This window comes from Lagenorhynchus albirostris, chromosome 3, assembly GCF_949774975.1.
Source record: "Lagenorhynchus albirostris chromosome 3, mLagAlb1.1, whole genome shotgun sequence".
In the NCBI taxonomy this organism is placed as follows: Eukaryota; Metazoa; Chordata; class Mammalia; order Artiodactyla; family Delphinidae; genus Lagenorhynchus; species Lagenorhynchus albirostris.
Genome location: NC_083097.1, coordinates 139,078,355 through 139,366,712, shown reverse-complemented (window position 1 = coordinate 139,366,712; position 288,358 = coordinate 139,078,355). Strand labels below are relative to the sequence as shown.

At 39.4% G+C, this 288,358-nt stretch overlaps 4 protein-coding genes, 1 long non-coding RNA gene and 1 pseudogene across 8 annotated transcripts; 3 read left to right on the top strand and 3 right to left on the bottom strand.

Moving 5' to 3' along the window:
* The first annotated feature begins 39,929 nt into the window (after positions 1-39,929).
* LOC132518569 (afadin- and alpha-actinin-binding protein-like) lies at positions 39,930-41,858 on the top strand (annotated as a pseudogene).
* Positions 41,859-58,351: 16,493 nt separating this feature from the next.
* MAT2B (methionine adenosyltransferase 2 non-catalytic beta subunit) lies at positions 58,352-74,222 on the bottom strand. 3 transcript variants are annotated; one of them, XM_060144166.1, is made up of 8 exons: positions 74,077-74,222; positions 73,511-73,701; positions 65,918-66,112; positions 64,472-64,586; positions 64,129-64,281; positions 61,319-61,512; positions 59,983-60,096; positions 58,352-59,464 (listed from the first exon to the last, which is right to left on the bottom strand). In XM_060144166.1, exons 2-8 carry the CDS (start codon positions 73,595-73,597, stop codon positions 59,294-59,296), a joined length of 1,029 nt encoding a protein of 342 aa, XP_060000149.1. In that variant the 5' UTR covers positions 73,598-73,701; positions 74,077-74,222; the 3' UTR covers positions 58,352-59,293. The 3 variants fall into 3 exon arrangements, with proteins under 3 accessions (XP_060000149.1, XP_060000151.1, XP_060000150.1); XM_060144168.1 differs by lacking the exon at positions 73,511-73,701 and having other exon boundaries at positions 74,077-74,210; XM_060144167.1 differs by lacking the exons at positions 73,511-73,701; positions 74,077-74,222 and adding an exon at positions 71,668-71,814.
* A 21,310-nt stretch (positions 74,223-95,532) lies between these two features.
* Positions 95,533-124,492, bottom strand: HMMR (hyaluronan mediated motility receptor). Of its 2 annotated transcripts, XM_060146532.1 has the most exons (18): positions 124,407-124,492; positions 121,084-121,182; positions 120,549-120,628; positions 118,370-118,417; positions 115,194-115,382; positions 114,074-114,160; positions 113,883-113,983; positions 111,890-111,964; positions 111,577-111,755; positions 110,960-111,108; positions 109,245-109,459; positions 106,293-106,409; positions 101,426-101,572; positions 101,027-101,179; positions 100,841-100,940; positions 99,305-99,481; positions 96,437-96,599; positions 95,533-95,656 (listed from the first exon to the last, which is right to left on the bottom strand). In XM_060146532.1, exons 1-18 carry the CDS (start codon positions 124,450-124,452, stop codon positions 95,637-95,639), a joined length of 2,145 nt encoding a protein of 714 aa, XP_060002515.1. In that variant the 5' UTR covers positions 124,453-124,492; the 3' UTR covers positions 95,533-95,636. The 2 variants fall into 2 exon arrangements, with proteins under 2 accessions (XP_060002515.1, XP_060002516.1); XM_060146533.1 differs by lacking the exon at positions 118,370-118,417.
* A 549-nt stretch (positions 124,493-125,041) lies between these two features.
* NUDCD2 (NudC domain containing 2) lies at positions 125,042-131,519 on the top strand. Its single transcript, XM_060146531.1, has 4 exons — positions 125,042-125,308; positions 127,844-127,892; positions 128,109-128,260; positions 130,429-131,519. The coding sequence occupies exons 1-4, from the start codon at positions 125,120-125,122 to the stop codon at positions 130,510-130,512; spliced, it is 474 nt and encodes a 157-aa protein (XP_060002514.1). The 5' UTR covers positions 125,042-125,119; the 3' UTR covers positions 130,513-131,519.
* A 5,226-nt stretch (positions 131,520-136,745) lies between these two features.
* CCNG1 (cyclin G1) lies at positions 136,746-143,524 on the bottom strand. Its single transcript, XM_060144165.1, is given in 9 exon segments — positions 136,746-137,987; positions 137,989-138,007; positions 138,839-138,859; positions 138,909-139,033; positions 139,260-139,358; positions 139,439-139,517; positions 140,089-140,342; positions 141,961-142,224; positions 143,301-143,524. Coding segments are annotated over 8 exon segments (909 nt in total). The 5' UTR covers positions 143,301-143,524; the 3' UTR covers positions 136,746-137,939.
* A 269-nt stretch (positions 143,525-143,793) lies between these two features.
* Positions 143,794-273,299, top strand: LOC132518566 (uncharacterized). The gene is made up of 3 exons (XR_009539917.1): positions 143,794-143,829; positions 198,426-198,567; positions 273,125-273,299. It is a non-coding gene; the product is annotated as an uncharacterized LOC132518566 (long non-coding RNA).
* The last annotated feature ends 15,059 nt before the right edge of the window (positions 273,300-288,358 follow it).

Here is a 288,358-nt window from a genome sequence, read left to right as displayed (position 1 = left end):
CCAGTGACAAGTCTAGGAGGATCCATGTTATTCTTCTCTCTACTTACGGTATGTTTGAAATTATCGATATTTTTTCTTAATGAAGTCCAAATTTAGTTTGGGGAGCTATAACTAAGCCACCAGCAAAATCCAGTGCCGAGTCTGAGATACTAACCATAAAGTATATAGAGAGAGAGCTCAGTGTGGGCTAAATTGGGCTAAATTCTATCATCCAAGTCCCAAGGGCTTCCTGGGACTTGGATGATAGACTAGCTGAGAGTTACTGCTCCCTCACTCTGTAACGGGTGGCATGAGAAGCACTTCACATGCACTGCCTCATTTACCCCTCATGGGACTGTATGAGGGAGTTACCTCTGCTTTGCAGATGAGAAAATTGCAGCCCAAGGTTGAATAACTTACCCAAGGTTGTGCAATTCTTAGGTGGTGGAACTGAAATTTGAACTCAGTTTGTCTGACCCCAGAGCCTGAAGTCTTCAACAACTAAATCATACCAAACGCCTGGCAAAGAGTGAGGACGGATCAGCGAGGCACAGGACCAAAAAGGAAGACCAGGAAACCTGATAGGCCCATGGGGAAAGGCATATTGAAAGACAACAGGTAGAGATGTAAGCAGGTGTCGTGAGGAGAGTCTAACCGTATAGAGTCAAGTTTGATGCTAGACCTTGGAACGACAAATAAGTCCAAAAGAATTGGGATAACAGATGAGAGACCAAAGCAGGGATGCCCTTACTGGGATGCCTTACAAGACAGGGACTTGGTTACCAGGTAAGAGGGTAAGAGTACAATTCTAGATGCAAAATACGAGTTTCCAGAAAAGAAATAGCAGAGCTGATTGATACCCTTATTATATGCTTCCTGGGAATATAATTGGTCCCAGACTCTGGCCTTAGGCTCCCCCTATTTAGGAACATGATGACCTCAACCACAATGGGCAGAATTGTAGCTTCTAAAACATGGACTATGACATTCTGGTCCCGTGAAATATTAAAAGAAAAGAGAATAAAAGAAAAGGAAAAAAAAAAGAGAAAAGGAACGAAGCAAGGAAAGAAGGGAGGGAGGGAGGAAGGAAGAAAGGAAGGAAAGGGTGAAGGAAGGAGGGGAGGGAGGGAAGAAGGGTTTTAAATTCCTAGGTCCAAATAACTTGAGAAACTCTGCATGCCAGAGCATCCTTTGAGAGACTTATAATGCACATTAGCATAAAACTCCATTTAAAAAAGCAAACATTTTCCAAATTTGTTTGCCCACTGAGCCCCACAGAGCACAGCCTAGGAATGAATAGTGTAGAGAAATGCAGGAGCAGAGAACAAAACCAGCCTTCTCGAGAGAAGGAAGGGTATTACAGAAAGTGGAGATGGCCAGAGAAAAAGGCATGAAGAGAAGCCAAGATTCGCCAGGAATTACGGTTGGAAAGAGTCAAAGGTTCCATTTTAAAAAATTAAGACCAGATTACAAAGGAGCTGGAAAGCCTGAATGGACAGAAAGTGGGAGGGTCCTGAACTGAGGAATCATAACATTAACAGCAGAGATCGAATGTGCTGGGTCTAAGAGCTCAAAATCTACATCCGGAGAGAATGTTAGTGAGGGTGGTGGGGTGAGGAGGTGGGATGTGTTTTTAACTCAAAGGCAGCGTACGCTGTGGAAAGCGCCAGAGCTTTGAAATCAGACATTTCCATTTGAATGTCAATGCTGTCATTTACCCCCGTGTAACCTTGGAGTTTGGGGCTCCATCCCCTTTCCAGCAGCTGGGAAACAAAGGCTTAAGGAAGGAATGTGACTTGCCCAATATTCCACTGCAAAAAGCATCTCGGCCAGGATTCAAAACCACATTTGGCTGCCTCCAGAACCATTGGGCTGGACCATGGTATTATGCCATCTCTGAGATCTTTTCCCTTCAGCCCTTCAAGGGCAAGAAAGCTGGTCACTCACCCAGTCTCCATGGTTCTCCCTGGTACCTCTGCCTCTCCACTTCCCTGTTAGTCAGCTGAGAGCATCACCTGTGCCCCACAAGAAAGATGTTATTGGAATACAAAGTTACATAAGATCTGTGCTATTGTTTTTAAAAATTCACCCAATGCCACCTTTAGCCAACTGTTTTTATTCCAGACACTGACTATTATAATAGCTATTTTATTTCAAGCTAACAGATACACCCAGTCCAGTTATATCTTTGGCCACCGTTCAGGTGACAGAGCCAACACCACCCCTTAGGGATATCTCTGGTGGTTTCTATTCTTTGAGCAGCACGGTTCTGCATCTTTGGTCCGGCTGCAATTGCTTAAGAACAGCACCTGCCCATTTCCTTTTGCGTCACCTCACTCTATAGGCGATGCTCAACTCTAGAAGTCACCGGTTCTAAAGACTTTTATTTTTTTCGTTTCTCGAGTTAGACCCTGATAGGTCTGGGGTGAGCAGCCCGGGCTCCCCGTGGCGTAGAGAGCGGGTTCTCCGTTTGAGCCGCCCCCGCAGGGTCATCCCAGCCCCAGAGGCAGCGATAGGCCCGCTGGCGGCATCTCTTGGAGGTGAGAGTGCGGAGAAAGCCCGCCTGAGCCTCGGCTTTGACTTGTAAACAGAGGCTTTGAAAGAGCAAAGTTGTGAGTTTGTCTCCACCAAAGCAAACTTCCTCTGCTGTTTGCTTTGGGCGTTTTGCCGCTGTCTCTGCAGAGCGAGCATGGATTTCCTGTCTGTTCGTCTAGCTTCTTGGAGCCGCACGGAGCTCAGCTACCACCGCGAGGCTCCAGAACAGGCGTGCAGGCGCGTCCGGGTCGGAGCCCCAAGCCAAAGGCTTTCCTCTCTTGCTCCGCGGCTCGCTTAATCCTTTCTTCCCCAGGCACCGTCAGGCAGGGAATCTGCAGCTTGCTAGTTAGGAAGCTCCCTGAATCACCAGCCTGCAAACCCAGTGCTCCCAAGAGGAAACCAAGAAAGAGCCAGGAGGTGGCCTCCCGGGCACCGCGACAAGCAGCGTACCCTGTTAAGGTAGTGCCTGCCTCGCAGGGCTGTCGTGAGGGCTCAATGAGATTCTCCCCATTTCACCAAAATCACAGTGAGACTCTACCCAAGGTCAACCTCAGGGCTGCCCACCTTCAAAACCAGAGCTCTTCCAGGAATGAAATTCAAGGTGCTGGCAACTTCTCTAAGTGCTGCCCAAGCAGGGAGCTCCACATTCAGGCTGATTGTTCTTGAGACATGTGGCACCTTCACTACATCTTTCATTTTTCTACTTTGAGACAGGCATGGGTATTAAATGCTCATTTTCCTTTTGATTGTAACAAAAACAGCGCCAAGTGATTTCAATTGGCACCTCCTTCAGTGTCAGAGAAGCAAACGGGGACACCTGGGGGTGTAGTGACTACATACGGCTACAGCGAAGGTGGCTGCTGCCCTTTGTCACCAGGCTAGTGACACCAAGTGATACCAAGTTGTCCAGTGTTTCAAGAAAAATCCAGGTTTCAGCAAGAAACCTGGATTTTTAGTAAGAACTCTTTGCATTTAAGTGTTGGTAATTAATTAAAAAAAAATGTTAAACACCCTATGGGCCCATACAACCTGACAAACCAAATATGCTCATAGGATAGGTGTTAGAACTGTCTGCCATTGTAACCTCTGCATTGTCCTGCCTTAGGAAGAGTCAGCTGATTAGCTCTGAGTGAAGACCGCCTGCATGCAAAGGGGCCAGGGGACATTAGGAGCCCAGCAGGACTAGACCTATCTGTGAAAGAGGTGCTTCAGAGTTTCTATGATCGTGAGGTTAAGGAAGGTCACAGAGTTCCATCTTCAGAGAAAGCTGGCTAGATTCTGCCTACTGAATAGGTGTGGAGAAAGATTAAATGCAAAAATTTTCTGATAGATTAAATGCAAAAATTTTCCTGTGTTCAGCAGGATTTAAGTCCTATCTAAGGGTATTGAGGGTTTGGAGGAAGGATGGGCTTATGTATTATCTTTGTGACATTTCCAATTAAATGCAAAATCAACAGAACATCTTCTGCCAGGGTCACAGTGGTAATGAGCACTAACCCCAGCTTGTTAGCACAGCAATCCCTCCAAACAGCAAAAAGGAGGATAAATCAGCTGCCTTTGCTACCTTTATCAGCATAAACAAAGATAAAAATACGGTATAAAATTTTAACTATCTTCCCCCGTTCTACCTGCAAATGTGAAATTCCCCTGTGCTTCAATAAAGGAAAAGTACATCCAATGAAATCTAACAAATGTGCCATCTGTTCAGAAAGCAGAGGCAGGCATGTTTTACATGTGACACCGCTGCCCTCGTGTGGTCTAAAGATATAATGCAACTGTTTTCCGAGAACGCTTGAAAGGTTCTGACTGCAACATGTACTTATAAACCACCTCTGGCTACACCATTCAAGTCCATGGGCTTAAATATCCTAGAGGCTACCCCTAAGTAGGCATCATCCGAGGGGGTGGCAGGAATTCAGTGCCCAGACAGGGAATAGAAAGGAAAACTTCCCCAGCATGATGAACTAGACAGGATGGAGACAACATTATAACAAACTAAATAAATAATACTTCTATTTTCTTCTCTCTTCCACTGACTTTAGGGTGACTCGGTTATTCAACGAACAAAATTTTTTTAATGGAATATCTATGAACACAAAACAAGGTGGCAGGCACACAGAGTAGAAACCCCTCTCAGCCAGCTTTCTTCCCTGTAAAATGGGAAAAATGCCTTCTATTTAATCCTTACCATCACGAGTGATGGGCATCAAAGTCTCTCCAAGATTGAGCAAAGCCTGTAGACTTTCATCATAACGTTCTAGTTTGAATTGAGGTGCAAGTGAATAGGATGTTTGGTTGATAATCTGAAAGCTGAGTGGATTTCTTGAGCTTTGTGACTCAGGATGGCTTGTTGCTCCCTGCAATGGTTGAAACCAGGCCAATTGGCTGCAAAAGGGGAAAGCCCCCAGGGGAGCCCAACGTAGCTGCAAGGTCCAGGCTGCTGCAGTCAGTGTTGGGATTGCTGGCTGAGTGGCTGGCCATGACAGGTCCTAACCAGCTGGACCCCAAGCACCTCTGAGGGCTGCAGGCTGCTGTGCCCCATCCCAATTCCCCCCACTGCCCCAGATCCTGCTGCAAAAGTGAGTGGGACCCTTACTCCCCAGCTAGGAAGCGGGGGACAACATAGCTAGTCTTTGTTTTATTCATATCAGGCATGTCTGCCGCTCTGTGCAAGTGCCCATTCAGTGTCCGAGAAAATGAGTTTTGGCATCAGATACACCCAAACTCAATACACCCCACCTCTGCCCCTTACCAGCTGTGTGATCTCAGCGAGTTAATCTGTGTCTCGAGTTTACATCCTGATCTATAAAACAGGGATAATGGTCCCTGACTCACTGGGTTGGTGTGAGAATGCATGCCTGTTTGGCACACGACACATGTTGTTAAATGATGATAACAGAGCTGGCACTGTAAATAACTGAAGCAGGTTTTGAAGGCCGGGTGAATCTGAGCTTGGGGTGAGCAAAAGTATCGAAGCCAGAAAGCCTCTGGATGCGATTTAGACTTAGTGACTAGGAGGGATGCAAACTCCAGCATCAAGATCAAGGGCCGGGTTGGGAGTCCGACAGCCCGACCAACATGACTCACAGCCATTTGTTGAACATTTACTCCTTCCCTTGTAACCTGTCAGGGGCCACTATCGATCATCTTCCTTCCCTTCTGAGCCATCCGCGCAGCTGGGCTGACAAGGGTGAACGGCAAAGTGCTGGCTCCTAACTAGGAAGTTTTCATGATGCCATATTTCTCTGGCTGCTGCTGTAGTCTTTTCACACCAGGGAGACCAGCCCTGCTCTCGAGTGCTGGGCAGATGGATTAAGTTTCCAGTCCCCGGTCTCCCTTCAACCTAGAGTCCGTTCTCTACTTTGTATTCCGGACCCATTTTTAGGCCAATCCCCAATGGGAATCTTGGCCCTTGATCCGTCATTACCTTTTCAGGGAGCTTTGGTCCCAACTGCTTTGTGCGGATCCATTCTGCCTTTCAATCACTACACCTCCTCCACTTTTCCTTGTTGCCAGTGAAATAAAAGCCCATCTGACCTGCCTCATCTGCAGCATCTTCCCTGATAAAAATTGAAATTGACATCCCAGTCTCAAGCTGGAGGGGGTTTTTTTTTAGTTTTATTGTGATAGAAATTACATATCTTAAAATTTACCACTTTTAAGTATACAATTGAATGAATGATAGTAACATTACAGTTGTACAATCATCACCACAATCTAATTTTGGAATATTCCCATCCACCTAAAAAGAAACCTTGTGCCCATTTACAGGCACTCCACAGTCCCACCCCCAGACTTTTGACCATTTCATTTAAATGAAATAACACAAAGCATGCACTTTTGTATCTGGTCAAGCTGAGCTCTTTTTACATATCCTAGTGCCTTGGCCGTCACCTTGGACAGCCCCCAAAAGCCCGTATATCCTTCTTCTTTTGTTCTCTATCCTCTTAGTGAAGATGCCTGCCTTTCTGAACAACTCTGAGCCTCCTCTATATATTAGGCTCTGGGCTTAGCCTCGGGATACAGTGGTCAGCAAAACTAGACAGAGTCCCTGTCCTCACGAAGTTACACAAGTATTTATTTCACCCAGATTTAAAGTTATCAGTGTGATGTGTTCTGCAACAGAGAGACAAAAATCTTGATTTTATTCTGAGCTAACTTAATACAGTTTATAAGAATTGCCTACTATCAAGCATCTTGAAAACCACAGACTTTCCGGTCAAAGTGGAAATGTTTTTGTTTTTGCTAAAAGTAAGACATGGTATTCTATGCAATCCCTATCAAAATCCCAGTTGCCTTTTCTGCAGAAACTGACAAACTGATCCTGGAATTCATATGGAAATGCAAAGCATCGCAAATAGCCAAAACAATCTTGAAAAATAAGACCAGTGTTTTTCCTAATTTCAAAACTTACTACAAAGCTACAGCAATTAAAATAGTGTGGTACTAGCGTAAGGATAGGCATATCGATCAACAGAATAGAATTGAGAGTCCAGAAAAAAACATAGACATTTATGGTCTATTGATTTTTGGCAAGGGTGCTAAGATAATTCGTTAGGGAAAAGAATAGTCTTTTCAGCAAACGATGCTGGGACAACTGAGTATCCACATGTAAAAATTAGCTCAAAATAGATTAAAAACATAAATCTAAGAGTTAAAACTATAAAAATCTTAAAAGAAAACATATGTAAATCTTTGTGACCTTGAATTAGGCAATGAATTCTGAGATATGACAACAAAAATATGAGCAGCAATAAAAAACAGATTAGACTTCATCAAAATTGAAAACTTTTGCACAGCAAAGCACATTATCAAGAAAATAAAAAGACAACCTATACAATGGGAGAAAATATTTGCAAATCATATATCTGATAAGGGGTTAATATCCAAAATATATAAAGAACTCTTACAACTCAACAACAACAAAAACAATCCAATTAAAAATGGGTAGGACTTCCCTGGTGGTGCAGTGGTTAAGAATCCACCTGCCAATGCAGGGGACACACGTTCGAGCCCTGGTCCGGGAAGATCTCACATGCCGTGGAGCAACTAAGCCCGGGCACCACAACTACTGAGCCTGCGCTCCACAGCCCACATGCCACAACTGCTGAAGCCTGTGCACCTAGACCCCGTGCTCCGCAACAAGAGAAGCCACCACAATGAGAAGCCGGCGCACCGCAACAAAGAGTAGCCCCCGCTCACTGCAACTAGAGAAAGCCCGTGCACAGCAACAAAGACCCAACGCAGCCAAAACTTAATTAATTAATTTTTTAAAAAATCATTTACACTTCAAAAAAATGGGCAAAGGACTTGAATAGACATTCTCTGAAGAATTTATACAAATTGTTAACAAGCACATGAAAAGGTGCTAGGGTTATTAATAAAGTATAATTTCATTTTACAGAAAAAAATCACATGAGATATCATTTCACATCCATTAGGATGGCTTTGATCAGAAAGACAGACAATAACAAGTCTTGATGAGGATGTATAGAACTGGAACCTGCATACATTGCTGGTAGGAATGTAAAATGGTGCAGCTGCTATGGAAAACAGTTAAATAGTTCCTCAGAATGTTAAATATAGAGTTACCATACGACTCAGCAATTCTACTATTTAGTATACACCAAATAGAATTGAAAACATATGGCCACACAAAAACTTGTATACAAATGTTCATAGCAGCGATATTCATAATAGCCAAAAAGTAGCAACAATACAAATATCCATCCACTGACGAAGGATAAACAATATGGGGTATATCCATGTAATGGAGTATTAGTCAGCTGTAAGAAGCAGTGAAGTACTGATAACACACTACAACATGGATGAACCTTGAAAAGTTTGCTAAGTGAAAGAAATAAAATAAAGAAGGCCACAAATTACATGATTCTGTTTATATGAAATGTTCAGAATAGGCAAATCCACAGAGACAGAAAGTAGATTAATGGTTGCCTAGGGCTGAGGGGAGGGATGGGGGTGTAGGGGATGGGAGGTGATAGCTAAAGGGTACAAGATTTCTTTTGGGCTGATGAACATAGCCTGGAATTAGATAGTGGCGATAATTGTACAACTTTATGAATATACTAAAAAATACTGAATTGTATACTTTAAAGGGGCACATGAAATATATCTCAATAAAAAAATAAGTAAGGCTTGGTCACCCTAAGCCAATTCAAACAAAGCAGAAGAACATATAACGTGAGAGTAAGTGTCTGCATTCCCTTTTCCCCACATGACTGTCATTAAGCTCCTGTCTCTGGGCTCCAAGCCTACTTTTCCATAACCTGCTTTGTGATGCTTTGACTGGGACTCAGCATGTCACATTTCTCACAAGAGGGACATTGTCAGGCAGCAATGTCCCTTGACCCCAGGAGTGCAGTTTGTTCCGGTTCCAGTCTCCAGCTTCTTTCAGCCCTCCTAGCACCATCCCTGTGGCCCCCTTGGGAAGGGTACCAGAAAAAGCCAGGAAGTGCTCCCTTCTCGCAGGTCTGAGCCCTCCTCTGAGGTTCTAATAACATTCAGCCTCATCTTATTTCTCATTCTTAGATGCGGTAGCTGCTTCCCACAGTTACTGTCTTTGTGATATCTCAATATTCCCTTCTTACTTTTTCAGCACTCCAACCTTGTATATATTTCTTTATACCAAATCCCTTTTGTTGAAATATTTTGTATGGTTTCTGTTTGCTTAATTGCATCTTGACTGACAAAGCCCATTATATACCTATACATTCCTCTAAGTTGCTTTTAATTCATATTTAAATATTACCTACCATTGTTCTTTATATAATGGGATACTATATTATGCCATAAGTTGCTTTACATTGTTTCATCAATGTACTTCCACATCATTTTGTATACAGTTAATGTATCCTTTTTTATGGTACTTGGATGCATTTCATCTTCTCCCATGATGTTCATTGCTCTAAATGTGTCTAAAGTATATTGCTCTTTTGAGAAACTTTGATTGTACTGAATTCTAATTATATTCACTTATTTATGAAGCACCTACTCTGTGAAAACATTCTACTGAGTGTTTGAGAATATAAGGATAAATTAGACATGGTCTTGCACTGGAGGAGATACGAGATATAGCTGAGACTATAACATTGAATTTTTCAAGACATTTCCAGTTTTAAGTAATCTGTCCTTTTCCTTCAATATACTAATTCTCGTACCTAAATTTTTATTTTCAGTCAAACACAAATCTCCATTCAGTCGCTACTATGCAACTCTTTATCCTGAAGTTCATCTGCTCCATAAAAAGAGGGGTTCTATTCATACCTTGTAATGGTTTTGAGACAAAAATTCTGAGAGTGCACCTAAGTTTAATTTTTTCCAGATAAAAAGGTAGTAGTTCCAAGGAGATATAAAATTTATCAAACTGGAAAAAATAGTAATATAATTATACCTAATATTATACTGATATTCAGAGAATTATCTGAACCAAACTCAACTTTGACCCTATTGGAACTTAAATAGTCTCCCACTGGGTCACCAAAAGGTATTTTCTTAGACATCCTAACAAGGTCATTTGTCTTGGTGTACATAAGGGCAAGATACCAATCCTACATTTCATTGACAACTGGGAGTGGCCCAGAGGCTCAGAATAATTTATGACATTTTCTTTAAATAAGTTCTCTTCATAAGTCCATAGTATATTCAAAAGGAAAAAGAGGAATGAAATAAACTTATTTAACATCACTAAGAGTTGCTAGAAAACCAATTCATGACTCTGAAATTTGATAATTAAAAGGGGGAAAAAAGGTCAGAATATACTGCACCTGTCTAGTGTAAATCTATCTTAAGGTAACGGAAACACCTTTTAGTGAAGGAAAGAAAGTTTTCTATCTAAAAGAATTCCAGCTAATAAATACAAAAGAAATGATAGAATTCACAAATCGCCATTTCACAATCTTTAACGAAATACCAAATCTAGGCAATGATCATGTATTAGCTTCCTAGGGCTGCTGTAACATAGTACCACAGACTGGGTGGCTTAAAAGAACAGAAATTTATTTTCTCACAATTCTGGAGGCTGGTAGTCTGAAACAAAGATGTCAGCAGGGCTATGCTCCCCGAGACTCTGGATAGAATCTCCCCTTGCCTCTTTCTCACTTCTGATGGTGGCCCCGTCAATAGTTGGCATTCCTTAGCTTGCAGCTGTATAATTCCAGCCTCTGTCATCGTGTGGCATTCTCCCTGTGTGTCTCTGACTTCACATGACAGTTTCCTCTTCCTATAAGACACCAGTCATATTAGATTTAAGCCCACCCCAATGACCTCATGTTAATTTATGTCTTTCTGCAAAGACCCTACTCCCGAACAAGATTCCATTCACAGGTACCAGGGGTTAGGACGTCAACATATCTTTTGGGGGGGACACAATTCAATGCATAATAGTCAACAACAGATCATAAAAAGATTAAGCAAAATGTTGATGCAAAACGTTACACTGAAAAGATGAGGATGTCACCACCTGAACCCACTGATCAGTATTACTATCACTAAAGGCTAAACAACAAAACATTACATATGACACGACATGATAAAATGTAAACCACTTGGCACCCCTACAGCATATTCTTATGAAACAAATAAAAAGTGAACTGATTTTGAAACGAGTTTGACTTTAGTTCTGCCTTCCCTCCCACAGAATACTGGAGATAGAGGAACACGTTAACCTGTACCACAAGGAAACATCGGCCAAACCCAGACTGTGGGACAACTACCTTGTTTCTTCAACAAGCAAAGACATGGGGAATGAAAGAAAGGGAAGTGGTCTAGAGAGGGAAAAAGTTGAGCTAAGAGAAAATTCAGGTGTAAGAATGAAAAACAAACAGACCACATTTGGAAACCAAATCAATAAACAGAGCAATAGTTAGAATATAAGTTTATAATAAAGCAATGTTAATATGCACTGGATATTAGATAATATTAAGAATATTTTTCTAATTCTATTGGCTTTTTATGAAACAGACATTTTTTGAGAGGCATTTTGCAGCATTTAGTGATTCACTGACAGGATATATAATATTTACTTTAAAATGCTGCACACAGTGGGTACTCTTTGTTAAATGAGTGAATGGACGGATGGATGGATGGATGGATGGATGGATGGATGGATGAGGATGAGGGTGGCTATGGCTTTCCCCTGTGGATTAGGTCACTCTGCTTTGAATGTCAAGTGTTGCCCATTCAGGTGAGACTTAAAGATTATGTCTTACAAAAATCAGCATTTCAGAAATAGGCTCAATTCCTGAAAATTTCATACCTCTTTCGACCATTTTCCGCCCATATCATAAACTGATTTAAGGATGAACAAGAAGCTAAGGGCCACCGTTTCCTGAGCACCTACTATGTGGCACGCACCGTGATGACACATTAAAGCTATTGTCTCAGTTAATCCCTAAAACATTTATATGAGGCAAGTACCATTTTAATCTTCATTTTACAAATCTGGAAATTGAGGTGTGGAGAGACGAAGTGACTTCCCCAGGGTCCCAGAAGTAATAACCAAGAGAGCCATTGCTGGAACAGAAATCTGTCTCCCTCCAGCACTTGTGACTGTAAGAACAGTGCAGTAAGATCAACTAGGTGGGCTTCTTAATCAATAGTTTGCTTCACCTACATGGGAGACTTTCAATAAAATTTAGGAAATGGAATACACATTATCTCCTCTCCCTCCCAAGACCTCACTATATCAATACTAAAGGGATTTTAAAAGAAAAAGGCATAAACTCATAAGAACGAAGAATAGAAGAAAAAATGAAAATAAAACTTTAAGATCTGGAAAATAGACTAAGTGGTCATCCATTTAGCAGACCCGGGAAAACAGAATCCTAAGCTGGCAGAGGGAGATCCGAGAAGCAACCCATTTGACATCAGAACCCAAAATGCACAGGACTTTGTCACAATAGATACTTCTGGGATTGTGGAGTAAGGATGAAACTACAAACCTGAAAATTGATGGAGCCTGTTTCATAAGCAGTTAGATGCGCAGAGTCCTTTCCTCATTCTGCACAGAGAGGTAGTGAGGGTACTACATAATCTAAGGTAGGAATCATCCACCAAAATCAAGAGGAATAAGAGAAAAGTTACACACCAAAACTTGAGACTCCCAGCCTTCTTCCCCCACCTGAGCCCAGAGTGTTGATACCTTAAATTATACCCTCTGGGCAGGATGTAAAAGACCTCACTATGGAATCTGACCAGCCAGAGAGGAAATCTCTAACAATCCCGGTATTTGGGGTACCCTAATGAAATAGCCAGTGAAGTCACCTTACAGTGAAGCTCACAGTTGACAGCCCCTATTCTCACGCCAGCTTTTTGTGCCCTATTCTTAAAAATGATCAGGACTTCCCTGGTGGCGCAGTGGTTAAGAATCCACCTGCCGATGCAGGGGACACAGGTTCGATCCCTGGTCCTGGAAGATCCCACATGCTGTGGAGCAACTAAGCCCGTGCGCCACAACTACGGAGCCTGTGCTCTAGAACCTGAGAGCCACAACTACTGAGCCCATGCACCACAACTACTGAAGCCCATGTGCCCTAGAGCCCACGTGCCGCAACTACTGAGCCCACGTACTGCAACTACTGAAGTCCATGCGCCTAGAGCCCATGCCTCGCAACAAGAGAAGCCACTGCAATGAGAAGCCCCCGCACTGCAACAAAGAGTAGCCACCGCTTGCCGCAACTAGAGAAAGCCCACATGCAGCAACGAAGACCCAACGCAGCCAAAAAAATAAATAAATAAAAATTTTTAAAGAAAGATCAGACTTCTATGATTCCAACTATATGACTGGAAAATATATTACAACTATATATTCTGGAAAAGGCAAAAACCATGGAGACAGTGAAAAACATCAGTGGTTGCCCAGGGTTGGAGGGAGGAAGGAATGAAAGGCAAAGAACAGGATTTTTAGAGCAGTGAAACTACTCTGTGTGGTACTGTAATGATGAATATATGTCATTATACATTTGTCCAAACCCACAGGATATAAAACACCAAGAGTGAACCCTAAATAAACTATGGTCTTTGGGTGATTATGTATGTTCATCAATTGTAACGAATGCACCTCTCTGGAGGGAGACGTTGATAACAGAAGCTGTAAATGTGTGGGTTCAGGGGGTATATGGGACCTCTCTGAACCTTCCCTTCAATTTTGCTGTGAACCTAAAACTTCTCAAAAAAAATTTTAAAGGAGCTCTTTATATTATTCTTACAAGTATTTTGAAAACTCATAATTTCATCAAAATAAAAAGTTACCCACCTCATGCCCCCCCACCACAAAAAAGAGATGTATATGAAATTGATGGAAGGGGACAGGAGATAGAAGGTGTTGTGAAATAAAAGGACTGAGAATTCTGAGATGTGCTTTCAACTTTTTAGAGTTGAAAACTTTTCAACTTTTTAGAGTTGCCTCTTCCCTCTTTCTGGAAATAATCATATCCAAAGTCTGCTCGTTTATAACCCCACATAAGACACAATTTTCAGATAGAAAAAAAAAAAAAAGAAAAGAAAATTGCCCGATACCATTGTAAATACCCAAGTCTCAGAAAATAGGCATTTTGGTTCTAATTTGGTAGAACATACAAGTGTGCAGAAAGTAACATCAAAAAAGGGGGAGCAATAGCCTAAAAAACCAACAGCAGGGAAGTGATTAAATACATGGTGTTACATTTGCAACCTGAAATAGTATGACATAGATATATTGAAAGATTGTTTATTGTGATGGTTAAATGTCTATGATAGCACATTGAGCAAAATACGGTACAGAGAAACCCGTACAGAGGAATCCATGCAAAGAGGTGTGTAGGGCTTCCCTGGTGGCGCAGTGGTTGAGAGTCCACCTGCCGATGCAGGGGACACGGGTTTGTGCCCCGGTCCGGGAAGATCCCACATGCCATGGAGCGGCTGGGCCCGTGAGCCATGGCCGCTGAGCCTGCGCGGCCGGAGCCTGTGCTCCGCAACGGGAGAGGCCACAATGGTGAGAGGCCCGCGTACCACCAAAAAAAAAAAAAAAAAAGAGGTGTGTAGATGGGGGAGTAGCCCTCTTGTATTGTATGTGGCATAGTAGTTTCTAAGAACCTAACATAATAAGATCTATCTCTTAATGAATGCAAAGTATTTGCATATGGCAAATACTCCATAAATACTGTTAAAACAAAAACCAGATGAAACCAAGCCAAAATGTTATCAATGATGACTTCTGTGTGGTAAGATTATGAGCTATCTTCCTTATAGGTGTGGTTTGCTTTTTTTTTTTCCTGTTTTTGATAATGAACATCCACGATCTTTTTTTTTTTTTAATCAGGAAAAATATAAATTGTCTTCTCCTGGCCATACTACTTTCACCTGGCAGTTAAAGGACCCAAAACTGACCAGACATAACGTTCAATTGTAGGCATCCAGAGAGAGTCCTGCAACTGAAAAAACAGACCTGCGTTCACTGACAGCAAGAGCATTTATGTCCAAAGAAGGCACAATTGTTCCCTTATGAAGGCTGAGAGCTTGACATATATAAGCTCTACTGTATACTATACTGTATACTATACCATACAGTATAGTATAGTATACAATACTATACTATACTGTATGCTATGCTGTATACTATTATATACAGTAGAGTGAGACAGGTTAAAAAAAACATTGTGTGCACTTGCCCAAGTTTCTCAGAAAGCTTAAGACTGAATAAATCCTTGACAAAAGTGATGATTAGATATGCATTAAATCCAGAGTTCCGAAGTATGTGTTTAGCTTGGTTGTGGATTAACACTAAAGGTAAAGGAAAAGGAGGCTTGCTTATTAATAAACATATTTCTTACTTAACCTGCTGAAGGACGCTTTGGGAGGCTTAAGCATCACACGACCCTGTGGATATTCTCCAAGCTTGAGTGTGGGCACCCTCATGTATCTAGATTGAAAAGTATCAACAAGCTCCTAACAGGGACCCTGTGGATAGTCAGGTCTGAGGCTCTGTCACCAATGCTGAAAGGTCTCATTCCCCTCCCTACCCACTGCAACAATAGAACTTACAAGGGTTTTCACACTTGAGAAGACCTCTTCCAGAAAGATCCCACACAAAGTTCCTCAGAATTGATCCATCTGTTATGAACTGAATCGTGTCCCCCCAAATTCATATGTTGAAGCCCTGATCCATGATATGACTATTTAAGAAGATAATGAAGGTTAAATGAGGTCATAGGGGTAGGGCCCTAATCTAATAGAACTGGTGTCCTTCTAGGAAGAGGAAGAGATGACAGAGCACAATCTCTGTGCACACACAGAGAAAAGGTCATGTAAGCACACAGCAAGAAGGTACCCACTGTCTGTCAGCCAGGAAGAGATCTCACCAGAAACCCACCCTGACAGCACCTTGATGTGGAAAGCCCAGACTACAGAACTGTGAGAAAATCAATGCCTGTTTAAGCCACCCAGTTTGTGATAACTTATTATGGTGGCCTTAAGTCAACTAACTCACCACACTTTCTTTTTAACACAAAAATTTAACCATGCCACATTGAAGAATCTAAGGAAACATTTTACAATGGTCAGACTGACCGAGGTTTGAACTTCCACTTCCTAATTCCCTTTTCATAAAGATCAGGCTAAAGGGGTATTTTCCTCTAATACGGATCTATTCATAATGCTTGATGGTTCAATTTATTCTGACTTGACTGTCTGAAGAACTGGATATATAAGAATCAAAATAACTTCCTCTGATTACCAAATAAATGCGTAATGAAAATATGCAAAAGCCATCTGGGGCTACACAAGCCAATCCTAGGTATCATGATTGTTCCCTTTAAGCCTGCTTTGGTTTGAATTGTAAAACACTGATGGGAAAATTCTTTGAGTTTTTCAGCTATGATGCTGAGAAACACAGAAGGGATCATGGAGATTTTATCTTTGACACTAACAGAAAAGAACTTCTATAGGAAAGCAAATTGCTTTTATGCTTCAATGCTCTCAAAAATGACCAGAAAGTCACTCTAAAATTTACTCCTGAAAAGGTGTCAGATTTGTATTGACTCATGGGAGCCAGATTTTGGTTAATTAGAAGCTCATCTGTGAACAGACATCTGAAAGTTCAATGAAGAACCATTAACAACTTGTTGGACAGGTTTCTCTTCATCTGTTGTCTCACAGAGCAGTCAGTATTGGGATCTGTCCCTTTTTCTTAAGATATAAAAGTCCAGTTTTTGCCAAAACATACGTTCAGTGAGCTGGTGCCTTCTGGAGGGCAGGCTTTTGTTGGCCTCTTTTATTGATTTTCTTGACCCCAGAAATACACAGTAAATAGCATTCTGTTCAACTTGAAAAGAGAAACTAGACTCCCAACACTGTCCATACCAATCTAAACCCTTCATTGATTAAAAAGAAAAAAAAAAAAAGGAAAGGCAACAACAAATGAAAAACCACAAAAACAATAGGCAGCAAGCCAAAGGCAAGACCATTATAAATAAAATGATCTGCTTTAGAAAAGAGGCCCAGTGTTCTCCATCTAATTTAAAAATTATAATGCATTGAGCTAAAAATCAGAGAGTCTCTTTTTATGGTAGATAAAAGGGGGAACCGGGAAGCCCATCAGGGACTGAGCAAGAATCGTGGTTATGCTGGGGGAAGGGGTCCATGATTCCCCTCCTTGACCTACCATAACCTCATCCTGCTACCCTGACTTTGCTGATAATAGTGTTTGTAATATAACAGGTGACCTTCCAATTAAGAGTAATAAATCCAGACCTATTTAAGTGATTCTTCTCACTACCTAGTATTAAATTATACATTTATTTTCCCTTGTATATTGCCCTTGAGCACCACCAGAGTCAAATCCATAAAGTCACCTCCATTTCCTCAATGTTTGATGAATAAAGGAATTAATGAATGAAACATAGGGGTTGAGATTGTCGCATCTGCTTGCAGCAAGCCCCTGAAGATGAAATGAGAACTCAAGTGATCTGGAGGAAGGGAAATGGAACTACTATATTCAGAACATTATCCCTTGATTATTAGGCAAAAGCTAGGAAAAGTCATTTGAAATAAAATAGAGAAATCTTGTTGGGAATGATCAAAGGATACTACTATCATCAATGACTACATATATAAACCATAATATCAATACAATGGGAAGGTATACAGCCATTTAAAAAATCAGATCATAGAATATATTTCAAGGGGAAAAAACAGTGACTGCATGTATATTAAAATGGCAGGTAGCAAATGCATAACGTAGTTCCATTTATTTAATAATCTGAAATCCCATACCACTAAATACTCAGTAATCATCATTAGATTGATTCAGTGTGATTGGATTTCTTTGCACTTATTGCTGCTTTTAGGAGGTGTCTGTATTGGATATGTATTCATTCATAATTAGAAACTGCTCCATGGGATTCAAGAAGAAAGACTTTCCTTCAGCCTGAAGCTCACAATTGGATCACAGGACTACATTTACTGCCCTCATAGTCGTATCATCTACCCTTTGGAGACAGTATGGGTGAATGAAAGCAATTCTCTTGTTAGAAATAGGACTCTCTAAGAAAACAAACAAAAATAAATCTACCTCTTAACCTAGTCTGTCAAGCTCCCTGGACCCAACCAACAGCAACATGGCTCTTCTGACTATCCTCAGACCCTGATCCTTTTCTCTCCCTTTGGATACCTTTTGTTATGTATGGTTTAGAGTCTTGCCTCCCATTTGTCCATCACAGATCTCTGTGCTTCTTGCAGGTGCAAAGGGAAGGCTCCTATCACAGGGAGGATCAAGAGCCTGCTAGGACCTTATATCCACCCAGAAGCTGTCTCAAACTGAAATTCCTTACAGCTGCAGGTTTACTAATACCTGACACACAGAGTTGTCGCAAGGACAAGTGGTAATCCCAAAGTTAGACGCATGGGGTGGGGTGGGGGAGAAGTTCCTGGAGGGTGTCCTCTCAAAGTAAACAAACATCAGATTCACCTGAGGAGCTAGTTAAATGAGAAGTTTCCATGACCTCGCTCCCAAGATTCCTTTTCAGTAGGTCATTTTTCATGTGTACATTGAATAGCTTTCTAAGGCAATTCTGCTGCAGACAGCCCACAGATCACACTCAGAAACAGTGCTTCCAAACTTTATCTAATGACACAGGGTGGACAGTGAGGCCAACGGAAGTGCCTCAAAATTTTATCCCAACTCTGGGTGAACTGAAGTCAAAAGGTTTGCCTCTAGCTAACTGTAAAAAAAAAAAAAAAAAAAAAAAGCTGAAGTGATAAAGTAGACTTTCTGAGCATTTGGCATTTAAATCTCAATTTCTCCTTTTAGGAATGTGACAGCGTTCTCACCTGGGAACTTTAGGCAATGCTGTTTTGCATTTAGAGTTTATTTTGCTCGGTAATTATTCACAAAATGTTTTACAGGGTATATTTGGTCTCCCCAGCTTGACTATAAACTCCTGGCATAGTTGGAAGGCTTTAAAAAAACGTTTTTAATGACATGGAAAGAGAGAAAATGTGCTTAGTTCAGCGCTGTTGACAAAAGTGCATCCAATGTCACTAGGTGTATATATATATATATATATTTTTTTTCTTTCTTTATTTTTTTGCGGTACACGGGCCTCTCACTGTTGTGGCCTCTTCCGTTGCGGAGCACAGGCTCCGGATGCGCAGGCTCAGCGGCCATGGCTCACAGGCCCAGCCGCTCCCAGCATGTGGGATCCTCCCAGACCGGGGCACGAACCCGTGTCCCCTGCATCGGCAGGCGGACTGTCAACCACTGCGCCACCAGGGAAGCCCTAGATGTATATTTTATGCTGCCTCATTCAGCTCTAAATCTGGAGTATGATTCCTTTTAAATTGGAGGCCAGGAGTAGGAATATCAGGTGGAGAATATTATCGTTTTAAATTTTAAAAAGCTTTTACTTCATAATCAGGGCAAGTTTCACTTTAATGCAATGGTCCTCAAAATGTGGTCTACAACCAGCCAAATTAAAGTGACCTTATGGAAAATGCACATTCTCAGGCTCCTCCCAGACCCACTGAATCAGAAACTCTGGCAGTGCACCCAGACATATGAGTTTTAACAAGTTCTCCAGGGATTGCTTCTGTCTTAGTCAGCTAAGGCTGCTATAACAAAATACCACAGACTTGTGCGGGTGGGATGGGGGGAATTAAACAAGAAACATTTATTGCTCACAGTTCTGGGGGCTGGGAAGTCCAAGATCAAGGTGCCGGCAGATCCGGTCCTTGGTGAGGGCTTTCTTCCTGGTTTGTAAATGGCTGCCTTCTTGATGTATACTCACGTGGCCTTTCCTAGATGCTCTCTCTCTCCCTCTTATAGGGACATTAAATCCCATTGTGGGACTTCCTTGGCGGTCCAGTGGTTAAGACTCAGTGCTTCGACTGCAGGGGGCACGGGTTCGATCCCTGGTCAGGGAAGTTCCACATGCCGCGAGGTGCGGCAAAAAAAAAAAAAAAAAAAAAATCCTGTTATGGAAGGCCCCACCCTCAAGGCATAGTTTAAATCTAATTACCTCCCAAAGGCCTTACCTCCAAACACCATCACACTGGAGGTTAAGGTTTCAACATGTGAATTTGAGGACACATTCCCTCTGTAACACGTTCAAATGCACACTTAAATCTAAGACTGGGGTTGGAAGGGATGGAGGAAATCTGTCTTATTATGCATATTAAAAACAAATAAACAAAAAACACTTGAAGGCAATAAAATAGTAAAGCTAGCATGTAATCAAAGTGTACAATCTGCTTGCTAGAAAACACTATTCATAAAATATATGTGCATGAAAAGAGATCCCCCCACATACATGTATACAATAAATGCACAAAAACAAATGAAAATATTTTTGTTGCATTTTACAAAGTGCCTTGTCTCACATGATCTCAGTAGAGTCTCCTAACTTCCCTGAGTTGAAAATTAAGTCCTATTACTTTCCTGTTTTACAGGTAACAACACGAAGTTCAGAAATGACCTGGGGCAAGTCACATTGGTACCCAAGCTGCCTAAATTCTGTATTCACTTCCCTCCACCAAAAAGCATTTACTTCTTTTATTATAACAAATGAATTCCCCTGTTTTTTCACCCTGTTTCACAAGGATTGGGGTAAATGTTATCTTCCAGAGCTCCTAGCTAGTTTGTTTGTTGTCTGCAGACCTTTTCTTCATTCACAAATTAACAGCTTGTCCTCATATTAACCAGATGGATGGCTGCACCTGGTTAATTGGAGTTGTAAGATGGATAAGTGGATTAAAGAGCACAGCAGCTGGAATGCTCACTGCTAGCCGGACATAATTAAGAAAGGAGGAGTGAGCAAGTTCTACTGGAGCTTCAGTGAGGGAAAGGCTCAGTGGACTGATTTCCTGGAACTGCTTCAATTGCTAAATTATGAGAAGCGCTTGCTGCCGCATCGGGAGAACGTTGCAATTCTGCTGCTGAGAGAGCACAAATTCTGCCTTCTCCCTAAGATGTTCAGCATTTAAATCAATGTTTCTCAGAGTGTGTCTATTGACCACCTGTCTCAGAATCATCTGGATGCTTATTAAAAATGCAGATTTCTGGACCTCATCCAAGACCCACTAATTTAGGGGGCGGGGGTTGATGGTGGGGACCAGGAATCCGTATTGTTAACAATCTCCCTCTAAAATTGTGAACCACTGACGTATTGCTATCCTCAAATATGTAGAATTTCTAGAATCACCTAAAAAAGCCTGCACAATCCACACTTTGGGAACAGTAACTCTGGCAGAGCCCTTGGCTACCAAAACCTCCAGCAACTGAATCTCCAAAACCCCAAAAGTCCTTGAGAAAGCAAAGAATCTATTGCCAGAATCCAAGTAGGTTTTGTCTCAGAAGCCTCCTGAGACACTTGTTAGAAATTCTCAAAAAAAAAAAAAGAAACATACAGGGCTTCCCTGGTGGCGCAGTGGTTGAGAGTCCACCTGCCGATGCAGGGGACACGGGTTCGTGCCCTGGGCCGGGAGGATCCCACATGCCGCGGAGCGGCTGGGCCCGTGGGCCATGGCCGCTGAGCCTGCGCGTCCGGAGGCTGCGCTCCGCAGCGGGAGAGGCCGCGGCGGTGAGAGGCCCGCGTACCGCAAAAAAAAAAAAAAAGTCTGTAGTTCTATGACCCGTTCAGTCCAATTGTTATACTTGCTATATTGCCTCTGGAGCTGAAGATTGCCACTGCCTACCCTTTGCACTTGAGTTCAGCGAAAGCACAGTTTTGTTCCTCTGAGTCAGCCTCTATTGCTGGTCCAGGGATCACAAAACTTCTGCAACATGCGTATGATTTCAGACCCTATGTGCTTCTTGCGCTTGTACTTTTCACCTTTACCTTGGTATGTTTTCAATTATTCAGCCTTGATGTTCCATCACACTAAAACTCCTATTGAAATATTGTCACATAGAAGACTAGTTTGCCTGGCTGTCAAGGGTTTACTAAGTAGCCCATGTCTGTTGAGATGAGGTATGTACAAATTAGACAGTGAGGATTTGCTTCTAATAGGGACCTACCAGAATAATTTGTGCAATAAAGACTTTGAATAGCTAGTAGGTTTATAGAATTTCTCTAGTGTAATTAGGAGAGGCATTGTTGTGTAATGGAGAAAATTAATTAGAACTAAGTGTTTAGGGAATGTCTGGTTAGGTAACCAAAGGCATATTTGCAGCCTAATTGTTTTTTGGCAGCTGGAGGCATTTTATACCCTTTCAGAGTGTTTAGTTAATGGATATTTTAACATGCCCCACTGTTTGCTTTTCCTTAAATTTAAACTACTTTCCCATATATATATAAAAAAAAAAAACAGTTCATCAAAGGTTTGAACCAAGTATCTATCCCATTGGAAAAATGCCTCAGTTATCTGATTTATTTGATCATACTGTCTGCCAAATGTTCACTGTTTTCAGAGGAAGTCCATACTGAGAGTAATTTGCATGCCCCCCTGCACCATGTGTAATTATAGAGTTCTACTGTATGCTTATAAAGCACAAACACCAACACATTTTCTAATATTTTTCCAATATTTCTTCTAACCTGCACCCAAGTTGCAAGTATTCTGTCTCAAGGCTTCTCTGGAACAAGGTAGAGTTTTGAAAATACAGTATGTTTTAAAATAAGATGGGGGCTTCCCTGGTGATGCAGTGGTTAAGAATCTGCCTGCCAATGCAGGGGACATGGGATCGAGCCCTGGTCCAGGAAGATCCCACATGCCGTGAAGTAACTAAGCCTGTGAGCCACAACTACAGAGTCTGCATGCTGCTGCTACTGAAGCCTGAACACCTAGAGCCTGTGCTCCGCAACATGAGAAGCCACCGCAATGAGAAGCCTGAGCACCACAACGAAGAGTAGCCCCCGCTCGCCGCAACTAGAGAAAGCCCGTGCGCAGCAACGAAGACCCAACACAGCCAAAAATTAAAAACTAAAAAGAAAAAAAGATGGATTAGTTATCCAGTTGGTTGATTATTTTTCTAATATGCATAAAAATTTGAAGTCAAATAGACATAGGTTCAAATCCTGGCTCTGTCACTTGCTATGAGATGTTTAGAAAATTATTTAAACTACCTAAGGCTTAGTTTCATGATCTGTAAATGAAGATAATAACCCTGGCATTATAGGGTTGAAGTGAAAATTAGACAAAATAGTATATTTTATTAAATTAGGACATTTTTGGTTTCAGATGAGAGAAACCTGACATAAAATAACTTAAAATAATAAGAGGGAAATAACGTTTATTTAGAATAATTTTATATTTCCAAAAGCATTACAAAAATATTAGTTTCCCTTGAGCCAGCTTCCCCAAATATAAACAAGTTCACTGTCAAAAAATTATTAAAACCAGAAAATTAACATCGACAAAAATACCTTAATCCACAAACCTGATTCAAATTTTGGCAATCATCTGTTTTCTGGTTCAGGATCCCACATTGTATTCAGGCTTCGTATCTCCTTGGTCTCTACCGCCTACGAAAATTCCTCAACTTTCTTTATTCTCTTGACCTTGACAAGTTTGAAGAATATTAGCCAGTTATTTTATAGAAGTCTCTCAATTTGAGTTTGTCTAATATTGTCTCATGATTTGGACTGAGGTTATTCATCTTTAGTAAGAATACCACAGAAGTGATGTTGTACTCTTCTCAGTGCATCAAGAGTCAATATGTCCCATTGCTATGATGTTAACTTTGATCACCTGGTCCAGGAGGTGCCTGCAAGGTTTCTTCACTATAGGGTTACTAATTTTTCCTTTGTAAATAACTATTTTGTGAGATGATACCTTGTGACTGTACAAATATGCTTTTTCTCATCATAGTTTTGTCCACTCATAGCATCCATCAACGATTATTGCCTGCAACAATTATTACCACGGTGTTTGGCAAATGGTTTCTATTTCCACCATGCATTCTGCATTTATTAATTGGAATTTTACTGTAAGGAAGAGTTGTCCCATCTCCCTGACTTATTTATTCAATTATTTATTTACTGATGTATGGACTCACAAATATTTTATTCTATAGGATATAATCCATTACTACCTTTATTTTATTTTTATCTTATTTTATTGCTAAAATTGCCTTAGATTTGGTCATTGGGTGATACTTCAAGTTGGGTTCCCGTGTCTTTTTAACTCGCCTCTGTTATTCTTTGGGCCCTTCCTCACTTTCTGGCACCTATGTACATCTCATAATTCCAGCCCTGGAATGAGCCATTTCTCCAAGAAAAATTACATCATTGGGAAGTTCAAGGCAATGAAGCTGACTTTAAGCACAGCTGAATCAAAGGGTTCAACGGATGTCACTAGGAATTCAAAGCTTTCTCTCAAACTTTTGGTTCTGCTTTTCTCAGTTTCATTCTTAGGTAAATGCTTACACATGGTGGCTAAGATAGCTGCTGACGCTTACCCTCACAACTGTTTTTCCTAAGAAAAAAGAGAAAACTACTGATAGTCACAGCGAAAGTCCCATGGAGAGGTCATATTAGCACAACTTGGGTGATATGCCCATCTCTGATCCAATCTCTTTGGCCAGGGAAATGCGGTACTCTGCCCAGGTATGTATCATATGGCCACAGGCAGGGAGGAGGGGAATTCAGTCCCATGAGACCACATGGAATGGCTTTTCCTCGAGAAAAGGGGGCTTCAGTAAGATGTGGATGGGCTCCTGCCATGCACAACATCTACAAAGCTCTTTGCTTAGTGAAGTACATAGTGAACATTACACAGTGACTTTTCCATCAATTCACTCTTCTGCCTCACTTCATCACTTCCATCTGAAAGCAGGCAAATCGGAGATGAGATAAAGTTCACATGAATCAAGTTGGTTACTTGCTGGCACTGCTGGCCACAGGTTTTTTTAAGTAAAACGATGAGTATAAGGTTACAATGTGGAGGTCTCAACCTCCTATCTACAACAAAAGGCTACCTGGAATGGCTGAGGACTACTGTTCCGGTTAACGTTGTGGATGGTGTGCACATATATGTTTGCACGTGTGTGTATAACATTCAGATTCACAGTTTTCAAAGATTTAGAGATAGTGTGGCAGAACAGAAATAATAGGGCTTTAGATACAAGTAGATCTCAGTTCCAGGTCTGCCCCTTGCTGTGCCTTGGGTGAGTTACTTAGTCTCCCTGAGCTTGTTTCATCTGTAAAATAGAATAATTTGTACCTCACATGATGTGAGGAATCAATGACATAATGCATGTAGAGCACCTAGCACAAGAGTAAGTGCATGAGAAAAATTTCTAATAAAATACAGGTAAAAATAAAGGAGATATATAGAAAAAATAAACTAGAATGGATGTCATCTTTCTTCAACAATAATACAGTCTCCTCAGCATGTCCAAAACATCATTATAAGCATCAGCTATTGTTGAATTAAAAATATGAATGTTACCAGTTAACAAAATCTGCAGTGTGTGTTTCTCTTTTTATGTTGCCTGAAAACAAACAAGCAAACAATAACAACAGAAAAACCTAGAGTGAGGAAAAGTAAACAACAGAGTGAGAAGGCAACCTACAGAACAGTAGAAAATATTTGTAAACAACATATCAGATAAGGAGTTAATTTCCAAAATATATAAGGAGTTCATAGAACTTATTATCAAAAAACTAATAACCCAATGTTAATATTGGCTAAAGACTTGAATAGACATTTCTCCAAAGAAGACATACAAATGGCTAACAGGTACATGAAAAGATGCTCAGTGTCATTAATCATCGGGGAAATGTAAATCAAAACCACATGAGATCATCTCACACCTGTTAGGATGGCCATTATCAGAAAAACAAAAGATAAGTGTTGGCAAGGACGTGGAGAAATTAAAACACTGTTGGTGGGAATGTAGTAATGGTGCAGCCACTATGGAAAACTATGTGGAGATTCCTCAAAAAATTAAAAATAAAACTACCAAGCAATCCAGCAATTCCACTTCCAAGTATTTATCCAAAATAATTGAAATGAGGATCTCAAAGAGATATCTGTACTCTCATGTTCACTGCAGCATTATTCACAATAGCCAAGATGCAGAAACAACCTAAATATTCATCAACAGATAATGGATAAGGAAAATGTGGTATATCATACAATGGAATATTATTTGGTCTTTAAAAAGAAGGAAATCCTGCAATGTGACATAGAAGAATCTTAAGGATATTATGCTAAATCAAATAAGCCAGTCACAGAAGGACAAATACTGCATGGTTCTACTTAAATGAGGTACCTAAAACAGTTGAGCTCACAGAAGCAGAGAGTAGAATGGTGCTTGCCAGGGGCTGAGGGGAGGGGGAAATGGGGAATTGCTAATCAATGGGCATAAAGTCTCAGTTATGCAAAATAAGTTCTAGAGATCTGCTGTACAACATTGTCCCCATGATTAACAATATTCTATTGTACAATTAAATATTTATTAAGAGGGTAAATCCCATGATAAGTGTTCTTACCAAAAACAAAACAAACAAACAAACAAAACCTGAGAGTGAAGAAGCCAAAGCCACAGTTCCAAATGTAGGTAGAGGGACTTCCCTGGTGGTCCAGTGGCTAAGACTCCACACTCCCAATGCAGGAGGCCCAGGTTTGATCCCTGGTCAGGGAACTAGATCCCACATGCGACGAAAATCCCACATGCCGCAACTAAGACCTGATGCAGCCAAATAAATAATTTTTTTTTTTTTAAATGTGGGTAGAGCAATGGGGCAGGGGGTACATCTGTGTTGAGGGCTATGGCACATGAGGGTTCCACTTTGTTAAAAGTGGCTCCAACAGTCTCTCCATACTCAAAACCCCTTTACTACTTTCCTGGCATTTGTTTGTTAATGTTGATACGACAGTGATTTAACGAGGAGGCTCTTTTAACACACAAGACGGAATATAAATTCCAATAAACGTCATCCCCTTCAAAATAGTTTCAGAGAAAAGATATATACTTGTTTCAGTGATGTTCCAAACTCTGTGTCTAAAATTTTTCCCAAGACCAGATATTCAAAAATCAATTAAAATTTATTTAAATCCAAGACTAAACAGACTGATCAAGTTTAATGTATCTGTTTGGCATTAAAACAATAAGGTAGGACTTCAGGGGAAGATGGCGGAAGAGTAAGGCGCGTAGATCACCTTCCTCCCCACAGATCCATCAGAAATACATTCCACTCTGTAGGAGTGGAACAACTCCTACAGAACACCTACTGAACGCTGGCAGAAGACCTCAGACCTCCCAAAAGGCAAGAAACTCCCCACATACCTGGGTAGGGCAAAAGGAAAAAGAATAAACAGAGACAAAAGAATAGGGACAGGACCTGCACCAGTGGGAGGGAGGTGTGAAGGAGAAAAGGTTTCCACACACTAGGAAGCCCCTTCTTGGGCAGAAACTGCGGGGAATGGAGGGGGAAAGCTTTGGAGCCGCGGAGGAGAGCGCAGCAACAGGGATGCGGTGGGAATAGCGGGGAGATTCCCGCACAGAGGATCGGTGCCGACCGACACTCACCAGGCCGAGAGGCTTGTCTGCTCACCCGCCGGAGTGGGCGGGGCTAGGAGCTGAGGCTCAGGCTTCGGTTGGAGCCAGGGAGAGGACTGGGGTTGACGGCGTGAACACAGCCTGCAGGAGGTTAGTGTGCCATGGCTAGCCGGGAGGGAGTCCGGGGAAAAGTCTGGACCTGCCGAAGACGCAAGAGACTTTTTCTTGTTTCCTGGTGCGCGAGGAGAGGGGATTAAGAGCACTGCTTAAAGGCGCTCCAGAGACGGGCGCGAGCCGCGGCTAACAGTGCAGACCCCAGAGACATGCATGAGACGCTAAGGCTGCTGCTGCCGCCACCAAGAAGCCTGTGTGCGAGCACAGGTCACTCTCCACACCTCCCTTCCGGGTAGCCTGTGCAGCCCGCAACTGCCAGGGTCCAGGGTCCAGGGACCCAGGGACAGCTTCCCCGGGAGAACGCACGGGGCGCCTCAGGCTGGTGCAACGTCACGCCGGCCTCTGCCGCCGCAGGCTCGCCCCGCCTCCGTGGCCCTCCCTCCCCGCGGCCTGAGTGAGCCAGAGCCCCTGAAGCAGCTGCTCCTTTAACCCCGTCCTGTCTGAGCGAAGAACAGACGCCCTCCAGCGACCTACATGCAGAGGCGGGTCCAAATCTAAAGCTGAACCCCGGGAGCTCTGCAAACAAAGAAGAGAAAGGGAAATTTCTCCCAGCAGCCTCAGGAGCAGCGGATTAAATCTTCACAATCAACTTGATGTACCCTGCACCTGTGGAATACCTGAGTAGACAACGAATCATCTCAAATTGAGGAGGTGGACTTTGAGAGCAAGATTTATGATTTTTTTCCCCTTTTCCTCTTATTGTGAATGTATATGTATATACTTCTGTGTGAGATTTTGTCTGTATAGCTTTGCTTTCACCATTTCTCCTAGGGTTCTATCCGTCCATTTTTTTGTTTGTTTTTAATTAAAAAAACTTTTTTTCTTAATAATTAGTTTTTATTTTATTTTACCTTAGTTTATTTTATTTTATTTTATCCTCTCTCTTTCTTTCTACTTTTTCTCCCTTTTATTCTCAGCCATGTGGATGAAAGGCTCTTGGTGCTGCAGCCAGGAGTCAGTGCTGTGCCTCTGAGGTGGGAGAGCCAACTTCAGGACACTGGTCTACATGAGACCTCCCAGCTCCACGTAATATCAAACGGCGAAAATCTCCCATAGATCCCCATCTCAACACCAACACCCAGCTTCACTCAACGACCAGCAAGCTACAGTGCTGGACACCCAATGCCAAACAACTAGCAAGAAAGGAACACAACCCCACCCATTAGCAGAGAGGCTGCCTAAGATCATAATAAGTCCACAGACACCCCAAAACACACCACCAGACGTGGACCTGCCCACCAGAAAGACAAGATCCAGCCTCATCCACCATAACACAGGCACTAGTACCCTCCTCCAGGAAACCTACACAACCCACTGAAGCAACTTTAGCCACTGGGGACAGACACCAAAAGCAACGGGAACTACGAACCTGCAGCCTGCAAAAAGGAGACCCCAAAGTCCAGGAAGCACAGAGAGTCCCATACAGGATAAATCTAAGGAGAAATATGCCAAGACACATATTAATCAAATTGTCAAAAATTAAATACAAAGAAAACATATTAAAAGCAGCAAGGGAAAAACAACAAATAACACACAAGGACATCCCCATAAGGTTAACAGCTGATCTTTCAGCAGAAACTCTGCAAGCCAGAAGGGACTGGCAGGACATATTTAAAGTGATGAAGGAGAAAAACCTACAACCAAGATTACTCTACCCAGCAAGGATCTCATTCAGATTTGATGGAGAAATTAAAACCTTTACAGACAAGCAAAAGCTGAGAGAGTTCAGCACCACCAAACCAGCTTTAAACAACTGCTAAAGGATCTTCCCTAGGCAAGAAAAACAGAGAAGGAAAAGACCTACAATAACAAACCCAAAACAATTAAGAAAATGGGAATAGGAACATACATATCGATAATTACCTTAAATGTAAATGGATTAAATGCTCCCAACAAAAGACACAGACTGGCTGAATGGATATAAAAACAAGACCCATATATATGCTGACTACAAGAGACCCACTTCAGACCTAGAGACACATACAGACTGAAAGTGAGGGGATGGAAAAAGATATTCCATGCAAATGGAAACCAAAAGAAAGCTGGAGTAGCAATTCTCATACCAGACAAAATGGACTTTAAAATAAAGACTATTACAAGAGACAAAGAAGGACACTACATAATGATCAAGGGATTGATCCAAGAAGAAGATATAACAATTGTAAATATTTATGCACCCAACATAGGAGCACCTCAATACATAAGGCAAATACTAACAGCCATGAAAGGGGAAAGCGACAGTAACACATTCACAGTAGGGGACTATAACACCCCACTTTCACCAATGGACAGATCATCCAAAATGAAAATAAATAAGGAAACACAAGCTTTAAATGATACATTAAACAAGACGGACTTAATTGATATTTATAGGACATTCAACCCAAAAACCACAGAATACACACTTTTCTAAAGTGCTCATGGAAATTCTCCAGGATAGATCATATCTTGGGTCACAAATCAAGCCTTGGTAAATTTAAGAAATTTGAAATTGCATCAAGTATCTTTTCCGACCACAACGCTATGAGACTAGATATCAATTACAGGAAAAGATCTGCAAAAAATACAAACACATGGAGGCTAAACAACACACTACTTAATAACGAACTGATCACTGAAGAAATCAAAGAGGAAATTTTAAAATACCTAGAAACAAATGACAATGGAGATGCAATGGCCCAAAACCTATGGGATGCAGCAAAAGCAGTTCTAAGAGGGAAGTTTATAGCAATACAATCCTACCTTAAGAAACAGGAAATATCTCGAATAAACCACCTAACCTTGCACCTAAAGCAATTAGAGAAAGAAGAACAAAAACCCCCAAAGTTAGCAGAAGGAAAGAAATCATAGAGATCAGATCAGAAATAAATGAAAAAGAAATGAAGGAAACGATAGCAAAGATCAATAAAACTAAAAGCTGGTTCTTTGAGAAGATAAACAAAGTTGATAAACCATTAGCCAGACTCATCAAGAAAAAAAGGGAGAAGACTCAAATCAATAGAATTAGAAATGAAAAAGGAGATGTAACAATTGACACTGCAGAAATACAAAAGATCTTGAGAGATTACTACAAGCAACTCTATGCCAATAAAATGGACAACCTGGAAGAAATGGACAAATTCTTAGAAATCCACAACCTGCCAAGACTGAATCAGGAAGAAATAGAAAATATGAAGAGACCAATCACAAGCACTGAAATTGAAACTGTGGTTAAAAAGCTTCCAACAAACAAAAGCCCAGGACCACATGGCTTCACAGGTGAATTCTATCAAACATTTAGAGAAGAGCTAACACCTATCCTTCTCAAACTCTTCCAAAATGTAGCAGAGGGAGGAACACTCCCAAACTCATTCTACGAGGCCACCATCACCTTGATACCAAAACCAGACAAGGATGTCACAAAGAAAGAAAACTACAGGCCAATATCACTGATGAACATAGATGCAAAAATCCTCAACAAAATACTAGCAAATAGAATCCAACAGCACATTAAAAGGATCATGCACCATGATCAAGTGGGTTTATTCCAGGAATGCAAGGATTCTTCAATATATGCAAATCAATCAATGTGACACACCGTATTAACAAATTGAAGGAGAAAAACCATATGATCATCTCAATAGATACAGAGAAAGCTTTCAACAAAATTCAACACCCATTTATGATAAAAACCCTGCAGAAAGTAGGCATAGAGGGAATTTTCCTCAACATAATAAAGGCCATATATGACAAACCCACAGCCACCATCGTCCTCAATGGTGAAACACTGAAAGCATTTCCACTAAGATCAGGAACAAGACAAGGTTGCCCACTCTCACCACTCTTATTCAACATAGTTTTGGAAGTTTTAGCCACAGCAATCAGAGAAGAAAAAGAAATAAAAGGAATCCAAATCGGAAAAGAAGTAAAGCTGTCACTGTTTGCAGATGACATGATACTATACATAGAGAATCCTAAAGATGCTACCAGAAAACTACTAGAGCTAATCAATGAATTTGGTAAAGTAGCAGGATACAAAATTAATGCACAGAAATCTCTGGCATTCGTATTCACTAATGATGAAAAATCTGAAAGTGAAATCAAGAAAACACTCCCATTTACCACTGCAACAAAAAGAATAAAATATCTAGCAATAAACCTACCTAAGGAGACAAAGGACCTGTATGCAGAAAATTATAAGACACTGATGAAAGAAATTAAAGATGATACAAATAGATGGAGAGATATACCATGTTCTTGGATTGGAAGAATCAACATTGTGAAAATGACTCTACTACCCAAAGCAATCTACAGATTCAATGCAATCCCTATCAAACTACCACTGGCATTTTTCAAAGAAGTAGAACAAAAAATTTCACAATTTGTATGGAAACACAAAAGACCCCGAATAGCCAAAGCAATCTTGAGAATGAAAAATGGAGCTGGAGGAATCAGGCTCCCTGACTTCAGACTATACTACAAAGCTACAGTAATCAAGACAGTATGGTACTGGCACAAAAACAGAAAGATAGATCAATAGAACAGGATAGAAAGCCAAGAGATAAACCATGCACATATGGTCACCTTATCTCTGATAAAAGAGGCAGGAATGTACAGTGGAGGAAGTACAGCCTCTTCAATAAGTTGTGCTGGGAAAACTGGACAGGTACATGTAAAAGTATGAGATAAGATCACTCCCTAACACCATACATAAAAATAAGCTCAAAATGGATTAAAGACCCAAATGTAAGGCTGGAAACTATCAAACTCTTAGAGGAAAACATATGCAGTACACTCTATGACATAAATCACAGCAAGATCCTTTTTGACCCACCTCCTACAGAAATGGAAATAAAAACAAAAATAAACAGATGGGACCTAATGAAACTTCAAAGCTTTTGCACAGCAAAGGAAACCATAAATAAGACCAAAAGACAACCCTCAGAATGGGAGAAAATATTTGCAAATGAAGCAACTGACAAAGGATTAATCTCCAAAATTTAAAAGCAGCTCACGCAGCTCAATAACAAAAAAACAAACAACCCAATCCAAAAATGGGCAGAAGACCTAAATAGACATTTCTCCAAAGAAGATATACAGACTGCCAACAAACACATGAAAGAATGCTCAACATCATTAATCATTAGAGAAATAAAAATCAAAACTACAATGAGATATCATCTCACACCAGTCAGAATGGCCATCATCAAAAAATCTAGAAACAATAAATGCTGGAGAGGATGTGGAGAAAAGGGAACACTCTTGCACTGCTGGTGGGAATGTAAATTGATACAGCCACTGTGGAGAACAGTATGGAGGTTCCTTAAAAAACTACAAATAGAACTACCATATGACCCAGCAATCCCACTACTGGGCATATACCCTGAGAAAACCATAATTCAAAAAGAGTCATGTACCAAAATGTTCATTGCAGCTCTATTTACAATAGCCCGGAGATGTAAACAACCTAAGTGTCCATCATCGGATGAATGGATAAAGAAGATGTGGCACATATATACGATGGAATATTACTCAGCCATAAAAAGAAACGAAATTGAGCTATTTGTAATGAGGTGGATGGACGTAGAGTCTGTCTTACAGAGTGAAGTAAGTCAGAAAGAGAAAGACAAATACCGTATGCTAACACATATATATGGAATTTAAGAAAAAAATAATGTCATGAAGAACCTAGGGTTAGGTAAGACAGGAATAAAGACACAGACCTACTAGAGAATGGACTTGAGGATATGAGGAGGGGGAAGGGTGAGCTGTGACAAAGTGAGAGAGTGGCATGGACAGATATACACTACCAAACGTAGAATAGATAGCTAGTGGGAAGCAGCCGCATAGCACAGGGAGATCAGCTCAGTGCTTTGTGACCACCTAGACGGGTAGGATAGGGAGGGTGGGAGGGAGGGAGACTCAAGAGGGAAGAGATATGGGAACATATGTATATGTATAACTGATTCACTTTGTTATAAAGCAGAAACTAACACACCGTTGTAAAGCTATTATACTCCAATAAAGATGTAAAAAAAAACAACAACAATAAGATAATAATAGAAAATAGCTGGTTTCCATATAATGGGATCCTATGAAGCTATTAAAAATAATGGAGCAGATATATATGCACAGCTATGAAATGACTTATAAGACATATTACCAGTGAAAAAAAACAAGGACCATAACAGTACATATGGCACGCTTTTAACTGTTACTTTTTAAAAAGAGTATGTGTATATATATATGCTCAATCTATACACAGGCTATCTCTGAGAGGATATCTAAGTAATTGGTAGTCTGCAAGTAGCTGTTGTTCCAAAAATATTAATATGTTTATGTAGCATTTTTACATGTTTGATTCTTAGCTCTTATTAGATTTCAAGATCTCTCAGGACAGGGATCATGCTCTGTTCCTCTTTATATTCCCATGTGTACAGGAAATTACACTTAGTAGATACTCAATAAAAGGCTGTGGATTAATATGCTCAGAGTTACATATGGTAAAGCTAAGTAAAGATGGGGCATAGAGACAAAGATTCATCAAAATGAAGATGAAATTAATATGAGGGCTTATTTGAGGAGATATTCAAATACAATATAATGAACTTTTCATATTCTTCTTATCTCATATAAATAAGTGTGACTAAAACTTGGCAAAGGCCTGTGCATTCTACTGGCTATTGTGATAAGTGTAACAAAAAAGATAACTTTCCATTTCATCCCCAGAAAGTGGATAATTCATCATGTTTATCCTGCAACCCAGTCTTGCACACAGATACCTGCAGTTATATTTACTGTCATAAAATTAATAGCCCGTGTGGTTCCCAGAACTTGGAAAGGGAACTTCCCACCACGTAGTGTGTAGTGTAACTACATAGTGTGTAGTTAGAAACAGCTGGTCCCATGGCCAGGGAATATGCTGACTTCTGCCAAAGCATTTTCCATGGGTCATTGCCATTCTTGGAGCACCAGACCAGCCCACCAGCTCTTCATGATATGACACAATCCCACAAGCAGGTGGTTGCCGCTCCACTTCATTTCCTGCTTCAAAACATTTCCTGAAGGGCTTCCCTGGTGGCGCAGTGGTTGAGAGTCCGCCTGCCGATGCAGGGGACACGGGTTCGTGCCCCGGTCCGGGAGGATCCCACATGCCGCGGAGCGGCTGGGCCTGTGAGCCATGGCCACTGAGCCTGCACGTCCGGAGCCTGTGCTCCGCAACAGGAGAGGCCACAACGGTGAGAGGCCCGTGTATCGCAAAAACAAACAAACAAACAAACAAAAAAAACATTTCCTGAAGACATAGCAGTGAGCACGTGGTAAGTGTAATATAAAATTTCCAGATCGAGAACAAGTACATCTAAGACTATGTGACTTGGTACAACTTCAGCGAAGATGTAGTCCTTGCCTAAATGGATTGAAGTGTTGAAAAGTCTGCCAATCTGAAAAGTCACAATGCTTGATGTTACCACAAGAGAGAGGCAACATGGTAAACCACTTTCCCCATCAACATCAGAAATCAGCTGATTTCGTTTGCAAATTATATTATTAAGGAGAGAACATTAAGGAAAGGAAAGGGTTAGCTAACACTAAATTTTCTCAAGGACCTACTATAGCCATGAATGTTTATGGGGGTTATCTCTGTTTTTTTCACACAAATATCCCTATTTTACTGCTGAGGAAACTAAAGCTCAGAGAAGTTAGTTAACTTGCCCTAGATCCAACAGCCATTGAAATGTCAGAATCTACATTTAGGATCTAACCTAAAGCAACAATTAGTTCTCCCAGTTCTGACAGGCAGTGAAAAGCAGAGGTGAACAGCAGGGGCTCTGGGGCCAGATCACCTGGGCATGAATCCTGACTCCATCACTTGCCAGCTGTGAAACTTAAACAACATGCTTATCATTTTTCATCACTGTCTCCCTCACCTCCATTTGTAAAATGAGCACAAGAATAGTAACTACCCAAGAGGGTTATTTTGAGGATAAGAGGATTATTACAAATAAAGCACTTAGTAAGCAATACTATTATTATGTTGGCTGCTGACTCTGGAGAGAATCAGGACAAACATGCTTTGATGAGAAGTAGAAAGGAGTATGATAAAGCTGTAAATCAGAGGACGGTAGATCAAGGCAAGAGAAATAATGCAGAGGTCTCAGTTTTGACCTGCGATGGTATTTGAGGATAGGAGCGGGAAACAGCTCACCAAGAGAGAACATGGACGAATGCCAATGGATAGAACATTAACGAAGACAAACTTAGAAATCAGAGTTGTTCTGTGGATGGGAATACCCTGCAGTTTGTTTTTCACTGGCTTTGCTGTTGTTATTGTTCCCTATTCTTTAAACAGAAAAGACATCACTTTGTTGAACCATCTCAAAAGCAACTGTGTAAAAAGTAAAGTCTATACAATCTGAACTCCTATGAGAGGTTTAGTCTACTTTCCTCAGCTCAGGCAAAGGCTTCTGGAAACAAAGCACCAACTTTGATTCCTAAATGAGCATCAGTCCCTGTGGTTCAGTTACTCAAAGCTTCCAGCAGCACAGAACCTAATAGTTCATGCTCCACAGCTGGGTTCTGAGCCTGGGGCTTCCAGTGACTTTTCAGAGAGCTTCATGATTGGTTTGCTTCCATGGGATTTGGATCAAGATGAAACATGAGCCCAAGGTTATTTGGAAACAGTTCATATTTAAGAGACCTTCCAACACTTTCACAAATAAAAGCGGTCTATGAATATTGTATAATAACCCTCTAATAACTTCCCACTTGCTAATGTTTATCACGGGAGGAAAATTAGCAACGGGTACACCCATACCTCAAAAGTTAGGAAATGGGAGATAAAATCCAAGTAGTTTGGAAGAGTTGAAATCACTTTACTCAGAAGGGAATAGCAGTTCATCAGGGAAGGAAATTGCATTTGAATTTCCTAACATTGTGATAATAAAAGTATTCTAAGTAGATACCTATTTTTGACAGAGTATCCCCAGGCTCCAGCACCTAACCCACCCATCTCTGTCCCCACTAACTCATGGGCCATCCATGGAGCCTGTATTTTTCTGGAGTCACAGGGATGGGGTTATGGAGATTGAAGATCATCTGTCTATCTTTAATGCATAAAGTGGAAACCAAACGCAATAATCTCATGGGCACTTGACACATCAACGTCTTTTCAATCACCATCCATCACCATCCTTTTGTGGCATTGGTGCTAACCCTCACCCTTCATTCTGGAGCAGAGCCGCCCTTTAGGACCTGTTCCACATTAGTGAGTGAAATCGGCCATTTTTTCATTGCCATCCATTTCATTTTTTCAGACCCCCTGGCTTAAAAATCAGCGTTTACAAAGAAGCTTGTGATGCGGTAAAGAACCAGGACAGAAATGTAATAAACAATGTTTTGAATTACATTTTGGACATTTAAAAATGCGCTGGGCTCAATTTCATAAGGCATTTGCATTTGTAATGAGAAATTTAAAAAACCATCTCTGAGCGTCCAGTCTCAGGTTAACAGCCTCTAACTTTTTTGTAGGAGCAATTACAAATTGTACACAGATTCATTATTTCTCGAGTACTTTATCAGGACATTTCCCCATACATCTAATTTATCCTGTCTGAAACGTAACTTGACATAAGGGATTTTCTTAATTGCTTTTGAAGCCCTTCCAAGATAATCAACTGCTTTTGGGAGGATGATAAAAGACAGTAGACAATATTGCCAGTCTGTCTACAGATCACACGCTGAAGTTTATGGGTAAGAGATAGCAAAGAAAGGCAACATTTGCCTCTTAAACTATCTACTATCTCTGTTTTAATTTGGTTTCCATTTAAATGGCAGCGTTTTGCTATAAGAATAGCAAGAAGAAAATCTCCCATTTTTATCTGCCCCATTGCAATGGCTGTCACTTTGCCGGGGGTGGGGGGTGGGTAGATGCAGTCATTATTTACAAATGGACAAAAGTACAGTCTTTGTTATTCTGAAGAATCCTAACCAAAGATTAAATAAAGATTACAGCAAAAATAAAATAACCAAATTTGGGGAGGAGAAGAAATGCTGTCAAAAGCTGGTTGTGTTTCTGCAACCCACCATTTAACAATTTAAGCAAATGATAGAACACTTTTTTAGACCCTTTTTACCTTGAGTTTTCAAGCTGCCAATTCTAAATAATTCCATTTTTAGTTACAGAACTGTTATCTAATGTACATGGTACATGTGGTTGCCCACAGATGTCCATACCTTGACACCCAGAACCTTACATGGCAAAATAGACTTTGTAGATATGATTAAGACTATTGACCTTAAGATGGGGAGATTATCCTGGATCATTGAGAGATACCCAATCTACTCAGGTGCGTCCTTAAAATTGGAGACTCTTTCCTGACTGTGGTCAGAGAGCGATGAGATGGAAGCGTTGGGAGAGATTCAACGTGAGAACTCGACCCACTGCTGCTGGCTTTGAAAATGGAAGGAGGGGGCCACAAGCCAAGGAATGTGGTGGCCTCTAGAAGTTGGGAACAGCCTTCAGTTTATAACTAGCAACAAAATGGGGACTTCATTCCCTCAAATGCAAGAAACTGAATTCTATCAACAACCCTAATGAGCAGGAAATTATTCTTCTCTAAAGCCTCTGCAAAGGAATGCAGCCTGGAGACACTTTGATTTTAGCCCATTGAGACCTGTGTCAGACTTCTGACCTACAGGACTGTGAGGTAATACATTTGAGTTGTTTAAGCCACTATGTTGGTGGTTATTTGTAAAAGGTACCCAGAAAACCAATATGCTGTCTAAAGTATAATATCCTATTGTGGTACCCAGATCATCTTCCTAATGCCCAAATATAAGAGATTTAATATGACTTGTATTATCATTTAGTTAGTACCACCCTGTGCAATGGACATTCAAATGCTGCTTGCTAAAATCAAATTAAATTATATCTCACAAACGGAAAATATAAAGACACTAGTGTCCTTTTAGGAAGCTGACATTATTAACTTAAGAACACTGACTGGGACATTGGGTAAAGGAAGAAAATTATTAGCTTTGTTTTAGATCAACAGTGTTAATATGCCATGCTGACCCTTAATCATCTCCCAAGAATTGCTCTTGGCAGGAATTGGAAAATTGACTGTTCTCAATTTTAAAGCTTAGCCTTGGCAGTCTTGAAGTCCACGGGAGTTCAAGGAATATTTAGATCTTTTCAACTAAAAGATACTCCAAAATGATAGGAATCATAACTAATAACAGAATCACTTTTTCCAGGTAATGCAGGCAACATTAATAGCCAAAAATAAAATGGTTAGTTTGGTGCTTCACTTGTATTAAACGATGGATGACCTTATCCTAGATATCATGTTCCAGTTGTAGTTAATTAACTTTCCCAAAGACACAATAGCAAAGAATAGCAATTCAAGTGAGGCAGGAGATCACAAAAACTGCTATGGAAGGCATCAAACTAAAGAAAACTGGGAGCATTCAGCTCATAAAGCAGGTCAGGAGGAGATCCATGATCTAACTTTATAAATCAATAAAAGTATGGTGTCCCATTTTAAGATGGTGGATGGAATACATGTATCAAATTTTGTTTCCTCCCAAAACCCCAGTGAAAAATACTTAAAAAAAAAAGACATAAAATAACAAGGACAGGAAGAAGAGGAAAGGAGACAACAGTAACAAGATTTTAGAAGCTGGAAAGCAAAGGGAACTATGGTAAAGGATTTAACCAACCCCCAAAAGCTGAGTTGTAGCCAGTGGTTGTGAGAGCTGAGAACCAAAGTAATTTACTCTGAAAATCCTTAAAAGACTCAGGACCAGATACCTCCAAATCTTGGGTGAAAGGGAAGGAAGAGCATAAAGAGAAATGAGTGAAATTAGATTCCCAGATCCTCTCCCCAACACCTCCAGATTTCTGAACATCTATCCTCTGGAGAGTCTTTTAACACAGATGATTTCTGGAGTGGAGTACAGGAGGTGAGATGGGCAGGTTGAGGATGGAGGTACTACACTGAAGACAGGAGGAATAAGTGAATGTATGAAAGCTGAATGCTGACTTCAGGACTTTGAACTGTGTGGGGGCACTAACATAATCTAGCAAGGAGTTCAATATCTTGGGTCAAGGTCTCCACTGGATGAATTGCACACCTTAAGAAAGTCTATTATGTAGGCTGCCTGTGCGGACCCTCGGAGCTGCGCGAGCAGGTCTAGGACGGCCGAGCGGTGCGTCTCCGCCGCACCCAGGGGCCGTGATGCCTACAGAGTAGAGTGAAAGCAGCTGGGCTGAATGTTTCACCGCTGAACTGGTTCCTCAGGTATCCTGGCTCTGGCGATTGCTATGGGAGATTGGATGACTGTTACAGATCGAGGTCTGTGTTCAGAAAGCAAACATCTCTCTCAATATACCTCAGAAACAAAGATGTCTCCATCAAATTTATACTCACAGCAAGTGCTATGTTCTTCAATACCTTTATCAAAAAATGTGCACTTTTTTTTAGTGCCTTCTGCACATAACAGAATATTGAACAAAGTATTTCATATCTTGATCAGGAATTGACTACTTTCGGTTTTCCTTCATTATATGAAGAATCCAAAGGTAAAGAGACAAAGAGAGAATTAAATATACTTCCTGTTTTAAATTGTATGAATGAGCTACTTGTACTCAGCAGAAGAAACTTCTAGCCCAGAAAAATGTGGAAACACAGAATCTGAAACTGGGAAGCGATATGGACCATCTGCAGAACTGCTATGCAAAACTTAAGGAACAACTGGAAACCTCCAGGACAGAAATGATTGGTCTTCAGGAGAGAGACAGACAGTTACAATGCAAGAACAGGAATTTGCATCAGCTACTGAAAAATGAGAAAGATGAGGTGCAGAAATTACAAAATATCATTGTAAGTCAAGCTACTCAATATAATCATGATATGAAGAGAAAAGAGCGTGAATATAATAAACTAAAGGAACGTCTACATCAACTTGTTATGACCAAGAAGGATAAAAAAATAGCTATGGAAGTTTTAAATTAAGTGGGGAGAGCTGATGGAAAAAGGCTCCTGGAGGATGGGTAAAACTGAAGCCAGGAATGAAGATGAAATGTAAAAAATTCTCTTGAATATTGTCAGAAACAAATCTTAATGGAAAATGCTGAGCTTAAGAAGGTTTTTCAGCAAATGAAAAAGGAAATAATTTCTCTTCTTTCTCCCCAAAAGCAGAAACCTAGAGAAAGAGCAGATGATAGTACAGGAACTGTTATCCCTGATACTGAAGATGCTGGGGAACTGAATAGAGAGAGTACGTTTCACCTTTCCTGTGCAACTGTGAGAGAGCAGCTTACCAATAGCATCAGAAAACAGTAGAGAATTTTGAAAAGTCACGTAGAAAAACTTGATAACCAAGTTTCAAAGGTACACCTAGAAGGTTTTAATGATGAAGATGTAATCTCACGACAAGACCACGAACAAGAAACTGAAAAAACTTGAGTTAGAAATTCAACAGTGTAAAGAAATTATTAAAACTCGGCAGCAACTTTTACAGCAGCAGCTCGCTACTGCATGTGATGATGACACCACTTCACTGCTACAAGACTGTTACTTGTTGGAAGAAAAGGAACGCCTCAAAGAAGAACGGTCCCTATTTAAAGAGCAAAAGAAGAATTTCGAGAAAGAAAGACTAAGCTTTACAGAAGCAGCTATTCGCCTAGGATTGGAGAGAAAGGCATTTGAAGAAGAAAGAGCCAGTTGGGTAAATCAACAGTTTTTAAATATGACTACCTAGGACCACCAGAGCTCAGAAAATGTGAAACTTTTCAGTGCGTTCTCAGGAAGTTCGGATCGGGACAACCCTACAGTACACTCGAGGCCACGGCAAAAGAAACCTCACGGTGTGCCTACTGGGTCTCCAGTTTGCAAGTCTAAACTTATTAAATCTCTTCCTGCTTCTCCTTCTACTTCCGACTTTTGCCAGACACGTGCCTGTGTATCTGAACATAGTTCAATCAATGTACTAAATATAACCCCTGAAGAATCTAAGCCATGTCAAGTTGGAAGAGAATGTACAAATCAGAAGTGGAGCGTGGTATCAAGGTCTGGATCACCGGAAGTTTGCTGTAATGGATGCTCCTCGACCCACGCAAATGCTCACGTAGAGAAGGATGACTTACCTTAGACATGTGAACTGGGATTTTTCTTTTTTATCATTAACATGTTCATCAAATTTCCCATCTGAGTTGAAACAGGGTGTGTTATCAAGCCAATCATCTCTAATAATTTAAGATGGTCTGTGTTGTCTGGACTTCCCTGTTCCTCCCCCAAAGAGCTAAAATGTTAAATCTGTTTAGAAGGATATAAAAGCTTTGGATATGTATTTTTAGTAACAGAAGCACCTGGTTCTGTGAATAAAGGAATGTATAGACCTTTCGATGGAAACAAAGCACTAGAATGAGTTTCCTCTTATAGGTATTAAAAATACCACTTTTAGGAAACTGATTATTGTAAATATTTAATTTTGTCTCATATATAGTTGGCATTGGAAATTTAGCCTTTCCTTGAAGGTATACTGCAGATTTTTAACAAAGCAAGTTATATATTTATTATGTTTAGTGTGATCTGAAATACCCTCGTTCATATGTTTTAAATAAAGTGAAATTTATGTAAAAAAAAGAAAAAGCCTATTATGTAAAAGATAAACTTGGCTCTCTAACAGTGGCCCTCTACATTACTAATTATGGAATCTCTAAACCATATTAATCTCAGTAGGAAAAGGATGGTATGAGAGTCCCTGGAGGCTATGAGTACTGCCTGCGGGTCACCCTTCTGTCCCTTCTATCTCCAGCATCTCAAGGGAGCTTAAAGGCAGTGATGTGCTGATGTACTTAGTGCTCTGCTCCCTCTGGCAACACTTCTTTTGTGATAAAACTTTCTGATTCACTCTCCCTGAAACGGCTTAATAGTACAGATCTCAGGCTTCTTCTCCAACTAGCCACCAGACCACTGGCAGTCAAACCTCTGCCCTCCAAGCAGGGGACTGGAAGACCCTTTTCTGAGGAATCTGACCTGCCCAGAAGGAAAAACCTGAAAATAATGACATTGGGAGCTCCCCCAACTAACGGGAAGCACTCACATTGTCCTAGAATAGTTGTTCTCCTTTGGGATGACTTTGCTCCCAGGGAATATCTGGCGATGTCTGGAAACATTTTTGATTGTCAAGACTGGAGGGGTGTGGCTGGTGTCTAGTAAAGAGAGGCCAAGGGTGCTGTTAATCATCCTACGATACACAGGACAATCTTCCTACACAGATACTCAGCAGTTCCAATTAGCCTTTCAGTGTCTCGCTCTCAATCATGATCAGACAGCCAAAGATTACCAGACAGCTTAGCAAAGCCTCTAACAGAGAAGAAAACAGACTAAGCACAATCAATCAAATAAAAGCAGTTTGGAGGAAACATACCTTGCAGCCAAAAAAAAAAAAAAAAAAAAAAAACTAGAACAAAACTATCATTAATAAAAAAAGAGATAACACAGTCCATACATCCATGAAACATAACAATGATGTTCTTTTTTAAAAAGGAAACATTGAGAGAACGTAGGTTCTTAGAAACTAAGATGATAACAAAAAGAATAATTTAGCAGAAGTGGGGAACATTTTTTTAAAGTTAACGCAGTCTCCCAGAATGAGAATACTAAAAAGACAAAGAATTAAAAAACAGAGATGAAAATCAGAGGATCAGTTATTGGTTTCCTATTGCTGCTGTAACGTATTACCACAAACTTGGAGGCTTAAACAACACTAATTTATTATCTTTCAGTTCTGGAGGTCAGTAGTCTGAAATGAGTTTCACTAGGCCAAAACCAAGGTGTTGGCAGGGTCATGCTTCTTCCTGAGGTGCTAGAGGCAAATCTGTTTCCATACTGCTTTTTCTGGCTTCTGGAGGCTGCCTACATTCCTTGGCCTGTGACCTCCTCCTTGCATCACTCTTGCTTCCATTATCACATCTACTACTTAATTTCCTGCTTCCTTCTTAACAGGACCCTGTGATTACATTGAACCCACCAGGATAATTCAGGATAATCTCATCTCGTTATTCTTAATCACATTTGCAAAGTTCCTTTTGCCACATAAAGTACCATTCACAGATTCTGGGGATTAGGACATGGGCAAGTTGGGCAGGGGGCATTTTTTGGCCTACCACAATCAGATTACGAGGCGTGATATCCATAAAGTACAATGAAAAAGAAGATGGAGAGGAGGAGATAGTAATGAAATACTGAAGGCTTTAAGTTTAAAGACTGAATGGGGGCTTCCCTGTTGGCGCCGTGGTTGAGAGTCCGCCTGCCGATGCAGGGGACACGGGTTCATGCCCCGGTCCGGGAGGATCCCACATGCCGCGAAGCGGCTGGGCCAGTGAGCCATGGCCGCTGAGCCTGCGTGTCCGGAGCCTGTGCTCCGCAATGGGAGAGGCCACAACAGTGAGAGGCCTAAGTACCGCAAAAAAAAAAAAGACTGAATGGGCTAAGGGCTAAGCAAAATGAATGAAAATAGACCTACAACAAGGGGCACCACTGTAAAATTTCAGAACAGCAAAGATAAAAAGAAGATTCAATAAGCTTCTAGCGAGGGGGAAAAGAAACATACGAAGGACAAAAAAAATCACTGGCTCTGGACTTTCAAATACCAACATTGGAAGCACAAACAATGGAACAATGTCTCCAAAATCCTGGGGGGAAATGTTTCCCCTGTTAACATTTTATGCCCAAGCGGTCAAGTTTCAACATTTTTATCCCTTATAGACCCTTTCTCAGGAAGCCACTGAAGGATGTGCGACCACAACCAGAAAGCACAATAAAGTGACAGAAATGAAATGCAGGAAACAGGAGACTCAACACAGGAGAGACAAAGGAAATTCCAGGACAACAGAGAATGGAGATCAGAAAATACAGGGCAGCAAGTCCAGACTGGAGCAACATGACTAAAGAGAGTAGGCTGAGAGCTATCTCCAAGATGGTGTTTGCAATCCTATCATCTTTGTTTTAAACCTGAGAATGTCAGATGAGTCTGGCCCAGTTTGTTCTGTTTCTGCTCTGCCCTGCATGCTGTGAAGCCTGGAACTGGCTTAACCCCAAAGAATAAGTGCTACCTACTCTGACAGTTAGATGGTAGGCCACAGCAAGCTGAGAAGCAGAAAACACAGAGCAAGCCAGTCCCTGTTACCACATTCTTACTGGCCTTCCAGACCTACACAACAGTAGTTGGTCCAATTTTCCCAAGACTCATTCACGCCCTTGCCCACTGTAAACTTGCAGGAAAGCCGAAGTCAGAGACATTCAGTAAATCATCTCCTGGGAGCTGTCACTTTGCAGTAGCAATATTATCCTTTTCTTCCCTGGCTGTGTGCTTATTATCCGTTTTTCAGAACTAAATAATATATAGTTGGGGGCTTCTGGGAAGATGGTGGAAGAGTAAGACGCGGACATCATCTTCCTCCCCACAGATACACCAGAAATACATCTACAACTGGAACAACTCCTACAGAACACCTACTGAACGCTGGCAGAAGACCTCAGACCTCCCAAAAGACAAGAAACCCCCCACGTACCTGGGTAGGGAAAAAGAAAAAAGAATAAACAGAGACAAAAGGATAGGGACGGGACCTGCACCAGTGGGAGGGGGCCGTGAAGGAGAAAGGTTACCACACACTAGGAAGCCCCCTCGCCGGCGGAGACTGCAGGTGGCGGAGGGGGGACGCTTCAGAGCCACGGAGGAGAGCACAGCAACAGGGATGTGGAGGGCAAAGCGGGGAGATTCCCGCACAGAGGATCAGGGCCGACCGGCACTTACCAGGCCGAGAGGCTTTTCTGCTCAACCGCCGAGTCAGGCGGGGCTCGGAGTTGAGGCTCGGGCTTCGGTCGGAGCGCAGGGAGAGGACTGGGGTTGGCGGCGTGAACACAGCCTGCAGGGGGTTAGTGTGCCACGGCTAGCCGGGAGGCAGTCCGGGGAAAAGTCTGGACCTGCCGAAGACGCAAGAGACTTTTTCTTCCCTCTTTGTTTCCTGGTGCGCGAGGAGAGGGGATTAAGAGCGCTGCTTAAAGGAGCTCCAGAGACGGGCGCGAGCCGCCGTTAACAGCGCGGACCCCAGAGACAGGCATGAGACGCTAAGGCTGCTGCTGCCGCCGCCACCAAGAAGCCTGAGGGCGAGCACAGGTCACTATCCACACCCCGCTTCCGGGGAGCCTGTGCAGCCTGCCACTGCCAGGGTCCCAGGATCCAGGGAAAACTCCCCCGGGAGAACGCACGGCGCGCCTCACGCTGCTGCAACGTCACGCCGGCCTCTGCCGCCGCAGGCTCGCCCCGCACTCCGTGGCCCTCCCTCCCCCCGGCCTGAGTGAGCCAGAGCCTCCGAATCAGCGGCTCCTTTAACCCCGTCCTGTCTGAGCGAAGAACAGACGCCCTCCGGCGACCTACACACAGAGGCGGGGCCAAATCCAAAACTGAGCCCCTGGGAGCTGTGGGAACAAAGAAGAGAAAGGGAAATCTCTCCCAGCAGCCTCAGGAGCAGCGGATTAAAGCTCCACAATCAACGTGATGTACCCTGCAGCTGTGGAATACCTGAATAGACAACGAATCATCCCAAATTAAGGAAGTGGTCTTTGAGAGCAAGATTTATAATTTTTTCCCCTTTTCCTCTTTTTGTGAGTGTGTATGTGTAGGCTTCTGTGTGAGATTTTGTCTGTATAGCTTTGCTTCCACCATTTGTCGTAGGGTTCTATCCATCCGTTTTTTTTTGTTGTTGTTTTTTGTATTTTTTTTATTTTTAATAATTATTTTTAATAACTTATTTTACTTTATCTTCTTTCTTTCTTTCCTTCCTTCCCTCCTTTAGACGACGAATCATCCCAAATTGAGGAGGTGCACTTTGAGAGCAAGATTTATGATTTTTTCCCCTTTTCCTCTTCTTGTGAGTGTGTATGTGTATGCTTCTGTGTGAGATATTGTCTGTATAGCTTTACTTCCACCATTGGTCCTAGGGTTCTATCCGTCCGTTTTTTCTCTTTAATTTTTTTCTTAATAATTTTTTATTTTCATAACTTTATTATATTTTATCTCACTTTATTTTATTTTACTTTATCTTCTTTCTGTTTTTCCTTCCTTCCTTCCTCCCTCCCTTTCTTTCTTTCTTTCCTTCTTTCTTCCTACTTCTACTAATTCTTTCTTTCTACTTTTTCTCCCTTTTATTCTGAGCCGTGTGGATGAACGGCTCTTGGTGCTGCAGCCAGGAGTCAGTGCTGTGCCTCTGAGGTGGGAGAGCCAACTTCAGGACACTGGTCCACAAGAGACCTCCCAGCTCCACGTAATATCAAACGGCGAAAATCTCCCAGAGATCGCCATCTCAACACCAGCACCAGCTTCACTAAACGACCAGCAAGCTACAGTGCTGGATACCCAATGCCAAACAACTAGCAAGACAGGAACACAACCCCACCCATTAGCAGAGGCTGCCTAAAATCATAATAAGTCCACAGACACCCCAAAACACACCACCAGACGTGGGCCTGCCCACCAGAAGGACAAGATCCAGCCTCATCCACCGTAACACAGGCACTAGTCCCCTCCACCAGGAGGCCTACACAACCCACTGAAGCAACTTTAGCCACTGGGGACAGACACCAAAAACAACGGGAACTACGAACCTGCAGCCTGCAAAAAGGAGACCCCAAACACAGTAAGATAAGCAAAATGAGAAGACAGAAAAACACACAGCAGATGAAGGAGCAAGATAAAAACCCACATACCTAACAAATGAAGAGGAAATAGGCAGTCTACCTGAAAAAGAATTCAGAATAATGATAGTAAAGAAGGCCCAAAACCTTGGAAATAGAATAGACAAAATGCAAGAAACATTTAACAAGGACCTAGAAGAACTAAAGATGAAACAAACAATGATGAACAACACAATAAATGAAATTAAAAATACTCTAGAAGGGATCAATAGCAGAATAACTGAGGCAGAAGAACGGATAAGTCACCTGGAAGATAAAATAGTGGAAATAACTACTGCAGAGCACAATAAAGAAAAAAGACTGAAAAGAACTGAGTACAGCCTCAGAGACCTCTGGGACAACATTAAACACACCAACATTCGAATTATAGAGGTTCCAGAAGAAGAAGAGAAAAAGAAAGGGACTGAGAAAATATTTGAAGAGATTATAGTTAAAAACTTCCCTAATATGGGAAAGGAATAGTTAATCAAGTACAGGAAGCACAGAGAGTCCCATACAGGATAAATCCAAGGAGAAATATGCCAAGACACATATTAATCAAACTGTCAAAAATTAAATACAAAGAAAACATATTAAAAGCAGCAAGGGAAAAACAAATAACACACAAGGGAATCCCCATAAGGTTAACAGCTGATCTTTCAGCAGAAACTCTGCAAGCCAGAAGGAACTGGCAGGACATATTTAAAGTGATGAAGGAGAAAAACCTGCAACCAAGATTACTCTACCCAGCAAGGATCTCATTCAGATTTGATGGAGAAATTAAAACCCTTACAGACAAGCAAAAGCTTGAGAGAGTTCAGCAACACCAAACCAACTTTACAACAACTGCTAAAGGAACTTCTCTAGACAGGAAACACAAGAGAAGGAAAAGACCTACAATAACAAACCCAAAACAATTAAGAAAATGGGAATAGGAACATACATATCAATAATTACCTTAAATGTAAATGGACTAAATGCTCCCACCAAAAGACACAGATTGGCTGAATGGATACAAAAACAAGACCCATATATATGCTGTCTACAAGAGACCCACTTCAGACCTAGAGACACATACAGACTGAAAGTAAGGGGATGGAAAAAGATATCCCATGCAAATGGAAACCAAACGAAAGCTGGAGTAGCAATTCTCATATCAGACAAAATAGACTTTAAAATAAAGACTATTACAAGAGACAAAGAAGGACACTACATAATGATCAAGGGATTGATCCAAGAAGAAGATACAACAATTGTAAATATTTATGCACCCAACATAGGAGCACCTCAATACATAAGGCAAATACTAACAGCCATAAAAGGAGAAATCAACAGTAACACATTCATAGTAGGGGACTTTAACACCCCACTTTCACCAATGGACAGATCATCCAAAATGAAAATAAATAAGGAAACACAAGCTTTAAATGATACCTTAAACAAGATGGACTTAATTGATATTTATAGGACATTCCATCCAAAAACAACACAATACACATTTTTCTCAAGTGCTCATGGAACATTCTCCAGGATAGATCATATCTTGGGTCACAAATCAAGCCTTGGTAAATTTAAGAAAATTGAAATTGCATCAAGTATCTTTTCCAACCACAACGCTATGAAACTAAATATCAGTTACAGGAAAAGATCTGTATAAAATACAAACACATGGAGGCTAAACAATACACTACTTAATAACGAAGTGATCACTGAAGAAACCAAAGAGGAAATCAAAAAATACCTAGAAACAAATGTCAATGGAGACACGACGACCCTAAATCTATGGGATGCAGCAAAAGAAGTTCTAAGAGGGAAGTTTATAGCAATACAATCCTACCTTAAGAAACAGGAAACATCTTGAATAAACAACCTAACCTTGCACCTAAAGCAATTAGAGAAAGAAGAACAAAAACCCCCAAAGTTAGCAGAAGGAAAGAAATCCTAAAAATCAAATCAGAAATAAATGAAAAAGAAATGAAGGAAACGATAGAAAGATCAATAAAACTAACAGCTGGTTCTTTGAGAAGATAAACAAAATTGATAAATAATCAGCCAGACTCATCAAGAAATAAAGGGAGAACACTCAAATCAATAGAATTAGAAATGAAAAAGCAGAAGTAACAACTGACACTGCAGAAATACAAAAGATCATGAGAGATTACTACAAGCAACTCTATGCCAATAAAATGGACAACCTGGAAGAAATGGACAAATTCTTAGAAATGTACAACCTGCCAAGACTGAATCAGGAAGAAATAGAAAATATGAACAGACCAATCACAAGCACTGAAATTGAAACTGTGGTTAAAAAGCTTCCAACAAACAAAAGCCCAGGACCACATGGCTTCACAGGCGAATTCTATCAAACATTTAGAGAAGAGCTAATACCTATCCTTCTCAAACTCTTCCAAAATATAGCAGAGGGAGGAACTCACCCAAACTCATTCTAGGAGACCACCATCACCCTGATACCAAAACCAGACAAGGATGTCACAAAGAAAGAAAACTACAGGCCAATATCACTGATGAATATAGATGCAAACATCCTCAACAAACTACTAGCAAACAGAATCCAACAGCACGTTAAACGGATCATACACCATGATCAAGTAGGGTTTATTCCAGGAATGCAAGGATTCTTCAATATACGCAAATCAATCAACGTGATACACCATATTAACAAATTGAAGGAGAAAAACCATATGATCATCTCAATAGATACAGAGAAAGCTTTCAACAAAATCCAACACCCATTTATGATAAAAACCCTGCAGAAAGTAGGCATAGAGGGAACTTTCCTCAACATAATAAAGGCCATATATGACAAACCCACAGCCAACTTCGTCCTCAATGGTGAAACACTGAAAGCATTTCCACTAAGATCAGGAACAAGACAAGGTTGCCCACTCTCACCACTCTTATTCAACATAGTTTTGGAAGTTTTAGCCACAGCAATCAGAGAAGAAAAGGAATCCAAATCGGAAAAGAAGAAGTAAAGCTGTCACTGTTTGCAGATGACATGATACTATACAAAGAGAATCCTAAAGATGCTACCAGAAAACTACTAGAGCTAATCAATGAATTTGGTAAAGTAGCAGGATACAAAATTAATGCACAGAAATCTCTGGCATTCCTCTATACTAATGATGAAAAATCTGAAAGAGAAATTAAGAAAACACTCCCATTTACCATTGCAACAAAAAGAATAAAATATCTAGCAATAAACCTACCTAAGGAGACAAAAGACCTGTATGCAGAAAATTATAAGACACTGATGAAAGAAATTAAAGATGATACAAATAGATGGAGAGATATACCATGTTCTTGGATTGGAAGAATCAACATTGTGAAAATGACTCTACTACCCAAAGCAATCTACAGATTCAATGCAATCCCTATCAAACTACCACTGGCATTTTTCACAGAACTATAACAAAAAAATTCACAATTTGTATGGAAACACAAAAGATCCCGAATAGCCAAAGCAATCTTGAGAACGAAAAACGGAGCTGGAGGTATCAGGCTCCCTGACTTCAGACTATACTACAAAGCTACAGTAATCAAGACAGTATGGTACTGGCACAAAAACAGAAAGATAGATCAATGGAACAGGATAGAAAGCCCAGAGATAAACCCACACACATATGGTCATCTGATCTTTGATAAAGGAGGCAGGAATGTACAGTGGAGAATGTACAGCCTCTTCAATAAGTGGTGCTGGGAAAATTGGACAGGTACATGTAAAAGCATGAGATTAGATCACTCCCTAACACCATACACAAAAATAAGCTCAAATGGATTAAAGACCTAAATGTAAGGCCATAAACTATCAAACTCTTAGAGGAAAACATAGGCAAAACACTCTATTACAGAAATCACAGCAAGATCCTTTTTGACCCACCTCCTACAGAAATGGAAATAGAAACAAAAATAAACTAATGGGACCTAATGAAACTTCAAAGCTTTTGCACAGCAAAGGAAACCATAAATAAGACCAAAAGACAACCCTCTGAAAGGGAGAAAATATTTGCAAATGAAGCAACTGACAAACGATTAATCTCCAAAATTTATAAGCAGCTCATGCAGCTCAATAACTAAAAAAACAAACAACCCAATCCAAAAATGGGCAGAAGACCTAAATAGACATTTCTCCAAAGAAGATATACAGACTGCCAAGAAACACATGAAAGAATGCTCAACATCATTAATCATTAGAGAAATAAAAATCAAAACTACAATGAGATATCATCTCACACCAGTCAGAATGGCCATCATCAAAAAATCTAGAAACAATAAATGCTGGAGAGGGTGTGGAGAAAAGGGAACCCTCTTGCACTGTTGGTGGGAATGTAAATTGATACAGCCACTGTGGAGAACAGCATGGAGGTTCCTTAAAAAACTACAAATAGAACTACCATATGACCCAGCAATCCCACTACTGGGCATATACCCTGAGAAAACCATAATTCAAAAAGAGTCATGTACCAAAATGTTCACTGCAGCTCTATTTACAATAGCCCGGAGATGTAAACAACCTAAGTGTCCATCATTGGATGAATGGATAAAGATGATGTGGCACATATATACAATGGAATATTACTCAGCCATTAAAAGAAACGAAATTGAGCTATTTGTAATGAGGTGGATAGACTTAGAGTCTGTCATACAGAGTGAAGTAAGTCTGAAAGAGAAAAACAAATACCATATGCTAACACATATATATGGAATTTAAGGGGAAAAAATGTCATGAAGAATTTAGGGGTAAGACAGGAATAAAGACACAGACCTACTAGAGAATGGACTTGAGGATATGGGGAGGGGAAAGGGTAAGCTGTGACAAAGCGAGAGAGAGGCATGGACATATATACACTACCAAACGTAAGGCAGATAGCTAGTGGGAAGCAGCCGCATAGCACAGGGAGATCAGCTCGGTGCTTTGTGACCGCTTGGAGTGGTGGGATATGGAGGATGGGAGGGAGGGAGACGCAAGAGGGAAGAGATATGGGAACATATTTATATGTATAACTGATTCACATTGTTATAAAGCGGAAACTAACACACTATTGTAAAGCAATTTTACTCCAATAAAGGTGTAAAATATATATATATATATAGTTGGAGATGCATACATAAATTATAAAGACAATCAAGACAGTGATTAACACAAGAGTCACAATACTACCGCACACCCATTAGTATCACTACTATCAGAAAAACAGAAAATATCAAGTGTTGGCAAGGCTGTGGAGAAACAGGAACCCTTGCCCTGTTGGTGGGAATGTAAAATGGTGCAGCCACTATGGAAAACAATATGGTGACTCCTCAAAAAATTGAAAAATTGAACTACTGTATGATTCAGCAATTCCACTTCTGAGTATGCACCTCAAAGAACTGAAAGCAGGGAGTTCAAGCGCTATTTGACACCCATGTTCACTGCAGCATTGCTCACAATAGCCAGGAAATGGAAGCAACCCAAGTATCCATGAGTGGATGAACAGATAAACAAAATGTGTACATACAAACATGGAATATTATTTAGCCTGAAAAATGAAAGAAACTCTGTCACGTGTTTCAGCGTGGATGAATCTTGAGAATATCACACTAAGTAAAATAAGCCAGTCACAAAAAGACAAATACTGTACAGTTACATTTATATTACGTACCTAGAATAGTCCAATTCATAGAGAAAGTAGAATGGTGGCTGCCCGGGGCTGGGGGAGGAGGGGATGAGTTGTTGTTTAATATGTATAGTTTGTTTTGCAAGATGAAAAGTTCTGGAAATTTCTTGATGAATGTACTTAATACTACTGAACTGTACACTTTATTGAGTATTTTATCACAATATAAAAAAAAATTTTTAAGTGAAGATAATGGTTACCTCTGGAGGGAGAACCGGCACTGCGTATAATTTTGTAATTTGGTGTGTCAATTTGGCTAGGCCAGAGGGTACCCAGATATTTGGGCAAACATTGCTCTAGGTATTTTGTGAGGCCGTTTGGATGAGATTAACATTTAAATCAGTGGACACTGAGTAAAGCCCTCCATAATGTGGGCGGGCCTTATTTAACCAGTTGAAGGCCTGAACAGAACAAAACAACCAGCCTCCCCTGAGCAAGAGAGGGACTGCCTTCACACTTCATGTGCAACATCAGCTCTTCCCGATTCTACCACAGACCTCCTACGGACTCAAACTGCAACACCGGTTCTCCTGAGTCTCCGACCTGCAGGCCTACCATGCAGATTTTGAATTTGCCAGCCTTCACCAACACAGAAGCCAATTCCTTATAAAAATCTCTCTTTACATATATATACATCATATTGGTTCTGTGTCCCTGGAGAGACCTAATTAATACAGGTACAATAGGGGAAAGGCATACAGAGAGCTTTTAAGATACCTGCAATGTTCAATTTCTTAACCTGGGTGGTATTACATAAGTGTTTATCACTATTCTTGAAACTGTACATACATTTTATGCACCCTCTGCATGTAAGATTTTTTTCACCATTAAAAATACTTTTTTTAACAAAAATCTAAGATTGGGATGAAACCCAATCTATTCACCAAAGTTCACATCTAGATCTCTTAACCCTTCAAGATTTTAAATAAATAACCTGGGCCTGCTAAACCTCTCTGTAGCTGAAGATGATTAAATTGGCTTGGCAGAGTTAAGTGGATCATGAATGATGGATCTGAAATGAGTCATTAAAAACTTAAGAATGTTTAGAGGTTGACATTATGAAAGATGACTATCCCTCAGGCTGCTGAGAGACATGTTATCAAACCAGATAGAAAGTGGTGCCATCTCATACGGTCTTAGCTCATATAGCACATATTTTTTTTCCATCATCCATCCTCGTCCTTTAGTTTCAGTGTGAATTCTAACTACAGAAGAACATTGGTTCTGAATGCAAGAACCCTCATCACTCTTTCAACTATCCAGTGACTTATTATGTACCAAGCACATAAAGTCTGGGGTGAGACAGTATAAGGAGAAAAAGAGATTATTCCCCACCCTTCAACATACCCAAGTGTTTGTCCTCTCCTGAATAAGTTTAGCATCTCATATTAAGATGTTTTGAAGCCTCTAAGTCAAGTTCACATTTTAAAGGTAACTTTTTTTTTTTTTTTTTAGGTAAGAAGTGGATTTATTTAGAGAGAAACACATTCCACAGAGTGTAGGCCATCTCAGAAGGTGAGAACGGCCTCAAAGGTAACATTTTTTGAGTTCTATAACAAAGTACGGAAACATTGGAATTGCCCAGTAACATGTAGTATGTTTTTCAAAAATTAGATTGGAGATGGAGACCATGGAAAGCAAACAATCATGTGAGCTGAGCAATTTCACGGCCATCTTTTGATATAGATCATCTGCAAATAAATATATGAATTTTAATTTATCCAATTTCCAGATATACAAGTACATGCATATAAATTCACGTATCTTGTCATCTGTGTGGCAAAATACAGAAAAGAAATTTCAGAAGTTGTTAGGCTAAACAGGTTATAAAAATAATCTACATTATTTTCAATTTTTCAAAATTTTATTTCTAAATATAAAAGTATGTTCATTGTAGCAAAGTACTACTAATGATACGGTTTTCAAAGAGATAGGATTTAATTTAGACTCCAACAGTAATTTATTCCAAAGGTTTTGCGATATTGGCAAGTTAGATGTTTCCTTCCTTCCTTCTGAAAGTAGCTAAAATGATTATTTCGTATTAAAACCCATGCAAAATAAGCAAATACTTTGAGGTAGGACAGTGTTAGTTTAAGCCTGTAACATAAAAATTGTCTGATTAGGATGCATTCTTTTCCTCACACATTCAGGTCCATATCTCAAGGAGTATTCCTATTTTGGTAATGAATTTTTTTCTGAATTCATTCCTACTTCACAGACTGATACACATTCAGGACCTGTAGCATATATTTGTCATCTTATAGGTATAATCTGTGGACATACAACAGAGCAGAAAATCCCACAAACTTGAACGTTTTAGACAATGAGCTCACAAAAAGCATGCTCTAAAGATTCCACACAAATAACCGACTCACTTCGCTGTACAGCAAAGACTGGCACAACACTGCAAATCAACTATACTTCAATTAAAAAAAAAAAAGGCACAAGACTAAAGATTCCATACAATCAAAAGCACATCAGTAAGGGGGCTTCCTTGGTGGCGCAGTGGTTAAAAATCTGCCTGCCAATGCAGGAGACATGGGTTTGAGCCCTGGTCCGGGAAGATCCCACATGCCACGGAGCAACTAAGCCATGAGCCACAACTACTGAAGCCCACGTGCCCAGAGCCCGTGCTCCACAAGAGAAGCCACTGCAATGGGAAGCCCACGCACCACAACGAAGAGTAGCCCCCGCTCGCCACAACTAGAGAAAGCCCACATGCAGCAACGAAGACCCAACGCAGCCAAAAATAAATAAATAAAAATTTTAAAAAAGCACATCAGTAAGAAACTGATTAAAGAAACTGTGATTCATTCACTTGATACAAGGGAATAAATGCAGCCATTAAAGATACCTAGATGCTTCTCTTTGGTGCTCTCCTGGTTCATGGTGGACTGCAGGGCTGCTGATGCAGTGCCTTGTGGGCTGCGAGAAGGTCCTCAACCAGGTGCAGTGCCCCACATGGTAACTAGCATCAGGGCCATGGCCCAGGGGTCAGGAATGCTCAACTGGCTCACAGAAGCCTGTGGGGTAAGGGGGGGGGAGCAGAGGGAACTTGGTGTGATCAGAAGAATGGCTCTTATAGTTGATTTGAATGTGGAAAATAATGGGAGCTAGGTTTCTCATTGTCAGAGAAAGGAACTACAAATACGAGAAGAGGGAAGCTAAAATAAACCCTGTGGAGCAACATTAGAATTGGAGGCATTGATGTGAATCCATGATGTCAAAAATGTCAAGTCATGAAAGAGAAAAAAAGACTAAGGAACTATTCTAGACTGAAGCTGAAGCAAGATGGTAACAAATGCCATGAGTAATCCTGGATTGGACAGACTTACAAAGGACATCACTAGGACAACTGATGAAATGTGAACAGGGTCTATGAATTAGAGGATAATATTGTATCCATGTTAACTTCTTGACTTTGATGGTTACATTATGGGATATGTGGACATGTATTCTTACTTTTAAAAAACATACCTTAAGTTTATATACTAAGTAGGTGATTAGGCATCATGATTCCAACTTACTCTTAAATGGTTCAGGGAGGGACTTCCCTGGTGGCACAGTGGATAAGACTCTGTGCTCCCAAGGCAGGAGGCCCGGGTATGATCCCTGGTCAAGGAACTAGATCCCACGTGCACACCGCAACTAAGAGTTCACTTGCTGCAACTAAGGAGCCAGCGAGCTGCAACTAAGGAGCCCACCTGCTGCAACTAAGACTCAGCACAACCGAATAAATTTTTTTAACATAAAATATAATAAAATAAATGGTTCAGGGGAAAATACATGTACCCTGTGTGTATATGTAAAAGAGAGAAAGAGGGCTTCCCTGGTGGCGCAGTGGTTGAGAGTCCGCCTGCCAATGCAGGGGACACGGGTTCGTGCCCCGGTCTGGGAAGATCCCACATCCCAAATGCCGTGGAGCGGCTGGGCCCGTGAGCCATGGCCACTGAGCCTGTGCATCCGGAGCCTGTGCTCCGCAACGGAAGAGGCCACAACAGTGAGAGGCCCGTGTACTGCAAAAAAAAAAAAAAAAAAAAAAAGAGAGAGAGAAAGAGAAAATGATAGGAAAAATACAGCTAAATGCTGACAATTGGGGAATCTGGTAAAAGGGATTACAGGCATTCTGTATGGTATTATGGCAACTTTTCTGAGACTGAAATTTCAAAATGAATAGAACAAAAAAAGACATTCTTTATAATTATATAAATTCTAAGGCATAGTAAATTAAAAAAACACTAAGTGCAGAAAAATGTATGTTACGCTATGTAAATAAAGTATGGTGAGAGTATGAACACGAATACGTATGTCATGAGACTATATTCTGATACAGGTAGAATGCCTCTGAAAACATGCTAGAATCTTATCTACACTGGTTTCTTCCACAGATGAAAGGTAAGTGGGTAGAGAAGGATGAGAAAGAAGTTTTTTTACTCTGAAAATTTGAATTCTGTACTATGTGAAATGAAGTAACTTAAAAAGACAAGCCAGAATGAGTCAGTGGTTGCCAAATACAGGTGCCAGGCTGGCTACCTTAGAAGAACCTGGGGAACATTTAAAACTACATTAGCAGGCATCAATTCCAGAAATTCTATTTCAGTGGGTCCAGGATAGGGTTCAGGTAGCGGTAAAATTTCCCTAGTTAATAATAAAACATAGCATGGTTTGGGAACTGCTGCTTTAATCAAATCACCCAGACCTGATGCTCTCTAAATCCCAAATTCTAAGTAAATTAGGAAATCAGAAACAAATACTTTTTGTCTAATGAGAAAATAAGATCATAATATCTAGGGAAAGAATACTCCACAAGTGAAACTGGAAATTCTGAAACCAGGATTTACACTGAATTCCAAATAGAAGCCAAGTCTCACTAGTTACTCTACCTTTCTGCTCCCTTATTAAGGACCAAAAATATTGTGGAGGCTAAGGCAACCTGAATATCACTTGGTATAGAAAACACATTCAAATACTCTGCATTCTTCAAAAGGAACAGTCTATGTAAATCTATTACAAGAGTATATAGTTATTTACTTTCCATTAAAAAAAAGTCAGTGTGGGCTTCCCTGGTGGCACAGTGGTTGGGAGTCCGCCTGCCGATGCAGTGGACGAGGGTTCATGCCCCAGTCTGGGAAGACCCCACATGCCGTGGAGCGGCTGGGCCTGTGAGCCATGGCCGCTGAGCCTGCGCGTCCGGAGCCTGTGCTCCGCAACGGGAGAGGCCACAACAGTGAGAGGCCCGCGTATAGCAAAAAAAAGAAAAAAAAAAAAAAAAGTCAGTGGACACAACAAGTAAACACAATATCTGTAACATTCTAGATTTCAAGTGGTATGTTCACCAGGGTCCATTTTATTATTGTGTTTTATATCTTAATGTATATTAACTATATTCTCTTATATGCATCAGATGTTACATGATAAGAAGGTAATTGTAAAAAATTAGAGCAACAGAACAACAGTTCAGATATCTGGTCCTTACATTTAAAAAAGAGAAGTAAATACAAGAAAACTAAGCATGACCATGCCAGCAGTACATATTTATTATTATTCATGAATGGTCAAAAGACTTACAAGGCCCATTACTATTAGTATAACCACACATAAGAAATACCACTTAGTGACATGGAGTGAAAAGGACAGTTTCATATATATTAAAAAAATACATACACATACACACATTCTCTCTCTCAAAGGCTCACCATTCACTGCTACAAAAGCAGGAGGCATCAAGCGGCAGGAGTTCCGATATACATAACAAGTTGAAACATCTCAAGCATAAAAACTACACTTAAGTTGCAAAAATAAAGTTTCTTTCTTCAAACATTTTGATCTGAGCTCAAGCAAAGCAAATGATGAACACCAATGATTTTTATACTATTTAACATACTTTAAAACATAAAAGGATCAACAGATACAAAAGTCCTGAAAATGTAGGGGTTATTTATAGGAATGAACAATGCATTTCATCCAAAAAAAAGTCTACAGCAGATGTGTTTCATCCTGGCTCTCAAATATTTGAGAATCATAATTTACTATATTCAAACAGCAAGTTAAGCCAGAACAAAATGATAAACAGAAAACTCATTACTCCAAACAAGGCATTACTGCCCTTGGTTTCCTCAGACAGTTTCACTAGTGCAAGAGCATCATTTACCTGAAAGATCATGAGTCACAATTAAAGAGCACTCATACAAAACTATTTCCTTTTTTCTTTAAAAAGTGCCACATACTTGACTTCTCCTTTTAAAAAAAACAACAACAACACACATACACTAATGAAAGACCGTTTGTCTCCATCTCTTGTCAATGAGGAAAGGCCAGAGTGATTCTTTGATTCCAATTCGAAATGGTGTTCGCTGGCCAATGCCTAAGGTCTCCAATTTGGAGCAGTCAAGCTGAGCGTTTCTTGGACGTTGTGCTCCTAAGACAGGACTGTCAGTTATCTTTAAAACAAAAACAAAAAAATCAAAAATAAGAAGCCTCAGGCTGAAGTTTTATATTTGCTACTTCCCTTTGCCCTCTTGCCCTCAGTGCAAGAAATCAGATTTGATCCCTGGAAAAATAAATAAAATGTCCACCACAATCAAGACAATACTTTTTCTATAAACTTCACCAATACTCATGGGCTTCTTTATACATGGTAATTTAGAGAAAATTAACAATAGAAACTGCCAAAATACAAGCAAAGTTCACTTTGATTAGTGCCAGAAAAAAAGTTATCCAAAACTTCCAAACAACAAGAAAAATGTTATCCATCGTACACACTGTAGTGATAGACCTGGACTTCCAAACAGTAAGGTTAGCTTGGTTTTTTTTTTCTTGCCCACGCCTCAAGGCTTGCAGGATCTTAGTTCCCCTACCAGGGATTGAACCTGTGCGCCCTGCAGTGGAAGGGCCAAGTCCTAACCACTGGACTGCCAGGGAATTCCCAGCAAGAAGGTTTTAAATGCCATGTACTTACCGGTCTTAAGTGGCTGCTGGGGAGGTTGAAGGTGTCTGCAATTGCACACGCCATTTCATACTTAGTCATCTGTTCATTGCCAGACCAGTGAAAGGTTCCCTTAATTGACGGATCCTGACAAGGACACAAAAAATTCAAAACGGTTTCAAACTTTTTGAGTTGAGTGGAATGGCAAGTTTGACAAGAAAACTAACTTAAACAGGTTCAGGAAATAAAATGCATCTCTCCTTTCTGGAATGCTATACACAAGATATCTAAAATCAAATTCCTATAAATATCCCCAGCTAAACCAGAAAAGCAATTTCTAGAATTTAGCCTTAAGAATTTTTTTAAATAAAAGTGTAAGTAGTTCCAGTTTTATTTAGTGGGAATCCTAAAATGATTACAGATTTTTATGAAACACAGGCCAATTTAACAAGTATTTCCAACTATCCTAAGAAGCTAAAACCAAAACTTAACAGAACCATTTTTCAAGATGAGCTAATTGGTCATAACATCCTTAAAAATTGTCATGGTACATATTTTTTTAAAAAAATATATAAATTTTGATGTATTAAAAAAAGTCATGCTACTATTAATATTCTAAAATAAATCAGTCTCTAATCTTTCTTTCTGTGGATATTCTATTATTTCAAATGCTTAAAATGAACTACTATTCAAATATCCAAAAACAATTACAAATTATTCTTACACTGGCTGAAATGATAAATCCCTATGTAGCTTCTTCTCTGCCACTACCTAAATCTTAAATAGACATTATTTAAGACAGTCTTCTTAAAAGGCATTAGGAGATTATTTTGTTACCCGAAGAAAAATACCAGTTTTCAGTTATCTTGCAGTAAGAGAATGACAGATGGGGTCTACAGTATTTGAGAAATAAAATCAAACGTAACAGCAGAATACTTTTATTAGTCATAAATACAGCCTACTATCTGAACTACTTTTGTTTGGTGTCCTTGTTAAGTTTTTAAAAAGCATTTAGAGGGCTTCCCTGGTGGCGCAGTGGTTAGGAATCCGCCTGCCAATGCAGGGGACACGGGTTCGAGCCCTGGTCCGGGAAGATCCCACATGCTGCAGATCAACTAAGCCCATGAGCCACAACTACCAAGCCTGCGCTCTAGAGCCTGCGAGCCACAACTACTGAAGCCCACGTGCCTAGAGCCCATACTCTGCAACAAGAGAAGCCACTGCAATGAGAAGCCTGCGCACCGCAACAAAGAGTAGCCCCCGCTCACCGCAACTAGAGAAAGCCCGCTCGCAGCAACGAAGACAAAACACAGCCAAAAATAAAAATAAATTAATAATAATAGTTTTTAAAAAGCACTTCGATTCTCACCAGCATCCTCTTCTCTGCTAACTGACGACACACAGTGGCCACATCTTTGACGTGTGTGGGGAACCGCTGCTGCCAGTGGTCCATGTTCGCAGACTTGTTGCTGAACTGCACTTTATCAAACATAACAGTCACGGCGCTTTCCTCAAGCTTTTCAACTTCTCCATACAGAACAGGAATTCTCAAAACAGCAGCTCCTAGAGAGTAATAAAAGCAGGTAATACTTCAAAGCTGACTGGTTCTTAAGTCTTGCTGTAAGATCAAAGTGTGCAGATTTAAACGACATCATCGCAGAAAACTTGCAATATACCAAAATGACACAGCTCACCTATTTAACAAATGTGATCCTGAATATTTTTAAGTGTCTCTGTCATGTGGGTTATTTTTTATAATTATATTAATTAAATAATTTCTTCATTATTGTGGCCATTAAAAATAAAACTGATCATGACAACTAAATGCAACAAGTGATCCTTGATTGTGCCTAAAAAATAAATGCGATAAAGGACATTACTGGGACAAAATTCCTACACAGACTGTATTGTATTAATGTTAAATTTTCTAAGTGTGATAACTGCATCATAATTATGTGAAGAACATCCTTGTTGAAGATACACAGTGAAGTATTTCAGAGTGACATTCAACTAATTCTCTATGAGTTCAGGAAGAAAAGAGTGTACATATAAAACACATGGCAAAACATTAACAACTGGTGAATCTATATAAAGGGTATATGAGTGTTCACCACATAGTCCTTGAAAACACTGACTAAGGAATTATGAAGTATTTCAATTTTATGTTGGTCAATACTGAGGGGTTACAACAGATTAAATAATTAACGCTTTAACTGAAATTTAAAAAAACTATTTAAAATTAAATTAACTTATTGTGCAGCTGCAGACGACCTTTGAACAACACAGGTTTGAACTGTGGCATCCATTTATATGTGGATTTTTTTCATGTAGCACATCATGTACAAGACTTGAAGTGGACAGCCTATCCTTACATAGGCATAAGGTGAGTGACCTTTAATATAAAATTAATAACGTGTTAGTTTTCTTACTGTTTTATAACTTTGTTTTCCAAGAGTTACATTACTATACAGCATGCCTCTCTTCTCTCTCATAATTGGAGAAACTCTGTATCAGTCTACCACACAGGTAAGTGGTTTTAGAAAAAAATATACCAGTATTTCTAACACTGTATTATGAATATGACTGTAATACTGTATATGCCATTTAAATTTTACAAAGATTCATTCATTAGTGTATAGGCTAGGCTACCATTAAACAATCATATCGATTACACTAGGCTACCATAAAGCAATCATATTACTGCTTCTTCCTTATCAACGCCTGAATCATACCTGTAAATAATTACAAATTTCTTCTCACACTGTCTTTTCATTTTTGATGTGTAGTGTTAGTAACACGTGTAACACCTATAGTGTTTTGTATCATATAAGACAACAATGGGAGTACCCTGGTGGCGCAGTTGTTAAGAATCCGCCTGCCAGTGCAGGGGACACAGGTTGGATTCCTGGTCCAGGAAGATCCCACATGCCATGGAGCAACTAAACCCACGCACCATAACTACTGAGCCTGCACTCCAGAGCCCGCAAGCCACAACTACTGAACCCATGTGCCACAACTACTGAAGCCCACACGCCTAGAGCCTGTGCTCCGCAACGAGAGAAGCCACCGCAATAAGCCTGCGCACCGCAACGAAAAGTAGCCCCTGCTCACCGCAACTAGAGACAGCCCGCATGCAGCAACGAAGACCCAACACAGCCAAGAAAGAGAGAGAGAGAGAGAGAGAGAGAAGAAAGGAAAGGTTAAAGACGTGACTGTCCTGGGAATTATATTTAAAAAAAATACATATAACACACAAAATATGTGTAAATCGATTGTTTATGTTTTAGTAAGGCTTCAGTCAATAGTAGGCTGTGAGTAAGTCTTTGAGGAGTAAATGGATTTCCCACTATGCAGGGATTGGCAACCCTAATCCCTGCACTGTCCAAGGGTCAGCTATATATTGATAATATATTCAAGGATGATTTCCGAAGGATAATTTATAACACACAAAAAAAAACCCCAAATGTGTTAGTATGTATATATACTAGGGGATGCTTCTCAGGGATGTAGTACAGTCTGAGGCAGGAGTTTTAGTGCAGGGGATCATTAAGTCAAATATTATGTAGCTACTGATATGAAAAAGATATTCCAGAGATGGTTCCTTAAGAACTGAAATGCATGTACATGGGGGGAGAAAAACCAGGTTACAAAACAACGTGCACACAGGTTTAAAAATTCAAAAAAATACTTCCATACATAAGCACAGTTGGTGCTTCTCTCTCTGAGGGAGTATTGAGAGAACTCTTTACAATTTTAAATGTTTTTAAAAACTTTTTCAAGGAGGGTATACTTTTTATAATCAGTACATTTATGTTTGCGTATATATACACAAACACACAGGAAAAAAGAAAAACCATACAAATAACAGAATACCGCAATCCAAGAAAAATGATATTGACCCGTTTTTTGAAAGATTACAAAAATTTGTACTGTATGATTTGTTTTCTTTAATGATATTCCTGTACCCACTGATACTGGAAAAAGTCTGGAAGGATTCATAAATTCTTCAGGATTTTGAGAATTCTTATTTTTCTTTTTTATTAACTGCATTCCCTAGTTTTTCTCCAGTGATTTATGTTCCTCGACTAATTTTTTTTAATTAGAAACATATATATACATCATAAACAAAAAGGAATCCTCAAAAGCAGTCACGTACAGGGCTAAAGAGATGTGTCTTACCTAAATTGTTCTCCAGGACAGCCCTTTCTCCTTCTAATTTTGTTTTGCCATATAGATTTAGGGGACTTGGTATGTCTTCCTCTCTATAAGGTGGGTTTGTTCCATCAAAAACATAATCGGAGCTAATGTAGATTAGAAATGCTCCAACTGCAGCTACAAAAAAAAAAAGATAGAAAGAGAAGAATCTATTAAATTACTACATGACATTACTGTTTACTGGAATTTGTAACAGCTTATTCATCATATATATAACAAATCTTTTATAAACCGTCTAAAAAGTTTAATCTTTACAAACTCAGCGATCACTCAATATCTTATGAAGATTTTATAAAGACATCATTACCTGCTTCCTTTGCTAAGTTCCCAGAAGCATCCACATTAAGTTGAGAAGCAGCATCCGGCTGATTTTCGACAACATCTGGCCTTCTCTCTGCTGCACAATGTACTATGACATGGGGCTGGGAGTTCAGCATTGATGTGTTTTTAACCCAAAAAGGAATAAAACAAAAGAACTGTAGCCTTCCAACAGTAAATTAATTCATAGAAAATGTTTATTAAATCGACATTCCTTCAACTAAAGAATCATTGTAATTTTTAATGTAGTTTTGTCACACTTCCCTGTTTCAACGTTCAAACTTCCTGAAAGGCAAAGAGCAATTTAGCAATCCCCAGGCAAAATCAGACACAACTCTTGTTGACAACCATGCTTTTAAATCAAAAGAAGCTTCATCCCCCTAATCTGGGTGGGAGAAAAGAGCAATCATTTATGGAATTAACATGATCTAAATACTTAATAAGTCTATGGTAAAGGGAGAGGAATATCAATTGCAAATTAAATTCATAAATTCCAATCTCTTAAACCAGTCATTTAAAGATTAACCATCCATAAAATTTGTATTCCCAGTTGACCATTTAAGTATGCCACCTATACGCTAAGCACCCTGCGAGAAGCAAGGATTTCACAATCTAATGCAAAAGACAGATATGTAAAGAGACTGTTTCAATATCATATGACCTATATCAGGACAGAGGAATGCAGAGGGTCCTTTGCAGAGAAGGGGCACCCACTTCCCAGAGGAGCTGAGTAAGAGCTAAGATTTGGGAAGATCAGTGACATGCAGGGCTCGTGTACCCACTCACCCAACTTCCTCCTTCTCAGCAATTGCTTTAGGAAGCATGATCTGAGAGCTGTTTTCAAACTTAAGTGTGCATAAGCTGGGACGGTTCTTAAAATGTAGATCCCAGGCCCCACCACACACTTGTTGAATGAAAATCTCTGAGAGTGAAACCTAAGAACAAGTTTCCCAAGTGATTCTGATGCAGGTTTTCCTTGGATCATATTTTTAGAAAGAATCTGAACTTCTGATTTGATCAGAGGTGTAACAGAATCTAGATTTTTCTGTTAAGTCTTCTGTGACCATCGCCAACAAGTGGTTTAACCACTCTTGCCTTTGTGATCTCTAAAATGCAAATGAGAATATTTTGCAGTGTTGTAAGGTTTACAGATAATATTAAGAAAGGATTTGCATAGAAAGTAGTACTTAGAAGAATACTTCACAAACATAAGCATTTTACAAAATGCTTCATCTTCTGCCTTTTGTCAACCTATATCTCAACCTAATCTTTTATAAGGATGACATATTCTTATCCATGCCAAAAAAAGTGCAGTATATATTATTGTTGCTTAATATGTTAGAGCATTAAGTACAATAACTTCCTTGAGAACAAGAGCATTTTTCAAGTCATCCAGACAATTAATAGTTAACTTACGTGTTAAAATAAACCATACCTGAAAATCATAAATGATGTGATGAACTGCATTAGAATCCAAGAGATTAACCTGCTCAAATTTTGGTCTTGCTCTTCTAAAACCACAGCCAACGGCATGCCAATTATTCTGTTGAAATTCTTTGTAAACAGCTCTGCCAAGAAGCCCAGTGGCACCAGTAATCAGAACCCGCCTATTGGGGATGTTAACTTCCTCCTAAACGTGAAGGGGGTGGAAAAGGATTGTTTAATTTGAAAATAGTCTCTCAACGAAATCAGCCACCATTTTCATTCACTAAATACTTCAAGTCTTAATTGTATGCTTCCTTGCCCAATCTATAAGCCAATTCTTAAGTTAGAACAAAGATTAATCAAAATGCATGGGTAAGTGTGTCACTTAAGAAAAAGTTTTGCCAGGGAGCAACTAAGCTCGTGCGCCACAACTACTGAGCCGGCACTCTAGAACCCGAGAGCCACAACTACTGAAGCCTGTGCACCTAGAGCCCGTGCTCCGCAACAAGAGAAGCCACTGCAATGAGAAGCCCGCGCACTGCAATGGAGAGCAGCCCCCGCTCACCGCAGCTAGAGAAAGCCCGCGTGCAGCAACGATGACCCAATGCAGCCAAAAATAAAAAATAAAATAAATTTATTTTTAAAAAGTTTTAATAATCTTACGCAAGAAAAAGAACCTAAGATGACACTGCAAGGAATCACCTAGTCAAATAGATTTAGATTTCCTGTGGTAATAATGGAAAAGCTTATTTTTACAATCAGTGATGTCCAAATTAGTAAAAAACAGCAATGACGTTCTTCCGTTTATAAAAATGCAGTGAGTTCTAAGCTTACTTACTTTATGGCCCGATTAAATACTGGGGCTATGTTCTGCTGATATGTTTCCAAATTGACATGTCTGGTCTTCAGTTTTTAATCTCAAGGTTTTTTTTCAAATCTCATTGACTTTATCATACTGTGATAGGTCTAAATTAGAGAATTCACATTTCACAGGAATTTATGTAGAAGAAAAATAAATTTGGTCCTTATAGCACTAACATTCTTTCTAAGTTTAACCAAACTGGTAAATATATTCCTGCATTAACTCTTCTTTTTTTTTGTAAATACTTTCATTTGTATCATTTTTTTAGATTCCACATCATATAACATTCTTTTAAACTTTATTTATTTTTTACACAGCATGTTCTTATTAGTTACCCATTTTATACATGTTAGTGTATATATGTCAATCCCAAGCTCCCAATTCATACCACCACCACCATCCATATTCCTGCATTAACTCTTAATTTACCTATTTAGACCAGTTAAAACAAATAAACAAAGATAGAGGAACTGGTCTGTGCTGCTATTGTGAAAGGAAAAATTCCTCACACACTGAAATTAAAAAGGAACTACTATTTAAGAAACAATTTAAGTTCTATGTTTACATAGAACTTTCTCTTCTTCCCAAGATAGGTAACACCGAATTTCCTCAGACTCTTGAATTAAGTCAACATTTACTATTAAAAAACAACAAAAAGTTTTATTAAATTTTATCAACTTGAGTCCTTTTAAATTTCAAATGTTGTTATAGTCACCTAATTCTGAGCTGTCAAAAATCTTAAATATGAACGCAATAACCTTTTTTGTGCACACACAAAGACTTTTTTTTTCCTAGCCCTCAATTCAGCTAACTTAGAAGACTATACATTTTTTTAAAAAAGGCCACCCAAATCAAGTATTTCTATCATATGAAAAACCTGAAATGAAAGGGCTGACAGAGACAGTACAAAGGTAGTTCTTAAAGATATTTTTTCCTTAGTTCAACCAATTTCAAGACATTTTAGAAGTTAGAGAAAAATTCATCTATGCTCTCTGTTGCAAAACTTGCCTCTAAGCCAAGTGATCTATAAAAACAAGGATTTCAGCCAGCAAAATATTTTCTTTGAATTTCTGGCAAGAAAACAACTCTACAAAGATTCTAATTGTAAAGAGGTTAAAACATGTCAAGTCTAGTAGAGATACGATCAGAAAACAATTTACACAGGATAAAGATCCCTGGGAAAATACTATAACAGAGCTATGATATGGTTTCTTCTAAGTTTCTCACTTCACTCTAAAGAAGGAAAGGAATAGACAAGAGTTCTTAGATCAGTGGTTCACAGGCTTTATTCGCTGAGGACAGGAATCGACTGGAAGGCTTTCAGATCAAGTACATTTGGAATGAGGCCTCGTAATTTGCCTTTGTAACAAGTTTCCAGGTGCTGATACTGGTGATTTGGAAACTGAATTTTGAGAACTCCAGGAAAGTCCAAGACCTTCCTAAAGATAGCTCTTAATCAAAGAAGTCAAAAAACTGCCATCTGCCTTTCTAGCAGCGACAACATCTTCCCCATTTTCCCCCTTAAAAAGGAAAACTAGAAGAAGTAGTTAAAGAACAAGCATCATGCTTGCAGTAACCACAAAATTCTTAAACAGTAAAATAAGATCTCTAGGTACTTCACTGATTCTGTGAAGCACATTTTTTCCTCATTTATCATCTCTGTTAAATGAATGAAATAAAGATGGTTTGGCAGTGTTTTTTGCTTTTTAGTGCATCTTAAAATAAGAGTCCAGATAATCTTATAATTGAGAGCATCTTAGATTTGATGAAATACAGTATTAAGTTACAAGCACAGCAATGCTCTTTAGGGAATATAATACCACTTAACTTTAAAAAAGGATGGGGGTTGAATGGAAAAATACAACCTTACATCCTTATACCCTGGGATAATATGTAAGGTCCCTGGAAGAAAATATGAAACTGTCCGTGTTACCTAGTGGTCAGATGTCAATGCTCAAGAATTTTCTACGTTAAAAGAGCAGAGATCGGGCTTCCCTGGTGGCGCCTGCCAATGCAGAGGACACGGGTTCGTGCCCCGGTCCAGGAAGATCCCACATGCTGCGGAGCGGCTGGGCCCGTGAGCCATGGCCGCTGGGCTTGCGCGTCCCGAGCCTGTGCTCCGCAACGGGAGAGGCCACAACAGTGAGAGGCCCGCGTATCGCAAAAAAAAAAAAAAAAAAAAAAAAATCAGAGATCTAAAGTACAAGCATTTTCTGAAACAAATGATTCTGCACCATCTTATATTTGAAAACTATCATGTGTTATATAAACCTACATCATACCTTTTGACCACAGGAGGAGTCCTATTAGACAGGCAGGGCAGATATCACTTCCGAAGTGAGGAACCTTATCTACAGATGTTAAAGGTCTTGCCCAGAGTAAAAGGGAAAAGGTTGGAAACAGAACTTGGGCCCTTTTGCTTCTATCATCCAGCAAAATACATACTGAGTTTTGTCTCAATCCTTTGAACTTATACTCGGTTTCATGATGATTAACCACACTCTGTGGCATTGAGAAGTTACTCCATCTCTATTGATCTAACTCCCACACTCTGTGGCATTGAGAAGTTACTCCATGTCTATTGATCTAACTCCTCACTGGTGAAATGAGGCATTTGGAAAAGATGCCTAAGGCTCTTCCAGCTTTACAGTCCTACAATTCCATATTATCCTTACCACAGAGGGATCTGAATAGAGTGAAAGAAGGTTCATTTACTTAAAGTAACTTATCCTCTTTTCATATAGTTCTCTCTAGAGACTCAATGAGCACCTTTTGTCACCAGTATACGAGCCCAACAAGATGTTTTCATTTGGACTGCAAGTTTATTGATGGTTAGCAAATAAAATACGCATCACTCTGAAATTAAAAGAGGCCAAACAAAACTATCTCTTCTATATTTGACTCTACCTGAAGCTTCTTAAAGCACACTATTTTGATTTTTTTCTTTTTAAAAGAGGAGAAATAGTCCTCTAAAAATTATTTTGGACCATTACTCTGTAAATTACTTTAGTTCTGCAAAACACAGGAATGTCCAAACACTTCAAGGAACTCTGAATAGAGGAACAAAAAGCTGTCTTGTTAACCCAAAGAATAATTAAGAGTTGAAGATACTCTGTCTGCCTGAAAAGTCTGTTTCGCAATTTTTATTCTTATGGGTCAGGAATATTAAACACCACTTTAAGTTGCCCTGAACATATGTGCCTCTTATCCTATAAACTCTTAGATGTACAGAATTCAGTAACTTCAGGTGACCAGATTTACAGACACCTCCCCCCCCCAAAAAAAAACTTGAAAAAGTAAACGCATATAAATAAACGAAGAGCTGTAGCTCTTATTACGCCATCAAATCAAATAATACCAAATTGTACAGGTAATGGAAGATAAATGGCTCTTTCAAAATGGTCTAAACAGTACTCTGGAACAGAGGTTTCTACTTGAGCACACTTGGATTAACTTCTACTAAAAAATGTCTTAGAAAAAGTCAAGAGTGAAACAAAACAAGTGTCTAAAGAGGGATCTTCTTAAATGTTAGTGGTAAATGTAATTATACTTTGCTATTTTTAGAACCTCTTCAATTTGGCAAAGCTTCACACTGATTTATATGATTCTTACAACATTCCCCTTGAGCCAGATCTATGAGGAGATACTCCTGGACTTTAAAAAACTTTCGATACCTAGGTGACACTTGTCTAACTCCTACTGGCATCCTATTGTACCCCACAGCCAGTATTACTAACAGGAACCACTACAGTCTATTTCTCAGACATAAACTATAAGACACGAGCAAGTTTTAATTCCGGTTTTGAGAGCAGCAAATATGTGCCAAGCTTTTGGTTGTGCAATTTTACTGAAGGAAAATCCATTTTCATTAGTCTACTGAACTCCTACTGTGAAAACTGATTAAGCTGTATATACATACATGTGCGCATATACACTGACATAAACAAACAATATGTAACATTACAGTACTCAGCATTGTTTGGGGTACACAGGAACAAAAGAGAGGTTTAAATTGCCCATTATTCTAACCTTACCCCCCAAATACCAAAACGATTTGAAACACTAAATCTGCTATATTTTGAAGGCGTAAGAATTCTGCATAATCAAAATAGCCATCACCTACGTCCTCTCTTATATCCTTAAGATATGTTGGTCTGGGCATTAACATCTTCCTATCCCCAGTGCTAGATACACTCTGTGGACTGATGAATGCTGGGGGGCCTGGAATTAAACAGGAGAGAATGGAGGCTCTCCAAACACAGTAGTAGCTTTCGTTTATGCAACCTCCGTAGTGGTTCAAATAGATCTGTATTTGAATCCCGGCTGCAATCTTACTGAATGAACTTGGGCCAAGGACTCGCCCTCTAAGCCTCAATTTTCTTATCTGTAAAATGGAACAAAACGAGTATGTCATAAATATGAGAACTAAAGTAAATAATGCATGTAAAGTGTATAACACAGTGACGACTTCAGTAACTTTTCAACTCCAAACCTGTTATTATTTCTGAAAAGCCACCTGGCCCCTTCTTTCTTAGAGATATGAACAGTTAAGACCAAAGGATACGAACAAAGGATGAAAAAGAAATTTAGAAATAATCAAAACTGAAACAGCTCTGAAAACCCCTCTCCGTTCCCGAGAGGGTAGACAGGAGAGTCGAAACTGAAACCCGACCTACTCTTTTCCCGTCACAGCGGCTGAAAAAGAAAACACAGAAGGGTGTGCACCGAAGTAAACAAACTCGGCGGCGCCGCCCTCGCCGCCCGGGGCCTCCGACTCCGGCAGGAGGCGTCTGGAAAACCACTCCAGCGCCCGCTGCAAGACTCGTCCCCTCCGCGCACTCAGTTCCTACGATACGCACCTCCCCTCCCCGCCCCAAGACCCGGGCCGACTCCCTCACCTCCACCAAACGGCAGTTCCCGGGAACAAAGTGAATAGAAAGCTCCTTCTCCCGCCCCACCATGCCCGCCGTCTTGGCGCCGCCGCCGCAGCGACCGCCACTTCCCCCAGCCCAAGATCGCCGCGGTCCGCAGCTCTATAAGCCCTCGGCCCGCCTCCCCTAAGTCCGGGCCAGCCCCCGCTCACCGCTTCCGGCTTCCGCCGCCAAGACCGCGCCCCTTGATTGGCCACGCTCCGCCGACGCCCCAGAAAGGGGACTGGCGCGCTCGGGACGCTCCCAGCCCACGCGCCAACTCTTAAAGGGAAACAAAGGCCCTGGTCTTAAGCAAGGAATGCGAGTTTTGTTTTGGGGCCGGGGGCGGGGGCGGGGGTGGGGGTGGGGGGAAGGACGAGTTGTTTATTTTGTGTGTTTTTCCTTCTAGACTAGGTAAGGATTGAATTGGATCGCCTAGACTTGAGCAGTGCATAAGAATCTACTGCATAAGAATCTACTGGGCACGTAATACATAAAGTGGGATAAAATAGTTTAAAGTCATGGTGGGAGGGGGGAGGCGGGGGGGTGAGGGGGAGGGGAGGAAGCACAATGGACCTGTGTCTCTAGAGCATTAAGAGTGTTTGAGAGATTTAGAAAGACACTGGAATAAAAATAAAAGTGTTGGTATCTGAGTCATTAACACCCCAAGAACCCATTTGTCTTTCCGGGATGCTAAAAAGTAGTACGTGTGAAATTCCAAAGATCTCAAACTAATTTTGACTAGTTAAAAATAAAAAGATGTGGGAGGCTGGGGGATGAATTATTTGGGTACCTCTTCCAAACGCAGATTCTCGGACTTTACCAGTAATTGCAGAATGAGCTGTGGTAGTAGAGCCTGGGACTTCTGGTAGATTTAACGGGAGTCCAGATCAGCCCTTGAGAAGCACCGCCTTACAGGCTGCAGCGTCGGGCTACACGAGCCGAACCTCCGCTACCAAGGAAAATTAAAGGAACCAGGGGAATATAGTAATACTGAACCTTCTACCACCTGGATCGCGCTTTTTTAAAGTAACAAAGACAGCTCTAAGCGTTGAGGCTGACCTAGCACTTAATTGCAACTGATTTCTCTTCCAGTTCAAACCCGAAAAGCCCCCCGCCAGCCGAGATGCTTATGAAATTTACTCGGGGGGTGGGGGGGAACCAGAGCATGGACCACATAGGTTTCGCCAACTTTCCACCGAACGGTCTTCAGCGTTCTTGTCCAGGCATACAGGATACCAAGACCTTAGAAGTCGCCCGCAAGCGTGATTACTGTTTGGATCTTTCTAAAACGACATTATTTTCATAAACCTTTTTTTGGTTTAATCTTAGAGCTCAACGCTAAGCAGCCTTTAAAATTTTTTTTCCCCATCTGAGTCCCGTGACTTTCCTTCCTACCCAACCCCCAACAAGAACTCATTTCCTTATTTGCATAAGCATAAAGTTTCTTTAGAACAGTAACAGAAGACAGCCTGAGGCCCCCCACTTTTCAATTTTTGTTTTAATCCAGGCTGTTAATCAATTTAGCATTACTTAGAGTCCTTGAGAGGAATGCCCCAAACACTAAACCATGCATAATCTGCAAACAACAAAGAAAATGTGTGGGTGGGTTTTGGGGGAGCGGTTTCAAGATCCTCTTGATCCTCCTCTCTTTAAGAAGCGGGAATTTTTGTGAAGTTTCTAGTTGCAACGTGTGATGCAGTCTGATCTTTCCAGGAAAAAAAAAAAATGTGTTCAACGCGAAAACGGTTTAAGGTCATGCATATGCAATTAGCATTTTGGGTCTCAGAGCAGCTTTATCTAGAGTGAGGAACAAATAGACTTTACTTGCCTGCGTTTGAGGATCTGGTTTCATGTTTGCCAGATAAAACGTGGGTATGGTTCCAGGGGCACATGTTCGTGTATGGGTTTTAATCATTCTTTTTAAAAATGGAAGTTTCTTTGTGAATAAAAACGCCACTGTTATACAGACAATATCCAAGTTCCTGTGGTGGCTAAGTCTATAAATTTAACGACAGCAATCTGGAGATAAAAGTTAGGTTAGCAGATTCATTTCATGCCAAGACAAAGAAAGGCTGGAGCACACAACTATAGATAAAAATCGTTATTTATATAGAACCTTCACCTACATCACTGCATTTAATCTGATAAATGAAACTGCTGTTCTGTTTTGGATTTTATTTTTGTCAATTGAGACTTAGTTGAGCTCTCCATACAGCGTCAATAATTAAAGTTGCTTTATTATTCCAAGTCCCAAAGTTACACGTTTTAAAGAAATGAATGACACTTATTTGTTTTTTTACACACCCTTTCGGCTTTTACCAGACATTCATTGGGATTCTTTTAAAGAAACTCTTAACTCCAGAATGCTTCTTTTCTTGAATAGCTAACTCTTACCTGTTCCATGTTCTCCGGCATTTCAGGCATGATTCCAAAATTATCTCAGGAAAAAGATTTAAGATGGGTCTCTGCCTCTGCCTCCTCGGGCTGGGTCTTTGTTCTGCCTGCAGAGAGCGCAGGCACGCGAAAACGTGAGCCACAGCTTCACTCGACCTTTGAAATTAGCATTTTGAGTCCAATCCCAGAATCTCGTGCAGTTTTCCACACTGCAGTAAACTGGCAGCTGATTCCCCGTGGCAATCTTGAAAATACCCAATGAGAAGTTTCATGTTTTATTGCCAGCCAAATGAAGGTCCATTATCAAAACCATTAGGAAAACCAACTTTTTTTTTTTAAGAAATAAAGATGTAACAACAAAAACTTCCTGTGAAAACTTGTTGCAGTTTTCTCTTGCAAAAGAAAAGCAAGAGCCAGCAGTTGGAAAGCACACAGACTATGCAACTGATTTCTGTTCTGAAATATTTTATTGAGTTATGCCTTGTTACAATAGAATCCGTTTGGTAAAGTTCGCCAGTGCTTTCCCAACCAGTGCTTTCTAATTAACTATTTCAAAGGACGGTAAAAGGCACTGGTGGTAACAATATGTGGAAATTAAAACGCAACAGGTTATTTCCATGAACAGTGTCCTGCCCTCTGTTTGAGGAAATGGTAGGTGGAGTAGCCTTAAGTTTGGCCGAGCTTTAAGGACTACTAGATCAGTGATTCCCAGACCTGCCAACACCAGAGAACCCATGAAACACAATCAAGTGGAGCCCAGCAATCCGATTTTTAACAATTTCAAGGGTGATGAATATGCTCAGTTAAATTTTGAACCACTCTTCTGGATTAAGGCTCTGTAACAATTTAAGAACAACCAACAAAAACTTGCCATTCAGATAGAGCTTTAAAAAAAGTCACTTAACTCTTTATATTCTACTCAGAGTACACAGCATGTGGTAAACTGTATGAGGCATATAGAGGGTCTGTAAGTGATGAATATACAATTTTTTAATTGATAAATTAAAATTCATCAAAATTTAAAACTTCTGTTCATCAAAAGACAATATTAAGAAAAATAAAAGACTGGGAAAAATAATCTTGATACATATATCTGAAAAGGACATATTCAGAATACTTAAAAAACTCCTACAACTCAATAGTTTTTAAAAAATCATTTCTAAAATGGACATGTTTTGAACAGACACTTGACAAAGTAAAGACATCATGGCCAATAATCGCATAAAAAGATGCTCAAAATCAGGGAAATGAACATTAAAATCACACTGAGATACATACCTAACAGAATGGCTAAAATAAAGACTGATAACATTATATGCTAACAAGCATTTTAAGCAATTAGAATGCCATTCATTGTTAGTGGGATTCATTGTTAGTTTCAGTTTAGAAAACTGTTTGGCAGTTTATTATAAAGTCAAATATACACCTACCCCATGACCCAAAATTCCACTTCTAGGTGCTTACCCAAGAGAAATGAAAGCATATATTCACAAAGTCTCGCACAAGAATATTCACAGCAGATTAATTCAAAATAACTTAGGGAATTCCCTGGCCGTCCAGTGGTTAGGACTACACCCTTCCCCTGCAGGGGGCTTCAGTTTCAGTCCCTGGTTGGGGAACTAAGATACTGAATGTGGCCAAAATAAAACAAAACAAAATAACCTAAAACTGGAAACAACCCAAACATCCATGAATAGATGAATGGATAGACAAACTGTGGTAGAACCATACCATGGAATATTAGTCAACTATGCGAAGTAATGAACTATATGAATGTAATGAAATAAAATTTTATATTTTAAGGCAAGACAAGAAAAGTTAAACATAAAATTCTCTCTGTGTGTCCACTTCGGCCTCCTTCCTCCCTCCCGAATATGCACTGTGCATCTATCTGCGTTACACATTAACCAGAGCTCATCAAAGATGGGAGTGCTTGCTCGACTGTAAAGATCAATATTATTTTTCCTTTCTTCTGATGCTAGCAATGTGACTTTTTAGAAGAATAAAGTTCCCTCCCAGCTCTGTAAGGAGTCTAGTGACTTACTGCTCACTTTGTATGTGCTTACGTGGACTATGTACATTTGGTGAACTTTATGTAAACATTAGTATGTCATTTGATGTACGAGTCTTTGTCTCAAAAATGTATATGACTGTGCTTTCAACTTCTAACTGGAGGAACAGTTCTCAGAGCTTTATGAGAATCTGTCTCCCAGGTTATAATCCTCAGTTTGGCTCAAATAAAATTCCCTTTTATTCCTTAAGTTGACTGTTAAATGAATTTTTGTTGACAAAAGAATCTCAAAATCATTATACTATGTGGGAAACCAGACACAAAACAGTATAGTTTGATTTAGGTGAAATTCTAAAACAGGTGAAACTAACCTATGGTGAAAGAAATTATCTTGCCTTAGGGAAAGGTAGGGATTGACTGTTGCAGCCGTAAATGAACTTTCTGAGGTTATGGAGATGATTTATATCCTGATAGGGGTGTGGGTAACATGAGTATATATGTTTATCAGAACTCATCGAACTGTATCAATTAAGATCTGTTTATCTCACTGTCTGTATTGCTGTTTGTAGTTTATACCTCAATTTAAAAACAATAATACAGTCATATTTTGGACCATTTGGGTCACAACCTTAGACACAGGCAACAACTTCCAGGATACTAGTTTGAGGTAGTATTAACCATTGCATTGGTACCAAGTGATGAAATAAATGGACAGTTTTTAAATTTCTAAACTCATTAGGATTTTAAAAACCAAAATTTTTTCCTTGACATGGTACGCATACATATTTCAAGTTTGAGAAATCCATCTCTAAGTTATCGTGATACCAAAGGACAAGAACAAAGAGTTCTGTTTCTTCCTTTTTACAGCCTCCTGTGTCCCTGTGTAAATTACCTCTGCTTCCCCCATCCCAGTTGTTCCCATTTCTGTGACTCTGATGTCCACACAAATGGCTTTGACCAATACTCTCTCCCAAACCATAGTTTCCACATTCTAGATGCCCAAAAGGCATTTATACCTGATATTCCACTGACATATCAAACTCACAGATACAAGAAACTGAAAGTAAATTTAATATTAATTATTCGTCTTGCCCCCAAACCTGCTCTTCCTCTTAACCTCCCAGGTTTATGTGAAAGACACTATTACATTAATTAATTCAGCTAGACTCAAATATGCATATGGGAATTTATTAGGGGATAAAGATAATAAATTAAAAATGAATCATTAAAAACAATAAGGCTGGGGGACTTCCCAGGTGGCGCAGTGGATAGGACTCTGAGCTCCCAACGCAGGGGGCCCAGGTTTGATCCCTGGTCCAGGAGCTAGATACTACATGCATGCCGCAACTAAGAGTTTGCATGGCGCAACTAAGACCCAATGCAACCAAATAAATAAATATTAATTAAAAAAAAATAAGGCTGGATTCCTACTTCACTTATACTAAAATAAGTTCTTGACAGATTAAAAAAGTTTAACCAAAATATGGAACAAAAGTACTAGAGGAAAATGTGTAGAATAATCTTAGAGTGAGGAAGTCTTTTATAAGCATATCATGAAATTCAGAAACCAAAAGTGAAAATATCAAGAAAATAGACTACATAGATTTTTGTAAATATCTGCATAACAACAACAATAATGATAATTAACATAATCAAAAGAGACTGGGAGAAAATATATGTTATGCATGAGAGACAAAGAGCTAATTGCCATGCTACATAAGGAACTTTTGAAAATCAATAGGGAAAAAGCCAATAAACAGAAATTGAATATTGGACTTCCCTGGTGGCACAGTGGTTAAGAATCCGCCTGCCAATGCAGGGGACACAGGTTTGAGCCCTGGTCTGGGAAGATCCCACATGCCGCAGAGCAGCTAAGCCCGTGTGCCACAACTACTGAGCCTGAGCTCTAGAGCCCATGAGCCAGAACTACTTGGAGTCCGCGTGCCTAGAGCCCCTGCTCCGCAACAAGAGAAGCCACCTCAATGAGAAGCCCGCGCACCGCAACAAAGAGTAGCTCCCGCTCGCCACAACTAGAGAAAGCCCGCACGCAGCAACGAAAACCCAATGCAGCCATAAATAAATAAATAAGAAATTGAATACTGACATTAAAAGGCAATTCAGTTAGGAGTTTGGGGTTAGTAGATGCAAACTATTGTATATAGAATAGGTAAACAACAAGGTCCTGCTGTATAGCACAGGGAACTATATTCACTATCCTGTGATAAACCATAATGGAAAAGAATATGAGAAAGAATGTATATATGTTTAACTGAATCACTTTGCTGTAGAGCAGAAAATAACAGAACATTGTAAATCAATTATACTTGAATATATGTTTTTTAAAAAAGAAATTCAAGATGACAAAATTTGAATGGCCAAAACACGTGACAAAATACTCAACCTCACCATTAGTCAACAAAATGAAATTGACACTATTTTACGTTCTCTAACAGATTGAAAAATCTTTAAAGATATTTTTTAATTAATAATTTTTGTCTGTTATGTTAACTGTTGTATTTACTAGTCAAGATAGGCTAGTTTACACTAAGTTAACACATTAAATCCAAGATCTCAGTGGCTTCACTTTAAGAAGTTTTACTTCCCTCTCCTACAGGTCAACCAGCCAGGGCTCTGCTTTACAGTTACCACAGAAAGCCAGGTAAAGGAGGTTCCTCCATTCTGTAACTCCAAGAATATCTAATAAAAGAACATTCCAGGCAGAGGAAACACCAAGTGCACAGAACACGTGCCTAGGCAGCCTGATGGGCTCAAGCATCTGCAAGAAATCTAGTGTGGCTGAAAAGAATAAAATAGGGAAGTGGGAGGTAGGAGGTGAAGCTGGAGAGGGGAGGGGTGGGCATGTGGGGATGGAGGTCTGTTAGGGCCATTTAGGCCACGTGATAACTTTGGATTTTATTCTTGGCGTCTCTGCACATTGCACTACACCACCACCCACCGAATAACCTTTTTAAGACATAGATCAGATTGTTTTCCTACTTTCTTACAACCTGTCAATAACTTCTGGTCTACATGACCATACATGATCTTTGTCCCACCTTTGACTCCGCTCACATTGTCAGCCTCTAGCCTCAAAAAGACATACAGACAGACACATGTAGACACACAGACACACACACACAATCTTAATTAGGTCTCCATGTTTTCCTTTCTCACAGCATTTTACACCTTTATTTTTTTAGCGTTTTTTATGTGTGATTACCATCATTTACTTCATGTCTGTCTCCTTACACTCAAGTATAAACTTAAGTTTTTCACCTCTGTGTATCTGCTCCAGACTCAGCACCTGGCACAGAATGGATATTTTGTAAATATTTTTTGAATATATGAATCAATGAGTAAATGAATGGATTAAAATCAATATCAAAAGCAGAATTTGGGCTTCCCTGGTGGCGCAGTGGTTGAGAGTCCGCCTGCCGATGCAGGGGACACGGGTTTGTGCCCCGGTCTGGGAGGATCCCACATGCCGCGGAGCGGCTGGGCCCGTGAGCCATGGCCGCTGAGCCTGCGCATCCGGAGCCTGTGCTCCGCAACAGGAGAGGCCACAACAGTGAGAGGCCCGCGTACCGCAAAAAAAAAAAAAAAAAAAAGCAGAATTTATTGGTGAACTTATTTCATTCTTACTAAATTCTCAATTGTGTAAGTACACGAATATAATACTTTTTTGATTGTTTTTTCCCCCAAAGTAGACTTTATTCTAAACAATCCAAATTAATAACGTATGTGTTTGTCATTATTCTATTGCTAAAGATAACTGGTTTGCTCTTCTAAGCACCAGTGATTGAAGAGACAGCACATCTTAACTGTGAAAAGAAATCACTATAGGAAAAGGCAGAATAGTAGAAAAAGTGTAGAAAGAGTCTATTTCTGTTGATGATTGCTAATAGCGAAATTGAAGTATGTATATTTAAAGAACAAATATTCAAAATATTTAGTGTTGAAGATGAAAACACTGACCAAAACTAGCCTTTGTTTGTGTCAGACTATTTTTATGTTGTACTGGCAAGAAAATTTGCATTCTAGGAGGTAACATATTTCTAGGCAACTTAAGATGGCACTCTGCTTAAGGATTTTTTTTTTAAATAGCTTTATTTATATATAATTCACATACCATAAAACTCAATTTAATTGTACAGTTTGTACAATTTAATGGTTTTCAGTAGATTCACAGAGCTGTGCAGCCATCACCACCATTCAGTGACCATTGCCAAATTCTCTGAAGTGACCATTGGAATTGTCAGGTTGGTGGAGTGAGGGTACAGAGGTTCAACTGAAGGGTGAGGAGAGAAAATGGAAAATAAAGACATGGATGCCAATACTGTAGAAAATTCTTCCAAATACTTTTCCTGTGAAGGGGTTAAGTAAAGGCATGGAAGCTGGAGAGTGACAGAAGATCCCAGGAGAATTGTAAGATTGGGTTTTAGGTTTTGTTTTGTTTTAGCAGGTCCAATATTAGATCATGTTTATATGATAGCGGGCATGATCCATTAACCAGTGGGAGGTGTTATGGGTTGATATGTTGAAGTCCTAAGCTGCAACACCTCAGAATGTGATCTTTTTTGGAAACAGGGCCATTGACCAACTCACATTTACCAGGGCAGGGATGTATAATTCTCCTAAAGGGAGGTACACTGCGAGTTTCATGGCCCAGCCTAACATCAATGGAGGTGAGAAGTATAATCCTCCCCTTGGAATTACTGTATTTGAAGAATAATACAAGGTGCTGCACCTTGTAAGGAGTAAAGGCAGGGGATATGAGTACATAAGTATTTATGTTGGAAAATTTAATAGAGGAAGGATGAGGAAGTCCCTGTCTGACTGCTTCAATTTTCAGTGAAGTATGTGGTAATGCCATCAGCTGAGGGTGATAAGGAATGAGGGATACATGAGTCAGGACTTTGAGGAGAGGCCTGAGCTAAAATTATATGTTATCACTTTTTAGCTAATGTGGGGAAACTTTTTAAAAAAATATTTATTTATTTATTTTTGGCTGCATTGGGTCTTTGCTGTGGCGCACAGGCTCTTCTCTAGTTGTGGCACGCAGGCCTCTCTCTAGTTATGGCGCACAGGCTTAGTTGCCCCGTGGCATGTGCGATCTTAGTTCCCTGACCAAGGATCGAACCTGCATCTCCTGCATTGGAAGGTGGATTCTTAACCACTGGACCACCAGGGAAGTCCCCTTTAAAACTTTTTATTATAAAAATTTTCAAACTTACAGAAAAGTTTAAAGAATAGCTTAATGGATACCATTATACCTTCTACCCAATTTTGTTTGGTTATTATATCTTATTAGTTTTATTTTCATCTAAATCAACACTTCTACTTTTTTAAAAGAATTAAACCTTTATTTATTTTTTTTTAAGAGCAGTTTTAGGTTCATAGCAAAACTGAAGGGAAGTTACAGAGGTTTTTCAAATACCCACCGCCCTCACACATGCACAGCATCCCCATTATCAACATCCCCATCAGAGTGGTACATTTGTCACAACCGATGAATCTATGCTGACAAATCATAATCACCCAAATCCCATAATTTACATTACGGATCACTTGTGCTGTTGTACAGTCTATGGGTTTAGACAAATGTATAATGACATGTATCTATCACTGTGGTATCATACAGGGTATTTTCACTGCCCTAAAGATCTTGTGCTCTGCCTATTTATTCCACCCCACCCTTCACCCCCTGGCAACCACTGATCTTTTTACTGCCTCCATAGTTTTGCTCTTTCCAGAATGTTATATATTTGGCATCATACAGTGCGTAGTCTTTGCAGATTGGCTTCTTTCACTTAGAAATATGCATCTAAGATTCCTCCTCTGGGACTTCTCTGGTGGCGCAGTGGTTAAGAATCCACCTGTCAATGCAGGGGACACGGGTTTGAGCCCTGGTCCGTGAAGATTCCACATGCCGTGGAGCAACTGAGCCCGTGCGCCACAACTACTGAGCCCGCATGCCACAACTACTGAAGCCCACGTGCCTAGAGCCCATGCTCCGCAACAAAGAGAAGCCACTGCAATGAGAAGCCCATGCACCGCAACCAAGAGTAGCCCCCGCTTGCCGCAACTCGAGAAAGTGTGTGTGCAGCAACAAAGACCCAAGTCAGCCAAAAATTAATTAATTAATTAATTTAAAAAAAAAAAGATTCCTGCTCTATGTCTCCTCATGGTTTGAGAGCTAGTAATTTTTAGTGCTGAATGAGCTTCCATTGTCTGGAGGTCTGGATGTACCACAGTTTATTTATCCATTCACCTACAGAAGGATATCTTGGCTGCTTCCACGTTTGGGCAATTATGAATAAATCTGCTATAAACATATGTGTGCAGGTTTTTGTGCAGACATTCCTACTTTTTTTCCCCGTCACTTTGGCTTTTCGAAGATACCAATGATGATACCAATTATCTGATTATTTTCTTCAGGGAGTCATTTAATATTCCACTAAGCTTTGTGTTTTCTGTAAAGGGAATTTTTTTTGAGACTTGATTAGATTGACGATGCTGTGTATTCCATATTGTAACACATTAGATGACAAAAGATCACCTCAATATTAGTGATTTTATGTTTTCCCATTTGTTAGAGTGGTACTTTTTTTACCCTTTGCAATAGTAAGTCATCTTTGGGGTCCTACTTTGGAATCTGTAAATAACCTGAAACCTAACAACTTTCACCAAATTGCCTCCATTGACGTTCCTCATCTAAATCAATTATCACATCGGATGCGGCAAAGTGGTAAAGATGGTGTTTGAATTCATGAAATTCAGTGAGCTCATGTAGGAAGAGAGTGTGGATAAAGAAGAAACGGTTAATCCCTTATTCACCCCAACAGTTACAAGTATAGTGCAGGATGGTGCAGCAAAGGAGTGAGGAAAGAAACAGGTGAAAGGAAAACCAAGGAAATGGCCTCAGCAGTCTAAAAATGAGAGCTTTCAAGAAAGAGGAAGTTGTGAATTAGAGTAAGATGGAACTAGAGAAGTGTCCATTGGATTTGGCAAGATAGAATTCACTGGAGAAATTAGCAGGAGGCTTCACAGAGGACTGGGGACAGAAACCAAACTACAGTGGGTTAGAGTATATGAGAACTAACAAAGGAGAAAGAGCCATACTATGTACCTTTTTCAGAGGTGGCTTTAAGTATCTCTAGCTTAGGCATGTCAATAAACATTTATTGGCTTTCACAAATTTTACATTTATTTTCTTCCTTTGGTCATTTCTCTCAACGTGAGCTTTTTTTTTTTTAAATGTCCTAATGTCAGTGGATTTTTTTTTAATTTATTTAATTAATTTATTTTATTATTTTTGGCTACGTTGGGTCCCCGTTGCTGCACACGGGCTTTCTCCAGTTGCCTGGAGCTGGGGGCTACTCTTCGTTGCGGTGTGTGGGCTTTTCATTGCAGTGGCCTCCCCTGTTTCAGAGCACGGCCTCCAGGCACGCGGATCCCAGCAGTTGCGGCTTGTGGGCTCCAGAGCGCAGGCTCAGCAGCTGTAGCGCACAGGCCCAGTTGCTCCACAGCATGTGGGATCTTCCCGGACCAGGGCCCGAACCCATGTCCCCTGCATTGGCAGGCGGATTCTTAACAACTGCGCCACCAGGGAAACCCCTCAACGTGAGCTTTGAAGTGTAGCATGGTGGGATAAGATCTTGAAATACTAACCTTCATGGTTTTTACATTTCTTACTGCACTTCCTTAATTTTTCCTACCCAGGTGACAAGCATCCGTAGAGCCAGGAGGAGAATTAGGATGATTCAAGTGAAAGTACACAGAAACAGCAAATATTTTTTCTGCTGTTGTTATTCTCTTGAATCTAGAGCTAACAGGGACTGTGAAGTGAATGGGGGAGGGAGAGGATCAATCAATTCCGGCTCAGGGAGAATGGATAAACGTTACTGTGACTGAGCTGGAGACAGAAGGTATTGAAGCCACCCTCTCTGTTGTAACAGTCTCCAGAAAATCTAGTCGACAAAATTTGATTTGTGATTGAGGTTCAGATGACTTCTAACTTAAAGGACTATTGAATGAGCTAGACTTGGAGTCCTAACTAAAACCTTTGTAATGAGAGTAGATGTCTCAATGTCTTTAGACTCTGGGGCCTTATCTTTTACACTGCCTCCACCCTCCTGGGCCCCACCCTGTACAATGTGGTGTTCATGTAGAAGTCATGAATGGCAGCAAGAAGAGAGGATGTGGTAGAAGGGTTCCAGGGAGAGTGGGGAAGGTGGCAGGGCATCCCAAACTGCAGACAATCCCCTCTTGTCATTAGTGTGGAGCATGGACGGGTATTCACAGTTAAGGGCTATGATGGAGAGATAGGGCCTGAGTGGAACTAGACACACCCCAAGCTTCTCATCACTTGGATTTTTACCTGTCAGCCCAACACACACAGGCCAGGTCCTGCATGTTCCTTGGCAGGCAGCATGGCAAAAACCTTGAGGCAAAAGTTTAAAGACTTAATAAACAGACCGAAGTTTAGCTCATTCCTCCCAAAGAGACCTCATCCACACACTTCAGTACACTCTAGCCTGACACTCCCTCAGGAATGCAGTCCACTCATATCAGAGCTGAATTCTGAAAGATCTAAAATCTCTCCCTCTTCTTTTGCAGAAAGCCAGGACTATTACTACTACTACTACTACTAACTACTACTACTTAGCAACTTTATGGAAAGCTAGCCTCATTGGCCACTCACTCATGTAGCTGGTGTAAACCCTTGCTGGTCATTTATTATCATCTGTACCTTCATCCCCGTAACACTATTAAAGCTGCGCTCCTTTTTCTTCAGAGTAGTTAAATGACTTTGTAATGTTACATTTATAAGGATGACTGATTGTCTTTCTAGCTATACTGTAAACTCTGAAGGTAGGAATTGTCTTGGTTCTTTCTATAGCCTCTAGCACAGTGGTTATTTAAAAAATCTTGAGAGTTGCTAAATGACTCTAACATTCGGGCAGATCTCACTGATCCTAAAGATCAATTACCATGGGCACAGTCATCATTTCCAGATGTGTGTCTCTAGCTCAGAGCCTTTTCCTGAGGGCGTATGTATGCAAGATTCTACCTGACATCTCCACTTCCTCAAATTCAGTGTGTATCAAACCGAAAGTGTCAACTTGCCTATGCAAATGTGCTTTTTTAACCCAAGTTCTTTATCTCAAGGAATAGTATGGTCTTTCCTCCAACTTCCCAAGCCAGAAAGCCTTGAATTCTTCCTCAGGCCAGGGGCCACATTTTACCCTTACGTGGAGTATCGTCTTTTTTTTTAAGCAACTAGACAGTGTCTAACTATATACGAGGTATTCATAAATAGTATTGGATGAATAGTCTGACTTCAGGTTTATTCCCATTCAATTAATTTCCTACTCAGCAGTCAGAGTGATGTTCTGAAACACATACCTGTTGCTGCTCTAATACCCTTTAATGGCTCACCATTGTCCACAGGTTAAAGATCAAACTCTTATTGCATGTTTTGCTCTTTATGATTCACACAATCATATCTACTTACCCTTGCAGTTTAACTCCTCACCACTTTTCTGCTGGTGATACTGAATGTTCTGTTTCTCAAATATGCCAAACTCTCCTACCTTCTCATTTCATGTAATTTACATTTGCACTGAATCCTCATATCCCCAGCCCCCTTCATCTGACTCACTCCTACTAATTCTTGAGGTTCTACCTTAGCACTCACCTCCTGACCTGACCTGGACAAGGTTAGAGACTCCTGGCTAGATCACTAAGTACTTAGCTAATCAAGCACGTACTTAATCAGGCACTTAGTTAATCAAGGACTACATTGTCTTTTGCTACCAAACAGTTTTGTAGAGAATATTCTTATACTGAATTCTATCCATATTTGTATGGATATCTGAAAGATTAAGTCCTAGAAGAGGAATTTCTGGATCAAAGAGCACATGATTTTTGACTTTAACAGATACTGTCAAGATGATTTTTATGGGGACTTCCTTGGTGGTGCAGTGGTTAAGAATCCACCTGCCAATGCAGGAGTCATGGGTTCGAGCCCTGGTCCGGGAAGATCCCACATGCCATGAAGCAACTAAGCCTGTGCACCACAACTACTGAGCCTGCACTCTAGAGCCTGTGTGCCACAACTACTGAAGCCCTCGAGCCTAGAGCCCATGCTCCACAACAAGAGAAGCCACTGCAATGAGAAGCCCACGCACCACAACGAAGAGTAGCCCCCACTCATCACAACTAGAGAAAGCCCACACGAAGCAGCAAAGACCCAATGCAGCCAAAAATAAATGAATAAATCAGTTAATTTTAAAAAACGATGATTTTTATGATTAAGTTGTATGATATGCCATTTCCTCCTACCTTCACCTTAGTGTGTCATCAAAGTTTTGATCAATGTTAATCTGATATGGAAAGATTAACATTTCATCTTACTTTGTATAACTTGGATGATGAGTAAGATTATCTTCTCAAAAATGAAGAACATTTGCATTTCTTCTTTTAAGTTACATCTGTATGGATCTGGTTTACTTACTGATTTAAAAAAACCTCTAATCAGAGGAAATTTGCATTGCATGACTTTGTGTTTGTTATTTTATTATGGAATTTTTCTACATCCAGATTCTTTTACTTTTTAAGAAATCACAGCTATCTTTTCTGGCTTCATAATCTTCTTTAGAAAGCCTCTCCATTTTGAAATTATAAAGACATTCTCCCACATTATCTTGTAATAGTTTTCTAGTTTTTTTAATTAAAAAAAATTTTTATTAGAGTATAGTTGACTTACAATGTTTTGTTAGTTTCTGCTGTACAGCAAAACAGAAATAGAGTCACAGATGTAGAAAACAAACTTATGGTTGCCGGGGGGTGGGGGGCGTGGGGGTGGGGGTGGGGAAGCACAGCAGGGTGAAGAGGGATAAATTGGGAGACTGGGATTGACAAATCCAGTCATATCAAATATGATATATATCAAATAGATAACTAACTATATATCAAATAGATAACTAACAAGGACCTACTGTATAGCACAGGGAACTCTTCTCAATACACTGTGATGACCTATATGGGAAAAGAATCTAAAAGAGAGTGGATATATGTATATCGTTTTTTTTTTTTTTTAATTTAAATCTGGAGTTTATTTTTGGTTCGAGAGTGAGGTAAAAGATGCAACTTCTTTCCAACATGCGGAAAGCCAGTTATCTCAAAATCATTTGTTGAATAATCTACATTTTTAGGAAATGCCACCATTGTTATTTTAATTTTCTTTGTGAAGTAGAAGTTGCTATCATCTGCTGAGGGGAGGTGGTAAAGTCTGAGGTTTGAGAAAAATTCAAAATGGGAAAGAAAAAGAAACAATAATGTTAGATGACATTAACAGCCTAGTTAAGGTAGAAAGCAGGACCTTGCCATGGCCACCAACTCTGAAATTAGACGATTTTCTTTAGTAGTGCTTGACGGCCTGGGTACAAAAGCATAAGATACAGACATTTGAATCTGTGAAGTGTTGAATTTAATAGGGAGGTGAGAGGAAAAAGAATGGAAAGATAGAGGGTAGAGTGATGGAACATTGAGTCTAAGATAAGTAGTAAAGGGAATTAAATAGAAGGTAGTCTGGTAACAACTCACTCTAAAACCTTGTGGCTTAAATGGCAACATCTATTTTGTCCACAAATCTGTAATTTGGGTAGGGTTCAGCCCAGGCCATTCATTGCTGCTTCACACCTGGGGCAGGTAACTCCAAGGATGGGAATCAACTGAAGGTGAATGGCTTCCAAGAATGAGAATCCAAGAACACGAGGGAGACACTGTATCATCTTTGATGAATATGGTAGACAAGCTAATGACTCCACCACATATGCCCACATCCTAATCTCTGGAACCTGTTAATAGGTTACTTTACATGGCAAAAGGGACTTTGCAGATGTTACTAAATTAAAGACTTTGAGATTGGGGGATTATACTTGATGATCTATGGGGGTCCAGGGTAATCAAACGAGTCCCTATAAGAAGGAAGCAGGAGGGTCAGAATCAGAAAAGATGTGACAGTGGAAGCAGAGATTTGAGTGATATGCTTTGAAGAGGGAGGAAGGGGCTATGGACCAAGGAATGCAGGTGACCACCAGAATCTGAGAAAGACAAGGAAACTGATTTGTCCCGGGAGCGTCCAGAAAGAATGCAGCCCTGCCAACACCTTGATTTCAGCCCCATAAGATGCATTTTAGACTTCTCACCTCCAGAATTTTTAGATAATAAATTTGTGATGTTTTAAACCACTAATTTTGGGGTCAATTTGTTACAGCAGCAATATGAAACTAATATAGATGACTTAGCTACTGAAGTTACATAGTGCCACCTCCACTATAGTTAATGGGCCTTCCCAATTCATGGCGTGGGGAGGAAACAGACCACTGTCTCGCAATGGAAGAGAATGTCACTTCAAAGAAGAGCGTGTTGGTTAGGAGATATTATTGTGGCCATCTCTGGAAAATATTACCTGCAGTAGGAGGAAAATTGGGATCAACTTGATTAGTTAAGACCTATATGTTCAGAAGCCCAGTCTTCAGGAGCTGAGTACTTGTAAATCTTTATTAGGGCTTAACCGTGAACACTTTCCAATATGTGGCTTTTCAAGATTGGGTGCTTCTCAGAAATTATAGGCACTCTGGAGTAGTGTTAGCCAAAATATGGCAATATATTTTGAAGCTGTTCCAAATATCTATTAAAACTGCTAATAAATGGAATTTAGTACTTTATATAATGAGATAAAGGGGTTGTCTACCATTTCATACTCGAAGGATTGTATAATGCTGGGGATGAGAGGGGTTAGGTGGGGACAAGAAAATAAGGTTTGGGACTTGACATTCTCAATCTGAAACCATCATACATGTGGTACCAAAGATTCCTCCTAACAACTGTCCCATTTTCCTCATAATCTCAAAAGGGAAGAAATCATTAGCATCTACAAAAAAGGGCATTTTTTTTTCCCTTAAGGGATTTTCTTCTGTTAATAATTTAAAAACACACACATTCTGAAACCCTCCCCCCCAAAACAAAGCTCAAAATTTTCTAAGAATGAAAACTAATTTCCTTTGAACACATCTTAACTAAAAATAATGCATGTAAAAATGAACAGGTCTTACTAGTCTGTCAAACAGAGTGAAGTAAGTCAGAAAGAGAAAAACAAATACCTTATGCTAACACATATATATGGAATCTAAAAAAAAAAAGGTTCTGATGGCAGGACAGGAATAAAGATGCAGACATAGAGAATGGACTTGAGGACATGGGGAGGAGGAAGGGTAAGCTGGGACGAAGTGAGAGAGTAGCACTGACATATATACACTACCAAATGTAAATAGATAGCTAGTGGGAAGCAGCTGCATAGCACAGGGAGATCAGCTCAATGCTGTGTGACCACCTAGAGTGGTGGGATAGGGACGGTGGGAGGGAGACGCACGACGAAGGGGATATGGGTATACGGACAGCTGATTCACCTTGTTATTCAGCAGAAACTAACACAACATTGTAAAGCAATTATACTCCAATAAAGATGTTAAAAAAAAGAATTAAACACACACACACACACACACACACACACACACACACACACACACACAAATGAACAGGTCTTAGGTCAATAAAAAATAAATCTAAAAAAAAAAATCCCCAAAGACCCCAAAAAGTTCTTCAGAAATAAAGCCATTTAAAACCAGTAGCCCAAGAGACAAGAATAATCACAATACTAAAACTTTAGTTTCAGAATGAACTACTTTTTAAGAGCTTTACTGAAGTATAACTGACATAATAAACTGTATGTATTTAAAGTGTACAATTTGAACAATTTGGTATGTTTGATATACATACCCATAAAGTTGTCACCATAATCAAGATAGTGAATATATCCATCACACACAAAATAATGTCACCTTTCTTATTCCTGATATTGCTAGTTTATGTATTTTTATATTCTCTATCAGTCTAGCTAGATGTTTATCAATTTTATTGGCTTTTCTCAATGAATTATTTTCATTGATTTTTCTCTATTGTTTTTTCGTTTTCCTGTTTACTGATTTCTGCTCTGACCTTTATTATTCCTTTTCCTCTACTTACTTTGGATTTAAGTTGCTCTTTTCTTTCTTATTTCTAAGGTAAAAGCTGAGGTCATTGATTTGAAACCTTTCTTTTTTTTGAAATATAGGCCATCAGTGAAGTAATTTTGTGCTAAATCTGCTTTAGCAGCATTTCACGTTTTGATATGTTGTGTCTTCACTTTCATTCTGTTCAAAATAGTTTCTAATTTCTCTTTTGATTTATTCTTTGACCAGTGGCTCACTTAAAAGTGTGATAATTGATTTCCAACCATTTATGGGTTTTCCAGAGATTTTTGCTATTGATTTCTAATTCAATTCTATTGTGGACAGAGAACATACTTGGTTTGACTGGAATCCATTTAAATTTATTGAGACTGTTTTCATGGTCCAGTGTATAATCAATCTTGGTAAATTTTGTGTGCTCACTTAAAAAGTATTCTGCTGGTGTTAGGTGATGTCTATAAATGTCAATTTGATCAAGTTGGTTCACAGTATTTTTTAAATCTTCTATGTTCTTTCTCATTTTCTATGTATTTGTTCTACAATTTAATGAGGGAGGCTATTGATATCTCTGACTATAATTACAGATTTTTCTATTTCTCCTTGTAAATCTATCAATTTAAAAAAAAATATATATTTATTTTTGGCTGCGTTGGGTCTTTGTTGCTGCGTAAGGGCTTTCTCTAGTTGTGGCGAGCAGGGGCTGCTCTTCTCTGCGGTGCACGGGCTTCTCATTGCGGTGGCTTCTCTTGCTGCGGAGCACGGGCTCTAGGCGCGTGGGCTCAGTAGTTGTGGCACACAGGCTTAGTTGCTCCGTGGCATGTGGGATCTTCACAGACCAGGGCTCAAACCCATGTCCCCTGCATTGGCAGGCAGATTCTTAACCACTGTGCAACCAGGGAAGCCCAAATCTATCAATTTTTGATTCATGTATTTTGAGACCATGACTGGGTACATAAATGTTTAGATTTTGGCCTCCTGATGAACTGACTCATTTATCATTATGAAATGAACTTCTTTATATTCCCAGTAATATTCTTTGCTCTGAAATCTATTTTGTCTGATATTAATACAGCTACTCTAGTTTTTGTTTTAAATTGGTTAACATTATCATGGCATATCCTTTTTTTTTTTTTGTGGTAAGAATATTTAACAGATCTACCCTCTAAGAAAATTTTAAGTGTAAAATACAGTATTTTAATTATAGGCATGATGTTGTAGAGCAGATCTCTAGAACTTACCTTGCATAACTGAGATTTTATGCCTGTTGATTAGCAACTCCCCATTTCCCCCGCCACCCAGGCCCTGGCAACCACCATTGTATTCTCTGCTTCTATGATTCTATTTTAGATACCTCATATAAGTGGAATCATGCAGTTTTTGTCCTTTGGTGATTAATTTAGTTTACTTGGCATAATGTCCTCAAGATTCATCCATTTCTTGCACATGGCAGGATTTCCTTCTTTTTAAAGGATGAATAATATTCCATTGCAGGTATGTATCACATTCTCCTTATCCATTCCCACATCTTGGCTATTGTGAATAATAACACAATGAATGTGGAAGTGTAAATAACTCTTTGAAATCCTGATTTCAATTATTTAGGATAAATACCCATAAGTGGGATTGCTGGATGATATGGTAGTTCTATTTTTAATTTTTTGAGGAAGTTCCATCCTATTTTCCATAGCGTCACACCATTTTAAATTTCCACCAACAGTGTATAAGAGTTCTATTTTTTCTACTCCCTTGCCAACACTTACTTGGCTTCTTTTGTCATGCAGAAAGTTTTTAGTTGTATCTAGTCCCACTTGTCCATTTTTGCTTTGCTTGACTGACCTTTTGGTATCATAACCAAGAAATTGTTGCCAAGACCAATGTCATTAAGTCTTTTCCATGTTTTGTTACAGTAGTTTTAGTTTAAGGTCTTACGTTTAAGCCTTTAATCCTTTTTTAGTTGACTTTTGTGTAGTGTAAGATAAGGTTCCAATTTCCTTCTTTCGCATTTGGATATCCAGTTTCCCCAACACTGTTTGTTGGAGAGACTATTCTTTCCCCATTTCCAAATGGAATTTGTCTGCATTGCTGTTGAATTAGTGTGTTTGTGGGAGGAAGGAGGGCCCAGGTCTTCCTCTCCCTTCAGCATGGTGTATCTTTTAACACCCTTGTACTTTTCACCTGTTTTTGTCATTATATTTGAAGTGTATTTTTGTTGGCAGCATATAGTCAAGTCTTGCTTTTTAATCTAATTTGATCATTTCTGCATTTTAATTGAGGTATACAGACCATTTACATTTAATGTGACTATTGATATGGTTAAGTTTAAATTCATCCTAATGCTATTTGATTTCTTTTTGACCCCTCTGTTCTGTTTTCCTTTTCCTCTTTTTCTGCCTTTTTTTGAATTAATTGAATATTTTTTTATGATTCCATTTTATCTTCTTTGTTGGTTTATTGGCTACAAGTGTTTTATTTTAGTGATTGTGTTAGGGTTTACAGTACACATTGTTAAGTACCAGTCTGTCTTCAAGTAACATTATACCACTTTACATATAGTATAAGGAACTTACAATCATATACTTGCATTCTCCCCTCCAGGGCTTTGAGCTATTGCTGTCATACTCTAATTTTAAGTATGCATAAACTACAGACCACATTGCTATTCTTTTTGTTTAAACAGTCAATTATATTTTAAAGACACTAATAAGAAAAAAGTTTTTTATGTCTGAAAGTAAGTTTTCATCTTTGCTTCTGAGAACTATTTTTGTTGAGATAGTTTTAGGTTGAGTTTTTCTTTATCATTGCTTTTCAGCAATTTGTGATATTTCATATTTACTGTTCCTAGATTTCTAGTTTTCATCATATTTGGAAATGTTTCCACCAGTATTTCTTCAAATGATTTTTCTGTCCCCTCCTTCTATCTTCTGGGAACTCTGATTACATATATATTAGGCTGCTTGAAGTTCTCCCAGAGCACCTTGGTGTTCTGTTCATTTTTAGAATCTTGTTTTGATTAGATGTTACTTTAAAATTTACTTTTTTGAGTGCTTGATATTTTTATAAGCCTATAACTTTTTTTGAGCTTTGTTCTGGGATGTAATAATTAAGTTTCTTAGCGTTTGATCCTTTTGGGTCTTCCTTTTAAGATTTGTTAGGTGGGACTAGAGCAGTGCTCATTTTAGTACTAATTATTCCCCAGTACTGAACACTTCTGTATACCCTACTCAATGCCCTATTAATCATGAGGTTTTCCAGTTTGGCTTGTGGGAACAGGCAGTATTTTCTAGCCTGTGTGAACTTTGAGCACGGTTACTTTTAATTTTGGAGGGTGGCTCTTCCCTAGGCTTCAGGTAGTTTCCTTATATATACGACTAGTCAGTATTCAGGTGATTACTTGAGGGACCCTTTGTGTATCTCCAGAATTCTCTCTCCCTGCAATTTTCTCCTTTCTAGTACTCTGTCCTGCAATCTCTAGCCTCTTTCTCATCTCCCCAGGTCTCAGTTCTGTCTTTTCAACTCAGTTAGTTCGGTGGGCTCTGCCTGGGTTCCCCTTCCCTGCACCATAGTTTGGAAACTCTCTCAAGGCTGTAAACAGCGAGCAACTGTAGGGTTCACCTTGATTTTCCTAAACTCTAAGGGATTGTTGTGTTTCTTATCTTATATCTAGCATCTTGAAAATCATTCTTTTGTATATTTTGTCATTTTGGATAGTTTTAGGTGTGTGTGTGTGTGTGTGTGTGTGTGTGTGTGTGTGTGTGTGTGTGTGTGTGTGTGTGTGTGTGTGTGTGTGTGTGTGTAGGGTAGGAGAAGGAGCAATAAATCTGATCGCTGTTACTCCATCTTGGCTAAAAGCAGAAGTCTTGAACTATTTCTTTTTTTTTTTTTTGCGGTACGCGGGCCTCTCACTGTTGTGGCCTCTCCCGTTGCGGAGCACAGGATCCAGACGCACAGGCTCAGCGGCCATGGCTCACGGGCCCAGCTGCTCCGCGGCATGCGGGTTCCTCCCGGACCGGGGCACGAACCCGTGTCCCCTGCATCGGCAGGCGGACTCTCAACCACTGCGCCACCAGGGAAGCCCTGAACTATTTCATTTTATTAGACAATTTTTCTAATTTCTACATTTCCTCTGAACTTAATTATGTATTAATATCTAATAAAATAATTTATTATGAAAAGTTATTCTTACTGTAATAGTCTCTGTTGGTCCATCAATGGGGAAACATTACAAAAAGGATGGATTATAATATCATACCAACTGTGTTAATCAGATATTTTAGATGGAGAATGACCACTTTCTAAGTAGTATATTACCATTAGTGATTCTGGAGACAAGTTGGGGAGGGGAGGGCAGAGACAATAAACACAGCTTAAATAGAAGGATTAACGTAACTTCATATAATACAAGTTGTATAATTGGGTCAATGACTTAATGTGTGATTTTATTTCATATTACTTAAATATAAATCAAACACTCAGGAATCAGGCAGATGCCAAGTAGCATAAGACAAATTCTCTAAAGTGGTTATGAGCAGAGTTTCTAAGAATTAACCGCAGTTTGTTAAAAATGCAGATTTTCGGGCTTCCTTGGTGGCGCAGTGGTTGAGCGTCCGCCTGCCGATGTAGGGGACGCGGGTTCGTGCCCCGGTCCGGGAAGATCCCACATGCCCGGGAGCGGCTGGGCACGTGAGCCATGGCCGCTGAGCCTGCGCGTCCAGAGCCTGTGCTCCGCAACGGGAGAGGCCACAGCAGTGAGAGGCCCGCGTACCGCAAAAAAAAAAAAAAAAAAAAAAAAGGCAGATTTTCAGACCAAATCCCAGATTTTAATTTAGGAGGACTGGGATGGGGTCTAGGAATCCATAAATTATTAACCAACTCAGTGACTTTGGTAAGAGATAAAGAGGTTGCTACAGAATTAAGCACACCTTTATTTCTTACTTGAACTGTATAAATGGATGATGGCAGGACAGAACGAACATTATTAGGAGAATCAAAATAGAGGCAAGCCCAAGCCAAGGTATTTTAGCCCGTAAGGTTCAGATTAGACAAGGCCTCCAATATCAAACTAAAAAACCTGGGGATTAGAGTCTTGAAACCACCTAAGGTTTCAGAATACAGAAATAATAGTTTGAGAGTCAGCATTTTTAAAAGAATATTGACTTGATGGGATGAGCTGCAAAGCTGGAAAGCCTGTCAGAAGGTTTAGAATGAGGTAATAAGGGTGAGCATCAAGGAAGAAATACTGACAATAGAAACTAAAATGTCAGAGACACTTAGTAAATGTAAAAATTCTGAACTTCCTTTCACATATGTAAGGAGAGGAAGTTAATATTAAATACGAGATTTAAAAATATTCATTACAAACAATAATAACAACAAAAGTAGCAACAATAACAATAAAAATAATAAGAATCAAATAATCTTCAGCAGGCTTTTCAGATGTTTACTTGCATGATTCTTGAAACTCCATTAAGAGCTTAGGAGCAGTTTGTATTGCCTGAAAGGAGTATTAAACAGCAGTGTTAGTTTTCTAAATTAAAATGAATTCATCAGTCATTATGAACTAAAAACAGGCACCTTCTATCTTCTCTAAGACAGATGAAGCAATGTGTGCGCTCTTTAGCATAATTTTATTTATATTTCTTCATTCACTATTTCAGCCAATTTCAGTTTATTGTCAAAGATACAGAGATTTGTAGTCAAGAAAGAAGGAAAATCTACTTCTTCAAAATTACAAATTGGACATTTAGGTTAAAAATGCCAAGTGGGGGGCTTCCCCGGTGACACAGTGGTTGGGAGTCCACCTGCCGATGCAGGGGACACGGGTTCGTGCCCCGGTCCGAGAGGATCCCTCGTGCCGCGGAGCGGCTGGGCTCGTGAGCCGTGGCCGCTGAGCCTGCGCGTCCGGAGCCTGTGCTCCGCAGTGGGAGAGGCCACAACAGTGAGAGGTCCGCGGACCGCAAAAAAAAAAAAAATGCCAAGGGTATGATAGAGGGATTAACTCTGGTAGGGGGTGGGTAGGAGCAAAAAAGTCAGACAAGGTTTCAAGGAAGATATAACTTGAGCTGGGCTTGAAGGACAGATGGGATTTGAAGAAATGGAGAATAGAGAGTATGGAAGCAGGAAAGAAAAGGCATTTTATACAAAAAATCTCAGTAAGAATTTCTTTTATATCAGAAACTGTTAACAAATTTTCACAAAGATGGATAACTTGCTCAATGCTGTGAAAGGAAATCCAAAGGAAGATGAGACTTATGGACATTTATTCATTTCTTACCTTCTTTTAGCGGGGTTTTGAGAACAAAATTTTCTTTACTTTCATGAAGAAAAGACTTTGAAGGATCAAAGTGTTTGATACCCAGAACTTTATTCAATTCCTCCTGAAGTTTTGTTTCATGTTGTTTTCTTTTAGCAAGTTGAGCGCGGAGTTTTGACACCTCCTATATAAGAAAAAATACAGTCAATAAATAATTATTGAAGATCACGTTGGTGAAATACATTACCAATGTTACCGACAATTCCAAAGTTGTTCATTTTTCGAAACTTAATGGCAAAAGCCTACTAGATATAGGCTTTCAGACTATAAATTACAAAACGACTTTGAACAGCTGCGACAAAGAAGACAAGTCATTTAAATCTTCTTGTCCCTCTACAGATACAAAGCTATGTTTCTGATAAAAGTTCAACACCAAATTAAATGCTGAGATCCACTACAAGCATGATATCATGAGAAGCTCTGCTGACCTGTTCCCTAGTGATATAAAAAATTATAAAAAGGCAACCAATTAAAGCCTCTGAAAATGGTCTTAAGGTGAAACAGCAAGTGAAGAAATATTTATTCAAGCAGATCCACAAAAAGGTGGTTAAAAAAGGCAGCGGTCTATTGTGTTTGAACCAGTCCTGTTCCCTTTCTCTCCAATCCCTGCTTAGCGAAGCAAAGACTTTACATCAGACCCTTGCAGCCAAGTGCACAGGGCTCCCTCTTTCCCTAGCTCTCAGTCAGAGGCTTTTCCTGCCAGGAGGAGCAGGACATCAGCATCTCTCATCTTGCCCCCCAGCTACCTGTTGCTCTGAACCACAGCAAATGTTGTTGAGAGGTGGAGGGTCTTTTCTTCCAAGGAATGGAGGCCTTATCTCAGGTGCACAGTGCTGAAAATACTGAGACCCTGATCACCCTTTCCCTGGCTCATGAGACAATGGTTTCAAACCAAGAGAGGCAAGGTGAGAGAACCTCAGGGTGCTCCCCATCTCCCTCTCCCCCCAAGTCTACTGAGCATCTAGCTACTGGGACAGAGGTGTCATTCAGAGAAAAGCTTGCCATTGTCCGCAAATCCAGCTCTGAAGCCTGGGCTCAGAAATTTTGCCTGGTGGGAGAAGCAGGCTATAAAACACAGAGCTCCTAATTTATTCCCAAAGGAACTGACTTCACTTGCAACAGAGCTTAGAGAAGTTCAAGCTGAAGGGTGCTCTCAAGAACAGTAGGGGGACTTCCCTGGTGGCGCAGTGGTTAAGAATCCACCTGCCAATGCAGGGACACGGGTTCAAGCCCTGGTCCGGGAAGATCCCACGTGCCGCAGAGCAACTAAGCCTGTGTGCCACAACTACTGAGCCTGCGCTCTAGAGCCTGTGAGCCACAACTACTGAGCCCGTGTGCCACAACTACTGAAGCCCATGTGTCTAGAGCCTGTGCTCTGCAACAAGAGAAGCCACCACAATAAGAAACCCATGAACTGCAACGACGAGTAGGTCCTGTTCGCCGCAACTAGAGAAAGCCCATGCGCAGCAATGAAGACCCAATGCAGCCAAAAAAAAAAAAAAAAAAAAAAAAAAAAAAGAATAGTAGAGTTTGTAGTGCAAGGGAATTGGAAAGTGATTCAAAATGTAGGCTAGGACTTCCCTGGTGGCGCAGTGGTTGAGAGTCTGCCTGCCGATGCAGGGGACACAGGTTCGTGCCCCGGTCCGGGAAGATTCCACATGCCGCAGAGCGGCTGGGCCCATGAGCCATGGCCGCTGAGCCTGTGCGTCCGGAGCCTGTGCTCCGCAACAGGAGAGGCCACAACAGTGACAGGCCCGCGTACCGCAAAAAAAAAAAAAAAAAAAAAAATGTAGGCTAAATGGTAGGCTGTCTGTTTTGTAGAGGAGAACTGCTGAATGAGAGGAGAGGGAGGAGCCCTCCTGGAGTACTGACATAAGACACAATTCCAACAAAGGAGCCAGAATTAGATTGGATTAGTCTGTACAGCAACTTATTATGCCCCAGGGCATTGTTGAAAATAACAGAGGGATAAGCCAGCAGCTATGAGTGTTTGGGGAGAGAGGAAGACAGCCTTACCAAAACCAAAGTCATCTCAGGTGACTGTGGGCACACCCCAAACTGAACCTTCCTCAGTAGCAACATCAGAGGCACAAACTACTGGGGCTGGGGAGGAGGAATACACTTCACTAAATAAGAAATAATGACATACCTGGAAAGGGATAGCAGTACCCAGAGGTGCTACCACATCTTACCTAAAACATCTATTTTCCAACAAAAAATTACAAAGTATGCAAACAGGAAAGCATGACCTATATACTGGGAAAAAGCAGGCAACAAAAACTGTCCAAGAGAGTAATCGGATAATTGAATTTATCCAAAAAAGATTTTAAAGCCATTATAAACATGTTCGCAGAAGTAAAGGAACTAAAAAAAGGGAGTATACTCAAATTACTAGAATCAGAAATGAAAGAGGGGACATTACTACTGATATTACTAAAATAAAAAGGATTGTAAGGGAATATTATGAACAATTGTATACCAACAAATCAAATAACTAAAATGAAATGAACAAGTTCCAAGAAATCCACAAACTCCTGAAACTGTCTCAAAAAGAAATAGTCAATCTGATAGACCTCTAATAAGCAAATAGATTAAACTAGCAATCAAAAACCACCCACAAAGAAAAGCCCAGGTCCAGATGACTTTACCACTGAATTCTACTACACATTCAATAAAGAATTAATACGAGTTATTCACAAACTATTCCAAAAAAATGGAAAGGATGAAACACTTCCCAGCTCATTTTATGAGGTCAGCACTACCCTAATAAAATAAAACCCACCCCACCCCAATATCAATATCAACAGAACTAAATGTGATTTTACAAACCGATTTGAGTTGGCTATTTTCATCTTTCAATTTCACAACATGCTTGATTTTTTGCTTTAGATTCTGATGACCCAATAATTTAGCATACGAATCTCTTAGTTTATTTAGCTGTTCCTGAGCTGCACCATGTTCATTCAACAAAGCCTGTTTCTCTGCTTCAAATGCATCCAGTTGTAGCTGAAAAATACATTTTTTTATAAAGTTAAGATTTAAACCTGCTAAATCTTACTTGACTCATATAAACTATAAGTACAACTAAAGTGAAAGAAAATAAAAAGGCAAAAGATAAAAAAAAATTATGCTGACTTACTCTTAGGGTTCTCCATAAATTGACCTTTTTTTTTTTTTAAATTGACTCTTTTTAAAACAAGTTGTTTTTCATTTCAAAGATCATTATTAAAACAGAGGGAAAGAAATGAGGAAAGAAGCCCTGCTAGCCAGCCTAATCTGTATCAGCCACATCACCCCATTATAACTAATACTGTCTTCTGACTCTATTTAACTACCAAGATTAGCATTTATCCTTTTATGATCAGCGTATTAGAGAAACACTGAGAAAAATCATAACAAAGTAAGTGTCACAAATTTACATAGCTTAATGATCAAAAGTTCACATCAGCAGAGCCTTCTAAGCTATTAACTTTAAGAAGCTTATTAAAAGGTAATTTAAAAATTTTTAGTTTCAGTTTTGGCTGCCTTGGGTCTTCGTTGCTACACACGGGCTTTCCCTAGTTGCGGTGAGCAGGGGCTGCTCTTCTTTGCGGTGGTTTCTCTTGTTGAGAAGCATGGGCTGTAGGTGCGTGGGCTCAGTAGTTGTGGCACACGGGCTTAGTTGTTCCACGGCATGTGGGATCTTCCCGGACCAGGGCTCGAACCCACGTCCCCTGCATTGGCAGGCGGATTCTTAACCACTGCGCCACCAGGGAAGTCCCTAAAAGGTAAATTTTAAGCCTATAAAGATTACATTAAAAAAATGTATGCATAGGGACTTCCCTGGTGGCGCAGTGGTTAAGAATCCGCCTGCCAATGCAGGGGACGTGGGTTCGAGCCCTGGTCCGGGAAGATCCCACATGCCGTGGAACAACTAAGCCCGTGTGCCACAACTACTGAGCCCACATGCCACAACTACTGAGCCCACATGCCACAACTACTGAAGTCTGCGTGCTCTAGGGCCTGCATGCCACAACTACTGAGCTCGCATGCTGCAACTACTGAAGCCCACTCACCTAGAACCTGTGGTCCACAACAAGAGAAGCCACAATGAGAAGCATGCATACTGCAATGAAGAGTGGCCCCCGCTCACCATAACTAGAGAAAGCGCACACACAGCAACGAAGACCCAAGGCAGCCAAAAAAAAGAAAAAAAAGTATGCATAATAATGCAATAAAATTTATAGGCTTTTTAAAATAGGAAGTTAACTTGTTACTGTAAAGGCACAGCAAAATGATCTTTCAGAAGAACCATGTCACTTTCATGACTGACAGGGAACAACATGAATTCTTAAATACAAGTAAGCTAAGGCCTAATTGACAGACCTGAAAAGGTTTTGTTTTATTATATAATTCTTCATAGAGGAGACGCCACTTATTCATTTCCTCAGTTAATTCTGCCGTTGATTTTTCTTTTCCAGCTTTTCTGTAAGGGAAAATTAAATTTTAAACCATAGTATACTAGAAAAAATAACTGAGACACATGGCATTTCGGTTCTAAACCTAAATTACCTTGCTTCTCCCTTTTCCAGTTGTTTCTTAAAGTCTTCGCCTTGTTGCTTGAGTTGGTTCTGCAAATCAGTTATTTTTTTAAGAGAAGAAACTGTGATTTCTTTAACTTCTGCTTCTTTAAGTGTTGATTTGGTCTGCAGATCTAGAAGCATCCTTGGGTTTGAGAGAGAAGAGTCCACTAAACAATTTACAGCCATTTTAGTTTCTTTAACTCAAGCAACTATCAAGAACTGTACTTTTTTAACTGTGTAAATTCTTAATTTGCAATTGAAGATCACACAAAGCAAGCCATGGGACTACAGTTTCCTGCGTCACTTAGTAGCTGGCTTTCAACGACATTAAATCGTCTTAATGGTTCTCAGGTCACAGATGTCACCAGGTTTTATTTTTCCCCAATACCTTGCATATTCTTGATTTGCATTCTCAGTTGCCAATATCTCATGCTGAACATCCTCTGCACTTTTCTCAGCCTTGACCACTTTTTCGTGAAGTGACATGTTCTCCACCTTAAGATCTTCTATCTCACTTGCTGCTGATGCTTTATAGCTTATAAAAAAGAAAAAAGGTTAAAGGATTTTTCTAATTGCTGTATGCAGGACAAACCTATAGCTGATTAGCTTATATTTTATGCACTTTTAGGCAGGGGTCCCCAACCCCTGGCCCGTGGACCGGCAGCGGTCTGCAGCCTGTTAGGAATAGGGCCGCACAGCAGGAGGTGAGCTGCGGGGCGAGCTAGTGAAGCTTCATCTGCCACTCCCCATCACTGGCATTACTGCCTGAACCACAGCCCCGCCCCTCCCAGTCCCAACCCCATGGAAAAACTGTCTTCCATGAAACCAGTCCCTGGTGCCAAAAAGGTTGGCAACTGCTGCTTTTAGGTAAAACAAATAAAATCTTATCTATTTTTGCATTTGCATAGGTAAGAATTCAATGTTTTGAAGTCAGTACTTATATGAACTTATATGACACATGCTGTTCATTTAAAGAGTCAAGTGCCTACTATGTGCGGAAACTAGGCCTAGAGATGCAAAGAAATCAACTACCAAACATCGAAATTATCCCCAAACAAAAAGCCCACACATCCTTCCACCTATTGTCACAGACTTTATCATCCTGTGGGTAAGAGAGGGAAAAAAATGCCCCCACAGGTCTTTGCAAAAAAAAAAAAAAAAAAAGGAAAAATAAATATATATAATTAAATTTGTAGTAAGTGTTTTGAAGGAAAACTACAGAACACCTTAGCTGATTAGCTGATAGAAATGGAAGAGGCCTTTCTGAGGAATTTACAGTTAAGCTGAGACATGATGGATAGGAAGGATTTAGCTAGCCAGTTGGGGACAAGTATTTCAGAGGGAAAAGATGCATATGTGCTCAGAGACAGGTAGAACACAGTCCATAAAGAGCTGGGACTGGAGTCTAATGAACAAGAGAGGCAGGGGCAGAAGCAAGAGGCATGAGGCCAGTCATCACTGGTGGGGCACAGTGAGTGGGATTACCTGAGGGATAAAGGAGAGACTTCAAAGGTCTCTAAGTAAGTGTGTAGATTATTCTAGAGATACGTGGAGAACTGACTGGGGAAGGGGCAGGAATGCTATACTGGAGGATTAACTAGAAGGCAATTATTTTTCAGCCCAGGTGAGTGGTAAAAGAATCTTGAACCAAGGAGTTGGCAATGGTAAGATATGAGCTCTCTTTTGGAGGCAGAATTGAAAAATTCAAGAAATAGATTGGATGTTGGGAGAAGGGGAGAGAAAATGATCAAGATGACTCTAAGATTTATGGAACGAGAAACTCAGAAGATGGAGATATCACTGACTGGGCTCAACAAGAATGAGAAACTAGAGGGAGAAAGAGGTAGAAAGGAGATCAAGAGCTGTTTTGGTCAGGTTAATGTTAGACGATGGTGAGATATCTACTTGCAGAAGTCAAGTAGGAAGCTGGATGCATGGGTAGGAAGCTGAAAGGATAGGTCTGGTTTGAAGAAATAAATTTTAATGTTATTAGCATACTGATGGTGAGTGACATCCTAGAATGGTTGAAAACTTCTTAAGGCAGTACTTTTTAAAAGAGCAAGAAGGGAAATAGCTTTTCAGGGTTGAGAATAGCACTAAAAATTATATATATATTTAATCTATATAATTCATATTCATGTTGACATGCGTAAATTATAATTAAAATATATATACTCACATACATTATGTGTGTGTGTGTGTGTATATATATATATGTATGTCATAATATATCAGATGTAGGAACAGATCACAGGGGAAAGAAGGTACTAGTCAATGAATGGGTACTAGGCAATTGATTATCCATATGGGAAAACAAAAGTAAATTTTATCACTACACATACAGAAATCAGTTCTAGGTGGAAAAATGAAAAGCGAAACTTTGGAACTTTTAGAAAAAAAATAGGTGAATATCTTTATGTTCTTGGGATAGAAACAAGTTTTGGATGTGAAAGTGTTCAATAAAAATTTGTAAACTTAAGCACATTAAAATCAAGAATTTCTATTCATCAGAAGAAACCATAGGCACTTCCCTGATGGTCCAGTGGTAAAGAATCCACCTTCCAATGCAGGGGCCTCGGGTTCGATCCCTGGTCAGGGAACTAAGATCCCATATGCCGCAGGGCAACTAAGCCCGAGTGCCACAACTATTGAGGTCGTATGCCTCAACAAGAGAGCCCATGTGCCGCAAACTACAGAGCCCACGCACTCTGGAGCCTGCGCGCCACAACTATAGAGCCCATCCACCCTGTAGCCCGGGTGCCACAACTAGAGAGAGAAAACCTGCACACTAAACTAGAGAGAAGCCCGAGCGCTGCAACAAAGAGACCGCATGCCGCAATGAAAGATCCCGCATGCCGCAATGAAAGGTCCAACATGCCCCAATGAAGATCCTGCGTGCTGCACCTAAGACCCGATGCAGCCAAAAAAATAAAGAAAAAAAATAGATAATCAGCAAGGACCTATGTATACCAAGGAGGTCTATCAACACTCTGTAATAACGTACGTGGGAAGAGAATCCAAAGATGAATAGATATATGTATATGTATAACAGAAAAAGATACTGTACACCTACAACATATACAATATTGTATATAAATGTTACCCCCCAAAAATAAAAATTAATAAAAAAGAGGTAGTGAAACACAAGCTTTAAAAAAAAAAAGAAGAAACCATAAAGAAAATGAAAAGTCAAGCCACACTTTGCGAGAAGATATTTGCAATCCATATCACTGATAAAAACTACAAATCAACGAATAAAAGAAATGAAATGAGAGAGAAATGAAAAAAAGTCACATACAAGCCTGTTACAGAAAAAGAAAGATAAATCATCCATAAGAAAAAGCTCTTTTACACTTATTACACTGGCAAAATTTATGAAGTCTGACAAGTTTTGGAGGGGAGATAGATCATTGAGAACTCACACATCACTAGTGGGAGTGTAGATTTTCACACCCACTTTGTAAAGTGATTGGGCATTAAATTTTAAGGTTGAACATTCACTTAAATATTACTTTAGATAAATTCTTACACATGTATACTAGGAGACCACAAGAATATTGAGTACTATTAAAAAAATGAAAGAAATGGGAAACAACCCAAAAGCCCAAACTGAGAATGGATAAATAGTGGTAGATTGATAAAATCAAATATTCTGTAACAGTGACCATGAATGAACACTGGCAACACTGTGATTCAATCCTAGAAACATACCTAACGCAAGTCCCAGGATATGGCATACACTACATGACATTTTTGGTGAAGTTCAGGAAAAAACAAAATTAGATAAAATATTATTCATATGGATATACATGCTATAAAATTATACACAGGAAAAAAAGCAAGGAAATAATCAATGTAGACTCTGAGATGGTGTTATCTGTCGGAGGAAAGCATGAAGGCATGAAGATGGGATAGTGGAAGAACTCATATATATACCAAGCGGTTGAAAATCTTTTAGCCTGTAGGTTGTCTTCTATGAGCTCATGCATGTTAATTTTACCTTTATGCTTTATAATTTATGTATACATTGTATATCTTTTCTATTTGTTGAACATACTAAAATAGATAAAAGAAGAGCCCTTACCCCCAAATTATATAAAGTATATACAATAAGTAAAAATGTTAACATTAATATACTCTTGGTGTGAGACTGTGTGATGTATCGGTATTTGTTGTATTATCCTTTGCAACTTGTAGTCCCCTCCAAAATAAACTTTAAAAAAAGGGAAAAGAACAAGTGAGAAAAATAGGAAGTGAAGAAGTGGATACAGTATATAATCTTCTATCAAGAAGATGGGCTATGAAATGCAAACTATTATATATAGGATGGATCAACAACAAGGTCCTACTGTATAGCACAGGGAACTATATTCAATATCCTGTGATAAGCCATAATGGAAAAGAATATGAAAAGGAATGTATATATATGTATAACTAAATCACTTTGCAATACAGCAGAAATTAACACAACACTGTAAATCAACTATATTTCAATAAAATAAATTAAAAGAAAAAAAAGAAGAAGATGGGGGGAATTCGCTGGTGGTCCAGTGGTTGGTTGGGACTCCACGCTTCCATTGCAGGGGTCACGGGTTCGATCCCTGGTTGGGCGTACTAAGATCTCACAAACTGCGCGGCCAAAAAAAAAAAAAGACTATGAAGAGGAGTAGAATTTTGGGGTAAGAAGGGTGCTGGGAGTGACAGGTGTTATTGGATAACTGCAGAAGGAAGTAGGGGGTAAAGAGAGACTTTTTAAAAATGTATTTTAAAGATGAAGGCATATTGACATGATTTAGTATTGACTGGAAAAATTCTAGAAGAAAGGCTGAAAATTATGAGACAAGGGATAAATGATAGCATGAGGTCACTGAAGGTTAAAGGAATTAGATACTTCATCTGTAATAAGTGGGAGGAAGACAGGATGAGCATAGATGCAGGTGCGTTTACAGGTTTGATGAAGAGGAAATAAAAGCGTTTGGATTCTTCATGAGGAAAATGATGACATCAGGAGAGTCAGACAGAAGTGCCAAAGGTCTGAGAATGCATGAAATTTGAAGTGGGTAGTTGGAAACGGAAATTACTATATATTCTAAGATACGAGGTAACATTAAATGCCCATTTATGATTGGACACTATGGAATTTAAAGTAATAGCAATTGTTTTATTTTTGTGATTATTTTGTTGACAGATGTTCCTACGTAAACACCCCTCCTTGCTCATGTGTGTTCGAGAGTGCAGTCTCCCCATACAAATACCTTTCAAATTGAGCGGTAACATCTCTCAGGCTCTGCACTGTACTGTTATACCTTTCCTGCAAAAGCAGTGTGGCCTGAGCATGAGCAGCATTAGTTTTCTCCAGTTCAGCTTCTTTCCTAAGAAAAAGGAACAGTTAAAAGATAAAATGCTAACTGCAAATCACTAGTCTCAGAAAGAGACTAGGATTACCTTTGACACTGTGAATCATATATCCCATATCTTCATGTTTATATCAGATACTGGCAGCTTAGACCTAAATTTATGACCTACATCTAATAGCCTGTTCATTTACATACAGCTTCATTTTATCTTTCCTGCTTTTATTTTACTTCTGTTTTCATCCTAATTTACTTACTTATCGTTTCATATCATACGTACTTAGGTAGGTAGTTTAAACACTTTTTTGGAAGAAAGTAGATTAAAAAGACTCTGAAAGAAAATCTTGATAGCAGCCAAATCTAAAGAATGTGAAGGATTACCAGTTAAAAAGCACTAGGGTTGAATAAAATTTAATTCTCTGCATTTAGACATTTAAGGAACACTAGGTACAGTTAAGTTAACTTCATTTTAAGAGTTCTTTTGAAAAAAGAGTTACAGAACTATGTGGATTTATTTTGATTACACCAATTACCACATAATAAATTGTTATCCAAAGATTCAACAACTTATTTAGTAGACTATTTTGCATAGACAGAATGGCTTTTAAGACATCTTTATAAATATATACTATAAAACTATAGAGATTTTAAAAAATATTAATATTACATATTACCACAATGGTGATACAACATTTTTGGTAGGCATATGAGCTTATAAGAGATCTTTTAAAGAACTAATAAAAACTGTAAGTAAGAAGCATTATTCACTTACAGACTAAGTTGGACACTGAGACAAGATAGTTGATCAAATTCATTCTGTAATGAGTATAGGGTTTAAAAAATATATACCACAGCTAAAAGCAATCAACTAGTACTAAAGGGTTTATAATAAAAATGTTCTCTTTCCTGCCCCCTAGAGGAATCGTTGTCAACTTCTAAGTTTTTCTCTTAAGCTTGAAATTTCCAGGCTGGAAAGAACCTTAGAAATGATCTCATAAAACTCCTTTATTTTATACCTAATAAAACAGAAAATAAAAGAAATTAAGATTGTCTTGATCAGAATCACACAACTAGTTAACAGATCTAGGAATAAAATCCTTATCTCCTGACCTCTGGACTGAGTTCGTTGAGTTAGAATAAATGATTATCTCATCTTTCTTTCTTAAACTGACATCATCCACTCAAGTTTCTTAAAGTACCTGTTCCCTGAGGCTGGTTGCAATATAGAACAATCCCCCTAAGTACACTTTGGTAGTGTTCCCCAAAATGCAAGCATAGAGAAAACTTTGGTGTTTTTTTAATCAGTAACAAAAGAAAACAGAAAAGGGATTAATAACAAAAGTACCTAATAATAGATACACACTTATGAAATAAGTGGCAATTCTGTAGCTTTATGTCTAGTCCATGGTTCCTTGCTAGAAAATGTTTTACTGCTGAAATCCCAAGGATTCAAATATTTATTCACAAATTGAACTCAAGAATCAACCCAGATATTTTTGTTTTATTTTGTTTTTATACCTTTTGTATTTATTAGCGCTCTCTTTTTTTTTTAACAACTTAAACTTTTAATTTTTATTTTATTTTATTTATTTTGGTTGTGCCAGGTCTTAGTTGCGGCAGGTGGTCTCCTTTGTTGTAGGTTGTTAGTTGTGTCATGCAGATCCTTAGTTGTGGCACGTGAATTCTTAGTTGCAGCACGCATGTGGGATCTAATCCCCTGACCAGGGATCGAACCCCTGTCCCCTGCATTGGAAGGTGGGTTCTTAACCACTGCGCCAACGGGGAAGTCCCTCAACCCATTTAAATAAATGTAGTGGAGAAGGACCTATAATGTGATGGAAATAGTATGGAATAAGAGTTTAAAAAAAAAAAAAAAGCATGAGAACTTAGGCTTTCTACTTTTTTTTTTTTTTAAACCCACTAGCTTTGTCTACCTGAAATTGTCCTCCTCCTCTTTCTGGCTTTGGAGACTGAGGTTATTTATTTACTTATTTTTTTATAAATTTATTTTATTTTTGGCTGCATTGGGTCTTCGTTACTGCGCGTGGGCTCTCTCTGGTTGCAGCAAGCGGGGGCTGCTCTTTGCTGTGGTGTACAGGCTTCTCACTGTGGTGGCTTCTCTTGTTGCAGAGCACAGGCTCTATGTGCCCAGGCTTCAGTAGTTGTGGCACGTGGGCTCAGTAGTTGTAGTGCACGGGCTTAGTTGCTCCATGGCATGTGGGATCTTCCCAGAACAGGGCTCGAACCCGTGTCCCCTGCACTGGCAGGCGGATTCCTAACCACTGCGCCACCAGGGAAGCCCCAGGCTTTCTACTTTTAATGACAAATTTTTTATTTTTGAATGTTTCCCAGTTCTGGTTGTTTTTTTCCCATTGTGCTTTTTGATTGTTACTTCTGAAGTGTTTGTGCTCCCTCAAAAGAGGTAATTAAAAGTATAACTTACACTATGATGCATATATGGACAAAAAATGGAAATGTTTCTTATTAAAGGGTGGGAATCTTATTATTTTGGATATTTTTCTAAATCTGTTATCATTCTAATGCTAATGTCCAATAATTTTTAGAAAATATAAGAGCAGTATAGGAATACAAAATTTTGGTTATTAAAACTCTCTTTAGTTAAACCTTGCGCCTTAAATAAAGAAAGGGCATGGCTTCTGACTTTGGCTGTCATACTTGTTTATATGCACATCCTGTGCATGTACTTTACCTGTCTGTGTTTATCCCTTATTTGTAAAATAATTCCAACCTCACCACTCACACGATTGGTGTGAGAATCCTGAGAGAATGTACTAGAAAACACTTGTCAACATTTGAAGTCATATATAAAAATGAAGTCCTATTAATACAAACCCTTTCAGTCTTTCTTCCATGAGTTTTAGTTCTTCACCTCTAGATTCTGATTCTTCTTCCAATTGCTTGACCAGGCTTTCAACTTGTTCCTCCTTTTGCTGTAATTTATCTAGCTCATCCAGTGCTTGCTTTAATTCTCCCTCAAAGAGATTCCTCTCTTTAACCATTTCCTCTTGAAAAGAACATAGCTTCTGTTGAAGACTAGAAGATAATTCCTGCATCCAAATAGAAAACCATCAAAATAATTTGAAAGCTTTTGAAAATTTAATAAATAATTAAATTAAATTGAATGATTTGTGAGGTTTTACTGAGGGCAAAAAAGAAGTACAGATGATGAAGTATGGACACTAAATTCAAGAGCCTCCAGGAAACTTGAAAAATAGAGAGATATCATATTTATTTTATCATGGATTATATCCTACACTTTGTTAACATTATGGTAAATGCTATTTCAGTCTTTTTTCCTACGCAACACACACACAGACACGTGTGCGCGCGCACGCGCGCGCACACACACACACACTTAGAAAACCAAAATCATATTCTACAACTGACTTTTATCATTTTTCTCATGATTTATATAAAAAGAGTACTATGATTTCAATGTTATATAAAATATTTTAATGTTATATAACATGAGTAAATATGAATAAATAAATACAAATAAATCACTTGTGAAAAAATTTTAACATTACAAATAAAATGAAAATTGCCTACTTGTATTCTAACCTTAGTTTTCCCATTCCAGAGATAACCACTAGTTTGGTATTCTATGCCTTATGGTCTTTTTCTATATATTTATATACTTAAAGTGTAAATGATATATACTGTGTATGTAAAGGTCATTTAAAATATCATAAAAATAGTAGTTGAGATCTTTTCAAGTCAATATATACAGATCTACTTAATTCCTTTGTTGTTGCAGATTGACCAATGATACAAAATTTCATGTGCATGTGAATGCCTGCTTGCCCAACTCTCACCAATGTGTCATATTAGTAAATGTTTTAATATGTGCCAATCTTGTAAGTGACAAAAACAAATTATTTCTATTTCTTGGATTACTACTAAGGTAGTGCATCTTCTCGTGTTTACAGACTACCTGAATTTCTTTTTTTTTTTTTAATTTAAAAATTTTTTTGGCTGCACGATGCAGCTTGTGTGATCCTAGTTCCCAGACCAGGGATCGAACCTGGGCCCCCTGCAGTGGAAGCATGGAGTCCTAATCACTGGACCGCCAGGGAAGTCCCGAAGCTATCTGAATTTCTACTTCTAAGAATTATTTATTTCCATCCTATGCCTATTTTTTTTTTTTAGTGAATTGTCCTTTTTTCCTCATTGATATGTAAAGTGTTCTTTATGTAATCTGCATTTTAAATAACTGTCAGTTTCCTTTCTTGTCTAATTAGACACTCTTTTACCATAGAACTGTAAATGCCGATGTAGTAATCTAACACAAGAATGTGCTGAAAAATTTTTTTAAACAATTTCCTTATTTTGCTTCAACTGCTCCTTGAATTTTTTCACATTATGAATAACGCTGTGGTGAACAGCAGTTAAATACGTGGCATAGAAACGATTATTTCCTCAGGATAAGATTCTAGAAGTAGAATTGCTGGATCAAAGGACATATACAATTTAAAGGTTTTCTGATATACAGGGAAATGTATTACCTAAAAGAAGCACTAGCGTTTTAAAATATTGTAGTAAACTACCTTTTCTTGTTGCAGAAGTGAATCAATTTGCAACACTTTTTGTTGTAGCTCTTCATGTTCTTGTTGTTTAAGAACAGACCTCTCTTTTAAGTTTCGTATCTCAGAGTTTAGCTTTTCATCCTGTTCTCTGTCCCTATTGATGAGGTCTTCTAGAAAAGGGAAAACATTAACAATGCTGTAATTAGATACTAATATTAACTTTGAGAAACCCAGATTCCCATAATATTCCACTATACTGCTTTGTAGCATGTTACAGAGATCAAGTATTTCCAAAGGGGGGAAAAACAACTCTGGTTGGTATGATTACTATATATAAAATAGTATGTATATTATATAATAAAACCCCCAAACCTAGTTCTATGTATCTACCAATTTTAAATGGCCACACAATGGGGAAGTCAAGAACTGCACAACCATATATATTTCAATCAAGACAAGAAATATATTGAAATAAGCAGACAACAAATATCATAAAAGACAAAAATTCCCAAACATAGAACAAAATTTTTGTTGTTTATATAATTATTTTAGAAAGTTGTTATAACATAGCAGTACTTTTAAAAAATATCATCGGTAGTACTTATCTAAAGAAAGTAGTACTATAAACAGTGGAATACCTTTTTCTTTTTCAAGCAGCTGGCATTTAGCATTCATGTCTTCCACTTGTTTAGACAATATAGCAACATTTTCCTCCAGAGACTGCTTAAGGCTTAAAACTTCATGATTCTTCTCTTTCAGATTTTCTTCTAACTGGGCAATATCTAGCTTGTATTTTTCCACTTGATCTGATGCACAACTGCATTAAAACAAATTATGTTGAAGAGCACATCTATTTAAGCATAGGGAACATTAAATGAAAAGAGATGAAAATGATGTATTCATCACAGTTCAACAAAATAAAGTCCAATTTAAAACTACTCTTCATATTACCTTATTTCTTCGATGTATTCTAAAAGTTTTTCTGTTTCAGATTTTTCATCAATCTTTTCTTTCTCTATTGAAATACTAAAAAAAATTGCACATATTAATATACACAATAATCACACATAATGCTTACTCTGTACCAGATACTGTTATCTCAGGTAGGCTGACTCCGGAGTCCAAACTCCTAACCATTCACTTATGTGACCCCTCAAGTTGACAATTTAATATATGCAAATAGGAGGCTCAAGTTTTTTACTTTTAAGTAAGAAAGCTTTCCAAATATATTCTGACAAAAGGGTTATGATGATGAGAGTCATCCTCTGCAACACTCCAAGTGTAACAGAAATCATCTTTTCTGTAGCTTTCCTAGCTTCCCCACCCCCCACACATACAAAATAACATTTTGTGTGCCACAAAGCCTTTGTTCCAGGCTGCCTTATATTCAATTACTTATGTGTTTACCTCCTCCAAACACCACAATTTGAGAAACGGGCGAGCGACAGACACCTTACACAAGGATATATACGAATGGTCAATAAGCACATAAAAAGATGCTCGACATTAATAACAACAAATTAAAATCACAAATGAGGGACTTCCCTGGTGGTGCAGTGGTTAAGAATCCACCTGCCAATGCAGGGGACATGGGTTCGAGCCCTGGTCCGGGAAGATCCCACATGCCACGGAGCAACTAAGCCCATGCGCCACAACTACTGAGCTCACGCGCCACAACTACTGAAGCCCGTGCGCCTAGAGCCTGTGCTCTGCAACAGAGAAGCCACCGCAATGAGAAGCCCGTGCACTGCTATGAAGAGTAGCCCCCGCTCACCGCAACTAGAGGAAAGCCTACACACAGAAACGAAGACCCAATGCAGCTAAGAATAAATAAAATAAATAAATTAAAATAAATAAATAAAATCACAAATGAGATACTACTTCACATCCACTAGAAAGGCCGAAATCAAATAGATGACAACATCAAATGTTGATGAAGATATGGAACAGATGAAACTATCACACATTGTTAGGTGGGAGTGTAAAACAGCAAAACCACTTTGAGTGTTTTAAAAAACGTTATATGTATACAACCCTATGACACAGAAATTCCACTCCTAGATATTTACTCAGAGAAATAAAAGCCTGTGTCTACAAAAAGGCATATATAGTTGACTTATTGATAATAGTCAAAAACTGGAAACCCAAGTATTGATCAATAGGAGAATAATAAACAAATGGAGGTATATTCATATAATGGAATACTACTCAGAAGTGAAAGGAGCAAATTATAATACACCCAACAGTACGGCTGAATCTCAAAAAATTATCTTAAACAAAAGAAGCCACATATACACACATATGCATGCATGTGGTAATAAATGTCTCCAAAAAGGGCAAACTAATTTATGATGATAGAAGTCAGAAAGTGGTTGCAGGGGTACGGGGGCAGCCATGGGGGAGGAACAGGGGAGCAGGAAGGAGCACGAAGGAACTTTCCGAGGGGATGGCCACACTGTCTACCTTATTTGGGTGGTGGTTATACAGGTGTATACAATTGTCAAAAGTCACTAAACTGAATACTTATGATCTGTGCATTTTACTGTATACGAATTACAGCTGAGTAATAAAAAGAAGGCTAGGATTGTGCATTCATCACAGCTCCCTATACCAATACTTCTCAGTTTTGGTCTCACTACAACCTCCGTAAGATTATGTTGTTAGAAAGACAATGAGTCTTTCCTCATTACTGATACAGAAGACGTACAAAAGTAATACATTCATACATCTTTCAGCATAAAACGTTTGGGAATGATTAGGGCTCAACTGTCACTTAGGAAGAGAAAGAGGGCAAGTAGAGGCAGGCAATGAGGTAAGTATGAAGGGAAGGTTAAAGTCTCAGTAAACAATAACTAGCCGAGAAAGGTAAATCAAAAATTGGTTACACACACACACACACACAAATTGGTTATACAAAGGAATCTCTTTCCTTTTAGTCACTCACATCTTCCCCTCAAGTTGTGCTATTTTCTCCTGAGACTCTTCGAGATTCTTCTGGGTAACCTGCAGCTTCACCTCCATGCCTTCTTGTTTAGCCATCATGCTCTACACAACAGAAATATCTGTTTTAGGAAATGAGAACTTGTTCAGATCCCCCGCTCCAGACACAGCAAACTTACCAAAGGTATCACTCACCCTCATCTTTATTTCTCTTTTGTTTCGAAGTTTCATCAACTCAAGGCTTAGAATTCTCAAATTCTTCTGGTTACTATCATCAGAAAACTAAGTACAACGAACATAAAAAATCGAGAAATATTTTCTATTAAGTCCTGTAAAAAAAATCACTTAAATATTGATTATCTATTATTGGGACTGTTATTTGCCTACAACATACTCTGGTAGAGAAAAGAGCCAGGATTACTGGTTTTACACTACTACTGTTCTTGTCTCTCCTTTTCCTTCATGTGACTTTCTGGTCTACTTCTGAAATCAGCTTCAGTGGTCGTTTATCTGTATATGCTAGAAATTCCACTGTGTGGCTCTAAGACAAGCTTCTTGGAGAGAATTTCGTAAAGTGTGTTTGCTTAACAAAATGCATCTGCATTGTTTGGTCTACTTTGAAATATGCAGACTATAGGGTTCATCGCAGGCCTAATAAATCAGAATCTCCCTGAGTGGGGCCTAGGAATCTGCTCCCTTCCCCGTGCTTAATTCTTATGCATTCTTACTCCCTTTGTAATCAAAGAGCCCAGCACATGACAGGCCCTGAATAAATGACTCTTATTAAGCTGAAGAGTGATTTACAGCTTCCTTCTACTTCTGTAAAAAAGCAAGACGACCATGTTAAGTCCTTTAAGATCATTATTATATTAATATTGATAAATACAATTTATCTATTGAACACATTTAGTCCACACAATTATTCATTTCCCACTATATTTCCAAAAGGATTTGAGATGGAAGCTTGCTATTATGCTATTATTTCTTTCAGAGAAAGATCTTTAAAGATACTTCTAGATGTAAATTCTGCAACATTTATTAGTGGCCTTAGTTATTGGGGGTGACTTTGAAGAAGGTGAGAAAGTGTCAGACATTAAAACAAAAAGTAAACTTTTTTGTTTATAACCTCTTATGTGCCAGGCACCAAAATAAAAAAGATGCAATAATAATTCCTACTGGAAGCAGCTTAATATTTAAAGTACATTTAGTGAAGGAAAATGACTAAACTAGGCCTAAAATTCCCAAACAGCTATATGAGAAAAAAAACATGTTTATTATTTATTCAATTGTAAATATTATCATGAGGTTCAAATACCTTAGATTTTAGTAGCTCATTAGTCCTGGTTAATTCAATAAGCTGTTTTTCCAGTGAAGCATTACTTGCAGAGAGAGATGTTTTTTCCCTGACGGCAGCATTTAGTTTTGCTTCCATCTTCTCCAACTCAGCTTCCAGATCCTGGATCCGCTTGTCTTGAGCACCACGTTCCTGCACAAGAACACGAATCTGGACAGAAACAAGGTGATGAATGAATAATTCACTGATTACTGCCAACATAATCACTAAATGCTACTGATAATCAAAATATTAAAGTTCTAGACAAACTTCTGATTGTGACATGATGCTCTTAGATATTCTTAGCTGTTTACGCAATCATATTTATTTTATGACACATCTTGAAAAACTGTAAGCATTTTAAGAACAGAGGATTTGAACTGTCATAACCTTCTAGGTGTAATTAAACTGTTTATTCACTTTTAAGGTATTTCTACCTATAAAAAGTCTTCTTTACTCTAGTTCTAATTATAGGAAGTCAAATTATAGCTTGAAATGCTAAATATCTTTTTCATTTCTGGGAAAGCAGAAGTGGGCTTCTGAGTAGGATATGGTAGGCATCAGCAAGCCATCATTCCTGCTGCAATTACTAGGTAAAAACCAAAACCTAAATCAAAAACACATACTTGTCAACAAAAAATGTGGAAGCCAGAAGACAATGAAATGTTTAAAAATGTATGCAGAAAATCTGCCAATCAAAAATTCTATTCCCAATGAAAATATCCTTTAAAAATATGAAGGTGACATGCAGATGTTTTCAGAGGGGAAAAAAAAAAGGCTGAGAGTATTTGTCAACAGTAGAACTGCATAAAGAATTCTAAAGGAAGTTCTTCAGGCTGAAGGAAAATGATCCCAGGTGTTTGTAAGATACGCACTTTAAGGACATAGATTGACAATAAAGAGATCGGAAAAGATTTACCATGTAAACATTAAACAAAAGAAAGCTGATATGGCTATGTTAATATCATACAAAGTAGACTTTAAGGCAAAAAATATTACTAGGAATAAAGACTTTTACGGGTAAAAGATTATTTCAAGAGGAAGACATAATCTTAAATTCGTTGTGCACAACAAAGTAATATCATAACTTCAAGATATACAAAGCAAAGACTGACAGAATTAAAAAGATAAATAGACTAATCCCCAGAGCTACAAATTTAAAAATACCTTTCTCAGTAACAGACAAAAATATCAGTAGAGATAAAGATCTGAAGAAAACTGTTAAACCACTTGAACTAATTGTCATATATAGACCGCTATAACCAACAAGTGCATGTACATTCTTTTCTAGTTCACATAAAACATTTACCCAAATAGACTATTAGCTGGGTATAAAAGTATCAAGAAAGCACAGCTGCATTAAATCACATGAAGAGTATTTTCTACCCTCATTGGCTTTGTATTCATACTAATCTCAGTATTCTAAGCCAATTGCTTTAACTAAAAATATATCAAGCACCACTTATATATACAGCTGTGAACTAGATGCTAGGGACTGAACGAGCTTCAAGATTCCCTACTATAAGATTCTTTATGCCTACATTATTGGTTTAAAACCAATGTTGATAGCACATCATAAAACAGAAAAAAGGATGCTGAGATTATCTACATCACACTTTTTTCAGTTAAAGAAACTTAAGCTCCAAAAAAGGACTGTAAACTCAAAAGACCAAGCAGATAATATAAATAAGAGAGCCAGGCGAGGACTGACTGAGCAAATGTGGGGTCTAAAGAAGGCAACGGATGCGGAAACTGTGCTATCAGATCTTCTAATTTTGCAAGAGAAGTCAGAAATCTGAATTTGTTTTGCATGATATTTTACTTTTAAATATTGATAATTAATTCAAATTAATCAAACAAACAACAAATACTGTGGGGCTTAAATAAAATAGAGCTGTATTTGTCAAAAATTTCTATTCTAAAAGATTAAGTAACTGATACAAATTACCAGTTCTAATCCTGGCACTGCCACTCACTCACCAGCTATCTCATAGACACTCGGAGACACTCAGTTATTATATATCTAAGTATTAACTCCTACATCATAGGCATGTATCCTCAATAAAATGATAGCCAGTATTACTAAAATAAATACAAAAAGGATCAGAGCAACAAGGGCAGAGATTTGCAAAGTTATTTTGACATATTCTGGATCTTAAGCCAACATTTAACTGTAATCAATAGTAAGTTTTAATACGTCAAAAGAATATGTCTAGGGGACTTCCCTGGCGGTCCAGTGGTTAACACTCCACGCTTCCAATGCAGGGGGCACAGGTTTGATCCCTGGTTGGGGAATTAAGATCCCACATGCTGTGTGGTGTGGCCAAAAAATATAAATAAATAAATAAGTAGAAAATTCTTATTAAAAAAAAGAATATGTCTACTAGAAAGAGTTGCTCAGTAATGGAAACACAGAAAAAAGACTGCCAGAAAAGCAAAGCTGGCAGTGATCAGCCTTGCCCTGCTTAGGGAAGTAGGCAGGTTTTTTAGGTCAGCTTTGCTCAGTAGAGATTTCTGCTACAATGGAAATGCACTGTGCAGTATGGTAGCCACTTACCACTAGTGCCTACTGAGCAGGTGAAATGTGACTAGTGGAACTGAAGAACTGAATTCTTAATTTTATTTAAATAGAGACGTGGTAAATGGCTACTATATTGGATAGTACAGGCAGTAGGTCATTTTATCCTTGAGGAAGGCATATACCTATAGTGCAGAGATGCAGTAAGTTAGCACAACTCCATCACAATTCAAATAACCTGCTAGGATTTCATGCTCACCAAGTTTTCTAGCTAGTTACTGTCTTAACACATAGATTACTATATAGGAAGAGTGTATGCTATGAGTAAAGGTTAATATTTGATCCACATATAGTTGTAATAAACTAACATATTGATTTTAGTTATCCGTTTTACATGAAGTAGATTATCTTGAATCCATCCCTTACTAAGCTAACAAATTGCATACCACATTGACAACCACACTCTAAAATATGGTATCCAAGCCAAGGATTGGTTCCCCTGTAGGTACTGGCCTGGATGGTACATATGCCTCACTATATGGCTCCTCAAATAGCAACAGAATCCTTGTCTCTTAACTATGTGTAACTCTTTTTCCATTATACTGCACTTACTTTTCAGTAAGTTGAAAGTACTGCTTACCTCTTTTACCAACATCTTCAAATCTTTTTCATTCTTTTGAGATTCTTTCTATTTGAAAATCAAAGAACAGAGACAATCAAATTTAAGTGCCACAAATACCATAGCCAAATTTGATTTTTAGGTATCAGAAAAGATTAAGGGTTCCAAACATTTCACTGACTCTATAAAATATTTTGTAGGTGACTTACCTAGCAAATGAAGGAAAAGGTTCTTCAAATCTTAAAATATTTCAGGCTTGAACATTTTTTACCCCAATAGATGAGGCTTTTGCTAACAAGTCCACTGAAAAGAACAGGTCCTCTTTTCTAATGTTAAACAGCAATACATTTTAAATACTTAAGTATGCTATCTCAGAAAAAAAAAAAGACTCTTAAAAAGAGAAATCAGGGCTTCCCTGGTGGCACAGTGGTTGAGAGTCCGCCTGCTGATGCAGGGGACACAGGTTCGTGCCCCGGTCCGGGAAGATCCCACATGCCGTGGAGCGGCTGGGCCTGTGAGCCATGGCCGCTGAGCCTGCGTGTCCGGAGCCTGTGCCCCGCAACAGGAGAGGCCACAACAGTGAGAGGCCCACATACCGCAAAAAAAAAAAGAAAGAAAGCAACTTAAACTTAGATCCCAAATATGAAAAAAAACTACAAGTGCAAAAACATAAAGAAAAACTGAAATAATACAAACTGATTCTAATCTACTCATTGCCTTTATTCTCAATAAGATGTATTTTTACGTATCTTTTTATATCCAATAGCCTTTCTGAGATAACGGCCCAAAACAGAATATCTATCTTTTCCATCTAAAGATGGAAGAAAAGTCATAAACACCATGAACAAAATGTGTTTCATATATTTCTAAGTTGGGGAAGGGCCACCAGTCTCATGTTTATTAATTTCACACCTGATAGCATTTTCTATCAAGGAAGGCCTATTATGTAGGAGTTTTACACAAACTTGTTTGTAATTTAGTTTTAAATTTCAGAACTGTTTCTCTAAGAAATTCAAGTCAAGGAATTTACATCAATTTCCAAGAAAAGGGTATCTGTATCAGTGCTGCCCATAAAAATATAATGCAAGCTATGTACATATTTTCAAATTTTCTAGTAGCCATATTTAAAAGGTAAAATATTTAATAATACATTTTACTTTAACCAAGATATCAAAAATATTATTTCAACATGTCATTAGTATAAAATTATTAACAAGATATTTTATATTTTTGGTACTAGGTCTTCAAAATTTGCTGTATATTTTACACTTACAGCACGTCTCAACTCAGATGCTAAATTTTCATTAGAAATAGCTATCTATATTTAGATTTCACAAAATATACAGATGAAAAGGTAGATTCACATACCCAAGTTATTCCAAAAACATTTAAGTTTTATAACAACAGAATCAAGTATCAGTTTTTAACTACCCATTAATTAAAATTAAATAATACTAAAAATTCAATTCTTCACTTTCAAGTGCTCAGTAGCCACACGTGGCTGATCACTTCCATATTGGACAACAGCTCTTTTTTTTATAGAACAAGAGACTTAGGTAATCGCCAAATTAATGAACAAGAATAAGCTTAACTTATAGCTTTGATTTCCCAACTCTGAATCTTTTCACATTAAAATACCAAATTGTGCAACTCCTTAAGGAAGAACAACTTGCTTTATGAACTAATGGAAACCGTAATAGTAGGCTATTGCACAAGCTATAACATGAAGTTATTAAGAATTTAATCTCCTACCACTCCTTGGCAGTTTCTGAGTACTAGACCTCTTTTAGGCATTAGAATGTTTTTTCCTTTTTGTTTGCCAATATTTACTCTTCCGCCAAAACAAATAAACAAACAAAACCAGAACAACTCAAATTATGGTAACTAACAAATCAAAGCATTGCATAATTTTTAAAGGTTTTCTAAGTATTATAAAATTTACCCAGCTATAGAAATGACTGAGAAGTGGAGACCATTTTGTAACTTTGAACTAAGGGCACATTTAAACACAATATATTTAGTAATGACACAGGCAGGTATGTAAAGCTTGCTGGAGTTCCAATGATAATGTTTTACTAATTTACAGATTTACCAATAACCTTAATTTATACACTTAACCCATTCTAGTCAAATACAGTACCTTTCAGAAATATTTTCATATTACAGTTTATAAACCAGCTAGAATATAAGAGCTCCTTACCTTTAATCCCGAAGTCTTAACTTTTCTTGCTGAAGCAGGCAAGGTAGTATCTTTGTCAACATTAAGATTTTGTTGAGATTCTGCTATAAAACAAATTGTACAGATCATGGTTTGTGCTTACATATTTGAACCACAGACAAAACACAATTCCCAAATTTCTTATAGCAATATAAAGTTATTCTTTTCTTGATTGTACATTTTCAAATAATTAGTTGCACAATATTTTTTACACATCTCTTTCCTAATTTTCCTAATATTCTTTCTAATATTCTCCAACAGAGAGTTAAAGTAACCGAAAAGGAAAACTACATATCTATGGCATCTTGCTTAATTTTCCTGGTTATACAACAGTGTAATGATGAAAGTGTTATTCTGAAGTTGACACTTTTGTAAATCTATCAATTAAGAAAAATTAAATATAGGTGTAGCTTCACATTTTTAGAAATACTACAGCATCTTTAAATTTAAATACTGTTTTCTTAACTTCAAAATTTACAAGATCATATAACCATTATTTTATTTTGGGATCAATTACCTTTTTGTGTTTTAAACCTTTGTGACTTCCGAAAGGATACTGGTCCTTTTAATACTTCTGAAGTTTTAACATCATAAGCACCTGGAGATGGTGCACATCCTAGAGGAAACATAAAGTATTAAAATCTCATCTAATGTGACTTATGATCTTAAGTTAAAAGCATGTCTTACAAATATTATATGATATTTATATGTGGAATCTAAAAATTAATACAAATGAATCTATATGCAAAGCAGACACAGACTCACAGACATGGGAAACAAACTTATGGATACCAAAGGGGAGCAAGGGGGGAGGGACAAATAAAATGTATGGGATTAACACATACAAACTACTACACATAAAACAGATAAGCAACAAGGATCTCCTGTGTAGCACAGGGAATTATATTCAATGTCTTATAATAACCTATAATAGAAAATAATCTGAAAAAAATATAATTGAATCACTTTGCTGTACACCTGAAACTAACACAATATTTTAAATCAATTATACTTCAGTTAAAAAAAAGTCATAGTAAAGTAATATAAATGTAAAAATACTATTAATAAATTGCTTCTTTTTCTAATTAAAAAAAATGATATAAATGAACTTATTTACAAAACAGAAACAGACTCACAGATTTCGAAAACAAAGTTATGGTTACCAAAAGGGAAATATGGGGAGGAGGGATAAATTAGGAGCTTGGGATTAACATATACACACATACATATCTATATAAAATAGATAACCAACAAGACCTACTGTATAGCACATGGAACTCTGCTCAATATTCTGTAATAACCTATATGGGAAAAGAATCTAAAAAAGAATGAATATATGTGTATTATAACTGAATCACTATGCTGTACACCTGAAACTAACACAACACTGTAAATCAACTATACTCCAATAAAATTTTTTTTAAAAGTTTCCTTTATTTTCAAATGTAAAAATAGCACCCATTTGATATTAGGCTTCTCTGTGAAGAATAATAAATATCATTATCTTCCCAAATGACCTTTACTTCAATTGGGTCAAAGGAACACAGACAACCGAGCAAAACAACAGACAGTTTTGGGATGAAAATTGTGTCAGAACAAGCAATACAGCTTTGTTATTAAGGACTGAATATAAGAAATAAAATATTTGGAATCAACTCTACTCAGAGAGATTCACTGAGGAAACCATCAGCAGATTTTAGAAATGAAGCTACTAAAAATGTCTAGCCCTCAAGATTTAGCTTGGAATAAAAATTTAGTGACGATCTATCTCTGTCTAGTATCAATACACCAGAAAATTTATAAAGCCATGTTATGCAAAGTACAAACTACTATGCTAGACTATATTTCTATGTTTCAGCAATTTATACTGTATAACCTCATGTAACTGGAGTCCCAAATCGAAGGCATTTCAGAGGGCTTATGCAAAGCTGACTTGAGATCCGGCTCTTGCTTACTTTAGATCTCAGCCTGGAGGTCGCCTCTTCCAGTTTTCTCCAAATCCTCAAATCAAGCTAGAACCCTCCATTCCACAGCAGCCTACGCATATTGTTACTATCATAGAACTTCTTGCAGTTTTGTAATGGGTTATAATAATGTACTTATCCATCTCCCACCTTAGACAAAACTGCTTGAAGTTAGGGACAGTCTCAATCATGTCCCTTTCCTCAGTATTTAGCTCAGGGTTGAGTTTGGCAGTGTGGCAAAGAAAACAGAAAGTTACTTGGGATGTGGGATTGGGAATAGAGTTTTGTATAGTAATCAGCTAGATCGATGTTCAAATCCAGCTTTGCCTGCCAATCAATAGATAATACCATATGCCAGGTACTTTGCAGTCATAGGGAGAAGATGATAAATAAGAACATTATACTCTCTCCTTTTCCAGTCTAGCTTTAAGACCCCTGGAAAGTTATTTCTATTTGAGACTGATTCTTCATTCACAAAACAGTAGCTACCTCATACTTTTGTTGTTAGGATTTCTGGAGTAATACGAGAAATCACTACAGTCACACACACACACACACACACACACACACACACACAGCATCAAATAGATGGTAACTTATTACTCTTGAAACTGTGAGCCTGAAATTTTGTGTAATTGGCAAAAGCAGTTTAATCTATTATAAAGCAAGCAAACAAACAAATCTCCTTAAAAGACACATTGCTGACAGAACTTAGAGTAGGTTCTTTGAATGTCTGGAAAATTATATGGTTCTTGAGTCTTCTAATTAAAAAATATGCTTGTGCTGATCCATTTGCCCCCTTGGCCTTCCTTTGTGAGCAGAGGTCTTTTCCATTTGCATTTTAGCTAATAGAAATTAAGGTGTAATGAGTGACTGTTAAAAGTGTACATTATAAAGGATAAATCATGAGCTTTGATATTAAGCTGTCACTTACAGGCTGCTCAGTACAGTTACAAAACCCCTTAGTGTCCTTAGCTGTAAAATGAGGACAATATCAGTACCTGCCTCACCTGGCTGTTGGCAAGAATAAACCAGATCTAGTAGGGAAGACCTTAGCATAGTCCCTGCATCCAGTTAGTAGCCACTAAATGATGAATGCCTTACCAACCACACGGAAGGCTTCATGGTTATTGTGCTTTTGCACCGCAGTGGTTAGGAGCACAGGATGGGTTCGTGGAGGCCTGGTTTCAAGCCCCAGTTCTGACAGTTTGGATTGTGTAACATTTAGCAAATAGTCTCCATCTCTTTATCAATAAAATAATGAACAATAGGGATTTGGGGGAATTAAAATAGAATAATCTATGTAAAGACTTAGTGTGGTGCCTGGGGTACTGTCAAAATTAGCTCCCATTACTTCATCTATAGTGTTTTCACTAAGTGCTACTGCCATAATTTTACACCCATAAACTGCCTTTACCAATCTTCCTTCTTTTACGCCTGAATGGGATATCCAAAAGAAATCCACAAGTTCAAACCAAAAGCAATAGTAAATAAATAAATAAATAAATAAATAAATATATTTTTAACGGTGAGGCCTTCGGACTTGACCAACAAATAGCTATCAATGCTTCCTAATTCCTATTCCCTTCCCTCTGCTTTAGTTTCTCCACAGCACTGTTTATTGGCTGCATTCTCCAATTGAATGTAAGCTTCATGGAGCAGGGATTTTGCTTCGCTCGCTGTTGTAACCTTATCATTCTGAATAGTGCTTGGCATGTAGTAAAAGCTTAGCATGTGTTTCAGGAAAATGAATCAATTAAGTGAGCCCCATCCCAGCCCTAAAAATCGCCTTCTATTTGCCTCTGATAAAGGGAATCAAGAGGGGCAAGGGGCGTGAGAGCATCTTCTGTCCCCCAGATCCTTTCCCCGTACGCACCAGAAGGGTCATTGAATCGTTTCAGGGGCGCCTTAGAAAAGGACATGCTGACGACCCGCCGCACAAAACCGAAGGTTTCTAGGGTGCTCCTCGGCAACTTCCTGCGGCTTGTTAGGCCCTATTCGCTTCAAATTCAAATCTCCCCGCTTATTCCCCTCCCACCCAACTTTAACCAATCGGAAAGCCAAAGCCTTGGACACACCAATCCAGGACGGGAACATCCATAGAGCATGCGTACTCGGTTCTAGCAGCGTCCAATTAGGTGATCTGTTTAGGCTACCATCCAATAGGAGACTATTACTGTCTCCTCTCGCCCCGCGCCCTCCCCACGGGCCCAACCCCTGCTGGCGTTACTCAATTTTAACTAAGCACCAGCAGCATTTGCGCAAGCGCAGTTCACATCAAAGAATTTTCAGTCGCTTTTGACGTCATGTTGGCGGCAGTGTAATGAATTCTGACTTTACTGGTTCCAGCTGTCTCCCGTCGTTCCTTGGAGGTAAACTTTTCCGGATTTCAGTTCGTTAAACCTGGGTTCTGCCAGCGTCCTAAATGGCCTCTGAAAGGGAAAAACGAACACGAGCGGAGACTTCAGGTTACATTCCTGCGCATGTGCAGTGACCCGAGCGGAGAAGCCGGGGCGTGGCTCGAACGCGGATATTCCGTGCGTGCGCTCAGATCGCTCGGTGCCACCGCGGCCGAGAGGCGACTGGAGTATGTCAGCCCCGTTTGAGGAGCGCAGTGGGGTGGTTCCGTGCGCAACACCGTGGGGCCAGTGGTACCAGACCTTGGAGGAGGTGTTCATTGAAGTTCAGGTGCCGCCAGGCACTCGCGCCCAGGATATTCAGTGCGGCCTGCAGAGCCGGCATGTGGCGCTGGCCGTGGGGGGCCGCGAGATACTCAAGGTAGCGGCAGGTTGGGGCTTGTGCTCAGTTTCTTCCCGGCCCCCTCAAATCTCTGAGTGCTAGAGTTCATAGTTTCCTTGGAAAGACTGGTCTGCGGAGACCCCACCCTCAGGGCCAGTCCTGAGTTGAGGTGGGAATTTGAGTACGCCACTTTTCCTGGCTTTGTTTCTAAGCCAAATGAAGCTGTTTCTTTTGTTCCTCTGCGGGTCTTCAGCTGAGAACTGCTTAACTAGATCGTTGAAGGAACAAATACTTATGGTACCTATACTTTCCTCTAGGCACTGATCTCGGTGCTAGTAGGACAGCGGTGAACGAGCCAGGTAATGTTCCCGCACTCAAGAGAGGTTATGCTCTTGTAGGGAGTCATAATTAAACTAATAAATATTTAGGCAGTTATAGGAAAATAAAGATGAAAATAAAGGATAAAGATGTCAGGACGAGGATTCGAAGGTGATGTCAGGTGATTTATTTTCTCATCTGAAATTAGAAAAATTCTCATTTGTGGAGTGGTTAAGCAGTGTCAAGAGGTTGTGAAGAAAATAATATCCCTTTTATTCTCATCAGTACCCTTTGGATCTGGTACCGATTATTTCCTTGTTAAAATTTATAGTTAAATTCAGTTAAGTTGAAGTTAGATTTCTTTCTCAGATTAGATGCCCAAGATATTTGATGGCAGTGTTGTGTAATGGTCAAGGGATAGTACTTCGTAAGATGCCTGGCTTTGTCATTTTTCCAGTTTTGTAACCTTGGGCAAGAGATTATTCATTGTTTAAGCCTTCATCCACAAAGTGGGGTAATTATAGTACCTTTCTCAGGATTGTTTTCAGCATAGCATGATGAGTGAAGAGCTTGGAGTAAGTAGTGACTGGTATGTAATAAGCTCACACTACGTGTTAGTTATTATTATTTTATAGGAAAGTGTTCTGAGTGCCTCAGAGAAAAGGAAAATTCATGTGAAAGACATTGATTTATGTCAGCTTGGATCTTGATGACCTTTCTGAATAGTTGTGCAATTTTGTGGGGTTTACTGAACGGTGATTTAATATTACACTTCAAATTTACTTTAGTAAATTTAGTTAATTTGCAGTAGCTTAGGGAATTTAGCAATAACTCTTAACTCTAGGATTTTAGACAAGTAGGATTTTTTTCCACTGGTATTGACATGAAAAGAATGTGTTTTCTTTTTTTAATGTGACATTTTAATTTCATTTCCTACAACAAATCAAAATGGATTTTAGCAGATGCATTCTCTTTTAAACTTATATTTTGGTTAGTTCTTTCTTAAAACGAGTTTCTGAAAAATCAGTGACAACTCATCTGACCTCAGATGTACAGTATGTGCTTTAAATTTTTTTTAATGCTACATTGCCCTACAAAGAGATTGAACCACTTTTATTTTTTTATTTTTCTTAACATCTTTATTCCAGTATAATTGCTTTACAATGGTGTGTTAGTTTCTGCTTTATAACAAAGTGAATCAGCTACACATATACATATATGCCCATATCTCCTCCCTCTTGCGGCCCCGTCCCACCCTCCTTATCCCACCCCTCTAGGTGGTCACAAAGCACTGAGCTGATCTCCCTGTACTGTGCGGCTGCTTCCCACTAGCTGTCTATTTTACATTTGGTAGTTTATATATTTCCATGCCACTCTCTCACTTCGTCCCAGCTTACCCTTCCCCCTCCCCGTGTCCTCAGGTCCATTCTCTACGTCTGTACCTTTATTCCTGTCCTGCCCCTAGGTTCCTTGGAACCATTTTTTTTTTTTTAAGATTCCATATATATGTGTTAGCATACGGTATTTGTTTTTCTTTTTCTGCCTTACTTCACTCTGTATGACAGACTCTAGGTCCGTCCACTTCACTACAAGTAACTCAATTTTGTTTATTTTTATGGCTGAGTAATATTCCATTGTATATATGTGCCACATCTTCTTTATCCATTCGTCAATGGACACTTAGGTTGCTTCCATATCCTGGCTATTGTATATAGAGCTGCAGTGAACACTGTGGTACATGACTCTTTTTGAATTACCGTTTTCTCAGGGTATATGCCCAGTAGTGGGACTGCTGGGTTGTATGGTAGTTCTGTTTTTAGTTTCTTAAAAGTTTGTTTTAAAAGACATCATTTCTTCTTAATATCCACAGGAGAGCTCTTCTTGTAGTTTATTATAGTTGCTAAAGTTAAAGCATTTCACATATTAACTTCACATTTGGCCAATCAGTGATCAGTAGTATTTTTTCATCCTCTAAAAATTAAGGAGCCCTGATCTTTCTGTAGAGAGCCCTGTGTTCTTTGTCGTAGTATATATTCCGTAGTGTAAACTAGGTTCTGCTTCACTCGCTAGGAGGGAACTTAGGGTTGAGCACCTATCAGTGTGTTGAAATGGTATAAAATTTGATCTCCCTACTCTAAACAAATTAAGTAATTATATGTGGATTAGATGGGAAGTAAGGTAAGTCTTAAATCATGAAAACTTTATGAAAATTAATGGAATTTCTTTATTTTTAGTACTCATATGTTTATTTTTCAGGGCAAACTCTTTGATTCTACAATAGCTGATGAGGGAACGTGGACTCTGGGTAAGGGTAATCTATTATATTTCTTAGAATCTTTTTAAAAATTAATTTTGTCTTGGAAATTAGTATGTTTCTCCCTGCTGTAGATTTGCAGCTTTGGAAGATATAGTAAAAGAAATGTATTGAAAACAATTGTATGTCAAGATTCCCTAATGATTTTTGAAAATACAAATTAATGATTAACTCTGATTTCTTTGTGATTTTTGTTTGTTTGTTTAGAGGATCGAAAAATGGTCCGTATTGTTCTTACAAAGACAAAGAGAGATGCGGCAAATTGTTGGACTTCTCTTCTAGAATCTGGATATGCAGCTGATCCTTGGGTGCAAGACCAAATGCAAAGAAAACTTACATTAGAGAGATTCCAGAAAGAAGTAAGTCAGATGAATGTATGAATATGTATAGTTAAACATCTTAAATTCATAGAATAATTATTATTTGAAATTAAAACTCAAATGTGGTTTTAAAAAATTACTAAAATTCTTCAAAGAAATTTTTTAAGTTAAATGGTTAGAAAAATGACTGGCCTTTCTATATATGGATTTGCATGCCTCAACTAAGAAGTCCTCATGCCACAACTAAGAGCCTGCATGCTGCAACTAAACATGCTGCAACAAAGATGCCGAGTGCTGCAACTAAGACCCAGTGCAGCCAAAAAAAAAAAAAGTCTTCAGTCTCTTTCCCTACTAATACATACAGATAAAATTCATTACTTTTAACTGCTTTAGAGTGTTCCCTAGTTTGAGTGTATCGTTATTATTTAGCTGTTCCCTCTTTGATGAGATTTAGATTTCTCTGTGTCTATTTCAAACAGTTTGTACTTTCATCTCTGAAAATATTCAAATTTTCCTTTAAGATAGATATATGGGAGAATTATTACTGGATCAATCCACTGTTAAAGTTTTGATGGATAATTTCATCTATATGATAGTGTTTCCCAAACGTATGTCTCTGGCCTGGACTTTTCTCCTGAATGTTGGACTTGCATATCCAGCTGCCTATTTAACATCTTCACTTTTCTGTCTAATAGACATGTCAAACTCAACATATCCAATGTGAACTCCCTAATATCCCTCCTGCATTTGTCCTACCTATGGCCTTCTCATCTCACTTGATGGAAACTGGTTCAGATCAAAAAAATCTGGGGAATCATCCTCCATTCCTCTCTCTCTCACACCCTCTCCAATTGTCAGGAAACCTTACTGGCATGGCCTTCTAGATATATTCAGGATTTGACCACTCATCACCACCAAGTCTACTACCACTCTCACCTGGACCACCTCTAACGTCTTGCCTGACCTTTTAATTGTTCTCTTTACCTCTACCCTTGCCAAGCTACCGTCTTCTGAAAATAGCAGTTAGAGCAGTCCTTTTAAAATGCATGTCAGATTATATGACTTCTCAGAACTCTTTCACTCAAGTAGAAGACAAAGTCTTTTATAAGGCCCTAATTGGTCTGGTCCTCCATGGTGTCTCTGACCTCCTCTCCTACTACTGCCCCCCTCATTCATTCTGCTCTAGCCATACTGGCCTTTTTGCTGTTCATTAAACATGCCTGGCCTTTTGACTGCAATGGTCTTCTCCCAAAGCTTAGCTAATTTCTTTACTGTTTTCAAGTCATTTCTCAATGAAGCATACTTGATCATTCTATTTAAATACTCATTTTCCTTACTTGCCCTACTTTTCTTCTTTCTTTTTTTATCCTATACTATAGCACTTACAAACTTTTAACACACTAGATCATGGGGTTGGCAGACTATGGCCACTGGTCAAATCCAGCCCACTGCCTGTTTTTGAAGCAAAGTTTTACTGGAACACAGCTATGCTTATTTGTTTGTGTATTGTCTTTCATATAGCCACAGCAGAATTAAGTAGTTATGACAGAGACTATATGACCTTCAAAGCCTAAAGTATCTACTACCTGGCTCTTTACAGAAAAGCTTGCTGACCCCTGCTCTAGGTAATTTAGGGTTTATTATTTGTCTCCTCCTGTTAGAGTGTAATCTCCACCAGAACATGGATCTTTGTCTATTTTGTTCATTCTTAAATTCCACATGCCTCTCATGGTGTCTTCTAAACAGGAAATCAATAGATGTTTGTTGAATAAATGAAATGCCTCTAAAAATACTGAAGGCTGAGGTAGTACTTACTCCATGAGATTGTTGTGAGGACTGAGTATTTTAAAATATATATAGCTCTTAGAACCCTGCCTGGCATGTAATAAGCTCTCAAAAAATGCTAGTTATTAAAAATCTGTTGATACACTGATGGTAAAGTATATGTTTGCCCATACACTTGTCAACATTGTAATATGCATATTGATCTTCTAAATATTTGTAGATATGAAAGTTGCGAAAGTACCTCATAGTTTTATGTTCCACTTTGGTGATTACAGTGAGGTTTGGTATCTTTTCACATGTTTATTGTCCATTTAGATTTCCTTTTTTGTCAATTGCTGGTTTATATCTTTTTACCATTTTCCTTTTGGGTTACTTATATTTTTCCTTACAAGTTTTATAATTTTTTTTTCCATATTTTTCAGAATCCTGGTTTTGACTTCAGTGGAGCAGAAATCTCAGGAAACTACAGTAAAGGTGGACCAGATTTCTCAAATCTTGAGAAATAACTGCCATCTTCTTGCTGCATTTTGTGGATCCTAGCAGATTTGCCAGCTTAATAAAATGAACAGATGATGTGGTGGAAGAAAAATGGGAATGTCTGCAGTTAACAAATTGCAAAATATATTTAAATATGGTTCTAAAAATTGCATTCAAATATGAGTTACATAGGAAACATCTTAAATACTGTAGGAACTATTCTGCTGATATACGGTAACTTTTTTTTTGGACTTGTTTTTGCTCAGCATGAAGTTTTATATGCTGCATTTTACTAATTTCATATTTAACCTGTATTTTTAATACAAAAATCTTTAGGGTATAGATCATGTGAAATGACAGGGTACCATCAGGGAAAATTAAGTTTTTCTTTCAATAAGTGTGATGCAGGAATAATGTTCAATAAACTTTTCTAAATAGGAATTGTGTACCCCTTTGTCTAAGTGTACCAGTTCATACAAGGAAAATGTATTACTGGAAAAAAATTTTCAGAAAGGAGAAAACAATCCACAGATATATTCTAAGTTAATTTTAAGAGCTACTGAAAATTTCTGAATTCCTTGAGAGATGCCTTTAAGTCAAGAAATTGAAAAATAGTTTAAAACCTATCAATAAGAATAGATTAGTGCAAAAGATAATTGGTGAAGTGAATATGGTTATTGGGTGAATCCTTTGTTAGTGACAAATACAAATTATAGTCAATGGTTATAAGTCAGTGACATCATTTTGATCTCCAGTGATCCAGACATATAGGTAAGAATTGTCTTGAAGTTTTACTTCATCCTTTTTATGTCCTTTCTAATTTTAAATATTTTAAAGAGTCTTAAATGTACTGAAAAGTTACAAGTAAAGAACACAGAATTGTTTTCTCCCTGACTCTTCAGGTTTGTGTGTAAGTTGATAACTTGATTCCCCATCACCTCTGAGTACCTAAGTGTGTATTTCCTTCGAAGGACATGCTGCTACATAGCTACAATACAATCATTAAAATCAGGAAAGTAGCATGGACACATTATGACCACCGAATCCTTGGACCTTCATTCCATTCAAGGTTGCTTATTATCCCAGTAATGTTCTTTATAGCAAAAGGGTCCAGTCACAATCATGCCTTGCCTTTATTTTATTTTTTTTGCTGTGCCACATGGCTTGTGGGATCTTAGTTCCCTGATCAGGGATTGAACTTGGGCCGCCGTCAGTGAAAATGTGCTAGGTCCTAACCACTGGACTGCTAGGGAATTCCCCATGCCTTGCCTTTAATATCAGGGTCTTTAGTCTGCTTCAAACTGGAACAAGTCTTCATTTTAACCTTGACTTTTACAGCCTTGGCTCTTTTGAAGATTACAGGCTAGTTTTGTACACCTTTGTCATTGTGAATCTTGTTTGATATTTCTTCATGATTAGAATCAGGTTATGAATCTTTGACAGGACTGTTGCAGGAGTGTTGCTGTGTCCTTTCTGTATCCTAAGTTATTGGTTTCAATTTGTCCTTTCTCTGATAGTGTTTACTGTTGGCCTGCCATATGTGTGGGTTTCAAATTCTCAGATTCAACCAACCAAGGATAGAAAATAGTAAAAAAAAAAAAAAAAAGCCAGAAACTTCCAAAAAGCAAAACTTGAATTTGCCTTGCAACAGGCAACTAGTTACATGGCACTTATGTTGTTTACAACTATTTACATAGCATTTACATTGTATTAGGTATTATAAGTAATCTAGAGATGATTTAAAGTATTGTGGGATGGATGTGGTAGGTTATATGCAAATACTATGTCATATTATTGAGCATCTGGATTTTGGTGTCCGAGGGGGATGCTGGAACCAATGCCCTGTGGATACTGAGGGACAACTGTACTTAGATCACCGATTAAGTGGTGTCTGTCAGTCTTCTCCACTATAAAGCTATTCTTTTCATGTTTATGGTTAGGTATTTTGTGTGATATAGTTTCAAAAGTACCACCTTGTTTCTCATCAAACTTTAAATTTATCTATATATACTCATGATTTCCACTTTATTCATTGGGTTAAAATCTATTTTTCCCATTACTTTGATCCTCAAATTTTTTTCTGGATTCGGCCAGTGGAAGGTCATTGTAGGTGGCTTCTATGCCCTTTTGACATGTCCCCATCATTATTTGAGCAACTTCTTATTCTCTGGCATAAGATATACCAGACTTATTATTGCTTTCCCTACCCTAGCACAAGAATCAGCCATTTTTCCCAGAAGCCCTGGTTCTCTAGTGAAGAATGGTATTTAGAAGCCAGGTTCTATGTGTTAGTGAGTAGTTGCTGTTGGTGTGTGTTTATTATGCATACATTTACATCTATATTTTTATATTTATGTATATATTGAAAACCATGAGTTCACACTTAAACTTTCATTTCTGATCCCATGGGGTTCATTTTTGCTCTCTCCCTTTGTATAGAATTCCTTTCAACAGTGAGATACCTGATCCCTATTATCCTTAATATAGTTGGTTCACTATTCTAGGTCATCTTCCCATGCGAATACCTTTCTCACTGCTCAGGCTCCAAAACCCTATGCCAAGCAGAGATAACCCGCCTCACCTACTTGGATCCTAATGCCCCACTCTGGGCCGCTGCAGCCCAACCACACCCTTCGGCAAGATACCTATGATGTTCATTTTACCCAATAACTTTAGGAGTGAGTTGTTGGGGAAGAGGCGTTTTTCCTTTAATTGGCTTATCTATGTGACATTAAAATTTTTTAATATTTTGAATAAACATACAGTAAAATCAACTTTGTAGTTTTGTGAATTTTAACTTATGTAAAGATATGTGTAAACACCTCCAAAATCAGGAAATTGACTGGTTCAGTCAGCCCAAAAACTCCTTCATGCTTTCTCTTTATAGTTACACCCTACTCCTAGCCTCAAACCCTGGAGTCCCCTGATTTAGTCTCTGCCTCAATATTTTTTTTTCAAGATCTTCATTTAAATAGAATCATATATAATCTTTTAAAAACATAGCTTTGAGATAATTCACATACCATACATTTTACTCATTTAAAGTGTATAATTCAGTGGTTTTTAGGATAGTCACATTAAGTTCAACCATCACCATCGTCAACTTTAATTTTCATCACCTCAGAAAAAACCCCACCAAATCCATACTTTTTAACTATCACCCCACCCAACCACGCACAGACACCCAACCCCCTGAAACAACCAATAATTTACGTTCCATCACGTAGATTTCTCTGTTCTGGATATTTCATGTACCTGGAATCATAGCGTGGTCTTTTGTTTCTGGTTTCTTTGACTTAGCATAATGTTTTAGAAGTTCATCCACGTTCTAGTATGTGTCAGTGCTTCATTCTTTTTGGCTGGCTAAATAATGCTCCATTTATGACTACCACATATTTATCCATTTGCCAGTTGATGGACATCTGGGAAGTTTCCGCCTTTTGGCTACTGTGAATAATTCTGCTATAAATATTCAAGTACAAATTTTTGTGTGCATCTGTATTTTCATTTCTTACCTAGGAGTGGAATTTCAAGTTTTATGGAAACTTTAATTATTTGAGGAACTGCTAGATTGTTTTGCAAAGTGGCTACACCATTTTCCATTCCCATCAGCAGTATATGAGAGTTCCGGTTTCTCCACATCTTTGCTAACATGTGTTATGTGACTTTTGGATCCTAGCTATCCTGGTGAATATGGAATTGTATCACATTGTGGTTTTGATTTACATTTCTCCGATTGCTAATTGTGTTGAGCATCTTTTCTTGTACTTATTGACCATTTGTGTATCTTCCTTGGAGAAATGTCTATTCAGATCCTTTGCCCATTTTTTTTTTTTTTTTTTTTTTTTTTGCGGTACGCAGGCCTCTCACTGTTGTGGCCTCTCCCGTTGCGGAGCACAGGCTTCCGACGCACAGGCCCAGCGGCCATGGCTCACGGGCCCAGCCGCTCCGCGGCACATGGGATCCTCCCGGACCGGGGCACGAACCTGCGTCCCCTGCATCAGCAGGCGGACTCTCAACCACTTCGCCACCAGGGAAGCCCCTTTGCCCATTTTTTAATGGGTTATCTGCCTTTTTATTATTGAGACATGAGAGTTCTTTATATATTCTGCACAAAAGTCCTTTATCAGATACGTGATTTGCATATATTTTCTCCTTTTATATATGTTTTTTCACTTTCTTGATGGTGACTTTTGAAGCATGAATGTTAATTTTGATGAAGTTTAATTCATCATGCTTTTGGTGTCACGTCTAAGAATCTTGTAATCCCAGGTTATGAGGACTTTTTTCCAATGTTTTCTTCTAAAAGTTTTATAATTTTATCTTTTACATTTAGATCTGTGACCTATTTTATTTTTTGTAAGAGCTGTGAAATATAGGTTATTTTTTTGCATATGGATGTCTAGTTTCAAAATCATTTGTTGGAAAGGGTATTCATTCTCCATTAAATTGTTTTTGCACTTTTCTCAAAAATCAATTGCTATTTATATGGGTCTGTTTTTGGTCTCAGTATTCTGTTCCATTGATCTGTGTCTTTCCCTTCACCAATACCACACTGCCTTGACAATTGTAGCTTTAAAGCAAGTTCTAAAATTGGGTAGCGTGATACCTTCAACTTAATTCTTCAGAATTGTTTTGGCTGTATTTTCTTTGCCTTTCCGTGTGAAGTTTAGAATCAGCTAGTCTGTATAACAAAAAGTTGGAGTTTCCACTGGAATAGCATGTCTTCTGATCCATGAACATGGGGCATCTTCATTTAGCACCTCTTTGATATAGATCATCAGCATTTATGGTTTTCAGCTTAGAACCTGTACATCTGTTGTTAGATTTATTCCTAAGTGTTCATTTTCTAGAGCTGTTGTAAATGATTTTTTATTTGGTTGTTGGTACTTTTCAGTCCTTCTATGTCCTTGCTGATTTTCTAGTAGTTCTATACATTACTGAGTGGAGTGTTTAAGTCTCCAACTGTAATTGAAGGTTTGTTCATTTCTCCTTTCACTGCTGTTTTTACTTCTTGTATTTTTAAGCTCTGATGTTAGGTGCATACATATTTAAGATTGTCATGTCTTGGTGAATTGATTCTTTTATCATTTTTAATATCCCTCTTTATTCCTGGTAATTTTGATACAATTTCACGAGTCCATTTAATCTATATTGGGAAGTAATGTGCAGAGAGGTTAAGAGCATAGCCTCCGAGTCAGAATTGCCTGGATTTGAATCACATCCAAGTACAGGTGTATGACCTTGGGCTCATCACTTACCTGTTCCTTGGTTCTGGTTCATTTGTAAATTGGGATAATCTCATTCAATTTATAGGATTAAGGATTACATGAGATGATTCATCTGAAACATCTGACTATAGTACCTGCCAGTAAAAACTACCATTGTTAACCACAAATGTTAGATCAGAAATGTCTAGTTTTTAGAAAGTATGTCACATAATTAGAAATACATAGAAGGTTCAGGTCCCTTTTTAAAAACAGCACTTCTGAAAAGAGGGATTATTAAATATATCTAACCTGAGTCAAATACCAAAGGAACCTTTTTTTTTTTGTGGTGCACAGGCTCTGGACGCGCAGGCTCAGTGGCCATGGCTTACAGGCCCAGCCGCTCTGCGGCATGTGGGATCTTCCCGGACCGGAGCACGAACCCGTGTCCCCTGCATCGGCAGGCGGACTCTCAACCACTGCGCCACCGGGGAAGCCCAGGAACCTTCTTTTATAAAAGTTTTTCTTTCACCAGTAATTCCATACACTGTCTACTTTATATCTTGTTAGTTTAAACATGAACAGTTCAAAGTCATCTATTGTTTCAGTTCCAATAATAATAATTAACAAGTGATCTAAGCAGATTAACAAGGACCTGCTGGAATACTGTTTAATTAGATAATAGGGTTGCACAGAACTTCAGGTGGGCTGAATCTGAGGGTGAATTTGTATTATGGATAGCCATAGTAGTGAAGAATCTAAATAATAAAAGCGACCAATAGTGTATAAACACTGACTTTTTAATGCATATTAAGCATATTTAATTGTCATCATCTTGTGTCTATCTTTAAAAAACCATTAGAAAGGAAAGTGTCAATTAGGTAATAGCCATACTCTTATAGGAAATTTTGTTTCTCCTACCATGCATCTTACTTTAGTGCTAAATTTAAATATAGTGAGTGAAGACAGCTTTTTATTGTGGTTCTATTATCACAGTGCCAAAATAGTTAATTAGATTAGAAGAGAAACAAATAGAAAACCACCCAGCAAAGGAATGCATTTCAGTAACTTTATTGAAAGGTATATCCCTTAGTACCAAAACATAATGGTAGTTGGTTAGGTTACCTCTGCCAACTCAAAATTAACACTGATGTATTCAAAATATTGAAATTTATCAGTCTTTTGGGAAAACTGGAAAGTTATCCATAAAACATGGTTTACAAAAGTATAAGATACACTGTGGTTCTTTGGTTTATTTTCCAATGCTTATCTCCCCATAACATGATGTCAAACTTGGGTATAGCCATCCTAGATGGATTCAGGCTACACATTACATTAACTGACACTTTAACACAGTAGATCTCCTTAGGTTCACTGAAATCCTGAACACTACCTCAGCAACCTTATAATTATGAAGATGCCTACTTACCTTTCTTAATACTTTCCTTTGGCACAGTAGGGGCAATTAATGAAAGTATATTCTCTCCCTTTTAAGCAAAACTCTAAATTAGAAGCAATGGCAGTTTCATAAAAACAGTGCTTAGTAAAAACTTCTGGAGTGTTAAATCAGAAAGTTTTCAGAGTGACGTTAATTTGAGTTACTACTACAGTAAAAACTAATTTTCTTGATGGGACTAGACTGAGGCAGTAAATTTTGTATAAAACTTTTTAAATCATGGATATGAACATCACCTGTTTTCTAGAAAAATATTAAAGATAACTTAATATGCTGAAATTAATAGGTCTGTAGTTTTGCTTTATATAAAATGCCCTCAAATTTAAATGTGACTCCCATGTAGCAATAAAGTCCACATCTCTGGATTACATATTACTTGCATTATGGGTGCCAAGAAACCATTTTCACTGCCTAGAATACTGACCCTTATTATGCCTTAAAAGTGCATTTGTGAAGTGGTGGTTTTGATGTAAACCTCATATTTAAATTTAAAGTTTAAATTTAAATTAAGTAGGTTACCGTTTTTAACACCACCTAAATACAATATATTGACCCAATACAGAAAGTTGGATCAGTGTTAGAAATGAAGATTCACAGTTTACCTTCCCAGGCTTGTCATTAGCATTTCACATTTATGCTGTTAGCTTTGATTTGTATGCTTCACAGGTGAATTCAAATGTGAGTAATTCCACTATAGGGTAATGTTAATTAGGCAGTTTTCCCAAATCTGAGAACACCAATGTTAATCTACTTGTGATATTTTGAGGCTTCACAGCTTAAATCCGTTATAACATTATGGAATCCACAGCTCAGGTTTGTGGAGAAAGGCTTCAGAAGAGTTATTTGTTGGCTGTAAGAATCCTAATAAACAAAAAAATCAAGTTATCAGAAGTCTGCCACAGATATTACTACCTGTTAAAATATCTAAGACTCATAATCACGTCTTATGTAGATGTGTTCTATGTTAATATTTAGTTTTGAGTAGAAAGAAAGAAATCACCAACATGAATTAAACTTAGATGGCAAGAATGTATATCATATATTTGTGAGGAGGCTTACATTTTTTATGCATGTAAGTACTTTCCAGTGTTCAACTACTATAGCAATGATACACATACAGTTGAGATGTATAATGATACACTATACAGTTGAGACATCCTGGCAGTTTCTAGACACTCAATGTAGAGACCACCTGCCGCAACTTACTTTTTAAGTACAATACCCAAGTTCATACTGATTTTGCTAATAAGCTAACAGTCTCAAATTAGTTCAATGTATGGTTCAAACTTTTGGCCCTGCTCCCTCACTCAGGCTCGTGTAACTTTAAATGAGCCAAAGCCTAAGTCTACATACAGCAAAATGATGTGAAATTGAAAAAAGAAAATACTGTTTTAGTGCTACTTTTAAAGTTCAGGTTATTAACGATGCTGCTTTTTAAGCTGAAAATTTAATGAAATGGCTAACATATATATGAAAGGTTAAGAGAATTCCTTACTCTTAGGCTGTTGTACCTTGAATGTAGTAAATGTCCTCAAATACAAGCTGACTAGATCAGAGAAGTCATTTTCCCCTCTGCTAGTCCAACTCCATTTTTTTTTTAAATAATGTAGATTTAAATTCTTGAATTGCAAAAGAAAATTATAGCATTAGAAAAGTCTCTCTACATGGAGAAAAACTATGAACCAAATTTACCAATTAAGGGACCATTTCAGGAATTGTTGGGAGGTGGGTTATTCTGTAGTAACTATGCTTCAGTTGCCGTGCAGTACGCCCAGAAACAATCCATTTCAACTTCTGAACATTTGGTTTGGAACACTTGTTTGATGAATATTCAGTTAAACACTTGGATACGAGCTCTTGCCAGAAAGTCAAATCTCTGCCATTGATCTGTGAATAAATTAAAAAAATATATTCTTTAAAATAAAAGTCCTACAGTATTTAATTATAGTAATAATTGCAATCTTATTAACACGTGTGTTTCCTCGTCAAAAAAATTTGAGGATAAGCTACTTAAGTTTCAAATAAACACAGGACATCTCATTTTACTTTAGGAACAAGTGGTTTAGTTGCTTTTACAGCTGTCAACAGGATTTAGGCTATGACCTGGACATACCTTGGAATGTTTCTGAAGACATTCTACTCCTTCTGTTAACTCTACACACCTCTGTGCCTGGATCTCCAAGGCAATGATAGACAATGCCAACACAGATGGCTAAAAGAGATGAATTTTAAAGTAAATGTTGAATATAAAAGTAGGTATATAAATAGGTTTAATCTTTATAAAATATTTACCTTTGCTTTAGAAAATATGATCCTGCAGTAGCATGCCTTAAGTTGAGCTTCTAGTCTTTCAAAATTAAGGCTATTCCTCCTTTAAAAAGAAAATGAAATTAATTTTATATAGATAATTTTACATCAAGTCAAAAGAAATTTTTAGAAAAATAAGTCAATTTTAAAGTGAACTTTATGCACACTTATCATAGAAAGTGAATTATTCGAAGAATTTCCCTTCCTTCAGAAACATTAACTTCTTAAGGATACCCATATATGAATTTTAACTGATTTGGGCCAAAAAAAAAGTATCATGCTACAACTCCCAAGGTTTCTTTTCATTTTAATAAATCTATTTTTGAATCTGAAGTTCCTTTTTCCATACATCTGTGTTAGATGCTTACCTACTAGGTTCTATAACTTAACTTGTCTATAAATGGAAAACGTAATTTTAAAAAAAGTTGAAATGTCCATCTTTAGAATTCACAGACTTCAAGAAGCTACTTTTGACTAAAAGTCTTCTCACTTCTGCTGGAGGGTGAAGTGAAGGAGCTTAGCTGTCACTTTACTTATTTTGATTGGAATTCTCCCAGGATATTGATTTTATTTAACATCCGGACAACATCATTCTGATTTCCAAATCTGCTTTGTTAAAAACAAACATCACATACCTTTCATATGGCAAGTTCTCTTGAAGGAGTGCATAATAGAGTTGTAGAAACTGAAAGGCAGTAGTAGCTTTGACTTTCCAACACACCTTCTCCAACACAATCTTTTCCATTCTCATCAAGTCTGAAACTGTGAACCTATACTGGCTTATTCGGATCAAGTCAGTTGCCAATGGGACATTCCTTTCCTCTTCTATTGATTTTACAGCCAAGTAGAAGCAGCTCAGTCCAACACACCCAAGGTGCTTGGGTTGTACCTAAAAAGACAGTAAGTCCATGTCTTTACCTTATTTCAGTTAAGAAAACATAAAGGATAATCTAGAACTCAACCTATCACTTCGAAAATGTATCTTTGAGGTATATTTCTCAGCTGTGAAGGACTTAACAAGATCCACTGATACCTCAACTGTAGCCTCTTAACCATATGTACCCACTTGGAACCAATTTTTGAGCAAACAGACTAAGTTTCAGTGTAATGTGTGGCTTCAGCACATAACAATTCGTACTTCTTTTGGTTTGTTTAAATCAGTGCAGAACGATAAGCAATAAGCTACTAGGTCAAAGGCTTATATGAGGACTGAAATACCTTACAGCTTATGCACAAAATTTCTTTCCAGAATGTTGTGTTTTTCCAGGCTGTTTTCTTTGTAGTAACACATGTAAAATGTTTTTAAATACTACAGCACATACTGTTTACTCTGCCTGTAAAGCTCTATTCACTATCAGTATTTTAAATTTATTCATCATTTTCTGAATGTCTACAAAATTTGTCACAGTCAAAATTCTGTCCACTTTAAGTTCCGCTTAACGGAAACTTTATGAAGCCTTTACCAGTATTTGTGCTCTCCTCTTCTTAGAACCCCTTCAGCAATACATTTATGCCTCTTTTGAGGTATAATGTAATTATTTTTCTTATTATTCCTTGTACTATATAATAGTTATCAATGCAAACATTATTGCCACTAAGATTATAATACACTTAAGGGATAGATGTATTTCATCTATGTAACATTTATAGTCAAAGGTAGTGCCTGCACATGGTGTCTAAAGAGTTGTTTAATTAGGCTATTGAAAAAGTTTCTTGAACCATTCAATACACATTGAGTTCCTCCCATATATGATGCATTCTGTTAGGTACTGAGGACTAAAAGATGAGCTGCATTTTAACTGCCACGTTATTTCATTATCTACCGATGACCACTGGCACACAGAGAAGTCAGATGTATTTGTAACAATTAAGCTCTGAAAGTTACACAGATGTCCTGCTTATCCAATACAGGGAAATAACTATATATAAATGCTCCTTCAGAAGATACTCTCTATTATATGCAAACTTAGGCTGGAAATGACAAGCATAAGCATGACTTGGGTAAATTTAAGGCTAAAACAATTAGAACTTTATTCTATATGAATAGAGATCAAGAAATATACTCTATGACCAGACGGTTGACAGCATCAACAAAAAGGGAAAAAAAAAAAAGAAATATAGTCTAATTCTTAACCCCCAATCTAGCATTCGGCCTCTAACACATTTCTTAAAATTTAGAAACAACAGTAAATAAATGAAAACACCCAACCTATCAAAAAAGACTTTTAAAAACAACAGCCAACTCTCCTACTGGGAGACTCTGCTATTAATTATTTGATATTAGACTACTTTTCAATGTCATAAAGTAAGTTGAATAAATGATGCATCACTCTTAATTAAAAGGAAGGATTTCATCAGTGCTGTAGTACACAGAATTACCATAATGTTTTGGCTACTTGCTGAAAACAAAAAAAGCTATGAATACCAGCCCAAAGCTAGCAATACCACCTCCAAAACACATTGAACAAAACCACGAAATACTCAGGGTAATGTAGCTTTAGACGTACCTTCATTTTAGACAGGAATCTGTCCAGTAAATTCACAGCTAGAGAAAATGTCTCCGTGTCAAAGCCAAAGAACTGAGTTAGACTAAGGAGATCTTTTACTTCAAAGTCCCTCAGTCTTGCAGTCATTCTAAGGCCATTATCGTGTGCAGATTCAATTAGTCTCAAGCCGCAGACCTTTGGCTGACATCTCAACTCCTGTTCCAACAGGGCATTCAGCTGGTGTAGCAGTTTCTGAGAGTCAGTTGTTGTCAGTACCTCTATCATCTATATATAGAACAAAGCCCAGAAAGGAGTGAAAGAACAGCCCTTCCTGCCTTGTGTTGTGCCAGGTGCATTATAACACAAGTCTCCCCTCCCTCAATGCTATTAGTGAATCTAAGTCACTGCAAAATGCCATCTGTAATTCTCCACCTCCCCAACCAGTTGGTCACATCCTAAATTGTGAGTTCCTAGAGGGCAGTAGCCATGGCTTTTTAAAGAAAAAAAATGCAAATCTTCATGCCCAAACTTTGAAATTAGATGGTAGCATGTATTCTGCCATTTATTAACAATGTGAACTCTTGAAGTTAGTAAATTTTTCTTAGTCCTCAATTCCTAGTCCGTAAAGTGGGTATAAGGTTATTACCTATTTCACAGACACTTGTGAGGAATGAATGAGATCATCTAGGTACACAGGTACTTAGCACATACAGTAGGTGCCTAATAAACACTGGGCAATATTAATGAGCTTACTTCTAGTCTGTAAAACGAGGCATATCTGCCTCTGTGAATGGCTGTGAAGATTAACCAAGATGATTCAACTAAAGAGTTTAGCATAGTGCTTGGCACTCACTGCTCAGTAACTGTTAACTTTTATTGATGTTAGGAAAGGAAGCTTAAAGGCAGTTATGGGTGCACGCAGTGGGGGCGGAAGGCTAATCCAGCCTGCAAGAGGAATCTGGCAGTTTCATTAATTTAAGACAATACTGAACATCTACTATGTGCCTGCTGCGGGCACGGGCTAAGCCCTGGACACACGGACGGTCCCTCCTCGCAACAATCGAAAGACAGGGAGGCAGAAAGAATCCTTAGGGTTGCGCGACGGAAAGGGTGGGCAGATGGAGAACCGCAAACTTCAAGGGTCCAACTCTTTGGCCCCTGGGCTGGGATCGGGCCCATAAGACACTAAGACATCTCAGGAGGTCGCATCTGGCCCCGCCCCTCCATGCTGGTACTAGCCTGAACTTGTTGCTCGGGGAGAGTTAACCGAGGAAAAGGGCTCGAGACCTACCCCTCACCCCGCGCCCCCCAACCTTGTTCCCTACCCGCACTCCGAGGTCAACCCCGAAATCCGAGCTCACCTTGATCGCGATTGCAGCTCCTCAGCGGTAACCACCCTCCCCGGGCCTGCTCTCACCTCACCCCAAGATATTAGAACCGAGAGGCCTATGAGGCGAGTGGGCTCGCGGGCAAGACGGGAGAGGCCCGGGGAGGGGGAGCCGTCTTGGGTGGAGGTCTCTACAGCGCCGCCGAGACGACACTGCCCTCCTTGGGGTCTGCTCGGAGCCGAAGGGGCCGCGCCTGGCCTCCTGAGTAATATATTGGAGGGCGGGGTTTTCTCGCTGCGGTGGGAGGGGCACATGGGAGGCATTTTCGCCGCTGATTGGTGTAAGTCTTATGATAGATGGCTCCTGCTGTCCAAAGAGGGCTGGTCCGTAGAGGGAAGAAGTCCGGCCAATCAGCACACGCTTTTCACTATCCCGGAGTCAAATTCTCCGCCCCTTGAGACCACGCCCCCTACCTCTAACTGTCTCTCATTGGAGGATTTCCCCGAGTGTCTTCAATGAAGAGGAGGGGGAGCTGAACGCTGCGCGCACCAACCCAGGCCCGGTAAGGCCTCTGCTGGCGGGCGGATTGGCCAGAATATCGTTCCAGAATGTACTGGGAGTTTTCGTTCCGTTCGGTTTAGTAGAGTGCTTTTGCTCTCTCTAAAAATACAGTGTCTGATTCCACAAAAAAAAAAAAAAAAAAGGCCTGGTTTTTTACTGCAGTTGGAGAGGTGGTGGATAGTCTATGGTGTGGTTTATTAAATCTCCAGAAGTTTCTCCGTGTGAGCTTTGGAAATCACTTGTTCCTTGCCTTGTTTTGCTTTTTTGTATAATTTATCAAAGGGTGGAGTTGGGCTACGTACATTCTTGGTCTCCTACCAATTTCCTGAATTTGATTTTTGAACAAATTAGAAAAGTTGGTAGTTCTTCATCGGCTTAAAATGAAAGGTGTGTGGTTGACTCAAGAGGAATAAGTAGACAAAAATAATTGTAGTGCTTATGAATCTGAGTTCACAGATCCGTGTGTGAAGCAATATTAGTCTTTTTACTTGCTGTCCATGAACTTAATCTCTGATTGTGAGCCTTTGCCTGGTAAGTGGAAAAATAGTTAGCTTGAAGCCTTCCTGGACTCACTCCTTCCCTCTTTCTTTCCCTATTGTCACAAATGGGAAGGGTCTACATTAAAAGGGCCTGAGGATTGGTGAACAAGGAATTGGTTATCAGTTCTGGTGGACTGTACTTTGATGTCTCTGTTCTCATGGTCTCTTCCTGGTTAGTGGCTACCTGGGCTTTGAAAAAATTAAAATCTGAAAGATTTGCTGGCATGTTTGCTGTTTGCCCTGCCGGGTGCTTCCCTGAGGCAATGACACAGAACCAAGCCCTGAAATGGGAGCAGAGTTGTGGAGAGAAAGGGGAAGGGAAAACCTGAGAGAAAAAGTTAATGCCCTAAAATATTACCTTAGCCACATCACTAGGTCAGTTTGTCAAACCTCTGTGTTTCAAATGGGGAAGAGGCCTTGGTCACCCTTGAAAAAGAACTCACGTAATGAATATAAATGGGCAATTAAAAACATTTAAAAAGTTCTTTTTACAATAATGTGTGAGTTTACAAATGTAAATGTTTCTCCTTTAGTAACAAAGGAACAAAATTAGTAACAAAATTAGGAATATAGGTATGTACACATGCACTCTTTCACTACTTGTTGAACACGTAATATGTGTCAGTGGAGGACAGAATATACTGGTTCCTGTCCTTGTGGATTGTGTAGTTTTGTGGACAATATAAACTGACTTATTTTCAAGTCACAGACTACTAACTAGGTACATGACTTTTAGCAAGTTTTTAATCGCATTGAGTTTTCATTTTCTTTTATTAAAAAATAGGAAGTAAAAGTACCTTATTCACAGGGTTATTGAGAGGATTAAATAATGCAAAGTACCTAAAGAGGTAGGCATTGTGCCCAGAGCACAGTAACTACTTGATAAATGGTAGCCTTTATAATTAAGTTACTAACATTTCTTTTGAAATGTCTTGCTTAACATGCATTTAATTCTGTTTTATCTATTGTCAGAGTTAGTCTTCTAGAATGGGAGTATTGGAGTTGTTTACTTAACACTAATGAAAGTATCTAAATTGTGTGTATTTCTTTTTTTTTAAAGATTTATTTATTTATTTATTTTTGACTGCGTTGGGTCTTAGTTGCGGCATGTGGGATCTGCGTTGGGGCATGCGGAATTTTTCGTTGCGGTGCATGGGCTCTTCGTTGTGGCGCCCGGGCTTCTCTCTAGTTGTGGCGTGTGGGCTTTCTCTCTCTAGTTGAGGTGTGCGAGCTCAGTAGTTGTGGCACACAGGCTTAGTTGCCCCATGGCATGTGGGATCTTAGTTCCCTGACCAGGGATCGAACCCACGTCACCTTCACTGTAAAGTGGATTCTTTACCACTGTACCACCAGGGAAGTCCCATGTGTATTAATTTCTATGCCTTTTTTATACTTAAAATTTTCACATGCAGCTTTAGGTAATATATCATTGTTTATGTAATAAAAATGTTTTGTCTTACGTTAGGATCTTAATACTTTTTATTAAAATCTGAAATTACCTGCATGAAAAAAATTGTTTCTATAGCACTGAAGAAACATTGATTCAATACAAATCAGATCAAATGGACATTTTTTTACCTTTTCTCCTTCCCCTCACCTCCACTGTCATTTTTATTGCATAATATTAGAATACAGACTATCATTTAAATAATTTTAAAGTCCTAATTAGCAAAATGTGCAAATGTAAGACTCAATTATGTACTGTTGTAAAAGAAAAAAAATGAGCCTTTTGTTAATTGTGATTTATTTTTAAAGACTTACAGATTTAGTAATGAGTCTATCAGGAATCTTTCAAAGGACTGACTTCCAGGGTATTTTCTAGGCTCAGTGATATATTCAGCTGCCATCTTCACACCTTCTTCTTAATCAGCAGTTAAGTGCAGCAAGTACTGAAGCTCAGAATAATGGCCTCAAGGCTGGGCAAGAATCCAAGGCAGTTAACAGGAGGATTTAATCATATTCTCTACACTGCAGATTATAAAAGTGCCTTGAGCAGAAAAAATTGTAACAAGCAGGTGTAACAGTGGTGGCTTGTCAAATGCTGCCCTGACGAGGGAAATTCCTCGTTGGTTCTGTTTCCATCCTAGAGACTGGAGGAGTCTTTGCACCTCACCCTCAGTTGAGGCTCCCTGACAAATGTCCAGAACTTTTGAATGTGGGCTTGTCCAACTGTGATGAGGGCTGAAAAAGTGAGGATCCAAAGATCTCAGCTCAGTCTCTTCCGCTCTACTTCCTGATCCTTCCTGGAGCTAATTATGGCCCCCTCCACCTCTCCAACTATTCTCTAGTGCATCTGCTCTGTCTTAGAAGAGAACTTGCTTGGCTGTGGCTTTTTGGAGTCTTCATTAGCCCCTGGGATAGCAGAGAAATTGTGTATAGTTTGGGTGGTGATGGGGAGGCAGGGAAAAGGATACATAGAAAACAGATTAGTAATGTCAGGTATATCTTGCCTTTCAGAGATTCTAGCTATCTCTGATAAAGTAACCCTTTCCAATTAATTGAGATGTTACTATATTCAGTGGAAAAATAAACTTTGTCAAGTAACCACTGCTATGTAAAGGCACTGGGAGACATTAGACACAGATCTCCCCACTTGCTAGCATTTAGTCTAATGGCCATAGGCTCTGTTGAGTACAGGGCCCAAAGCCAAGATCAGCCAATAACGATAAGAGTTTGCATTTGTTATGTATTTCCCAAGTGCCAGGCTGTGTGCTGAACTTAAACACACATGATCTTATTTAGTCCTCTAACAACTTTGATATTATTATTATGTTCAGAAATGAGGAATATCTCGTATATCTCCTGTTTAGCAGCTACTTTTTACTGTTTACTAAATATTCTTAACACATAGCTTGAATTTGGATTTTACAGCGTTTAAGGACAAGTTTTTATTTTGGAACCTTTTAAACTCGTTACCCAACTTCAGTAATCATCAACATTTTGCCCATGTTGCCTATTTACTTTCTGTTTGTCTCATCATTCAACAAATATTTATTGAGAACTTTCTAGGTACCAAACCATTGTGTTTTGTAGTCCCAGATTGAAAATGTTACAATTTTGGGCCATAGGGTGTGTTGGCTATTGTGTTTTGTGAAGATAGGGGTTGGTAGGATCAGCTGGGTCATTCTCCAGGTGCATCTCTTTCTAGTCTGAAGCCCACACTGAAGGTGTCTCTGGGGTCTGCTTCTTTGGTAGGAGAAGGAGGAATGGGGAGGGATAATAGTTCCCTTCCTTATTTAGGTCTCTGCCTGTACTGCTAACCTTCCTCACAAAAGTGCATGCAGACACACCCAGACACACACACATACCCCTTTACAAAAGATTTTGACAGAGTTGAATTTTGGGAAATGAAGTACTTTCTAATCTAGTTTTTTGTCCCTTAGGGATCTCATAGGTCTGAACTTTTGTTCTCTAGGTCAGCCTTCCTTGCCTGAGGTCACCACTTTCCTCATTTCTTTAGCCTTTTAACTCTTTAACTCGTGATCTGAGTTTTGATGCAGCCAAGTGAAGAGGTTGGTGCAAAGGGCATTCCAGACAAAAGCAACAGTATGTGCAAAGGCAAGGAGGAAAGAGAGACTACGTTGATTTCTGTAAATGAAATATAGATGACTCTGGCTAAAGCATGGAGGGTGTTGGAGGTGGGGGAGTCTAGCAGTGAGGTGGGGAAAGAAGCAGTTGCTTATCCTGAAGGACCAGGTATACCATATATACCATTATTGGAATTTTGGACTTTATAGGCTTTGGGGAACCAACCATGGAATTTAAAGGGACTGTCACAACTGGATTTGTGATTTAGAATGACCATTTGGCATCAGTGTGAAGAGAGGAAAGAGGGGGCCAAGAGTGGAGTCGGAAGAGCAGTTTAAGAGGCCACTGCCTTCACCTAGGAAAAAATGAGAAGATTGAACTGAGGGAGTGAGAGTGGGAATGGGAAGGAGATGGATTCAAGGGACCTTAGGAGGTTGAGCTGTTGGATTGTGGTGATTGATTAGATTTGATTGGTTAGGTGATCAGGATGAAGGCAGAGTCAAGAATACTGTTCAAATTTCTGGTTCAGGCAAAAAGTTGAATGAAGAGTCTATTTATATGCTAAGTTCAGGGAATACAGGAAAAAGACCAGGTTTGTAGGGGAAGACATTGACCTAGAGATGCCTGAGGGAACTCCAGGTGGAGATGTCCAAAGGCATCCAGAGAAACATTTGGTGCTACTGATAACTTTGGGACTCATCAGAATTTGGGAGGTGATTGAGTCATGGAAGGAGATCAGTCAGGGACAATTGAAGGTGGTAAGAGAAGCCTGAGGAGAGAGTCTAGGGAACAGGAGTCTCTGAAGGGATCTAGAAGGAGAAGGCATGTTACTGGAGTTAAGAGAAAGTGTTTCAAGGAGAGAGTGAGCACCAGTGTCTGATGCTGCAAAGAGGATGAAATGAAGTATGAACAATAGAGAAAGAAAATGAAATCAATGAATGTGTGACCCACTCTTGCAAGGGGCTGGACTGTGAGGGATAGAGACCCTGGACAGAGAGTGGAATGGTGTTGAGAGAGATATTTTGCTTTTCAGAGATGAGCTAGACTTGTGCATGTTTAAGTAATGACCAGAAAAAGCCAGCAGAGAAAAAGAAGGATCTGACTGCTAGAACAATCTAAGTTCTCAGATGACACTAGTCAATTTGCATTCCGTCAGCTGTATTGCTATAGAAGCTTCTATATAGTCAAATACTCACAGACTACAATGGAAGGGAACAACACAAAGGGGCAGAAATTATGTGTGTTTAGCAAGCCTAAAATTCTCTAAATAGATGTTAAGAAATATCACTACATGCTTTATAAATGTTTATGTTTTCTATTGCTATTTTATATTCAGCATTTCCAGTTTCAGATTATCCAAAGCACTCCTCTTGATTTAAAATATTCTGGCTTGCCAGGTTTAGGAGCTTTATATCAGTGTTGAAGTAAGAGTAATAAATAAAAACATGCATTTTATGTAACCATATGTAGTTAAAATATGATAGAACAAGGCATCCATCCAAGCCTTAAATATCTAGCTTTTGTTGAAAGTCAGCCATACATAGATTGAGCTCAAATAGAATAAAAACTTTAGGCACATTATGGAGGTTTCTATTTTTAATGGAAATATCCATGTATTTACATCATACAACCATAAATGTGTGTGAGCATGGAGATATGTGGATGTGATAAGTAATACTGCCAAATAGCATTGATATAGATTTTTCTATAACACATTTCCTGTCAATCCTGGCCTGTAGAAGAATTTTTAATAACTAAAAGCAGTGGTTTGGTTGAGACATGAAGGGACAGACTACAGTCTGGGTCTCATTTTCCCCAGTTACTATCTCCCACTCTCAATATTTTCATATTTTAATTGGGAAAATAATAACAGTACTACATCAGAGGTTTAATTAATTGAACTAATACTCAGAAGTAGCATATGTAAGGACTTATTAAATGTTAGATATTATTATCTGCAGAAATAAGTAAACTTCTGTGAGATAAATAAATTGCAACCCACAATACTGCTGACGTCAATTACTAAGTATATTTAAACGAAGCAATGTTATCAAGGTCTTTGCTCTTTTTTACTTACAATAATAAATTAGTCTTCCAGTTGTTTTCACTTTAAAGTGGGAATTCGTCTCCTACTATGCCAGATATAAGACCTCATAAACTGGTAGGAGTTGCTAGAACAAATCAACTAACAAACATAAACCAATGTTTTAGGTTTTTCCTTAGTCTTTCTTCTGTGAAGCATTTTCCTTAAGCGGACTCTCCTTTACATATGAAAGTGTATGATGATTCCCATCAAGATAAAAATCTTCTATTTTTAGTAAACTTCATAGTTTACCAAGGATTTTCACATATATTTTCTCAAACTCCCTAAAGTCCTTGCCAGATTTTCAGGGCATAGATTGTGTGTTAGTTTGCTAGGGCTGCCATCACAAAATACCACAGACTGGCTGCCTTAAACAACAGAAATTTGTTTTCTCACAGTCTGGAGTCTGAAGTCCAAGGTCGATGAGACGGTAGGTTAGGGTTCTCCTAAGACCTTGCCTTGGCTTGCATGGGGCCACCTCCTCGCTGTGTCCTCACGTGGACTTTTCTGTGTATCTGCATCTTCCTGATGTCTCTTCCTCTTCTTATAAGGACAATAGTCATATCGGCTTAGGGACCCACCTTTGTGGCTTCATTTAACTTTAATTATCCCTTTACAGGCCCTATTTCCAAATATAGTCAGATATGAATTTGGGGGGACACAATTCAGTCCATAACAGATTGTGATCCATATTTTCTTGGGGAGAACAGGAAGGCCAGAGAGGTTAAATGATTTTATTCAGGGTCACTTGGCAGGACTTTTCATCCTCCTATTTTTCCCCATTGAACATCCCACATTCCCTTCTGGAATTACTTCTCCAGAAATGATTTTTTTTTTTGCAGTACGCGGGCCTCTCACTGTTGTGGCCTCTCCCGTTGCGGAGCACAGGCTCCGGATGCGCAGGCTTAGCGGCCATGGCTCACGGGCCCAGCCGCTCCGCGGCATGTGGGATCTTCCCGGACCGGGGCACGAACCCGTGTCCCCTGCATCGGCAGGCGGACTCTCAACCACTGCGCCACCAGGGAAGCCCCAGAAATGCTTTTTTTTGATGGCATGTGTTTATGAAAATGATTTTAAGTTCATGGACTAAAGAATGCTATTTTATCCTGAATTTCACAATTTCATTGCTACATTGTACTTTCCTCTATTCAACTAAACTCTGTCTTAGACTTCACTATTGTTAATTTTTAGATGGTTATTTCACAATAACTTTTGGACTATCTTGAGAAATTAAGGGCTAGCTTATTCAAATACTCCCTAACGCACAAACCCCTTAACAATAGTAAGAACCTGAAAAAGGAAAGAGCCTATTATGAAATTGCTTGTGAGGAATGTGATGTTAAGAACCTCTTTTGGGCTGTGAATTAATTATTATTGTGGTTCCAAGTTTTCATTTTTTTAAAACGGGAATGAATAGGGACATCTTGTCAGTACCGATACAAATGAAATGTCCTCTGGAACACAGAGTCTCAGTTCTTCTGGCCTCTCCCACCCACAGTTCATCATCCCACAAGGCTCAAAAAATTTGTATAATGTTGAGTAACAGAATTTGGTAATATTTGAGGACTCAAAACATCTTTCTAATCAGACATTTTATTACACTTACACATTTACTCTTGATTCATTATATATTGAAAAAAAAAGATGTTTCATACAGACTTATCTCTGATTCATTGTACATTTCAAGCAAAAGGTGTTTTCATAGCCAGTATGACTATAATCCCCTTTCTTCCAAGGAGAGGTCATCATACCAATACTCTACAGAAAGACATCCACACAAAAGGCACACCTGCTACCCTTTTCCTACCTCTAATTTGAGATCATTACTAAAAGGAATTTAATGAATCTATGGACATAAGTGTTTGTTTTTGAATATATAATTCCTTCTCACATGTATGTGCCTTCCATAAGTGACCATATATATCATTTCTTCTCTCAAAGTGATTTTTAAAACTTTTTGAATATTTTTATCAAGATTTTAATTCACATACATTTCACCCAAAGTGTACAATTCAATGGATTTTATTATATTCATAGAGTTGTGCAACCATCACCACAATCTATGTTTAGAACATTTCACCCCCAAAGAAACACCATATTCATTAGCAGTCAATTCTTCATTCTCTTCTCTCAATTCCCCAGCTCTAGGCCATCAATAATTTACATTCTGTCTCTATATATTTGCCTATTCTGGACATTTCATATAAATGGAATCTTAGGATATGTGGTCCTTTGCAATTGGCTTCTTTCACTTAGCATAGTGTTTTCTAGGTTCTTCCATGTTGTGGCATGTATCAGCATTTCATTCCTTTTAAATAATATTCCATTGTATGAATATACCAAATTTTGTATATCTTTTCTACAGTTTATGGGCATTTGGATTTGTCTTAGTCAGCTCAGGCTGCTATAACAAAATACCATTGACTGGATGGCTTAAACAACGGATATTTATTTCTCATAGTTCTGGAGACTGAGAAATCCGAGATTAAGGTGCTGGCAGACTTGGTTCTTGGTGTGCATATAGCTACCTTCTGGCTGTATCCTCAATGGTGGGGTGGCAGGGGAAGTAGAGAGAGAACTCTCTAATCCCATTAAGTGGGCCCCACTCTCATGGCATCATGCAAGCCTGATTACCTCCCAGAGACTCCCACCTCCAAATCCCATCACATTGAGCGTTAGGGCTTTAGCATACGAATTTTAAGGGGACACATAACAGGGTTGTTTCTATTTTTGGCAATTATGAATAATGCTGCATTCATGCACATGGACATACACTTTTTGTATGTTTTTGTATGGACATATACTTTCACTTCTGTTGGGTATTTACCTAGCAGTGGAATTGATGGTCATATGGTAGCTCTATATTTAACATTCTGAGTAACTGCCAAACTATTTTCTAAAGTAGCCGCACCACTGTACATTCCCACCAGCAATAGGTAAGGGTTCCAATTTCTCCACATCCTTGTCAACACTTGTTATTATCTGTTGTTTTGATGATTGCCATCCTAGTAAGTATTTCATAGTTTTGATTTGCTTTTACCTATTAACTAACGATGTTGCGCATCTTTTCATTTGCTTGTTGGTCATTTTAATATCTTATTTGGAAAAATGTTCAAAGCCTTTGCCCAATTTTTTTTATTGTGGTAGTATATACGTAAGATAAAATTTACATTTTAACAATTTTTAAGTGTACAGTTCAGTGGCATTAAGTACATTTCCATTGTTGTGCAACCATCACCACCATCCAGCTCCAGAACTTTTTCATCTTCCCAAACTGAAACTCTGTACCCAGCAATAACTCCCCGTACCCTCTTCCCCAGCTCCTGGCAACCGCCATACTACTTTTTGGCTATGAATTTGACTATTCTAAGTGTTTCATGTGAATGGAACCATACAGTATTTGTCTTTTTGTGACTGGCTTCTTTCGCTTAGCATAATGTCCTCAAGGATCATTCATGTTGTAGCATGTGTCAGAATTTCTTTCCTTTATAAGAGTAAGTAGTAGTCCTTTGTATGTATATACCATATCTCTTTATCCATTTATATGTCAGTAGATATTTGGGTTGTTTCCATCTTTTGGCTTTTGTGAATAGTGCTGCTATGAACGTTGGTGTATAAATATTTCTTTGAGACTCTGCTTTCAAGTCTTTTTGTTTATATTGAAGTGGGATTGTTGGTAATTCGACTTTTTTTTTTTTTTTTTTTGTGGTACGCAGGCCTCTCACTGTTGTGGCCTCTCCCATTGCGGAGCACAGGCTCCGGATGTGCAGGCTCAGCAGCCATGGCTCAGGGGCCCAGCCGCTCCGTGGCATGTGGGATCCTCCCGGACCAGGGCACGAACCCGTGTCTCCTGCATTGGCAGGCAGACTCTCAACCACTGTGCCACCAGGGAAGCCCTCGGCTTTTAATTTTTTGAAGAATTGCCATACTATTTTGTATAATGGTTGCACTATTTTACGTTCTTACCAATAGCACACAATAGTTCTAATTTCTCCACATACTTGCCAATACTTGCTATTTTCTTTTCGTCTTTTTTTTTTTTTATAAGAGCCATTCTAATGGGTAAGAAGTGGTATTTCTGTGGTCTTGACTTGCATTTACCTAATGATTAGTGACATTAAGCATCTTTTCATGTTCTTTTTATTCTTTTTTTAATTCAACTGTTGTTTATTAGGTGTCTTCCAAGACCTAGGTCTGGGCATACAGAAACAAAGTACATCCATAATCCTGGACCTCAAGAAGCTCTTCTTAGTAGAGTATAATCTAGTGCTTAAGACCTCTTTGGATTTAGGATAGCTCTAGCTGTGTGACCTTGGGAACATTATCAACTTGTCTGAGAATCCATTCCATCTTCTGTGTAAAAGCAATAACACCCATTTCACAGGGATGTTGTGCCTTTTCATGTTGTTATTGACTATTTATATATCTTCTTTGGAGAAATGTCCAGTCCTTTGTCCATCTTTTAATCAGGTTTTTTTTTGTTGTTGTTGAGTTGTGGGTGTTTTTTATATATTATGGATATTAACCCCTTATCATATATATGATTTGCAAATATTTTCTCCCTTTCTGTGGGTTGCCTTTTCACTCTGATGGTAGTGAGCTTTGATGCACAATAGTTTCTCATGTTGATGCAGTCCAATTTTTTATTTTGTTGCCCACGCTTTTGGTTTCATATCCAAGAAATTATTGCTAAATATAATGTCATGAAACTTTCCCCTTGTATTTTCTTCTAAGAGTTTTATAGTTTTAGCCTACTCGACATAAGCAGAAAAAAAATCTTGCCTTAGATGCAGTATCTCTCTTCTTCCTTTTTCTCTTCATGTTGTAATCCCACATGTTTTTTATAAATTAATTAATTTATTTATTTATGGCTGCGTTGGGTCCTCACTGCTGTGCATGGGCTCTCTCCAGCTGTGGCAAGCGGGAGCCACTCTTCCCTGTGGTGTGCGGGCCCCTCACTGCAGTGGCCTCTCTTGCCGCGGAGCACAGGCTCTAGGCGTGTGGGCTTCAGTAGTTGTGGCACGTGGGCTCAGTAGTTGTGGCTCGCGGGCTATAGAGCGCAGGCTCAGTAGTTGTGGCTCACAGGCCCAGTTATTCCACAGCATGTGGGATCCTCCCAGAGCAGGGATAGAACCCATGTCCCCTGCATTGGCAGGCGGACTCCCAACCACCGTACCACCAGGGAAGTGCCCCTCACGGTTTTTATATGTACTACAAAATGGCTAGCTACTCTGAAAAGTTAACCTGTACCAATATTAATGTGTTACTCCTATTGGTTATCTATGGGTACATAAAAACCTCTCCAAGCTAAGTGATGTAAAATAATGATGTCATTTACTTACTAACAAATCTACACTCAGCCAGTGCTGGCTAGAGTGGGTTGGAGTCTGGTGGCTGGAATTCTCTGAAGGGTCACTCACTCACTCACTCACTCAGACGTGTGTTCTTAATGCTCTCTGAGACTTCAGCTTTGACTGTGGTCAGAATGCTTACATGTGACCTTTTCATGTGGCCGCAGGGCTTCCTCACAGCATGGAGACAGGGTTCCAAGGGTGATCACTTAGACAGAGACAGAGACAGAGAGAGTTAAGAGCAGGCAGAAGCCATATTGTCTTGTCTGAGCTCGTTTTAGAAGTCGTGCTTCTTTCCTTCTGCTCTTCTATATTGGTCAGGTAGCCTAGCCCAATTCAAGGACAGGGAAAATAGGTTCCACTTCTTGATGGAGAGCTGCCAGGTTCTGGAAGAGCATGTAAAACTGGAAATATGGCTGTGGCTATTTTGAAAAATATAATCTCCGCACCTCTCAGTGGTAATACACAAATTTTAAAAAGGCAAGGTCAAAAAAAGTGGGAATTTCAGGCAATAAAGCACACCTCTGGCAGAGATACTTAGGCAGCTCTTTCAATAACATTAGGTAGGCAATCACATATTCTTCAGTTCTGAAAGGGAACCATGAACTTTTCTAAGGCTTAAATGAGCCAAGCTTTCCATGGAAAGTCTTGCAAAGTAGAATTTATTTTTGCAAACTCACTAATCTCAGGATTTGAAGGGAATGTTCTAATAAGTTTTTTTTTTATCATTCTACTTAAACGTGTACAGAAATATATTGCCATCCGAAATGGTCAGGGTGTTATCAGTGTGGGTTCTTTTATAAAACTCCGAAACCACCTAATTATAAAATTAGTAAAGTTTAGACAGTATGAAAGATGAATGTTGAACAAAGTAATATATCAAGGAAGGTCAAAAAAAGACATTGGATTTGAAGGCCATTTAGAATTCTGTGGAGAAAGAGTCACTGTGTTGCTAGAATATGGTCAGTGCCTTTATTCATGCTGATTTTGAACTTAAAGTCTAAGTGATTTACATTTGTGTAACCAGGTCTGATTATTTCCATGGTCAGTATGTGCCTGTTGAGAAAGTTACTCATGACTGGGGTGGGGGAGAACTACTCCAAATTTTATTGTTTGTCACTTTGCTAAACAGACAGTTCTACAGATAGATATAATTGATATTTTTATGCAAACTTCAGTCTACTTACTGGTACCAAATTTTGACACTCACAGGAATTAAGCATTAAGTGAATATTGAATTGCTACAGTTAGTATTATTCTGATTTGAGAAGAAAGACACCGTTGCTTCATTCTCTTGGTCACATGCTGTTACTGGTGGTGTTGTCCCTCCTTATTTACTCCCTTGAATTGTGGGTTAAAAGTTAAGGAAACCCAAATGCTATCAGTTAACCAGAATATTTGAGTAACTCTCCTTTATCATTCCCTGGACAACAGAGCCTTTGTTTCATATGTAAGCTCAAGATTATTGTGGTAGGTACAGGGAGTTCTTGTTAAACAAGTGCTTATGAAAGTTACCCCACAGTTGCAGTAGTGGATTATAATATGAACATACTCACTAATGAACTAAACACTTATGAAATTAGTCTCATCTCAAAGATTCTTTCACTCATTAGCACTTGTGTCTAGCCCACCCATCAGGTCAACATCTTTGTCAAGCAGAATATATAATGTAAATAGGACACAAATGGATTACAAAATGAAATTGCAAACCTTGTAAAAAGGATGATGACAGGATAGATGATTCAGAAGGGAATGATTTGAATATCAAAGGATAAGGAGAGGCCCTTGGGAAAACTGATGAAGCTCTGGAACATTTTACAAAAAATCTGAAAATTGAATATGAAAGACTGACTTATTACTCTCAGAAAACTTTATCAAAAGAATCATGCCAAAAATAAAACAAAGTCTACCCTTAATACAGTTTCTGTTTGTTGTGTTAGAAGTTAATTGTAATTATAAAATAATTTTTAAATGTGTGATAAAATTATTTCATAATCTTTGGTTTCTCTTCTCATTATGAATATCCTTATAAAAATTTTCTCATTATTTGCTATGAAATGATATTCTCTTTTTAAGTCGATGTAATTTTCTTGTTATTATTTATCCTCAGATAATGAGGGCATCCTAAATCAATACTCTTCCTCTTGGTAGTTTCCTAAAAACCTGGATATTAATACATTAATTCTCCCTACAAGACTAGCACCCCACAGACACCTCCTAATCCCAAACACTGGGTTGACATCCCCCTCTTAAAATATTTGAGGATTACAGCAATTGCTGGAATATTAGAGTTTGACATGACATAACATGCACTGCATTTAACAGTGTAGCCCTCTGCCTCTAGCTGAAGAAACTGAACTCTTTCCCTTGTTTCCCTATAACTACTCCAGTAACATTGATTCTGTTCTCCCTGGCTTTTGTATTCTATCTCACCTAAACATAAATTCCTCTGCCTGAAATGTCTCCCACCTTCTTAGCTCCTCCCTTCTCAATTGTTATGGCCCTTTAAGATCGTTTTCAAACACAGCTTCTTCAATGAAGATATTCCCAGTTCTCAAAAGAAAAATAGCTTTTTCTCTTTTAAGTTTTTTACATCATTTGTCTTCAGCATTTGGCAATTATCACTTATGTCTTCTTAGCACTAATAGTAACAGCTATTTTCGTATCTATGATGTGACTCAAATCCCTGCCCCACTTCTTCCCATCCCTCACTTCTGTTTATTAGAGATAAAAGCCCTTAACATTTTAACTACTTCTTCTTGCATTTACAGCCACACTTTTAAAATGGAGGGCAGAGGTTCTCATCTGGGCATGATTTTGCCCTCTAGGGGACATTTGCCTACATCTGGAGATGTTTGTGATTGTTACCACTGCGGAAGATCTATGCCTTTTACTGGCTAGAGTCCAGGGGTGCTGCTAAAACATCCTATAAAGTACAGGACAGATCCCACAACAAAGAATTATAGGGTCCAAAATGTCAATTCTGTCTAGATGATTGGGTATAATGACCTCTGCTATATTAGTGATAAGACAACTGGGAGATATATTCACAAAATTATTTCAAAAATTATTGTCTATAGAGCTTCTTGGGGAGCATTCATTTTCTCCACCAAGGGATCCTCTAATAGTTTGTCTGCAGAATTAAAAGAAAATAAGTTCAGCTGACAGTGTGTGGGGAGTGAGGTAGGGAAGTCCACTTGTTTTCAGCAAGGTGCCCCACCCCCTCTCCTCAGTGCCTCGTGTTCCAGAGCCCAAGATATCTCTGCCTCAGTGTCTTTAGAGAATGAGCCCAGCAGTGTCCATGGTGGTCTGGGAGAAGCAATTACCTGGCTGTGACGTGGGGATGGGGAACTGGGTGGTTTACTGCTCCTTTTACAGAGTTTCAAATGATCACCAGTATTTCACTATGTCTTCTGAGATACCTGGAGCCTTTAATTCCTGTGGTGCTTCTCTCTCTCCCCTCCCCTCCACTTTCCCTTCTCTTTCTTTTTTTGACTGAGTAGGTTTTCTTTTTTTGGCGGCAGGAACGGTGGGAGGGGGAAGCTCTTTCCTGCAGTCCTGGTTTATGCTTTCTCAGCTCTGGTAAATCAGTTACCGTTGTGCTAATTACTTCTCATCTTTCAAAAACATGTTAACTTCTTCATTGTCTCCACTCCCATTCTCTTTGTATTTTGGAATTACACTGTTTTCATTTCTTTTACTGTTTTTTCAGTGGGTGTCAGAAAGGAGTGGCAGTTAACACATGTATCCACACTGTCACTTTAAACGAAGTCCAAAATGCTGTCAATCCTTTTGCATGGCTTTGAAGTATCATAATAAAAAACCGACATGAAAGAATGAAGTGATTTTCACTCTAGAGATTCATCGTCTGGTTTTCTGGCATGGGGTGTGTGATGGCCAAACAAAGGCAAATAACCAGAGAGCACACACATCAGACCTGAGACTGCAGTATCCACTGGAGAAAATTCACAGAGACAGAAGTAGCAGGCAGGTGGGTACTTTTGCCCATTCCTTCTAGGGCAGCACAGAGATCCAGCAAAGGCAGACATCAGATTGCATGAGAGGGATTTTAGCTGCATGACTAAGGAAGCACTTGCCCACTTCCAGAGGGGAAGAGGCCAGGATACAGCAGCAGTATGACGTGATGGAACCTTGGCTGCAGCCCTAGCCCCCATCTAGAGAGTGGCAAAACCTCAGAAGGAACTGCCCTTGGTGGGCCCAGGAAGCTGAATTCTGGGGCTACTGGCTAAGGGAGGTCCCTTGTGCTCTATCGACATGGTGGCAGTGGAACCGCCCACTTCAAGGGGTCCTGCAAAATCAGACATGAGGATAATGGCAGGAATCACAGTGGACCGAAGAGTAGATTAATTTTGTTGATTTCTTAAGTACAATACTTGTAAGCTCCCCAGATTTCCATGTAACTCTAGAGAAGGAAATAATGATGGGATTCGGTTAAAGAAAAATAAATGTGAGATTTCTTACACACTCGAGTTGGTGAATTAGGTGTCCCATATACTATATATGTTTGAAATATTGTCCCACTGACTCACTATGGCCTGACATAAATTAATATGAAACTAGGATGTTTTCAAAGGCTTGTTGGGGGCCTAAAACAGAGTTGATCTTTTTTTACTGAAAAGACTATGGAGACTATTTATTGCTATGACAGTTTCAGTATGTTGGCCCCTAGACGTTCCGAACTTCAGGGGGACATTATAGTGATGAGGAAGTAGAAATGAAAGAAATTTAAATGGCACAATTGGAAGAGGAGTAAGAGCAAGATGAATCTAGATGATACAGACCAGTATGGGGCAACCACATGCTCTCCCCCTGTATTGGACCAGCCACCAGGCTATTGTCAAAAAAAACAAACTCAGAGGGGCTTCCCTGGTGGCACAGTGGTTGAGAGTCTGCCTGCCAATGCAGGGGACACAGGTTCGTGCCCCGGTCCGGGAAGATCCCACGTGCCGCGGAGCGGCTGGGCCCGTGAGCCATGGCCGCTGAGCCTGCGCGTCCGGAGCCTGTGCTCCGCAACAGGAGAGGCCACAGCAGTGAGAGGCCCACGTACCACAACAAACAAACAAACAAACAAACAAAACCAAACTCAGAGTACTGGATAAAACAAAGCAGGAAGATGAATTTATTGTAAGGGTTTCAACCTGAAGCTGGGAAACTCAAGGCTTACGTGAGCAATGAGTTCTGAGTTGCTCACAGACTAAGGGATTTTTATGGGGTAAATGTGGCACTAGTTATTTGGCTTTTCCAGCTGACTGGTTGCCTAGTGGCCTTCTTCCTTATTTGGATCAGGGTAGCTGGGTCACGGGAACGAGGAAGTCCAGAAATACTGTGAGCAGACTTGACATTTGGGGATTAGGTGGCGTCCTCTGCTGATCTCTAAGAAGAGTTGTAAGTTTCCATTAGGTGAGGTTGTTTTTTTTCCCTTTCTGTGCCTGCATTGACTGTCTCCATTTTGTCCCTGACATAAGTGACTCCATTTTAGTTTGGTTCTACATTATAATTTTAGAAACTGGCCCAGAGAGGACCCACTTCTCTTGCCTCTGAGGTCTTGTGCTGAACAAGGCTTCTGTGTTCTGCTGGCTGGTCTCACAGATGAAGGAGGATCAGGGGTGTCTGAATACCACACAGCTTGGTCTGGGAAATGGATCAAATCCAGACTGGTAAGCTCTGGGACCTTGGGTGTAGTGTGAGTGGAATTTCTGAGGGTAGGATGATGTGGGCGTTTGGCCTGGAGGCTAAGAACATCGTCAAAGTAAAATTAACCTCGGCTGAGGCAAATCATGCATTTCAAAGTAAGTAGACTGAAGACGTCTTCTGTGGCTGAAAAATATAGTTGTCTATCTTGTTTTCATTTGAAATAGCTTATTTTGCACAGTTACCTGTGAAGAGATGGTATGAGCAAACAACATTTCACAGTTAACTGGTTTACAGTATCTATCAAAGGAGAGAGTATCTTACTAACAGCTGAACATGTTCAAAAGCCTAGAATTCAACTGTATAGATACCACAGTACATGCTAGTTATGAAGTGACTGTGATGTTAGGTAAAAAGAAAAAAGTTCCTTCAATGAATAGGAAATAATAAAGAATTTTATTAATGCAAATTGCATTTGCTTTATAAATATGTATATATGTGTATGTATGTATGTATATGTGCATATACACACACACACACATATGTGTGTATATATATATATATATATATATATATATGTATTTTTTTTTTTTTCTGGACTGTGGCATGTGGGATCTTAGTTCCCTGACCAGGGTTCAGACCTGTGCCCCCTGCATTGGAAGCATGGAGTCTTAACCATTGGACCGCCAGGGAAGTCCCTGTATATGTGTATTTTTATAAGTGTAAAATTTACAACAGGCAACCTGTGTGGAGTTTGAGAAGGGCAGTGACATGTGGGGGAGTGGGTGTGGTCATTCTCACATGTCCTCTCTCTTGTACTTTGAAGCTGGTCCCAGAACAATGGCTCAGGGGGCCTCAGTGCCAGGCACTGAGGGGTAAACATGAACTTCCTGGGACTCACTGGCTTCATTTCCAGTGATGCTGCAGAGTGCAGGCTTGGTTTTGTTGAAGTAATTAAATGAGAAGGCCATTAGACTGGGGTGACTTTAATGCCTTGGCAGCTTAAGGAAGCAAAGCAAACCAAACCCTAAGTCAAAGTCAATGCACTTGAATCCAAGAAGTTGGAACTTCTGAACAACCAATCACAAACAGCAACTAGGCTTTCCCAAATAAGGCAGTCACTTCAGTTACAGCCAAGGTAATGATTTCCTTGTTTTGCTTCTATGGCTGCTCTGTAAAAACCTCTCCCCCTGCTCCTGTCAGGTGCTCCTAACAGTTTCTGGTTTGGTGCTGCCTGATTTGAATGGACATGTGCTCAAGTAAATTCTTGAAAAAAAAAAATTTTAACGTGCCTCAGTTTACCTTTTAACGGTTTGCTTTTACTGCAACATGGTGGTAAAGAGAATTGGAGGTGGGGGCAGGGGACAGAGGGAGAGCTGGTCTCTGAGTCTGTTTTGGTCTGAGGCTTAGGAGAAGGAAAGCTTCCATATGGTACAAATTGATTATTAGATTTCTGTCTGGAGATTAGGTCCAAGGCTCTGGCTGGTACTAAAGTGTTCCTTTCCTTTTCTATATCTGGGTAAGAGCAAGGATAATAGCTAAGATAATTCCCTTATTTCTGAGTTTGATGGCCATAACAATATCCAGATATCTCTCAGTACGACTCCAGTTTCTAACACAGCATGAGGTCCTCAGCCCCTCTCAACCTGGCGGCCGTCTACCTTTCGAATTGACTTATTTCGCTCGGTGTTCCCTCATCAGATCTCTTCCTGTCCTTGGAACACATGATACTCTCATGAGCTTATACGTTGTTCCTTTCTTTCCTTTGTTCTGTTTTCTTTATCTAACAGCTTACTTTTTTTTTTTTTTTGCTGGACGTGGGCCTCTCACTGTTGTGGCCTCTCCCGTTGCGGAGCACAGGCTCCGGACGCGCAGGCTCAGCAGCCATGGCTCACGGGCCCAGCCGCTCCATGGCATGTGGGATCTTCCCGGACCCGGGCACGAACCTGTGCCCCCTGCATCGGCAGGCGGACTCTCAACCAGTGCGCCACCAGGGAACCCTAACGGCTTACTTTTTTTTTTTTTTTTTCCTAACGGCTTACTTTTAACGCATCCTTCAAGGCTGTATTGGTTTCCTAAGGCTGCCACAACAAATCACAAACTTGGTGGCTTAAAACAACAGAAATTTTTTCTTTCACAGTTCTGGAGGCCGGAAGTCCAAAATCAAGGTGTTGGCAGGATTGGTTCCTTCTGGAGGCTCTGAGGGGGATTCAGTTCCATACCTCTCTCCCAGCTCTGGGGGTGGCTGGCAATCTTTGGCCTTCCTGGCCTTATCACTCCGGTCTCTGCCTCCATCTTCACATGGGCTTCTCCTTATTTTTCCTCTTCTCAAATCTTCCTTTTCTGTCTTTTATATGGACACCAGTCATTGAATCTAAATCCAGGAAGATTGCAAGATCTGTAACTTAATTACATCTGCAAAGACCCTTTTTCCAAATTCTATCACAGTCACAGACACTGGGGACTAGGACTTGGGCATATCTTTGGGGACTATTGTTGAACTCATTACAGCAGCCTAACTCACTTTTCTCACTCAAGTCTTTCCTAATCAGTCCACACTGTTTCCCCTGCTCTGTGATTCTGTGGCACTATTCTAATTGTGTGCCTGTTTCACGTGGGAGATTAGGAGCTCCTTAGACTTGGCGTTCCTAGCACAGTGCCTGACATACTGTAAGACCTCAGTGTGCTTGTTGAACTTAAAGCATTGCTCATGTCACTTTGTCATTCTAAGGTGGACTTACAACAGCAATTATGTTATTCAGACCAGAGCGGCTCACAATCCATTGTGAAATCAGTGAGCTCCTACCAAGGCCCGATACCTTCTCTGAACTAGAAAACATTTTACTCACCTGTTTTTAAAAAAATTTTATTTATTTAATTGATTTTTGGCTGCATTGGGTCTTCATTGCTGCACGCAGGATTTTCTCTGGTTGCGGAGAGTAGGGGCTACTCTTCGTTGTGGTGCGTAGGCTTATTGCGGTGGCTTCTCTTGTTGCAGAGCATGGGCTCTAGTCACATGGGCTTCAGTTTAGTTGCTCCGTGGCATGTGGGATCTTCCCGGACCAGGGCTCGAACCTGTGTCCCCTGCATTGGCAGGCGGATTCTTAACCACTGCACCACCAGGGAAGCCCTACTCACCTGTTTTATGTCTTAGATATGGAGCCAAGTGGAGAGGGCAACTGTTCATGTGATGCTTACTCATGTGATGCTTATTCATTCAACAAACACTGAATAGCTGTTCTTAGCCAGGCCCTACCATCGGCATTTGAGATACAGTGTACATATAATAAAGCAGTTGGTACCCAGACTGGGACTGGAACATGTGGACACTCAACTTGTATTATGGTAATGGCTTGAGTACTGAATGAAGTGCCGGATGCTGTGAAGTTCCTAACATGAGCCCAGAACCTACATGGGTGGGCAGGGAAATTATTTGGGAAGAAGCGACCTGAATTCTGAGACCTGAGGAACACCGAGGAGTTATGATGGCGAAGGCGTAGGGCTGGAGCGTTCTGGGAGAGGCATGTGACAATGGTGGCAATGAGAGGGAAGGTGTAGCATGCTTGAGAAATGGCTGAGAACGGCCAGGCAGTGGTTCTTAAACTTCGGCTGCATCAAAATCACCTGGAAGCTTGTTAAGCACAGGTAGCTGGGCCTTACTCCCAAGAGTTTCTAATTCAGTAGGTCTGGGAAGGCTGGAAAATTTGCATTTCTAACAAGCTCCCAGGTAATGCTGCTGCTGCTGGTCTGGGGACCATACTTTGAGAACCATTGGGCTAGAAAGACCACAATGAGTGAGGTGCAGAATTGGCTAGAAGTGGGCTGGACATGAAGCAGGGGCTAGATTATAAAGGATCTTAAAAGATGCTTGAATTGGGTCCTAAGGTCCATTGGAAGCTTTTGATGGGGCTTGATGGTGACATACTTTTGACTGCTTCAATCTATGTACGGAGAATCTGTTGGAGACGGACAAAACTAAAGAGGCTGTTGTAGGAATGGAGGAGAGAGGTGGTGGTCACCTCAAGTACAGAGATGGCAGCAGGGATGGAGAGGAGGGATGGATTTCAGAAATAAAGGAGATAGCACAGGAACAGTCTGCAGAGGTGCTCCTTTAAAAATTCTCTCCCTCATCAGCTGTATTCCTGTTATGAAATTCTGTCGTGGAAATTGGAGACGAGAGTGTGGTCCCCGGACCAGCAACATCACAACATCTGGGAAATCGTTAGAAATCCATGTTTCCAGAAAGTGTAGGGGCCAATATTCTGTGATTTATAGAGCCCTCAGGGTGATTCTGATGTACACCAAGGTGTCAGAGACACTGCCTAAGCAATTGTGTCCTTAACTGAACAGAATAAGATGAAACGCAAAATAAAACAAAATCCAAACTAAATCAGAACTAAAATGTAAATCTCCCATGGAGTGACCCTGCATTAGGAATTTTAAAAAATAAAATAGCACTGTAAATGAGTCAGATTCTTTCCAGTGTGGTAGGCGGCTGACAGCAGGTTTTGACGGGCTGGATAGGGATAAGACTAGTAAGACCTTGGCCGGAAGGTGGGGCACCAAGTTGGAGAGAACTCAAAGAAGGGGTCTGTGTCAGTAGCTTTGTTGCTATGCTTAAGGAAGTTGGTACTTTACTGCCAATCAAGTCTTGTGGCGAGGGAGTGTTTTTAAAAATAGGGGTACCTTTTGGAAGGATTCATAGCTCTGGTTCTGAAATACAAAGAGTTTGGCTTTGATTCATTCAACCACGAGATGGCACCCTCGTGTCACTTTTCGAATAGTCAGCAAAGTCTAAATTTAGGAGGAAAAGACTCCAGCTTAGGAGTTTGGAAAGGATGCCAGCTCATTCATCTGTATCCTGCGCGTGGTTTTGACATTCTGTTTTTTTGGACTTCCTCCATTAATTATGACACTCAAAGTTTTTTGTTCACTGAGAGGCAGAGAGCCAAAGCTTTAATTAAACCCTTGGGGGCGCTGCCTCAATAACTACCATGCTCCAGGTACTTTATATGAATTGTTTCATTTAATTCTCATAACATCCCCATGAAATAAATATTATTACCTCTCATTTTACATTGGAGAAGACTAAGGGTCGAGAGGTTTAGTGATGAGCCCAAGACAATGCAGCCAAAATGTAGAACTGAGTTTGGAACCCAGGTTAGCTTAATTTACCAGTAAAACACCCTTGCTTAATTCTTGAGAAAATGTTGATTGCAGTTAGATTTTTTGAAAATCTCAGTAAATTACAGCTAGATTCAACCCCAAGTTTTATAAGATGGGACTCATGCACAAGGCTTTAAATTAACTGTTCCCCATATTCCAACATCAGAAGTTTCATTGGTTTTATTTGTAGGGATGGCATTTAGCCTTTTCTAGATTTATTATAGAAAAGAAATCGGTTTAATCAGGATTTAGATATAAAAAAATCTCCTATTCCAACTGGACGTTAGAACTCTCTTTTGCTTCAAAGCTTATAGAAATATAGGCATGATTTTCTTATGACGTATCAGTTTCTACTTTGTACTATAAAGTGGTACACAGATAAATTCATCTATTTCCCTGTGAGTTCAGGAAGATAGGATCCGTGCCTGAGCCATTTCTTCATATTCTTGCCTTATATTGCCTTTATTGAGTTTGTGTATAGTCAGAATGTGTGTAATCAGGGCAGAAACAAAATAAATGCAAAATAATCCATATGAAGAAAATATCAAATATTTATATAAAGATAGGACCAGTATCAGTGCCATGCTGATCCATCTCGGAGCCTGAGGCAAAAGGTTCCAAAAGGTTTTTCGATGCCCCCTTAAATTTTGCACTCAAATGGGTGTCTCACATGCCTTTCCCTAGTCCCAGCCCTGGAAATACTCCTAAGTGATTATTCAGATGGATTTCCTCAACATTTATCCAATAAAAATTTATTGAGTGACTACTACACGCCAATCACTGTGCTCAGTGTTTTTTTTTTTTTTTGTTTGTTTGTTTTGTTTTGTTTTTTTTGCGGTACACAGGCCTCTCACTGTTGTGGCCTCTCCCATTGCGGAGCACAGGCTCCGGATGCGCAGGCTCAGCGGCCATGGCTCACAGGCCCAGCCGCTCCGCGGCATGTGGGATCTTCCTGGACCGGGGCACGAACCTGTGTCCCCTGCATCGGCAGACGGACTCTCAACCACTGCGCCACCAGGAAAGCCCTGTGCTCAGTTTTTTAAAACAAAATGATGAGTAAAGATGGACCTAATTTTTCTCTCATGGAGCTTTATTTTTCCTACGTAAAGTTGGAAAGCACTCTTATGCAGTAAATGACTATTACTTACTCACTTCTTTGTTATAAATAGGAAAAACAGGTGGCAAACTGAACCATGTAATGGCACTTTAATGGAGCCCTGTTTCACTGATTAATTTTATAGCTTCTAACTACATTTTGCAGATTGAGACCAGAAAATATTCTGAAAGAAGTTTAACCTGTTGAAATAAACCATTGTCCTTAACTCCTCTTCTTTCATTAGTTTTCTGACCAGGAAGATTGGCATACTGTCATAATCGGGGACACCATACGTTGTTTTCCAGTGTCATAGTGATTATGAGTGTGGGTTTGGGATTGTCAGATTGAGTCTGTGAGTTATTAAGAACAACTGGTATTATAATGCTGGGGTTTGCATCCTGCCTCTACCACTTTGTAGTTGGGTAACTTTGGAGAATTTAACATCTCTTTGCTGCTGTTGCCTCATTGATTAAAGGAAGGTGATGAGTAAATAAGTTAATCTATGTAAGGAGCTTAGAACAATTCTTGGTACATTGTAAATACCGTATATGTATAGTCCTACTAATTATAGTAGCAGTAGTTCTGTCACTGTGATCCTATGTAAATTATGTGCTTATCTAAGCTTCAGTTACCTAACTGGCATATGGAAAAAATAATAGTACTTTTATCATGAGGCTCCTGTGATGACCAAGCAAGAGAATAAATGGAAATCACTTAGCTTGGCATCTAAATGCTCAAAAAAGGTATCTCTTTTTTTTATGTTTGTCTTCTCAACTAAAGATCCTTTAAAATCCAGTAGGAACTATAGATTATTCATCTTGTATACTTGGTGTTATTCAGAGTGTCTGGGACACAACAGATACCGAATAAATCTTTGATGAGAGCATTTAGAAATGACTAAATATTGGAATCATAAAGCTCTTATGTTCTGAGGTGTGTATGTAGTTGTGAAGTAAATAAAGGTCATTTTGGGTGTGTGTGTGTATGAGAGAGAGTGAGAGAGAGAGATTATACCTATCTAGGAAAGTACTATGGTCTGAATGTTTGTGTCTCCCCCAAATTTACATGTTGAAATATAATGACATTAGGATGTGGGGTGTTTGGGGTTAGGTCATGGTGGTTCTGCTCTCATGAATGAAATTAATGCCCTTATAAAAGTGGCTCCAGAGAGCTAGCTTGCCCGTTCCGCCATGTGAGGACACAAGGAGAAGATGTCAGTTTGTCATCTGGAAGAGGGCCCTCACCAGAACCCAGCAATCCTGGTGCCCTCATCTGGGGCTTCCAGCCTCCAGGACTGTGAGAAATACATTTATGTTTTTGATAAGGCACCAGTCTGTGGGATTTGTTATAGCAGCCCGAATGGACTATTGACAGAGTATAAATGAGGAGCTGCATTGAATTCCAGTGAACTTTTTACGTGCATCCCTTGCTAGTGTTTAATAAGAACCACAAAAGAAGTCTTCAAGAAAACAATGCAGGGCTTCCCCGGTGGCGCAGTGGTTGAGAGTCCGCCTGCTGATGCAGGGGACACAGGTTCGTGCCCCGGTCCGGGAAGATCCCACATGCCGCGGAGCGGCTGGGCCCGTGAGCCATGGCCGCTGACCCTGTGCGTCCGGAGCCTGTGCTCCGCAACGGGAGAGGCCCGTGTACCGCAAAAAAAAAAAAAAAAGAAGACAATGCAGATTTTTGCGTGGAAAAAAAGGATATTCCCAGTTCTATGCCTATCAGTTTCCCTGAGAAATCACCCAAGTCAAGTGTAGTTATTCAAGTAGATATAAGAGTAGATTAGTTTATTGGAAAATTTTAGAGCTGAGAAACACAGAATAGTGGTGCTATTTTTTTTCCTTCTTGATCCTCTCCTCCTTGATCATGTTCTCAGTTTAGCTCACCCTTTTATTCTCTTTTTAAAGCTTTTTCAAAAGTTAGAGAAAAAACACCAAGTCAATCAATATTTACTTTGAAGATTAAAAGCTGTAGCTTTTTTAGAGTACATCTGTGAAGCTGGTGCCGTTGTTATGAGGCTGTCTGGACTCCCACCTCATGTCCAGAAAGGATTCATTTGCATTCAGTAAGAATTAAATCATATTGAACAATTGACAATAAGAAATAGTTTAGTTCTTGGGAGTTCAGGCTGTAGTGTTTTTATCATCATAATGTCAGGATGGTTGGTCTAGTTAAAAAAAATCCATTATCTTCTAGAATTTTGCCTGTGCCTGTTAAATAGTTGAATTAAACTATCCACTTAAGAAAAGAACTAGCCAAGAAGGTAAGAGTGTGAGCTCTTGGGTCAGACTGCTTGGCTTTGAATCCTGATTATACTGTTTGTCAACTATGGGACTTTTGTAGTTTACTTAAACTTTCCGAGTGTCTGTTCCCTCATCTCTAGAATGGAGAGAATAATATCTGTCTCATAGTTGCTATAGAAATTAAATGAAGTAATGTATGTAAAGTGCTCAGCACAGTGTTGGCTATGACAAGTGCTCCATAAATATTAATTATCACCATTGTTATTCAGCTGATTGAGCATCCGATGGCTGCAGCCACTGGTGAAGTCACTTCCGAAAGGGGGAAAGTCAGAGCATACATTTTTTTCAAGGTTGCTATTTTGCAAACTTTAATATTAATGCACTCAATTCAAGGGATCAGCTTCAGAAAAATTGGATAGCTGGAGAGGAAAATTACCTAATCACCAATGTGATTTAAAAAGGGTGTTTCAAATTACACTGAACTGTTAGGGAATGAGAATATGGATCATGCCCTGTGTTATTTCATATTCTCAACTGCACACCACAGACACTTTCTCAGAAAATATCGGGATTAGAAGCTCTTTCATTGTGTATATAAGAGAATGTATAGTGTATAAACTATTTCTTTGTTTTTTTAAATTTTTTGGCCATGCCCCGTGGCTTGAGGGATCTTAGTTTCCCAACCAGGGATTGAACCTGTGCCCCCTGCAATAGAAGCGTGGAATCCTAACCACTGGACCACCAGGGAATTCTCTTTGAAACTGGTTATAATACTTGCAAAAATGTCTAGGGTACCAGAAATTTCCAAATAGTTGGACATAAAAGAAACATAAATTTAGGGTAAAATATTTTAATGTAGTCGCTTCTACCACCAAATGAAAAATAACTAGAGGTATTTCTGGCTACTCTATATAATATAAACTCACATGAGTAAAAATATTATTAGCAACTATTATTTGGTAGGTTCTGTATTTAGGTTTGTCCAAAACATCTCATTTGCATTGTCTTTCTCTGAAGGGGGTCAAGAACTTATTCATTTTTCCGCCCTGTAGATCAAATGTTATTTATTTATTTTATTTTTGTGCAGAATTTCAGGTTAATCCACCAGTGATTTTACTCTAGAGGTATGATTATCTATTGAAAGTTGATCAGTTCTAAATCTGAATTTTGCATGGATGAGGCATAGGTAGGGCTAATTTATCCCCTAAGATATTAGGGCCTGTGGGCTTCTAAAGGGCTGTGTTTGAGACCTGAAAAAAAAAATTCTTTGAATTGGCTCAGAAATGCCATAAAAAGTTAAAAAGTCATAATGTAATAAATGTTAAATCAGATGTTCACAAAATATAATATATTGTCAATTTTAATAATCTTAAATAAATGTCATAAAAATTCATTCAATTTGAAAACTTTTAAAAAATTAATTTGCTCACCTGGTAGGAATTCCTAAGTATGTGTGATGATTGCTGATAAAAATTAAGTGTGTTATCCAGAGCCAAATGATTTAACCAGCAAAATTTGTAAAATGTCTAAGAATGTTTATATAGCAAAAATTATTTTAATGAGGCATTTGTAGTTATATTCTCATAGAATTCATTAACATGATGTGAGGGAGAAGTCTGGAAGTGTGAGAGTGAAACGGCCTTGTGATTGTCTCAAAATATTCTGGGCAGGCTTTTAGTTTTAGTTTGCTGTCTCTTTCTACATGACCAATATGGTCGTGGTTAAGCACTCTTACAGGATTAAGGACTAAAAGCTAAGACAGCAAGCTCCATTTGTGCCTGTCCCATCATTAAGTCAACAGAAAATAAGCAAGGTAATTGCTTTTCAGTCAATATTGTCAGCTGGGTACTGTACTGCTGTAATGGCCTGTCAGCTCTGATTCACTTACATAGAAAGATTAAGAGGGGGAAAATGCCCTTTTAATCATCCTGCTGGGAATCGACCTGCTCTTTCTTTGTAACCAAACAAGAAAAAACTGAGGTGTGAGTGCTGATCTCTTGAACAGCAGGCAGGACTTAATTTTCAAAAGAAACACGAAACTCCCCAATGCAATTGCTAATCTTGATTTTAGGGGCCTCGCCTGGGATCAAGATGAAGTCTTGGGTTGGGGAGTGAAGCCTTCAGAACTCACCACACGTGCTCTTGCACCCTGGAATGAATTTAATTAATTGATTAATGTTTTAAATAATAAAGAAAGAAAACCAAGAGCACCAAGCCCACATTTTCTATCTCTAACAAAAGACTAGTAGGAACAGGTTCATGTATTCCTAACACTGGATCAGAAATTCATTCTGGGTTCCTGCTTTGCATTCTTATGCTCACTTTTCCAGTGATTATTTGCTGAGCCTTTTCTATTGGCCAGGCACAATGCTAGGCCCTAGGCATATAGCAAAGAATAAGTCAGATAAGCAATGTGTTCCCATTTGGCTTATGTGAAACACACCATCAGGTCATTCTGTTAATGGTGGACACAATTAAAGAAGCTCCCAGGAGTGTAAGATAGTAAGTCACTGGAATTTACAAAGGGTGGTCTGGGGTGTCTTCTGGGAAGAAGTGGCATGTAAGCCAAGAACTGAAGGATGAGAATGAGCCAGCTAATTGAAGAGATGGGGAAGCGCATCACAGGGAGAGGAACAGCAGGTGCGAAAGTTTAGTGGTGGAAAGTGCACCTCTGTCCTTCACGAATGGCGTGGTAAGGAAGGAGCCAGCGAAAAGTAGGGGAGCCCCCCTCCCAATTAGATAATTCTTTATGATTTATTTAACAAATACTGATTAGGAGGCATTTTACTAAGTACTTTTAGGGACATGGTCCTTGCCCTCAAGGAATTTATATAGAAAATGTTATTATTTCCCTGGTAGAGATTCATTCTCTAAGTCAATGAATAAATAAATATACTATAGCTTTGTGTATGCTGGTAATATATATCTCAAATTTAGCTTATGCTAAACAAACAAGCCAGCTGACAGGCAGAAAAAATGGTCTGTAGGGTCAGATTTTTAAAGATGTAGACTTGAGCCGCTCCAAGAAGCTGAGCAGTTAAGACATACTATTATTTTGATCTCATGGCTTTAAAATCTCAGACTTCCTCTGCTGCGTGACCTCCAATGGGGACTCTAACTTTCTGGGCTTCACACACAACATCTGAAAAATGGAGGTTTTGGGTGGAATCTAGCTGTTGGTTCAAGCTGATTCTGGAACTGAATGATGTGACCATGTAACTGTTGCCAAATAATTGCAGAAAGGAAGGACACGTTTCCCAAATGTGCTCTTTCTTTCTGCTGGCATTTTCTTGGGGGAAGTAGGAGGACTAGAAGAGACATAACAACAAATACTATTTGGTAATCTACTACTTTGTCCACCTACCATGGTAAGCCCCTTTATTCAGTGTATCTCTTTTAAATCTAAAAAGTACAGATGAGGGCTTCCCTGGTGGCGCAGTGGTTGGGAGTCTATCTGCCGATGCGGGGGGCACGGATTCGTGCCCCAGTCTGGGAGAATCCCACATGCTGCGGGGCGGCTGGGCCCGTGGGCCATGGCCGCTGAGCCTGCGCGTCCGGAGCCTGTGCTCCGCAACGGGAGAGGCCGCAGCGGTGAGAGGCCCGCGTACCGCAAAAAAAAAAAAAAAAAAAAAAAAGTACAGATGAGGAAACAAGTTTAGAGAACCCAAGGTCATATATCTAGAAAATGGTGGAGCCAGATTTGGAATTCTTATTTGTGCTCTTTCCACTGTACCTAAAGAAAGCCCAATTGTAGGCAAATGGGTAGATGACCAGGGACATCTTTTCTGGTATCATCTTTTAGGAAGAACTTCCTAAATGAGATGCTTGCTGTAGCCTGGAATGGTTGCTAAAGGGAGCTGTTAGGCTTTTAAAAACAGAATAGCTATTTAGCTAGAAGAGAAATCAGGCAAAGCAAGACAGTAACATTTATTGTGAGTGTATACTTTGTACTAGACTCGATACTATATGCTTTCAATACATCTCATTTAAGTCTTCCAAGAAACCTTTAGCAGGAAATGTGATCACCCCACTGTAGATGAGGGTATCAGTCCTGACCAAAAAAGTAAGGCCAAGAGATTAGGGAACTTTCCCTTGGACAGATAGCTGGTGAGCAGCAGCTATGACGTTCAAACTCCTATTTCTTTGAACATCAAACCTGGGCTATTTCCACTAAGAGAAGCCAAGTTTTAGACAGGAATATAGATGATTTCTAGACGTTTTTCTAGTTCCTAGTATTGTTTTTTTTTACCCTTTGGCCATCCTCATCTTATTTCATTTTTTTACTTCTGCATCTATATCTTTCGTGTACACAAAACATCGTTGATGTCTATTTGCCTTCCTTTACTTTCAGCTCAGCTCATTTTAATATATCTTTTTTTCCCCTTTGCTGTCTATGACCAAAGGCTGATTGATGAAAAGTTAACAGTTCTCTAGTTAGCATATTAAATAGACTTTTATCCCTCCTGCTGATGTTGAGGCAACTAATTAACAGCCCCGTTTAGGAGCAAGGAAAGTTGACCTCAGATGGAACAACAGAGCCTTTCAAAGAGAAAAAGGAAAAAGTGGGGTCTCCGAGCTCCCTCAGCTCCAAGCCAATCTGATATAATTGCCTGAGAACAAGGACTCAAGTACTTGGAGTCTTCATAGATAGAGAGCGACAGAAATAATGATTACAGCAAATCAGGACTCATGAATATGCAGCTTATTTCTGCTTAGAGACACTCGAGTTATCGAAATTAAAAATACAAAATTATGGATTGCAAAGAAAGCAGCGGTTTTTTTTTTTTTAATTTTAACAATTGGAAAATATCACTGGAAATGAAGTCTTCCTGCCAACATGAAGCACATAATAATCATGCCAGGGAAATAATGCTTTTCTAAATGCTTGTTTAAAATAGATTTCTCCCCCCCACAAAAAAAACTGTGTTTAAAGATAGACTATGGAAGCTTTAACTCATGTGATTTTTCTTTCTGTGGATTTCAGTTTCAAGGTTATTCATTTTGGAACAGAGTCTAATACCATCTCATTCATGAGATGTTCTCTATAGTTAGCATCTACCCTCAAAAGCCCTGAAATAAGGCAACTTGGTTCTGGTGCCTTTTTCTTTCAGAAGTCCCTTCCTTTTTTTCAGCATTCCTCTAGGCTTGACATTTTAGACCCTACCCCATGCTTTAGACCTTTCTTCTATTTCCTGCTAGTTCATCAAAATGACTCATTCTGTGCTCTCTTTATTCAGGATTTTTTGAGGCAATATGGTTAACAAATGTAAGTGAATGTGCTAATGTTTTATAATTTGTAATGTTACTATCATCTTTTAAAAAATTTCTTACTATTTATTTTTTTAATTAAGAATGTTTAATTAATTTATTTTTTTGTCTGCACTGCCTGGCTTGTGGGATCTTAGTTCCCTGACCAGGGATCGAACCCATGCCCACGGCAATGAAAGCGTGGGGGTCTTAACCAACGGGCTGCTGGGAAATTCCACTATTATCTTTTTATGAGTTAAATTTGCAATCCAATTTTTAAATGGGCTTGCAACACCAGGTTGCTACCATGTGGTTAAAATTGCCTTGATCACATGGCTTGTACTACTAGATGCAAGAATATGTAACTAAAATAGTTCTTTTAAAATGACTGTGTGTGTGTGTGTGTGTATTTGAAGAAATAAGTAAACCAAAGCACAGGATTTAGTGATACACAGGACAGTTGGCAAACATATAGCAGGCATTTTTCCATTTCTCTCTTAGTGACTATGGCAGATATTGCTAATTGCTGAGTCATCCTTTCAACTAAATTAGGATAAGACTTCAGAATCCTTCTTAACACAGTACCTGAAATGGGCTCTATCTATTAATAGGAAGTGGCATTTGGGATAAAATCACATATCTTTCTTGATACAGAGGAAGTTAAAAATAACAACAGCAAACCAAGGCTTTGAATCATCAGGCTGGTGAGCTGGTGCTGGGATGTAGGAATGAGACAGAGATGATTTTTGGTTATAGGGGTGAAGTCCAGGTAGAGGTTGGAGTGTGGTATTAATAGGGCAATTTAAGTGAAGCAAGTTTCAAAACCAAAAGGCAGTGTGAAAGGTCAAGTTATAAGGGGGTGGGGCATGCAGAGAGGCAACAACCAAGAATAAAGTGAAAGGAGTGTCATCTTGGGGGATTGGGCAGGTTTGGGAGGGTAAAAGGGGCAGAAATGGTAGAGATTTCTTGAGGCTTTGCAGTTTTACTTCTGCTCAAAGCATCTGAACCTCAAAGCCTTTTCCAAATGCACACCATCTGCCTACATAAAACAACTTGGCATTTGCCATTTTGAATGTATAGGTTGGCACACCTACCATGCTCTTTGCATTCCTAAGTGGGCTTCTGATATTGAGTAAATAGCCACGTTTTCTAACTAAAAGACAACGGAGGCAAGAACAGGACAACATGCTTCTCCTAGAATCCTTGTTTCTTGAACAGTGCAGTTAACCCTAACCCCATTTTACTTTCTGTGCTTTTCAGCTGAGGTTAAAATGACAAGTCCCAGACTTTTCAGGCTACTTTAGGGCCAGTTAATAACTACCTTCACTGCATCCTGCTTTCTCGCTACCTTTTGGAGAAACAATTGAATTTCATGCTCAGATTGAACAATGAATAGGATGCTAAGGGCCATATAGTTCTGCCAAAACTGTACACAGGCCTATAAAAGAAACTTGTTGGAGTCATGGGATCAGAGGTATCAAATTTATAGTCTCTTCAGTAAAGTTCTGATTCATTTTCTTGGCTGGGTGTGAGGCTAATGCTTCTGAAATGGAAAAGTTGAGAAGCCTAGATATCTTCCCAGGCAGTTCTGGGTCTTGACCTTCACCTGACACATAGACACAGATGGTTGGGATTGCTAGTTTTGCGTTTTCAATATTATCTTCATCCCTCCCTCCAGCCCCTCTCCCACCACTTGCACAGGAAGGAACATAAACCCACATGGAACTGAAAGGGAGAGCTAGATTAGACACTGAAACTAGGACTGAATTGCTTAGCAGGTTAGAAAGGGAAAGCTCTGCCTTTTAATGGTCTCTTCTCTGTGGGCCAATGAATAGAGACTGATTAAGGTGTTAAGTCTTTTTGGTCAAGGTTAATCTAAACTCCTTTACCTGAAATCAGGTTTACTACATAATGACCAACCAAAGTTGAGGGCTGAGACCGTTATCTGGATTATTTAGTCCGTAGGAAGAAACCTAATTTTGCTTCAATTAATCTGATTTTACTGAATAAAACAGTAGAAATTTGGCCTGGGTTATGAAGGTAGTTTGGTCTGAGGAGAATAGACTAAACCCTTTCTTCATTAGAGTGAACGCAAAAATGAAAGTTTAAAGTTCTCAGAGGTAATGTATTCCTTCTTTCATTTCCACTCTTGTGATGATGTCTCTTGCTTTATGGATCGGTTGCCCAAAATGTTGGTTTGGTTTTTTCCATAAGGTGGCTCCAGTAGTGAGCACTTAGTTGCCTTTAACTTCATTCGAAACAATTTTGTTAGATTGTATTGTGAGAGCTGTCATATCAGCGTGCATTAAAAAAAAAACATCAAAATTGGTGAATTTTTGTGTAGCCATTTTAATATTGAAGATGGAAGAAAAAAAGCAACGTTTTCTGCATATCGTGCTTTATTATTTCAAGAAAGTAAGAAACGCAACTGAAACACAAAAAAAGATTTGTGCAGTGTATGAAGAAGGTACTGTGACTAATCGAATGTGTCAAAAGTCATTTGTGAAATTTCATGCTGGAGACTGCTCAGTTGTTGGGTAGACTAGTTGAAGTCGATAGCGATCAAATTGAGACATTCGTTGAGAACAGTCAATGTTATACCATGTGGGAGGTAGCCGACAAACTCACAATATCCAAATCAAGAGCTGAAAATCATTTGCACCAGTTTGGTTATGTTAATTGCTTTGATGTTTGGGTTCCACATAAGTGAAAAAAACTTCTTGACTGTATTTCCATATGCAATTCTCTACTTAAACATAATGAAAACATTCCGTTTTTATTTATTTCTTTTTAAAAAAATGTTTATTTATTTATTTGGTTGCACCTGGTCTTAGTTGTGGCAGGTGGGCTCCTTAGTTGCAGCTCCATGGCTCCTTAGTTGCAGCTCGCTGGCTCCTTAGTTTCGGCTCTCAGGCTCTGTATTGCAGCACATTGGTTCCTTGGTTGTGGCATTCGAACTCTTAGTTGTGGCATGCATGTGGGATCTAGTTCCCCGACCAGGGATTGAACCTGGGCCCCCTGCATTGGGAGCGTGGAGTCTTATCCACTGCACCATGAGGGAAGTCCCCAAAACGTTCCATTTTTAAAACAAATTGTGAGGGGTGATGAAAAATGGATACTGTACAATAATGCGGAATGGAAGAGAAGGTGGGGCAAGCAAAATGAACCACCACCAACCACATCAAAGTCCTGTCTTCATCCAAAGAAGGTGATGGTGTGTATATGGTGGGATTGGAAGGGAGTACTATTATGAGGTCCTTCTGAAAAACCAAACGATTAATTCCAACAAGTACTGCTCCCAGTTAGACCAACGGAAAGCAGCACTCGATGAAAAGCATCTGGAATTAGTCAACAGATAATGCATAATCTTCCATCAGGATAACGCAAGACCGCATGTTTCTTTGATGACCAGGCAAAAACTGTTACAGCTTGACTGGGGAGTTCTGATTCATCTGCTGTATTCACCAGACATTGCACCTTCAGATTTCCATTTATTTAGGTCCTTACAAAATTCTCTTAATGGAAAAAAAATTCAATTCCCTGGAAGACTGTAAAAGGCACCTGGAACAGTTCTTTGCTCAAAAAGATAAAAAGTTTTGGCAAGATGGAATTATGAAGTTGCCTGAGAAATGGCAGAAGGTAGTGGAACAAAACGGTGAATACGTTGTTCAATAAAGTTCTTGGTCAAAATGAAAAATGTGTCTTTTATTTTTACTTAAAAACCGAAGGAACTTTTTGGCCAACCCAATATTAGTTTCCTACAGCTGCTGTAACAAAGTACCCCAAACTGTGGCTTCAGCAATAGAAATGTATTGTCTCACAGAGCTCACAGCAAGGTTGTTTGCTTCTGCAGCTGTGAAGGAGAATCTGTTCCATGCGTCTTCCCGTTTCTGGTAGTTTTCTGGCAATCTTTGATGTTCCTTGGCTTGTAGAAGCATCACCATGCTTGCTGCCTTTATCCTCACATAGCATTTTCCCTGTGAGTGTTTGTCTTCAAATTTCCCGTTTTTATAAAAATACCAGTCATATGCTAATTACCTCATTTTAAATTGATTATCTCTGTAAAGACCCTGTCTCTGAATACAGTCACATTCTGAAGTATGGGGTGGGTTATGACTTCAACATATGAATTTTTGGAGGACACAATTAAACCCAAAATACTCTAATATATTGTGTGGATCCCTTATATACACACTGAATATATAATTATAAAACCATAATTATATAATCAACATGCCATTGCCTTCATTAAGCGAGTCTGGTTGGATAAGCTTTTCAAATATATATATTTCCTCTTCCTAACTTGAAATGAGAGAGTCAGAATTTATCAATATCTGTTCAGCATTGTGTTGGAGCTGTGTAGTAATCCTTTTTGCTATTTGGGAAATAGAACTGGATGGACAGCTGGCTTCAGAGTTTGCATGAAGAGTACATAATCCTACTTATGTAACCCATCATGTTTGCAAAATCTGCACTGCAGTTTTTGAGAGGGAATGAGATGTTTGGAAATAAAATCTGCTGTGCAGGAGTGTAAAATTTATCCACTCCTCACATTATTTTTATTGTCTATATTCTTATTTTGCATTCTCAAGAGGTATGTATCCCTGCTTGTGTGTTTCTTTCCTGCACATCTTAGGAATTCAGAAAAGGTGAATTATGTTTCTAGGTCTATTCATTGACTTCTTTGTGATGTGCAAGTTGTTTAATTCCTCAAGGAATTAATTATAATTTCTTAAGTCTAGAGTCAATCAGATTAGACTGAGGTGGGATGAGGAAAGAGTGAATTAGGAATGAAGAGTTATGCTGCCCTTAAAAGTATGAGGGTTCGTTGTTTAAATTGTAATTCTGCAAACAAAGTCGGTCCTTACATCCATCTACTAGCCATATATATATATATATATATATATATATATATTTTTTTTTTTTTTTTTTTTTTGATCAGCCCAGCAACACTTCTACCCTGCTTCTTCTGATTTATGGCACTATTACCCCTTCTTCTGTAGGAACTTTTGTCACTGGCCAGTCATATTACCCTATCAACTGGTGACAATGATTGGACAATGATTGGACAAAGACATGTGAACAAGTTAGCCGATCAGAGACCTTCCCTGTGATTTTAAATACTAAGGCAAGGTTGGGAAAAAAAGTTTTCATTTTTTGTGAGCTTACCAAGCTGGGATGACTTAGTCTTATCTGAAGTCATAGCCTGCTCAACATCTTATGACCGAAGCCTCCATATGATAGGAAAGAATTAGACAACACATAGACACACAGAGAGAAAGAGAGAATGACATTATCATTTGAATTCTTAGAGAAGGTCAGTTTCATGTGTGAACTTTTAGGTTTCTTGAGTCGATAAAGTTGTCCCGTTGCTTAAGTTGGTTTCAATTGGCATTCTGTCAGTTGCAACAGAAATAGTCTTTTTCTAAGACAGTCCATAAAAAGAAAAAGCAATACAACTTGTGTTAAAAGTTCAGGTCTTGGGGCTTCCCTGGTGGCACAGTGGTTAAGAATCCGCCTGCCAATGCAGAGGACGTGGGTTCAAACTCTGCTCTGGGAAGATCCCACATGCCATGGAGCAACTAAGCCTGTGCACCACAACTACTGAGCCTGCGCTCTAGAGCCCACGAGCCACAACTACTGAGTTTGCATGCCACAACTACTGAAGCCCACGCACCACAACTACTGAAGCCTGCACACCTAGAGCCTGTGCTCTGCAACAAGAGAAGCCACCGTAATGAGAAGCCCACGTACCACAACGAAGAGTAGCCCGCACTCGCCGCAACTAGAGAAAGCCTGGGCAGCAATGAAGACCCAACACAGCCAAAAATAAAAATAAACAAAATAAACAAATTACAAAAAAATTCAGGTCTTGGGCTTCCCTGGTGGTGCAGGGGTTGAGAGTCCGCCTGCCGATGCAGGGGACGCAGGTTCGTGCCCCGGTCCGGGAAGATCCCACATGCCGCGGAGCGGCTGGGCCCGTGAGCCATGGCCGCTGAGCCTGCGCGTCCGGAGCCTGTGCTCTGCAACGGGAGAGGCCACAACAGTGAGAGGCCCACGTAACGCAATTCAGGTCTCTCTTTTCAGTGCTAAAGAAAACTTTCTGCAGGTAGCAGTATTTGAAAGGTTTTAGGAATAAGATGTTTTTCATAATCTTATTTTTTAGAATTGAAGCTAATATTTTTAATGGAGTTACTCTTCCATTATCACCGGGGATTTTACTTCTCACTTAATGTTTGCATTTCCCATAATTTGAGGGGACCTTAAAACTAGTATCTAGGGCCCTCAAGGCCCTCTGAAAGAGAGGAAGGTCTTTAAGCTTATGCTATACACTATATGAAATGCTTCTTGTTTTCTACTTATCCTTTAAGACCCGCTGAAATGCTACCTTCCTGGTGAACTCTTCTCCAGTTTGCTTGCTTAGAAGTGGATCTTACCTGTGTCCCATATCACCCTATGTCTTAATGACACCAATCCCATCCTGCCTTCTCTTATGGATTCCAGTGCTGTGTAATGAATCATCCCAAATTAATGGCTCTTTTATCATAACTCATCATATTCTTGGTCAAGGATTTGAATAGGACTTAGCTGGGGGATTGTTCTCCATCTGTTGTTGACTAAGGTCAACTTGATAGTATTTAGCTGGTCTGGTCTAGAAGATCCAAGACAGCTTCACTCACCAGTTTGGCACCTTGGAGGGGTTGCCACTGCTGTTGTCTCCTCTATGTCCTTTCAGGTCCTGTTTTCCTTTTTCTTTTGGGTTCATGCTTGAAAAAAATCCCTTGCCTCTTATTTGAGAAGGGTTGCTGGAGGGAGGATGTGTTCAGTCTAGCATTTTTACCTGGAAGTCCCCAAAACCTAGTTTACAAAGTACTTTCACATTCAGTTTCTATTTTGTCTTTACAAGGGCCTTATGGTTCTTATTCCTCTATCTTTCAAGATAGGAAAACTAAAATGGACAAGGTTGAGTGTTTTGGTATTCAGGAATAGAAATGCATTGAAGCCAGTGAAGGTAAATATCACTTTTCCATTTCCTTTAAATATCCTATCAGCCCCCAGGCTTACACTTGTGTTTGAAGGTTGCTCTAGGTACACCATTTGGATTCTCCTGATTTCTGGAACCCAGGTGTTTATTAGGGTTCCCAGATAAAATACAAGATGCCCGGTTAAATTTGAATTTCAGCTATACAACAAATACTTTTTGAGTAAAGGTATTTCAAATATCTCATGGAATACTCATACTAAAAAATTTCATTATTTATCTGATATTCCAATTTAAATAGGCATCCAGCATTTTAATTTGCTAAATCTGACAACCCTAGTTTACTTAGGCCAACATAGGGTCTATTCTTATGAGGACTGGTTGGATTTTGAAAGAAAAATTAAGAAAACATCCTTGGTGCTTGGCTGCCAACTGTTTGTAAACCTGGAACCATTCTTTAGCAAAATCTTAAAGAAAGGGAAATGTTGTCTGTTTTTGTTTTTTAATTTTTACCTTATCTTTCTCCCTCATCACATGAGTAATCTTTAAGCTATTTTGCAGCAACATTGTCCTTGCCATACATCATAATAAAAATAATAACTGTCATTGATTGGGCTGTATGCCAGGGATATTGCTAAATACTTTAGGTGTGTTATTTAATTCCCACACTAATAGTAGGTGATATTATACCTGATTTTACAGGTGAGGAGAGGGCTGAGGCTCATAAAGCTTACCTGACTTGTCTAAGATTAGTTAATAAGTGAGAGAGGAGGCAGTGGCCCAGCTTTTCCCCAAGAGCAGTTTTGTTGAAAAAGAAGGAAGGAAAGTCTGTGAAATTAGTCCTTTGCATCTTACTGTGAATGTGTTGGGAAGTGTTCTTTTCCCAGGGACTTTGGAGTTCTGTTTTGGCTGTGAAAAAAATCCAGGTCTCTGAGTTCCTTATCTCTTGTCTTCATGGCACTGTAGCAATTCTCCTTCCCTCCTAGTTGCTCATCTTTGCAGGCTGTTGGGCAAATTCGAATTCCAAGATAGAAGAGAGCCTGCAAACCCCGAAGACATTGACTTGTACTTCATTCTTCCACAAAACGATGCTGGGTGGTTCTATTCTGCTGGACTAAGCCTGGAAGACTCATCACATTCATTGTTCAAGGCAATTGATTAACCCTTGAGAAAGCAGGCCAGTAACTGAAGTTTGTTTAAACAGTGACTCAGCCATAGTCCAGAATTAGGTAATAGGTCTTTATTACCTTTACTTTCTTTCCTAGAAAAAGAGTTGACTAAGTTCTAATAGTGGAGTGATTGTAGCATTTGGAGGTCCTTATAAAAACTTCAGATGTTGTCACTAAATATTTTTCAAGATCCTCAGTATGACATCCTTCTTATTTCAGTTCTTCCTTATTAAAAGAAAAAGGTGCAGTTTTTATTTTTCTTGACTCGGTCACCAAGATCCTTCTCGAGTCGTGTGTGTGTGTGTGTGTGTGTGTGTGTGTTTCTGTGTTTCTTCCCTCAAAAGACACTAATAGGCCTGTGTGATAATATTTTGCTAGTCACATCTCTTTCCCCAAATCTTAACAGACATTTATTCTGCAATTTGAGATTGTAATTGAAAACAGGGGAATAGAAGAGGCCAGGGAATCTTTAAACAAAGGGACATTAAACTACATCCCAATAAGTGGGAAAATCGGGCCTCTTCATAATAGGCATACTATGTCGTTGTGTTGAATAACCACAGCTAATCTGAATACAACTCTGCCTTGGGAGACATACCGCAAAAAAGGCTAAGGATAGCTCAGGCTCTGGCACTGGTCAGCTGTGTGATTTTGAGCAATTCACGTAACATCACTGCATTTCAGTTTTCTCATTTCCAAAGGTAATGTTAAGTGTTCCTCAAGCTTCGTTATCTGTATATCCTTCTTCATGGTTTCTTTTTTTTAATTGTTGTTGATGCCTCCTCACATCTATACTCTTATTGAGCTAACATTAAAATAAGGCTCTTTTATTTTCCTTTTAACTGAGGTAAATATTGTAGATGAGGAATGAAAGGCAGGTGTGAAAGATAGAGACAATGGCCAGGAGAGAATAAGCTACAGCCTAGAAAGGCCAGGGAAGAGGGAAGTGGGTTGGAGGCTGGAAAGATTTTGCCAGAACAGGTGAGGGCAGACAGAGCTGGGCTTCCTGGAAGTTCTTTAGGAAAAGAAGTTTGGGCCCAGTGATGGAGAGAGTAGGAAGATCTAAGACTAAAGAGGGTTCTAAATGAAAAGGTTGCCAGTAGGGGCTTAGGAAAGCGGACTCTTGGGGCCGCAGAGCTGTCTGCTCCACGTTGAAGCACACTGGGCTTCCTCCCTCAGCCTCTTTCCCCAACCCCACCCTGCTGGAACCTCAGGCCACCACCCTATGCTTCCTTCAGGCTCACTGGTGTCTAACCTGTCCCCTACAGCCCCGCCTTAGGGAAGGCAGAGCCGAGGGAAAGTGGAGCGTGGGAGTTGGGACCCTGGAGGGAAGGTTGGAGGGGGATTCAGAAGTGGGGGCAGAAGGATGGATGAGGTTAGGCGGGGCCAGAGAAGCTGGAGGTTTTAGAATAGGGAAAGAGGAGGGGATGAATAACAGCCATATCAGACTGAGCAGGTTGTGTCTTGAGATACTGTGCTGCATAGTATCTGGTGAGTTATGTGTAAGCTACCTGAAATAATAATTGTTGCATACAATTGCATCTACCTCAGTATGTTGCATGGTGTGGTATGTGTAGAGGTAGTAAAAACATACCTAAAATAACATCCCTAACCATTTGGGAAATATCCAGGTTGATGCGATTATATTGAACAATTGTCTTGTACTAATGTCCTACCTATGCTACCTCATTTAATCTTACGATACCTACTGTGAGGACGGGTATATTAGTCTATATATTTTATAGATGAAGAAACTGAGGCTCAGAGACATTCAAGGACACGTAACTGGATTGGAAGCCAGATTTTTGGAGTAAGTCTGGGCTTCAAGGGATGCTTCCAGCTCTACTGTTCTATTCCACCTCTCCCTGCCCCCCACTGTTGCCAGTTTCTGAAAGGGAAAAGATTCTTAATGAGAAAGGGCAACTTGTGGGCTCCATGTTCCATGCCACTTATTTTATAAACTCTACAATCAAAAGTCTGCAAATCAAATGACTTACCTATCTTTGTTTTTGGCAGTTTTCTTCATCATAATTATTTCAAATAACCTGATTCTCTTTTCATCATGGTTTTACATTCAAGCGATAAGAGAGCTAATTGGAAGAATTAAAGAATGACTGAAATAGAACTTGACCTTGACCTTGGTGGTGGAAGGTGCTCAAACTTTGGAGTTAGAAGGCATGGATTGCAGTTTTGGTGCTACCACTTGCGGTGGCCATGGTTAAGCTATTTAAATTCTCCAAGTCTCAGTTTCATCCAATGTATAATAATAATATGGATAATAATACCACTTCATACAGTTGTTGAAAAGGGAAGGAAAAGATAAGATGTCTGTGACAGCATTTTGTTAAGCACAAGGCACTTATGGATAGAAAACATTATATTGTGTTGGACATTGATGTAACGATTAGGTCTTTCTCCAAGAGCAAAACAGAATTTTGGTATTCATTATATTTGCTTGGTTAATGCCTACTATCACACTGCTGGTTTGAATTACAAATCTAGTTTTCTATTTCTCCCTAACAAATGAATGCAAAGATTGCCAAATATTTACTCACTTTGCACTGTGTGGATATATTAGGGGAACCACTGACGGAAACCACCCACCCTAGCCAGGCCCAATAGTAACCACTTGCATAGTTATCTTACAACAGGAGGTCCTGGTAAGGAATGCAGAACTAACAAGCTACCACAAACTGGAATAATTTAGGAAAGGTCAAAAGGATGGAGGAGATGCCAGTCCATATGTCCTGCCAACCTCCCAGAATCCTTCTTGCTGGAATCCATCTTGGCTGAGTGATGTGTGCGCCACCAGGAAGGACCCTGAGTCAGAGTGATTGGCCAGAGACAAGCTGGAAACTAACCCCATCACCATAAAACCTGAGACTGCAAGCCACTTGCTAGAGCAGTTCTCCTGGGCCCTGCTGTTCTCCTCCCAGGTGCCCCCTCCCAGTAAAGTCTCTTGCTTTGTCAGCACGTGTGTCTCTTCGGACAATTCGTTTCCGAGTGTTAGGAGCCCACTCTCGGGCCCTGGAAGGGGGTCCTCCTTTCCTGCAACAGAAATAGCCCAAGTAAGAGAGTTTAATATAATAAAAAACTTTCACAGGTACTACTTGATCATGAAGAAATTTTGGAATCGGAGTCTTCTAATATCCCACCAATATTCACCTGAATCTGCTGCTACAGAAACTGCCAATTAATTAGCAAATATTTATTGAGACTTTACTCTTGGTAGAGCATTTTTGTGAAATTGAGCATGCAGTTGCCAGAGACAACTGTACACAACAGTGCAGTACAGCCAAGGGGCATCATTCATATGGACTGGGATGCCATGGTACTGCTCAAAGGTATGCAGTGCGGAGGCTGAAATATATATTTTCTGGATTAGCCATGAAAGTACAAAATAATTTCAAATGATGCCCCCACAGGGCTTTTGCAAATAGTGATAATTTGTACTTGGAAGTTTATTTCAAGGGAAATTCAAACATTTCAACCCAGAATTATCTGGTAGCCTACTATGAATTAATGAAAGAATTCAAAGGCAATACTTTGTTTCAAATTCATCAGACCTCTCCTTTCCTGAAGCAATAGAGAAATTTACCCTGTAAGGGCTTAGAAGAATGAAACAGGCTAAGGTGATTGTATAAACTCTCTCAAAATTCTAAATCTAACCAAGAGTGTGATTACTTTCTTCCTAGGGCAGGGCAAGAAGTCAAAGGTATTTCTAAAATCTTCAGAACTGAAGCATTAAATTCTGATTTCTTCCAAGTCTGACATCTTTTAACAGTAAAATTATTGACAGGTTGGTTCTTTATTTGCAATTAAGAAAACAAGTACTCATATTGAGTAATAAACAATTTTATTTTTTAAGTTAAGTAGCCATCACTCAAATATTTCAGATTTAAACCTAATTAGTTAATTATACCTACCATGTTCCGATATAAATATTGAATTATTTTACTGATTGTAAGTTATGTTTTCTCTCTTGTTGAAAAGCTGTAACTTGGAGTTTTAAAATCAACTTAAGAGGGACAATATTGGATATGAAAAATCTCTCTTCTCTGCCTTATAAAAATAGTTTAAGAATCAAATTATGCAGTGGCAACTTAGCAATTGAATTAAGTTAAAATTATCAAAAGAAAGGTATGGAAACATTATTCTTAATGAGTGATCTGTTTGATCCTGAACTGGAAATGTTCCTAGGAAGTAAGAGTATAGAATGGAGTTTTGTAGAAAATAATGGACTGAGAATGAAAAAACAAAAACAGAATCAAAAACAAAAAAACAAACCCCACACTGGATGATGCTGCTGGCCTCATTTCACTTCTGTGTCTCTGGAAGGTGTGGGTGTAATGGCTGGTTCAGTTGGTAATATTTGATCCACAAGGTCATCTACGAGTCATCAGTACAAACCGTTTGAAGAGTATGAGACCTCCAAATGTTTCTTTTATTCTATGCAGAATCAGATTACTATTTTGAAGAATCTTTGCTATGTGATGGGGCAACCAGTCCATTCATTGTAGTAAATTAAGCTCTTATCTGGTGATTTGAGCCATGTAGACAATCATGATTGGATTACTATTAGCAGGTAAGAATTTCTAGGGGTTATGGGTTCACTCTTACTGGAAAAGTACAAATTAAAGCAGTTTCCTCATAAGATATTGTTCATAGAATTGGTTGCCTTTGGACATTTCTGACCTTGTATAATCACTGTGGTCGAATATTAAATACAGTCATTACAGGTAATGAAGATGTTTTAAAAATTACTTTAAAAAATGAATACTTATACAATCAAATGATTATTATTACATTAAAGGCTGTTCCCTTATCCAATTATCCTATTAGAGAGTGAAACAGCTCTAGAATAGTGCTGGAAAAGACCTTGGTGATCAAGTCATTCTTAGTTGACTGATAAGGAAAGCAAGCTCTGTGGAGGCTAAGTTGCTCAAGTTCACCCAGAATGATAATTAAAACCCAGTTATCTTCTTATGAAATTGCCTTCAGAAACACACAAGAAAACCACTCATTGTGGTAGAGACAAACATAGTTTTCAACCAAAATGGAATAATACATTTGAATCAACACCTCACCCATGAGACTTGCTTCCAAATTATTTGAGGCTTAAATTATTTTTATTATGGAAAATTTCAAACATATACAGAAGTACAGAGAAAAATATAATGAACCCTAGTGTACCTATTATTCAGTTTCCATATTATAAAACATTTTGTTAGTCTTATATTATTATTTTTTTAGATTTATTTTGTTTATTTTTTATTTTTGCCTGCGTTGGGTCTTTGTTGCTGCGTGTGGGCTTTCTCTAGTTGCTGCAAGTGGGGGCTGCTCTTCGTTGCAGTGCACAGGCTTCTCATTGCGGTGGCTACTCTTGTTGTGGAGCATGGGCTCTGGGCACACGGGCTCCAGTAGTTGTGGCACGTGGGCTCAGTGGTTGTGGCTCGTGGGCTCTAGAGCGCAGGCTCAGTAGTTGTGGTGCATGGGCTTAGTTGCTCTACAGCATGTGGGATCTTCCCGGACCAGGGCTCAAACCTGTGTCCCCTGCACTGGCAGGTGGATTCTTGACCACTGCACCACCAGGGAAGCCCAGTCTTATATTATTTCCCATCCCTACTACTACTACTACTATTACTATTGCTGCTACTACTACTACTACTACTACTGGTGATGGTGATAGTGTTTTTGCTGGTATATTTCAGCCTTTAAAGAAAATCCCAACTATCCTGTCATCTAACTAGAGTTACTAGTTTATTATGCACATTATACGCATAATATATGTCTGACATATAAGGGCATATTTTTTTTAAAACACAAATCAATGCCATACCTAACAAAATTAACAATTTCTTAACATTATCTAATACCCAGTCCAAGTTTCGTTGATTATTTCAAAAGTGGTTTTTAGAGTTAGTTTATTTGAATCAGGGTCCAAACAAAGTGTGCACATCACATTTGGTTTTTATATTTTTAACTCTTTTAATTTATAATGGTCTCTCCTTTTCTTGTTAAAAAATGCTACTGTTTATTGAGTAAACCAAGTTAATTATCCTGAAGAATGTGCTGGATTCTGAATGTGGCTGATTGGTTTCTTCTGGTGTTTAACTTTTTTGCTAGCCTCCTTATTTTATTTTATTTTTTTTGCGGTAGGCGGGCCTCTCACTGTTCTGGCCTCTCCCGTTGCGGAGCACAGGCTCCGGATGCGCAGGCTCAGCGGCCATGGCTCACGGGCCCAGCCGCTCTGCGGCACGCGGGATCCTCCCGGACCGGGGAACGAACCCGCGCCCCCCGCATCGGCAGGCAGACGCCCAACCACTGCGCCACCAGAGAAGCCCTCCTTTTTTTTTTTTTGAAGCAAGTGCTTTGTACTTTTTGTTGCATCACATGAGGAGGCATAACTTTGGATGTTCCATTTTCAGATGGTGTCAGCCTGATTTCTTCCTTATAAAGTTCCTTATCAAATTTCACCTAGTGGTCTTAGCACTTATGATGATTATTGCCCTGATCCATTATTTTATTAGAGGTTGCAGAATGTTGACTTTCTAATTTTACTATACTTGCTGCACTTATTGGCTAGAAATGTTCTGTAAAAGACTTTCCTCAGCAACTATTGGCTTTGCTGAAATATAGCTCATACAGGAAAGCTGGGCTAAGTACTCAATTTATTCCCTTTATTTGTCAGTTTTTAAAGTAATGGGTTGGTGATATAGCCAATTCCTGTTATGAAAATGAGGTTTATTTTCCAGTATGTTTTTTCAAATATTTGCTCTATTTTAATCAGATACTATTATTATTCCTTTTTGATACTCAAATTGTCCCATCTTAGGCTACTAGGAGTCTCTTCAAGATTGGCTCTTGAGTCAGGTTGGCCTTTTGATATCTTGTTCTCTGGCACAACATAAACAATACCTAAAGAAAGAGACAAAATTTGTGCCACAGACATTTAAAGGAATATATTAGTTCTGAGGATTATAAAGGAGGTTAATTGTTTTTGAGTTGACAGTGATGTTGGAATAAGTATTCAAAGTAATTCATCTGAAGGGGACAATAGTCATATGAATTTTTTTGGTGATATTTATTCTTAAAAACCCAACCACTTCACGTCGTTTTACAGGCATACCTTAAAGTGTGATCTTCATTTTAAACCAAGTGACATGGAAATTCAGAATATTATGTCACATGTTGTTAATTAACTATCTTTTTCAAGGGCTGAGGATCCAGGGATGGAAAATAATGCAGGAGAGGCGTACTGACTGAAAAAGTTGGGTTTATCATTTAGGTTCCAAAAAAACCCCCGTTTGGTTTCTGTAAAGGGGAGTGGAGCACACGGACGAAGAGATCAGGTGTTGGATTCAGAGGGCTGTGTATTGTGACTCCTCCAGATTCTGGCTCTCATGCCTGTCAGAGTCACCTAACCTTTGCAAGATTTTTTTCTTCATATGTGAAACAGGGTAATAACACTGATTTCATCATGTAGGAATTAAGATGTGATGAAGTAATTGTAAAGCATTCTGCATAGGACATGCATTGGTGACTGGTGAAAGCAGCATTTGGTAAAGATGTCTGGATTAGGTTGATGGTGGCAGGGAGGACAGTACAGCATGGTGGGGGTGGACCATCGGAAGGAACCACCTGCTGACTTTTCAAGTCCAGAATCCATTAGTCTCCATCATATTTTAGGATGCTAGCTTTATAAAATTTCTGAGAAGGGACTTTACAGGACTTCTGTCTAACCCCCCATGTTATACGTAAGAAAACTGAAGCCCAATGAATTTAAGTGACTTGCAGTAACACCACTAGCACTATGAAATGAAAGCACTAAGCCTGGAGCAGCATTGTCCAACAGAAATACAGTGCAAACCACAGACATGATGTTAAGTTTCCTAGTAGCCACTCGTATATTCACATATACAGAATGTCTCAATTCACACTAGCAACATTGCAGGTATTCAGTACCCCATGTGGCTGATGACCACTATATTGGACAGGACATCCAAAGCTAGTTCCTTAATTCTCAAGCTTATGCATTCTCTGGTACAAAACATGACCTTATTATTATTATTCATATCAGAAATAATTGCCTTACAACATACATGGAACATCAAACATTATTTTTTATCTTGAAGAAAATGTCTCTTGTGGCCATGATGCATTTTAGAGAATTCTAGATAAACCTTTCCCAGAGACCTACCACTTCTAAAAGCTCTACCAGTAGCTTACCAATGAGTAATTTTTTTTTCCACACACACACACTGTATTTTATTTTTACAACAGATAAATCAACTGACACCAAGCACTGTAAATGGATGACCACAACAAAAACAACAATGATTGCAATTACCAAACACAAAACACAACAATGAGTAATTTTAAAGGAGGACTTTTTTTTTAGACACGAGGTGCTAACTGCAATCATAGAGACATATTTTTCTGAGAACATGACTTTTGGCTAAAAGTTCTTTCAATACATTATTAGAGAAAATCAAATTGTTGGCCCATTTCTAGGAGATGCACAAGTTTTTACAGCATGCATTAGCTTCACTCCAGTCTTCATTGTATCTTGCATATTTTAGTTTCCCATTAGCACATTTACTACTTTTTAAAAATACTGTCATTTAAAAATTAAAGTTATACATATACCTGGTTTTAAGAATAAAAAATTACTCTAGAATTATTTTAAAGACAGCCATTATATCTTTTAACTCTATTTCCTGATTCACCTTCGCCCCAATCCTCCAGAGACAAATACTTCGAACTCTTCCAGTTACTTCTTCACAATTGTAAATAACACTTTTGTTTTCTATCTTGACTTTCCAGTTTTAGGCACTTTTATGGCAACTTTTGTGCTATGAAAGATAAAGATATAGCTCCCTCTCCCCCCTCCCCCCATCGTTCTCCCCCCTTACAAATGTAATCACTCTCCTGACCCCTCTCCCACCCAAAACAGTTATATCATAATTCTGGTTAGAGAGTTCAGTGTTTGGCAATATGATTGTTGTCTGTAAATATTATTCATGCCTTAGTCATGAAGTATACAGTAATTGTTCTTCTTTTCTTACAAAGTCTTTTCTGCTGGAGTTAACAATCTTGTTTTGTTGTTTTATTTGGATTTTCATTTATGTATCCAGCCCCAAACTCTCTTACCTGAGAAGTGCAGTTTGAGCTTTTGCCTGCAAGATGAGTACATGAAAATTAGTTGATGGAGGGGTGGAAAGAGGAAAAGCATCTATTAAGAGGGAAGAATATGTGCAGAGGCCCTGTGGCTATAGGACAATATGGTAAAAGCGAAACCATGAGGTGGTCAGGGTGAGTAGAATTTAAAGATTAAGGGAGAGAGATGAAATAAACTGCTGGAGAGGCAGGAAGGGCTGGGCCATGCAGTGTATAGGCACTATTAATGGTTTGGTCTTGATCTTAATTACAGTTAAAAGAAATCCACTTAAGCATTTCCAGCAGGAAAGTGAGATGGCCAGAATTACACTCTTTACTCCATTCTGTGCATTCCTTCGTTGTTTTTTTTTTTTTTTTTTTTTGCCGTACGCGGGCCTCTCACTGTTGTGGCTTCTCCCGTTGCGGAGCACAGGCTCCGGACGCGCAGGCTCAGGGGCCATGGCTCAGGGGCCCAGCCGCTCCGCGGCATGTGGGATCTCCCCAGACCGGGGCACGAACCCGTGTCCCCTGCATCGGCAGGCGGACTCTCAACCACTGTGCCACCAGGGAAGCCCCCATTCCTTCATTTTTTTATAATGACATTATACTTTGATTAAGTTAGGATCTTTTCCGTTGTTTGCAATCAGTGAAGCTTAACTGATATCGCAGCTCTCTCGATTTGCATTCTGTTGTCAACACTCAGTTGGACTGGATTTCATTACACTGGGTCCTGTTTTATTCTGTTGCCTGAATATTGCCTAAAGCTACAAATACACCATTCAAAAGATTCTTTTGTATTTGTAGCATATAGTTGTTTTTGGTTCCCTTTAATAGCTGTTGTTGAATTCAAATCCATTCACAGCTGTCATTTTTCAGGTACAGTTCTCAGGTTAAACCTCTTTTTAGTCAAGTCTTTTACTGTGTCAAAAAGAACTTTAATTTGTTTCTGGCATGTTATCTCTTTTAAGTCCTAAGAACTCCAGGCATGACCATTGTCACCGCACGATTCAGCTGCATTTGTTGTCTTGTTTTCATTTGTTAATAAATTTTAATTTATTTATAAAAGGGGCAAAAATTCATGATGCATGAGTATCACATTTTTTCCTTTCCCCTTACCTGAACCTGAAGATTTCGTGCCTGCCCACGGCTACCTCCTCTCCTTTTATCTATTGTGCTGATCAGACCAGTCAGTGAACCAGGGATGGGGAGGGAGTTGTTTCAGAAAGAGCTAAGAGGTATTGCGAAGTGCAAAAATGCCCACCCAAAATGCTAGTACAAAAGAGAATTCAGGAGAGGAACAAGAAAACAGAAGTGTCTGTGATGATAGGAATGTAGGGTAATTAAAACATTTTTTTTTCCAGAAAATGAAGAATGAAGAATGAGGAGAACAATTTGGGGCAGTTACCATGAAAGTTGGGGGTGGAGAGAAATGTGAGAAGAATTTTAAGATGTGGTGCAGTAGGTTTATTTTAAAAAATAACTTGAAGAATCAGAATCAGAATTACTTTTTTTCTTCTTTGAATGTTGTGAGACTGGGTCATATAGACCCTCACTTATATTTGAGTAGTAGTAGATTTGTAGTAAGATTGGGAAACAGCAGATGGAGCTCCAAGTTATTTTTTTGATAAATCACGCTAGTGGCAGAGTTCTTTGCTAGTATGAAGAAATAGGCTCTGGGCATCGTCTGGAAGGAGAGGGCAGTATCAAAAACTACTTTTTATGCATAAAAACATCATGGGAATATGATTTTTGAGAGGGTATCTTAAGGGATTAAGGAACCAGGGAGATGGGGAGAGGGTCAAGCAACATGATGAAAGGGCCAGGACTCCAGTGCAAAATATGGCCATTGCAAAATTTCCAGTGGTGAAGATGGCTGGGAGAAATTCAAGAACAGTGATGTGTAATGTTAGATTTATAACTGTTTGCTCTGCCATGACGGAACTCTCCGTTGTTATGTCCAACACGACCCTGTGGGAGACATACTTAGGGAGATATTCAGTTAACATTGGACAGAGAAAAAAATAGCTATAGGAAGCTAGAATGAGTAAGAATAAGGCTTCTGTAGGATCTCGAAATAAGAATAAGTAGTAATATGAGAATATAATTTCCTATAATCTGTAAAAGCATTGGGAAGAGCATTATGGATTGGGGGCAGGAGTAATGGAAGCATGACCCTATAAATTGGAAGCAGACACGTAGATTACGAGAATACCATAGCTTTTCTCCCATCATCGACAATGGTTGTTTCTTTGAATGGTTTTCATTTTTTTTTGACTGATGTGAAAATCCTCCACAGTCAGCTACTGAAGAAAGAATTTGCAAAAGCATCCTTTCTGTCCAGAATGAAGTGATAATTGAGTTCAAACAACAACAATAAAAAACTTTGTTGCTCTTCTAACAGCAAAGTTGGCAAATCACAAGACATTTAATTTTATGGGGCTAGATGGGCTCCTGGGAAACCCAAGACTAAATACCTTGAACAATTTGTTAAGGGTTCTGCACTCTAAATGGCCTCTAGATCAGCACAGCTGTGGGCAATTTGCAGGAGATTGGCAATGTGGTGTGTGGACCCAGTGGCAGGGAATGCTAATCTGAGGCTATCCCCTCCAACAGCTTTTGCCATTCATCATTTTCACATCCAGATGGCTCCCATTGTCTTTCTAGTCCTCTTTTTGTGCAAAGTGGCTGCTCTTAAATCATGGTATATTAGTCTTGGAAGCAATTTTATTATTCATCTAGGAGTCCAATTACAACTCTTTGTAGAAGAGGAATTGGAAACCCAAAGAGGGGAAATATCACGGTTAGATCTGCCCAGTTACTTCAAGTCACAGCTGAGACAAGAACATTTATCTCTTGTCTCTCAGCCCAGTGCTCATTCCAGTTCACCAGGATCTCATAACTTTGGTGAAAACATGTAGCACAGGATTTGGAGTCAGATGATCTCAAGTCCAGATCTCATCTCTGTTATATAATGTGACCTGGGAATGTTAACCCTGTTTTCTCATGTGTAAGATGAGGATGATAATGGAACCTCCATCACAGGCCGTCATGACAACAAATGGATACTGATATTTAAAGTGCTTATTATGGTGTCTGGTCCATAGTAAATGCTCAGTTAGCTTTTATCATTATGGCTCCAAGTCTTTTCACATTAAAGCATGAAGAATTGGTTCTTTTTAGGAAGGAAGGCGGAAGAGTTTTTTGTTCATGAGCTTCTGGCCAGGCATACGTATTAATAATATAGTTCAGTTCAGTGATCAAGGCTTGCCAACATGATGGTTGAAAATGTCTTTCAATAGGGAACATTTTGCTAGACAGTACGGAGAATGAAAATTTTAAGTTCTTAAATACTGTGCTCCCTGTTGGTATCTGGCAACCATTGGTAATTCATTGGTAATGATCATTAGTCGACCTTGTCAGCAACTTGGGGTACCAAATATAAAGAGACTCTCTGAATTCATGGTATTCTGCATATTTAAGGAACTGTTTGATTTTTCAAGATTATAAAAATGGCTTCAAAATAAAACAACACAATCTTTCTCTGAGTTAAAAACTTGAAATCTTGTAAGGTGATCAGCATCTGGAAGATACTGGAAAAAATATACACTTGGAAAAAACTAGCAAGAAAACAATAGTGTTTGACGTACTGACATTTATTTACTCTCTATTGAACAGTCTTTCCCATGAGTCATAACATCTTTACCATTAGTTATAGAAGTTCAATTTCCATGACATCAAAAGCCTCCACAGACTAATTGCAGAGGAATTACATGAGGGCGAAAGTTTTAAGATTCAAATTCCTTTGGTTCTACCCTAGAGGTTTTGGTTCAGAAGGTCTAAGGCAGGGCTCAGGAATCTGCATACCTAAAATCTCTCTAGATGATTCTTGGGCACCTAAAAATTGAAAACCACTGGCCTAAGGGAAGTGCTACTTTGGGATTCTGTTGCTTCAAACAAAAATATTCCGTGTCTTAAGAAAACCTAACATACTCAAATCTTAGAATTAAAATGACTAGGTAGGACCCAGCGGTCCAGTGGTTAAGACTCCTCACTTTCACTGCCGAGGGTCCAGGTTCACTCCCTGGTTGGGGAACTAAGATCCCACAAGCGGTGCGGTGCAGTCAAAAGTAAAAAAAAATAATAATAAAATAAAATAAAAATGACTAGGTAATGCTTATATGCATCTCTCAAGGATTTCTTGCTCTATAAAACGATTTATGTTTTGTTTTTATAATAGTGAGTTTTTGCACATGTGATTTTCTTTGTACAAATTTGATTAATGCTAACCTCCCCTCCCCAAAACAACAATAAACATCCAAACAAGCAACAAATGTCAATAATCAGCTCAAATCTGACCTTACCTATGAAGTCTTCTTCTGAGTTTAGATGGTCCTTGATATTTAAGTCACTCACCATCCTGCTTTGTAATACAAGGCATTTTCACATGTATATAGCTTGTCTCCTTAATTATATTTTGAATACTTTCAAGACAAGGACTGTGAGTACATTTGCTTGTGATCCTTGCATTGTTCCCTTCTTTCCTTCTTGCTTGCCGTTATTCATTTATTCATCAAAATTTATCAGATGTCTGCTGTAAGTCAGGTTCTGTAATAAGTTCCAGGGTGGAGGGAAATCCAATGACACTAAGATGAGGGTATGGACTATATCAGGTGTTGGCAAACTACAGTTCACTGGCCAAATCTAGCCAGCTCCTTTTTTTTGTAAGTAAAGTTTTATTGGAATACAGCCATACCCATTCATTTAGGTATTGTCTGTAATAGCTGCTTTTTTGCTACAGTGGCAGAACTGAGTAGTTGCTGTAGAGACTATATGGTCTGAAAAGCCTAAAATGTTTACTGTAGTCAGCTCTTCATATCCATGGGTTCTGCATTCATGAATTCAACCAACCACAGATTGAAAATATTTTTTAAAAAAATTCCAGAAAGTTCCAAAAAGCAAAACTTGAATTTGCTGCATACTGGCAACTATTTACATAGCATTTACATTGTATTAGGTATTATAAGTAATCTAGAGATGATTTAAAGTATTTGGGAGGATGTGTGTAGGTTATTTACAAATACTACACCATTTTATGTAAGGGACTTGAGCATAAGCAGATTTTGGTATTGCAGAGGTTCCTGGAATCAATCCCCCATGGATACCAAGGGACAACTGTATTTGTCCCTTTACAGAAAGTTTGCTGACTCCTGGATTATATGATTGCTAAGGTCCTGCCCAGTTCACAGCACTCCACTGATGAATGCTATGAGCTGGAAGTGCAGCGTCCTGTCAGGGGCTGATGGGTATCTCAGGAGGCAATATTTAATCTGAGACCTGGAGGATTTGTAAGAGTTAAGTAAGGCAGGCCAAGAATAGGGGAAGGGCATTCCAAGTTTTATGAGTTTTATGAGATTTTATTTCCCCCCAAAAATGTTGTGGCCCAATAGAAGGGGAAAATAAAAACATATAAAGACTACCAATATTTATTGTTATTATATAGGAAATATGATGAAATGATTATGTTCTGAATCAGTGGTCTTAGGACTTTTTTTCAGCTAACTAAGCATGTGGAATTAGATGCCATTTAACCTTTTAGAGCAGGGATCAGCACACTTTTATCTTAATGGGAAAATAGTAAATATTTTAAGCTTTGCCAGCCATACAATCTCTGCCACAACTATTCATTTCTGTTATTGTAGCATGGAAGCAGCTATAAGCAATATGTAAATGAATGAGCATTGGCTATGTTTCAATAAAACTTTATTTATGAATAGTGAAATTTGAATTTCATATTATTTTCATGTGTTGTGAAATATATATTATTCTTCTTTGATTTTTTTTCAATGAATTAAAAATGTAAAAACCATTCTTAGCTCGTGGGCCATACCAAAACAGGTGGTGGGATGAATTTACCTGGTGGGTCATAATTTGCAGACCCCTGTTTTGGTATGACATTCTTTGCTGGTAAAATGGGAGGATATTTTCTCTACCAACCACCTAGGGTGGTGATGAGTGAGAGGCATTTGTTCTTTGAAGTTCTTTGCATAGGGCAACATGTTCAGATGTGATATACTGTCATTGTATATTCACAAAAATTATCGAATTATCCACAGTTGCAGGATGCACAATTTTCCTGAGAGTTGATGAGAAATTTATCTTTTTCATGAATAATTTTTTCTGAATGAAGGGAAAATTTGAATATATTTTGCATATGTAATAGTACAAGTATGATTCTTTTATTCCTAATATTCCTAGAACACTGGTTGTAAGTTATTTTTCTAAGCAGAGAAGGGTTTGAGCTAATTACAACAACTCAGATATCTTATTGTACTTTATTTTTCCTCTTCTCATTGAACTTAACGTTTTTTGTTTTATGTAGATGGTTTGTTGGAGAGACTGGACTTGAGAAGGTACAATCAGGAACCAGCTTCATTATTTTCCAAGCACTGCCTTCAACTAGACTCTTTGGATCACCTTCCCCAATTGAGAGGATTTCTTCGCCAAATCTCAGACACTTTCAGGTATTTGAACAGTCTCATTATCAGATATTATGAATTTGTGTGCAACCCAAATCGAAACGTTAATCACTCATCTAAGTCAGGGTTTCTGTCTAAGCAACCTCTTCCCTGCAGGCCTGACCGCTGAATCCCTAGTCTACCACTGGGAAAGGGCAACATAGTTCATTCTTTGGTTGTGCTTGCTCCATCTGGTCCTTCCATTCACTCTGCTGCTTATGGCTCTTCTAGAGTTGAGCACAGAGCGTGTACGAGTGTATGTGGATGTGTGTGTGTGTGTGCACACGTGCACGCACGCGCTGAACTTACAGAGAAAGGGTCAAGTGTTACTTCTCTGATGCTGGTCAATTTGATTGCTGGTGCTTTGTTTCATGACAAGGGTAACCTGCTGGCTCTTCCTACCGTGGGGCACTTGTAAGGACTCTTTGGACACCCCATGAGGAACAAGTGCTGCCCTGTTAGGATACTGACATCCCCTTGACTTCTGCCCACTGGCAGTGTGCTCCTGGTGTTCCCTTTGTCGTGAAGCAGGAGTTCTCTCAAGATGGCTCTGGCTCACCTACCATTCTGTGTGCCCACCTACCCTTCCCACCCCAATACTCTGTATTTATTTCCCCCCAATCTCCCTGAAGGATTCTCCTGCTGACCCTTCACGGAGCTTGAGGAGAGAGAGGGCGTATGTTTCAGAGCACTCTGTTTCCACAAACAGCCTTCAAAATATACTTTCTCTTCCTTATTGAATCTCTGGGCTTCTTTTATCCTGGGTGGGGTTACGTGATGACCTAAGGACTCCTACTGGACTGGATAGCAATTCCTTCAGAGGTGTGCAATGTATGGGCATTAATTGACCGTGATTGTCATTAGGGTTCCAGGAGACAAGAAACGTCCCATGTAAATTGCTGTTTCATTTATATATGCCTATTTGTCTCCCCTGTTGTATTTCCCCTTACTGTATTCATAAGCTACTTGATGGCAAGATTTCTTTGCATTTTCCCCAGTTTTAATACTCATTCAATGGATCATTGAATTCCCTCCTAATTACTAAGTAAATGGGGATTGAAGTCAGTGGGCTGATTCATTCATTCAGTATTGAATGCCTACCATATGCCAAGTTCTGTAATAAGTGCTGGGGATATAGTAGACCAAAAAGACATAATCCATGACTTCAAGACTTTATTTTAGTGGAGGGGATATATATTAAACAATCACAGGAATATGCAATTAATTTCAAATTTTGATGTGTGCTGTGAAATAGTGCAGAGTCCTGCCAGGGAGTATAAATGGGAACTTAATTTAAATTGGGGTGATGGGTATCTCAGGATGTGGTATTAATTTGAGAACTGGAGGATTTGTAAGAATTAAGGCAGGCCAGGAATGGGGGAAAAGCATTCCAAGCAAGAGAAATAGCGTGTGTATAGACCCTACTGCAGGGAAAAGCTTGGCGTTTTAGAGGATGCTTTGAAGGATGTAAAAAAAGGTGAGTGTAGCAGATTGTGAATTGGGGGGAAAGAGTGGGGTAAGGTGAGGATAGAGAAGTAGTCCGGAGTTTGACCATACAAGGAACACAGGCCATGAGAAAGGATTTGGATTTTATCTTAAGAACAGTGGGAAGCTTTTGAAGAGTTTAAAGCATCCCATTTGCATGCCTAGGTGGTTCATATTCAATAACTTTTTGGCATAAGGGATATAGTTAATAAATACAGGAAAGGTGCCTTATCAACAGAGGTCAATGCCTGTTTTAGCCTTATACATGTCCTGCAAATCCTACTGCATTCAATGAAGACATTCTTTAAAAAACACATCGTGTTCCCTGCTAGTCTGAGACTGCATTTGATCATACAGATGGAGTTGTGTTCAAAGGACATTCCATTACTCTGCGGAAACATTTTGGAGCAATCCTGCAGATTTCAGATAACCTAATGGTGAGAATTCTGTTCTTTCAGTGGGAAACCATAGCAACATGCCACTTAGAAGGCACACTATATAATCTATCTGTTCTTCAGTTAGTATTTTGCAGTCCAGAAATAGTCATCATTGCCTAATGTGAGTATGCAAAAGGTCACGCAAATATAAGCCCCAATGACAGTGCAGTTCTCCCTCTAACCACAGGGTGGTGGTGGGGAACTGCACCTTCTCTGGGAGACGCACTATCAGGCACATGGGGGGCCAGGAAGGAGAAAGGAATTTGGGCTAATAGCTCTGTGTTTCAGCACAAATTGTAAGTTGATCCTCAATCTCTAAGTACAAAGAACGGGGCTATGATCGATAGATCTGGATCTTTATCCAAAACCTCATATACAGACAGACCCAGTACCCCTGGGTGCAATTCTTGTTAAACTGCAAGATTTACGGTTCAGAGATTTTATGTCCCAGCACCTTTTGTGATTTCAAACACACTCCCTATCTTGCCTTAGGTGCAAAATAATAATCTATAAATTCTCCAATAAATACATAAAGAGTTGAGAAACTTAGAGAGCCAAAGCTGCCAGCTTGGTATCCATCAATGTGTAATGGTTAAAAGGGTCTTTGCTAAAAAACAGGTAGAAATGGTAAGATCTTTAGGGATGGGGATTCAAGATAGTTGGTCACAGTATTACTTCAGTTAGTATTTGGTCAGTGAAAAATGGTGAAACGCTATGGAAAGAAAAGAGAAAAGCAAAAGGAAAAGAATCTCCTGGGGTCTTCTACACTGCTGGTAAGACGTATGGATATGTTTTGTTTTGATGAGAATCACGTCTTAAGGTGCCATTTTCTTCTCCTATCTTCCTCCTATCTAGGATATTTCGCCCCTTTTCTTTCTCCCTGTGATCTCATTGGGTCTTGCATTGTTTTGTTTTTTTTTTTTTCCGTACGCGGGCCTCTCACTGCTGTGGCCTCTCCCGTTGCGGAGCACAGGCTCCGGATGCGCAGGCTCAGCGGCCATGGTTCACGGGCCCAGCCGCTCCGCGGCATGCGGGATCTTCCCGGACCGGGGCACGAGCCCGCGTCCCCTGCATCGGCAGGCGGACTCTCAACCACTGCGCCACCAGGGAAGCCCTGTCTTTTTAATTTTTAGTGCTTTGTGCTGGCACCATTTTGTGAACTGGCTCCCCAAGCAGCCCATCTGTAAGGGCTCCAGTGGGCTGTGTGCTCTATCCATCACCCTCTCCTTAATGCAAGCATTACAAAGATTGGTTGCTAAGAATATTTACTTCCCACCCTTGTTGACTCACATCCCCAGTGTGTCAAGGGCCCACCAAGAAGACCTTTAAAAGACATCGCACAATTACATGGGAATGATACCATGACAGAGGCCTAGGGGAACACAGTAATGCTACCCCAATGTAAAATGGGCATTTGCTTTAGGTCTGTACCTAAAGGATGGAGAGGGCGAAAAGAGAAGTCAGAGCTCCTGGAAATGATGCCCAGAGGTATTTAGTTTGATTCATTCATTCATCTCTCCCTTCATTCTTTCATTATTCAACAAATATTCCTTGAGTACCTACATGTCAGGTATTGTGGTAAGTATTGGGGATATAGCATAGACCTGAATAGACATAGTTCCTCCCTGAAGATAGTTCATGGTCTTGTTGGGCTGCATCCCGCGGGCCTGCAAGCCTTGTAATTGCTCAGCTGAGAGACTAAGGAAAGAGCCCAGAGACAGTGACAGAGACATCAGTTGTTTACTGTATAGGGAATCTTACAAGTCTGAAGCAAAGTCCTGGAGTGACAACCCACTGTATACAGCAGCTGGTGGACAGGACATGGCAACAGTCTTCGCTACTGGGGATGGGGGAAGGGGGGTGAGAAGGAGGCTACTAGTTATAGGGGGAATTGATGTCAGTTTGGCTTATCAGTTACCAGGGAAACCAGAAGCTGGGGCAGGGGGCAAGCATGTAGGGAGTTACTGATTAAGCCCTATAATAAAGAGGATTGGATAGTCCTGTGAGTAGGTGTAGGTTAAGCAGGGAGTGTACAGAATGTACAGAGAGCAAGAGGAATAGCTATGTTGAGTGGCCTGTCCATGCAGTCTGCTATGGTAAGTAAATAAATGGGCAATTACTATACAGTGTGATAAGGACAATGCGCCTTGGCCCTGTGGATTTTATGTGAGTGAGAAATAAACTTTCTGAGATTTTATGGTTGTTTGTCACTATGGCATAGCTTATCATAACTAACAGACTGTATCTGCATAAGAGGAATTAGACCTGCCTAAATCCTCTCTCAAGTCTTCTTTTCATGTTTTAGGAAGATATTCAGAGGCCAGGATTCATTCCTCAAATTGATCTCTATTTAGCCACCTTATTGTAGAAATTGGCCTTTCCTTGCCTCTGTCTCATCAAAAAAGAAAGCTCAGGTGGATATTCCTGCTGCTTACCTTATGTTTAATGGAATCCTCCTGTGATTTGGCTAAACTTGGCATCTGAAGAAATTTCATACCATCCATTCTCAGCAACCAAGAAGCAAGTTCTGTTTCTTCTCTGCTTCAGTGCTCCTGCCTGATGCTAAGACAGCTGAGTAATTTTTCCCTACTTATTGCTCTTCCAAAGCACAAAAGCTGTCTTCACTTTAACATTAATGAGTTATTCAGCTGATATAACTATTTCTAGCAAGTAAATTACCTACAGCTGCCTATCAACAAGGCTAGGGCAAGGTGATTACAAAAGAGAGGGATTTTATTTAAAATGAAATTGAGCTAGTTTCTTAAACCATACAGTCTGTCCCTTTTGGCCATCAACCAGAAGGGGACAGTATAAGAGCATGGTTTGCTCACGGCTCACTGCACCAAGTCTTTGAATAATCTGCATTTGAGAATGTTTTTTGTTAGAAATCACACCAAGTGCTTTGTGAAATTATTTTTGCATATATTTCCAGGGCTGAGAAATTCCAGAGCATTAAAAAAAAACCCTCCAACATATACGAGAGATGTTTAATGGCCTTGGTTTAAACTCCAGGAGACCGAGGTGGAAATTTTCTAGCAAAGGTCGGTTAAAAGGTTGACTGGAGGAAGAACAGGCAAATGAATTTAAGCCCAAAGTGTCCTTGTTCAGCTTCTACTCTTGGTGGAGTGGTTATTGGAGGGTTGAAAACTTCTCTTTGTAGAATTTGGCTTTCTCATATTCTCCCTCTGACTGAAGGCAGCTAACACTCAGCAGTCCTTTAAAAAGGGTTCCTAAATCAGCACTAATTTTGCATATTCAAGAGCACCAACCACTAGTTATTTCGGAATAGGAATGTTGAATCTGACAGGTGTGGAAGGAAGAATAGTGGATTCTGAGTTTGCCAATGAGAGGCTGAGTGTCATCTCATCTCTCCACACTTCAGTTATCTGCCCTCTTAAATGAGGGGCCCCGGATAAAAAAATCTCTGGAGTTTGTTCTATGTTTGAACATCTATGATTCTACAGTCAAGCAGGATTATTCTACTACTACTGTCACTATTACAGCTATTATAGATGTCACTGATTGAATGATTAATATATACCGGGCATTGTGTTAACATTTCACATTCATTATCTTTAATTTTGAAGCAATACTATGAGGTAGATATTATCAAGTTTGTTAAATAGGTGCGAAAGTTGAGGACCAGAGAAGTTACAGGAATTGTTGAAGGTCCCAATGCTAGCAAGTGGTGAAGACATGAACCAAAATCCAAATATTTTGACTCCCCAGTTCCTACTCTTAACCACTGCCACGTATTTCTTTCTTTCTTTCTTTTTTTTTAAATTTCCAGCACTTGGGTCCTTACGTTATTAGTTTTTAACATTCATAGGCGTGGTGCCAGGCTACAATGATTGACCTCTCTTTGGCCCCTAGCCTTTGCTTCTCTGTTCTTTCCATTTTCCATGTCTTACAATGCCTTCTTCCTGGCTATCCAAATATTACTCACCCTTCAAGTTCTAGTTTATGCCTGCTCTCTTGCCTGACCACTCTCTCCCATACTAATCTGATTTTCTTCTGGGATTTTATTGCATTTATAATCCATTCCGTGTAATTCAGACTCAACTCGATATTGCCTCTTATTTTGCTCTGTTTTAAATAAGTTAGTCTTGTCAACATTAACTACAGTGCAAGGCTCTTGAGGATGAAGAACACATCTTAGTCTTTTTAATCTTCTGCTATAAAGCGCACGGGAAGGGTTGCATAACAAGTTGAGGATCAATACTTTCTTCTTGTTTGCTAGAGACAGACCTTAGGCAAAAATGATCCCCTTTGCTTCTAAAAATTACGATGTTCTCTGAGAAAAATTGTTTTCTAGTCTTGCTTTAAAAAAACCCTATGAAATTGCAAACCTTCCTGGCCAATATAGTCAAGTATTTCACAAGTTTAAAAGTCAGAAATTATTATTGTTATCAGTATCATTAACATTATACAAATAGTTAACATGTATAGGTTACTTGCTACATTCCTTGCATTGATCTGATGTTTTACATGGAAATTTTATACTTACAACAGCACTATGAGGTGGGTAAGTATTCCCCACTTCACAGAGTACAACAGGTTTAGAGAGATTGAGTAATTCATATAAAGTCTCACAGAGCTGGTAAGTGGTAGATCGGCTACAACCTTTTTTAAAAAAAGTTTTGGTGTGGCTTTCCTAGATCTAGGCTACTTGTACCGTGTAGTAAATTAGACTATTTCTACGAAGGATGGTGCATGGCTGTTTTTTATCCACCTGTTCCACTTTGTTTAGAAAGCTGCCTAGGATTTCGTTCATCTGATTATTTAAAAATTCCTGTATTAGATTTTGCCTCTCTATCCTGGTGTTCAGTGGTAATTCACGTTTCCAAATTATGGTGGGCTGAATTATGGTCCCCCAAAGATGTTTACCTTCCAGTCCCCAGAACCCATGAATGTCACCAATATTGCAAAGAAATTTTGGACATGTGATTAATTTAAGGGTCTTGAGATGGGAAGATTATCTTGGATTATCCTGTGGACCCTAAAGGTAATCACCATGGTCTTTATAAGAGGGAGGCAAGAAGATCAGAGGTGGAAGAAGGCTATGTGACAATGGAGCAGATATTGGAGCGATGACGCCAGGAGCCAAGGAATGTTGCAGCCTTTAGAATCTGGAAGAGACAAGGAGCACATTCTCCCCTGGAGCCTCTAGAAGGAACAAGTTTCCCAACACCTTGATATTTGTCTCTTAAAACTCATTTTGACTTCTGACCTCCAAACTGTAAGAGAATACATTTTTGTTGTTTTAAGTGTGTGGTAATTTGTTATGACAGCCATAGGGGACGAATACACTAATACAGAGTTCTATAAATATGCCCATTTGCAGAGGCTGAGAGTCAAGACTGAGTCCAATTGCTCATACTAAACCCTTACTCTCCCCTTTGAGCCAGAAGAGATGAATCCATCTGAAAGTTTTGAATTAATAAGGGCCAGCCCTAAATGCTGTCTAGTGTCTGAGCAGTAGTAACTAGAGAGTACAAGAAAAATGTGCAACCAAACTCACACTCCACTAGGGTTTTTCTTTATTCTGCAAAGGAGGGAAAGACTGATGGAGCATGATTTCATAAGGTACCATGGAATGGGATGGGGGGGACTTAATGTTTAGGTGGTTTTATTGAGGCTGGCTTTTGTTTGTTTATTGTTTTCTTAATAGAATTGTTCCTGCTTGGATTTAAATGTCTGTTTTCAAGATACTAGCACTACTGCACCAATAGAACCACTACCAACAACAATTAAACGCTAGAAGATGCTGCCGTTTACAGCCTTAAACTGCCTGCTTTTTATTTTGTTTATAAGCAACGGAATGTAAATGTTGCTGACTCAGCTTTTAGGTACCAATATCATGCATTCCTTTAAACCAGGTGATAAACGTCCACCTGGGAGGCACCCTTGGTTTTGTAGGGAAATGAGTCATACTGAACTCCTTGAATTTGCCTGTGACAAGCAGAATCCACAGGTACTAGGAGTTTTGTTGAGAAGTTAGCAGAGTAAACCATTGACGAAATGTTTTCTGAGGACATGCCAGTGAGGTCATCCATCAAGACTGCCCCATTCCATTTTGTTACATAGAGCTTAGCTGCTAAATCAGAATCCAAGAATTGTGAACAAGTTCATGAAAGCATCTGGAAACCGTTTAACACAATTATTAACAACAAAGTTTTTTTTTTTTTTTTTTTTTTTTCGGTACGCGGGGCTCTCACTGTTGTGGCCTCTCCCATTGCGGAGCACAGGCTCCAGACACGCAGGCTCAGCGGCCATGGCTCACGAGCCCAGCCGCTCCGCGGCATGTGGGATCTTCCCGGACCGGGGCACGAACACGTGTCCCCTGCAATGGCAGGCGGACTCTCAACCATTGCGCCACCAGGGAAGCTCAACAACAAAGTTTTGACTTCAGGAACTCTTACCTGGTGTGTGACCTTGAACAATTCACTTAACTTCTCTGAGTCGCACTTCCTTCATCTATGAAATGGGGATAATTATGGTTTCTCATGTACATAAAAATGTTACCAAAGAATCTAGCATAAAGGGTCTAGTCAAGACCTTTTCGGTTATAAGTAGCAGAAACACAATTCAGGTTTGTTAAGCAAAAGGAATATGTTTTACGTGACTAAAAATCAAGGCTAGACCTGGATTTGGCACTGCTAGATTCCATAATTCAAAAATATGATTATAAAGAGAGACTCATTTGTGAGATAGGTTCTTTCCTAGAAACATCTCTCTCTAAGAGCACTGGCTGAACGTTCCTGGGGAGCTCCTGCCTTGGCTTCTCTGTGCACCCTTGAACCCTAATTACTGTAATCTGAGGGATGGACGTGCTCTAATTGGCCAGGCCTGGGTCTCATGCTGGTTCAAATGTCTTTTGTTTGCAAGAGACAGAGAGTTCATTTCAAACTATTAGAAACAATAAAGGAAATCTAATGGCTCATACAGATTTGATTTCAGGTGGGGTTCAATCTACAGACAATGTCAGGGATCAGATTTCTCCCCATCTCTTCACTCTGTATCCTATATTGTTGACTTCATTATCGGGCTCCATACATGGCCCTGGCAAGTGGAGGTTCTCTCTTCACAGGATCAAAATGATTTTATTTCTCACACCGTGTGATTCAAGTTGAGAGTACTCTTTCAGTGCTCCCACACAATTTCTGACATTCATCTCCTCTCTTTTTTTAAAAAAAATTATTTTATTTATTTATTATTTTTGGCTGTGTTGGGTCTTTGTTGCTGCGTGCGGGCTTTCTCTAGTTGCGGCAAGCGGCGGCCACTCTTCGTTGCGGTGTGTGGGCTTCTCATTGCAGTGGCTTCTCTTGCTGCGGAGCACTGGCTCTAGGCACGCGGGCTTCAGTAGTTATGGCTTGCAGGCTCTAGAGCGCACGCTCAGTAGTTGTGGCGCTCGGGCTTAGTTGCTCCGCGGCATGTGGGATCTTCCCGGACCAGGGATCGAACCTGTGTCCCCTGCATTGAAAGGCAAATTCTTAACCACTGTGCCACCAGGGAAGCCCCATCCCCTCTCTTAATGGCTGGCACTGGGTCACATGCCTCCTCCTATGGCCTGGAGGATGGAATGTGTCAATTGCATTAAGCCAAAAGTAGCTTACTTATTCAGCTAGGACATGACTAAGAATGGGGAGATGCATATTCCATAAAGAATATCAGGGTAGTGTTGGTGAGAAAAGGGAGTTAAATGCTGGGAAGAAGTGTATCATGGTGGCACAAACTCAGTCCAGACTACTTGTAATGACTTTCTCACTTGTAAGACAGGTCCTGTTACTTGACAGAAGGTAAAGGGATGTGTATAGGATAGGCAAAAGCAACAGGTATCCATGACATTCATATTAATATATGTTAGTTATTTTGTTAGGATATTATCATCCCATTCATGTTGTATAAACTGGGGTCCTGAAAGATGAAGTGACATCCATAAAGTAGCAGAGGTAATAAGTAGCTGAGCTGATACCAATATATTCAGAAATATATTCTTTGTGAAAAGCAGTTATGCGAAGTAGTTACAAGGGCCTACTATTCAGTCCAAGTGCTACATCACGTCAAGGAAAAAAATGCCCAAGCATAGACCTAAGGGGGCAGAGAAATGAAAGTACTGAGGATGAGAAAAAAAGACTTTCAGAATTCCCAATTATATTTTAAAACAGAGATCCCCTGATAACCATTTGTCTGTTGTTCTACTTGAGGATCTATGGTCTGGAACTTGAGAAAACATATCATTGACTCAACAGCTCTCCTGAGGCATGAGGCTTTTAGCCACTTCTAGTTTCCCACTGAGCTAGGTAGGCTAGTGAGACAAGTGGCTTCTTTTTAGCCACTTGTCAGGGTGGGATTAGGAGTTCAATCACTGGGTGAATAGACCAGACCATATGGGAACAGCAGGTGGACACAAGGCAGTTATTAGAGCAACCAGCTAGAGGAAGAAGAGCTGGGCAGATGGGACCTGGTATTTACAGAGCATGATGGCAGGTGGTAGGTCTTAGGCCTGGATGGTGTTTGAAAAGATGGCTATCAGTTTGAAAGGATGATACAGCAGGCAGATGGTACCTGTTCGGAGATTTGGATTTTTTTTGCCTTGATATCCTTTACACCTGGTATAGTCTTACTGTGGTAAAGTCTTGCCACATAGTAAAGCCTTGATGTTTCTTAAAAAAATGAACATTTAGAGATGTAGAAAGGCAGCTGGCCTCAGGGAGATTTGGTAGAGGGTGAAGAGGGAACACATCCATAGATAGGGTTTCCCAGATGCAGGACTTTCAGGGCTAGAACTGGGATGGTCTTGGGAACACCCAGATGATTGGTCACCCTAAACCACATGGCCCAGAACTAAAGGTTGAATTCTGGGAGACTAGTAGCAGTGGAAGGCATCCTTTATCAACTTCCTAGGTGTCATCTGGCTCAATACAAGGTCACCTCTTGACGCAGAGCACCTCTAGTTTGTGGCTCCTTTAGGATGAGAGATGAGGATTCTCTTTCTTTCTTTCTAACATCTTTATTGGAGTATAATTGCTTTACAATGGTGTGTTAGTTTCTGCTTTATAACAAAGTGAATCAGCTATACATATACCTATATCCACATATCTCCTCCCTCTTGCATCTCCCTCCCACCCTCCCTATCCCACCCCTCTAGGTGGTCATAAACCACCGAGCTGATCTCCCTGTGCTATGCAGCTGCTTCCCGCTAGCTATTATACATTTGGTAGTGTATATATGCCCATGCCACTATCACTTCGTCCCAGCTTACCCTTCCCCCTCCCTGTGTCCTCAAGTCCATTCTCTACGTCTGCGTCTTTATTCCAATCCTGGCCCTAGGTTCTTGAAAACCATTTTTTTTTGATTCCATATTTATGTGTTACCATACAGTATTTCTTTTTCTCTTTCTGACTTACTTCACTCTGTATGACAGACTCTAGGTCCATCTGCCTCACTACAAATAACTCAATTTTGTTTCCTTTTATGGCTGAATAATATTCCATCGTATATATGTGCCGCATCTTCTTTACCCATTCATCTGTTGTGGACAATTACGTTCCTTCCATGTCCTGGCTATTGTAAATAGAGCTGCAATGAACATTTTGGTACATGACTCTTTTGAATTATGGTTTCCTCAGGGTATATGCCCAGTAGTGGGATTGCTGGGTTGTATGGTAGTTCTATTTGTAGTTTTTTACGGAAACTCCAACTGTTTTCCATAGTGGCTGTATCAATTTACATTCCCACCAGCAGTGCAAGAGTGTTCCCTTTTCTCCACACCCTCTCCAGCATTTATTGTTTCTAGATCTTTTGATGATGGCCATTCTGACCGGTGTGAGATGATATCTCATTGTAGTTTTGATTTGCATTTCTCTAACGATTAATGATGTTGAGCATTCTTTCATGTGTTTGTTGGCAGTCTGTATATCTTCTTTGGAGAAATGTCTATTTAGGTCTTCTGCCCATTTTTGGATTGGGTTGTTTGTTTTTTTGTGATTGAGTTACATGAGCTGCTTGTAAATTTTGGAGATTAATCCTTTGTCAGTTGCTTCATTTGCAAATATTTTCTCCCATTCTGAGGGTTGTCTTTTGGTCTTGTTTATGGTTTCCTTTGCTGTACAAAAGGTTTGAAGTTTCATTAGGTCCCATTTGTTTATTTTTGTTTTTATTTCCATTTCTGTAGGAGGTGGGTCAAAAAGGATCTTGCTGTGATTTATGTCATAGAGTGTTCTGCCTATGTGTTCCTCTAAGAGTTTGATAGTTTCTGGTCTTACATTTAGCTCTTTAATCCATTTTGAGCTATTTCTGTGTATGGTGTTAGGGAGTGTTCTAATCTCATACTTTTACATGTACCTGTCCAGTTTTCCCAGCACCACTTATTGAAGAGGCTGTCTTTTCTCCACTGTATATTCTTGCCTCCTTTATCAAAGATAAGGTGACCATATGTGCGTGGGTTTATCTCTGGGCTTTCTATCCTGTTCCATTGATCTATATTTCTGTTTTTGTGCCAGTACCATACTGTCTTGATTACTGTAGTTTTCTAGTATAGTCTGAAGTCAGGGAGCCTGATTCCTCCAGCTCCATTTTTTGTTCTCCAGATTGCTTTGGCTATTCGGGGTGTTTTGTGTTTCCATACAAATTGTGAAATTTTTTGTTCCAGTTCTGTGAAAAATGCCAGTGATAGTTTGATAGGGATTGCATTGAATCTGTAGATTGCTTTGGGTAGTAGAGTCATTTTCACAATGTTGATTCTTCCAATCCAAGAACATGGTATATCACTCCATCTATTTGTATCATCTTTAATTTCTTTCATCAGTGTCTTATAATTTTCTGCATACAGGTCTTTTGTCTCCTTAAGTAGGTTTATTCCTAGATATTTTATTCTTTTTGTTGCCATGGTAAATGGGAGTGTTTTCTTAATTTCACTTTCAGATTTTTCATCATTAGTGTACAGGAATGCCAGACATTTCTGTGCATTAATTTTGTATCCTGCTACTTTACCAAATTCATTGATTAGCTCTAGTAGTTTTCTGGTAGCATCTTTAGGGTTCTCTATGTATAGTATCATGTCATTTGCAAACAGTGACAGCTTTACTTCTTCTTTTCTCATTTGGATTCCTTTTATTTCCTTTTCTTCTCTGATTGCTGTGGCTAAAACTTCCAAAACTATGTTGAATAAGAGTGGTGAGAGTGGGCAACCTTGTCTTGTTTCTGATCTTAGTGGAAATGCTTTCAGTGTTTCACCATTGAGGACGATGGTGGCTGTGGGTTTGTCATATATGGCCTTTATTATGTTGAGGAAAGTTCCCTCTATGCCTACTTTCTGCAGTGTTTTTATCATAATGGGTGCTGAATTTTGTCGAATTCTTTCTCTCCATCTATTGAGATGATCATATGGTTTTTCTCCTTCAATTTGTTAATATGGTGTATCACGTTGATTGATTTGCGTATATTGAAGAATCCTTGCATTTCTGGAATAAACCCCACCTGATCATGTTGTATGATCCTTTTAATGTGCTGTTGGATTCTGTTTGCTAGTATTTTGTTGAGGATTTTTGCATCTATGTTCATCAGTGATACTGGCCTGTAGTTTTCTTTCTTTCTTTCTTTTTTTTTTTTTTTACGGTACTCGGGCCTCTCACTGTTGTGGCCTCTCCCATTGCGGAGCACAGGCTCCGGACGTGCAGGCTCAGTGGCCACGGCTCACGGGCCCAGCCGCTCCACAGCATGTGGGATCTTCCCGGACCGGGGCAAAAACCAGTGTCCCCTGCATCGGCAGGCGGACTCAACCACTGTGCCACCAAGGAAGCCCCTTTTTTCTTTTTTTAAAAAATATTTTTAATTTTTTTTAGTTTTCTTTCTTTGGGACATCTTTGTCTGGTTTTGCTATCAGGGTGATGGTGACCTCCTAGAATGAGTTTGGGAGTGTTCCTCCCTCTGCTATATTTTGGAAGAGTTTGAGAAGGATAGGTGTTAGCTCTTCTCTAAATGTTTGATGGGATTCCCCTGTGAAGCCATTTCGTCCTGGGCTTTTGTTTGTTGGAAGATTTTTAATCACAGTCTCAATTTCAGTGCTTGTGATTGGTCTGTTTATATTTTCTATTTCTTCCTGGTTCAGTCTCGGAAGGTTGTGCATTTCCAAGAATTTGTCCATTTCTTCCAGGTTGTCCATTTTATTGGCATATAGTTGCTTGTAGTAATCTCTCATGATCCTTTGTATTTCTGCAGTGTCAGTTGTTACTTTTCCTTTTTAATTTCTAGTTCTATTGATTTGAATCTTCTCCCTTTTTTTCTTGATGAATCTGGCTAATGGTTTATCAATTTTGTTTATCTTCTCAAAGAACCAGCTTTTAGTTTTATTGATTGTTGCTATTGTTTCCTTCATTTCTTTTTCATGTATTTCTGATATGATCTTCATGATTTCTTTCCTTCTGCTAACTTTGGGTTTTTTGTTCTTCTTTCTCTAAGTGCTTTAGGTGTAAGGTTAGATTGTTTATTTGAGGTGTTTCTTGTTTCTTAAGGTAGGCTTGTATAGCTATAAAGTTCCCTCTTAGAACTGCTTTTGCTGCATCCCATAGGTTTTGCGTTGTTGTGTTTTCATTGTCATTTGTTTCTAGGTATTTTTTGATTTCCTCTTTGATTTGTTCAGTGATCTCTTGGTTATTAAGTAGTGTGTTGTTTAGCTTCCATGTGTTTGTAGTTCTTACACATATTTTCCTGTAATTGATATCTAGTCTCATAGTGTTGCAGTTGGAAAAGATACTTGAAACGATTTCAATTTTCTTAAATTTACCAAGGCTTGATTTGTGACCCAAGATATGATGTGTCCTGGAGAATGTTCCATGAGCACTTGAGAAGAATGTGTGTTCTGTTGTTTTGGGATGGAATGTCCTATAAATATCAATTAAGTCCATCATGTTTAATGTATCATTTAAAGCTTGTGTTTCCTTTTTTATTTTTATTTTGGATGATCTGTCCATTGGTGAAAGTAGAGTCCCTACTAGTAAAGAAAAGATAGTGAAGTCCCCTACTATGTTTGTGTTACTGTTGATTTCCCCTTTTATGGCTGTTAGTACTTGCCTTATGTATTGAGGTGCTCCTATGTTGGGTGCATAAATATTTACAATTGTTATATCTTTTTCTTGGATTGATCCCTTGATCATTATGTAGTGTCCTTCTTTGTCTCCTGTAATAGTCCCTCTTTTAAAGTCTATTTTGTCTGATATGAGAATTGCTACTCCAGCTTTCTTTTGATTTCCGTTTGCATGGAATATCTTTTTTCATCCCCTCACTTTCAGTCTGTATGTGTCCCTAGGTCTGAAGTGGGTCTCTTGTAGACAGCATATATATGCGTCTTGTTTTTGTATCCATTCAGCCAGTCTATGTCTTTTGGTTGGAGCATTTAATCCATTTACATTTAAGTTAATTATCGATATGTATGTTCCTATTACCATTTTATTAATTGTTTCGGGTTTATTATTGTAGGTCTTTTCCTTCTCTTGTGTTTCCTGCCTAGAGAAGTTTCTTTGGCATTTGTTGTAACGTGGGTTTCATGGTGCTGAATTCTCTTCGTTTTTGCATATCTGTAAAGCTTTTAATTTCTCCATCAAATCTGAATGAGATCCTTGCGGGGTAGAGTAATCTTGGTTTTAGCTTTTTCTCTTTCATCACTTTAAATATGTCCTCCCACTCCCTTCTGGCTTGCAGAGTTTCTGCTGAAAGATCAGCTGTTAACCTTATGGGGATTCCCCTATGTGTTACTTGTTGTTTTTCTCTTGCTGCGTTTAATATTTAGTTTTTGATAGTTTGATTAATATGAGTCTTGGCATGCTTCTCCTTGCATTTATCCTGTATGGGACTCTGTGCTTCCTGGACTTGATTAACTACTTCCTTTCCTATACTAGGGAAGTTTTCAACTATAATCTCTTCAAATATTTTTTCAGTCCCTTTCTTTTTCTCTTCTTCTTCTGGGACCCCTATAATTTGAATGTTGGTGTGTTTAATATTGTCCCAGAGGTCTCTGAGACTCTCGTCAATTCTTTTCATTCTTTTTTTCTTTATTCTGCTCTGCAGTATTTATTTCCACTATTTCATTTTCCAGGTCACTTATCCGTTCTTCTGCCTCAGTTATTCTGCTATTGATCCCTTCTAAAGAATTTTTAATTTCATTTATTGTGTTGTTCATCTCTGTTTGTTTGCTCTTTAGTTCTTCTAGGTCCTTGTTAAACGTTTCTTGTATTTTCTCCATTCTATTTCCAAGATTTGGATCATGTTTACTATCATTATTCTGAATTCTTTTACAGGTAGACTGCCTATCTCCTCCTCATTTGTTAGGTCTGGTGGCTTTTTGCCTTGCTTCATCTTCTGTGTGTTTCTCTGTCTTCTTATTTTGCTTAACTTAATGTTTTTAGGGTCTCCTTTTCCTAGGCAGCAGGTTCGTAGTTTATGTTGTTTTTGGTGTCTGTCCCCAGTGGCTAAGGTTGGTTCAGTGGGTTGTGTAGGCTTCCTGGTGGAGGGGACTAGTGCCTGTGTTCTGGTGGATGAGGCTGGATCTTGTCTTTCTGGTAGGCAGGTCCACGTCTGGTGGTGTGTTTTGGGGTGTCTGTGGCCTTATTATTATTTTATTAGGCAGTCTCTGTGCTAATGGATGGGGTTGTGTTCCTGTCTTCCTAATTGTTTGGCATAGAGTGTCCTTCACTGCAGCTTGCTGGTCGTTGAGTGGAGCTGGGTGTTGGTGTTGAGATGGAGATCTCTGGGAGATTTTCACCATTTGTTATTGCGTGGAGCTTTGAGGTCTCTTGTGGACCAGTGTCCTGAACTTGGCTCTCCCACCTCAGTGGCACAGCTTTGATGCCTGGATGGAGCACCAAGAGCCTGTCCTCCACATGGCTCAGAATAAAAGTGAGAAAAGAAAGAAAGAAAGAAAAAGATAAAATAATATAAAATAAAATATAGTTATTAAAATAAAAAATAATTAAGAAAAAAATTGTTTGTAAGTTAAAAAAAAAACAACAAAAACGTGCACAGACAGAACCCTAGAACAAATGGCAACAGCAAAGCTATACAGAGAAAATCAGACACAGAAACATACACATTCACACTCACAAAATGAGAAAAAGGGTATAAAATATATATATCGTTGCTCCCAAAGTCCATCTCCTGAATTTAGGATGATTCGTTGTCTATTCAGGTATTCTACAGATGCAGGGTACATCAAGTTGATTGTGGAGATTTAATCCGCTGCTCCCGAGGCTGCTGGGAGAAATTTCCCTTTCTCTTTGTTTGCACATCTCCAGGGGTTCAGCTTTGGATTTGGACCCACCTCTGCCTGTAGGTCGCCTGAGGGCATCTGTTCTTCGCTCAGACAGGACGGGGTTAAAGGAGCATCTGATTCGGGGGTTCTGGCTCACTCAGGCCGGGGGGAGTGAGGGGTAAGGATTCAGGGCGAGCCTGCAGCAGCCGAGGCCAGCATGACGTTGCACCAGCCTGAGGCGCGCCGTGCCTTCTCCTGGGGAAGTTGTCCCTGGATCACGGGACCCTGACTGTGGTGGGCTGCACAGGTTCCCAGGAGGGGAGGTGTGGACAGTGACCTGTGCTCGCACACTGGCTCCCTTGTGGCTGCAGCAGCAGCCTTAGCGTCTCATGCCCGTCTCTGGGGTCCGCGCTGATAGCCGCGGCTCACGCCCATCTCTGGAGCTCCTTTAAGCAGAGCTCCTAATCCCCTCTTCTCGTGCACCAGGAAACAAAGAGGCAAGAGAAAGTCTCTTGCCTCTTCCGCAGCTCCAGACATTTTCCCGGACTCCCTCCCAGCTAGCTGTGGCGCACTAGCCCCTTCAGGCTATGTTCACGCAGCCAACCCCAGTCCTCTCCCTGGGATCCGACCGAAGCCCGAGCCTCGGCTCCCAGCCCTCACCCATCCCTGCGGTGAGCAGAGGAGCCTCTTGGGCTGGTGAGTGCTGGTCGGCATCGATCCTCTGTGCAGGAACTCTCCGCTTTGCTCTCCGCACCCCTGTTGCTGCACTCTCCCCCATGGCTCCAAAAATTCCTCCCTCCGCCACCTGCAGTCTCTGTCCACAAAGGGGCTTCCTAGTGTGTGGAAACCTTTCCTCCTTCACAGCTCCCTCCCACTGGTGCAGTTCCCATCCCTATTCTTGTGTCTGTTTTTTCTTTCTTCTTTTGCCCTACCCAGGTACGTGGGGAGTTTCTTGCCTTTTGGGAGGTCTGAGGTCTTCTGCCAGCGTCCAGTAGGTGTTCTGTAGGAGTTGTTCCACATGTAGATGTATTTGTGATGTATTTGTGGGGAGGAAGGTGATCTCCGTGTCTTACTCTTCCGCCATCTTGAAGCTCCTCTGTAAAAGTTGTAATTTCTCCATCGAATCTGACTGGGATCCTTGTTGCATAGAGTAATCTTGGTTGTAGGTTTTTCCCTTTCATCACTGTAAGTATGTCCTGCCACTCCTTTTTTGTTTGCAGAGTTTCTGCTGAAAGATCAGCTGTTAACCTTATGGGGATTCCCTTGTATATTATTTGTCTTTTTTCCCTTACTGTTTTTAATATTTTTTCTTTGCACTTTATTTTTGATAGTTTGATTAATATGTGTCTTGGCATGTTTCTCCTTGGATTTATCCTGTATGGGACTCTCTGTGCTTCCTGGACTTAATTAACTATTTCCTTTCCCATATTAGGGAAATTTTCAACTATAATCTCTTCAAATACTTTCTCAGACCCTTTGTTTTTCTCTTCTTCTTCTGGGACCTCTATAATTCAAATGTTGGTGTGTTTAATGTTTTCCCAGAGGACTCTGAGACTGTCCTGAATTCCTTTCATTCTTTTTTCTTTATTCTGCTCTGCAGTAGTTATTTCCACATTTTTATCTTCCAGGTCACTTATCCGTTCTTCTGCCTCAGTTATTCTGCTATTGATTTCTCGTCGAGAATTATTAATTTAATTTATTGTGCTGTTCATCATTGTGTGTTTGCCCTTTAGTTCTTGAGGTCCTTGTTAAATGTTTTTTGTATTTTCTCCATTCTATTTCCAAGATTTTGGATCATCTTTACTATCATTACTCTGAATTCTTTGTCAGGTAGAACTGCCCATTTCCTCTTCATTTTTTTGGTCTGGTGGGTTTTTACCTTGCTCCTTCATCTGCTTTGTGTTTTTCTGTTTTCTCATTTTGCTTAACTTACTATGTTTGGGGTCTCCTTTTCGCAGGTTGCAGGTTTGTAGTTCCTGTTGTTTTTGGTGTCTGCCCCCAGTGGCTAAGGTTGGTTCAGTGGATTGTGTAGACTTCCTGGTGGAGGGGACTAGTGCCTGCGTTCTGGTGGATGAGGCTGGATCTTGTCTTTCTGGTGGGCAGGACCTCATCCAGTGGTGTGTTTTCGGGTGTCTGTGACCTTATTATGATTTTAGGCAGCCTCTCTGCTAATGGGTGAGGTTGTGTACCTGTCTTGCTAGTTGTTTGGCACAGGGTGTCCAGCACTGTAGCTTGCTGGTCGTTGAGTGGAGCTGGGTCTTAGCGTTGAGTTGGAGATATCTGGGAGAGCTTTCACCGTTTGATATTATGTGGAGCCAGGAGGTCTCTGGTGGCCCAGTGTCCCGAACTTGGCTCTCCCACCTCAGAGGCACAGGCCTGACACCTGGTCGGAGCACCAAGACCCTGTCAGTCACACGGCTTAGAAGAAAAGGGAGAAAAAAATAAGGAAAGAAAGAAAAAATAAAATAATGTTACTAAAATGAAAAATAATTATTAAAAATTTTTTAAAAAGTAATTAAAAAAAGGAAGAGAGCAACCAAACCAAAAAACAAATCTACCAGTGATAACAAGTGCTAAAAACTCTACAAAAAAAAAAAAACAAAAAAAACAGGCAGACAGAACCCTAGCACAAATGGTAAAAGAGAAGCTATACAGATAAAATCACACAAAGAAGCAAGCTTATACACACTCACAAAAAGAGAAAAAGGAAAAAAAAAATATATATCATTGTTCCCAAAGTCCACTGCCTCATTTTGGGATGATTCGTTGTGTATTCAGGTATTCTCCGGATGCAGCGTATATCGAGTTGATTGTGTAGATTTAATCTGCTGCTCCTGAGGCTGCTGGGAGAAATTTCCCTTTCTCTTCACACAGCTCCTGGGTTTCAGCTTTGGATTTGGCCCTGCCTCTGCATGTAGGTCGCCGGAGGGCGTCTGTTCTTCGCTCAGACAGGACGGGGTTAAAGGAGCAGCTGATTGGGGGCTCTGGCTCACTCAGGCCGGTGGGGAGGGAGGGGCACAGAGTGCGGGGCGAGCCTGAGGTGCGCTGTGCCTTCTCCCGGGGGAGTTGTCCCTGGATCACGGGACCCTGGCAGTGGCAGGCTGCACAGGTTTCTGGGAGGGGAGGTGTGGATAGTGACCTGTGCTCGCACATAGGCTTCTTGGTGGCAGCAGCAGCAGCCTTAGCGTCTCATGCCCGTCTCTGGGGTCCGCGCTGATAGCCGTGGCTCGCGCCCATCTCTGGAGCTCCTTTAAGCGGCGCTCTTAATTCCTTCTGCTCACGCACCAGGAAACAAAGAGGCAAGAGAAAGTCTCTTGCCTCTTCAGCAGCTCCAGACCTTTCCCCGGATTCCCTCCCCGCTAGCTGTGGCGCTCTAGCCCCTTCAGGCTATGTTCACGCTGCCAACCCCAGTCCTCTCCCTGGGATCTGACCGAAGCCCGGGCCTCAGCTCCCAGCCCCGCCCGCTCCGGCAGGTGAGCAGATGAGCCTCTCAGGCTGGGGAGTGCTGGTTGGCATCGATCCTCTGTGCGTGAATCTCGCCGCTTTGCCTTCCGCACCCCTGTGGCTGTGCTCTTCTCCGCGGCTCCGAAGCTTTCCCCCTCCGCCACCCGCAGTCTCTGCCCGCGAAGGGGCTTCCTAGTGTGTGGAAACCTTTCCTCCTTCACAGCTCCCTCCCACTGGTGCAGGTCCCATCCGTATTCTTTTGTCTGTGTTTATTTTTTTTTTCTTTTGCCCTACCCAGCTACGTGGGGAGTTTCTTGCCTTTTGGGAAGTCTGAGGTCGTCTGCCAGTGTTCAGTAGGTGTTCTGTAGGAGTTGTTCCATGTGTAGATATATTTCTGATGTATTTGCGAGGAGGAAGGTGATCTCCACGTCTTATTCCTCCGCCATCTTGAAGGTCTCTCCCGAGGTTTCTCTTAAGCCTCAGGGTTTTTTTTAATGAAAAACCGTTGGCCAGGTATCATGACTAGAATGGCCATTAGAGATGAACAGTATTGGTTGATTCTCAGCCCCACCAAGTAGGACATATCATTGGGTTGTTAATAAATTGGTGTTTGGAATCAGAGGGACCTGGATTTCCACCCCTGACTTTATATAGTAGCTTAGGTGAGTTACTTAATTTCTTTGTTTGCCCCATCTGTGAAATGGTATAATAGTCTCTATATCAAAGGAGTGTTATAAAACCTAAGTGATATAACGTACGTAAAGCACTTACTACAGCACCAGCCTCATAGCAGTCAATCAATTAATAATAGATATTATTCTATGGTGAGGGTTTTCCGTAGTCTGCTTATGTGGGTTTAATAATGACGTAATATTTTGTAAACACAACTTTGGGTTTACCTCTAGGAGAACCCAAAGCTGTACCTGGTCCAGAACACAAATGAATCTGATTAAGAAATAAGAGAAGCTAATGCATGAAATATGAGAAAATAATTCACATTCAGAGTGTTTTAAGCCTTTGTTGAAGTCAGATAAGGATGCACATTGTATGAATTGTTAAAAAGCAGCTAAAATCTAGAATGCTTATGTGATTCTGAGATTTTACTGGGAAAAGCTAATCATGAGATATAAATTTATTAAAATAATTTTGTTTAAAAGCTGTACTGATGTATCTGTAGAGTTAGAAACCAGGCCTTTGATGTAAGGCTTCTTGAAGACTGGGAAAGACAATTGCATGCCTCAAAGAATTTTTATAAGTTCAGTGTAACTGTCTTTCCAGTGAATTGATGTTAATGTTAACTCTGATGGGAATATGATTACTGTTTTCTTTCAAAACGAATGTATTCATATACAGAAAAGCAGATCAACCATGTGTTTATGAACAGGAACCTACTTTAGCATTAATTGGGAGGTTTGTTTGCTGGATTTTGCTCCCCTTTCTACTCCTAATTATATGCAGCCTTAAGCAGGTCACTTATGCTCTTCGTGCATTAATTTCCTCACTTAATATTTTTTATTTTTATCTTTGTGGGGGATAAAATGACATATTAAATGTTGATTATGCAGGTCAGTGGTTCCCAATCAGGTATGATTTCGCCCCCCAGTGGACATTTGGCAATATCTGGGGACACTTTTGGTTGTCCTACGTGAGGTAGGGCCATGCTATTGGCATCTGATGGATAAAGGCTATAACTTATGCACAACATCCTACAATGTACAGGACAGGCCCCATCCTGTCCTCCTCCTGCCATATTAAAGAATTACCATAATCATGAAATTAGTTGAAGATTTTTCTATTTTTACCGTTGAAGAATTCAGAAAAATATTTGAGTATTAAGCAGATACGATATTTATATCGTCCTAAAATTTGTAAACAGGATTTTTATGAACAGATTAGGGAAGTCCTCTTCCGTTCTAGGCCCAGTGCTGGGTGCTGGCGTGCAATGAAGAACCAACTAGTTATGGTCTGCGTCTTCACACAGTGTCGGTCTCGTGGATGAGTCAGACAGTGACAAGTAAGCAAAGAAACGCTTAACAAAATTTAAAATACATTGTCATAAGGGAAAACAACAGGGAAGCCTCTCTGAAGAGGTGACAGTTGAGCTGAGCCTTGAAGAGTAAAATGGTGCTAGTCTTTTAAAGGATGAGTAGAAGGATGTTCCAGGTAGTGGGATGAGTGTGTTTACTGGTTTTGAGGTGGGAAAGAACTTGGAGGACCAGAAAAAAGCTAGTATGACTGGAATGTTGTTAGTGAGAGGGAGAGGGGATGAGATGAGGTTAGAATGAATAAAGACACAGGCAGTCACCAGAGCATGTGAGCTCTTGGAGACTCGTTAAGGAGCTTGGATGATTTTGTAAATATAAGGGAAAGCCAATGAAAGGATTTAGGCAAGAGACTTAAGTGTTCTTATTTATGGTTTTAAAAGGATCCCACTGATGTTGTAGGGAAAATGGATTGGATTGGGGCAAGGATAAAAGCCGGAGATCAACTGAAGTTGATTGGAGTAGCCCAGACAAGAGATGATCATGGCCTGGACATGGGTAGTGGCAATGGAGCTGAAGAAAAGCTGATGGAACCCAGACACAGATTAAAAGTAGAATAGATAAGACTTGATGATAAAGGGGATAACTTTAGAGGAGTGTGAAGAAAAGAGAAGAGTCAAGGATGATGTAGGTTTCTGGTTTGAAAAGCTGTGTAGGTGCAGAATGGTGCCATTTAGTTAAATGTCAATGACAGAGGGGAGGGAGAGGTTATAGGGAGCAGACGCCAGGAGTTCTGCTTTGGATCTAATCATACTGAGGTGCTTGTGAGTCTTCTAATTGGAGATTCCAAGCAAGCAATTGTAGAATACCTGTCAGGAGCCTAAAGGGAAGTCAGGTTAGAGACATAATCTGGGAGTCACCTACAAAGAGGAGTTAATTAAGACCACAAGAATAGATGTAATCATGCGAGAAGAGGTGTAGAGAAAGAACAGTAGTTGGGGGCCTGGGGCTGAGCACAGAAGGACTTAAATATTTCAAATCTGGCCTGAAGAAATGCAAAACATCAGTGAACAAATGTGAACAGTGTATGTTCACACTTGTTAAAAATCCTATTCTACCCTCTCCCCTACCCCTCAAATTTAAGTTCCATATTATTAGTCATGCTTCTTTTGCTCACTGAGCTAATGGAATTCCAGTTTTAGCCTTCAAACTCTAGCCACCTGTAATTGCTGGTGCAAGAAATCTTGGTGCTCCAAGGGGAAAAATTTCCACCTTCTCTTGTAGCTGCAGATTCTGTTTTGTTTGCACCATAAAATTCTCTTTGCAATGGATATTTTTAATCATAGTATCTTGTAAGACACTGGGACTTCACATATTGATAGGTTCTATGAAAATAACCTTTAACCTCTAAAATGTCTGTAAATCTCATTAGTTTTGCTTAAGAATGTGTGGCCCAAAAAATAATATTTCAGTTGACATCTTTGTTTTCAAAAAATTTTAAATACTTGTGAGTTTTCTTTGTTAAACCAGAAGGGGAGCATTCTTCCTCTACATGTATGAAGGTACACCACCACCAACAAAAGAAACCTAAATCTCTGCTAATTTCTTATTTAAACAAAATATTTCAGAAATTAAAAAAAAACAAAAAACCTTTTAATATGACAGACAGAAAGAGCTAGCAAAGGAGGTTGAGGAATCACCAGATAGGCTGGTGAAATACTAGGAGAGTGGAAGAGCAGAGCCTAAATTTAGAAAAGAGTGTTTCCAGGAAGTGATCAGTTATGGAGAGATGTCTCAAAAGGTGTTGACTGAAAATGTCCACTAGATCTTTATTGCATGGAAGTGATTGGTGATCTTTGTCTGACCAGTTTCAGTGGAACAGTGGAGATGGAAGCCAGTCTGGGCTAGGCTGTTTGGAAGGTGGAAAAGGCAAAGACTGTCTGTGTGGGGAAGAAGATACAGAGGAGGTGGGTGTAGGGCACTGAAGGAGGCAGCAAATATCTTTTAAGCAGCATGAAACCAGCTTGTTTCACCATGTAGCACATGATAATTTTGTAGGACTTTTCATTTCCAAGACTTCTATCAAGTCAGTGAGATAGGTCTTTTATCTCCATTTTTATTGACAAGGAAATAGATAATCAGTTACTTACTCAAAGTTTCAAAGCAAGTCAGTACTGAGTAACAGAAACCAGGGCTTGAAACTAGGTCTACAGAATCAAGGCCAGTACCCTTTTTTCTTGCATATATAAGGGGAGGCAATGTTCAGGAGAGGCGGAAGTGACCCAAGAACAAAGCATCCATACCAAATTAACAAATTTCTCCACTCTAACTGGCGCTACACTTGGTTCCTACCTTTTGTAAGTGAATGAGATGGTGGATGGAACATGCCTAATTCTTTGCAGAGGACAGGAGACCCTAGGTTCATTGCACAATGAAAATGGTACATTTCTAAAGGAAAATTCAAAGAACCACCATTTAGACAGCAAGAAGCAATTGAAGAGAATTTAAAAAGCTAAGCATCAGCATGAGAGACACTCATCGTTCTTGCTTCAACTATGCTGACAAGAAGTGCTGGATCCTGGAAGTATCAGTATCAGATGTACCTTTTATGGGCTCACATGGTACATCTTGGTCTCTCCGGAATTCAACAGCAACACAATGAGAAACTGCATCAGCTGGACATAGGAAACATATCTGCTTAACTCTTGAGCAGCTTGAGTTTAAAATAGGAATACCATTTTTATGTCATATTCCTTGAATTTGTCAGATTCTTTTAAAGTATTTGAATTTGTTCAAGGTGTAAAAATATTGAGATAAACTGAAAAACGTTCTATTGATATTTCTTACCCTTGAATATATGCAGAAAGCAAATATCAACATGGAATCTCTAAGAAATATCCAATTAAAAAGAACAGGGTTATTTGCAATTTTTGAAGCCTGAACACCTTGCTGGGATGGTGGTCCTGGTTTAGAAAGTTCTAAAAAAGTTAGGTACGATGTTTTTTCTTTTTAAAATTTAATTTATTATTTATTTATTTACTTTTGGCTGCATTGGTTTTTTGTGTTTTTTTTTTTTGTGGTACGCGGGCCTCTCACTGATGTGGCCTCTCCCGTAGCGGAGCACAGGCTCCGGACGCGCAGGCCTAGCGGCCATGGCTCACGGGCCTATCCGCTCCGTGGCACGTGGGATCTTCCCGGACCGGGGCATGAACCCGTGTCCCCTGCATCGGCAGGCGGACCCTCAACCACTGCGCCACCAGGGAAGCCCTGCATTGGGTTTTTGTTGCTGCGTGCGGGCTTTCTTTAGTTGTGGTGAGCAGGGACTACTCTTCGTTGAGGTGTGTGGGCTTCTCATTGTGGTGGCTTCTCTTGTTGTGGAGCACAGGCTCTTGGCGTGCAGGCTTCAGTAGTTGTAGCACGCGGGCTCAGTAGTTGTGGCTCGCAGTCTCTAGAGCACAGGCTCGGTAGTTGTGGCGCACTCCGCGGCATGTGGGATCTTCCCGGACCAGGGCTCGAACCTGTGTCCTCTGCATTGGCGGGCGGATTCTTAACCACTGTGCCACCAGGGAAACCCACGACATAGTTAAAATGATGTCAATTACATACTGTATGATTCCAACTATATGACATTCTGGAAAAGGTAAACCTAAGGAATTCCCTGGCAGTCCGGTGGTTAGGACTCTGCGCTTTCACTGCCAAGGACGCCGGTTCAATCCCTGGTCTGGAAACTAAGATAAGATCCTGCCAGCTGTGCAGCATGGCCCCCCAGCAAAAAAAAAAAAAAAAATCAGTGGCTGCCAGGGATTAAGGGGGAGGGAGAGATAAATAGACAGAGCACAGAGGATATTTAGGGCAGTGAAACTACTTTATGTGGTACCATAATGATGGATACATGCCATTTTACCTTTGTCCAAATCGAAATCCATGGAATATACAACACCAAGAGTGAACCCTAAGGTAAACGATGGACTTTGGGTGATTATCATGTGTCAGTGTGGGTTCATCATCAGTTGTAACAAATGTACCATTCTGCTTGGGATGTTGATAATGTGGAGGCTATGCATGTATACGGGCAGGAGGGATATGGGACATCTCTGTACCTTCTCCTGAATTTTGCAATGAACCTGAATGAACTCGTGACCAGTCATGTTTTCCTCTAAACCCCTATCCATTTCCCCTCCTCCTGTGTTATTTTAAAGAAATTCCCAGGTATTATATTAATGAAGTTTTTTTGCTTTAATTTAAATCAGCAGAATTGCATATGCTTGCTTTATATAACTTAAATGTATATAGTATATGATATACATTGTATAATATATGTTGTATGTTCTCAAATATCATACCTCTCTATCTATTGTCTCCACTGTGGGAATTGTAATAAATTCAAAATTTTCATTAATATTTATTTACTTTTTAACAGGTAGTACATGCACACAGTTCACAGTTCTAAAGATTTGAAAAGGTATCCATAAAAAGTTAAGATTTCTCCTTCTCCCTCCTCTTCTCCCTCTCTCCTCCCTCCAGCCACTGTGTCTGGTTTATGTATTTGTTCATAGATATTCTGTGTATGTATAAAAGTGTGTGTGTGTGTGTGTGTGTGTGTGTGTGAGAGAGAGAGAGAGAGAGAGAGAGAATATTTTATTTACTCTGACTTTGTTTTTTTCACATAACAATATGCCTTGGACACCTTTCCTTAACAAGATTTATAAAGTGTAGAGCTGCCTAATTATTTTTAAAGGCTGCATAGCATTTCATTTTGTGATGCTACTATAATTTGTTTAACCCACTTCTATTGCTGCACATATAAGTTATTTCCACTCTTTTGCTGTAATATATCTTACATAAATTCCAACTCTCTGGTACATTTTTAAAAACTGAATGCCTTGGAACCAATGTTATAAGTACATTCTGACTTTCTTTTTCTACCCGTTCTTTGTTCTAGTCTCTTTGCCCTAATTTCCTACCCACAGCCTCCTCACCACGTTTTTGGCATGTGATTGAAAGTCAAGGGCCATGCCTTGCTCTTAAGGCAGTGACACAGTGATGATCAGGATGCTTAACTTTCCTTGGCTCAGCTGAAATCAGCTAAGCCTGGCAGCCCAGCCCATTGTAGGATAGTAAAGGTGGATACTTTAAATTCAACCCTGTCATTTAATGGTAAACTGAGGCCTAGGAAAATTAATTATTTTACCCAGTTCCTCAGGATTCTTAACTTCTTACTCAGAGGAGAGAGTCACAAAAAGACTGAAAAAAGTCTAAAGATATTTCTTCTTAAAGGGAGATATAAACTTGTCTTAGAGTGTGGCTTCTGTACTTAAGGAGTAAATGAGGAGAATGTTCTGCTGACATCACTGGGAGAAAAGGAGGCTGTGGTATGTATCACTTGCCCTTATTCATATAGCACATCTAGCAAGACAGGGGGGATAAACCGTTTTTCACTGAGTTCCCCTTAAGGTTCATATTCATAACATCTTTTTCCCACTCTAAGCCTCTCCTGGGATGCTCATGATACCTTATTTTACATGAATAATAGTAACAGCAACAACAACAGCAATAACAGCAGCAGCTCATACTTGCACGCTTTAAACGTGTTCATTTAATCCTTACAGGCGTCCTATGAGGGAGGTACTATTACAAGTGGAGAAACTCAGGGCAAAGAACAAAAATAACTTGCCTAAGATCACAGCTAGTAAATAGCCAAGCTGAGATATGGGTTTGGTCAGGCTCCAGAATCTGTGTTCTTAAGCCTGATGCTATACTTCCCTTTGAATAACAATGTTTGGGAGAAGGGGAGTGGGAGTGACCTGGACCAGTTCACAGATATTCAGATTTTTTGCCCTAGTAGTGGGGCCAGGAGTTGGATGGACCTGGAGTTCTATGTGCTTGAGCCAGGTCTGGATGGGATGGTACTACTCACGGACTTCCAAGGACACACCAAGAAAGATCATAAAGCAGACCACCAGGCAGGACGCTAGTCAAGTCAGGCACACACTTCACCAGAGGATTAACATAGGGGAGCTGTGCAGTCTGAGGGAGGCAACAGAACAGAAGCTAGAGCTGTTGGAAAGAGTAGACAGGTTCAGCATGGAGGAAAATAGACTTCCCTCAGAGTTTCCTGAAATGTGGGAGCCCAAGATCAGAGACTTTTTTTAAAATTAAAAACAATTTATTTATTTATTTATTTATTGGGGCCGCACCATGTGGCATGTGGGATCTTAGTTCTCTGACCAGGGATCAAACCCGTGCCCCCTGCATGGGAAGCGTGGAGTCTGAACCACTGGACTGCCAGGGAAGTCCCCAGGGACTTTTAAAAAGAGCTTGTAGCCTCCTTTGTGGGGGAGGAGATTTCATAGGGGTGTTGCTTCACTAACACAATTCTGTACAATAATTACATGGGAAGGTGGTTAAATATTCAGATTCCTGGGCCTCACGCCCTGAGGTTCTGAGGTAGAAGGTCTGAAACTGGCCCCTGGAATCCTGTCTCCAGCAAACACCTCAGGCAGTTCTGAAGCAGGAGTTCCATGGCCTTCACTGTTGAGAGACTGTAGATAAGTATGGAGAGGCAAATTGTTTCCTTCCTCTTGACCTCAAATCCCATTTACTTAAATGATGGAAAAGAATGATGTTTGGAAATTTCACAGTAGAGACTAATCTGTATTATAGAAAAAGAAGAAAATAGCCACAGGGATGTGGGCAGGGGAGGCGTTGCCATGTTATTTGTCTGTTGGCTGGGTCCACGTCAGAGAAAGCTGCAGCAGGGATTCTTCACTTGGTTGTATCTTTAATTAATTAATTAATTAAAAAAAATTTATTGGAGTGTAGTTGATTTACAATGTTGTGTTAATTTCAGGTGTACAGCAAAGTGAATTAGTTATATATCTACATATATCCAGTCTTTTTTTGGATTCTTTTCCCATATAGGCCATTACAGAGTATTGAGTAGAGTTCTCTATGCTGTTCAGCAGGTTCTTATTAGTTATCTATTTTTTTAAATGAATTCATTTTATTTTTTATTTATTTATTTTTGTCTGCGTTGGGTCTTTGTTGCTGCGTGTAGGCTTTCTCTAGTTGTGGCGAGTGGGGGCTACTCTTCGTTGCAGTGTGTGGGTTTCTCATTGTGGTGGCTTCTCTTGCTGCGGAGCATGGGCTCTAGGACCGTGGGCTTCAGTAGTTGTGGCACGCAGGCTTCAGTAGTTGTGGCTCACGGGCTCTAGAGCACAGGCTCAGTAGTTGTGGCACATAGGCTTAGTTGCTCTGCGGCATGTGGGATCTTCCCGGACCAGGGATCAAACCCATGTCCCCTGCACTGGCAGACAGATTCTTAACCACTGTGTCACCAGGGAAGTCCCAGTTGTCTATTTTATATATAGTAGTGTGTATAACTGGGAGATTGGGATTGACATATACACACTTGGTTGTATCTTTCATGTGCCTGGGAGTGTCCTGTTTTCTGTCCCCAAGAAATCTGAAGATCAAAGGAACAAGCTAGATTGAGAACTTTATTCATATTTTCAGCACTTAATTATATAAAATAATAATTAGACATTCATTAGCCACGTATGTGTGCCAGACACTGTTCTAAGATTTTGGAGGTACAAGTGAACAAGTCCTTGACCTCGTGGGGCTCACAGTCTGGGGAGTAATTGAAAGAGATGGGATTGCACAGTGGCTAAAAATGCAGTCTCTGGGGTTGAAACCTCACAACTCAGACTGGGACTTAAACCCACTGTCTTTTAATTAAGATGACACACCTGGTCTCAGGACCTACTGAAGTTCAGGTTCTTTATGTCTCAGCGCAGAAAGAATTTAATGAGACACAAGGTGATAGGTAAGAAGTGGATTTATTTAGAGAGATACACATTCCATAGACAGAATGCAGTCCATCTCAGAAGGTGAGAGCAGCCCTGGGAGAAACACACTTCTCTGTGAGAGGCCCCAAAATATGGGGTGGTTAATTTTTTTTTAATATCTTTATTGGAGTATAATTGCTTTACAATGGTGTGTTAGCTTCTGATGTATAACAAAGTGAATCAGCTATACCTATACACATATCCCCATATTTAGGGTGGTTAGTTTTTATGGGCTATGTAATTTCATAGACTAATGAGTTGGAGGATTATTCCGACTATCTTGGAGAAGAGGCGGGGATTTCTAGGAATTGGGCCAGGAATTGACCTTTTATGGTAGGCCTCAGAACTGTCACAGTGCCTGTGGGTGGGTCATTTAGCTAATGAATTACCATGAGCATATAATGAGTCTCAAGTTCTACTGGAAGGTGAGTCTTCTGCCATCTTGGGCCTAATTGGTTCTAACCAGTTTTTGTCATCTCCTCCAGGGCTCTGTCATTCTTTAGAGATTGTGCCCTGCCCCCTTGCCTCCTGTTTCAGGGTCAGACTGCCTGGTGCAAACCCTGGCTTCACCACTTACTTACCGTGTGACCACTCTATGCCTCAGTTTCCTCATGTATGAAAAGTGGCTGATAATGACACCTCTCATAGAGTCCTAAGGGTTAAATGTGGGAATGAATGCAAAAATTTTACTGTAGGCCTGGTGTATGAGTTAATACACAGCATTGTTTTTCCAAGGTTAGTCTTCTTTTGGAGTCTTTGGTTTATAGCTCTTGGTAGTCAACTTCCTGGATTGTCTTCATTCCCTCTCTACCTAAGTGGAGCTGCAGGTCAAGGAGAGCTTCCTACATCCCCAGTAATCTTCACTCAGAAAGAACCTCCTCTGAGCTTCAAACTTGGCTACTTGTTGCAACTGAAACTTATAAATTATGTAATCTGGTTTGTGCCCAGCCTAAAGTTTTGAATTATTTGAGTCAGTGTGGGAAAATGTTGAGGGAAAGGAAAAAGAAGTGATATTCACTCCATGTGATTTTTAAAAAGTATTCTGTATGAATATTCAAGACCTTCACCAGCACCAGTCGCAGCAGAGAAAGGCTGGCCTAACGTTTGCTCCCTCAAGTGTAGTCTGTTTTTCTCCAGACAATTTTATGTAAAATATCTACATTATGAAAAAGAAAATTAGAGTGAGATACTAGGAAGGGATAGATGGAGCCACTGTGTGCTTTGATAATTCTGCATCTGAGTAATTAAGAATACCCTCAAATGCTTCCAGATTCTACTGAGCTGTTTCTCAGAAAACTGCAGAATAATTCATTCCTATTACTCACCATTTTAAGGACAAACCTCCCGTCATGGATGCGCTTTTGCAAAGGAGAACTACATAATGTCTAGACTAATTGAGAATGTTTACATATCAAATGCAAAGTTTGGGGAGGATTTGGAAATAAATTCAATGGGAATCAAGACTGGAGTCCATTTGGCTTTCAGATTGGAACATGCTGCCTTTTAGATTGGAACCTTATTTCTTGGTCTGATCAGAGCACAGTCTAGGCCCTAAGGATTGGTTAAAAACTTTTCTTTCAAAAGTCTTCCCAGGTTCCATTTATCTCAAAAGAGAAGAAACAGGCTGATCTGCATTCAACAACTGACTGCCCCAGAGCCTCTGCAGTGTGAAGATTTGAAATCGACTTTCTCCCTGGAGGATGTTTCTTGTATGCAGGAGGGGAAAAAAAGTCAGCTAAGCCAAGCCATCTTTAAAGATCTTCTCTCGGAAGCAAGGTACAAACTGTGCTCTTTAGACAATACATTTCCAATGTTCTAAGCTGTGACCTTCCCTACTTCAAATGAATACCAATGAAAATCAATTCCTCCCTGAGTGAGAAACAGAATTTACTGGGGTTAGGAGGTAGGTGAGAAGAGAATTTAGTGTATGAAGGTAATAGTAGTTTTTCCAGGGGTTACTGGATCTGCTAAGCAAGTTTTCTCTAAGGGGAAAAGAACTTTAAGGAAAGTGGGACGTTTACTTCAATCTTGGAATGCAAGAAAATTGAGACTTTTGTCACAAAACGGACATTCAGAGACCTTTGAACATAAATGTACTCCTTCCTCAACAGGCAGAGCACACTCCAGTCTGATCATGTTTATCATGACTTTGACAATCATGATGTTGGGAAAAGCCTAAGTACTGGGTTGGGCAGACCTGGGTTCAAATCCCGCCTCTGTCGCTGTTAGCTCTGTGTTCTAACCTCTGTAACCTCACTTTCTTTATCTATAAAATGGAGATAAGAGAGCTCCTCAAGATGGCGGAGTAGAAGGACGTGTGCTTACTCCCTCTTGTGAGAGGACAGGAATCACAACTAACTTCTGAACAATCATCGACAGGAAGACAAAAAAATATCCCACGTCCAAAGACAAAGGAGAAGCCACAATGAGACTATATGAGGGGCACAATCACAATAAAATCAAATCCCATAACTGCTGGGTGGGTGACTCACAAACTGAAGAACACATAAACCACAAAAGTCCACCCACTGGAGTGATGGTTCTGAGCCCCACGTCAGGCTTCCAAATCTGGGGGTCCAGCAACGGGAGGAGGAATTCTTAGAGAATCAGACTTTGAAGCCTAGCGGGATTTGATTGCAGGACTCTGACAGGACTGGGGGAAACAGAGACTCCACTCTTGGAGGACACACACAAAGTAGTATGTGCATTGGGACCCAGGGGAAGGAGCAGTGACCCCAGGGAAGACTGAACCAGACCTACCTGCTGGTGTTGGGGGGTCTCCTGCAGAGGCGGGGGGTGGCTGTGTCTCATCATGAGGACAAGGACACTGGCAGCAGAAGTTCTGGAATGTACTCCTTGGCGTGAGCCCTCCCAGAATCTGCCATTAGCCCCACCAAAGAGCCGGGTAGGCTCCAGTGTTGGGTCACCTCAGGCCAAACAACCAACAGGGAGGGGACCCAGCCCCACCCATCAGCAGGCAAGTGGATTAAAGTTTTACTGAGCTCTGCCCACCAGAGCAACAGCCAGCTCTACCCACCACCAGTCCCTCTCATCAGGAAACTTGCACAAGCCTCTTAGATAGCCTCATCCACCAGAAGGCAGACAGCAGAAGCAAGAAGAACTACAATCCTGCAGCCTGTGGAACAAAAACCATATTCACAGAAAGATAGACAGGATGAAAAGGCAGAGGGCTATGTACCAGATGAAGGAACAAAATAAAACCCCAGAAAAACAACTACATGAAGTGGAGGTAGGCAACCTTCCAGAAAAAGAATTCAGAATAATGATAGTGAAGATGATCCAGGACCTCGGAAAAAGAATGGAGACAAAATTCGAGAAGATGCAAGAAATGATTAACAAAGACCTAGAAGAATTAAAGAACAAACAAACAGAGATGAGCAATACAATAATTGAAATGAAAAATACACTAGAAGGAATCAAAAGCAGAACAGATACGTGACCTGGAAGACAGAATGGTGGAATTCACTGCTGCAGAACAGAATAAAGAAAAAAGAATGAAAAGAAATGAAGACAGCCTAAGAGACCTCTGGGACAACATTAAATGCAACAACATTTGCATTATAGGGGTCCCAGAAGAAGAGAGAGAGAAAGGACCAGAGGAGATATTTGAAGAGATTATAGTCGAAAGCTTCCCTAACATGGGAAAGGAAATAGCCACCCAAGTCCAGGAAGCACAGAGAGTCCCATATAGGACAAAACCAAGGAGAAACATGCCGAGACACATAGTAATCAAACTGGCAAAAATTAAAGACAAAGAAAAATTATTGAAAGCAGCAAGGGAAAAGCGACAAATAACATACAAGGGAACTCCCATAAGGTTAACAGCTGATTTCTCAGCAGAAACTCTACAAGCCAGAAGGGAGTGGCATGCTATACTTAAAGTGATGAAAGGGAAAAACGTACAACCAAAATTACTCTACCTGGCAAGGATCTCATTCAGATTCGATGGAGAAATCAAAAGCTTTACAGACAAGCAAAAGCTAAGACAATTCAGCACCACCAAACCAGCTCTACAACAAATGCTAAAGGAACTTCTCTAAGTAGAAAACACAAGAGAAGAAAAGGACCTACAAAAACAAATCCAAAACGACTAAGAAAATGGTAATAGGAACATACATATCGATAATTACCTTAAACATGAGTGAATTAAATGTTCCAACCAAAAGACACAGGCTTGCTGAATGGATACAAAACAAGACCCATATATATGCTGTCTACAAAAGACCCACTTCTGACCTAGGGACACATACAGACTGAAAGTGAGGGGATGGAAAAAGATATTCCATGCAAGTGGAAATCAAAAGAAAGCTGGAGTAGCAATACTCATATCAGATAAAATAGACTTAATAATAAAGAATGTTACAAGAGACAAGGAAGGACACTACATAATGATCAAGGGATCAGTCCAAGAAGAAGATATAACAATTAAAATTATATATGCACCCAACATAGGAGCACCTCAATACATATGGCAACTGCTAACAGCTATAAAAGAGGAAATCGACAGTAACACAGTAATAGTGGGGGACTTTAACACCTCACTTACCCCAAAGGACAGATCGTCCAAACAGAAAACTAATAAGGGAACACAAGCTTTAGATGACACAGTAGACCAGATAGATTTAATTGATATTTATAGGACATTCCATCCAAAAACAGCAGACTATAGTTTCTTCTCAAGTTCACATGGAACATTCTCTAGGATAGATCACATCCTGGGTCACAAATCAAGCCTCAGTAAATTTAAGAAAACTGAAATCATATCAAGCATCTTTTCTGACCACAACACTATGAGATTAGAAATCAATTACAGGGAAAAAAATGTAAAAAACACAAACACATGGAGGCTAAACAATACATTACTAAATAATGAAGTGATCACTGAAGAAATTAAAGAGGAAATCAAAAAATACCTAGAACCAAATGACAGTGAAAACACGACAATCTAAAACCTATGGGATGCAGCAAAAGCACTTCTAAGAGGGAAGTTTATAGCAATGCAATCCTACCTTAAGAAACAAGAAACATCTCAAATAAACAAACCTAACCTTACACCTAAAGCAATTAGAGAAATAAGAACAAAAAAAAACAAAGTTAGCAGAAGGAAAGAAATCATAAAGATCAGAGCAGAAATAAATGAAATAGAAACAAAGAAAACAATAGCAAAGATCAGTAAAACTAAAAGCTGGTTCTTTGAGAAGATAAAAAAAAATTGATAAACCATTAGCCAAACTCATCAAGAAAAAGAGGAAGAGGACTCAAATCAATAAAATTAGAAATGAAAAAGAAGTTACAACAGACACCACAGAAAAACAAATCATCCCAAGAGACTACTACAGGCAACTCTATGCCAATAAAATGGACAACCTGGAAGAAATGGACAAATTCTTAGAAAGGTATAACCTTCCAAGACTGAACCAGGAAGAAACAGAAAATATGAACAGACCAATCACAAGTAATGAAATCGAAACTGTGATCAAAAATCTTCCAACAAACAAAAGTCCAGGATCAGATGGCTTCACAGGTGAATTCTATCAAACATTTAGAGAAGAGCTAACACCCATCCTTCTCAAACTCTTCCAGAAAATTACAGAGGAAGGAACACCCCCAAACTCATTCTATGAGGCCATCATCACCCTGATTCCAAAACCAGACAAAAGTACTCCAAAAAAAGAAAATTAGAGACCAATATCACTCATGAATATAGATGCAAAAATCCTCAACAAAATACTAGGAAACAGAATCCAACAACACATTAAAAGGACCATACTCCATGATCAAGTGGGATTTATTCCAGGAATGCAAGGATTCTTCAATATATGCAAATCAATCAATGTGATACACCATAGTACAAATTGAAGAAGAAAAACCATATGATCATCTCAATAGATGCAGAAAATGCTTTTGACAAAATTCAACACCTATTTATGATAAAAACTCTCCAGAAAGTGGCCATAGAGAGCACCTACCTCAACATAATAAAGGCCATATACGACACCCACATCAAACATCATTCTCAATGGTGAAAAACTGAAAGCATTTCCTCTAAGATCAGGAACAAGACAAGGGTGTCCATTCTCACCACTATTATTCAACATAGTTTTGGAAGTCCATCCGTGGCAATCAGAGAAGAAAAAGGAATAAAAGGAATCCAAGTCGGAAAAGAAGTAAAACTGTCACTGTTTGCAGATGACATGATGCTATACATAGAGCATCTTAAAGATGCCACCAGAAAACTACTAGAGCTAATCAATGAATTTAATAAAGTTGCAGGATACAAAAATAATGCACATAAATCTCTTGCATTCCTATACACGAATGATGAAAAATCTGAAAGAGAAATTAAGGAAACACTCCCATTTACCATTGCAACAAAAATAATAAAATACCCAGGGATAAACCTACCTAGAGAGACAAAAGACCTATATGCAGAAAACTATATAACACTGATGAAAGAAATTAAAAATGATACCAACAGATGGAGAGATATACCATATTATTGGTCTGGAAGAATCAATATTGTAAAAATGACGATACTACCAAAGCAATCTACAGATTCAATGCAATCCCTATCAAATTACCAATGGCATTTTTTACGGAACTAGAACAAAAAATCTTAAAATTTGTATGGAGACAAAAAAGACCCCAAATAGCCAAAGCAGTCTTGAGGGGAAAAAAACGGAGCTGGAGGAATCAGGCTTCCTGATATCAGACTATACTACAAAGCTACAGTAATCAAGACAATATGGTACTGGCACAGAAACAGAGACATATATCAATGGAACAAGATAGAAAGCTCCGAGATAAACCCATGCACCTATGGTCAACTAATCTATGACAAAGGAGGCAAGGATATACAATGGAGAAAAGACAGTGTCTTCAGTAAGTGGTGCTGGGATAACTGGACAGCTACATGTAAAAGAATGAAATTAGAACACTTCCTAACACCTTACACAAAAATAAACTCAAAATTGATTAGAGACCTAAATGTAAGACCAGACACTATTAAACTCTTAGAGGAAAACATAGGAAGAACACTCTTTGACATCATTCACAGCAAGATCTTTTTTGATCCACCTCCTAGAATAATGGAAATAAAAACAAAAATAATCAATTGGGACCTAATGAAACTTAAAAGCTTTTGCACAGCAAAGGAAACCATAAACAAGATGAAAAGACAACCCTGCAAATGGGAGAAAATGTTTGCAAACGAATCAACTGACAAAGGATTAATCTCCAAAATACATAAACAGCTCATGCAGCTCAATATTAAAGAAACAAACAACCCAATCCAAAAATGGGCAGAAGACCTAAATAGACATTTCTCCAAAGAAGACATACAGATGGCCAAGAAGCACATGAAAAGCTGCTCAACATCCCTAATTATTAGAGAAATGCCAATCAAAACTACAACGAGGTATCACCTTACACCAGTTAGAATGGGCATCATCAGAAAATGTGCAAACAACAAATGCTGGAGAGGGTGTGGAGAAAAGGGAACCCTCTTGCACTGTTGGTGGGAATGTAAATTGATACAGTCACTATGGAGAACAGTATGGAGGTTCCTTAAAAATCTAAAAATAGAGTTACCATATGACCCAGCATTCCTACTACTGGGCATATACCCAGAGAAAACCATAATTCAAAAGGACACATGCAGAGAGATCGGGATTGACATGTATACACTAATGCGTATAAAATGGATGACTAATTAGGACCTGCTGTATAAAAAATAAATAAAATTAAATAATAAAAAAAAGAAATGGAGATAATACTTGCAGACGTGTTCCGATGATTAAATGTGATTACTACGTAATGCAGTGAATGCAGTACTGACCCTCACTGGGTGTCCAACGCATGGTTCTCTCTTCTCTCCTCCCCTTCCCCCTCCCCCTCCTCATTCTCCTCCTCCTCCTCCTTCTTCTCTCTCTCTCCACACTCACACTCACACTCACACACACACACACACACACACACACACACACACACACACACACACGCTCACTCTGAATTTCCTCTGTGGATTGCTCTCTCCTCCCTTCTCTGTCTCTCATTTGCTCATTCTGTAAGGCTCAGCTCTCATTGCCTTCCTCTTGGCCCTCTTTCTACATATATGTCTCCTTTTTACTTTTTCTAGTGCTCATAGTTTTGTCCATGATCGTCAGGAGTTTATTATTTGATTAATATGGCAAAACCATAATTTTAAAATACTCCACAGCACTGCAAACTTTGAAGGATACATAATAAGTTTACAATAAATTTTACTGGTTGATATTATTATTTTTTACTTCAGGTACAAAGTCCCCTGATTTCTTCTTTTCTCTAAGTTGATCTGGAGGCATCATTCTTAATATTTATAGAGTAAACATACAATTTACATATATTAACTCAGTCCTTCATAAGCGCTCCATGAGACAGGTATTGTTATCCTCATTTTGCCAAGGAGCAAACAGAGGGTCGGAGATTTTCAATAACTTGTTCAAATTATACACCAGGGGGTGGATTGTTAGGATTTGAATTTAGGTCTTTCTGATTCTAAAGCTTAAACTCTCTCTGCCATATTATGTGATTTTTCCATTAAGTTTGTGATGAAAATGTCTTTAGGGTTCTCAGTCATGGCTTTTGAGCATGATTTTCTCTGAATACTCTTCATTACTAAATTAGTTCATCCCTTTGAACAGACCCAGCCTCTCCTTGGTGGCCCTTCCCATATGATTCTTGGTCCCTGTGAGCAGTGGAAGGAGGTCCTTGGATTCCTTTCTTTTGTTCAGAGATTTCAGGTGATACTGTCTCCTGTCCATACCCCTCTTCTCGCTGTGAACATCATTAGACAGCTAGCACCTTTCTTAGAGAGGCAAGAGAGAGCATTATAGATAGAGAGTAATTTTTTTTTTTAAGTAAAGAACTCTGCTCAATAGTTACATATGCAGTTGTGGCATCTGCAAAAAGAACCAAAGAAAACACCCATATACAAATAATTTGCTTCTTAAATATAAGTTTTCCCCTGCTACAAAACTTTAATAAATAGGTTGGGAAATGATATACACACATCTGTCTGGATAATCTAAATGGCAAATTTTCCCCTTAAAATCAGTGAAAGGAACAGTGCTATTGCAAATAAATTAACTTTCCCCCCACAAATGAGAAGTATTTTCTGTACTACAATGCTTTCCAATTATGTTGGGTAGCTTCATATTGAATAACAACAGAAGATCCCAAATTGAGGGCTTGTGGCCAGTATCGAAGCTGAATAATTTTGGTAATAGATCTTTCCATGCTTAAATGGATATGTAAACATCATATTAGAGGTTTTGCAGGATAGATATGACACTTTTTTCCTTAGACCCTATAATTTCTGCTTTGGACAATGATCGGTGATTTCCCATTATATTCCTAACTTTCCTATTTATTTGTATTAAAAAAAAGCCTTAGTACTAGAATTGTGTTTTCTCTTCCCTTTTGGAGGATAACAAATCCAGTAGGTTGGGCAAATTATTTAAGTGCTTACTGTTGTTCTCTTTGCTGTAGATTGCCGTAAATTGCTGTAAACTTTTAGAGAAGATGATTCCAAATCCGCAGGCTGTTTTGCTGCATTTCTTAGAGGGCTCAAGGAATATGTATTTTTGGAATGAAGAAAGGAGACACACAGAAGAGAAATGTGTGAGCAAGGCACTCTATGGTCAAGTTTTATCCTTGAATGCAATTAATTACACATAATTAAAGTGGATTCCCAAAGTTTGGTGCAATTTAAGTATGGGGATCAATTTTATTTCATGTCTTTCTCAATTTAGTTCCTAATTTTGATATTATCTTTCAGTTGACTCAAGTGTCTCCTCAAATAGGATTTTTTGTTTGTGTGTTTTCTGGAGATTTTGTGCACCTGAGCATGTCTTTATACATTTAAGATGAGTGATCTGGATACCAAATTATTGGGTCACTGAATTTTCTCTTCAGAATACAATTTAATGTTAAATCTTAGGCCAACCTAGCTTTTATTTATTGTAGGCAACCTGTTTCTGCTTCTTGACTGAATACTTTTAGGATGTTTTCTTTATTCTTGTAAACCAAAATATTTGTTGTGATGTGCCTGGATCTCAGTGTCTGTCTATTGATTTCTCCTGGAACATGGTGAATGCATTCATACTGCATACTCAGGCCAGACTTATTTTTCCAACAAGGGAAAATTTTCTTTGATTATGCCTTTACTTATTAATATTTTAACATCAAAAATCTTCCCCTGTGGTTTTTTACAGGTACTGAGTTTACCTAGAAAAGATAGTAAGCTTGTTCTTAGTGACCCAAGGAAATTTATTATCCTTATCAGAGACAATGTTATGTTTGAAAAGAGTACTTTTAAAGTATATACAGATTATAGAAATACCTTTTCCTGAGCAGGGAGAAAGAGACTGTTTTTTTTGGGAGGAGGCTGGTTTTTTTGTGTGTGTTTTTTGGTCCATATTTTCCATTCTTTTTGACATACATGGTAAACAGTACCTAAGGGTATTTTTCTCTTAATTTTGGAATCCAGGATAGATCTCTTGTTTTAGAAAACCCAAGTGGTATAACTTTAATGCTAGAAGGAAATCTAGGTCCCTAGTAGCAAGAAGACTATAGGTGTGTGGGTGGAGGTGTTGGTAAATAAGCTGGAAGAATCATCATAGAGTCATGACTTAACTGCATGATATAAGCTTTTCCCTTTTATAACAAGCTTATAGCACTGTAGCAATATATATTAATAATTACTTTTGTCGCAATTGCTCTGTTTTGTTGCTTCAGAGTATGTATAATTCTTAGCTTGACTCACCATTCTCTCCTCTCTCTATCATTTTCTCTCTCATCAGACTCATCTTTTTGTCCTTTACTTAATCAGGAGCATTTAATCACAATGTAAGGCAGTATAGAGTTAAATGTAAAACTGAGAGGAGTGGAAAAGGAGACATGAAAGTAAACCCAAAATGTTAGGTGAGACTGTTAGAAAAGGTAACATGTGATTTAGCCCTTTAAGAGTGTATAGTATTGAACCGGCCTAAAGGGAATACTTCCGAGTGATATCTAGGTAAATATGATGGGAAAGATAGCTGGTTAAGAAGTGGTTTCACCCATCTGGGTAATTTTTAGGTTAAGATATTTTGTGCATGGCTTTGTTTATAGGCTGAACTCCACACAGTGGGTTTTATCTAGGGAGACTTCAGACTTTTTTGAGTAGGGGTGATGTTGTCACAGACATGGCTGTCAGCCAGTTCACACCTCTTAAGTGTGAATCAGAAAAAAGAGAGGGAATAAGCCTAGTACTATAGAGCTGATGGTGTTGGTAGTAGGGGCAGTGGGAGGCCTCAGATTTATCAGTGTTCAGAAGCAGCTTAAGGTCTGTGAGTCAGGAAATCAAGGTACAAATGGGAAAACTGGGATATTAGGGATCAGGATGAAGACCCAGGAACAAGGTTGCTAAATAAAGTGGATGGAAGGGACCAAAACTTGATGGTCAGTATTATCAATAGTATACCATAGCAATGAACTGACTCCAAGACATCTGATAGAATCAAGATCAATGCACCAGGAGTAATATTCAGGAAGCCCCTCCAACCTGCCCCTTATTTTGGGCGAAGACTGCTTCTTCACTGGAGAAGGTCTTACTTGGATCCTTTTTGATCCCAAAGGAAACGCAAATTGCAGGATACTAAGAGACAGGCACTGGTCAGAGGATTTCATTCTCTATTTAATTCCGCTATGAAGTAGGGATTCTTCAACTTTCTGAACAACTGATGTAGCTTCAAGAGAATGGACATCGACAAATAAATGGAGATGGATTTCTAGCAATGCTACCAATTTCGTGAAATTTTGACAAAGGCATCTTCTTGGAAAGAGAGACGGAGATGGAGGAGTGAATTTCTCCTTTTTTTAAAAAAATTAATTAATTAATTTATTTTTAGCTGCATTGGGTCTTCATTGCTGCACACGGGCTTTCTCTAGTTGTGGTGAGTGGGGGCTACTCTTTGCTGTGGTGCGAGGGCTTCTCATTGTGGTGGCTTCTCTTGTTGCAGAGCACGGCTCTAGGCTGGCGGGCTTCAGTAGTTGTGGTGCGTGGGCTTCAGTAGTTGTGGCATGCAAGCTCAGTAGTTGTGGCTCGTGGGCTCTAGAGCGCAGGCTCAGTAGTTGTGGTGCACAGGCTTAGTTGCTCCGTGGCATGTGGGATCTTCCCAGACCAAGGCTTGAACCTGTGTCCACGACATTGGCAGGCGGATTCTTAAGCACTGTGCTACCAGGGAAGCCCGCGAATTTCTCCTTTATTATTTCCTTATAGCAGAAGTATGGACCTTGGTGACAACCACTCATGACATTCTTTTTCCTTATTTGGATCACTATTGTTTGTTTGTTTTTAACATCTTTATTGGAGTATAATTGCTTTACAGTGTTGTGTTAGTTTCTGCTGTATGACAAAGTAAATCAGCTATATGCATATGTATAACCCCATATCCCCTCCCTCTTGCATCTCCCTCCCACCCTCCTTGTCCCATCCCTCTAGGTGATGGCAAAGCACCGAACTGATCTCCCTGTGCCATGCATCTGCTTCCCACTAGCTATCTATTTTATATTTGGTAGTGTATATATGTCAATGCTACTTACTTTACTCTGTATGACAGACTCTAGGTCCATCCACTTCACTACAAATAACTCAATTTTGTTTCTTTTAATGGCTGAGTAATATTCCATTGTATTTATGTGCCACATCTTCTTTATCCATTCATCTGTAGATGGACACTTAGGTTGCTTCCATGTCCTGGTTATTGTAAATAGTGCTGCAATGAACATTGTGGTACATGACTTTTTGAATTATGGTTTTCCCATGGTATATGCCCAGTAGTGGGATTGCTGGGCCATATGGTAGTTCTATTTTTAGTTTTTTAAGGAACCTCCATACTGATTTCCATAGTGGCTGTACCAATTTACATTCCCACCAACAGTGAGAGAAGGTTCCCTTTTCTCCACACCCTCTTGAGCATTTATTGTTTGTAGATTTTTTAAAATTTAATTTTATTTATTTATTTTTTATACAGCAGGTTCTTACTGGTTATCTTTTATACATATTAGTGTATATATGTCAATCTCAATCTCCCAATTCATCCCACCAACACCCGCCCCCCTTGCTTCACCCCCTTGGTGTCCATAAGTTGGTTCTCTACATCTGTGTCTCTATTTCTGCCTTGCTATCCGGTTCATCTGCACCATTTTTTGAGATTCCACATATATGCATTAATATAAGACATTTGTTTTTCTCTTTCTGACTTACTTCACTCTGTATGACAGTCTCTAGGTCCATTCACATCTGTACAAATGACCCAATTTCATTCCTTTTCATGGCTGAGTAATATTCCATTGTATATAGGTACCACATCTTTATCCATTTGTCTGTTGATGAGCATTTATGTTGCTTCCAAGGCCTGGCTATTGTAAGTAGCGCTACAGTGAACATCGGGGTGCATGTGTCTTTTATTTTTATATTTTTATGTGTTTAATTCCATATCTGTACACACACACACACGCACAGATTGTCATGATAGATTTTTTTAAAACATCCTTTACATGCAATCGTACCTATTTCTTTTTAAATGTCTTTATTGGAGTATACTTGCTTTACAATGGTGTGTTAGTTTCTTCTGTATAACAAAATGAATCAGCTATACATAAACGTATATCCCCATATCTCTTCCCTCTTGCGTCTCCCTCCCACCCTCCCTATCCCACCCCTCTAGGTGGACACAAAGCACCGAGCTGATCTCCCTGTGCTATGCAGCTGCTTCCCACTAGATATCTATCTTACATTTCGTAGTGTATATATGTCCATGCCACTCTCTCACTTCGTCCCAGCTTATCTGTCCCACTCCCCGTATCCTCAAGTCCATTCTCTATGTCTGCGTCTTTATTCCTGTCCTGGTTCTTCAGAACCATTTTTTAAAAATTCTATATATATGTGTTAGCATATGGTATTTGTTTTTCTCTTTCTGACTTACTTCACTCTGTATGACAGTCTCCAGGTTCATCCACCTCACTACAAATAACTCAATTTTGTTTCTTTTTATGGCTGAGTAATATTCCATTGTATACATGTGCCACATCTTCTTTAGCCATTCATCTGTCAATGGACACTTAGGTTGCACCATGTCCTGTCTACTGCAAATAGAGCTGCAATGAACATTGTGGTACATGACTCTTTTTGAATTATGGTTTTCTCAGTGTATATGCCCAGTAGTAGGCATGCTGGGTAGTATAGTAGTTCTATTTTTAATTTTGTTAAGGAACCTCCATACTGTTCTCCATAATGGCTGTAATTTACATTCCCACCAACAGTGCAAGAGGGTTCCCTTTTCTCTACACCCTCTTCAGCATTTGTCTTTTGTAGATTTTCTGATGATGCCCATTCTAACTGGTGTGCGGTGGTAACTCATTGTAGTTTTGATTGGCATTTCTCTAATAATTAGTGATGTTGAGCAGCTTTTCATGTGCTTCTTGGCCATCTGTATGTCTTCTTTGGAGAAATGTCTATTTAGGTCTTCTGCCCATTTTTGAATTGGGTTGTTTGTTTCTTTAATATTGAGCTGCATGAGCTGTTTATGTATTTTGGAGATTAATCCTTTGTCAGTTGATTCGTTTGCAAACATTTTCTCCCATTTGCAGGGTTGTCTTTTCATCTTGTTTATGGTTTCCTTTGCTGTGCAAAAGCTTTTAAGTTTCATTAGGTCCCAATTGATTATTTTTGTTTTTATTTCCATTATTCTAGGAGGTGGATTCAAAAAGATCTTGCTGTGAATTATGTCAAAGACTGTTCTTCCTATGTTTTCCTCTAAGAGTTTAATAGTGTCCGGTCTTACATTTAGGTCTCTAATCGATTTTGAGTTTATTTTTGTGTAAGGTGTTAGGAAGTGTTCTAATTTCATTCTTTTACATGTAGCTGTTCAGTTATCCCAGCACCACTTATTGAAGACACTGTCTTTTCTCCATTGTATATCCTTGCCTCCTTTGTCATAGATTAGTTGACCACAGGTGCGTGGGTTTACCTCGGAGCTTTCTATCTTGTTCCATTGATATATGTCTCTGTTTCTGTGCCAGTACCATATTGTCTTGATTACTGTAGCTTTGTAGTATAGTCTGATATCAGGGAGCCTGATTCCTCCAGCTCCGTTTTTTTCCCCTCAAGACTGCTTTGGCTATTTGGGGTCTTTTGTGTCTCCATACAAATTTTAAGATTTTTTGTTCTAGTTCCGTAAAAAATGCCATTGGTAATTTGATAGGAATTGCATTGAATCTGTAGATTGCTTTGGTAGTATAGTCATTTTTACAATATTGATTCTTCCAGTCCAATAATATGATATATCTCTCCATCTGTTGGTATCATTTTTAATTTCTTTCATTAGTGTTTTATAGTTTTCTGCATACAGGTCTTTTGTCTCCCTAGGTAGGTTTATTCCTGGGTATTTTATTCTTTCTGTTGCAATGGTAAATGGGAGTGTTTCCTTAATTTCTCTTTCAGATTTTTCATCATTCGTGTATAGGAATGCAAGAGATTTATGTGCATTAATTTTGTATCCTGCAACTTTTCTAAATGCATTATTTAGCTCTAGTAGTTTTCTGGTGGCATCTTTAGGATTCTCTATGTATAGTATCATGTCATCTGCAAACAGTGACAGTTTTACTTCTTCTTTTCCAATTTGTATTCTTTTTATTTCTTTTTCTTCTCTGAATGCCGTGGCTAGGACTTCCAAAACTATGTTGAATAATAGTCGTGAGAGTGGACATCCTTGTCTTGTTCCTGATCTTAGAGGAAATGCTTTCAGTTTCTCACCATTGAGAATGATGTTTTCTGCGGGTTTGTCATATATGACCTTTATTATGTTGAGGTTTGTTCCCTCTGTGTCCACCTTCTGTAGAGTTTTTATCATAAATGGTTATTAAATTTTTTCAAAAGCATTTTCTGCATCTATTGAGATGATCATATGGTTTTTCTTCCTCAATTTGTTAATATGGTGTATCACATTGATTAATTTGCGTATATTGACGAATCGTTGCATCCCTGGGATAAATCCCACTTGATCATGGTGTATGATCCTTTTAATGTGCTGTGGGATTCTGTTTGCTAGTATGTTGTTGAGGATTTTTGCATCTATGTTCATCAGTGATATTGGCCTGTAGTTTTCTTTCTTTGTGGCACCTGTGTCTGGTTTTGGTATTCGGGTGATGGTGGCCTCGTAGAATTAGTTTGGGAATGTTCTTCCTCTGGTATATTTTGGAAGAGTTTGAGGGGTATAAGTGTTAGCTCTTCTTTAAAAGTTTGCTAGAATGCCCTTCTGACACCCTCTAGTCCTGGGCTTTTGTTTATTGGAAGTTTTTAATCACAGTCTCAATTTCAGTGCTTGTGATTGGTCTGTTATATTTTTCTATTTCTTCCTGGTTCAGTTTTGGAAGGTTGTGCTTTTCTGAGAATTTGTCCATTTCTTCCAGGTTGTCCATTTCATTGGCATATATTTGCTTGTAATAATCTCTCATGACCCTTTGTATTTCTGCAGTGTCAGTTGTTACTTCTCCTTTTTCATTTCTAATTCTATTGAGTTGAGAGTTCTCCATTTTTTTCCTGATGAGTCGGGCTAATGGTTTATTAATTTTTTTATCTTCTCAAAGAACCAGCTTTTAGTTTTATTTATCTTTGCTATTGTTTTCTTTGTTTCTATTTCATTTATTTCTGCTCTGATCTTTATGATTTCTTTCCTTCTGCTAACTTTGTTTTTTTTTGTTCTTATTTCTCTAATTGCTTTAGGTGTAAGGTTAGGTTTGTTTATTTGAGATGTTTCTTGTTTCTTAAGGTAGGATTGCATTGCTATAAACTTCCCTCTTAGAAGTGCTTTTGCTGGATCACATAGGTTTTGGGTAGTTATGTTTTCATTATCATTTTTTCTAGATATCTTTTGATTTCCTCTTTGATTTGTTCAGTGATCTCATGGTTATTAACTAGTGTATTGTTTACCCTCCTTGTGTTTGTTTTTTTTACAGATATTTTCCTGTAATTGATATCTAGTCTCTTAGCATTGTGGTCGTAAAAGATACTTGATAAGATTTCAATTTTCTTAAATTTACGAAGGCTTGATATGTGAGCCAAGATATGGTTTATCCTGGAGAATGTTCCATGAGCACTTGAGAAGAAAGTGTATTCTGTTGTTTTTGGATGGAATGTCCTATAAATATCAATTAAGTCCATCTTGTTTAATGTGTAATTTATAGCTTGTGTTTCCTTATTTATTTTTATTTTGGATGATCTGTTCATTGGTGAAAGTGGGGTGTTAAAGTCCCCTACTATAATTGTGTTACTGTGGATTTCCCCTTTTATGGCTATTAGCATATGCCTTATGTATTGAGGTGCTTGATGTTGGGTGCATAAATATTCGAAATTGTTATATCTTCTTCTTGGATTGATCTCTTGATCATTATGTAGCGTGTTTCTTTGTCTCTTGTAATAGTCTTTATTTTAAAGTCTATTTTGTCTGATATGAGAATTGCTACTCCAGCTTTCTTTTGATTTCCCTTTGCATGGAATATCTTTTTTCATCCCCTCACTTTCAGTCTGTATGTGTCCCTGGGTCTGAAGTGGGTTTCTTGTAGACAGCATATGTATGGGTCTTGTTTTTGTATCCATTCAGCTAGTCTATCTTTTGGTTGGAGCATTTAATTCATTTACATTTAAGGTAATTATCAATATGTATGTTCCTATTACCATTTTCTTAATTATTTTGGGTTTGTTATTGTAGGTCTTTTCCTTCTGTTGTGTTTCATGCCTAGAAAAGTTCCTTTAGCATTTGTTGAAAAGCTGGTTTCTTGGTGCTGAATTCTCTTAGCTTTTGTCTATCAGTAAAGGTTTTAATTTCTCTGTAGAATCTGAATGAGATCCTTGCTGGGTAGAGTAATCTTGGTTGTTGTTTTTTCCCTGTCATCACTTTAAATATGTCTTGCCACTCCCTTCTGGCTTGCAGAGTTTCTGCTGAAAGATCAGCTGTTAACCTTATGGGAATTCCCTTATTTGTTATTTGTTGTTTTTCCCTGCTGCTTTTAATATTTTTTTGTTTTTATTAAATTTTGATAGTTTGATTAATATGTGTGTTGGTGTGTTTCTCCTTGGATTTATCCTGTATGGGACTCTGTGTGCTTCCTGGAGTTTTTAACTATTTCCTTTCCCATGTTAGGGAAGTTTTCATCTGTAATCCCTTCAAATATTTTCTCAGTCTCTTTCTTTTTGTCTTTTTCTTCTGGGACCCCCATAATTCGAATGTTGGTGTGCTGAATGTTGTCCTAGAGGTCTCTGAGACTGTTCTCAATTCTTTTCATTATTTTTCTTCATCTGCTCTGCAGCAGTTATTTCCACTATTTTATCTTCCAGGTCACTTATCCATTCCTCTGCCTCACTTATTCTGCTATTGATTCCTTCCAGAGAATTTTTAATTTCATTCATTTTGTTGTTCATCATTGTTTGCTCTTTAGTTCTTTTAGATGTTTTTTAAACGTTTTTTGTATTTTCTTCATTCTATTTCCAAGATTTTGGATCATCTTTACTATCATTACTGTGAATTCTGTTTTAGGTAGACTGCCTATTTCCCCTCATTTGTTTGGTCTGGTAGGTTTTTAACCTCGCTCCTTCATCTGCTCTGTGTTTCTCTGTCTTCTCATCTTGCTTAACTTACTGTGTTTGGGATCTCTTTTTTGCAGACTGCAGGTTTGTAGTTCCCGTTGTTTTTGGCGTCTGCGCCCAATGGCTAAGGTTGGTTCATTGGGTGTGTAGGCTTCCTCGTCGAGGGGAGTGGTTCTTCCGTTCTGGTGGATAGGCTGGATCTTTTCTTTCTGGGTGGCAAGACCGCCTCCGGTGGTGTGTTTTGGTGTTTCTGTGACCTTTTTTTGATTTTAGACAGCCTCTCTGCTAATGGGTGGGGTTGTGTTCTGGTCTTGCTAGTTGTTTGGCATAGGGTGTCCAGCACTATAGCTTGCTGGTTGTTGAGTTGAGCTCGGTCTTAGCGTTGAGATGGAGATCTCTGGGAGAACTTTCGCCATTTGATATTACTTGGAGCCAGGAGGTCTCTGGTGGACCAATGTCCTGAACTTGGCTCTCCCACCTCAGAGGCACAGGACTGACACCCAGCCGGAGCATGAGGATTCTGTCAGCCACATGGCTTAGAAGGAAAGGAAAGGAAAGGGGAGGGGAGGGGAGGGGAGGGAAGGGAAGGAAGAAAATAACAAGAAATAAAGTTATTAAAAGAAATAAATGAAAAAATTATTAAAAGTTAAAAAAATTAAAAATAACAAAAAAAGAAAGAAGAGAGCAACCAAATGAAATAACAAATCCACCAATGACAACAAGTACTAAAAACTATACAAAAAACCCCCCCAAAAAATGGACAGACAGAACCCTAAGACAAATGGTAAAAGCAAAGCTATAGAGACTAAATCACACAAAGAAGCATACACACACACACTCACAGAAAGAGAAAAAGAAAAAAATATATATCTTTATATATAAAAAAAGGGAGAGAGCAACCAATAAACAAATATACCAATGATAATAAACTCTAAATACTAAACTAAGATAAACATGAAAGCAGAAACCAGTCAGCATAGCATATAGCATAGCATACAGGTAATAGCGTACAGGAAACCGCAAGCCCACAGTTGCTCCCAAATTCCACCACCTCAATTTTGGGATGACCCATTGTCTATTCAGCTATTCCACAGATGCAGGGTACATCAAGTTGACTGTGGAGATTTAATCCGCTGCTCCTGAGGCTGCTGGGAGAAATTTCCCTTTCTCTTCTTTGTTCACACAGCTCCCAGGGTTCAGCTTTGGATTTGGACCCGCCTCTCCGTGTAGGTCGCCTGAGGGCTTCTGTTCACGCCCAGACAGGACGAGGTTAAAGGATCTGCTGATTCGGGGGCTCTGGCTCACTCAGGCCGTGGCGAAGGAGGGGTACGGAATGCAGGGCGAGCCTGTGACAACAGAGGCCAGCGTGACGTTGCACCAGCCTGAGGCGTGCCGTGCATTCTCTCGGGGGAGTTGTCCCTGGTTCACAGGACCCTGGCTGTGGCGGGCTGTACAGGCTCTTGGGAGGGGAGGTGTGCATAGTGACTTATCATTGCATACAGCATTCTTGGTGGCTGCAGAAGCAGCCTTAGCGTTTCATGCCCATCTCTGGTGTCCGTGCCGACAGCTGCAGCTCGTGCCCTTCTCTGGTGCTCGTTTAGGTGGTGCTCTGAATCCCGTCTCATTGCGCACTCTGAAATAATGGTCTCTTGCCTCTTAGGCAGTTCCAGACTTTTTCCAGGACTCCCTCCTGGCTAGCTGTGGCACACTAGGCCCCTTCAGGCTGTGTTCACGTAGCCAACCCCAGTCCTCTCCCTGGGATCAGACCTCCGAAGGCCGGGCCTCAGCTCCCAGCCCCCACCTGTCCCGGCAGGTGAGCAGACAAGCCTCTTAGGGTGGTGAGTGCTGGTCGGCACCAATCCTCTGTGTGAGAATCTCTCCACTTTGCCCTCTGCACCCCTGTTGCTATGCTCTCCTCCGTGGCACCGAAGCTTCCCCCCTCCCCACCAGCCCCCGTCTCTGTCAGTGAAGGGGCTTCCTAGTGTGTGGAAACTTTTCCTCCTTCATGGCTCCCTCCCCGTGGTATAGGTCCTGTCCTTATTCTCTTGTCTCTGTTTTGTCTTTTTTCTTTTGTCCTACCCACGTACGTGGGAAGTTTCTTGCCTTTTGGGAAGTCTGAGGTCTTCTGCCAGCTTTCAGCAGGTGCTCTGTAGGAGTTGTTCCACATCTAGATGTATTTCTGATATATTTGTGGGGAGGAAGGTGATCTCCACATCTTACTCCCCGCCATCTTGGAAGTCTCCCTGTTGGAAGATGTTTTATCACAGTTTCAATTTCAGTGCCTGTGATTGGTCTGGTTATATTTTCTATTTTTTCCTGGTTTAGTCTCCGAAGGTTGTGCTTTTCTAAGAATTTGTCCATTTCTTCCAAGTTTTCCTTTTTTTGGCATATGGTTGCTTGTAGTTAGCTCTCATGGTCCTTTGTATTTCTGCAGTGTCAGTTGTTACTTCTCCTTTTTCATTTCTAATTCTGTTGATTTGAGTCTTCTCCCTTTTTTTCTTGATGAGTCTGGCTAATGGTTTATCAATTTTGTTTATCTTCTCAAAGAACCAGCTTTCAGTTTTATTGATCTTTGCTATTGTTTCTTTCCTTTTTTTTCATTTATTTCTTATCTGATCTTTATGATTTCTTTCCTTCTGCTAACTTTGGGTTTTTTTTGACTCTTCTTTCTCTGATTTCTTTAGGTGTAAGGTTAGGTTGTTTATTTGCAATGTTTCTTGTTTCTTGAGGTAAGATTGTATAGCTATAAAGTACCCTCTTAGAACTGTTTTTGCTGCATCCCACGGTTTTGGGTCGTTATGTTTTCATTGTCATGTGTTTCTAGGTATTTTTTGATTTCCTCTTTGATTTGTTCAGTGATCTCTTGGTTATTTAGTAGTGTATTGTTTAACCTCCATGTGTTTGTATTTTTTACAGTTTTTTTCATGTAATTGATATCTAGTCTCATAGCATTGTGATTGGAAAAGATACTTGATATGATTTCAATTTTCTTAAATTTACCAAGGCTTGATATGTGACCCAAGATATGGTCTATCCTGGACAATGTTCCATGAGCACTTGAGAAGAAAGTGTATTCTGTTGTTTTTGGATGGAATGTCCTATAAATATCAATAAGTCCATCTTGTTTAATGTGTAATTTAAAGCTTGTGTTTCCTTATTTATTTTCATTTTGGATGATCTGTCCATTGGTGAAAGTGGGGTGTTAAAGTCCCCTACTATGATTGTGTTACTGTCAATTTCCCATTTATGGCTGCTAGCATTTGCCTTATGTATTGAGGTGCTTGATGTTGGGTGCATAAATATAAATGTTATATCCTCTTCTTGGTTTGATCCCTTGATCATTATGTAGTGTCCTTCTTTGTCTCTTGTAATAGTCTTTATTTTAAAGTCTATTTTGTCTGATATGAGAATTGCTACTCCAGCTTTCTTTTGATTTCCATTTGCATGGAATATCTTTTTCCATCCCCTCACTTTCAGTCTGTATGTGTCCCTGGGTCTGAAGTGGGTCTCTTGTAGACAGCATATGTATGGGTCTTGTTTTTGTATCCATTCAGCTAGTCTGTGTCTTTTGGTTGGAGAATTTAATCTATTTATATTTAAGGTAATGATTGACATGTATGTTCCTATTACCATTTTCTTAATTGTTTTGGGTTTGTTATTGTAGGTCTTTTCCTTCTCTTGTGTTTCCTCTCTGGAGAAGTTCCTTTAGCATTTGTTGTAAAGCTAGTTTGGTGGTGCTTAATTCTCTTAGCTTTTGCTTGTCTGTAAAGGTTTTAATTTTTCTGTTGAATCTGAATGAGATCCTTGCTGGGTAGAGTAATCTTGGTTATAGGTTTTTCCTTTTCATCACTTTAAATATGTCCTGCCACTCCATTCTGGCTTGTAGAGTTTCTGCTAAAAAATCAGCTGTTCACCTCATGGGGATTCCCTTGTATATTATTTGTTGCTTTTCCCTTTCTGCTTTTAATATTTTTTCTTTGAATTTAGTTTTTGATAGTTTGATTAATATGTGTCTCAGCATGTTTCACTTTGGATTTATCCTGTATGGTACTCTCTGTGCTTCCGGGACCTGTTTGACTATTTCCTTTCCCATGTTAGGGAAGTTTTCAACTGTCATCTCTTCAAATATTTTCTCTTTCTCTTTTCTCTCTTTCTCTAAAGTCCCTTTCTTTTTCTCTTCTTCTTCTGAGACCCCTATAATTCAAATGTTGGTGTGTTTATTGTTGTCCCAGAGGTCTCTGAGACTGTCCTCAATTCTTTTCATTCTTTTTTCTTTATTCTGCTCTGCAGTAGTTATTTCTACTATTTTATCTTCCAGGTTACTTATCCTTGTTTTTGCCTCAGTTATTCTGTTATTGACTCCTTCTAGAGTGTTTTTAATTTCAGTAATTGTGCTGTTTATTACTGTTTGCTCTTTAGTTTTTCTAGATCCTTGTTAAATGTTTCTTGTATTTTTTCCATTCTGTTTCTGAGATTTTGGATCATCTTTACTATCATTACTCTGACATGGTAGGTTGCCTATTTCGTCTTCATTTATTTGGTCTTGTAGGTTTGTACGTTGCTCCTTTGTATGTAATAAATATTTTTGTCATTTAATTTTTTTTTGGTTTTTGATGTGTGGTGATGTGTTCCTGTCTTACTGGTTGTTTGGCCTGAGATGTCGAACACTGGAGTTTTCAGGCATTTGGATTGAGCTGTGTCTTGGTGCTGAGAGGAGGACCTCCAGGAGGCCTCACTCCAATTGATATTCCCTGGGGTCTGAGGTTCTCTATTAATCCAGCAATTTGGACTCAGAGCTCCCACCACAGGAGCTGGGCCTGACCTCTGGCCTAGGAACCAAGATCCTGCCAGCTTTGTGGTGTGGTAAAGAAAAAAACAAAAGAAAAGGAAGAAAGAAAGAAAAAAGGGAGCAGTACAATATCAAAGAATAAAAAAAAAATTAGAAAGATAAAAAATATATTAGGAAAAATAAAACTATAATTGAAACAACTACAATAAGGTAAAATAAAACCACAACAGAAAAAAGAAAAAAAAAAGAAGGGGGGGCAGACAAGTCAAAAGGAGAGAGCACTAACAAAGTATAAAGAATAAAATAAAATTAGAAAAATAAAAGATTTATTAGTAAAAATATAAAAGAATCAACAACAATGAATCAACAAGGTAAAACAGAACCCCCATCTAAAAGAGGAAAAATGAAAAGAAAAAAAAAAAAGCCTTGGCTATGGGAGTAGGGTTTAGGTGGGGCGGTTGGGGGGGATGGAGAGGTGGACCTTAGGCAGGGAAGGGGTTTATGGTGGATGGGACCTAGGTGTGTGGGGGGGTGAGTTTTCAGTGTGTGGCAGGGCCTAGGCTTAGGACCGAAAAGGCCCTGCAGGTGGGCCCTAGGCGGGGTGATGTTAAAGCGTGGGGCGGGGCCTCTGCGTAGGACCTGCATGGAAGAGGAGAGGCAGCACATCGGAAGGAGGGCCTCTGGAGTGTGGAGTTCTGGAGTTTAGAGGTGGGGCCCTGGGTGAGGGTGTGTGGGTGGGGTTTAGGCCCAGTGCGTTGGAGGGGGTCTCCTAGTGTAGAGGTGGGGCCCTGGGTGGGAGTGTAGAAGTGGGGCCCTGGGTGGGGGTGTAGGGGCGGGGATTGGGCTTTGTATGGCAGGATGGAGGCTCCGAGGGCAGAGGATTAGGCCCAGAAGCCCAGCAGGCTTCCCGGTGCCTAAGTGGAACAGGGAAAGCACTGACCCCGTTCCCTTCCGTTCCTTCATGCCCCTCCCTGACCATCTCCCCCAGGGTCTCCCCCGTCGCCGCTTGACTTGTAATCATGGGTGGGTCCCACTGGGTGGAGGAACTCCTTCCCTCCCCCAGCCACCCCTCAGGGGTGCCAATCCCAGAGGTCCGGCCTTTACTTTTGCTCCCCCTTCCCTCCCTCCCACTCCCTCAGGACCTGCACGGCTGGAGGGGGCCTCCATGGGCAGAGGATCAGGCCTGGGATCTCAGCAGGTTCCTGGGGGTCCAAGTGGGCAGGGGAAACCTGGCCACACTCTCTTTTGATCCTCTGCCCTCCCAGTGTTTCCCCAATTTCCCCCTTCCAGCGTGGGATCCCTTCCCCTCCCCCAGCCGCCCCTGAGGGGTGCCAGTCCTATCCTGCCTCCACTTCTCCTCCCCCCACGCTCCATGCCCTACCTGGCTGCTGGGGGTTCCTCCCACCCCCTTAGGTGTCTCTGTCCCCCACCGGTGCCTGGTAGGTGCCCTAGTTGTGAGGAGACATGAATTCTGCGTCCTCCTAGTACGCCATCTTGACTCCACCCCCCCACTATTGTTTTATAAAATCTTGAAAAAAGCAAATACATAGTTTCTAAAGAAAGAGTCCTTGAGCAGTAGACTTAAAGACATTATACATTCTCTTTTTTCAATGCAGATATACAACTTTTCTCTTAGAAGTGCACATAGGCATTGACTTGTGGACATTGACTAAGGGCTTCCGGTTAAATACAGAGGATTGAACATATGCATTTATTTTCACACCCTCCTAAGTCCCCCAAAATGAATAAAAATATGTGCTTATTTAAAAGAGTGAAACAGAAGAGGACAACACAGGACATTTTGGGAAGGGAATGCAGATGGAATAGTAGACACTGAATTAGCCAACCTGAGAAAGCTGAAACTAAAGCCTGCAGTGGATGAAGCCAATGAGAGAAGAGGAAAATTATGTCCTGGCATCTAGAAAGGTGCAGGTATTAGAGATACCAGGTAGTTTTAAAAAGGGAACATGGCAAGAAGTGAAAAATGGGGATTCATTTAAACTTCTGTGTCATGAGCATTTAGACCCCTAGATGACCTCTCTTAGCCCTCTTAGCCTAGAAGCTGCTCCTTGTCTATCCTGGTAGAAAATGGGATGTTCACACTGGAGAGGTTTGTACAGCTGGGGATCACAGTGAGATGTTGAATGTCTGTAGCTTGAATGGTGAGCTCCCCTATCCCTATTCTCCTGAAATGCTTTCAGAATACTGACAGCCAGGCTTATACCCCCAACAGGAGGAACCCACAAATGCTGACAGTTGGGTATTCCTCAACCAAATGGCCCACTCTCTACCCCACCATCTGATTGTGACTTGAAAGCCACGTGGATGCATTACTTTGCTAAAATTAAGAAAGCATTAAGTGAAAAAGAATAACTCACAGCCTGTTGAACCATCTGCTTCTAACAAGAAGAAGAAAAAAATGCTTGTCATGAGGCCAGAGTGAGGGCTCATAAGCCCATATAGGGAATTTTCCTAAGGGTATCCTATAACAGATGGGAATCCCTGGGTCACAAATATGTATATAAGGAGAGTCATTACAGAGATTGACTATTGTACCTCCAAGTATGGTCTGATTAGTTATGCTGGGGAAATGGGGTTAATTGCAGAGATAACTTACTTGAGATTTTTCAAAACAAGTGTCATAAGAGATAAAGTCTGTGGTTGTCAGAGTTATTTCTCACTGCTTCTTTGTTACTATATCCATTCTTTCCCCAAGTTGCAATGGTGCTTGTAAAAGACACATCCACCTGGCATATGTTTGTTCTTTTGTTCAGTCATTCATTGGAGAAGTATTTTCCATCCTCTTATATTTCATTGGGCACTATTCCAGCAGTGGGAAAACAAAACAGAGTCCATGATTATGAGATGTAATTTACATTCAAGTTGGAGAAATTGACATAAACAAATAAAAACTAAATTCTTTCTTCCTTTTGTTTTACAAGAGTTGACTTCATCCTCTCCAGGGGCCAAAAGCAGAGAAATGAGAGATTTACATTCTAACATTTTTTTTTTTAGATTGGGAAATTGGATTGGAAGTCAAAATGGGAAATACGAATTGGAACTTTCTATAGAAAAATTAGCCCTTGAGGTGATAATGGAATGGTAAGTGTTAGAGGAAACTGGGAAATTGAAAGATCAAGATACACAAATGGGCCAATGAAGTATACTGTGTTAATCTACGAGCAAACCACTCTGGAAAAAAAAGCACATAAATATAATAAATACAGGTACAAGTATTCTCTGAAGTCTTGTTCAATTTCTGGGAGATTTCCTCGCCGCCTTCTTTTATCTATTCCATTGAGTTACATACACACACACACACCCCTGTATATAAACACACACGTATGTATATGTACTATGTACATATAAGTGTGTATATATTTATTTTTCCCAGTAGCTCTTTTTTTGTTCTTCCTTTTCTTTCTCCCTTTCCTTCTCCCCTCCCACTTCTTTTCCTCCTCTTTCTTCTTTTAATAGTACCATGTTCTTATTTCATATATATTATAGCTTGCCTTATCTTTTGAGTAAAGCAAGGATAGTTTGTTTAAAGTTTTATTCTCCTTGCAAAGACTGTGTCCTCCAAGTTGCTTTTATTTCTTTCAAACCCTACCTTACATGTTTGAGTCTTTTTTTCTGATGTTGGTGATCCTTCAAGACTGGGGCAATACACAGCTGACAGGAAGCTCCTGAGCGCATGTGTGGGGCTTCTGGACTGTGGGCTCCATTGTAGTTTGATCTCAGTGGGCCCTTTCATTGAGGCAACTCCTGATGGAGAATCCCTCTTTTTCCATCTATAATATTTTCCATCTATTATCTTCACCCTTAATTATCTATGCCTTTTGTTCTCCATCTAGAGAGTAAACCTATCTTATTTCCTGTAGAGGATAAGCCCCTTTTATCCTGTTGGGGCAGAGATAATGAACAGACTGACTGTATGGAACAGGGAAGGGATAGGGGTGTAACTGAATTTCAGAATTCTCCAAGTACTTCTTTAACCATCTTTCCAACTGTCCTCTTGTTTTTAATTTCACTTCCACATCCATTCCCAGAGGACCTAATGTTGCCAATTCTAGAGCCTTTGTAGATTCTGCAAAGCATATTGAGTTTCTTCCTGGCTTCTTCCACTGGTGGTTTAGGACTGAGCTTTCTTTAGATTCTTTCCCACTCATCCAGCTTTCAAAACTGTGCTGCAGTTGTTCCTTTTATCTTTGTCCTTGTGGTTTGTGCCCTTTAAAAAGTTTTTTTCTGATCTTTTAGTGTAGTTTTGGGAGCGAGTTAAATAAATGGAAATTTACCTGAAGGTCTCCCTTGTTTTCTTAAGTATTTAAAAAATTACAACAGTAATTCAAAAATACATGAATTTAAATTCAAACAATCCAGCAATAAATTAACGAAGATGTGGCTATCTTCCCCCCACCCCCACCTTTGGATTCCACGTTCACTTCCCCTGAGCTAAACAATATTAACTATCATGATTATTTTTCCAGTTCTTCTTCTGTGCATTTACATGCACTTACTTACATATTTCAAAAAATAATTGGGATTGTATCAAACACATGATTTTATGTTGTTTTGTTTGCTTTTTTTTTTAGACTTGGTGATCTTTCCACATAAATACATGTATTATAGTTCTTTCCTGTTCTTTGAACAGCTGCAAAGTAATCTAAAATAGTGGTGCCATATTTTATTTAACTTCTTCTCTATTTAGGAATATTTAGGTTTTTTTCAGTTTTTCTGTATTATTATAACAAGGCTGTAGTGAACATATTGGAACAAACTTTTTTTGCACATGTACAAGTATTTCTTTAAGAAAATGTTTAGTGGCTCCTAGCCTAGGTCTGTGTTTTCCAAACTTAACTCAGTTGCATTCCATTTCTTGATTTTTGCTATATATGCATAACACGTGTACTATTATATACTTAATTTCCCCTTAAATTAACTAATTTTTATTTTATTTGCAATGGAAGCTTTATAGTATTATTTATATTTATTTATATAACTAGGAAAAGAGTGCCATTTGCCATAAATAGATGGTAAATATAAAAGTAAATGCAGATTTAATAGAAACAATTTTATTGAATTTGAAGTGGATGTGGTTGCTTTCTCTCTTTGTTAAAAAGGATATTAACAAAGTGTTATAGAGCTGTTAAAGTCATATTAGTACCAAACCCAAAACTCCTTCAAGTCTTCTGAAAATGAAAATTAAAATAGAATATATTTTTCACTGTGTAATTCAATATTACTTAATTCCATGTTCAGGTACCACCTAAAATCATTTCATATACCATCAGTGGGTAAACTCTCTTTCTAGTCCAATACATATACTACTAACAGTATTATCTTCCTTTGATGCTTCACCATGTCACCTCGCTGCTCAAAGATTCTTTAGATCTTCACTACCTAGAGAATAAAATAAATATTCTAAGACTTAAGGTCCATCACTTGATCTTAATCAGACCCAGTATGGGCTATTCCCATGTCTTTATTGCTTTTTGAGTTTCTATAGGATTGCTGTATACACACATTTGCTTTGTATGACATTCCACAGTTTTATATCTTTTCTTGCATTCTTGTTATTGTTTTCTCTAATACAACATTATTTCTTTGGGTAAGACCTGTGTCTTTCATCTTACACTTTCTTATGCCTTTTACCATGCCTAGCACAGTGCCTTGTACATGGTAGATGCTCCATCAAAGTAAGGTAATTATTTATTTATAGGCTTTATTTGTTACCACAAATGAAGCGTTCATTACATAAGAGCTTAGTAGAGATGATTCAATTATCAAGCCATCTAAATTCTCATGATAATGGAATGAGATTTGTCTTTATAATACTGCAACATTAGAAGACACAATAGAAGAAGGACTTTCTAGTGATGACACTTTTCTACTGAGTTTGAGTTCATGTTCATCATATTTGTTTCCTTAATTTGAAAGCCTGAGCTCCCATAACTTTTTATGGACTAGCTTATTTCCATGTTTCTGAGTCACTTCTGGAACACATTTTATCTTAATAAGAATAACCCATCAAGCAAGAAAGCCAGCAGGCTTCTCATTATCATTCTCTGTATATAGGAGTTTATCTTTTGGCTGCCAAACCTGATTTCCACACTGTCCGACTTTAGAAAATGGATTGTTTTTAATGGGTAAGTTTGAGTGACAAAGGCAGAGAGCAAGCCAGTGGCCTGTCCTCTCAGTTGATAGGATTAGATCTGAATGAATAAAGGCATATGATGGGCTGCAGACTTTAGGGGAAAGTCTGCAGTGCACATTGGCGCTTCTGAGCAGCATTAACATTCTCTGCCCGCTGTACTAACTCTTTAAAATGCCATTTGCATTGACGATGGTATAATTGACATTGCTCCCAGAGGAGCTCAGAGGATTGTGGGGAGGTGGAATCAAAGAAAACTCATCCCTTCTGAAGGTTCTCCTCTGGCTACAATATGCAGAGAGAAAAGGACTCTTGTAACTGAGTGATGTCATATTAATAAAAAACAAACAGGCACAAAAATCTATCCATCATCACATTTTTCCCAGTAGCCTTTTTATCTCATCATGCATAGTCTTTCTAATTGCATTCGTAGCATTTATTTGGATGCATGATATTATTATTATTAATTATTATTTTTGCACTAAATATCTAAGGTTCTTTATGACCTATTTGCTCTCATTGATCTCTCTTTAAAAAGTTAAACTTGTATAGTTCTATCAATAGCTTAATGCCTAGTCAGATGGCTATGAATGTTTATGAGAGAGGAGGCTTGGGCAGGGGACTCAGTATTCAGCCTTTGCTATAACTGCATGGGGTTGAAATCAACATGAATGAATGAACAAGGCCATTTTGGGGTCAAAGAACAACTTCAGTGTGTTGAAACCATAATGTAGAAGGACACATGCACAGATATGAATAAGGGCTTAAATGAAACTGTTAGATTTTCAACAAGGTCAGTTGTGATATATTTTCTCCCTAGATTTGTGCTGGATCAGTGTATATTAGCAAAATTTTGATAAATGTTTTGTGAACAATGGGTTAAGTAGAGGAAATAAGTGACTTCTAACTAGCATTTTATAATAGTTACAGTAGAAATAACTGATTTCTTATAGCATTTTATATAAGTTAAATCAGACAAAAGAACATACACAACCAAAGTAGAACACAATCTCTAGTCCTAATATTGACTTTTCACACAGCAGTGGATCAAGGGATAGTTTTTTTGTTTTATTTTGGAAAAATGCCAGTAAAAAATCTGTTTTTCTCCCTTTAATATTTATTCCAAATGGAAAATATAATGATATTTGTAATGTAAGAAACAATGTAAGAAGATTCAAAAAACAATGAAATGACTGGAAAGCACTTAAATGAAGTAGTCAGGTTAAAGTTGAGAGTTTAGAGTTTAAAAGAATCCTCAAGGTACCTTATAAAACATAACCCAAAGGCACTGGATTATTCTGAAGGGCCTTCTATGTCATCTAGGAAAGATCAAAGTATGTTTGGTGCTATTTTGAGGTTGTTCACTTAATTGTATTATAATCTTTGAACAGTTAATCTGTGTATATTATATGTGTCAGTGCATGTTTGGTTGCAAAGAAAAGAGAGCTATTCAAATTTGCTTGAGGACTTACTGTAAATAAGAGAGGGGAATCACAGAGAAGTCAGTTTAAGGCAGTATAGCTAGACCTCCAGGTGAGTAGAAGAGACAGACACTCAACTCAGGCTGGCCAAAGCAAGAGGGATTGTGTCACAAACCTAAAAAGCATGAGTGAATCAGTATTTTTGTATCCAGGTGCACAGACAAGGTCAGGAGTTTGTCTCTGTCCCTAAACAGAGCTTTCCTCTCATTTGGCTTCATTCTTAGGTAGGCTCCTTCCTTCTGGTGATAAAGTTGCAACTTTGGCTTACATCCTCAGATCTTAGCAACCCTAGTGAACAGATATTCCCTCTCCTAAGAGTTCTTACAAAAAGTCTGGGTCTGGCCCTCACCGTTTCAAACTGGGTCATGAGCTGGTGGCTAAACCCATAATTACGACCCTGTTAGTTGGAAGCCTTGCTCATGTCTATTGATCACTGGAGTTGGGGTGGGAAGAGTAGAGTCAACCCCACTAGAACAAGCTGAGAGTAAAGGAAGAGTGCTTCCCTGAGGGAACAATGAGGTTTATTAACAGGAGAAATGCGGTAGGTGCTGTTGGTGCTCCTCCCAGATCCATTTACCAAGTTGGGGCATCCATCCCTGAGCTGCTATGACTGTTGGCTGCTAACAGCTCAGAGCTTCCCTCTTCTCCAGTTAATTGCCTTCACCAAAGGAAACAGCTCATCCGGAAAGTAAATCACCCCTTTCTTCAGCAGCTTGCATCTCGTGACTGTCTGATTCAAGGGCACAAAGGGCTGCCTCTTTTCTCAAGGAGGGAATAAGTTCATAATGCACGTCATGTTTCAAAGTTCTAGCGGAGAGCACAACCTTGATTAGCTTTCCCCGCTTCCCATCATTCTTCCCTCACTCCCTTTTTCCTGAGAGTACAGCCTTAATAATTAACTTCTTCTCAGGTTCTGCTTCTGGGGAACCTAAACTAAGATTTAGGGCTGGTCGTTGGACAGGGAAAATAATTAATGTCCATCTAGACAAGAACTGAGATCTTTCTCTCCATCTCTCAAGGGTTCCTTCAGTCCTTTCCTTTCTCTGAATGTCTGTCTCATTCTCTCAGAAGACAGCTTCCTTAAATTGTGCAGCCTCTGGTTCTCAGTTTTCTTGCTGATTCTTCTCCCTTTTTCTGACCTCCAAATACTGATACACTGGAATGTTAAGTTCTCAGTCCTCTGTTTTTAATCTATCCTGATTTCCTAAAGAATCCACCCAGTTACATGGTTTCAAATAACTGTCACTGATAATTTACAAATTTACATCTCCAATTCCATCTCTCCCAGAGTCCCAAACTCATATGTCCAATTGCTTCCTTGACATTTGCATTTAGATATCCAATAAGTATCTTACACTTGATAGAAATCTTGATCCCACCCTCCAAACCCATCTCTCTCTCTGAGTCTTTCCCATGATTAGAAGAAGAGATACTGGCTGATCACATATTCTGTTAGAGTGATCCTATCACAGCAAATATCGTGGCCAATCTGCCTGCTCATCTTCTGTGAGATTCAAACTGCCACTTACAAAGCCATATTGATACCTCATGAACAAACAGGGCCTCCTGGTTCTCATGCAGATACAGCTTACCAACCAGGTGAAGGTGGAAAATTTAAGTAGATCCTCCTTGATTTTCTCATTTCATGAGATGGGAAGTAGAAATAGGCAAGAAGAAGGAAGAACATGAGACAGGACCATGAAGAAGCAGCGGTCTCCATGTGGTGCAGCAACCCTGCAGCATGGACATTTTGAGCTGGATGATTCTTTGTTGTGGGAGGCTGTCCTGTGTGTTGTAGGGTGCTTAGCAGCGTCCCTGGCCTTGACCCACCAGATGCAAGTGGTATCTGCCCTCCAACCCCCATCCAAAGTCATGGAAATGAAAAATGTCTCCAGATGTTGCCAAATCTCCCTTGGCAGCCAAAATGTTGCCAAATCTTCCCTGGCAGCCAAAATCACCCCTAGTTGAGAACTTCAGTATAAGAAAGTAAATGTATGCATGTCAGACTGTCACCAAACTCCCCAACCATTTATAGCTTTTTTTCCTATGGAGAGAATCCAATAACGGGTGAAGAGAAGTGTGGAAGCTTTTTTTATCCAGCTCTTCCTAGAGAAAGCTGAAGTTTTGACGAAAGCTTCTATTTTATGGAACAAGTTGAGATGAGGAGGAAAGGGTATAAGAAGATGTTTCTATGAGGCTTTACTGTATACTATCTTTTCACAGCATGTTGAGGTTTAGTTTATCCATTTCCATTCAAATACGTGTTCAGTTAGGCTCATCTTTCCAAATTGACTTGTTCAAAGATTTAGATCTAAAACCCTGTGCTATTCTTTCAAAGTATCAGATAAATATGGCAAACCAATTGTCAGTTTATAATACAGTTTGTAGTGTTTCAAGACACAAAGGAATTTTTTTCCTCACTTGATTCTTACTTTAATTGTAGAAGACACCTCTGTTAAGAGATGCATGATAAATGTGGAATTTAGGAGTAGGAGCCAACTCTACTTGGTATTTTGCATGATTTGCATTTTAGTCTGATAGGTGTTTACCTTTGTCTTGATGGAAAATCAAACCAAACCAAACTAAACCTAACATACCTCCATGCCCAATTTTCACAATATTGTCAATTCTATTCTTTAATACATAGTCTTTAATCCATGGATTATTAAACTCTTAAATTTAAATTTTATTGATTTATTTCATTCCATTATATTTTCATAGCATTATACTGCTTTTTTCTTCTCAGTCTACTTTGCATTTGATTTTCTGCTCTTATTTTACACAGGTTATATATTCTGGCATCCTATTGAGGAGTGCTGTAGCATTTATAATGTTTTTCCTTTGTTTCTACTAGTAGATCCCTTTCAGTGTCATGGTCTTCTTATAATTCTTCAGTGCGATTTTTCTTCTGAATGTTCTGCATATATCATCATTCTTTGAGGACACATCCCTCTCTGTCTATCTCTCTATCCCCCAGTCAGGAGACACTTATCCAGATTCAATGTTCACCAGCAGAGGGTTGTGTACATTTCTCATGGTTCTTCCCTGCTTGTTAAATTCTTGTGTCAAATCAACCATAAGAAAGTAGCTCTCTTTCCGATGCTTTATAGATTTAAATACAGGGATTTTGTTTTTAATATTTTAATTTTACTGGAGTATAGTTGATTTACAATGTTGTGTTAGTTTCAGGTGTACAGCAAAGTGATTCAGTTATACATATACATATATTCATTCTTTTTTAGATTCTTTTCTCATAAAAGTTATCACAGAATATTGGGTAGAGTTCCCTGTACTATACAGTAGGTCCTTGTTGGTTATCTATCTTATATATAGTAGTGTGTGTGTGTTCATCCCAAGCTCCAAGATACAGGGATTCTTAAACCCTACTGCCTGGACCCTGAACATTTCGAACTGATTCCATATACATACTTCAGTAGGTACTTCTTTCAAGATCTTCCTTTCTTAGCTTTTCTTTGACCACATTCTTTTCTTGCAGAGACCACACCTTCTGTGGGAGATATATCTCTGCCTTTCTTCTTTATATGTCTCCTATTTATATTTTTGAGAGTTGTTCTCCCCAAATGACAAACTGATTCTGGGTCGCATAAGCCAGAGGGATTTGATATTTTGGAAGAAATTAGAGACTTGTACAATTATTGGGATACTAGATGGGCATCACTGCTGCATTTGGGCATGAAATTTAAATGTCTTTCACCTTTGTGCCACTTGGTCAAACTTTAATATAGGGGCTGGGAGCATCCAGTGGGCTGAGATCTATCAGGTCATGTGCCTGGGTGGAAAGTGGGACAGTCTGACTCCTTCTGCAGTACAGGGCCACAGGGCACTGCCTCACACCAAAACGCACACGTTGTAGGTTGAATTGTGTCCCCTCAAAAGATATGTTCAAGTCCTAACCCTTAGAATTTGTGAAGGTGACCTTATTTGGAAATAGGGTCTGGTGTAATCCAGTTAACATGAGGTGTACTGGATTAGGGTGGGCCCCTAATCCAAGGACTGGTGTCCTGATGAGACGAGGGAAATTTGGACACAGCTACACAGGGAAAACACCATGTGACAATAGAGGCAGAGATTGGAGTGATGTAGCTGCAAGCTAAGTCACATCAAGTGTTGCGGGCAACCACTAGAAGCTAGGAAGAAGTAGGGAAGGATCCTCCTCTAGAGCCTTCAGGGAGAGCATGGACTTCCTTATGCCTTGATTTCAGACTTCCAGACTCCAGAACTGTAAGTGAATAAATTTCTGTTGTTCTAAGCCACGTGGTTTGTTTTAATATGTTATTGGAGTCCTAGGAAATGAATACAACACACAATAGGGGGGATTCTTCTGAAATTGTTAAGGGGGCAGGTGGATGCTGGCCAATAGCAGAAACCCAGTGGTCCAGTAAGGAGAGGGTAGAAACAGGCAGTGTCCTGTCCATCTCTTTTAGTAGCTGAATGCCCACCCTCTTTTCTTATTGTCCAGATCCTGGGTCTCTCAGGCATCAGACCAGAGTGGAAAAGGAGTAAATCTCTTCCTCCCTGTTATCTGGGTTGCTCTGTCTGATGAACTAAAGCATTTTTTTTTTCTTTGTCCAATTTCATAAGCCATAGCATTGTGGGAATCCTCCCAGATTTTGGAAATAACATATTTGTTCATCTTTAAGCTTTTTCAAAAAATCGTTATTATGTGTGAATATTTATGAGAATTATTTTTTGTGAGACATCAGGAAGATCTACAATCAGAGACACCCTGTTAAACTTCTCCATTACTCTATCTCTTAAATTATAAGCTTAATTGAAAAAGGTTAGAGAATAGGGGCAAAATTGGCACCAAGCAAGGCGTCATGTCATACTATGATATCTAAAATTTTGTCAGCTTTTTGTTTCCTTTTTCCTATAAGATGGGGCAACTAGCCTATTTCTAGAGATGTCTAGATTATCTAGAGCTCTCTTATGTGAGTACTGCAGTCTTAATTAAGAAATGAAAGAACGGAAAAATTCCTTCTCTAATATCTTGGTTTGTTAGTCTTTGAATTATGTAATACGTAAATAGCATTAAGCCAATTTAAAGAACTTTAAAAGCAAAATTATGCATTAAAATACTAAGTCACCAGAGCCAGTTAAGAGTCAAAAGCAGGTAGCTGCTTTTGAATAATAATTTGAATGATTTAATGGAGATAAACTCTTAAACAATTGTTAAGAGAATAAAGACATAATCTTGGACTTTGAAATACTTCTGAGAACATTTTGAACAACAATTTGTTAGCTTGAAGTTTATTTCAAATGTCTATCCCAGGAATGTAATTGAAACAAAAACAAAAAACTGTCTAGTCTAATTTTGAACTTTATCCTCTATCTTAAAGTTTGAACAAGTTAAAAAAATAAGCCTTTTAGGGCCAGAAAGTTTTTCAAAAATCAGAAATCTTCCTCTGTTTTACTTATGTTGAAGATATGTTTTTTTGATTAAAAAGCAGAGAAAGCTACCCTTTTCTTTAGCAAATTTCAAGGCATCTGTTCTCATAGATAGGGTATTTACAGATGAAGACTATCGAAGGTAATTTAAAAAGCAGTGAGACTTGATGAGGGGAAATAGGTATTTTATTTTTGTACTGATACTGCTGTCACTCAACTCTGCAGAGAAAAACAGAGAAAAAAGGAACAACAAAAGGACAAAGTCATTTACTTTTAAATGCTCAAAAGGTGCAGGTGGTGTCTGTGCAATGGTTTGCAAATGAAAGGATTTTTCTTCTTCCTACTCATTTTTATTAGACCTCCCTGAACAAGGGGAAAAAAGTAATTTAGATAGAAAAATCAGAGTCAATGAAAATTGTCATGTGTGGGAGCTTGTAAAATTAATTTTAGTTGCTAGGCCTTTTAATATCAGGGTGTGTCCTATGCCCTGTGCCCTCTTTTATGTGGCTCAGGGCAGATGTATTTTGAAAATGTCACCTCTATTAACCTTAGTTGTATACCTCTCAGAAAAAAAAATCACTGAAGGTATATTTTGAATGCTGCCCATGCTGAATAATTGCGACAGAATGTTAGTTTGAAATGTAAATGGTGTCTTGACTATTCTTTTCAGGTAGGAGAGAAACAAGATGGTAAAGAAAAGCAAAGATGCTTCTCACCCTGAATTTCGTATGACATTGTGACATTGTGATGTTATGTAAGAGGGTCTAGAGAAAACAAGAATCAAAACAAGAACTTTTAAAAGGAGGAGAAAAATATCTATAGATGTCACAGTGCCAGACAGTGAAATGATAATAACTAATGTTTACTGAGTGCTTATAGGATGCCAGCATAGCACTAAATGCATCACATGCTTTAGCTCATATTTTCTGCCAATAGCTCTAATATTATCATCCCATTTTTATAGCTGAGAAAACTGAGGCACGGAGAATTTAAGAAACGTGGCTGAATTCTCACCACTAGTAAATGGTGGAACTGAGACTTGATCCCATAGTTTGCTTCCCTGGATCTTGCTCTTAACTTCTCTACTCTCATGCCTCCCTCCCTTGTAATACCTCTTCCATCTCATCCTATTTATGTGGGTACAGGGTGTAGATTTCAGTGAACAAGTGGGATGACTAAGTTGCCAGGTGTGTGATAGCATTTGCAGAAAAATGATAAAGGATTATGGTGGCCTTGATTGATTTTGTTGGCTCAGTGTCTCCTCTCTCATGTTGGTATCAGCATCCTGATTTTGCTTAGGAAAACTCTCTCTCCCTCATCATACAGTATTTATTTGGGTGCCCTGCCTTCCCTTGGCTAAAGGGTAGACTAGGGGTGCAAGCTAGTGGCATCAGATCATCTGTCCCTGGATTTTGAATCTTAAGGGAAATGAGAAAGACCAAAAATAGTTGCAGTTCTTCCATCTTGATGAGGGTGTTAGGAGGGGACTGACCAGAGTTCTTGTAGTACATTATGATTCCTGAAGGTGCTCTAGCTGGGCCCTCTTAGAAGTATGTCATGTTTGCTTTCCTTCACTTCCGTGAGCCATCCCAGGTCTCTCAAATAAGTCCCTTTCTGCCTTAAGATAACCAAATTCTATTTATTTTGCTTGCAGCCAAAGAACCTTAATGGATCCACTGACAACCTCTCTTTTGTGAGACTGACATAGTGGTATTGCAGGAGGGCCTCCATCAGCTCAGATTGGAACACCAGGACAGGGGTTCATGGCTTGAAGGAAAGGTGTGTGCAGTTTAGGGCCTGTTGCTTTCTTGTTCTGAGATGATAAGGACTTTGTTCTTCCTTGCAAACAGCCATTTGCCATTTTGTGCCAGAAAAGTTAATTTTTTCTTTTTTTTTTTGGTAGAAATCAATTCTGGTTTCACTCGGAAGCTCCTGTTGTCCAGTAGAAAGGACTGTAGGGTAAAGAGTTGAGTTCTGGTCATAGCTTACTGTTATAAAAACTGTGAAGTTAAATTCTTCTTATGGCATTTAATTTATCTTTTAAATGAGGAAGAAAGTAGTCTTGGTTGACAGATGTGAAATAACTTAAAAATGGTTAAAGTTGTTATTACATCCTAGGGGAGAGTGGGCAGACCCATGCCACTTCCTTGCTTCAGCCTCTCCTCTGCCAGCCTCTTCATAACCTCCAACACTCATTGCCTCACAGTGTCTTGAACTGACCAGACTGTTTCAAGTATCTTATGTGATTTCACTTCCTCAGAATGCCTCTCTCTAACATGTCCATCTAGCACACTTCTATTAATCCTCTAACAGGTCACTCCAGCATCTTCTCTGTTATGTAGCTTTCCCTTACTCTTCCAAGCCTGGCTAATCACTTCATCTCATCATGCTAATCTGTGTGATCTTATCTGATTAGAAGATGTATTACACAGTATTTCAATTATTTAACATACAGGTTCATTTCCACCATTTCTGTGAACTTCCATAGGGCAGCCCCTTGCATTTTTGCATTTCTAATATATTTTGTCATACTGAAAATGCTTCATAAATATTGAGCACACCTTGACAAAATTCCCAAGAAAACTTACCATTTAAAGGAACTCTGTTACAGATTCTCTGTAAATTTAAAACTTCTCCGAAAATGCTAAACTCGTTTCACAATGATATGCTTTTTAAATCATTTTTTCACATTAATACACTTTTGGATCATGCAACTAAGTCTATTCAGGCTGCTATAACAAAAATACCATAGACTGGATGGTTTATGAACAACAGAAAATTATTTCTCACAGTTCTGGAGGCTGGAAGTCCCAGATGAGAGTGGAAGGTTGGTTGGGTTCTGGTGAGGACCTGCCTCTGGGTTGCAGACTGCCCTTTTCTCCTTGTATCCTCATGTGACAGAGAGCAGAGTGGAAGTAAACTCTCTCTTGACTCCTTTAGCATACTAATCCCATTCGTGAATTCGTGAGGGTTCCTTTCATGATTTCATCTAATCCTCACCACCTCCCAAAGGCCCAACTTCCTAATACCATCACAATGGGGGCTAGGGCTCAACATAACGACTTTTGGGGGAACACACATTCAGTCCATGACACGAAGTTTTTTAAAGTTGCAGCTCAATTATGAGAAACTGCCTGCTACCTGCACAGCTTGTGTCTTGAGGACTTGATGACTGTCACTTTTCCTGTGGGCCTTTCTGTATCTCCTACCTCTAAATCCCTAGAAATGTCCTTAGACATGTGTTTGAAATAGAAAATGCCATACCGAGTTAGAACAGCAAGGGAGAAAAAGAAATTCTCAGCATATTTTGTACTAAGCATCCAAAAAACGGACTAGGAGGTTGCTGGGGGCTATGCATCCATTAAGAGGTGTGATTGACAATGGAAACTGTATTATAAAGCTACTGGGATTTCTCACTTCATAACAAACTAGTTTTATTTCATTTGTGGGGAGGACAGTCATCTCCCACAGTCCTCCTTATGGTCTAACTTGTCTTGATTTTAGGATACACAGAAGTATCTCGAGTAGCAGAACTGAAAGCAGTAATGAGAGTGCTCTTTAGAAAAGCTTTACATTTACATGTGGTTAGAGACCTATGAGTATGTATCCGCTCCTGGGACAGATTTTCCCTTTTTTTTTTTTTTATAGCATCTTTATTAGAGTATAATTGCTTTACAATGGTGTGTCAGTTTCTGCTTTATAACAAAGTGAATCAGTTATACATATACATATGTCCCCATATCTCTTCCCTCTTGCATCTCCCTCCCTCCCACCCTCCCTATCCCACCCCTCTAGGTGGTCACAAAGCACCGAGCTGATCTCTCTGTGCTATGCGGCTGCTTCCCACTAGCTATCTATTTTACGTTTGGTAGTGTATATATGTACGTGACACTCTCTCACTTTGTCCCAGCTTACCCTTCCCCCTCCCCGTATCCTCACGTCCATTCTCTAGTAGGTCTGCATCTTTATTCCCGTCTTGCCCCTAGGTTCTTCTGACCATTTACTTTTTTCTTTTTTTAGATTCCATATATATGTGTTAGCATACGGTATTTGTTTTTCTCTTTCTGACTTACTTCACTCTGTATGACAGTCTCTAGATCCATCCACCTCACTACAAATAACTGAATTTCATTCCTTTTTATGGCTGAGTAATATTCCATAGTACATATGTGCCACACCTTCTTTATCCATTCATCTGTTGATGGACACTTAGGTTGCTTCCATGTCCTGGCTTTTGTTAATAGAGATGCAATGAACATTTTGGTACATGACTCTTTTTGAATTATGGTTTTCTCAGGGTATATGCCCAGTAGTGGGATTGCTGGGTCGTATGGTAGTTCTATTTTTAGTTTTTTAAGGAACCTCCATACTGTTCTCCGTAGTGGCTGTATCAATATACATTCCCACCAACAGTGCAAGAGGGTTCCCTTTTCTCCACACCCTCTCCAGTATTTATTGTTTGTAGATATTTTGATGATGGCCATTCTGACCGGTGTGAGATGATATCTCATTGTAGTTTTGATTTGCATTTCTCTAATGATTAATGATGTTGAGCATTCTTTCATGTGTTTGTTGGCAATCCGTATATGTTCTTTGGAGAAATGTCTATTTAGGTCTTCTGCCCATTTTTGGATTGGATTCTTTGTTTTTTTGATATTGAGCTGCATGAGATGCTTGTATGTTTTGGAGATTAATCCTTTGTCAGTTGCTTCATTTGCAAATATTTTCTCCCATTCTGAGGTCTGTCTTTTCGTCTTGTTTATTGTTTCCTTTGCAGTGCAAAAGCTTTGAAGTTTCATTAGGTCCCATTTGTTTATTTTTGTTTTTATTTCCATTTTTCTAGGAGGTGGGTCAAAAAGGATCTTGCTGTGATTTATGTCATAGAGTGTTCTGCCTATGTTTTCCTCTAAGAGTTTGATGGTGTCTGGCCTTACATTTAGGTCTTTAATCCATTTTGAGTTTATTTTTGTCTATGGTGTTAGGGAGTGTTCTAATTTCATTCTTTTAGATGTAACTGTCCAGTTTTCCCAGCACCACTTATTGAAGAGGCTGTCTTTTCTCCATTGTATATTCTTGCCTCCTTTATCAAAGATAAGGTGACCATATGTGCGTGGGTTTATCTCTGGGATTTCTATCCTGTTCCATTGATCTATATTTCTGTTTTTGTGCCAGTACGATACTGTCTTGATTACTGTAGCTTTGTAATATAGTCTGAAGTGCAGGAGCCTGATTCCTCCAGCTCTGTTTTTCTTTCTCAAGATTGCTTTGGCTATTCGGGGTCTTTTGTGTTTTCATACAAATTGTGAAATTTTTGGTTCTAGTTCTGTGAAAAATGCCAGTGGCAGTTTGATAGGGATTGCATTGAATCTGTAGATTGCTTTGGGTAGTAGAGTCATTTTCACAATGTTGATTCTTCCAATCCAAGAACATGGTATATCACTCTATATATTTGTGTCATCTTTAATTTCTTTCATCAGTGTCTTATAATTTTCTGTATACAGGTCTTTTGTCTCCTTAGGTAGGTTTATTCCTAGGTATTTTATTCTTTTGGTTGCAGTGGTAAATGGGAGTGTTTCCTTAATTTCTCTTTCAGATTATTCATCAGTAGTGTATAGGAATGCCAGAGAAATCTGTGCATTAATTTTGTATCCTGCTACTTTACCAAATTCATTGATTAGCTCTAGTAGTTTTCTGGTAGCATCTTTAGGATTCTCTATGTATAGTATCATGTCATCTGCAAACAGTGACAGCTTTACTTCTTCTTTTCCAATTTGGATTCCTTTCATTTCTTTTTCTTCTCTGATTGCTGTGGCTAAAACTTCTAAATCTATGTTGAATAATAGTGGTGAGAGTGGGCAACCTTGTCTTCTTCCTGATCTTAGTGGAAATGGTTTCAGTTTTTCACCATTGAGGGTGATTTTGGCTGTGGGTTTGTCATATACGGCCTTTATTATGTTGAGGAAACTTCCCTCTATGCCTACTTTCTGGAGGGTTTTTATCATAAATGGGTGTTGAATTTTTTTAAAAGCTTTCTCTGCATCTATTGAGATGATCATATGGTTTTTCTCCTTCAATTTGTTAATATGGTGTATCACGTTGATTGATTTGCGTATATTGAAGAATCCTGCATTCCTGGGACAAACCCCACTTGATCAGTGTATGATTCTTTTAATGTGCTGTTGGATTCTGTTTGCTAGGAATTTGTTGAGGATTTTTGCATCTATGTTCATCAGTGATATTGGCCTGTAGTTTTCTTTCTTTGTGACATCTTTGTCTGGTTTTGGTATCAGATTGATGGTGGCCTCATAGAATGAGTTTGGGAGTGTTCCTCCCTCTGCTATATTCCGGAAGAGTTTGAGAAAGATAAGTGTTAGCTCTTCTCTTATGTTTGATAGAATTCACCTGTGATGCCATCTGGTCCTGGGCTTTTGTTTGTTGGAAGATTTTTAATCACAGTTTCAATTTCAGTTCTTGTGATTGGTCTGTTCATATTTTCTATTTCTTCCTGGTTCAGTCTCGGAAGGTTGTGCATTTCTAAGAATTTGTCCATTTCGTCCAGATTGTCCATTTTATTGGCATAGAGTAGCTTGTAGTAGTCTCTCATGATCCTCTGTATTTCTGCAGTGGCAGTTGTTACTTCTCCTTTTTCATTTCTAATTCTATTGATTTGAGTCTTCTCCCTTTTTTTCTTGATAAGTCTGGTTAATGGTTTATCAATTTTGTTTATCTTCTCAAGGAACCAACTTTTAGTTTTATTGATATTTGCTATCATTTCCTTCATTTCTTTTTCATTTATTTCTGATCTGATCTTTATGATTTCTTTACTTCTGCTAACTTTGGGGTTTTTTTGTTCTTCTTTCTCTAATTGCTTTAGGTGTAAGGTTAGGTTGTTTACTTGAGGGGTTTCTTGTTTCTTAAGGTAGGCTTGTATAACTATAAATGTCCTGCTTAGAACTGCTTTTGCTGCATCCCATAGGTTTTGGGTCATTGTGTTTTCATTGTCCTTTGTTTCTAGGTATTTTTTGATTTCCTCTTTGATTTCTTCAGTGATCTCTTGGTTATTTTGTAGTGTATTGTTTAGCCTCCATGTGTTTGTATTTCTTACAGATTTTTTCCTATAATTGATATCTAGTCTCATAGCATTGTGGTTAGAAAAGACACTTGATATGATTTCAATTTTCTTAAATTTACCAAGGCTTGATTTGTGACCCAAGATCCAAGATATTATCTATCCTGGAGAATGTTCCATGAGCACTTGGGAAGAATGTGTATTCTGTTGTTTTTTGGATGGAATGTCCTATAAATGCCAATTAAGTCCATCTTGTTTAATGTGTCATTTTAAGCTTGTGTTTCCTTATTTATTTTCATTTTGGATGATCTGTCTATTGGTGAAAGTGGGGTGTTAAAGTCCCCTACTATGATTGTGTTACTGTGGATTTCCCCTTTTATGGCTGTTAGCATTTGCCTTATGTATTGAGGTGCTCCTATGTTGGGTGCATAAATATTTACAAATGTTATGTCTTCTTCTTGGATCGATCCCTGGATCATTTTGTAGTGTCCTTTGTCTCTTGTAATAGTCTTTTTTTTTTTTTTTTTGCAGTTCGCGGGCCTCTCACTGCTGTCGCCTCCCCTGCTACGTAGGACAGGCTCTGGACGCACAGGCCCAGCGGCCACAGCCCACAGGCCCAGCCGCCCCACGGCACACGGGATCTTCCCGGACTGGGGCACGAACCCACATCCCCTGCTTTGGCAGGTGGACTCCCAACCACTGTGCCACTGGGGAAGCCCTAGTCTTTGTTTTAAAGTCTATTTTGTCTGATATGAGAATTGCTACTGCAGCTTTCTTTTGATTTCCCTTTGCATGGAATATCTTTTTCCATCCCCTCACTTTCATTCTGTATGTGTCCCTAGGTCTGAAGTGGGTCTCCTGTAGACAGCATATATACGGGTCTTGGTTTTGTATCCGTTCAGCCAGTCTATGTCTTTTGGTTCCAGCATTTAATCTATTTACATTTAAGGTAATTATTGATATGTATGTTTCTATTACCAGTTTCTTAATTGTTTTGGGTTTATTATTGTAGGTGTTTTCCTTCTCTTGTATTTCCTGCTTAGAGTAGTTCCTTTAGCATTTGTTGTAAAGCTGGTTTGGTGGTGCTGAATTCTCTTAGTTTTTTCTTGTCTGTAAAGCCTTTAATTTCTCCGTGAAATCTGAAGGAGATCCTTGCTGGGTCGAGTAATCTTGCTTGTAGTTTTTTCTCTTTCATCACTTTAAATATGTCCTGCCAGTCTCTTGTGGCTTGCAGAGTTTCTGCTGAAAGATCAGCTGTTAACCTTTTGGGGATTCCCTTATGTGTTACCTGTTATTTTTCCCTTGCTGTGTTTAATATTTAATTTTTGATAGTTTGATTAACATGTGTCTTGGCATGTTTCTCCTTGGATTTATCGTGTATGGGACTGTCTGTGCTTCCTGGACTTGATTAACTACTTCCTTTCCGATATTAGGGATGTTTTCAACTATAATCTCTTCAAATATTTTCTCAGTCCCTTTGTTTTTCTCTTCTTTTTCTGGGACCCCTATAATTCGAATGTTTGTGCATTTAATGTTGTCCCAGAGGCCTCTGAGACTGTCCTCAATTCTTTTCATTCTTTTTTTCTTTATTCTGCTCTGCAGTATTTATTTCCACTTTTTTATCTTCCAGGTAACTTATCCGTTCTTCTGCCTCAGTTATTCTGCTATTGATCCCTTCTAGGGAATTTTTAATTTCATTTATTGTGTTGTTCATCTCTGTTTGTTTTCTCTTTAGTTCTTCTAGGTCCTTGTTAAACGTTTCTTATATTTTCTCCATTCTATTTCCAAGATTTTGGATCATCTTTACTATCATTATTCTGAATTCTTTTTCAGGTAGACTGCCTATTTCCTCTTCATTTGTTAGGTCTGATGGGTTTTTTCCTTGCTCCTTCATCTGCTGTGTGTTTCTCTGTCTTCTCATCTTGCTTAACTTACTGTGTTTGGGGTCTCCTTTTCGCAGGCTGGAGGTTCATAGTTTCCGTTGTTTTTGGTGTCTGTCCCCAGTGGCTAAGGTTGGTTCAGTGGGTTGTGTAGGCTTCCTGGTGGAGGGGACTAGTGCCTGTGTTCTGGTGGATGAGGCTGGATCTTGTATTTCTGGTGGGCAGTACCACGTCTGGTGGTGTGTTTTGGTGTTCTGTGGCCTTATTATGATTTTAGGCAGCCTGTCTGCTAATGGATGGGGTTGTGTTCCTGTCTTGGTAGTTGTTTGGCATAGGGTGTCCTGCACTGTAGCTTGCTGGTCGTTGAGTGAAGCTGGGTCTTGGCGTTGAGATGGAGATCTCTAGGTACAGGGAGCTTGGAGGTCTCTTGTGGACCAGTGTCCTGAACTTGGCTCTCCCACCTCAGAGGCATAGCCCTGATTCCTGGCTGGAGAACCAAGAGCCTGTTATCCACATGGCTAGAATAAAAGGGAGAAAAAAAAGAAAGAAACAAAGAAGAAGATAAAGTAAAATAAGATAAAGTAAAATAAAATAGTTATTAAAATTAAAAAATATTATTAAGAAAAATAAAAGCTTTTTAAGTAAAAAACAGAAACAAAAATGGACAGACAGAACCCCAGGACAAATGGTAAAAGCAAAGCTATAGAGACAAAATCTCACATAGAAGCATACACATACACACTCACGAAAAGAGAAAAAGGGAAAAATATATATATATTGTTGCTCCCAAAGGCCTCCTCCTCAAATTGGGATGATTCGTTGTCAGGTATTCCACAGATGCAGGGTACATCAAGTTGATTGTGGAGCTTTAATCTGCTGCTTCTGAGGCTGCTGGGAGAGATTTCCCTTTCTCTTCTTTGTTCGCACAGCTCCCGGGGGTTCAGCTTTGGATTTGGCCCCGCCTCTGTGTGTAGGTCGCCTGAGGGCGTCTGTTCTTTGCTCAGACAAGACATGGTTAAAGGAGCCGCTGATTCGGGGGCTCTAGCTCACTCAGGCCTGGGGGAGGGAGGGGCACGGAGTGCGGGGCGAGCCTGCGGCGGCAGAGGCCGCACCGTGCGTTCTCCTGGGGAAGTTGTCCCTGGATCCCGGGACCCTGGCGTTGGCGGGCTGCACAGGCTCCCGGGAGGGGAGGTGTGACCTGTGCTCGCACACAGGCTTCTCGGTGGCGGCAGCAGCAGCGTTAGCGTCTCATGCCCATCTTTGCGGTCCGCGCTGATAGCCGCGGCTTGCGCCCGTCTCTGGAGGTTCTTTAAGCTGCGATTTTAATCCCCTCTCCTTGCGCACCAGAAAACAAAGAGGCCAGAGAAAGTGCCTTGTCTCTTCGGCAGCTCCAGACTTTTTCCCGGACTCCCTCCCGGCTAGCCTGGTGCACTAGCCCCTATAGGCTGTGTTCACGCCGCCAACCCCAGTCCTCTCCCTGCGCTCCGACCGAAGCCGGAGCCTCAGCTCCCAGCCCCGCTCACCCCGGCGGTTGAGCAGACAAGCCTCTCTGGCTGGTGAGTGCCGGTCGGCACTGATCCTCTGTGCGGGAATCTCCCTGCTCTGCCCTCCGCACCCCTGTGGCTGCGCTCTCCTCCATGGCCTGGAAGCTCCCCGCTCCGCCACCCGCAGTCTCCGCCCGCGAAGGGGCTTCCTAGTGTGTGGAAACCTTTCCTCCTTCACAGCTGCTTCCCACTGGTGCAGGTCCTGTCCCTATTCTTTTGTCTCTATTTTTTCTTTTTTGCCCCACCCAGGTACGTGGGGGGTTTCTTGCCTTTTGGGAGGTCTGAGGTCTTCTGCCAGCGTTCAGTAGGTGTTCTGTAGGAGTTGTTGCACATGTAGATGGATTTCTGATGTATTTGTGGGGAGGAAGGTGATCTCTGCATCTTACTTTTCCACCATCTTGAAGCTGCACCCCCAGATTTTCCCTTTCATCCACTCTATCCTGCTTCATACACAGGTATTTTCCAAAGGGTGGTTTAGGGAACATTACTTTCTTTAAGTATTCATTGGTGTTAAAGGGAGGAGGACAAATTTTTCTGAAGCTCAATAAATTTGGGAAGCATTGGATTAAACCAGTGGAACTAGTTTCTTCACTGTCATACGTGTTAATCATAGAGCAAGATGAGGCATTCAGCCCAAACATACTCAACCCCGGACCCTCACAGAGAATTTTGCTTGTGGTATATGTTGAGGCAAACACTGCTGTGATAAATGGCCTGATTCTTTCTGTTAAAAGAACAATTAAGGCTCATGGTGGTTGAATATTTTGTGGCATAGCTAGCGTTTATTCATGTGTTGTTTTTAGCCCCCAGAGAGCCTTAGAATTAATTTGTTGTTTTCTGTTCTTTTGCGATGAATTGGATTTATTCACTTTCTTGCTTGATCACCTTTTTCTAGGTACTTAGGATACTCTGCTTTTATGTCTTCTCTGTTGTTATTTTTTTAATGGCTGATACTAATGCCAAAGCATTTCCCCCTACAGAACAGAACAAAATATAACAAACAAAATCTAAACGCCAATAGCTCTTCCTTAATGTCTGCCACAGGAAATTAGCCAAATTCAGTGGGACGAGTTCCACAGTTATAACTCAGGCTTGGTGCGTTGTGATTCTGCTGCTGCTCTAAATTTGCTGACTGGACAGACCTCATTGTCTATAAAATGAACTTGAGGCTAATTGGCCTCTGAGCAAGTTCATTTTTCATGAGTTCAAGACATTAATTAATTCAACCTGTATTTACTAAGCATCTTTTATTGGTCCTTGGGGCATAGTGAATAAAATGAATGTGACTGTTTCCTGGAGGTTTCTATCTGATGGAATAGAGAGAAGGAAAGAGACAACTATAATGCAGGTGGATAGGTGATAGTGATGAGTGAAGTTTAGAGGAAATACACAGAAAATCCATCTATTTATTTGAGAGATTAGTTATTCACAAAAAAAGCAAGTGAGAGAGGAAAGATATTCCAAGCATGGAAGAAAATGTCTGAATACAGTTTTTATTGAGCATTTGCATCCCACTGTTCTAGGCACTGGAGATAAAACCGTTCCAGTTTATATGGAAACATACATTTCAGTCAATGAACTGTTAAAAAAGAGGTTTAGGGACATGTTTCTATGGCAGCACAGAGGAGGAAAAGATTTTGTGGCTGGAATATTATGAGGTTGACTGACATGTGGTGGCTAAGAATCATTTAGCTGTCAGTTGCTACCTTAACAATCATTTAGTTGTCAGTTGCTACCTTAAAGTGTCCCTAAAATAGGTTGAGACATATTTACAAGGCAGGAGTTCTCCGGGACACAAGCGTTTTCCCAACATTGCTGTGACAATCACTACCTACAGCTCAATCCTGTGCAAGAAACCTGTTAGCTACTATGCTGTCTCAGAGATTCAGTGCCCCCTTGTTCATTGGCTCACTGAGTAATTCAAAGACTTGGGAATAGTTTCTTGTTGCACTCTTTCTGTGGTTCAAATTGAAGCCATGTGCTCTTTATATGTTTAACAGTGATCCTTTTTCCCCTGAGCATGCTACTTCTGCAGCCACGCTGTCTCCTGGTCCTCGAATGTGCCAAACCTTTTGCATTTCCTGGCCTTTCTTACATATTTAATAATAATTACTATAACTTTGAGTGTATGTGATGTGCCAGTGAATTGTGTTTCCGAAGTTATTGTAAATCTAGACAATAATTCTACAAGTGTGGAACTGAAACTCAGAGAGGTGAAGCAACTTGCTGAGACTCACACAGCAGTTTGTGAAGGAACAGGCATGGACCAAGGTCTGTCTGACTTGGAAACTTCGTTCTACTGTATCATGTAGCATTTCATTGATTGTGAGCCAAAGGGACTGGAAGTGAGTTTTAGAGGGTAACCAGTAGCTGGGGGGATCAGGCTGGCATAATAACTCTAAATAACTAAGGATAATGTCTAGAGACCAGAATAATCCGCTGAGGCAAAGAGAAACGTACTGTGCCCTGAAACTACAGAGATTAAATATGGAGCCTAGGGTGCTTGGGTGAATGAGAACCAGTGGATTAGGGATCTGAATAGAGGTTCTGTTCAGAGAGATCCAGGCAAGGTGGGACTCTCTGGCTCGTGATCTAGGCAAGGCACCCGAGGCAGAGGCATCCACAAGAATGTGTGCCTTGGGCCTGTCTGACATACATTTTGCCTCGCAGACCACCCTTCCCGCCCCCAATGCAGAGTCAGACCTAACTTCGGGAGAGAGGCTGTGAGTCTATACATCATTGCATGTTTGTTATCACGTGTGTGCTTAGAGTCTGTTGTTCATCTGACTTCTCTCTCTCTCTCTTTTTTTTTTTTTTTCCAGTGAGCTCCATTGGAAATTCCTGGATTCATTTACTTCATTTCTCTTTTACTTTCCATTTGATATATATACATAGTGCCCACTTTTCTTTTCAATCTTAAATTGACTAACTGTCTTTTTCTGCCAGAGAAATGGCAAGCCCAATTTTAAACGTCCCACATTTTTTAATAAGACATATGAATACTGTGCTTAGTTTTGCTTCTATTTTACAGAAGGTCTTCTTAGAATACTTACAAGTATATATACATACACACATTTTAGAATTTTTCTTAGTGTTTATATGTATATATACACACACACTAAGAAGTAATATATATACATATACACTAAGAAGTATGTATTCTCTATATATAACCTACTAGCATCCTATATAAAAACCAAATATATAAATATATATTATATATTTTTATTTTTATGTATAAATTGTCTTTTACATAGGCTGTTAGTTTTCTTAATTCGTCCTCATGCAGTTCTTCCAGATGAACAAGTTTGATTTATTGTCAATTTATTTTTCTATATTTTTGTTATTTGAGATAAATAGCTTTCCAATGAGATTGCACTTTATCTGAAAATAAAAATCAGTGCTATTTGATTTGTTTTAGTTTTGTTTTGTTCTCTCATAGGTAATTTGGTTGCCCTTGGGATGTGGCCTTCAGGTTTGCTTTCTGCCATGCAATGTTCAGAACATTGCTGCCTGGTTTCCCAGACTTTCCTACCTTATCTTGTTCCTAACCTCCCGCTGATCTGGGTACAGTGAAGGCTTCTAAATCCCTGTGTTTTCTATGACTCTCAAACTGATCATCTGAAATGGACTCTTAACTTTCCCCCACAAGCAGAGATATTCTAAGATGATGCTCTATAGGAAAACAACCTTAAAGTAAGAAAAAACAACAATAACAACAAATACCATCTCAAATTAGAAATCATAAAATAAATTTAGAATCTAGAAAATTTTGCATCTGCAGTGTTATTTTTGTGCAAGGACAGTTATATGTCTTAGTTAAAATTTTTTTCAATTAAAAATGGAAATTGAATGATGTTCTGATTTTCCTATAGCTCTTCAGCACTCTTTTAGAGATGAAAAACAGCTGCAGAATATTATTTTTTCACAAGTTTGAAAGATGCTTTATATTTTGGAAGGTCTGTATAAATCTTTCAGGTTAGTTTTCCTTTATCAGCTTTGTTCTCTGTAGAGAAAGTTTATATTTAGGCATTATGACCTATTGTTATCATCTTTATTACCATTATCATCATCATTACCCTTGTTCATTTTGTACTTTTAACCAAAGCCAGCCATAGTTTGTCAAAGATTACAATCCCTAAATTTTATATTTAATTTCTCTTCAGAAGAAAAGTTCCATTTTTAAACTTCATTTGAATTTATAGGAAGCCCCCAATAAATTTAGGTCCCCACAGAGATCAGCTCTCAAAGATTATTTCCCCTCATTTTACTAGAAACACCAGAATAATAAATTTTGTGCCATAATCTCAAATGGCTGATGTTGGCATAAGGACCTGGCATGGTAAATAATCTCTTTCTTTCTCCCCTATTATTTCCACAGCACATAGCAGACATCACTAAGCAAACACAAAATATTCTCCTCCCCCCAGACATTACTAATCTATCAGGAAACTTTCCCTTCATGCAGGAGAAACCAGACGTGCTTTTAAATTTCTTGACATGGAGCTACAGGCATCCACTACCAACTGATCCTAGTTGGAGCATGATCTGATTATAAGATTGTCTTACCTTCTACCAGCCTTCAGGCAGCAACTGTCTCTCCCCCTTTATTGATATCTTTATCTCCTCTGGTCATTGTTGTCTTTGAGATGGTGAGAACAAAAGAGTTTAGGTTTGTTTGTTTTTGTTTTAAAGAATAATAAAAATATAAGGCAATGGATGACCACAATGATTATGTAATATAGTAAAAAGAGCAAAAAAAAATTCAGAGTCACAGAATATGGTCCAGGCTTTCACACTATCTTTTGGGTTACTTTGGGTGGATGACTTTGTTTTGTTGGACTTAAGTTTTCTTATTTTAAAATGAGGGATAGAATACCTTCTCCATACACATGATAGAATTTTGTGAATATCAAGCTAAAAAGAAATAATGAATGAAAAAACCCTCTACTAAGAAAAACACTGAGTGCTATACCTGAAATTATCCTTTGGTTGAAGACATTAATCCAAGCCTGCCACAATCCATTTCCAAGGTGGTTTCTTTAACATTAAATCTCCATTACCCTACCACCTGAGTACAAGAAATTGGGCTCGAGATGAACACCTGATCCTAAGTCACCAATTCAAAAGCTGGCCTGTGTTCTATGTCAGCAGTCCCCAACCCTTTTGGGCCCAGGTACCAGTTTTGTGGAAGACAATTTTCCCACGGACTGTGGGGTGGGGGGGCGTCGGGGGCGTTCAGGATGGTTCAGGTGGTAATGCCAGCGATGGGGAGCAGCAGATGAAGCTTCACTGGCCCGTCGCTCACCTCCTGCTGTGCAGCCCGGTTCCTATCCACGGCCTGGGGTTTGGGGACCCCTGTTCTATGTGATAGTCTTCTGTGGTGAGGAGTGGAATGGAAAAGTTTTGCCTCATGTGGCCACAGACAAGTAACTGAACCAATCAGATCTTTTCTTGCACGGTTTGGATTTAAGACTCGTTTTTAACTTACTTAAGCAGTTAGTATGGGAGCAGAGGCCAAAATAGAGGAGGAGAAGTGGTCTTGATATTTCTGAAAAGAGAGATTCAAAGAATGAGAGAGAGTCTCCTACTGGCCTTGGAAAAGCAGACTGTCACATTGTGGAGAGGGCCACGTAACAGGGTCTGAGGATAGCATCCAGGAGGCCCTATAGCAGCCCCAGGCCAAATCAGCAAGAAATCAGGGAAGATTCACTCAGGCCCACTCAGTCTTCCTTGTGTCTCAAGGTTGCCTTACCCATGGCTACCCTATATCATAAGAAAATTCTAAACATAGGAAAAGGTGGCTTGGAAAGAGACATACGTATAATGGCTTCCTGAGGTAACTAGCCTAGATCTACATAAACATGTATATAAGAACATTTGTAACTTCAGATTACAATGGAGCTGAGAGAGTTGTGCTGTCTACGTGAGGTCTATGTTTTTGTTTGTTTTTTTTCTTTCTCATCTCCCTGCATGGAAAATCATAATAGAAACCATCTAAACTTACAGTGTTTAGTCTGTAGTTTTCAGATTACAACATTTGTCAAGCTTTAGGAGACTCTGAGGTCTCTGTGCCTTCCGCCTTCCTTAGCTCCTTGTATTCTATGAGCACCCCCAGTATTCCTTCCTAGGCTTTAGCTACTGCTAGATGTGTTCCTCCCACTTGCAAGTCAAAGAGTTCTGCCTCTTTGAAATTTGTATTATTATATTTTCTGGGAAAGGTATTAATATTCATGTTTCAGGGAAAGAGAGACATAGTTCAATTATTGCCCAAGGTCTTGTGTTATTATATCTCAGATTGTCTTACTCCAAACTCATATTCTTTCAGTCCCATTAAACTTCCTCCTTCCTATATGAAAACTGCTTCCAATTTCTTTCTCTCTTTCTTCTATCCTTTTTCCCTCTCTCCCCTTCTTTCCAAGGTTTCTTGAGTGAAGAGTGAATGAAAGATTTCTGTGGAAATTTCCCAGCTTGTGTGACAAAATGGTATTTACTGCAAGAACAAGGTCACTCAGGAAGCTCTCCATCTCTCTGTACTTATCAGCTACTAACTGAATATTATGGAGCTCTAAAATGTGGCCACTTGGAGAGATAGTACATAAACCTAAATAAAAATAAATAAAATATGTCAGTGCATGGTTAACTTGCTTGATTACAAAATAAAAACGTTTCAAAGTAATTGCAAAGATAATCTTGGATGTCGATTGGGCAAGTCTGGCAATCTGTGCGCAAGGACTTAGAGATGGCTGTGACTAGAGTCATCAGGGAAATAGCCTTATGAATTGCCTGTATCTTTCCTATCATCTGTACCTCATATATTTGTCTCCCAAAGGACCAGAGACATCATACATTAATGCAACATTTATTGGGCACTTAACTGGTACTAGGAACTATACTAGATGCTGTGGATAAGAAGATGAGTAAGATGTACCTTCTAAGGACAGGTGAGTTGCTTTGTCAAAACTTCAGTACTTCTCATTTCTTTCCAGAAAACTTTACATTCCTGCTTTTCTGAACGCCATTAATATGTTTTCCATTTGCCTTGGCCTATGGCCTATGTCTTAGGAAAAAGTCCTAAGAGAAGGTGATAACCAAGGAATAGGAGTCTTCTGAGAGATAGTGCTTCCTCCTCACCAACGGGCAGTGGATATGCCAGAGCTTTATTTAAGATTATTTTAGGGGGAGCAAGCAGGTTGTTGGAAGAAGAGGTAGTTAGAGAGTTGTCATAAAATAAAGTTTCCATAGCAAGCACACTAATTTTATTTAGATTCTGTATTTGAATTGGTTTGGGGGGAAGAGGGAGAGAAAAAGATAGACAATATTGGGAAAAATTGAAGATTTCCCCAAGCCAATCCTTGGTGTTGCCATTGTGGATAGAACTGTAGTGATCTACTGTTCCTACAGCTGAGTGTCTTACTGAGAGAGCCACCTTGCAAACTTAAGGAAAATCAGTTTCTATGGCAACACTCAAAGCATTTGAAGAAAGACTAGATAATCCTTTCTTATAACCGAGGAAGCAGAGATGGAAATTTATTAAAAGGTATAGTTCAGATATATTCAAATACATATTTAGGATAAGTATGTTCCATCTGTGTCCTGTCATACATCTGACTTAAATCCCAGAGTGTTAAATACTGATGTATCTCAATGGCTTAATTAGTTTTCCAAGACACATTTAGCCTACTAGGATCATTAACATCATGATTAAGGACATACTGTGGAGCCTAGATTCATATCCTGGCTTGGACACTTACTATAGTCTCAATTTTAATTTATTGACCTATCTGCTGTTCAGGTTCTCATCTTTACAATGGAAACAAATATAATATCTACTCATCCTGTTTTTATAAGCCTTAAATAAATGAATATGTATAGGCACCTTAGAACAGTGTCTGGTAAATAACCGTTCAATAAATATTAACTATTATAATTAGCAAGTTTTTCAGCAACTAAGTAGCTTTCTCTATTTACAGATAGATTTGGAATTCATAGTGCATTTAAATAAATACAAGTAAATTCAACTAACATTTCTTGGCCATCTATTTTATACAAGGTGTCACACTTGAAGTTGTGGGTAATGAAAAATGAATACTGTATCACTTCTGCCCTTAAGTTGTTTATTATCCACTGAGAGAAGTGGAAGGAGACAGACAGACAGCCATTTACAGCCCAGATTCCAAAGGCAGAAGGGCTTAATAAAGGGTCATATTCTTAGCCTCTCTCCTCTTCTTCAGATACTCTAGCCTTGCTGGGATACGTACCAAGCTTATTCCTGCCCCAAGGACCTTTGTATTTGCTGTTCCTGTGCTGGATTGTTCTGTCTTAGTACCTAGAAGGGCTGATTCCTTGTGGTCATTCAGGTCTTAGCCCCTATATCACCTCCTCAGAGAGCCATTCCCTGAATACTTTTACAAAAGTTGGTTCCTCCTGGTCATTTTCTATCAGAGCACCCTGTTTAAAAAAAATTTTTTTTAATTAAAATTTTTTTATTCCTAGCATTTTAACAATTTATAATTATTGGTTTTAATTAACTTGTTTGCCTGTGTCATTGACTGCACTGAAGTTCCATGAGAGAAGGGACTATTTCTGTTTGATTTGCAGGTTTATCTCCAGTACCTTTCATAGTGTTTGGTGTCTAGTAGGTACTTATTTAATGAATGAATGAATACAGTGAATGGGAATGTAGAGGAGAAATTAATAATTTGACTAGGCACTCCACACAGTTTTTAAGAGAAAGGTTGAAAATGTAGGAGAGGCATTGTAGAGCTCAAGAGCACTAGGAGTGAAGACATGGAGAATTTTATGCCTTTTTCTGCTTTTGATGGAGAATCTGTGTATCCTCAGAAGCTGTCTCCTTACCTTGCTCCTGTTATTGTGTAACTTTTCCTTTCACAGCCTTGTCTTTCCAATCTTGTTACCATCCACTTAAAGAAACGGACCAGAATACAGTGCTATCTTGTTGCTCTGAAGCAGGAGATTTTGCTAAAACATTCACACCCACGCTCAAATTATGCATTCACCAGGGACTGCATAGATAGTGCAATCATGTTTATGCAGCTGAGAGCAAGAAAAGGTCAGGTGACTGGTGGAGATCACTTAACTAAGAGCTATGGGCCTCTATTAACTGTGATGACCAGAGACTAATTTCACTGCTGAATGAGAGCTGTAAGATAATTAGGAAAAGTGCGTGCCAGAATACCAGTGCATATTTCTCCTAAATTAATACAGCCTCATCAAATAGGTTACATTAAAAACAGAGAGTTTATGATACAAGATCATTGATTGGCTGAATTAATAAGAATCAACAGCCAGAGTCAGGGCCTGCATTCACCTTGGCAGCAGCTGGGGATTTGGGGAAGGTAACTGAGCAAGAATTATCTGCGGGGAGTAAATCCATGCTTACAAAATAGCTGCTGAGATGAAGCCTGTGTGTGCACCAATGCAGCTTCTGTGATCTTCACACAGCTCTTTCCCAAAGGATCTCCCTTGGGAGAACCCACCAGGGTCTTGTTCCAGAGCAAGGTAGGGAACCTGCCGTGGAGAGATGGATGGTTCAAAGCCACGAGATTCACTGGTGGAGATGAATCAATCAAATACAAAACTTTTCTAATTTTGCTAGCAAAAAGGACTCAGAAACTAAAGCACAGGGACACAGTGATAATGTGCAAAAAGGGAGAGACTTAGAAGTGACATTGTCCAGACTGTTAAGCAACACAGCATTCCTGATAAGGTGGCTTATCTAGCCCCATGTGAGATGAAAAGTCCTGCATTCCAATTATGGAGATTTTTGGAACCCTTACTTCCTAGATCAGGGAGAAACTTTTGCTGTGGTCTGAGTGATATTCTAGGAAATCTCCAGTTATTTCAACTGGCAGATTTAGTGAACAAAAACATGAGACGTCCAGTTAAATTTGAATTTCAGATAAACATGCAGTATTTGGGACATACTTGTTCCTAAAAAAATGTCTTCTGAATCCAAATTTAACTGGGTATTCTGTATTTTATCTGGCAACCGTACATTGTTTTAATTCATTTTATTTTTAAGTGGAATATCTTCTGGATTTACAGGGAGGGAGGAGACCAAAATATGTTTAAAAAATTAGCATACATATACTGAGCATTTTCTGAGTTAACTGGTGGGGATATAAAAATGAATAAGATTCATTTCCTGCCCTCATAGGGTTCAGTGTACACTAGGAGAGACAGACTTCAAAGAATATCATCTGATAATTGTTTAATACGTGCTGTACTAGTGATATATCCAAGATAAAGTAAGGTCACAAAGGAAGGAGTGACACCAAAATAGTTGAGCATTATTGTCCCAACTAAGGGATAGTATCATCACACATTAATAATATGTTTCACGCTCTTCTCCCACTACCATTTTATCTTCATACAGTTTAGTTCTTAAAAAATACAGAAGAATGGATTACCTTCTTGGGAATCAACTTTTAGGTAGTAATAATAACAACAAGATATTTTCAATGCCCTTTTATAGAACCTTTAGAAAGCAATCTTAAAATTTGTAGAATTTGGTTGTTTGGCAGAAATGATGAAATAATTACAACCAGTTAGATAATTGTAACACTGATTCAACACTGAGGCTGTCTTAAAGTATATGGGTCACCAGTGTGCTGATTGAGACAAAATGGGTAGCTCTGACATGAGCCAATTTGGAAGCTGCTTCATACTATTTAAGGAAAAGAATATGCAAAAAAGTGTATCAACGTGTTTCCTGTATTTTTAATATTTACTGGTTTGATTCTTGACTTTTAAAGAATTTTTTGGAGATTTGATCTTGCACCAACAGTGTCCCCTTGAGACCAAATTTTCTTGTGCCATTGAAGCTAAAGATATGCATATTTTTGAACTTTGTCATGCAGGATTGACTAACTGTTGTTGATTATATTTAGAATTGGCAAGGGTTCAGAGAAAGTAGTACTTCCACATATTGGCAGTGCCTACTTTATACTAAGTGCTCAATAAATATTTGTTGACTGCATATTAGTTGAATGAATACCTCTTAAGCAGCAATTTTATTTTTAGGAATATAAATGAAGAAAATGATAAGGAGGTGACAATGATTTAGCAATAAGGATAAGTGCAGAATTTTTATAGTAAAAAAAGAGGGAAAAAACTAAATAAGCAGTGACAGGTTACTGAATAACACAATTATGGCTCCATTATTTAATGAACTATTAGCCAGCTATTAAAAATTATTATGCAGATGTACATTTATTGAAATATACAAACACTCACAATATATTATTAAAGGAAAAAACATTTCATCAGCAGCAAGTACTCTCTTATCCCATGTAGAGTGTATGTGTGTGTATTTGTGTTTGTGTGTGTGTGTTTATGGAAATGGAAAAAAGGCTAGAAGAGTGTATATCAAATATTGACTATGGATAACAGGATTCTTAATGATACTTTTCTACACCCATTTCTTTTTCCTTTTTCCTGGGACTGTAATAACATGTGAGATCTTTTGATATTGTCCTACAGTTTGGAGTCTCTATTTTTTCAATCTTTTTCTTTCTGTTCTTTAGATTGCATACTTTCTATTGCTCTATCTTTAATTCCCCTGGCTCTTTCCTCTTTCATATCCATTCTGCTATTGAGCCCCTGCAATGAATTTTTAAAACTTAAGTTATTGTATTTTTAAGTTCTAAAATTATCATTTTTTTTTTTTTATAGTTTTAATTTTGCTTCTGAGAACTTTTATCTTTCTCTTAATTTCAATAGTGTTTACCTTTGCCTCATGGAAGATTGTTACAATAGCTACTTTAAAAGTCTTTGATGGGCTTCCCTGGTGGCGCAGTGGTTGAGAGTCTGCCTGCGGATGCAGGGGATGCGGGTTCGTGCCCCGATCTGGGAGGATCCCATGTGCCGCGGAGCGGCTGGGCCCGTGAGCCATGGCCGCTGAGCCTGCGCGTCCGGAGCCTGTGCTCCGCAGCGGGAGAGGCCATAGCAGTGAGAGGCCCGCGTACCACCAAAAAAAAAAAAAAAAAAAAAGTCTTTCATAATTCCAACATCTGGTCACCTCAGGCTTGTTATCTGTTGGCTGTCTATTCTCTTGAGTATTGGTCAGATAATTTTGGTTCTTTGTATGTCGAATAATCTTGGATGGTATCCTGGATGATTTGAATATTGTGTTGATAGACTTTGGGTCCTATTAAATCTTCCTCAGAGTGTTATTTTTTTTGTTCAAGCAGGCAATTAAACCTCATTACATTCAGATAACAAGTTCTGAACTCCTGAAGGTGGTGTTTCCAAGGTCAGATTGGATTTTAAGCCTTTGCTGTGCTCTTTGGATCAGCCTGGCACATGTGCCTCTTGGG

What these genes read in the sequence shown, in the direction of transcription:
- HMMR (XM_060146532.1), bottom strand. Translation starts at nt 124,452, where the DNA reads ATGTCCTTTTCTAAGGCGCCCCTGAAACGATTCAATGACCCTTCTG. An exon ending in TTAAGACTTCGGGATTAAAG is followed by an intron (nt 118,418 to 120,548) that starts GTAAGGAGCTCT and finishes ATTTTCAAATAG; the next exon opens with AAAGAATCTCAAAAGAATGA. An exon ending in ATGGAAGAAAGACTGAAAGG is followed by an intron (nt 106,410 to 109,244) that starts GTTTGTATTAAT and finishes CCTTTTTCTTAG; the next exon opens with GAAAGAAGCTGAACTGGAGA.
- MAT2B (XM_060144166.1), bottom strand. Translation starts at nt 73,597, where the DNA reads ATGATTAAAACCCATACACGAACATGTGCCCCTGGAACCATACCCACG. An exon ending in TAGCAGAGAAGAGGATGCTG is followed by an intron (nt 60,097 to 61,318) that starts GTGAGAATCGAA and finishes TGTCCTTGTCAG; the next exon opens with GATCCGTCAATTAAGGGAAC. An exon ending in CCAGCAGCCACTTAAGACCG is followed by an intron (nt 59,465 to 59,982) that starts GTAAGTACATGG and finishes TTTGTTTTAAAG; the next exon opens with ATAACTGACAGTCCTGTCTT.
- NUDCD2 (XM_060146531.1), top strand. Translation starts at nt 125,120, where the DNA reads ATGTCAGCCCCGTTTGAGGAGCGCAGTGGGGTGGTTCCGTGCGCAACA. An exon ending in TGAGGGAACGTGGACTCTGG is followed by an intron (nt 127,893 to 128,108) that starts GTAAGGGTAATC and finishes TTGTTTGTTTAG; the next exon opens with AGGATCGAAAAATGGTCCGT. An exon ending in TAGAGAGATTCCAGAAAGAA is followed by an intron (nt 128,261 to 130,428) that starts GTAAGTCAGATG and finishes CATATTTTTCAG; the next exon opens with AATCCTGGTTTTGACTTCAG.